We start from the raw sequence: 222456 nt of genomic DNA on the forward strand, positions 1-222456 counted from the left end.
CTGCTGCCATTGATCTAAAAGCGATCAAATGGAAATCTGCACTTATTCATATTGTCATTTTAACAATGAATTCAATGACTGTGTGTTTTGTGAAAGGCGTTACGTGCAGTGTCCAACTCGGAGAGAATTATTAGCCGACTCTCAGTGTGTCCCGATTGATTCTCTCCACTCATCAACCCTCGTTTCCTGACACAGCAGGCAGTTGTTTTCAGAGAAGCAGGTTCTGATAAGAGGTTTGTACACTGCCTGCCTAGTGCCACAGAAAATGACAGAAAAACCAAGTTAGCACATTTACATTTGTGGTGTACGCAGTAAAAATGTAAGTTTAATTTGTGAGCCCTGGCTGAGTACCAGTAGATGTAAGATAGAAAATATGTTTGAAGAACTTGGGTGGCTTGATAACCTTTGTGTGTTGTTCAACAACATTTGTAATATAATTAGTTACTTCTTAATATTGTTCAGAAACTTCAAAGACCCCAGGCATAACTTGAGGGGGGTGAGCGGTTAAAAATTATAATTGTATGAACAGAGATAGAGTTACACCCTGGAAGTGTTCATGAAGATGTGGGCGGCCGGCAGCGTAACCCCGACATAAGGCTGACACGGGGCATGATTTGGCATGGTCAGATCATGCCAGATGGGCTTGACAGCATGAAACTCAAGGCGACAATCAACCTGCCTAGGCCCGTCTCAGCAGCACGGGGAATGCACCAATTTCCTGTCCGTCTACAAGCCGTTCTACACGGAGCCGCAGGTGCAGAGTCTGTTTCATGTCCTTGCTAGTTTGGTGTCTTGGGTCGTCCCCAATGGAGCAGGGGATCAGAAATGAGAGAATGATGATGGTCTTGGCCAAATTCTGCCACTTGGGCACTTGCATGCAAATACACCCTACACGGTGTACACACATTAGGACATCTCTAACTCCATTACCTAATCTTCTTATAAAGCTTCTTCCCGTAAACGCCCAATATGTAATTTCTGCTGCCAGTTATCTCTCAATCAAAATGCATTTCTCTGCAACACGATAAAGTATAAGAGGGTCATGGGAAGTGTTGTCCCCACCACCACCACGACCACTGTAGTCAGTTAGGAATCAGTCAGTGTTGATCTTTTAATCCTTTTCACAAGATGAATTATCTGCTGTGGTTACCTCCTCTGCGACACAAACAGAACACAACACAAACTGGTGATTCAGTCTGATAAAAACACAGAGTGAATTAGCTGGGTGTTAAAAATCAGTGGTTCAGGGAACAGGGGGTATCATGATGGGGCTGGGAACAAACTTTAGCTCAGGTGGTTTCTCTGATCATTTCCGAACAAGGTCTAAGAAGTGAATCAAAAATAATGTGACATCAAACCTGACAAACCCTTGAACTTTACTGCTTCTATCAGACAACTACATCATTAACATATTTCCAAAGGGGATTTGGCATCATTGACAGGCAGCCAAATGAAACAGACTGTTATCTTGTTTAGAGATATGGATTTCTCTGGGTACGAAAACTGCTGTTAACATTTGTGGGAAAGCCAGTACAAGACTCCAAAAAATATGAATATATACCATAAAATATATACAATACTTTAACACTATATTTAATGCAAAAATCTTACATGTTATATCTTTGTAGCATAAAAGCCATAATAGGCAATGGTAAATTAATTCCCTTAAGGGTACTTAATTTTGAGTATACTGTACCTGTGCTTTAGAAACTAAGTAACACTTGAGTTTAAGTTGACTTTATGTACAAAGTTACACTGTTTTCTGTTGTGCAAGTTTGCTTTAATTATAGTTTAGGTATAAGGAAGGCATTTTTTTTTTTTCTAGAGCTTTGGACTTTTCAGTTTAGTCCCAACCAAATTTAGAAGTGGGAAAGGTGCTTTGAAACAATGTCCGGACCAACAGACCAAAATTCATCCAACCAAATTAGATGGTCACTTCAGTTCATTTGCAGTGAGAAAACAGTTTCCTGGATAGCACTGACTTTCCGACCATTTCAGGAAGTTGATACAGTATTAAATAATAGAAGAGCAAAAAGAAGCGAAAGCAGTTCGAACAATGAGAAAGTTCCTTGGCACATTCGAACTAGTGACATACACTCATCTACAAACTAATCAAATAAGTAAAGGTAGATGCAGCCTGTCGTCATAGGTGATGACGACAGGACGTACGTGTCATACAAAAGTCTCAAGTGCCTCAAGTTTATTTAAGAGCATCAACACTTAATGTCTCCCTCCCCTCCTAATCTTTTTTTAATGCTCTTTAATTAATGCCATGACACTGTCCAATCACCAAAATGGGGATGGAGTGAACAACAACATAGGTCTCTAATGTCATCAACTATCAATTAAGAATAGAGCGATAATCAAAATGCCTCTGCTTATAACCCAACTCGTTCATCTTTCTAATAACAAATCCCATGCAGAAAGGCTACGGTTTAGTCTGGTCTCCTGTGTTTTGAATGTGATCACAAACCAAAAAAGGTCACAGGTGAGCTCAGTTCGCCGGGGGCTACGAATAATATTTGTTTTCTGGGCCATGGCTTAATGGCTCCAATGCTGAAGATAACAAGCAAAAGTGAAATTTTCAATCAGCCCTTTATTTGCCTTTAACCTGAAAGCCACCTCACTTCTTCCAAGAAATAAATCCAAAGGGTACTCTCTTTTGTGCCTTGTGTAAATATATTATGGAGCATAAACACATCATTTCAGGTATTGCCTTCATCTGTATTTAGTAAAAACCGAACTGACTTTGTACATGTAAACATACTGATTAAGGCAACATCCTCTCACTAAATTGATGTCTGTCCACACGAGATTGAGATGCAGAATTTAACTGCACAACAGCTGGGGTCAGCAACGCTTATAATTGATTATTGTGTTTTACACTGGTAGCTGAGGCTAATGCCTGTTGTTTCCTTCTGAAACGGGGTCACGTGATAGGATCCTGAGGAGTCAGCGAAGGCTTCATCGTGGCTGAAAACATCCAATCAGCAAAAGGTTGTGAGTGTCTACATGATTGTTTCTGAAACCTTTATTTCTTCCTGTCCAGACTAAATCATTGCCCCAGAGTTTTCAAACTAAAGGGGTGTGCGATGTTTCCATAGTAGAGTTAATGCATTTCAAAAATAAAAGGTAAAAGGTTGGATTTAGCCAAAGTAGTTAAAATAATCGTTCTATGAAACCGATTTTGTCTTTAAATCTTAGTTAAGTTAGTTAGTTAATTCATTTTAAAACATAAACACAAGTTTTTCTTACAAATTTAAATTTAGTTGTTCCTGCAGTTGACGAAACAACGTATTGCTAACTTGAGATTTATTTTGTGATATACATTCACCCCACATTTTAACCATGAATGCTCCAACTCCCTGCTCAGATAAATCCTCACCTCCCTAACAATCACCAGCTCCACTAACCCGCAACGGGTACATCTATGTGTGTGTTTTTTTGTGTGTGTTTGTGTCTGTGTGTGCATATCTTCGGGACAAAGATCCTCATTGTTAGAAGTTTTAACGGGTGACGACAGCACAGCGGACAGTAGCGTGTAAGATCTTTGTATAGCTATCATCCTCCTCCACCTCCTACTCCACTCTCCGTCTAAGCTTTTTTTGCCCACCGTGTGTGTTGAAACACTCACACTCTCCGTTATTGAAGGCTGCGATCTGTTATTAGAATGACCTTCTTCTACAAATGGAGACACACACACACACACACACACACACACACACACACACACACACACACACACACACACACACACACAACAACCCGCACCACGAAAATAAGGCTTTATGCCACGTCAAGGTAACAGCACAATATCACTGTCACTGCCGGCGCTTTCACAAGTTATTTTATCTTCAGATTAAGAGCTTTTATCTAAGGTTTTTACATTACTTAGAGACTTCTTTTTATGGCTGTGACATGAAAGGAAAAAAAACAGCAGTGCCAGAGGGCTTATGTAAACAGTTGTTGTGAAAAAGGGACATTTCCTATGGTGTTAGCTGTAGTAAAATGAGCTAAACATGCGTCAGAAAAGACCCATTAAAACATGGCAAGTATTTTGTTTACTGCAGACTGGCTGCACATGCACTCTTAATACCTGGATGTGCTTTTGGAAGGCTGTCTACCTGATGAGACATCATCACTACCTCTGATGACAAGAAGCGTTACGGAAAAACTCTGATGTGGATGGCTTTAAAATTGAGCGAATGCTAATTTTTAGGACAAAAGCAACACCATAACCAAACAAGCTAAAATACACAAACTACAGTCGGAAGCTTTTAATCAAACGAGGGGTGTTTGCAAGGTCTGACGCAGTGTCAGTTATTTCCACATTAATATTAGATAAGATCTGCCATTATCATTGTGTAACACCATGAGAACACGTGGACCTGGGGGCTCTGTAGGCTTTCCACCTAACTAGCTGCATATTGCTCATTAGCCCTCAACCTGAGAGGTAGCGTCACTTGATCAGGTAGAGAGAAACTTTAGTATCAGGCTTTATCATGCTGTCATAATTTCAATTACAGAGCATGGACTTGAATTTAAGCACACGTTTGGGTAATGACGTTCATGTCTATTACCAGCGGGTGTACCAGTTAGCCCTGTCATTAAGCCAGTGTGCACAATGCCAAAGTCCTGAAACCCTTGAACACAGAGGATGTAATTTATTTTTCAATCCCTCAAAATGTCCACTGTGAGAATGACAAATTTTATATTCAAGTAATTTTTCTCCGTTAAGCTAATTTTGAGCTTAATAAGATGAGTAGGATAACTGGGCTAACATTAAAAAGTAATCGGGAAATTGAATATGAATGATTATGTTTAATTGCCCCCCGAAAGGCCGTATGTACGTGTGATATTGCATTACCATTCCCTTCAGAGTTGGTGAGGCGCTAGCTAGCAAAGCATATAAATGTCTCCTATTTAGAATTAGATAAGGGACAACAGCTATAGACTTCAGTGGTAACCATCTTTGTCATTTTATCAAACTTTGGAGGGAAATGGGGTGCACTACTTTGTTTCGAAAACAGAGAAGTATTTTCAACCTTTTGTGTAAAGATTAATGTGGTCATTAGTCAATATATCTTTGGGAGCTAGCTATTAGTCGTCAATAGAACAGCTTCATAACAAAACCACTTCTCTCTTGGATTCAGTTTTCAGTTGTTATTTTTTATTCTTGAATATTAGCTTGTCTTACTCTTTGCCATTTTCACAGGGCTTCAGTGGGCTAATACTAAACTGTGGCTCCACTGATTGAGATTTAACTCGACCAATGAGATTAGTAAGGCCTCCTGAGCAGCTGCGACTCCAAGATAGCCTAAATTGGACATGGCATGGGATAATTACAGCAGATCCTGTGGATTGGGCTATTTCACCAGCTGAAAGAAAACCATGGGGAATATTGCTCAACGCACATGCACATACCGTTGATATGAGCTGTCCCCTGGGATGCAGTTATTCATGTGTCTTAACGGTGAATTTCTTGAGAAGAGAAAGGGGAATGTGATCAACAAGGGGACATATATGGTGGGAATTTGACGAGTGATCGTGACTAGGCTCGCTGACATGCCTGGGGAACAGGGATTAGGACAATGGGAGAGAGAGATACAATTTCTTTTGTTTTTACTCATTTCGATGTTTTCACAGAATAGAAGTGCTAATTTACATACCACTGTTGCCATGTGAAAACCCATCAATTCTAATTTGCATGCTTTTTTATTCATCACTAATTACATGTCAGGCCTCTCCATGTGCTCGGCATATTTGTCGACCCGCAAGCTGATGAAACCTAGTAGGAATGCTCTTGAAAATTTAGTCGGTCAAATATGGATTTCATGCTGAACAGGAGACACTTTGGAGATATAAGGGTTCCACCGTGCAGGAATGATATTACATCATCAAGCCTAAGGTGGAGATCCTGCACAGCACTGTAAAAAACAAAAGGTAGTTTCCACACAACGATGTGTCTGACAGCAACTGGGAAAAATGGAGAGATGAGAGACTGACATGCAAGTACATTGTGTGTATGTCTACACAAACCAGTATAGACAGGAAATCAGGGATAATAGCATGATGTGATACAATGATGTGAGATGATTTCTATAACTGAAATATGAATCAATACACTTTAAAGCTACATCCCCCCACACCAGTAACACGGCATAACCTAAGGTTCTCAAATTCCGCGTCACACTAAATAATGAATTAATATCACTGAATGAGAGCGCTGAATAGTAAACCCCACCCCCACCCCTCCTCCTTGAATTCACTCTGCTGAAGGAGCCAATCAGGACCTACCATTCTGTCTACCAATGCCATAGGCCCCTCCCCTCCTATCTGTGATTATATAGTCTGACATCGGCATCACAACAGACACACACACACACACACACACACTCTCCGAGCTCCTGCTGCTGCACGCAGCTCGGGGGACCATGCAGCTCTGACAGCATTCACGGACACTGGAAACAGATGGTGAGTGGATACTCTTTTCAGCTAGTCTGTGCAAGAAGGGCATTTCAGTTTGGTCTTCTTCTCTTCATTAATCCTTTAAATTTTTTCTCGTTTTCTTTGGGAATGTTTCAGATTGTGGTCCAGCTCAAATGTTTGCAGCATAGTAGTTTTTTCTTCTACGTCTTGCCCTTTTGTTCCACTCTCTATTCACAGCTCTTCTCTGTCCTTCTCTCCAACTGCAGGCACATGATGGTGAGAGTGCCGAGAGCAACAACAACAGAAGCAGCAGCAGCCACCTTGGCATTGACAACACCAGACAGAGCTGAAGAGGAACCCCCTGTAGCGTCATAAGCGCCAGCAGCAGTCATCAGGGGACAAGCTGGGAGGACCACTGCCGCTAGCCTTTCTTGCATCGTTATCCAAAGACAGCAGCATCTGAACATGGGTTGTTCTTCAGGCCGCCAGACCCAAGCCCCAGTCCTTCACCCGGACCTTGACTGCAGCAACAACAGCGAGTCCAACACCTTACCCCAGGACTCTGAGAACCAGAATCAGGGTTTGAACGGCCTTGGAGAAGGAGGAGACGGGGAAAGGAGCATTGGAAGAGACAAACCCCCAGAGTCTCTCCCCACGCTGGAGCGACTTGCCCAGGCCACCGGCGGGACAGAGAAGTCCTGGTATCGCTGCGTGTTTCCGTTTGGCGTGATATCACTAGTCATTGGCATGGCGGGCACTGGGGTGACGTTCACCTTTAACACGCTGCTCCAGACCAAAGTGGTGTCGGTGGCACTGCTCTGTGCTGGCGTGTTGATGCTGCTTGTGGCTGCAGTTTGCTGGAGGGCTCACAGACTGAGGAAGAAGAAAAAAAAGGAAAGTGGATTCTTCACCGCCGATCACGGCAATTTCTGACGGGGGGTTGGACTGACAACCAGCTCCTCGTTAGACTGAGAAGAGACTTTTCTAATGAGGACAAACTGAATGAGTCGAATGAGGTGTGAGGACATCTATACTTTTTCTCTCTGCACTAGGGTAGAAGGTGAGGGCAGATGAGTTGGATAATATTTGGAATATAATGGTACCAGGGAAACTTTGTGACGGTGAGTCACAATTCTGAAAATGCCACATGAGCGAAGGCATCATCCCCATCCTGAGCAGATACAAATTGTTAACTATGCTTCAGTCTAAAAATACCCCTTTCCTCTTCTATTCATTCCTTTTATATATGTACCTGGGGATCCAGTGGTGCACAGAGCCCTGAGCACATTGTAGATCACTGCTCCGGGGCTGAGCTCTTTGAGGAAGGAGAAATGTTTAAGTGATGGGCATCTCAGGAATAGCTGTTTAACATCTCCTGCGCCTCTGTCAGCAGCTTGACGGTGCGCCTTAAACTTCAAGTCCTGGAAAAGTGTGAGACACAGAGGGTGTTATAATCAGATCTGTCTGCCGGGAACATCTTCCGTAGCTTAGTTTTGAAGTGATCAGAGACCAGTGCAGTTAGTGGGTTGATAGAGATAGTTTCAATAATTGAAAGAGAAGCTCACAACAGCAAGTTTGCAAGTATAGAACCTGGCCTTGCTTGAAGAAGTGAATGAAACACATTTTGCCCTTCCTTACAAAACAACTGTTGAGGTTGCCTTCATGTACATCACTTAGTCACCGACTGCTCCAATGTGGCTGCTCATTAGGATAAATTACCAAGCAGCAGTGAGAGATTGCATCTGAATGAGAAGCAGGGTAATCAGGCAAAATCATGCAAAAAGACTGAGCTTGATCTGAAAGTTTTTCCAGGGTGACGAGTTCTGTACACATGCGCCCTCTTTTTCATATTCCTCTTGTTTCTGTCAACAGTTCAATTTTAGCATTGTCGGGCAAAAAGGTCAACACCTTTCTCTCCTGCCACCAAGCTGTACGGTGGAAAAACACAAATCAAGCTGTGCTGGATCGATAGAAATCACTGCTCTGCAAGGTATTAAGCGTCAGAGGTAATGGGATACATGTTCAGTCCCAGCAATGAGATTGCTTTCCCCTGGCACTCATGGACTTGAGATGACTTGAGCGTAGTATGACAAGAAACTCCCGATACCCACACACACATAATAGTGAACACAGAATAACAAAGCGGTGGAAAAAAGTGTTTAAAGGCCTCAATCTTACCTACTCGATCTCTCTGATCCTTTGCCTCCTGCTGAGGAAAAAGGAAACAACGCTGTTTGAAGTTGAGGTGAAGAGAAAAATCAATTCTCCCCTTCTTTGTACCACCATCATTCTCAAGCTCTGCAAGGAAGAGTTCATACTGTTTGTATATGTGACTGGACGTGAGAAATGAATATCAAAATAACTCTTCTCTGTGGGCGCAGGGGGCTTAACCAGATTTAACCTGCCATTCCTCATACATCAAGGTAGTCCTTCTCCCTCTTATTCGTGGAGCGAAAATGTAGCAACGTCAGCCACATTATCTATAGCGGCGTGTGGTCCTTAGCAACAGGTGATGTGGTTTTGAGGAAGACCCAGCAGCTTCTTGTCAGCTATAGCGATGATCTTGTATTTGACTGAAATCCTGTAACTAAAATGTTTACTGGGCATCACAAGGGGTCATTCTTCACGGGGATTTACTACAGTAATCATGTGGTGCAGCAGCTCCAGAAGTATGATAATGTGCGTGTCTGTGTACCAAAGCTCCACATTTTTTTCATTTTACTCTGGTTTCCTCACATACTCCCTTGTTTATCCAGTTTCCCAGGGTGATTTCACTGTTTGCTCATAAAAGCCGAGCTGATGTGAGGTAATCTCTTTCAGTGTTGATGCATTCATTTGTGTGCATATTTATCCGGAAATACTGAGTATTCTTACAAATGACATATCATAAATACTATAAGTATTGTGTTAAGTACAAGTGTAGCCACATTTCTGAATGTACCTCTAACAGTGTGTCTTACAAACATCCTCGTACAGACTGTAAAGATTATTTGTGTATCTTCTATTTTGAGTAGACAGAGCAGAGTACCGTATCAATTTGAGGCTTTCGCCCTATACTATATATATATATATTTTCTGTTTCAATAGCTCTCTGGTTGTAATCAATGAAAGTGAGTTTTAATTGTAATTTTTTCATTCCAAAATGAGACAAAGTGATCATTTATATTTAAGTGAAGCACATTATATAGGTGATAAGTTTAGCTATTTTTAAACATTTACAAATAGCTAAACAGTTTTGTTTTGTAACATAGACAGGTAAAGTCCAGATTGTATTTTTTTAAACAAGAGAAATATCGATGGTTTTGGAATGAAACTATTCAGTTGCTTAAGTGATTGTTGTCATTGCTTTGAATTTTATAGGCATGGCCCCGGCTTTTCTCTGAGTGCCTTTTACTCGTAACATCTATATTTCTTTGTAAGGTGCATTCCTGTAAACCGTGCAGGCCTACTGGTGCCAGGAATAGAGCAGCCAGAGAGAAGCAGAATTAATTCAGTTTTTTTCTGTGCGAGTGTTTTGGTGTGCATGGAGTTAGTTGAGGTCACACTTTGACACGACTCCTCAAGTAGATACCCAGAAATACCAAATATAATTATCAAGAAGCTATTTTTTTGTCCCTAAATGTGTGCAAGATCATGCTTTTATTTGTTGTTGTTAAACGTAATCTGCTGAAGTGCTGGATTAAATGCAAAAGTTGATTTTAGATACAAGTTGTATGGTTATTATTTCTGTCGCCATTTCGGGTAAATGCTCTTAAAATTACATTTAGTGGCATTATGTAGGTGGTTCAAACAAAGCGTTCGGACAGCATTAGCATTTCACCATTTCCTGGTCACTGACTGTTTTTTTCATTCATTATGTTAAATACTGTGTGGATAATGAGCCGAGGGGAATTTCCTGTGGAGCATCATTAGTATGGATAGATCAGAAATTAAAGAGGCAATATAACATACAGTATATATGCTGTCCTCCCATGATAATTGACCCAATAAGTCGTGGAAAAAAAGCCTATTGCATACACTTGTCACATTTTAATGTTGAAAGATATCTATTGGTTCAAACTTTCCTGCAGATATCCAAATATGGCATGTTTGCTCTCATGCAACCGCTACCCCTAATGGACAAAAACTGATGGAAAAGCTGTTAGTTTTGAAGATAATTGGTCAAAAAAGCCAAAGCGAATTTTGAAATATGGATGTCACAAGGCTTAAAGTTCACACAACACAAAGTTTTTTGGAAATAGTCCTGAGAGACACAAATCTTTTTGCCAAATGTCACTCAGAACCACACATTTTAACGATCACTCTACAGATTAAGTCTTCGGATAAAAAAGGTCATGAAAATGAATCTTCGAAGAAACATGAATGTCTTTACAAACTTTGCCAATCCATCCAGTTAATTTAGAGACATTTTCCTCAATTAGTGAAAACTATAATGGCAGCAAGGCAAGAGGGTCGAATCCTCTCTCGACCAGACAAGTAGATGTGAGTGTACGGATTAAGTGGATGGATGGATGGTTGGATGGATGGACTGTGAAAACCAATCAATTCCTGGTGGCAGTATAATAAAATGTAAGGGGATAACCAAAGTCAAGAGGCTTCATTCTCTGGGGTCCAAGGATTTCTGCACTGAATTACAATGGCAGCCCACAACAGTGGCTGAAATATTTCCATCTAAACCTCAGCGGAGATCGGACTAAATGAGAGAAAAGTGCTAATGCAGCTAGTACTCTAATTTGTGTGGCCAATTATGATAAAAAAGACCCACCAGGGCTGCACTTTAGTACATTCTGAAGTGTAGCCCCAAGGTTGCTAATTAAATCTGGCAACTTCTTGTAAGCTACCACCGAGGTAGTAAAGGTCAACAATTCCCATGGGAAGAATACGTCTGGTTTCTTGAACTCATTGTTGGATTTCTGTCAATAGGTCAATCGATCAATAAATCTAAATGGAAGTCGTGACAAACAAGAGATTAGATTCAACAGATCTGGTTTACAAATGTTCTCCTTTGAAAGCCTACAATGATAAAACATCATGGTAAACCAATTTAGATCGATATTAATTAAAAAGACCATCTGTCAGAAACAACACAGCATTGGTAATGAAGCCCATAATCCGATTTTGTATGTGTAGGAGGCCTCCATTCATTTTCACCAATGCCTTACTGCTCATCTCCATCTTGACATCTTTGTGAACACAGCTGTTATTATGAATATTCAAATAGGCAACCATCCTGAATTCGTCCACGCTTCCTCCTCTTCCTCCTCCGCCTACTCCTCTCATCCACCCATCTACAAGGGACTGTGTCGTTCTCATTCCCTCTCCCTCTCCCCTTGGATGGAGCTAAAAATAACCTTGGCTGATGTCAAAAGCAGAGGAAACAGACAGCGATAGGGGTGGGCTGCTGGTTGAGAAAAGAATGTGTAAGAGTGAAAGTGGGCCCCCCACTATTTTTGCTGGAGTTAATTGCCAGTAGATGGAGACACAATTATCAGTTTGTCTATAGCTGCATCTATATTTCCCAACAACGCCACATCCAAACTGCAGGTTCAAGCCAATTATCCTTTCCAATTAGATGTGTAAAAAAACATTTTTACAATAAACCAGCTTTCTAAAAGGTAAATAGCTTGTTTTTAAATCCTTGGTAAATCTAAAAAAGGCTATCATTAATACTTTCATATTGACAATGGATCAATGGACCTGTTTACTTTTAAAAGGTGTTGCTCCCAGTTTTGAGCCAGCACACAATCTCAGTTCAACCCTTCAGAGCTTTTCAGTATGGGTCGGCTCAATTTTTACAACATCCCAACAAATTTATATTGTTTTGGTTCACTCTCACCGCTCTTCATAACTGTCATTTTCAGCCAAAAAGCTAAAAGCTCTGAAAACTCCTTGAGCATTACTAACCTAATACCTGACAACAAAGTTAGCCAAGATAGCTAATTTAAGAATGGCTTTTGGCGGAGGTATGAGCCAAGTGTTGTTCTAGGTACCTCCGTCAATGAGGTTATATTTTAAATGTGGCTGTCCATATTAAGATTAAGATTAAGATACATTTATTTATCCCACACACATGCACAGACATGCACAGGCACACTCATGCAAGGGGAAATTTAACCTCTGCTTTTAACCTATCTGGTGCCAGACACACAGAGCAGTGGGCAGCCGTGCACTTGGCCCGGGGAGCAGATGTTAGGGGAGTAAGGTGCCTTGCTCAGGGGCACAAGACAGGGTAGGGAGAATCCTCTTGGATTTTTGGACAGATCAATCCAGGTTCGTCTTTTTGTTGTTTCTCCGTGGAGTCGAACCAGAGACGAACCAGAGACCTTTTCTGCCCATAGTCCAAGTTTCTGCCACTAGTGCACCGCCTCTCAAAATGTGCAGGTTTATGCAAAAATAACTGTATGTTTTTTGTTGAAACTTGGTGGAAGGGTTGAGTATGAGCCAAGGAAGCAATCACATTTTTGGAGCATACTTGATTAAGGGGGCTGATCCGTGAATTTTTCCTCTCTTCATTAATCTTGCAAACAGAAATTTTTCAACATTTTTGGGAATTGAGATCTTTATGGAAATTTCTTTGAAGTGAAGTGGCCAACTGCTGTAGTGAGGGTTTGATAATGTGCGCTTCTAGTTTGCACTATCTCTGGTTTCACTCATGATCAGAAATGTAAAAAAAACTGGAAATATCCTTAAATCACAATTATTAATTTTTTACATTTATGTTCAGTAGTGCAGTTGCAGTTTTTTTCTAAGACTGTATAAGTTACCTTTAGTAATTGAGCAACAGCAGGTCAGGCTGTAAGTTCTCTAAAGCTTGACTTAATATCCAGAACCCAAAACTGGAGAACTAGTTGCCCTTGTCGTAAAGGCGCTGTTTTATGATCGAACAACTCACTTACATGAATAATCCCAGTCACTGTTGAGCACTGGCCTCCTGTTTAACCAAATCCCACATTGCGTCAATTTCCACTCTTAAAGCTAGACACATGATAGTAATATTCTTATCTCACTAATCAAACCAATTTCTAAGGATTAAGGGGCAGGTCCAGGAATTCTGTATGACAGATTAAACATTTATGCTATGAGACCAATTCATTATTCAATATTTTTACCACATGAATTAGACAATAATTTGTAGGAATGTACTGCAATTCTTGTTCACTGATGAATCCAGAGCAAGTAGTTTCCCAGCAACTGAAAACAGCCAGTGTGAGGTGTAATGGAAAATTATTACATATCATGACACAACAAGCAATTATCAATTCTGGATGTTTAATTCAAACCGTCTGCGGACGGTTTACAAAGGTCAAGTCACGACAACAGACTTGACCTCAATGGCACAGAGCTCAAACATCACGGTGACAGATATGAGGGCAATGGCGATGAGCTCTCAAAAGTACACTCCATTTATACAATCAGATCCCTCCTCTCCACAGTAAAATACATTTGTCCAATCAGCTTCTCTCCATGTCGTTTACAGGAAGACCAGACATTGGTCTCTGGCGGTCTCTTTGAAGTTTGAACAAGATGCTAAACGCATCTTGTTCCAGACCCTGTGAGTTTCTCAGAGATCTCCTGTCTCTGCAGGTCACACCTATTAGCCTTTGAAGCTCCCTGCTGCAGAAGACTTAATTGGCCCCTGTTGAGAAACCTTTTGTTCACACTAGACTGAGAAGGCCACGTCTATAAGGCCCTTCAAGAGTATTATGCATAGTGTTAACTTGACCTAAACTCTGACTATGAGTCTTAAACACAGAAATACATCTTTCAGTAAACTTCTTTCTATATAAATGTAATCTGTTACATTTGAACATGTCTAAATACAAAATTCCCATCACAATTCCTCCCTTTTTATCAATCTGGGATCAACATCTTTATAACATCTCATCATTTAGATTGGGAATTTTCCAGGATATGTGAATTAAAGAAGTAACACTAGTCTTAGTGCAAAAACAATACAACAGAGTTACACAATTGAAAATGATCAGTTTCTACAAACTTCAATAACATATTTTACAATTATTAAAATGATGTGCATCATATTATCAAAATGTTCACTGTGTTGGTGCCACACTTCGTCCTGATCGTGTGTCGAACACCTCCTTGTTGAAGAACATCTTGTTTCAGAGACATCTTGTATGCTCTGACTTTGATGATCAGAAATTTGATGTTGTTCCTGACAAGCATTCGTGAGCAGGGAAACCATCTCTTTTCCCTTGAATGCTTCTCAGTCGTATAATCATGTGTTGCTGATCTCCTGTTGGTGCGGTTGTGTTCAGCGTGTAGCTCTTCAAATGTGTTGAATCTTCTCGCAACACCTAAAAATGAAGACTGAAGCTCACACACTGGCACAAAGCACTTCCCGTCCTGTAGATCCACCCCTGGCTCTGGAAATCCTCCTGCGTTGGCCCTCATCTCCAGGTTGACCTCTGCGACCTTCCTGTCATCTGTGTTGAGAGGCATTTGGCTTGCACTCGTTCCATCCGCACGTCCTTAAGCACAATCCAGTCTCCTGGTTTCAGGTCACGCAGTCCTCTCTCCATGGATTTAGATAGAATCTCCTCGTCTGCCTGTGGATTTTAAAGAGTACAGGAAACAGTTTAAAACAATATCTACCAGTTTGTTTTTCAATGTGTTTTTCAATGTGTTTGTTATGTTTGTTTTTTACTTCCTTCTCTCTCCACTGTCCCATCCCTGGCGGGATGTGGCATGATGTTGCCTTGTGTTGATACTCATACTCACCAGTATCCATAAAGCTATACTTATGAATATGTTACCCTTGTCAGCGGACATCCTTTTGAAATCTTCCATCATGGAATGAGTTCTCCGAACAGTATCTGTTTCACCGCTGGAGAATCCTGTTTAGATGTTTGGGAAACACTTCTGCTTGCATAGAAATCATGTCATAAAACAAAACAGTATTTATTTATTTCCCTAACCTACTTTATTTAACTTAATCTTTATTAAACCTCTCTATAAATGATTAAACCGTTTGTTTTGAGGTGGATGTCAATCTTGTAGAATCTGGATGTCTCTATTTTATTTGTAACTCAAATTACCTAACTCCGTTAAAAAAGTTTTATTGAATATTATTTAGAGTGTTTCTTGTGTACACCCAATAACCCAATTCATCTATATCCAGCATATGTTACTCCTCTCTCTTGACACACTGACTCCAGTCATGTGTCAATCCAACCTAATGAGAAAACGTACACAGGTTGAACAAAATCATCCATATCCCACATCAAAAGTCCATCGACCACCAAACAAAACACAGTCTATCAAGACTACTTAATTCCTAAACTAATAAACCCAAATCTGCATTCTAAAAAAAATTTAGTTCGATGTAGTCTTGCTAACCGCTCCTGTAACCCACATTAAATGTCAGTGTTAAGAATCATTCAAATGCCTTCCATGTCCTCTACAGACTGCATACTGTTTGCAACCAGTAACACAGTCAAGGCAAGACAATGGTGTGAAGTCAATCTCATGAATTTCTTCTTCAGCCCAAATCACATGCAGAACCCCCATGCAAACAAGCTATCAGTGTAAATCTTGACACTCTCGCCACTAGCATATTTGCATCTCTTTGGTTCATGCATGTAATGATGGGGACGGTTTTCCTTTGTTTCAAACAGAGTCGTAAAACCCCTCTGTCATTCATTATCACACTGTGATGCTGAAAACCTGTCATCAAACACTTCAGTTTCACAATATTCAGCTGTTAACCATTTAAATCTGCTCTACTGATAAAGTTAAGAATTTCCTAGTTAAAAACTTTCTATTTGTAAATAGTAATGTCTATCATCCAAAACAATACTGTATCATAGCTGAACCTCCTAGCTGTTGAAAAGTGAATGTTATTTTCTCCAGCAAATATCATTGTTACAGCATATGACACTAGTAAAGTCTTATTTCAAAGTATCACACATATCACATTATTCTGTTCTCTCAGAAAATCGTTTGCGATTAACTTTAAACCTTCCTTTTAAAATCTTTTAATTTGATTAAATGTATTTTCTTTTCTTATAGCCAATGTATCTATCAAAAACTACTGAGACAACACCGTATTTACTTATTCTAAATGCAACCAAACTTATTTTATCCTTAATTTACTTACTATATAACCTTTTAAACTAAATTTGTCTTACCAAGTGTTTAGATAAATCTAAGTAAATACCATTTGTGCTCTAATTTGATCTCTCCCCTTGCTCTTTGCAAGAGGATGTTAATTTAGAGGTGAGAAATTTGTCTCGGATCATCCATTGATACGCTTGTGTCAGATCCCCCTTTCTCGTTTAAATAAATGCAGATGTTATTCAACTCTGTCTTCCACTACTGCCCTGCTGTTTTAAAATTTAGCATACTATTCTATCTTCCCCCTAAATTTTACCCAGCAGTAAAGTGACAACAGAGATAAATGTTTGTCTTGCATTTAGCCTCTAACCACATTATTAAACCCCAATGATAAAAATGGATCTATCTACAACTTTTGCATATGTTTTTCTATCATTATGAGCTATATAACATTCATTCTAAGAGTAATATCACACTATTCACACATATTTACTGGTGCTTTTAGTTCCTGAACCTAAAAATAGATTTAATTTGTGTGTTTTTAGCAATTAGTTTTATTGATTTCTAATTTAACTATAATAATGTTAACCATATGCTTTATGTGTAACATTAATTCACATGGTGTCTGCAGCTGTGTTCTTACTTATATGAAGTTTTGTTGAACTTCTCTCTCTCCATCATGGTCTGCTCTTGATGGCTGCTCTGTCTCCATGATCTCCCTCTCAGTGGAAATGTATCCAGATCAGAACCTATTTGGAGAGACTGATACCTGGAGATTATTTCGGTTACTTCCTTCTGTATACTGTCTCTTATGTTGACTTCAGTCAACCAACACTCAAATGCTCTCCAGTCTGGCACAAATAGCTCCACATCTCTCCCTCTTGTTGCTTCTTTGCTTCGTTCTTGTTCAATGAGCAATTTGATCTTAAGTTGCTTCAACTGATTTAAAGTTATGTTCCCTGTGTTTGGAAAATCATAGTTTTTTACCCACAAGCCAAACTGTGTAACACTATAATGACCATACTTCAGAACCATATCTTGAACTGTAGGAGAAGAAATCTGTGGTAAATTCATCTCTGTAATGGTTGTTTATCAATTTAAACTCTGATTTATTCAGTAGAATACGAATCTTTTGGGAATTTAAGTTCTACTGATATGGAAAAGACCCTAATGTTTCAGAATTAATTTCTAAAGCCAATTATTTTCCTATTTCTTAAAAAACGTCTATTTTCAAATTCGTTTTAAGATTGATCTGAATCTTTTTCTTTTTCTTTTGATATAAGCCTTTAAAACTTACACATATATCCCAAATATGATTGAAATTATACTCACCTTATTCCAGTGTTGAGAATTCCAAGAAATCCTCTCTCACTCACTCCTCACTTTTTCTTTTTCAGCTGTAATTCTCAGATTAGTCTCATCAAATCATGCATGTTACTTGTATCAAATCATCAACATTTGTGTAACGTTGATAGTAACCTTTCACCTTCAACCAATCTTAAAGAAAACACTTTTTAAAAGACAATGAGAAAAACCCCTTCAGTTATAATATTGCCACTGTAATCACCTCTTGTAATTACTAAGTTTTAATTTTAATTCCTCTAATACAATTCTAAAACTCTGCATGAATCAAATCGCCTTAGAGAAAACTTAATTTCACATTTCTCTTAAACAAGACACATGCAGGTATAAAATGTATGGGAATTTATCAGATTTTCAAACAGATTATTATGCTGAGACGATACAGACCTGGCCTAGGTCTCTCTGTCACAGCTTTTCCTCCATTTCAAAATAATAATACTATTATATATTTATATTCTACTCTTCTGCTTGTTTACAATAACTATGAGCATGCCGCAGCGCCCAATATTAAAGTAATTTAGCATTAAACTCTTTCGCTAAACCCTGTTTAACATTTTGATCTTTTTTTGAAAAGAATCTTAACCTATTAAGCTTATTGTGAATCCTACACCGGTCTCTAAGACCTCCTTAATGCATACGCGTCCGTAACTCACTTCCCTGAATGAGTGAATTTCTTTGGACCTTTTTCCTTAAAAGATCTAAAAACAAGAATTATACTTTACCAGAATGAAACTGCTTGCCTGTCCCAGTCGGTTCTTTAGCCCACCTCAGTGAGCACTCCGGATTCTCAGAACATCAGGCCCACTGAAATAATAAAGGTTTAGTTCCAAACGTACTGCCCCGGCGCAATTACCTACCCTCAGCACCGAGAGCCAGAGTCGCTCACGTGGATGTCACTGCCAACAACAGCCAAATGTAATGGAAAAATTATTACATATCATGACACAACAAGCAATTATCAATTCTGGATGTTTAATTCAAACCGTCTGCGGACGGTTTACAAAGGTCAAGTCACGACAACAGACTTGACCTCAATGGCACAGAGCTCAAACATCACGGTGACAGATATGAGGGCAATGGCGATGAGCTCTCAAAAGTACACTCCATTTATACAATCAGATCCCTCCTCTCCACAGTAAAATACATTTGTCCAATCAGCTTCTCTCCATGTCGTTTACAGGAAGACCAGACATTGGTCTCTGGCGGTCTCTTTGAAGTTTGAACAAGATGCTAAACGCATCTTGTTCCAGACCCTGTGAGTTTCTCAGAGATCTCCTGTCTCTGCAGGTCACACCTATTAGCCTTTGAAGCTCCCTGCTGCAGAAGACTTAATTGGCCCCTGTTGAGAAACCTTTTGTTCACACTAGACTGAGAAGGCCACGTCTATAAGGCCCTTCAAGAGTATTATGCATAGTGTTAACTTGACCTAAACTCTGACTATGAGTCTTAAACACAGAAATACATCTTTCAGTAAACTTCTTTCTATATAAATGTAATCTGTTACATTTGAACATGTCTAAATACAAAATTCCCATCACAGAGGGAAAGCTTATCTGTTTATTTAGTATTGCTGGATAAAATATTTGATCATTTTCACATCATTTCCACGTGCACTGAGCGAACAATTGTGAGGCTTCGATAAATTAATTTCGAATCGCCCATGAACTAAGTGCTTCTTTCCTCTCCTCTTTCCTTGCCCTTTCCCTCTGCCCTGTGTCGTGGACAAATCCTCTCATTAGCGTGTTCTGTTAATGAGCCTGCCACGGGTTCCATCTGCTCAGCTGCGAGTCGTTCGTGATGGCTCCGGTGTCAGAGGTAGCCAAATATCACAGAGTGAAGTTGCCTCACATGTTCTGATCCATCAGCTTGAACTCACATACCCTCTGCCATCTCGCCTTCTGTTCCTTCTCCTGCCTTTGCTCTGAAACAAGAGTCAGTGCTCACCTTTTTGCAGATATATTGCTGTTCTCGTTTCCTGTTCTAAATAGTGAATGAGCAGTCAGAATAAAGTATATATAAAATAAATACTAGTTCAACACACAAAGACGACAAACTTTGCATATGCTCAACTCAACGGTCGAGCTCAGCCCTGGGTGCTTTGGAGCTACAAATGCCTGTTTCCTGTTTCGTGAATTCAGTCTTATGTTCTTTTGTCATGTGTGAAGCAAGTACAAATTAGGGAGGAAATGCAAGCTTGAAGAAACTGCCTTAAATACAGGCCCGTATTCATGCAGACTCCAAAAAGCTTTTACTGAAGAACAAAAGTGCAGCGTTTCTAAGAGTCTCTCCTATGCAAGTGGGAATAAGAGCATTGGAACAGGGACCTGTGTGGTGAATGACGGTTGCTTCAGATTCATACATATTTTAGTGTGAGAAACCATCAAATACTGTCAACAAAGCACTTGAATAATATTCATGCTTTTCATGTAGGCATGGTCTTAGAATAATAATTTATGTTAAATATGCACAATATTGGTAACCAGTCTCCCACTGAACAGATGACCTCAGCTCTCTCCCTCTTAGTAATCAAATGGCATACGGTCTTACTAACTGAAGTGCCACAGTACAAGCTTGAGCAGTGAGATGGTTGTCAAGGTTTTCTCTGTTGCCAGCTCATCAGTTTATTTAAATATTATTGGAGCATTTTCACACCCAAAAGTCCAGACTAAGGTCCGGACTAAAGTTTGTGTCTTTTTTCTGATTCGTTTTTGTTTCACACAGAGACTTTTCTGATAGATGGTCGTGAAATATGATTTTTTTGTTGACTGGCATGCGTCTGATGTTCCACTTTAATATCCTTCAGATATTTCTACCAGATTCCCCAACCTCAAGTGCAGTACTTGACAAGGGTTTCAATGCACCAAATGAACACGCTCATTGTTTGAAATATTTTACTTTATAGTCAGAGGTGATATCTCCTGAGGCAAAGACTACAAGCAAGTCCTGCGAGCTGCATCCATTTTATATTCCTTTATTGTTTAATGCTTTCACAACTTTCTGAAATTGGGCCAAAGGAACCATCCAAAAGGGTTTTCACACTGCAACGAGCTAAACCTTTAAATTAGATTTGGACCAAGGCCACCTCTTTTGGTGTGACAAATTTGCGGTTCCTTGATGAAGAAATTTTAATCTGTTTCACTGTAAAAAAACGCCTATGAAAGGTGAAGGTCACCCTGCTATGCCTATTCCTACTAGCTTGTGCTATAAAAAGCAACAAGAGGAGGAGGATCAACAAGTCAAGAGTGATGAGGAGTGATTCCACTTTAAACTGGTTTCCCATCGAGAAATAATGATGATGGTTAAGCTGTTGTGGCTTGATGATGTCCTGGGGTCTCAAACACAACGTTTAGGAGGCACACATGCAGAGGTGGCTGTGACAGCATGATAAGATTGAGATGTGGATAAACAGGAGCTTTGTGTCAAGACACTGCCTCGAAAACCAGTTCCAGGTTTCTCTCTTCCCTTTCCCGTTTTTCTCTTCTTCTACTCCCCATGTTAAAGCTAGGAAAGTCAAATTACAAACGCTCACCCCTTGAAATCCCTGATCTCTAACATAGACTGTGTATAAAAATGGATGTGGTCTCCAGGTATGAAAAGTGTAAAAGGGAAGAGCCTGACATATGTATTCCCTCGATTGACCACCAGAAGTCAGTTGCTTTAGAAGACTATGACAAAATGGCCATACTTCTCACTTGTATTTTATCGTCCGTAAACATTGTTATAAGGAGTTCTCAATTGCTAGTTTCAAGTCTTCTTCAATACAGCATGATGTTTGTTTCGTAAATTACCATGACACTTTCATGACTGAGTGTGTGTGTCGACAGAAGCTTACCACATATCACTGCAGCTGAAGTTGAAAGGAAATTTGCTCCACATGTCCCCTTTTTAATAGGGCGTTAAAGCAAATGTCAGCTCTCAGATCATCTCGTTCTGTTAGATTTCATCAATCTGTCACACTTGAGCTCGAAGTGTTTCTCTCTGATCAAATGTTGTAAATTACCTCGGTCTGTCCCCTCCCTCGCTTAGCCTGCCCTGTCCTTCTACTTCACTATTACATTCTGCATGATGCTTCTATGATATATTTGATTAAGATTCATTTATTACTATGTTCCTCTGCCTCCCCTTAGGAGCCAGATGTTTTGTGCGTGTTTTATATGATGGCATCCTTTTCAACACCTGAGTGGTGAAATAGATTGAGATTCGCTGGCAAATGGAGTTTGTTTGTTTTTCAGTTGGGTTTCAGATAATAGCTGAGGAGTTAAGCGAGGGGAGCGATGTAGAAGCAGATCACAGCTGTGTTTCTTAGACGAAAACAACAAGAAAGTAATAGAGAAGAAGCTTCCTGCTCCCCACTGACAAAGTCAGTAAGAGACATGTTTGAGTAGGAGGAAGAATAAGGAAGGGTCTCGGCCACGGGTCATCTTTGTTGTGTTTTTAATTAAGGTGCTTACAAAATTTGCAATAAAAGCCACATGTTGAAGCTATTTCATTATAGTTCATGTTTCTATCTGCTTCAGAGGCTGATTTTGTCCAGCAATTCTGTCAACTTTTCAAAAAAAACTCAGATTTTAGGAGTTTTTTTCCAAAAATGTTAGGTTTTAGAGGGCGTTTTTATTCTAAGCCTTGGGTCCCAAAGGGTTAATATGTGATCTCATTAAAGCAAATTACACTTTCTGAAAACTCACACAGAATGCACCTGTTGTTCATTGCAACAATCTCCTCCATAGAGGCCTCCTATCTCTTTCCTATCTCCTCCTAATCTCGTCTGAAGCCTGCAAATGAACTGCCTTGATGATAGTAAATTATAGGGGACCTTGATTGAATTCTGTGGCATGGGTTTGAGGACAAAAGGGAGCATAATTAGCTGAGTGGAAAAGCTGTTTCAAATATGGAAAGCACTAAAAAGTTTAGCAGAAAACAGGGTTAGAGGTCAGATTATTACAATCGTGAGCACAACACAGCTCCCAGGGGAGCACTGACGACAGCTTCAGCGTCACTGAAAACCTGAACACCTCATGTCGTCAAAAACCAATTCAGCCGGTAATCTTTTGCATGCAGCAGCCTGTAATGTCACACCACTGCTGGGAAATTAACTTCTTCTAGATGCAATTCTTTTAATGAGTTCCTCGAAAGAGGAGAAACTTGGCTTTAGGTATCATTTTCCTGTTTGAGATTGCTTTGAAGGCTTTTTAATTATTCCATGGCAACAGAAAACGCTTACTCGTGGCTGACAGGTGTCCATTAAAATCACAGTCAAACAGTAAAGGTACATCTGCTTCACGTTGCACCTGGCAACTGTAACTGATGAAACCAACCTAACCACATGTTGATTACAAGTTACAAATTAAACTCCAAATATGGAGGTTTTGAATTCAGCTTTTACAGCGGTACTGAACGTTTATGGTACAACCCAATGCCAACACTTCAAGGTAACAAAATATCCTTACACTGCTAACTTGTTCCGAGTTCCTTTTTATTCAACTTGAACATGGCAAATGATTACCAGTGGTCCTCCATTAAAAAGTAAGTGTGGACAATTACAAGTTTGGGCATATCTTGCTTCTTTCTGAAGGGACAGAAGTTAATATAATTACTGCAGCAAACGTATAAATGGAATGATAGACTTATCTCTCATTTTGACACTGTGACAATACTTTGATGCCAATCTGATATGTATGATATAGCAATTCAATAGTACAATTCATTGTTGGGCTGGGCAATATCGCCTAAAACAAATGGTTTTAGGCGATATTGCCCAGGCCTGCGTGTGTGTGCCTAAACTCCAGCTTGAGCCGGGCACAGACACACACACACGCTCATCCACTCTGGCTGAAGTGACCGCTGCACACATTCATCATTCGAAAACTGATTATTTGGGTTTAGCCTTCACAAAGAATATGAACAAACTGTCAATCACAGTCTCTGAACACTCTCTGACCAGGAGATTTTTTGGGATGGGTGGGGGAGTGAGCTGTCTGATGTGAGAGGGGCATGAGAAGAGAGAAGCGAAACACAAAGAGAATTTCATGCTGACGGCGTAAGACATTCAAGTGTCGGCGATATAGTCATTTTATACATCGCACGTGAAAGAAGCCGCTAAATATAGAGTATATTCGATATATCGCCCTCTCCTCTGCGATGACATTGCGATTTGTTTGCTGTTTTTAACGTTGGAAAAAGTTGAATTAAAGACTTGTAAAGAGTTCTAAAGGTTTGTCGTCATGTAACACCCATACTACGAATACTCCCATCTGCTGGATCAAAATAGTTATAGATATTTGAATGATATCGATCCATGAAGAAGAAAACTGATATAAGAAAATCACTAGCGAATCAATTTTGTTCTCCAGCCCCAGTAGATGGATAGCAGTAACTGTTGGATTGGGTGACCTTATACTTGTAAAACACTTGTCCTCCTTCACTTAACCACTTGAATTGACTGGTTGGAAACGGACACTGGTACTGGACTCCTAGACAACCTAGTTAACTTAGCTTTAAGGATGGACGATTAAATGTATCGTCATAAGCCTGGAGAGTAAAGGTGAAAAGAAGCTGGTTATTTCAAATACACAATCACCTCAAAATACACCATGACCTCCTTCAATAAACACAAGTGGAAGCTTTTGGAGTGGCCCTCACAGTCGGCTGAGGATAACATTACTGAAAATAAGTAGGTAGATGCTTAACATGCTGTTTGCAAGACAGTTTAAAAATATCTCACAACTTGAAATGATCCGCGAGCAAGAGTGGGTGCGAAGAGTGGGCGAAATCAAGAAAAGGAAGGTTGGCTCCACAAAGTGTTTGCATCTTCTGCCAAGACAGGGTCAGTACTGACGTTATAAGGGTGCCCATACTTTACTACTTTTGCCACAGTTACTATCCACTTTTCTCAATTTTTAAGGGAACGAAATAAAAGAAAATTTACATTTGACAAAAGACTGTTTACTATCGGGGTTGTATTTACTTCTTTAGACTTCATAAAGCCAGAATTTATGTAATATGGCCAGGGGAGCCGAGGTCTTTGCATACAATTGTATTAAATGTTAAATGTTGATCATAGTGACTGGATGCACAATATCCTTGTTAATACACCAATGCTGCATTAAAAGCACAGGCAGATGTGTACAATCTATAGATTGTTGTTAAAGATGGACAACATAATAGATCGCCAAAATTGAAACTGAAGCGGTATAGAACACAGATTTTTCTAAAAGGTGGTTTCTGTCATTTGTACATAGTTCTTATCACAATGATGCTTTTTAAAGTGCTTTTTTTGTAAATTTGGTTTTAATTAGTTATTTGATGTTAGACAAATAGGTTAAAACATCATGATTGACAGCTGAGATAAGTTGGTCAAGTGTGTTCACAGTGGGTCCTCGGTAGCACGGTTCAATTCATGGCACAAGTTGTCACGGTTCCTATCCAGTATATTTTGTATTCCTTTCTGTATAGTGGAAGGAAGTGGAAACGCTATCCGGTACAAACTAACAAATAGATCAGGAGTTTTAATATACACGCAGGCCCACTTTGTACCACCAACATTGTGTTTTTGTCTGTCATCCGTTCAGTTTCTGTGCATAAAGAAAAGTCGAAACATGTCCTGGAAGTGCCAGAGCACTGTCACTTTTCTATTTCTGTCACTGTTATCTTTCTTTTAAACGCAGGCCTATCCCTCCTAATCTTCTTCTGAAGTTTTCACGATAAACCCACGAGCATTTGTTCCCTTCTCCGATGAATCAGCGTTGACTGACAGAGAGAAAATTACATGTGCTATCGGGTTCTTTATCTCCCCGCCTTGTCTCTGTGGGATCCGTTTATATGTGTGTGGGCCTGCGTATGCATTACGTATCGTGGCTAAAGCTAATAATAGGCTGACCATGCATGAGAGAGGGGCTAAGGGTGAGTGACTCACTAATCAATGTCTTCTATGGACACATTACACACACACACCCAACACACCCAGGCACACAGTTCAATTAGAAGGCAGGGGTTCCTTGTCACTACCAACAATTGATGCTATTTCTTCTCTGGCTACTGCACACCAAAGTGGCACAGATGGCCACACAGATGTATAAAAGAACATCATTCAGGGACTGGAAACAATAACATTACACAGTGTAATGCAGTCCTGTGCAACAGCTCGATAAATAATAGGCTAGTAATATTGTTAGGAACAATGCTGTGGTATTTAATGAGATGGTGGTTTGTGCCGTTGCACCGGACTGTACTGTTGTGTGGGGTTTATTTATATTTCATCAATGGCTCTATCGTGCAGAGTAGAACAAAGTGTGAGTGGAGTCAGGTCTTGTCAGTCTCTTGTTCGGTTTGTGTGAAGTGTATAATTTCTATATATGTGCAGCGTGCATATATAATAAATATTTCTGGGATTAACTCCTAATCTTCCCTCCATGTTTATTTGTACAGGGAAGCAAGAGGTTTGAAATGCAGATCAAGGACACTTTCTTTCGGTCGCCACTTTTCCAAAAATCAAGTTCAATCAAATTTGACATGAAAGGCGGTTTGACTGTATTCAGACCCAAACCCCACCCACTCCCACGAATTAATGTATCATTAGTGGCTCAATCAACTAAAAGGTCAATGGGTCAAGCTGATATTACCTCTGCTGGATCACAAGGCAAACTACGGCAGATGGTTTACTGCATACTTTGAATTCAGGGTGTGTTGCTCTGCACGATTACTCTTGCTCTCAAACTTTTTACTACAGTTGCTGCAGCAAATATGATGCAAAGCACATTCACACACCTGTAACAGGGAATGTGAGGTCATGCACAAAATGTGAACACCTGCAAATCAGTGTGTCGATGAGAGTTTCACACCTGGAGAATATTTTCACAGGAATACTTGCTTGTCTTGGATTTTCTTCAAGCGCAAGGACCACAGTGGCCCCCGGCGAAGTGGCACTAGCGGAAATTATGAATTTGCCTTTATACTTAGTCTGAGTCGGGTTAGGGTAATCAGAATACAAAGATGTCATTATAGGGTTAAAATTGTAATATTGCTGTGTATGTAAACATGTTTATTGTTTCGCTGTTCAGCCCACAGCACCATGCCACTCTCCATATACACAATCCAGGTTGTAATTAATACATTTGTGCAGACTCTCTGTTGGAAACACGTAGCTTATACATGATTTACACTTACAGGCTATATCCAATGATCACAACAAAAAATGCAGATTTATTCTATCATTCAAGACAAGGATCCACCAACACAGTTCTATAAGAGATAATACGTCATTTTGTACTACAAGTACAGAGTCATCATGGTTATCAGTATTATTGTGGTATTGTTCAAATGTGCTTAAAACATAAAAAAGTAAGTTTTTTTTCAAACAAAAACATTATATAACTGTATGATATGTGCAACATTAACATTGAAGACGGTAGGCTGTAGCTGGCTAAATAAGTCAATACAGAATATTATGTCTTAAGCCAGTTCAGCCTGAATTATTGTTATTATTAGAAAAGGAGACAAACTGAATCAATGATTTCATGAACTTACATATAAAAAACGGCTCTCTCCAGCCAATTGTCTATTTTTGATACAGTAATCAAGAAATTCTACCAGATATTGATGTGATCTAGCAAGCGGCCAGATTTATTTGTTTTTAAAATATTGTAGATATGTATTGTACATACTGTTTTAAAGCACAGTATTTTCTCTACCATTGTTGACGCATGAGAGTATCAACCAAATAATTTTAAGATTAAAACCACAACTTATCATCTGGAATTTGATCACGGTAAACCAGTAACCGTTTCATCCCTATAATTCATTTTCTCCCATTAATCACACACAAACACAAACACCCACACACACTAATCAAATCATGCTGCTCTGCGTAGGTAGAACTATGACAAATAATAACATGAGTAACCTGTATCATGAAGCCATGCAGAGCAACTGGGGACGTGCACTACAGTCTGTTAGCCTAATCAGAACAGAGAAGAAAACAAGTCACAGCAGGTAACACTGACCACGTGCAGGCATGTGGAGCAGCAATACACAGCAGATATAGCAGAATTACAACAAGCATTTCATCTGTGTACATATATCTACACCATACAATAACCAATCTCTGCAGATATATTCAGATTTTAAGGTTGAAACAAACAGACAGGCAGATTTTATTATGTGATTTTAGATCAAATTTTATGCAATAAACTTTGGGCTGTTTGGTGGATAAAAGGCCGAAACATCCAATGACAGAAAGGTAAACAACTGAGCATATGTCCCTGACATCACCTGGTGGTCCCTGACATCTACTTAGCTAGTTCGGAAAACCACATAAGAAAATTCACCATCATATCTCTTGTTCGAATAAAGAAATATCATCATTAGAACTGAATCAAAATATCAATATAAATTTTGTCTTTAGAACTGAATAAAATCTAAAAATATTATCATCAGAAATTAGATTAAATAAAAATGTAAAGAAATATATCATTGAAACTAAATCGATGTATAAATATTATCATCAGAACTAATGTAAATATACATGTTAACATAAATATCAATTTCTTTTTCTTTTTAAATAAACATAGAGTATAAGTGGATTGTCTTTTCTTTCCTATCTCCTTCATATCTGTCCTTGGGCTCATGAAGTTTTAGTTCGGGGTTGAGTGGAAAGGAGGGATTATGGAGACCCCAATCTGGGCAGTGGAAAATGTTTGTGTCAGGTGTTCACAGAATAATTAGGGAGAATATATTTGTTAATTAGAAAAAAGTAATGATATCAAAAGAGTAAAGTTGTAATTTTATGAGAATAAAGTCATGATACATAAATAAAGTTGTGATTTAATGAGAATAAAGACATGATACTACAAGAGTAAAAAAAAAAATTAATGAGAATTCAGTCATAATACTACAATGCCTCATTAGTGCTGAATGTGTTTCAGCATCTGTTTGCAAAGGTCATCATACAACAAAATGATGATATATCAATAAATCAGCAAATTGTAGTTTTAGAATTGTCACATTTATATATAACACAAATTATACATTTCATCGACACTTGACATGAAAATATTTGGTTGTAGACAGTTTTTCTACTTATTCTGGGCCACAGAGTCTGATTTCCCCTCGATGTTATCATGCAAACATGCATTACAGAAAAAAGTCCAAGGTTTAATCAGTAGATGTTTCTACTGAGTACGATTGCTGAATATTATGATTATACAATTAAAACAACACCACTAACGTTTTTGTTGCTGCTGAAAATAAATGTTTTTCTTTGACAGATGACTTGAAATACTTTTCTTTCAAGGTGTTGTTATGGGTCCAATTATGAAATGCGCATAAAAGCATTTTCTTTTATTTCATGATCAGAAGCTGCAGAGAGTTGTGATGTTATTGCCATTAAAAAAAACTTAGATTTAAAGTAGATTGTTTTATATACATAACAAATGAAAGAAGCACTCATCTCTTAGTCACTATAATGACACTTAATACTGTCTTCACCTTGAACAATCACACAGTCCTTTTCCTGTCAGACATGCCGTAAAACTTCACTTAGAAGCCCAATATAATGCTTCAGTTAGAAGGTTTTCAAGTTTTCCATTCTTTTGGCTTTATCGTAGCGAGAGTGAACAACGGTCAAGGCGCAGACATTCCTTCAAAGAGCGTCGAAATAAAATGTTGAACTTCAACATCTGTATGAGGAGGAAAGGGCTGTAGTAAGAAAGAAGGGTGGGGAAGTCTCAGCTGTCAATCGTGATGTTCAACCCATTTTTATGGCTTCAAATAATCAAATAAAACAAAACTGGAAAAAATAGCCCTTGAACATCAGTATTTTGGTCCATGTCCCATTCACTAACATGGAGGAAGCAGGGTTAATGATCTATACAAAAGCCAGCCACCAGGGGGGGTATCCACACACTTTGGCTTCATCTTTGGGGGGCTGTCATGTCATCCATCTTTATATGCAGTCAATTGGAAGCACACACAGATTTGCATTACTGTACTTTGTTGACTCATTGAAATGTAGATAAAAAAACGCTAATTTTCTCACAATAAGAAATCAAAAAGACAGTTCATGGTTTCTTTGTGTCGTGGCTTCTCCAGCGGCCACTTTGTGTTTTTTACCTGTAATGTAAGCGTCCAGAAAAGTGCAACAAAGTCAAAAAAAAGGTAGAGTCCAATCTAACATCTGTTCAAAAACAACAACTCCATTGCTTCACTTCCACCAAAGCTCAATATCATATTCCTGCAATACTGGAGGAGGAGGTGGTGAAGGTGAGGTTTTAAGAACTAAATCAAAGTGAAAATAAAAATAAATGAATTAAATAAACCGTGCAAAGATGCTTCGATAAATTGGCTTGTGATACTTATTTACTAATATGTCGTTCTTCCAATAAGCTCAGAGTAATCTCAAGGGTGCACCAATTCACCGCAGCATGCCGCTTTAGTAATTAAGGAACTGGCTTATTGTTTGCACTGACCTCGGGCTCTACTTCTGCCTGAAAGCAGTGACACATGGCCATGCTGCTCTGTTGACTTTTCTCCAGAGTAAATATGAAGTAAAGCAGCCAGCTTACCCTGCATTAAACGTCAGAGCTTCCAATGGCGTAATCAATATCAATTTTACTTAATGTAATTTCTTCATTGGCCTTGCTCAACTCAACAAGTATGAAATGGATTAGCTGGAAGCTCTGACAAACACAGAAAGCACTGGCCAATAATAAAACCTTTGTCCTGTGTAGTGCTGCCTGACACTTCCCTAATATTTATTATTGCAAATAATGAGGCTGCTCACATTCAGATAAAAAAAAAACAGTGGAGCTCATTCATGATTAAGTTTAACCAATTTAGAATTTCTGTGGCCTGAAAAGAGTCAGGAGTGTCATCGATCATGATGAGGACAATGATGATGATTATGATCCTCCCTCCACAATCCACCGGCTGAGTCATACAGATATCATTGTAAAAATGTGCCCATAAGCCACTGGGCGCACCCACCAAAGACGCCCCCCCTCCCATCCAAAAGGCTGTGTTCCCAAGAAACGAGTGCAGCCCACGCACACCCACACACGATACCAGCGAGTAAACACAGAATAAAGAGGCAGAATGAAAAAATTGCCAAATAAATACTTAAAGTGAACAGAATAAAGGCAAAAGGAAAGGTGAGAGAATCGAAATAAAATAGATGTATTAAAGTGAGTGAAATAACAAAGAATATAATGTGACTAATAAATAAATAAAATTCAATGACACACAGACTAAAGAGGTAAGTGTTGAGTTTTCTTTCATTGATGAATAGAAATATAACATAAAAGGCATTGTCAATACAAAATCTGAGTTATAAGTTTGAGCTAGTATCAAATATGAGGTCTGTGGACCATCTGTTGCCTTTCTGTTGAAGAGCTGCTCGAAGGGCTGAAGTGATAAGGTTGCCATGGATCCCCCAGAGGTTGATGATAGTACCTGCTTATCCAGACGTCTCTCCTGCACCTCTCCCTTTATATCTTCCTCTGATAGAAAAAAGCCTTTCCTTGCCTGGCTGGCAGGTGCCAATCTGTCTGTTTGTCTTCCTTTCCCCAATTTTACTTTGTCAATGACTCTGGTACACTTCTCTTCCTTTCTTTCTTTTGTGTTCTTCTTCTCACGTTGAGTTCCAGCTTCCCTTCTGGGGTGACAGTTTACCCAGGAGGAGGCCACTGGGGTCAGCGCCTGGTACGCGGCATCTGTGCCGTGTGGCATAGCTCTCGGCACATGGGCAGAGCGTTGTTTTGACAGTGTATTGCTTATTACCTCGGGCTCCACACTGTGCAAATGACTCACCAGATGCAATCATGACTTTGAATGAGTGTGCAACCGTGAAATTATAGAGGAGCCACTCGCCACAGTTCGCAAATGTGTGCGGCAGTTTTGAGTCAAACTGAAAGTAAAATAAACTTTTTTGTTTCACGAAATACAGAGCTCTGACTGAACCCTTAAAAAGACACACATATAGCAAGAATCCTATAACATGGGTTGCCGACTGACTATATATCCCAGGTAAATATCCCAGATATGAACTTCCATCTTGCACATTTGGAGTGTCTATGCAGTAGCATTCGCAGGATCAAGCTGATACAAGCACTCGAGGAATCCCCAGTCAGTCTCAGCTTTTTATCGCATCAAATAACTAATAAAAAACAAAATGTGAGCACTTGGACCTACATCAGTGTGGATTATCGCTAAAATAGAACTACATAAAATGATAGTAACCAGCTTTGAGAAACTATTTTTCGCGCAATTTGACTTTTTCTGTCCAGTTTATTACCTATACTGCAGACAGCCACTAGGAGGCGATCAAGACAATTTGGCTTCCCTTCACCAGTCAGTTGTCCATCTTTAAATACAGTGTATGATTGAACACAACAATGGCTGTGTGGGAGCTGTCAGTGACCCAGCAGGTGTTGAATGAATGAGGTGATATATTGTCGTTAGAGAGGAAGCTAATTTGCCAAAATAAAAAACAATACAAACAGGACAATTTTCCGTCTTTATTAGGAATGTTGTAAAGTGATAGATGTCCAAAATGGCTAACATTTACAAAATGTGGGTGGAAAAAACGCCACACATCAATATTTGTAGACTGTGAATAATCGAGCACAGTTAAAAGCAACTCTTTGTTATAATTTGATCACCGACATATTGCAAACACTCACAGAGAATAACATCTTACATGTTATTTTGAAAAATATGTGCCAAAGGGTTTATAAATACCTTAGAAAAAACGTGGAGTAAAATTATAGTTGAAATTTTCTGAAATTAAAGACGTGAAAAGAAATGAGATTTCAACACTTTCTCATATTGATTATGATGCATCCTGTTCTGTGTTAGCCACGGCTGGCGTGCAAACATCTCCTGCTGAGGACGCCATGCCATTGTTCTCTTTCATTGAATGAAAAGATGAGCAGAAACAAGAAAATGGCCAAAACATAGTTTTATAGCAAAACCATTTTCTCCTAGCCTTTATGTTTTGAGAGGTTGCAGTTAATCACAGTGGATCACTCGCTTTTCTCAAACAGATGCTAACCGCTTTGTTTCACTCAAAGCGGTTAGCATTCACTCAAAGCGGTATTTTTTCATCAGTTTTTATTACGGGTAGTTTAGTTTTTTTGGAACAACTCCCTTCAGTATGTCTAATGATGGCTCATTTGACAAAAAGAGGCAGAAGAGACATCTCATTCCTATGAACATGTCCTACTTTATTACCTTAATTGCATTTTTTTTTGCTGCACCGTAGATCCCTTACACGCTCGAGCTCTTGTGTGGGTGGGTTGGATATGCATTCCTGGGTTGTCTGGGAAAATGTCACTGGGGACAGAAACAGAAATGGAGAATAGGAAGCAGTGCAAAGGTTGACATTGATCTTCCCTTGATGCTGTCACACATTACTAACTCACTCATTTACACCGTCGCATGTGCAAGCGTGGGTGTGATCTTGTGCATTTCTTTGTGCGTCTATGCATAGAAGGATGTGAACGTTTAATCAGATTAGTTGCAGAGAATGTATCCAATTTGGTTTTAGCCGCGTTTTAATCATCTCAAGTGTCTCTCATGAGCGTCTATGTGCTTCATCTTCTGAGGAAATTGGCTTACCCAGATAGCTGGCCGTCTTTTTCACTTTTCAGAGTCTCGGGTGGGAAATGAAAGCCTTATGAGAAAAAAATGTATATGTCTGACTGCAATATTTGAAGGAAATATAGAAGACAAGTCAGTCACCTACATTTATTGATCATTCATGAAAACATCTATGAACTCTAGCCCAGGCATGCACAACCTCCTGGGACTGAATATGGTGATTTGAAGAGATAAATTGCAAGTATTTACAGAATCAACCTGGCTTTTCACCAAAAGACAGAAGCAGTTGCTTATTAACACAACAGAGTTTGTGTAGGCTCCATCTCATGTGACAACATGTGCGGAGGAAGGTGCTGTGTGAGTGGTGTAATGAGAAAAAAAATGTAGCCTTTACTAATCTCCTCCGCCATTCGTTCTTTGTCTGTCCCTGTACCCTTTACTTTTTTTGCACCTACACTGTCTCTGCATCATCTCGTGCAGACCCGTGGTCCTCCAGCACTCCTTATCTTCTTCTGTGGTCCACCCACAGCCACTGAAAGACAGGTGTGATTTAACATCAACAGTCATTACCCCTCTGGTTCTTTTCTGCCTGGCCAGCATATGTGTCAGATGGTGCCTCCATATGCAGAGTGTGAACCACACGCTGATCGTCTTATCTTGGTTTAACAGTGATGAAGGCTCTATGTACAGTACGGTTGAAAATGTAATTGTTAGGATCTTTGGCTGGTTATCCACCGGTGTTTACAGATTCATTTTTTTATTTTATTTAGAATATAGGACAAGATGTTGAATATCCCTTCCACATCATGTTCTATATCCTAAATACAGATTTTCTTTGAAATACTAGAAATCGGTATATAGAATATAGAACAAGATGTTGAAGGGTTACACAGTGAATGCAATGATCACTGAGACATATAAAGTATTTCCATATGGAATTTACTTGGAGGATAGTTTAGGAGCAGTCATTTGTCAACAAGAAAGAACAAAAGTCTCAGCTCCTCGGAATCAAAAGGAGGAAACTCTTTCAAATACTCGTTCCTCACGTCCTTCTTGTGATAATACTCCATTTCGTGTGCATCTGTAAGCCTTCTTGAGATGTACACAAATATAGATTAAATGAATGCAGAGTATGACCAGAATACTCAGTCCGTTTCCATAGTGTTAAGCATACGTTAGCCTTTAGACGCAACTAAAATTACCCCCTTTGGTTACTGCAACGCTGTCTTATTTACATGCCATGTCGTCTTAGTTGGCTTGCTAATTTTAGCGTCTGGTCATCTCAGTTGGAGAATGTAGGCAACTCAAGGTGAGATAGGGGTTCTGGAGAGTAGAGCCCTGGTTAGTCTGACAAGAATAGCCTACTGTGCTTCAAAGGGAGCTTAAAATTGCTTTATATTTATGTTGTAACCAGTTAGCTGTTTGGTAGCAGGACAAACATTAAGATAGCTGTTAGTGATGGAAGCTTGTTTAACCTTATTGGCTTATTTGCTATGTGCTCTAAGTGTTAAGTATGGAAGATGTGTCAGATGTGGAAACTTTGGGCTGACTCAGTTTTGCCACTTGTTACTAGAACTGGGACGAGAAACCAGTAATGAAACAAATCATTTTTGCAGCAAAATTAGTAATTTAATGCACTAATTGTAAGTCGCTTTGGATAAAAGCGTCCACCAAATGACATGTAATGTAATTCAACAATCATTTAATTGAGAATTAATTGCATTTTTTGCTCACCTTGGCTTGTATACCATAATACCAACCCGGCCGACAGTTCCACTTTAAAGACAAATTGGCTGTTAGCCTTCTGTAATCTTCTCCTAACAAGTGGCTTCCAGCTACCTTCTCTGTCTTACATACCTTACTCCTCCCCACCTACTCACTCTGTACTTTGTGTTACATTAAGGAGCTCTCATAAACACTGCGAGGCAGGTTCACTTTTCTAAATGATAAAAAGATGTGTGGGAGGAAACCCATGGGAGGTGGGGAAACACTGCAACCTTCTGCATAGGGCTACATTTAATTTATTGCTGAAACATATCTCTTTTACAGTCATCAGTTGTACTGCACAGCCTAATGGCCCCTTTATATCCACCTCAAGGTATGACATTTAAAGAGACACAATTGACCCTATTATACTTTCCTATTCACTTGTGTACTAGTATATTGTTGACAATATTGTTACATTGCTTTCATGTAAAGTGCCTACAAGTGTCCCACGTATTGTACTTTGTGTCCTATGGTCACAAGGCATGATCCATCTCAATATAAAAAATCTTGAGATTTAACATTATATGTTTTTGAGACCCACCAATTACAAATGATTAGATTTGGTGGAAAGGTCTATGAAGGAAATTAAAATTATAATCTACCCCCATAAATTTAACCATACAGAGGAGCAAGGGTGAGATGAAGAGAATGTTGACAAGAATGTATTGTGTGAAAATCAATATTTAGTATCAGCGGCTGTGTTAGCCTGGAGTGGAAAAAATGGAAAAGCTTGTGGGTCTCAAAGTGTAGCCTGTTCTTCAGGTTTAATTCTGAATGACGCCAAGAAAGCACAATGGAGCTGCAACCAAAAGGTTCCCCCGGTGTTCCAGGTGAGAGAGAGAGAGATAGAGAGATCAAGCGGCCTTATTAATCGCAGCTCCTGTCAGTAAGATGGATGTATATGCAGCCAGGCTCAGCCACTCTTCAGCCTACTTTTCTCTCCATCATCTCCGCCCCTCTATCTGTCTGGGTCTCTCTTCCTCTCTCCCTCTCTTGGTTTTTCACTCTGTCCACCTTCACATCATGTTTGATCTACAAGCAGCAGGACTCCCTTTCACACAACAGTGATCCACCCAGACTTTCACATATGAAGAGACACCATAGACTTTATATATAAATGGACAACTCGTCTCCACCTCCTACCACTATTGCCTGGTCCGTGTCCCATCTACTAACTTTGTGCAGGCATAGGTTCAGATCTATACTGCAGCCAGCCACCAGGGGGTTATCAAAATACTTTGTGTATAATAATGGACGACATGACAGCATGAGGCACAAAAATGAGGCCAGTCTGTGGAAGGCACGCACTGGTTTGCAATACTGTTCTTGTCACGGCCTCTGTTGACTCTATTGTCTCCAATAGCAAAAAGACGGCAGCTCTAAGAGTGATACATTGAAATTTAAATATATTAAATTATAATTAATTAATGCAGATAACCCGACCAATCCAACAAGGCGATAAAAGGTAATGTTCAACCAAACTTCTGTGTATTAATAATAATTCCTTTGTCTCCGCAGCATGGACCTACCAGAGTAACGCTGCTCATTCTTTCTGCTAAACATTTGCTCAATGGATCACAAAATGGATCTGATAAGCCAAAAAGAGTTGAGTTGAGTAATAGTGGTGACCATCTTGGAAAATTGATTAATAGCATTGTGTCAATTCTCACAGTGTTGTTTCATCATATTTACATCCCTCTGAGTGCAAACCTTCATGCTACAGACAGCATCCTTGTTTCCAACTGGTCTCTTCAAAACAAACACTAGGTGACTCTAAGAGTGGGGATCTACAGTGGAAAACAGAGAAAGATGCTGCAGTTGGAGAGGAGTCCTTGCGGGCAGAATCATCCCACTCGCACAGAATTGAAGTGAACAGGAGGTGAACCCACCGCTACATTCAAGTATGTGTGACCGTGCACTAAGATATTATCAACATTCTAATTGGTGGAGCTTTAGAGAGGCAGCAAAAAGTGCTGGAGACGTAGACATCACGTCATCCATCATCATCTATATCAGCAAGTGTGTGGCTGATGTTACCACGATGACCCCCAACCAGAAACCCTGAGTGAACCGGCGTTCAGCTAAGAACTCTTGACTCTTTATTCGGTTGAAAAGACACATCTGCACTCAAGAGCAGCAAGGACACGATCACTCAGGTCCAGTGGTTTAGGACTTAAACGCTCTTGACACTACAAGTTTCATTCATGCAGCATTTCCATATATATTCTTATTCTCTATTAACATCCTATTCTTATCCTGGGCAATTTGGGTTTCACCATCTTTCCCAAGGACACTTCAATACACGGACTGGAGGAGGAGTCGATGAAAATAGGACCCTCTGATTAGTGGATGAGCTGCTCTACCTCCTGAGCCACAGCCACCTGATATGAAATCGAATTAGGTGACAGAGCTGAATGATGTCTGGTAGAGATAAGAAAGGTGTGCAATGCAAGGATGTGTGTCTCATACAAATTAATGTCTGGCATTCAGTCATTTAACAGGGCACCAGTTGCAGCCTAATTTGCAAATGTGGAAGAAGACAAATGGCGCAATCATGTGATCCAGATCAGTCTATAAAACTTATAGTAGTGGTAAAAACAACACTTACAACAGTTTGGTATCAAAACAGTAAACAACATGCACCAAAGGTCACAGACCAAAGTGAAATAAGGTCATTTCCCCAGGAAACATTAATAAAAAATAACGATAAATTACGATCTACATGAGCAATGGAGATATTTTGAATAAAGTCATGATATATCAAGAATAAAGTCGAGAAATTACTGTAAGAAGACACTTGAAATATTGCAAGACTTGAGTATAAGTTTAATGAGAATAAAGGGGCCAAATTTAGGAAATAAGCAGCACAGAGAAACCATGCTCGTTGGAGTTCCACTCCTTCTGAATCCCAAATCTAAACCAATCTCATTGTTCTTTCTCTCACTGTAAACAACGACATACAGAAGACCACTGCCAAATATTTCCTCCTCCATAAAAGAAGCAATTCCCTTCAAGTTTGTATGGTTCTCTATTCAGTTTCTTTTTTCAATTTCAAAGTCCTGATACTTATGATAATGTGAGACTGAAAAAATGAAATATTCAGTTATTTATGAGGCCTATGCTAAAGTATAACTTCTCAAAGCTCTTCACATTCCTCATTTTAACACAGGCGACCGGCTGATCTTCTGCTTTTCACCCTCTATTGTCTTACTATTTTTAATTTATTCCTCTAAAAATTACTTTATTATCATCATATTATGCATTTATAATACAATGTTAAATAAACATTTTAAATCATAATTAATTTCTACTTCAAAGCTGAACGTGTATACTCAGTTTGTTTTTGACAAGAAATAGGCCTGCATACAACTAGCAGCCAATTATGTTTCAGCTTAAATAATTTACACAGATTAAAGGGAGAAAAGTAGTGCAACATACATCAGAGGGTCTCCCTCATATTTTTGTCCTCATCAGGATGACTGACACACACACACACACACACACACACACACACACAGAGCGAGAGGGGGAGATTCACAGTCGTAGTTGATTTTTTTTGTGGGCTGCAGCTTCTCGCTATTATTAACTTCCCCAGTTTTCTTTCTCTGGCAAGAATTTTCTGCGAAATAGATTTCTCTTGGCCAGACAGAGACAAAGCAAATGGGAGCAGGGGAAAATGACACAATATCTGTGTTTTTTTTCTGCATGAGTGACTTGTTTTTCTTATTTCTCTTTCAGGATCTCTTCCGGAACAAACATTGACCTTGTCAGGACCAGTAGACCTCATGGGGACCAAAGCCAGGTGCTAAACAGGCAAAACATCATTTCTGAGGTCCTGGTAAAGGCTGGGGATACGATGTAAATTGTCGTTTGGTTAAGATCAGTCCACAATGAATTAAAGCCATTATAATGATAGCCAACCTGTGTGTGTGTGTGTGTGTGTGTGTGTGTGTGTGTGTGTGTGTGTGTGTGTGTGTGTGTGTGTGTGTGTGTGTGTGTGTGTGTGTGTGTGTGTGTGTGTGTGTGTGTGTGTGTGTGTGTGTGTGTGTGTGTGTGTGTGTGTGTGTGTGTGTGTGTGTGTTACAGAGAGAGGAAGGAGTTCCTGTATTTGGATGCACAGTGATTGATGACTCATACATTGAACCAGCTGATGTTTTTTTCTTTCTCATTAGTGTTTTTTTTCTTTCCACTTTCCAGATGTCATGAATAATTCAGCATAACGTGTGGTGGGTGTGTCTGGTTGAAGGAGAGGGATAAAGGAATAAGAGGGGATGAAGGATATACCTATGTGCATCCCCTCTCTATGTAATGTAGTAGCCACAGGATTGAAGAAAGCTGTTGTGACGCGGTTTGTTTTCCTGGAATACCCTGACTGATTTCACCGCCTCTTTTTGATTGTGTTCATCTGTTCAGCTGAAAAAACACAACAGGCCTGAGAAACAAATATCTGGCAGGTAATGTTTAGTCTCTGCTCAACCTCCAATCAGAGGAATTGAGCGGTTTAGTCCCAGGGAAAGCGTCTTGTCACAGTTCTTTGTTCCTGAAGCCATTTTATCTGCAATATCTGTGCCACTTGCTGTATGAGACATCACAGTGGACGGACATGAGATCGTTCAAAAGTGGGGGATTTAAACACAGTCTTTTGTAGAAGACGATGTAAAAAGCAAGAGAAATGCATTAGATGAAATATTAATGAAATGGAACCTTTGTAGTCAAAGGCTGCCCATCCACCAAGATGTCCTGGTAATGTCGTTTTTGCTGTGGCTCAGATAAAAGCACCCATTATGGTGCTCTGACCGAGAGAGCGTGCTTTTTTCGCAAAGTGCATTTATTTTTTTGATCTGAGCACAGTGCGGAATCTGTAGAGTGACACTTGCTTCATCACAATGGCTCTATTCAGACAGGAGGTTTCAGGGAAACGCAGAATGTACAACACTGCTGTAGAATACAAAATAATATACTGTTTATAATGAGCATTTAATCTGCTGAAAAAAATGTTCATTCAAAAATTAATAAATTACCCACATAGCGTCCTTCAGACCAGTGAATTAGAGCACACACTTACATTTTTCTTACACTTACATAGGCTAACGAATATTATAGCTTCTTTTTAATTCAACGAAGATCCTTTGATTCCCAACAGTTTTGAGTCAATTAAAAAATGATCCGCACACTGTTCAATAAGAGAAACCCCAGGATTAACTGAGAAAGCCGATAACCTCGTTTTCAGGTGAAAAGGACGACAGTGGTTTGGTAAAGCTGGATCCTGAATATATTGAGCTTGCCTCGTAGCCTCAGGTGTAAAATATCGTGGGGATTTAGTGAAACTCCAGGTAATGGATGAGGTTGCTGCACCTTGTTCTTAACGGGCTCAGAGATTTGCTCCGGTGCGTTGCCTTCTTGAACCAGACTGACTGATCGCCAGTTCCTGAGATCATTTTGAAAAGAGAGTGATAAATGCTCTGCTCTGATCAGGACGTCAGAAACACAGGCGACAAATCTGCCGTGAAAAGCTGAAGGGCCAGACATATATAGTGTTTGAATCAGTCTCCCAATAACAGCCTTGTAAACGTTATTGATTTAGTAATAAATCATCGTCTTGTGCTTATACTCATTTCATTTGCAGAAGAAATCCAATCAATTCAACTCATATACCACCGGTGGAAGGGATGAGACTGGAAGCTATAATGAAGCTGCTTTGATTAAAATAGTAAACAGAGAAATCAGAATGACACAAATGTTCTATCTGTAATAGTTCATATATTGCTGGTTCATTTTGTGGCCGGTGGCCTATTTGGTGACGCTCTGTTTCCTGTTTTTGAGAGGTGTTATCTATTTTATAGTTGTCACACGGTTTCTATTTTCACACTTCTAAAATATAAAAACATGTTTTCTTTCCCTTTCTTTTTTTTCTATGGCTAAAGCTTAAAAGGTGCTATGGTCTCTTCAGGACTCTGTGAGCTGTCTCTCTGTACCAATCTCTTATTTTCTTCGGAGAGCGGTTATTTTAGGGAGAGCATTGAAGTTGCGCCGGTATTTCCTTTAATGATAATAATAAGCTTTATGTCTATGGTGCCTTTAAAAACTAGAGTTAGAATAATATATGTACTAAATCCTAGAAGAGCCAGATCAATCTCGGCAATGCAATAAAACCAAACGGATAAAAGAACAAAAATAAAACAATAAAAGAGCAAAACAAAAAACATAAATAAAAACCATACAATTAAGGTTAGTTAAAAGTTAGGGTAAGGGCACAGCCAAGATTTAAAGATGGGAATGTTTAGTGCATATCTGTTATGGGAAGCTTACTCCATTCTCATCGACCCTCGTGAAAAAAACTTAATTTTTCTATCGATATCACCTCCTGAGCCCCACAGCCAGATATTACCCGGATGTGGGCCACTTCAGGCACTTCTGGCCCAGACAAAATTAATGTGAAGCTGAAGAGGACCACTTTTTTAAAATTGTAACCATGGCGCAAATATGCCCAAATATTTCTTGGCAAAAACATGAGGAGCTTGCATCAAGATGTCATCTGGAAGTGAACCTGAGGTGTCCAGTGGGGTACATGGTGAATATAGCCCAAATAGCATAAAAAAAGTCAAGCAACCATTGGCCCCTTTGTTTGGCATGCGGTATTACAATGGTCCAGATCTGGCAAACAGAAACACTTTTTATTTATTTTAAAGTGAGTTTTTTTGTGCAAAAGTGCTAGCGGGCATATGTTTTAAATCCCCTTGCTAGGGGCAAGAGGCAAGACAACGACTCAAAAGATTAAATTTTTCCTTATATATATATATCTGTATGAGTCAATTCACTCTTTCAGGAGACCATCTGTTTCTGCTTTGATTCCTTAAGAGTTCCCTCTTTTGCTGTCCCAATGTAACCTCATAACAATTTGCTATAACTGGTCGATTATTGATGTGGTAATTCAAGCAAATTTTCCACACCTTTCTATAATATAACTGTGTCCCTTTCCATGCAGGAACTGCCTTCTGTTCTCATGCACCCCCCTGTCTCTACTACATGTTTTTTTCATCTATCCAGGCAGCTGTGATTTATCATGTCAGATGTTTTTCTATTTCCATCGTTAAAAAAAGGAAATCAAATTTCTAACTGCATTAACTGTATTGCTAAAGGACGGCGTTGAAGATTAAAGATAGTGAAGGCTTTCCGGTGACTCATACCGGGGAGTCTCTGGGAGATTTTGTTCTCCCTCGACTGTGTCATTCTCTCCATCGCTTCAACATGGAAGCCCAGCAGAGCAGGATAATCTTTCATCCGTAGTGCTCCCTAGTCATTACGCTATCTCCCCCGCTACCAGCCCACCAGCCTCCTCCTCTAACGCTTCCTTGTTCATTCTACCATCTCTTTCCCAAGTCCGGTGGTCTGTCAGCCCAGTATAAACGCGTCCACAGAATGACTCAGCGTGGGTTCCTCCTGCGCGGAGGTCGCCGTTCATGCATGCCAGCGGTGGCGTGGCCAGGTGGCTGGTGTCTGGGCTGGGAGGACGACACAAGGGCAACAGCACGACATGGAAAAAGCAGATGGACTTGTTTTTGCAGCGGTCGGTAAAGGGTAGAGATCAGCGCAACATGGGCTGGGATCGAAAGAGAAAAAATATCTGACAGCTACTCAAAAGTTAACGGAGGAGAAAAACAAGTTTTGAAAAAATATTGCTTTTTTTTACCAGCTCATGCCCCAGTGAGACCATAGTACCATATGTCATTTCTTACCACATTTCCTTCCATATCTAAACTTGTTGACTGGTTCATATGAGCATAAAAGAAGCACATGAAGACAACCCCATGGGTACATGTACGTATCTGTTGACAGATATGTCATCAATACAGTGAATGTGAATGAGTAGATTAATAAGAATAAATGTATGACTACGGTTGAATTGCTCTTTAATGTATTCAAGGCAGTTTTGTCTTGGTCCCAGTCTGTTTGTTTCTAAGAGAGATTGCACAAACACTGCTGGATGGAGTATCATAAATTTTGGTGGATGGATGCAGCACGTGTCAGGAAAGAAAACAAATCAATGACATTTTGGTTAGGATCCAGAACCTGGGGCAGATCCACTACTTGTTTTTTTTTTTTTTTCTCTTTAACCTTGCGAGCACAGTACCACAAAGTAAGGGGACACTCTGGCAAGCAGGTGGTGATCAGAGCCGAGGTTATATCCTGCAGATGAGGAGAGTGGTTGATTGCCAGTGATGAGGCAGTGATGATGAGCTGCGTGGAGCGATTTGGTGGGAGTAGAAGTCCCAGCAGCATTATGCTCATTTTCAGCCCTACATTTATGTTCCCAGAATCCAATAGTAGAGTAGAAATGCAGTAGATTGGTCTTTTAAAAAAGTCCCTATTCACGTTCATCTCAACCAGCCCCTCAGTCGAGCCTCGGACTGAAACAGGTCTCCTTAAAATCCCGGAGTTCTGCCTCATCCTCTTCCTGCTGTGGAGGTTCTAAAAGCAAACTGTAAAACTAACAAGCAGAATAACAAATCACAGGATATGGCAATTATTCAAATCCAATCCACACATGTTCGAGTGGCTGGATTTACACACGTGATCTGGAACATTTGAGAAAAGATCCGGTCAAACATCCACAGCAGGAAAATAATACAGTAGGATGTCTCTGTTTGGTAAATATAATGGCCACGATCTACAAATTGTGTGACATAATGTTGGATTCAGTCTATTACAACCTGTAATTCCGACGGGGGGGGACCAAGGGTTTAGAAAGGGAAGCAGAGGCAGACGAAAACAACAGGTGTTGTCACAAAGCGCAGGGCTGTCATAACAGAGACTTGTTTATGATGGCGATTATAGGAACCAAAGCTTTCTGCTCTGCCACCTTCTCACTGTGGGAAATCGATTTTTTTTTCTCTTTTGTGACAGTTATAAGAAGAAAACAAAACGTGAAAAACCAAAAGGTATTAGTGTGAGCAAATACCTGCTATTGACATAAAAGTCAGTCTGAAGAGGAGGTCAGGGACTGGTAGATTGGTCTGTGAAATTTCAGTCCATGGGTTGGACATGTGCACACGCTTGACCTGGTGGAGGTCACTGTGCACAATCCCAGTAAAACAAATTGCCTGGAACATAAAACCCTCGTAAAAACAGCTTATAATTTCTGCTCGCTGTTCCACTGTGATTCCCCAGTAATTGTGCTTTATGTCCTCTAAAACGACAGAAACCATTTTAGAGGAACATTTATTTGACGTACTTTGACTTTTTAGTTTGGGTCATGTCCCATCCACTAACATGGACACAGGGGGGTGGTCTATGGTCTTGTATCTTGTAAAACACACATAAGTATATATATATCTCATAATTAGAGAAATTGTTGTGCCGTTGCTGTAGACATATGCTTGGATTCCATGTAATGAAGAATTGCGATCATTATGTTGAGCACAAGGTTTGCATTCCACATGTTTGCAGCTTCCTCCACACGGAATTACAACCATTTGTGATCTGAATTTATTAAAAGGTTTAAATGAGGACAAATTTCAACCATCTAAAATATGTGTTATGATATCTAACTTTTGTATGAATAAGACAAAATAAAGGAATCTCTACAGACAAAAACACGATCCAGGCTGCTGTTGCCGCTGCATTTATTATCCATGCTTCAATGCCTTGCTTTTTCCAACTCACTGACAGCCAGACAGGCAGGCAAAATATGAGGGGTTAATGCACCATGCCCCTCCAAAACATACCCAAACACTTCAAAGTGTTGTCAGCGCCCGTATGTACCATTGTTGCCTCAGTGGCTGTTCATAACGTGAAATTATAGTATGTCAACCTGTAGCTGATTAATGAAGATTAAGACGGGCTGAGCAGTGAGCCGCAGCAGCAAGTCAACTAATCACCACTTTCTTGTGCTCAGTGTTTCAACCAAATGTTCAATAAAAAATAATCCATGCCTCTAAGCCTAAATGAGCTGTGATTAACTATAATCTGCACTCTAAGACATTCCATTTCTTATTCTGGACCTGCATGTGTACCTGCATGCAGAAATACAAGATGATGACATTGGACAACACTTATTTTTTTAGGTGAATTCTCCAGTAAAAGGAGAAGATACAGCAAGATTATGTGAAAGATCTGATTTTTCCTTTGCAAAACTGAGACTACCAAGGTACTGAGTTGTCAGTCGTCAGTACCACGGTTAAGAATAAACCAATGAGTCTTTTCGACCAGTTTCCAATGCCTCCGACGCTCGGTGCTGCCGAGGCTCTGTGTGGAATTATAAATGAACTCTGTCCCACTTTATTAGTCATCTTGAATCACTTTCAAATACGTAAATGATGATGGTGAAGATTGGTTGTGTCTTCAACCATAATGGTTTAATTTCCAACAGGATGGCTCCCGATCCTGTCGCCAGAAAGCAGATTAGAAAAACGAGTGAAAATAAATTGACAAATCTAGATTGAGACTTAGTGTTGAAAAATGCTATTACTGTGGACCTGACGTCATTATTTAAAGCTCTGAATCTCAAATCCAGTTGCCCACATTGTCACTGAAGATCTTGGGTTTTCTAAGGACAAACTAAGATCTACGGATATTAATAATTCTACTGTTGAGTCTTTAATTACACAAAGATGTTGAGTAGGAGTCTTTTAATTTCTAGCCAAGAACAACCGTCTCAGTTGTATAGCTGCAGCTTGATAATTAACCTATTGTCAGGTCCATGACATGGTTCAAAAATATGTGTCTGGCATTCCTAGCTTCCTAGATATTCCTAGCTTACTTTAAAAGAAGAATGCAGTTGAATAAATGTCATTTGTGAACCTACTATCACATTTTTAACCCCATATCCCAACATCATGTTCCAAATGCTCCTTCATCTTGTAAACCAGGTTACAACCTAATGGCTAGCTAAACATGTGAAGGCCCCTACATGGATTCAAGTATGTGTTCTCTTGTTTGTGTATAGAAGAGGTGTTAAACCCTTCTGTATTAATAAGGCAGTGAACACTATGGATTCTTACATTTTCTACAAATGTTGCAGCTGCCGCTTGGTGTTTGCATTATCTGTTGTTGACATGTTTGTCTTAAGGATTTAATAGGACTCTGTACCATCAAGTGTATTTAGAAGTACTAAACACATATTTAAACTCCTGTCATCTATCGCAGAGATTTGTTCCACGAAAACACCAACAAAGGCCTTTTCAGCTGCCATCGTTGCTACCCTTGTGTATCATAACATAGTGTTCATGGCACCAGGGTTTATTTTTTGATAAATATTTTAAGCGTTTTGTCTGGGCTGAAAGTTAGCCGGGAAGGAAAGCCAGTAATGGACACTCAAATTAAGTACAACAAAGTAAAGCAGGAACTGATTAGTCTAATATCCAAAACAACTGAATTTTAAATCTAATAACAGGTCCATAACAAAGTCCAAAAAGTCCTTTCAAAGTCAATAAAATAATCCGAACACTGTCTGAAAGCAGTATGAGCTATGTTGGACAATTGCTGTCTGGTAGTTTAGTAAATACTATCCCTTTGTGATTCCCTATCTTAGCCCTTTTGTCTGAACCGCATCACAATATTTATACAGTTTTGGGGTTATATTTGAACCTTTTGCTTAAAATCTCTTGTCTAGGAATGAAAACCTTTGGTCAGGAGTTGTGCCTGAGACAATGAGCTTCACGCCGAAAACATTTCTAAAAGTAATATATCACTTCTCCATCTTCACAACATCAAAACACAGAGAATAGCCCCCCACCAGCAAATCCCGTTCTCTGTCATAGCAGATGTGCCGACTCTCTATTACGTGGTGATGATGACAGATACGGCCAATCTGGATGTAAATCTGCTGTTGGCGTTGCTCGCCAGGTGCTTCATTACGTTCGCAATGATTCTCATTCTCCGCTAAATGAGTTCTGTCTCGGTGCAGGGTGACGTGGGAGGAGATGAGGTGATTTTTCTCCATCATCCTGTTATGATATCCAGAGGAATTTGCACGCGGGAGGGTGGGGGGGTGGGGGTGTTGATGTAAGCTGTAACTTCCCCATCACTTGATGCACGACATCAGTCATGTCCTTCGGGCTTCCGCTGGGTGTCGATCATGTTGAGAGCTCAAGGGCAAATTTTTCCTGTTTGTTTCTTCTTTTTTGTACCATTCTTTTTCCTTCTACATCTTTATATTCTCTTCCTCTATTTATCTGTTTATATCTTGTTCTTAGCAGAGGTCAATAAGAAGACCAGGAACCCAATGCTCTGGTTAAATGAGATTACCTTCTCCCAAAAGTCCCTGAGTGATGCCTGCTGACATTGCCGCTGACAGAAACACAAGATCAGGGCCACGAGGCAGGGGGGTTGTTGATGAAAGCATCGAACACACACACACACACACACACACACACACACACACACACACACACACACACACACACACACACACACACACACACACACACACACACACACACACACACACACACACACACACACACACACACACACACACACACATACACACACACACACACACACACACACACACACATTTGTATTCTTAGTCACAACGTAGAGATCTCATTTGTATTCCTAACAAGAGAGACATTACAACGTCACAATTTGCGACTTAAGAACACAAAACTACACAACTGGATTTGAGGTGAGAACGGGCATCATATTGTTTATTTGTCCTCTATCATTCGAAGATTTTCTAGTTCAGTTGTCCCTGGAAGCAGCTACAGCTCAGAGCCACACTGTGCAGCTGTATATTCATTATAAAACTGAATTCACAGTTAAGTTTACACCATGGCCATGGAAAACACTTGTGTGTTGGGCAGGTGTCTACCTACGTAAATCATAAATCAGGTCAAACATAGAGCATGTTTACAACTGCTCTAAATCAGTGCTCGCTGTGATACAGCCTATTATGTTGCTCTACTAAATTACTCATTGAGCTACTCAAAGGATCAGGGCTTTTTGTTTTCCTTCGTCTGTCCACAGTATGAAGCATTCCATGAGTCATAGAGACAGATTCTGACAGAAGGTTACATTAGATTACAATATGGTAAAAAGCTCATTTATTAAGCTCCGAGGACCGAGCCAACAAATCCCTGATCACATTTTTCATTCGTGACCTCTCTTGAAGATGACACTGACAAGACATGCAAAGAAGTAGTGAAAAATTGTGTAATTCAAGGAGACAGGTGTTAGCAACGTGAGCTCCTTTCAGTCATGCACTGAACACTTGACAATCCAAAACCCGAAGGAGCTGTATGCAAGAAGAAAAATGTCTGGGTGAGAGCCTGAGTACATTCTCTGTAGTTTCTCCCAGAAGAAAGAAAGAAGAAAAATCTTAAAGAAAACAAATATCTCTGGTGGCACACACGTCGTAGACACAGGTAAAGATATTGGGAGACTTCTGATTCCTGCTGAGTTGCATGTGTGGAAGGAAAATTAAGAGAAAAATCCAGACACAATTGTTTGGACATTCACCAGAGTTCATGTCTGAAAATGGCTATTGTTGGATCATGGAAGTATGAAATAGAACTGTATACTGTGTTTAAACATGGCACACCATTCAGCCCTGTTTCATGTATTGATTTGTGAATCGTTACATGCTCCGAAAAGCGTCTGCCCTCCCCTCCAAACATGAAAGAGAAACTGGGGTGACCTTCAATTGTAATACAAACTCAAAGGGTGTTTAGTTTGTCCCAGTCTGGGCTACAGTAAAAAAAAACATGGCGGCCCCCGTAGAGAGGATCCGTATAAAGGGCCCATTCTCGGGTAAAGACGACAAGAATTTGTACAATGTAGATGAAACATACTAGGATTATTTTATATTCAATTCTGCCAATAGATCCCTTTTACCTTAATCTTACACACTGAGCCTTTAAAGTGATTATTTATGGTAAAACTATTTTTTGGTCCTCTATTTAATTTCAACCTCTCCGTTCTGCCTTTCCTTGAATTAATCCAATCCCTTCTCAACATGTACTCATACCTTCCCCTGCACGGCCGAGCCCACACATTCATGCATATAGCACACCATCACATATGACGCACATTCCCTCTTAGACACATTTTGCAACTAGTATATCTAACTATAAAAGGAGACTTCAAACTTGGCGGAAGTGTTTCTAAGCAGCGAAAGGAGGCGCAGTGTAGTTTCTTGGATGAGCTGTTCTCCAGGCTGCTTCAAATGTCACATTTATACATATTACTTGACGTGTGCAGCATCTGCACAATTTACAGTGTGCCCGCGCCAAGGTTTTATTAAAAGGCAGAACTCAACCACTATATCGATGCAGAGGGGGGGTAGTACTATTCCATGACAGGAATCGATGGTCGAAGGGACAGAACTGATGTTTTTTTGACATATAGCAGAAGTAGGACTAAACAGAAAACAGAATCTGCAGACACTATAACGGAGAAAGATAATTGTTGTGTCCTTATAAACAACTCTGATTATTGAGTTGTTATCATACCGTATCATTCTAATTATGTTTTATTTGTTTTGCTTGTATTTTCCTGTAATCCCATATTTACCCTTTCAAATGTCACTCCACAATTTGATACAATAATATATAAAAGTATTGATTAATGCAGCCTCAACACTGATATTTAATTACCCATTTTACCTTTTGACAAACTGTGACGTCTTTTTTTTTATATTTCCTTTCAACGTTCTGACCTGTGCACTGTAAAAAACAGGATAAAACGCATGACATTTACAATCTAGAAGAACTAGGTGCCGGACCCAGGGCAACGTCGAAGCAAAATTTACAACATACATGGAAAATGTAATAAAGATCATCCACCATACATGAGGCAGACAACACTGGTCAAACCGTATGCAGTTTAATAACCTCTGCTCTGTGTTCTCATCCCAGTTTTTTTAATATGATGCGTGTGTCCCCCTATTTCCTCCTTCCCCGGACAAAAAAAGGTCAAAGACTAATAACAGCTCCATTTCTCCATTGCTATCTTCTCATATCAGAGGTACGGGTCGGCCTTTGTTGAAGACAATGCTGGTGACTCTCCGGTGGGTTCCCGGTGATCCGCTGTCTGCTTCACAATAGCATCATCAGCCTGTTTTGTTATGAAGGGACTGCAGCTTTTAGATAGCTTTTGTGATTCAAACTATTCCTGTCCCTGTCTGTGTGTAGAAACGTCCACAAAGAGAGTGTTTGCATTTACGCTTTTTTTAGCCTTCAAAATTATGGTTCAACTCATTTTTAATGTATGACTAACATCTTCTTATGTCTCAATAGAAACTAAATGCAATTGCAATTATTCCTATTATGCTGGAGTGGCCAAGATAAGAAAACAAGCAAATAGAAACCCAAAGAAGTGACGAACCTGGCATGAATTCAATGCTTTGTGAAGTTCCATCACCACGGACAAGTAGCAGACTTTAATGACTGCAGGAGGAGGAGCAGGAGAAAAATAACTCTTTAAACAAGGCAAATCAAGGCAACATATGTATGTCATGGCAAATGAAAGACTCAATGATGAAGCTATTCATTCCTCAGGAGCTTTTCAATGGACTTTGAGGGCAGCAGGTTAAAGAGTACCCCTTCAAGAAAAACATGATTTCAAACCACAATCACTCCAATCTTCTGAGGATTCTCTCAAACAAAGAACATACTCTGCATATTCATAAAGTGTAGCAGTAAAATGTCAAAACAGTAAAGTACAAACATCCACTACCGTTTCTGGCACATTATACTCACACACATTTACAAATTCTGCTCTTTAACAAAACCTTTAAAATGAGAAAGCTTTTGCTAGAGAGCTAGTGGTTTGACCATGGAGTCATTGCAGTCTCCTGCACATAGCCGGTCATAGAATTTAAAGGGCTTCTCACAAAATAGTCATTGCCTTGGATGGTGCTACACTATATGTGTCTGCTTTGCCTTTTTTGTTGCATCATCCCGACTTAAACGTCAAAATTTGAACCTCTAATGTCATCTTGTGCTTTAATGTCCTCGGCACTTTGAATACCGAGCTCTGGTTCAGTTTTCTCATAAGTTTACGGGGAGAAAGGGACATTCAAATGAAAGACTACTGCCATGGATGGTAGCGTAGTTGTATTTGGAGGGGTCAAATCCCAGTAGTCCTTTTAATAACATTTTAGGCTGGTTCTGGGACTAGGTAGAGCTGAGAACTGTGAGTTAATTTCATTAGTTGTTTACCAGGTCTGGATCTCTAAATGTATTTCAAATACTTAATGCTTTCCAGCAGTGGGTTGCAGGTCGCACTAATACGAAATATCAGATTAGCATAATTATCCTCTCAAATAATCAAGCTGGTCTCCAATTGCACTAGGAAGAGTGCATACTAAGGCCCAGCAGTCCCCTTAAATTCAATCAAGCCACACCAAATTACACACACTTGTATATCAGCCCTCTTAATATGCCTGATGTACCCATATCACAGTGTTAAAGAAAGGGTCATTTTTTCATCAATTGCACTTTTGTCCAGATGTGTACATAACATTTAATGGGTTCTTTATTGGCCCATTTCCCAATAATAATCATAATCAAGAAAAAGCGGTTCAGTCATTTTTAATTACTCAAACACGCCAACATAAGTGAAAACATAACCTACCCAGGCTAAGGTTATCAAAAATAGTTCTAACTTAAATTACTCTGATAATTATGTTTATGATGATGATCATGATAGTAGCAAAAATGAACAACACCCTGGACATGAAGTATCAGGCTAGCAGCAAGTGATCCTGTTGTCTGGCACATGAAATAAACTGGAAAGCAGTTCTGAAGCCAGCAAGTAGAGAGGAGAGCTGGTATCAGCAGCAGCCGAGTCGAGCATGTGGGTTTTTATGGGTTTGTAAAATTAAATGTTGTCATCACTGAGCGTACGCAGCTACAGTGAAGCCCGGAGGGGAAAACATGTATCAGTCATGTGCTGCACTGCGATCCTCAGCTTAGCCATTGTACTAAATCCAAAAGATTTGATTAGGTGAAAAAAGCAAAGATGACTGTAAGAAATTCAACTAATAGTCTTTTTAACTATAGCAAATAATTAAATGATGGGAGAGTAGGGCTGCATGATATGAGGAAAACATGTGATATTCGTTAACGTTGTTGAATGTTGCAATAACGATAAGACTTGAGACAGATAAACAAATGCTAAAGTACACAGTGTTTGAGTCTTTCTGCTTTGGGCTCGCATTATTTCCATTCCAACAACAGGGTTTTATTAAAAAAAATTCCAACTGGTGTACGCAGCTCCACAGCCCGAGGGAGAGGCCGCCCAGCCACAGCATCACCAAGTCCGGGGCAGACACCTAGCAAACATGCACAGTTACACTAAGTCCGCTCACAGTGATCATTTGGGGTCTTTTGCTACATGTTTGGAACGTAAAAAAGTCTGCTCCTCTCTGTGTCTCTGTCATTCACGCTCTCCACTGCCAACCAAATCGAGCCAAACCATTTCCACTGAACAATTTTGTCAGGAGGTGGAGGCGGAAGGAAATTCAAGGGAAGCAGCTCGTAATTCTCTTTGCAGGAAAAACCCTGGACAGTCAATGATATATCTTTCATTTATTTTCAAGGGCAGCAGGACTCCATCTGATTGGCCAAATATATTGATATGCAGAGCGTGAATGCATGGGACGTGGAACACCCATAATCAATGTTCAAGCTGTCTTTAGCGAAACGTATATGATGATATCGCAATGATGGTCAATTTTAAATATATTGTGCAGCTTTAATGGAGAGGGCGGCTAAGACCACAGAACATAGACATAGTTTGTTAGTGTGGAAGCCAGTAGGGTGGTGAGTGACCTTAATGAGTCTCTGTGCAGCCCCTGATCGTAGCCCTAAGCTCGGATAAACAATCCCAGAGGTCATTAGCCAGCACCCCAGACAGACTAATGCGTGTTTAACATTTAACTTGTCTGGCTATTCTCTCAGCTATAGATTTGCTGTGTCTCTGCATGTGTAACACTGACTGATTTATAGAGCAGGTGATCTTTTATTCCCCTTTTTAAGACAAATTTAAGCCAAAATATTCAGTTTTACAACGGAGTATTAGGGCCATGTTGAAGAAAAGTAAATTTATTTCGAGAATAAAGTTGTAATTTGATGAGGAAAGAGTGAGAATTTTCATAGTCGTATCAACATGAAGTCTCAATTTATTAAAAGGAAACTCATAGTCCCACAAGAATAAAGTCTTAATTGAGAAAAAGAGAACAAATAACAATGCTAAATGTCTTAATACTATTCTCATAATATTGTGAATTTTTTCATCACATTCTGAGATATCAGATCTCAATCTCTATTTCTTTCTCTTTGAGGGTCTAATACTGCACTGTAATGTTTCCTGTAATAATAACTAATGATACCCACTTGTCTGAGCACACAAATTAGTGTTACTTCTCTGTCATTTGTTTTTAATTTGAACAGCCACCAAAAAGCATAACTCAATAATGCTGAAATGATGCAATATGAAATAGCTCACTGGAAGTTCCCTTTAGAGTGAGATGTACTAAAATAACACTAGTTTCCATAAATAAACAACATTACGCTAACACTCTTATTGGGAGTGGGTAGGAGCAGATGGATTGAAGTGCTGAGGAGCAAAGGGAGCCAAAGTAATGAGATTAAATGTAATTAAGAAAGCAGTGGGAATGTTGGATATATTTTATTATTGTACATTCAGTCGGGTTTGGCATTGAATAAATATGATTGCAGTTTTTCGACAGCCACAGAAGTATAAATCTTGTAACTGTAAAACACTCCTGAGCATTACATAGTGCGGTTTTTACCAAACCCTCAGTACCATGACATGCTTTAGATAGTCTCAACAGTGTCGTACAATATCAGCATTTCATCTCCTACATGCTTCAGCAGTGGTTTTTTTAAAAAGAAAACCTTAAATCCAGCATGTAGATAGAGGTTTACAGGTAAAAACATTATTTGAATCACTTGCAAAAAATAGATTTTTCTTCAATTTGCATTTTCCTATTATCTTAAGATCAACATATGTAAAATATCTGGGATTTTTTAACTCAAGTCACGTGGTCTGCTGGTAGAGGAAACATACAGACGCCCAGACAGAGGGTCAACAGGCAACTTGGAAAGGCTGTGAGCTGAAGGCTGGTCAATTTAAAAGTGTCGCCTTCATCTGGGATTCATCTTGACATTATACAGCTTTATCTTCGAGTGCATTGAGGAGAGCAAGTCAAGAACAGAGACAATGGTGACACCTATTGGACAAGTTTGAGCACTACATTCAAAACGTTGTCAATTAAGTGCAAAAAATAAAATAATGTTACCACGATTAAGGTATTGTCATGCACGCTGTTAATAATGCTACAGAGGTTTTTCTTTTGTTCAGTAAATAAATAAATAAATGTCATCATGACTATAAACATGACAGGTTAGGTAGTCTAACTAATATAGTTAAAATACATATCCAGCAGTTGATACAAGAAGAACAACAAACAAAACATATCACAGGTGTTAGATAACCTGTGAAATCAATATAAAACTTCAAGAGTGTGGAGTTAATATTTCCAGTTTGATGATCAAAAGAGACATGTCAGCAAAAGTGAATATAAATCTGATTACACAACAATTATCGTAATCAACAAAGTGCCAGTCTGTTACAGCATGCTATTTCAACAACTACTCACTCTACTATACAGCCATGTAGATATCTGTGGTATGAATCAGGGTTGTGAGGCATATTATGACTCACAATATCACTCTTCATTGATATTAGAAGTGCAGTATTCAGTGCAGGACTCATTAAGGGCAGGAGAGAATAAATAACGCTTGTTAAACACATAAGTCTGTATCGACTCTGCTACAATGTGAATATCCTTCTTAAAAATATTCTATAAATAAATTGATATATTCTATATACTATCATGCTGATGAAGGAACACAGTAGAATCATGACTTTATCGGATTACACTTGATCTGATCTGTTAATGAATGACTCAAACTCAGTGCAACTTAAGAAAACACAAGAACACAACATGCAGAAATGTGGTGCAAGTAGCACACATGAAATGGGTGTGTTGCCAGGGGACACAACAAAAAGTGGTGAACCCAGCTGGGTCACATTTGCTGTGAAATGTTTGACTTATTTAAGATATTAAAATTAGCCACTCCTAAAAACACACATAAAATAAGCTAAAATTTAAATGTGAAAGTTCTCTGTAGCTGGGCTCATCACTGTTTGTGTAGACTAGAAAACATTCACCTATCGGGGTGTGTGCCAATTGCAGCATTTCTGTGTTTGGTTGTCGATTGGCAGTTTGTTTTGTTGTGTGTTAGCCACATATTTATATATTTGGTTGCGTTGTGTGTAAGCTACATGTTTGTATAGTTGGTTGTGTTGTGTGTAAGCCACGTTTGTATATTTGGTTATGTTGGGGGTTAGTCACATGTTTGGTTTGTTGTGTGTTTGCCACATGTTTGTATATTTGGTTGTGTTGTGTGTAAGCCACATGTTTGTATATTTGGTTGTGTCGTGTGTAAGCCACATGTTTGTATATTTGGTTGTGTTGTTTGTGAGCCACATGTTTGTATATTTGGTTGTGTTGTGTGTAAGCCACATGTTTGTATATTTGGTTGTGTTGTGTGTAAGCCACATGTTTGTATAGTTGGTTGTGTTGTGTGTTAGCCACATGTTTGTATATTTGGTTGTGTTGTGTGTTAGCCACATGTTTGTATATTTGGTTGTGTTGTGTGTTAGCCACATGTTTGTATATTTGGTTGTGTTGTGTGTAAGCCACATGTTCGTATATTTGGTTGTGTTGTGTGTAAGCCACATGTTTGTATAGTTGGTTGTGTTGTGTGTGAGCCACATGTTTGTATATTTGGTTGTGTGTGTATTTGACGCATTTTCTGTATTTTCAATAGTACGCACCTAATGACGCCAAACCTATCAAGTGCATTAAGTGGCTACAACAGGCACTGTCTGATTCATTTCCATTTCTACCGGAACATTCAAATTGATGTCTCCATTCTTATGGGCGGGCTCAGGATCTTGCATGATGTCAGTGAAGGAGCAGGCTGCACCCAGCTTGTAGTGAGTCTCAACGGGCCTCTCCACCTGCCTCTTTGACCTCTCTTTCTTCGACTTCTTCCTTCCCTGAAAATCTGCAGTGATCTCCGCCAACGTCTTGCCTTTCGTCTCCGGTAAGGTGAGCCCCAGAAACACAGCGGACACCACGCACACGACCAGGAAAGGCAGGAAGCAGTAGTTCCCCAGGTATTTGACGATGAAGGGGAACAGCATTCCCACCAAGAACAGACTGATCCACATGAACGAGCCGGCGATCATGTACGCTGCCGGGCGAGCCGCCTGGTCGAAGATCTCAGCTGGCAGGATGCCCGTCACCCCTGCCGGGCCCAGGCCGAAGCTGAGGATGTAAGCAAACACGCACACCATGCTGAGGTAGGACATCCCCACCACTCCTTGGCTCTGGAGGATGAGAGCGATGGTGAAGACTACGGACCAGAAGGACATGAGACAGTACCCTCCAACAAGAAGGTACCTGCGACCCACACGTTCAATCAGAAGGTTACTCAGTATAGAAGCAGATAGCTCAGATGCGCCGGTGCCGATGGTGATATACTGGATCTTCTGCGGAGGGATCCCTGCTGCCAGAAAGATATAGTAAGCATAGAAGTAGATTGAGTCATTTCCACAGAGCATCATGGCACTACTGGCGCCCATGATTGTTCGGAGCTGGGATCGCAGGTCAGGATCCTTGAACAGGGACCAGGGGGATCTGGCAACCGCGGATCCAGATTTCGAAGATGTTGATTGTTGCTGCTGCTGCTCCTGCTCCTCAAGCAGCTCCTCGATCTCCAGGACCGGAGGCTCCCCGCCGCGGAGTTTCCCAAGAGCCTTGAGGCACGCTTCTCGGTCTCCCCGGTCAATCAGTAGGTATCTGGGGCTTTCCGGAAACCAGGGTAGGGTGAGCAGCTGGATCAACCCCGGCAAAGCGTTACTAGCAAGCAAGTAGGGCCAAAGAGGCTGAGAGCCCAGGATCTCAGTGAGTCCCACAACCTGACCCAAGAAAATCCCAAATGCAGTGAAAACAGCGGAGGAAAAGGCCACGGCGCCCCTGAGGTGTTTCGGGGCGCTCTCCCCAAAATACATCGGCTGGATGTTCATGCTCACACCCGAGTTCAACCCCACCAGGAATCGGGCGATGATGATCATCTCGAACGACCTCGCCGCCTTGCACGTCAGCACGAGCACGGTGCCGGCGAACAGGAAGACGTTGTTCAGGAGCAGCGACTTCTTCCTTCCAAAGTGGACGGCCATGGGCCCTGCCAGCAGAGCGCCTACCAGACCCCCCAGGGAGAAGAAGGACACGATCAGAGTCCACACCAGGGTCACCTGAGGGACGTCCAGGCCTTTGCCCCAACGCTCCATGTAGGTCTCATTGATGAAGCTCTGGATGTAGCTGGTGGGAGAGTTGATGATGGAGATGTTGTAGCCGTACTGGAAGGTGCCTCCAATGGCCGCAGAGCACACAGTCAAGGCAAGGATCTTGGTACTTCCTGCAGGTGGGCTGGTTTCCTCTGGCTCAGAGTCACCTGAGGAGTTCATCTTCACGCCGGGCAGCTTTGCCTGAACATAGACCAACCTGATGCCTCGTCTGTCCGGATCCTTCAGCCCCTCGGTCCCTTATAAGGACGGCAGTTAACTTGTGATGGCTACAGGTTAAAATGTAACTACACTGCAGGATAGCACATGTCACTCTCTGACAGCGTTTCCTCTGTGGTTGTGTTAATATGTCATTTCGTTCCTGTTGTCGGTTTGGTTTGAATGAAACAATGCGAGTCCTCGGTGTTTCCCGTCAGGCACATTCACAACACCAATCTCCGCAAGGTCTGGCTCACACAGTGAATCCAAATGAATGAAAAAGGTCTGAGACTAACACTGTAGAGCTGAAGTTTCACTTAACACTCATTATGGAACTTCTAAGCAGAGATATCAGAGATAGATAAATGGGGAAATGAAAAGAAAACACCCTGAAAGACTTTACAGAGGGAATACATATCCCTTTAGTTCATCTGCAGCTGCCCGCCTACGTTGAGACCTTTGATTGGTCTAACGCAAACTGACGCGTTACGTCATCTGTGTGCGACTAACAGTGTCGCAAGCAAGCTGTAAAATGTAAGTGAACGCTGTCATTTATATTGGTATTTATTTCTTGTTCTCGTGTTTGACCGGGAAATAACACAACGGAAAGGTTAAGGTGAAAAAATATAGTTAAACACATAGTTTGGGCTTCAACAACGTAAACCTGACGTCAGACAGAACACAGCCTATCGAAGTTAGCTCGCTGGCTAATGCTAACATGGAGTGTTGTGTTTAGCGGAATACCGTCAAGACGTCTATTGTATATTCCGCTGTGATGCGCAGCTGAAAAGAGCGTGTAGACATTACGTACGTGTAGATCAGCAACTTAATAAAATTATAAACATGTCTAAATAAATTAAGAGTTTATTTTATTTCCGGTGCAACGTTATTTAATCTCATCCTAAATCTAATTCTGAGCTGTTAATTCCTGCTTTGTATGATTCAGATTTATCTCCAAATAAGATTGATTTATCATTTTGTAATTATTTAGAGAAGTCTGTATGTGTGTACAGACCATGTTATTACTGTTGTTTTTATGACATGTTCAGCTCTTAGATTACAGTCTTCTTACTCTTATTCCTTGTAATCACACCCGTGTTGTATGATTAAAAACAAATGGTGTGCAGACATGTCTTTCTAATCAAATTGCAACAATGTGGCGTTGTATTTGTTTCACAGTGTGTATAAAACATGCAGATGTATTTGCATTATTGTCCCTGTAAATGGAAAGTAACTTTTTATGCTTTTACTGTTTGCAAACACCAGCCACTATAGGGCATTGGTGATATGGGCAAAAAATTATAGTAAGATACAACATTTTCAACACTGCTTATTGTCACAATAAACGTCACATTGTTTTCCATTTGAAGTTTGAAACAAAGATTTGGCTCCTGAGTGAAGGTCGTGGTTTTGAACTCAAGACAAATACTTGATTAAAAAAAACTGCGAAATATATTACCAATCCGACGTAGATCAACTATGTGTTGTAGCTCCTCACTGTGCTTAAATAATGTACAAGCAATACACCGATAATTATTTGACTTTTTTACAGTGCTTGTTGAAAATAAGTGTTTAGTGCAAGCAGCTATTTATTGTTTTGTTACCCAGCCGTGCTTGTGATATAACTTCTTGTGTATTCTAAATTCTGAACAGCTCAGTTTCAGCAATGCCTCAAAGCTTGACTCATTTGTTCTCTTCTCCTTCAATAGGGCGCCGTCTCCAACCAAGAGGAAGGAGGATGACAAGATTAAACCGCTCAGTAAGGAGAAGTCAGTATCCACCAAAGAAGGGGCTGACAAAAACCGCAGCCGTGAGAAGAACCGTACACGGCGCAGTGCTTCCAGTGGGAGCAGCAGGTCAGAGGCCCGTTTACAACATAAGTGTTTATATAATTTTCATTCATTTTTCTTTATGTGAGCTGATTTGTTTTTCCTTATTTCCTTCCATCAGCAGCTCAGGTTCCAGCTCCTCCAGTGGCTCCAGCTCCTCGGGCTCGTCCAGCTCCCGCTCCTCATCCTCCTCCTCCTCCTCGCCAAGCCCCAGCCGCCAGCGCCACAACAACAGACGGCGCTCACGCTCTAAGTATGAAATGAGTCATGCCGAAAAATAGTTTGATGATCTCTTAATATTTATTGAATTCCGTCTGAGTCTCGTACTGCTGCACACATAACTGCTTTTGCTGGTAAAAAGCTAAAGTAGATTTACTCAAGTGCTATACTTAAGTCCAGGTTTTACGTACTTGCATTTTAGTTTCCACTCCATGCTACTCTATACTGGACTCTGCTACATTACAGAGGTATAATAAAGCTCAATAAAAAATGAGCTGCCCCTTTTCTAGCTGCAACATTAAACTGTTGCATACAGGATTGCATGAACACATTAATACTTTCAACTTTGATTCTTAGGAACATTTGATAGCAAATATTTTTGTATTTTTGGAATAATTTAAATGATCGCTCGTATTTTATTTGCAAAATATTGTAAAGAATATTGCGTCTCTTGCTCAAGTAAATTGTCTCAGCCCATTTTTGATCTCTGATAAACGAATTGTAAACATCACTGTAGGTCAAAATCTGCTAAAAAGGACGACAGGGACCGACGCCGTAGAAGTCCCACGCCCAAACCCACCAAGGTTTTCCTGGGCCGGCTGACCAGAAACATCATTAAGGTAAATACCATCATAACAAGCTACTGACCCGTGGGACTCTGCTGTGAATTCAGATGCTGCTACTGCTGTTAAGTTACAGTGCTTGACTTAATAGCTTCAGTCTGTGGATCAGAAATTGCTATATTTTTGTGATTGATATAGGAATTTGTGCCTGTGAGGGAAAAAAAGAAACACATGTAAATGTTTGCAACAAAGCACAAATAAATTTCATATCTTATTTATAGGCTATGCTAGAATCAAAGAAAATGTGGAACATATATCGATCAGTTTTCACCGTTGTTAGAAAATTGTTGATGGTGCAGATTTTGAGCACCAAGTCTTGAATAGAACCAAATACATTTTCCTGAAGACAGTGTTTTAATTTGGTATTAAATGTTTCCTCTTTGCAAAGATTCCTGTTACAACATGTTTTTGTATTTGTGTGCATACAGTTTTTAAACCACGCTGTCGGATTCAGAGTCAATGTTCTCTCTTCCCTGGTTTTGAGGGGAAAGCACAGTAAATAAAACACTAAACAAAGAAAGGTGTGACACATCCAGTGCACAACACAATATAACGCATGGTCGAGTTTTAAAAAACCCTTTGCGCTGTAAATTGTTCAGATGCTGCTCTCCTCTAGTAGTGTAGTTTCACCTTCTTTGTTCTTCTCAAAAAGCAGATGTTTGAAGCTGTTCATGTCGAGAAACAGAGATTCCCCTATTTGGACCTAGATTCCTCCACGTAGACTAGATCTACCTTCCTCTGCTTGAATTCACATTACTAGCAGTCGGGGTTGGTGCAGCAGGGCGAGGCAGGAAGCAACATATTAATTCTGCTGCAGATTTCATGTGTTTTTCGCAGCACATCGGCGTCTGCTTTAATCGTTCAATTCTTGTTTGAAGGCAGCTTATATGTAGTTGGTGGGGCAAATGTCCAAATGTCCTAATCTCTGTTGTTGAAGGAACACATCCAGGAGATTTTCTCCACCTATGGAAAGATCAAGATGATCGACATGCCCGTGAACCGCACCCACCCTCACCTGTACAAAGGCTACGCTTACGTGGAGTTTGAGATGCCAGACGATGCGGAGAAGGCCCTGAAACACATGGACGGAGGTGAGAGGAAGCAGCGGCACATGTTGACAAAGTGGAGCTGACACCAGTGTGGCTCTCGTGTAAACTAACGTCTAGAAAACTAAGTCCATGTGATGATTTCCCCGGTATTTTTGATTTCCTCCAGGTCAGATTGACGGTCAGGAGATCACAGTCTCAGCAGTGCTGACTCCCACAGTGCGCATGCCGCCTCGCAGGATGTCCCCCCCCCGCCGGATGCCTCCCCCGCCCCCAATGTGGCGTCGCACCCCCCCTCGGATGAGGCGAAGGTGAGCAGCACGCGACGAGTCCTGCTGCTTGATTCGGGAACCGTTTTTCGTTTTACCACAGCTGAAGCATTTCCAACTCCAAACTAACTTTCTCGCTCTTCTAGGTCTCGGTCTCCACGGCGACGCTCTCCCGTCAGGCGCAGGTCTCGATCCCCCGGCCGCCGCCGTCACCGCTCCCGTTCCAGCTCTAACTCCTCGCGCTAATGATTGGCAAACCCCCGCCTGGATCTGTTCATCTACCGTGTCGTTAAGATCAGTGTGTCCAAGTAAATATGAGAGGCAAAGATTCTTATGGTTAACTGTTATAAACAATGTATGATGAGTGTGGACGTTAAAAATCTATAATATCTCACTTGGTGGATTGTTTCAAACTGTTTTGAAACACTGGAACATGTTCTGTGTTAAAAGACTTCTTTGAGGAGTTCTGAAGCTAAATGCTCTTACATAATCCACGATTGGAGAATATGAAGTACTCGGCAATTTTCAGGAGTTCAAAATGTGATTAAAATGTTTTATTAAATTTACTTATAGATAAACACATACACTAATACCAATATAACATTGGCAATGAATTAATATTGCTGATATCGGTATAGCTCTACTTTGAGGTAGGGTCCTAATGTTTTTCTGAAACAATTGAAATCTTCTTCACGTCCTACTAGCCAGACATAAATTTAGTTTTCTGTATTGGTGGACATTTTCACTCAGGATATTTGGTTTCTAGAACATGCATAAAAAGAGGGACAGGTAACAGATCAGACTAATGATTACACGATACTGTTTTAATGTCAATCGTTCTCGGAAATCCCGCCGACAGCCCCCATTAACCCCTCCACTAGGGGTCACTAAACTGTGATTCCCATACTATTCAATCTGTATTAAACTTCCCGTGACGAAATGAGCAGAAGCTGTGACAGTAAATAATTAAAAAAGACCCTAGACTGACTCATATTTTTCCATGGTTGATACAGTGTCAACACAAAGAGGTTGGACGTTAACAGCCTAAAACTGTGTGACACGGTGAACTCTGGATCCAGGCATCTGTGGTTTTAGTTTTTTGTAGAGAGTTGTGTTTAATCGGTGTTGGAGCTGAAGCAATCGTCGTGACAGTGTGTGTGTGTCTCATTTTGTATTGCCTGTTTAATGTATCGGTTAACTTGACAATAAAAGGTCATGGTTTGAACTTTAACAACTCAAGTAATTTTTTCTGTACATCATCCATTTTAAAAACGCCACGCTATGCTCACACACACACGTTGGTTTTGGGAGTCACTTTGAGTGTCAGTTTGTCTCTGAGACGAACAATGAGTTGTTGATTAATATTGGAAAAGTCAGATCAACAGTTTAGTCCTCAAGATCAGTCACTGTGATGTTTGCAGAGACGCAGCCTCACATTGCACCAAACCACATCAATCTCCAAGCATAGCTTTACACTTTGCTTTTATCCACCAATTCCAGAAATGTGTGTGTTGTGGCTCACACATCTCGAGAACCATTCATCTTATCGGCCTCACACTTGGCATATGTAGTGTTAAGGGCCCAAGCAAGTGCAGTATCGAATTTAGTGCGACTTCAACACAAGGGACTCTCCAGGTCACAGCTTTGTGCAGCAGCGGTTATGCAGCTTTGTGATCCAGTCTTTGGCACAGTTGCCACAGGTCACTTTTACAGTTTCAGGAAGAAAGCTGCAAGCAGCATCATCACAGACCAAAGAAACAGCCCATTCCAGAGAGTGAGGTTTAGAACAGGCACTGCATTAATTCACAAATAATAGGAATGTACAATAATAGGAACATACATTCTTACATTTCGGTCTAAACCTCTGAAATTAAGCTTTTGGCAGAGAGCAAGAGGCATGTGGCACTTTTAATAAAATTCCAACCATTGTGTTGTTGCAGTCTCCTGCTAATCATGGAATTTAAGGGGGTTTTCACAAAGTAGTTGTTTGACCAACATTATCAGCTGTTCTTCGGGGCCTCCTCTTAGCCAGGGGCCCCAGGCATTTGCCTACATTGGCCCCCCTGTTGGTGCATCCCTGGCTAGTCAGTGAAAGTGAGACATATAGCAAGTAATACTGTGTTGAGGCTGTTCAAAGTCAGAGGGTAACTGCAAAAATATATTGATTCATTACAAGAAGGAAATTAACAAACACAGCTGACTTTAGCAAAGAGCTGATGGGCCGGACGATATTAGCAAAAGAAGGAAAAGCCCACAGACCAACCCACAAAGGGTCTTAGGATCTAAGGCTCTTCCTCTAAACTAACATCAGAACTGATCTAAACAGAAATAAAACCAGAAAAACTGGACTACCAGCCCCATCAGGAAAAGAAACAACACAACATGCTGGGCAGGCTGCTGCAGCAACAGAGAGAGACACACTTCCTGCTCCTCCACATCAGCCAAACACAGTTCACCTGAGGAGACGATAAAAAAACAGGACACCATGAGTACAAAGGTAATGTGACAACTCAGCCAGCAGGGGGCAGATGATGTAACGAAGGCACTATCTGAATTCAATACTGCAGCACATTACAGTTGATGGGAGCATTACAAAAAGTATTCCCTCCCGCATTCTTAAAGGACAGTCAGCAAAACTATTCAATCACAACGCAAGCAGTATTACAAGAGTAAAGTTGTAATATGACGACAATAAAGTTTTAATTGTGAATTTATATGTAAGGAGAATAAATGAAAAAATACGTCATTTTTAGGAATAAGAAGTGAAGAGAACCTTGAAGAATCTCCCCGGAGTTTCATTATTCTCGATCTAACATCTTGAGCAAAACTCAATGTGAAAATGTAAAACCCTGCACGGAGATGATAACGATACTTTCTTGAAATATTATAATTATTTTCTCTAAAATAGGCCTAAGAATTTAATTTTTAGTGCTAAGATCAAATCATCTATTTCCTTTGTTTAATACATCTCTTTATATTAACTCTTCCCTTTGTTGGACTCAACTAAAAACTAAAAATCGCTTATATACTGGTTCAGTTTAAGGGTTTTTATTGTGCTTCTAATAAAATAAACCCTCAGACCAATATATATATATATATATATACATATCTATACAGATATGTATATATATATATATGTGTGTTTATACAATCAGGTCCAAAACTCCGAAGTCACTTTCAGATTGTTTGATCATGTTCTCAGATTTGACACGTCCATATAAATTCACTTCCAACCAAACGCCAGATCAATTGTATCGAATGTTTCAGACATCTGCATCACAAGGTTACCACTGCTGGTGAATCAACACACACAGTTCAGTTTAAATACAAAGGATTTATTGACATGTTATAACAACACCTCTATATATTACACATTGTATATTTACACAAGTATTTGATAAAAACTCAAACCAAGGCCATCATATGAACAGCGTCCTCTTGTGGTCATTCTCAGCTTCACACTCACAGCAGTCTTTAATAAGCTCTCGTCTCCGTGTTATCATCTGGTCCCCGACAAACCCTGGACGTGTTCAGGTCAGAGAAACACCGTCGTCCTGAATCCGCAGCTGTGATGTCAGCAGGTCAGGGTTTAGGGTCTTCGTCCGCTGGGCTCGGAGGAGCATCCAGCAGGTCCCTGAATCCCAGTCTCTCCAGAGGCTCCTTGGCCATCAGCTGACTGGAAAACACACAACAAGAAGGAGAAGATTCAGCTCTGACTAAATAAATTACATGTTTCCAAGCATGGTTGCAGTGGTTTTATCTTTACAAAATGTTCTTGGTGACGTGGACCAGCAGCAGCACCACCATCATGTCTCAAAACAGCTTCAGCCACAACATGCAAGGACTGTGTGACAAAGTGTCGGCTGTATTTTCAGGGAGCGTTCTTACTTTTCCATGCGGCACTGCAGGTAGTCTTTGGACTGCAGGCGACACTGGGAGTTGTCGAAGCTGCTGTCTCGCAGACATTTCATAAACTTGTCCTTGAAGTCTTTACACTCTCCTGAAATACAAACAAATAGCCAAAAATCTATGTTAGATCCCTTTTGTCATGTTACTGATATAAATATTAGCTTATGTGTTTGCTACTGCAGGGATGCTTTATTTTGAAGATTCCCTATTACGAAATACTATCATGTGATGTACTGTTGGAATTGTCTCTGGTTGTTTTATCACATTTTGAAAACAAGTTGAAATATTTCTTTCTTTTAAAGCTAATGAAGATAATGTGAATGTGGGACATTTGATCAAGTTAGGACACAGCATGTCCTGCACCTGTCAGATTTAACTCCTGTAACATTAAGGAATTAGAAATCAGTCACAAACTGGACAATGTTACGTATACGTCACATTTTTAGGAGACAGTTGGTAAAAATAACAATATAACAAAAATAAACATTATTTCTATATAGCACCTTTTCAAAACACAGTTTCAAGGTACTTTAAACGTTAGAGATGAATAGTTTTAAGGAAAAAATTAGCAAAAAGATAAAAAAAAGAGTAAACACAAGATAAATATAACTGAATTTGATTAAATTAGTTTGTAGGATCAGAACTAGGAGAAAGCACACCTATCAAATGTGTCTTAAACCTGCCTTTCTTGGCTTTATCCTTCCTGGGTAAACAAAGGTTGAATAAGAAATAAAAATATATTGAGCTGCTCAAGATGTTTTGGTCCATCCAGCACTTTTTGAGAATAGTGATTAGATCAGAATCAGTGGGTTAAAAGAGAAATACAGTTTTTGTGTGTGTGCGTGCGTGCGTGCGTGCGTGTGTGTGTGTGTCTCTCTCTCTACTCACCTAAATGATCCAGGGGGAAGGAGCCTTTATCCGGAGCTCGAGGTTTAAAACCCTTGGAGCTAAAGTTCATCGCAGTGGACATGTTTGTTTACCTGATTCCTGGTCACCGTCTCGGGGAGAACTGAGCCTGCTGTCGCCTGAATGTGACGTAATAGCTCAAGACAGACATTAGTAGTAGAGCGGATCTCATCGATGATTAAAAAAAAAAAAAAAAATGAATACCCTCTGGCTTCCACACTGGAATTTTAATCGGAAACCACATTAAGATCATTATCAGAATCATAATTGAATATTTAGGGCTGTAGCATTGAGAAAATCTTAATGTGGAACAGTGATAAAATAAAAAGCCGGACACCATAATAAATTACAAAGAAATGTTATCATGCAAATGCAACGTCATGATAACTTTCGTCCATCAGCTTCCCAGATCCATGATTATTAATCCATGAATTAATAATTTATCATATTAATTTTATTTTTCACTTCTCAATTTATGTTGCACTTTATGGGGTGCCGTTTGTCAAGCAGCTCACGCTGAAAATAACAGCAATATTTTGTCACATTTAGCTTCAAACCATGTTTAAAAAACTGGTGTGAATTTTTGAGAGTCACTTTTTTTCACATTTACAACAATATTTGTCAACTTGGAGATATTTTAAATATTTAAATCCAAATGTTAAATGTAACACTTAAATGTTAAATGTTAAATCTAAATGCTAAATCTAAATCTAAATCTAAATGTTAAATTTAAATCTAAATGTTAAATATAAATATAAATGTTAAATTTAAATTTAAATATAAATGTTAAATATAAATGTTAAATTTAAATCTAAATGTTAAATCTGAATCTAAATATAAATGTTAAATCTAAATGTTAAATCTAAATATAAATGTTAAATCTAAATTTAAATATAAATGTTTAATCTAAATGTTAAATTTAAATGTAAATGTTAAATTTAAATATAAATGTTAAATCTAAATCTAAATATAAATGTTAAATCTAAATGTTTCGGGTGAAACTAAATATTTAGCTAATATGCTAATTCAAATGCCGGTTACAGGAAGTAGTAACAAAATAAAAGCTCGAGGAAGTCAGAGTGTGTTTATTACGGAGCCCCCCAGGGGACACGGGGGGAAATGAGGACAGCAAAATGACTTTTGCGAGATCCCGAGAAAGTTTAGGACAATGTACATCCGGGTATCTCATAATAATGACATATTAAGTCATTATTATGAGATACGGGTTGTGGGCGGGGCGCCAAAAGCAGTCAAAAGCAGTTCATCAAAGTTTAAAACATGCCACTTCCTGTAGCCAGCAGGTGGCGCTGTAATGATGAGTCAATATTGATATGGACCTGATCAGGGCGGGACTGTGAATGTGTGAATGAGGTTTGAGGCTGAAAGAACAATGCACAGAGGAGTTCTAATAAATCCCTTTTTTTTGGCGAATCATCAAAATGTCACGCCACGGTCACAAGGTGTGATGAAATCATATACACTGAGGTAGTTTGTATCTCCATCTCGTTGAGATGACATTCACAGAATTGAAGTTGATCTAATGAAAGCCCAAGGACAAGTTCATCAGACTTATTTGTTTGTCATGAAAAGACAAATGTCCCTATCGATTTTTGTACATGTCGGCCAATCGTAGGGGGTCCGCAGACACAAATTGAGAACTAAAAAATAAAATATATTATAGTAATACAACTACTCCTGTTATTCAAATGTGAACATGTCATGTTATACTTGTCAGGGACTGGGAGGGTGATTGGTGATGCTGGATCATGAATCGTGGATTGTGATTGTTATGGGTGAATAATAATAATGATAATGATAAGCATAATTTGATTCTAATTAAGATAATAATTACAATTGGGGCGGTTGAGTGGAGTTTGAGTTCTTGACTTGTCACTGACAAGTTGTCAGTGAGTTAAATGCTTTTTGTACCGCTAGATGTCACCCTTTCATATCAGACTGGACGGAGGGGGAGAGACGAGAGACAGACAGGGAGGAGGTGATGGGAACATATAGACTTTATTATTATGCAGGCAGCGAGACTGGGTAATAGAGACATCACACACACACACACACACACACACAGGGAGAGGAGAGAGAGAGAGAGAGAGAGAGAGAGAGAGAGAGAGAGAGAGAGAGAGAGAGAGAGAGAGAGAGAGAGAGAGAGAGAGAGAGAGAGAGAGAGAGAGAGAGAGAGAGAGAGAGAGAGAGAGAGAGAGAGAGAGAGAGAGAGAGAGAGAGAGAGAGAGAGAGAGAGAGAGAGAGAGAGAGAGAGAGAGAGAGAGAGAGAGAGAGACTCATTTCTCCAGTTCTCAGGTTGGAGGCGGCAGGTGGTCGGACCAGTTTGTGTCTCAGTGTGTGTGTGTCTGTGTGTGTGTGTGTGGATGTCCAGCGGATGCTCTTGCGCAGGCTCCTTCCCTGCACCGCGGTGGTGAGGCTGCTCCTCGGGTAGACTCGGGATGGCGCAGGAACCAGAGGGAGACACCCGGCTCCTGCAGGACGTGCTGGACAGACCGGGGAACGGGACGTGCGCCGACTGCGGCAACCCAGGTATTCATCCCGCAGTTCATCCAGTTCATCCAGCTCATCCAGCCCATCCAGTTCCTCCAGTGGCTCTGACATGCACAGAGGTGACGCCCGCCGCTGTGCACAGTGAGGTGGGGAGGTGAGCCGGGAGGGTGTCCGGGGCATGTCGGTCCAGATGTGGGACACATGTGTACCTGAACACAGCTGTTTGTTCTGCCGGTGGAGCGAGGCCCGGCTAGAAGAGACCGGACTCTGGACTGAGCCATAAACACATGAGACACTCCTATATGGATGTCATGGTGTTTGTGTGTGAGGGTGCACAATGACGTGTGCGTGCGTGTGTGTGTGTGTTTGTATGTGTGTGTGTGTGTGTGTGTGTGTGTGTGTGTGTGTGTGTGTGTGTGTGTGTGTTGAAGGGGGGGGGGGTGTAAAGGTTATGAAAGGGATTATACCAATGAATGTCCTCCATAAGATGGAAGTACAAAACTGTGTGTGGTTGTGTGTGTGTGTGTAGCTGTGTGTGTGTGTGTGTGTGTGTGTGTGTGTGTGTGTGTGTGTGTGTGTGTGTGCGTGCGTGCGTGCGTGCGTGCGTGCGTGCGTGTGTGTGTCTGTGTGGTGGTCGTTTGTTATCATGTTCTTCAATGTCAGCAACCACCACACAGTTGCTTAGTCATTATTGGGGTGCTTATTTATTCATTTAGTATTTATTTATCTATCCGTTTGTTTGGTGTACGTGTTTGTTTTCACAGATGTGATATGCATTCGCTCAGCATTGGGCACTTGGGTTATTTCATTCCCCTCAGAGACACTGAAACCATATCTGTCTACATTCCTTTTCTCTCCCCAATTCCTCCTCTTTTTTTTTTTTTTTTTTTTAAATCCCCTCTCTTTCCCTTTTCCCTTCCCTTCCCCTGGCCGAAATGGCAATAAACCAGTTGGTGGCCATCGATGCTCCGGTGTGGGCCGCACGCCCAGTGCTTGGAGGCGAACCCGGACCCAGGACGCCTGTTCCTTGGCCCTGGTTCCTGCTCCACTGAGAACTGGCTGTAGTGAGGCAGCTTTTGGAGCCAGCAGCGCTTTCCACAAAAATTAGATAGCTTTGTCTGAGCCGTGGACGCTCGAAGAGGGATTTCATCACGACAGCAGGGTGTTTTCATGATGAGAAAAAAACTGGGAAGGGCCTCCAGTGTGTGGTGGGTTCTGTATGTGTGTGTGTGTGTGTTGATTGTAGCATTGTAGATTCACATTTTCATGGTGCCTTTTGCTTCTCTGTATCACAAACTTCCATGAAGCAGTTCAGCCTATAGCCAGTCTAAAGCTTTTAGAAATGGATGGAAATGTCTGGTCCATCCCTCTTTTCCAGACTGAAATATCTCAGCAACGATTGGATGGATTGGAATTAAAATAGGTACAAGTTCATGGATGTATCATTTTTTAAATGCCATACCACCCAGCCTTACTGGCAACTATACAACACACACCCATGTAGTTGTTACAGAAGGTGGGACGGATGTTGTGTGTTATACAGCTGTGAAAAGAACATCTGGGAGATTATATGACAGTTCTGACGTTCAGTAGCTGAGCCGTCAGACAAGCAGGTATTTGCACGGTGACTGATTCCGATTACGACTACAGCGAAGAGCCTTTCGTGGAATCCATCAAACTGCTTTCCTCCATATTTGTATTCTTGCTCACTGGGCTAATTTCACCCTAAACCAAACCACCCCTGTCATCCGCTACAATAAACCAGGAATTCCCATGCTCATGAGTCGCATCTCATAATGGTCAAGACATGAATTATTGATGCTGATGTGGTGGCTCGAATCTCCGATGGGGATGGGAACTTATCTCGCCGACTTTTTGGGAAAAACATCGCAGTTTGATTACGGCTCAGAACACCACAAATCATCCAAATGCAGCAAAATGAACGATGATAGTGAGAGACAAGGAGAAGACTGAGTCGACTGATAGATAATGGTGTCCTTTTTTTTAGTGGTTGCATTTTTTGACTTTTCTTTAATAGCATGTGTTAATTGAGTTAGTGTAATACCAAAATACCTGCAAATTATTTCTAATGAAAATATCTCACTGTGTATTAAGGTCTCACTAATGAAAGGTTTGGAGCCACTTTTTCACAAAACAAACGCCAAAATAACGTCAACAGAAGCTAAATCAATCTCAGGGAAACAGTCAGTGCAGCTCATCATTGTTTCATGATTGTATTTATGCTGAAAAAAATCAACATAAACACAAGAATCGTGACAACAGCTGCGTGATCTTCCATACTGACATTTTAAAGTCTTCCTGACTTTGTAGCCTCACAGCTGGTTACTCTGCGGAGTGGATAGCTCATTACACCACTGTTCAGTCTCCTGCTGCTCTCTGTAGTCACCGCTACTGTGTTTTTATACAGCTGAATTCACACAAAAAAAGCTGTTTACAAATAAATATAATTGCCTCATAGGAAAAATATCAACATTTATATATATTTAACCCTCAGTGTTCCTTGTACACGCTAAAACAGCAAGCAAGTGTTTTAAAAGGTAGGTATGCACTCTGCAGAGGAAGACATGTCATGCTTATATTCCGGTTGATAATTTTATAATGTGTTATTACTTGAAATAGTATGTCCTCAAATGGTAAGAGAGAACACATTTCTTTCCTACTGTCCATTGCTGCAGCTACTCTTTTCAGCCTCTGTCTGAAAAACTTGGATTGAGCTCCTGTCTCTTTAAGAACATATTCCAGATAAATTCCACTCTGCTCTGATTGGCCAGCTGGCCCATTGTGTTTTGATTGGTCAACCACTGCCAGCGCGTGTAGGAAATTCCTCCACCCTCACTTTACCTGGCTTTGACAGGGGGCGTCAAAGCCAGGTAAAGCTTTGGAGACTTTTTTACATTAACAAAAAACTAACATGAAATGTCTGACAGCAGTAATGCACATTGTAGAAAACCCTATTACAGGTTTGCTTTTGTTAACAAGATGACATGATCGGGGAAAAAATTAAAACTACTGAACCAACCCTTAGTGGAAGGGTTGGATATGGCCCAAGGAAGAACTAATTAACTTTTAGAGTGGATTGGATCAAAGGGGCAGATTCAGGATTTAAGTCTTTGACATTGCGACAATTTGAAATTACCCGAATATGTTTTCAGCAATTTTGTTAATTTCTCAAGCAATGATGCAGAGATCATACATGCATCACACATAAGGATACTTGCAGACAATCACAACGGCAGGAAAACAGAGAAAGACGGGAAGGAAAAGGCAAATCATTTAAAACACGATATAAACGTATAAAGTCAAAGACTGAAAAGCAAGTCTAAAGACTATTTGCAGAAATGTATCCTGTAATAAGTCAAAAGTTCACTTAAGTCTTTTCTTCAAGTCCTTGGCCCCAGAGCAGAATCTAAACAATTCCAGTTATAAAAGCAGTGGATTGCCGATGACCTCCAGTGTGGCCGCTGCATCACATGAAATCCCCTTATTGACCGTGAATGTGCAGGTAAAGACAGAATATCTCATCAGCAGCACTGACCCGGCTGTCCTCCCTCAACCCTGCTTTATCTTCCCCAGATACAACATCCATTAAGCAGACAGGGAGCCTGCTGGAATTAGTCTTAACACACACAATGTAGCAACACTGCTTCTGCACTTTTTTAATGCTTAGTCATTCCCTCTCTGCCCTTCCTTACCTTTGCTCTTTGTGGGGTTTTTCTTTCTCCCATCACCCCTCTGTACTCAGATGAGGCAGCTGAGAGGCTGAGCTGGGGGCTTATACGGCAGGTAAACACACAAACGAGTAATTCCCTCCAGAGAGAAGCCTCAGCAGTCCTCTGAGCGGCGAGGAAGGTGTTTGTCGGACAGCAGAAAACAGCAGTACCTCTGATGAGATAGGAGGAGAGTCGTGACTCGTGACGATAGTACAGTTGTTTTTTTTACTGTTTCTTTTTTCTAAGTTCAAGATAGCTGTTGAAAATAACCAATATTTCACATTTCACATTGTAACAGCATCTTATTCCCACTGAAACAGTGTCTGCAAGGGTCATGGTGCTATTCATAGATTGTATATAAAGATGGATGATGTGTCTCCAATTCCACCCATGAACCAGAAATGAGGCCAAATGATTCCAGATACGAACGCATGCCATCTTGCACATTTGGACCCAGAGTCTTTGCAGTATCGATCGGGGGGTGGAGCCACGGTTAGTGACGTCCACTGATGGACGAGCGCGACCAATTATGAGTCAGTCGCAGCCGTCCATCAACATGTCTCAGCATCAAATAACTAATTTAAACCAAACGTACTGATGCATACACGATCAGTGTGGTAAGAACATTTGATTTAACATTTTAAACTTTTTAGTTTGGTTCATGTCCCATGTGCTAACATGGAGGAGGTGGGATTTATGATCTCCATTTATAACCTTTGCTGCAGCCAGCCACCGGGTGGCACCCAAGACGTTTTTGCTTCACTTTTGGGGAGCAATCATGTCGTCCATCTTTACAGTCTTTATGCAACCGGCGTGTTCCCATTTCTTAGAGCATTGGGGGAATTCATATATATTTATTGGCCCCCAAAATCCCCAGCGGTTGGCTCTACATTCTACAGCTTTACAAGAAAAGGTTTTTCCTGTTTTAGGCTCTAATAGAATATGAGACGGACGAAGGGTTCTGAACAAATCCCATCTTGACTGATGCAGAAATCATAAATTAAATTCCAGCTGAGGGAGAAGGATGGGGTGTTGGAGGAAGGTTTGTAAACAGTATTGGCACAAAGGTCTTGACGGGATGTTAATCGTCAGCCGGTAGCCAAGCAGCTCACGGACGAGCCAGTGATGATGAAGCATTAGTGATGCAGCTGATTATGTTTGGTTTGCTAATGCAATGCTCCACTCAACCGTACCACAATCTTGCCTGGAAAGAAATTGTAAGTGTGTGTGTCTTTGCAGTTATACATTCAAAGACATATTGTGCGAAGCGTCTGGATGAAAGATAATATCCCAAAACACAATGTTCTGATTTGTAGAAGGGATCACCTGGAAACATCTGTGGGCTATAGAGCTGACTGTTGTCGGAAGATGTCTGAATAAAATACTATTTTGAAAGCATGAACAATATGACAGATACAATCCTCCTACTTTGATTTATGTGGACTATTTGTTCATGATCTGAATTTGGACTATTTGACATCTCGTGGAGATTATACGAAAGCGATTCATATTTGAATGCGATCAATATACTGTGCTGCTAGATTCAGGTGGGTGTTTATGCAAATAAATGCAAATAAAAATGAGTCGCTCGTTCAAAAAATTAAAAGCCACAGGAATTTTTTTTTTATTTCATAAAAATAATATCCTTTCTGAGTTCAAGCTTTTGTTAAATGCAAGTTCAGTCATATCTGCAGGAGGTACTGCTGTACGAGTGAAAGTGTGCTGGTTGCCTGAGGGGTTTATCTGAGACACGAGAGGGTCACGACTTCAGCTCGACCTGCTGTTTAGCCATTAACCTCCACCATGACACAGCCACTGGCAGACTGACGTGTGTTGGTCCAGACACACAAGTGAACTCACGCAGATGCAGAAAAACTGATTTCAAAGTGCTCGTGGGCGTCCGGGCCACAGGCACTTCTTTCTTCAACCTTGAGCGGCTGAATCCACAGCTCTGTGGTCTGTCCACCCCAACAAGCCCTGTAACTTCATTTTTTCCTCAACAATACTTTAGGGATGGGAGCTCTTTAGCAAACAGCATATGTTCTGTGAAAAGAAAAAAAAAAGAAAAAACAGTCACACTACATCAGGAGTTCTCCACCTCCTGTTCGCTACGACTCTGCATCTGTTGTTCACAGGGATCCTGTGGAGAAACATCTGCTATGTACAGTGCATTAAGAAGAGGAAGACCTGTGTGTCAATGTGTGCACGTCTGTGTGTGTATGTGTGTGTGTGTGTGCGTCTGTGTGTGTGTGTGGTTAGTCAGCCACTGTAATCTCCATGAGTGCTGTCTTCGTCTCAGTAAGGCCTGACTCAGACGGCGATGACCTCACCGCTGAATGGCTGCTCGTGCTTTATGGTGACAGCCGTCTGTGCGTTTCCCTCCATCACGTCATCCGTGTGCGTTGCTGTTGGGGGTGAAAATGAGACATAAAAAAAGAAGAGGTCTGATTTATTCGAAACATCAAAATCACCATCTCCAGTGCTTTTCGTGTGATCAAAAATGTCACAGTTAAGTTAAAAGTACAATGCAGTACTTGGCCCGTTCAGGAGGAAAGAAAAATCTGACCATCAAGGTTGGATTTTAAGAATAAAGTCATTAAGTCAATTTTATCAGAATAAAGTTTTAATTTTACAAAAATGCAAAATGTGAAATCATAATATTTGAGCAAAAAAAGTCATGGTTTTGCAGGAGTTAAGTGATAATATTACAAGAGTCAATTTGTAACTGAGAACAAAACAAACATTAGATAATAATTTATTACGAGAATGGAGAAGATTGCTTTTTTTTCAAAGATATAAAGTCGCCCACTACCAAACATTTCCTCCGCAGGAGGCAATTTCCTTCCAGACCTTGCTGTTCTTTCTTCAGAACCGACAGTTCTCAAGATGTTCTTATAATAATGTGGTGCTGATGTGCCAAAAAAAAGTATTTTATTATTTGTGAGACCAATACTAGAGTATAATTTAACAAGATGCTCTACATTCTTCATTTGTATGCAGGCAACAAGCTGATCTTATAATATTCCTTGTGTAAAAGGACACTTGGCCTAAAATATCAACTTTATTCTCATTATACGACTTTTTCCTTGTGAGAGTACAACTTTTTTCTCATAATAAGTATTTGTTTCTTGAAATTTTGACTTCATTCTCGAAGATTTCTGAATTTCTTTCTCTTTTACTTGGTCCTAATGCTTGGTGTATAAATACACAATAAATAACCAACGCACACCCCCCCCTCCCGCTTATCCCTATTCAGGCTCTGTGGCACCTCATGTCTCCAGCCTCAGGAGAACGTAAATGCAACAAAAGTGTGGTTTCCCTTTTCCACCCTTCTCTCTACTGTAGCTCTTATATGACTCCCTTGGGTGTTACACACTCAGTGTATGTGTTTGTGTGTGTGTGTGTGTGTGTGTGTGTGTGTGTGTGTGTGTGTGTGTGTGTGTGTGTGTGTGTGTGTGTGTGTGTGTGTGTGTGTGTGTGTGTGTGTGTGTGTGTGTGTGTGTGTGTGTCTGTGGTGCAGCACGCCGAGGGTCTCCCAGTCTGAGAAATGGCAGCGGCAGAGAGATTATGAGATGGAGGGAGAATGTGGCGGCTTCTGAGTGTTGCCTGATAGAACATGGTTCTCTTAGCGGCTCGTCGCTCTTGTGAATTTATGATGCTCACTCGAGGAGCATTTAAATCCTCAACTGTAAAGCGTGGCACTCGGCGCATGTGACCACATTAAAGGGAGTCTTAATTGAAAATGTCTACAGTGTCGGTCTCCCTTGAATGGCATGGTTCTACAACAAAAGCAAACCTAAGGAGAATTTTGGCAATAGTTCTGATAAGCATTAGCAATTTATTGAGCATCGAGGCTAAGAGTCTACAAGTAGGCAAGCAGCTGTGATGCTGTTAGCAAAATGTAGGGCATTGGGATTGTTTTCGGATAATTTATAGGAGATAATTTACATTATCCAAAATGTATTATTTATTTGAATACATAATGGCTCAATTACTGAAAGCACCACGAGTCTCAACACAGCATTACCAATATTATAAACAAGAAGAAATTTTTTTATATTTATTTACTCCATCAGGTGGTATATGTAAAGTTGATGAATATAATAATTATTTCCTTGGTTAACTGATAATTTTTTTCAGTCTATTCTTCATTAATCATACATTTCCCAGAGGGCAAAGCCCAGTGAAGCCCCCAAAGTTTACCCTTTGAAGTAATTTTCTAATGAAAGCACAGGCAACTATGGATCGATTTATAGTAACTGGAACAACTAAATGTTTCCACAGTTTGTCTTGATGCATGACTGAAGAAAAAAAAAATTATTAAAGAAATTGACAAAATATTTCATCTTAATCAATTATTCAGTTATTTTCATTTTAACCAGGATTAAATGTAATTTTTGCACACAAACTTTAACTCTAACAATGTCGTTATACCAAGCTTCTCTCTCTCTCTCCCTCTCTCTCTCACACACACGCTGCGTCTCTGACTTTGATGACTTCATTTGCATGGGCAGAATCAAAGCCTTGGCGTGAAGCGGTGACTCAGACGTACCTTCGCTGAACACCCGCTGATGCTACCTCTGTGTCACAATGCAGAGAGCCCCCCCTCACCCCCTCACCCCACCCCCACTCTATGCACATACACTCTGACCGCTGATGAGCCTGTTGGTTCTATACAGTTGAACTCAACATGTGTATTTGGTCACGTGATCATATTGGCAATAAGCAGATTGTTGTCTGTAAATCAGGTTATTCCATACACTTGTGTTTGTGTTCATCTGTTGTGTATTTCTGCACCTAGCATTTAAAGGGCATAAAGGGATATGTGTTTGTCCCTGAACTGCAATTGGGTGTGTATACCACAACATTTGTGTGCATTTATGTCTACATACAAATGTAAGTGTCAGCATGTACATTTGGCTCTCTTTTTTCATTTGTGTGTGTGCGTGTATCCATGGGTGTGGGTTTGCCAGGACATTTGTGTGTATTTACATACAAATGTGAGTGTAAGCATTTTGATTTGCCTCTTATGTGTGTATGTGTGTGTGTGTGTGTGTGTGTGTGTGTGTGTGTGTGTGTGTGTGTGTGTGTGTGTGTGTGTGTGTGTGTGTGTGTGTGTGTGAGTGAGTGAGTGTGTGTGGTGTGTGTATGTGTATGTGTATGTGTATGTGTATGTGTGATGATGTTATCACAGTGCATTTAGGAGTTTGCTGATGTAACTAACCTAATAACTATCTCGGCTGACTTCTGATCAGATCTCAGGCAGTCTGTTTCCTGTCAGTAAGATAAAACAGGATTTCCCCAAAACCCTATTTGCTGCCCTGCTCTCCTTTATGAGCAGTGACACACTCGACCAGAGTCCCTTGTAACATTTGCTTCATTCGCTTTGCTCCTATTACCTAACAGAGCCAGCATCAGCACTTTCAGTATTTATAGCCTGAACCTTGAGCTGCTGTTCTCAATGTTGCGGTGCCTTTATGACACGACTCCTCTTTTATCGCTCCTGTGTTTCTTTCTATCACCCCCCTGTGAGTTTTCACCCAATTTAATCCCCCCCCCCAATCTCTCTCTCTGTCCTGCAGAGCCGGACTGGGCGTCGGTGACGTTGGGCGTGTTTGTTTGCCAGGCCTGCTCGCTCCTTCACCGAAGCATCCCCCACATCACCCGGGTGAAGTCTGTCCAGGACACGTGGGAGGCCAGCGAGGTGGAGGTAGGGCAGCACCTCCCAAAAGAATTTCTTCAAATTTGGTACCAATGTTTTCTTGTACTTAAGCTGAGCTGATGTTCAAAGGTCAAATTCAATGTGACCTCACAAAACAGGCTTTTGGTCTTGTGAATGCAGCATCTCACAAACACCTTGAGGAAATTTCTTCAAATTTGGTACAACTTGGAGTCAAAGATGACCTGCTGGTCAAATGTAAAGTTCACAGCTCATGGTCGTCACTTCACTCCTCAATGATTTAAGTCTAATTCACCAAACTCTCCTAACTGCACAAACTTGTTGCCAACTGCATATTTTAACCTGATGAGTCAAACCTCATGAGGTTCCACCATCAGTATATTCAGCAACCTAACAATTCTTCATAAGGCATATACAAATACATGTATAATTTCTATATATGTATCTTAATAATGTTACTATTGGAATCTATGCACACTTATTGTAGTTGTTTATTTTCTTTTTAATTCATTTCAGTAACATAAACTCAAAATACATTCACATGATCGATTAAAATTCTCAAAAGTGTCAAACAAGATTGATACCTTTCTCATATCTGCATGGTATCGTCTATATCGATCCACCCGGGCCGAGAGTTTCTTATATCACAAGAGTCGATTGGTTCTCTACACAAAAGTGATACTATTTATAGGTGTTGCAGGTCCAGACCTCCTTTTGGCTCATCTCTATCAACAGCTTTCTGCGTATGAATGCTGACAAATTAAAAAGTGGATGCATTTCAGTCAATCTGTTCCACTTTCACTCTCCACATGGACTGTTAACCTGCAACGTGATTTTTCAAATTGGAAATGGAAACGTGAAGTTTTCACCAGTAACTACAGAGGCTACAAACTAAATTATAATTGCTGTTTCTATGGTAACTATCCAGTCAGATATCGATATGAAGACATAAATGCTGTGAAGCATGTTGAGGAAATGTAACTTTTTAATAAACCTGAAGCAGCTGCTGCTTGTTTTTCTGCTCTGTACTTGTAAGTGTTTGGGAATCAGCGAACTGTAGGTTACCACAGCAACAGGATCATGGTTTTATCTGACTTAACACCATAAACTATCAATTACCTAACAGATGTTTCGTTTGGCTGTGATACCAGAGCTTAGGATCTGGTGATCTTTACCCGACCCTGACCTCTGACCTCTCTTTGAGAACGAGAGTGTTTCCTCACAGGGATCAATAAAGTATAATTCCATCCGTGAGACTGTTCCTGTGGGTGTAAAAAGAAGCTGAGCTGTTCTGTCCCCTGCAAACAGTCAGAAATATGTCAGCGAGAAATATTGACTTCTGTGCACAATTGCAAAACAGAAATGCATATTTTGTTGTCGCTGAGGTGAAGCTGATTAAAATATTTGGCTCTGCAGGGGAAAGTGTGAAATCGCCTTTGAATATATCATGTCAGCACTAAAATGCCACAAGAGGGACAAAAAAGACTTTTGGGGGAAGTGATGCTGATGTGAGTCATGAGGAAAACCAGGAGGTTGGATTTGCGGGAGGACAATTATTGGGATGTGATGGTGGATTTATCTTAAGAAGAGAGTGGGAAGGTGTATGAAGGAAAAAGCTAAAACAAAACTTCGCATTGTAGAATTTGAAAACATGAGTTGTGACTTGAAGAGGTGAATGAATAAAGGTCATCCAACTCATTAAATTAAGGTTATTTTAAGACTATACTTCCCAGTGATAAAAGCAACAATAGTCATGGGGAATGTTTTGCAGAGTGTTCTGTAAAAACACAAAAGGAAGCCAGAGAATATGATGAGTAGATGAATAGAATTGAGTTGTATCGGGAGACAGTTGATTTTGAGATGCCAGTTTATTGTTGAGACTTTTGGAGCTGTTGAAGTCCCATTCCAATAAAACATCCTCGATCTAATGGGCCACTTTTGTCAAACAGTCACAATAGTATTCACGATACGATTAGCCAAACCCAGCTTATATTCTGCGTATGCCTGTCATGTCTTTAAGACTTTACCACAAATGCCCCACAGGGTCTTCCTTCATGATGACTCAGTAATGACGTCAATGATTTCCTGCACGTATTTCTAATCCCCTCTCATACCGAAAGGCTCTAGTGTTTGATGATTGAGAGTCGTGTCCTTTGAACAATTTTGAGAACATCAGATAAGCATTTCATTTTTAGAGCTTAAGTTAGTGTAGAGGTAGATGATCTTCAACATGAGGTGAAGGAGAACAATGGGATAGAGCAGCTTGGAGAAGTTAAAACTTTACAACATGATTGAAGCTTAAGTAAAGTGAACAAAATATTTCCTAATAATAATATGAGAATATTTAGAGGCAGTCAGGATTTCATAATTTCATTTTCTAACATGTATTGTGGAGATATTTTTGAGTGTGTAAGGTGAAGACTATGAGTTAACAAAATCTGAAAATCTTGGATTTGCTTGTTTGTACAAGTACAATAATCTCAACTTTTGCCAGGAACATGCATACATTTAGAGCCACTCCTTAATGTGTTTAATAATAAAAACTCCAGTGACATACTGTACACATGCATGATGACGCTGGACAAAAGGCCACACTCCAAGCTTCAAAACGGCAGTTTACAAACAAATGCCTGATGTCATGGTGCCACTTTTTAAAAAAAAAAATACCTAAACAGTGGCGGGTTGAATCTGCCAGTACAAAATAATGATCTGGTTCCCGTTGACTCTCTACATGGGAAATACTTCAAGTGTTGGAAACTAGTCTATTTCTTTTTTTCTGTTCCGATTACCAGGTTGTGTTGTCCTTTCTTCTTTTCAGTTAATGGCTGCTATGGGAAACAATGCAGCCAAGGCCAAATATGAGCAGAAGGTTCCTGCTTTCTACTACAGACCAACACACACTGACTGCAAGTGAGTGCTATTTCTTTTGTCACAGTCGAAACGCAAACACTGGTGGTGCAGCCTTGTATGTGCAACCACAGTCCTTAAACGATTTTAATCAGGCAATTCATGTGTGTAGTCTTAAAAGAGAATATCCTTGCAAATGGAATTAGTTTTTACTTGAGGCTATCGGATAACAGTTTTTAAATCAGGCTAAATGAGTCAGCCTGTTTTACTACTAGTGTTTGGAGTACAGAATCTTAAAGAAGATATGGCTCAGATCAATTTAGTTACAAATCTATTATATCACAATATCCTCTTTACAACGTTCCCCTGTTTCCCCATGTTTACTGAATATTTGGTTTCGTAGCTAAACTGTTTTGAACCATCATAGTACAAGACTCAAATGTCACGTTGTGTGTCAATGTATAATATAACCTTCATTAACCAAAATATCAGAGGTGACCTGCGAGCTTGCACATATTTGGAATACTGTTTCCTCTAATAGAAATAACAGAAAGATTGGGAGGGATCCCTGCAGCAAAAAAATTATTTGACCCCAGAGCTTTCACAAGTACTTATCCAGATCCACAAAACAGACTTGGGCCGTTGTTCTTTGGCACAACGGGCTAATACTGGCGCCAGCTCCTAGCTTGATGTATTTATCTCTGGTCTGGAGCTGGTCCAGGACTGGATTCGTCCAAGAATTGGCCCACAAGCAGCACCAATATGGATTTGATAAATATTCAATATTGGTAAGAAATTCCTTTTTAAGAATTCCAAGCTTCTACACATATACATGAATATCAAATGCCCGGTTTTCTTAAGCCACTAATATTCAAAAGTTATGAGTTACTATACATGTGTCCATTTTGGTTGCTACTGCTAACAAGAGAGGCTGCATGGGTGCCTTTTTTTTAGCCATGACATTTTGATATGTATCATGTATGTCATGTGTGCAATGTCTACATCAACATGTATGAAAGGCACGTGTGTAACTGTATGGCTGAAAAAATGGAGTCTCTGCCAATGTACTCACAGCAGCAGTTTTGACATGAAGTAGAAGGCAAACACGGGCGTTAGTTATCCCTTTAATACACTCTACGTAAATGAATTATTACTATCACCCGTGTTTTACCTATTTAATGTCAAAATGGCTGCTACGGAAAAGTCCATTATCTCATCGGTTCAGTGTAAATGTTTTGTTAAAATAACAACAATTAAGTTTCATATAAGTCTTGACTATCTATTGGTTCTTAATGACTTTATTTCTCTGCAGCGCAACAAACTACAAATACGGTTCATGCGTAAGGTAACACAATATTCACACTACCCTGTGGACTTTTTCATGCTTTATCTATTCTCTATCACAGAGCATTCTTTGACATTGTTTCACAAAAGTAAAATACTCTTTTTTGACAAAGTGCTGCAAACAAAACTTAACGCTATTTTTCTGGTAGCTACAAAATGGGCCTTCTTAGTTTCCCTGTGTCGATACCATAATAATTTTGAAAGCCCATCTGCCAACAGATAAAAGAGTAGTCTCTGTCTGTGCCTGCGTGTAAGCCATGGGGTTGTTCTCACACTCCACTCCCCCGAGAACCAGGGAGTTTAGTGTTTAAGGCCCAGTGTCACTTTAAGGTGCCATCCAAACAGATACTGAGAGGAAAACATTTGACACTCTTGATGCAGACAGAACAGCCGATTCATTTTCTAAGAGGTGCCAATAAAAGAGGAGTGTGTGGAGAGAGAGAGAGAGAGAGAGAGAGAGAGAGAGAGAGAGAGAGAGAGAGAGAGAGAGAGAGAGAGAGAGAAAGGACGAAAGCAGAGCGGAGCCTGAAGGGGGGGCTGAAAGGTTGGAAGAGGCAGCGAAGTGGCGATGGTGAGAGAGACTGTTGGCATGGTGATGTGCTGACTGCTGCCATTTGTTTCTCCGCACTCTGAAGAGGACGAGGCTCTAAAATGAGATCGCTTCCTCTGTATGCAGCTTTGGAAACTGCAGGCAAGCGAAGGCGCTGATCACAATTTGACACTGAGGCCTTGTGCTGCAGCGCGATACAAATCTGTGAGTTGTAAAAGGCCTTTTTCTAATATTATGTGTAATTAGGGTGAGGTAACAAACCTAAAACAACATCAGGGACGATGATCTGCTTGCTGGCCTGTTCTTATGTTTTGTCAAGTGCTTTGTCCAACTTACTAAGGAATTGTTTGTGAGTGTGTGCGGATTGGCTCAGTCGGTGGGTGTGTGATTGAAATGAAACCTAACTGTGTGTGTTATCATTTCCTCAGGCTGTTGAGAGAGCAGTGGATCCGTGCCAAGTACGAACGGAATGAGTTTGAGTTCATCGAGAAACAGGAGCCTTATTCTGCAGGTTGGTTCTATTATGCTTGTGAAGCCCCTGGTCAGTTATACTGTTTCCCCAACACTAACCCTTGCACCCTCAAAGCAGATAATGTCCCCAAACTGTGTTGTGATACATCTTACTCCTCTGTGCCACAGAACCACGTTCTCATTTAGAGTCAAAACTGTCAAATTTGACCTCTGTCCTTGTGTCCTTGAGTTGTTCCCACACATTGTCCTAGTGCAACCAACAAATATACTTATCCACATAATCAGAGCGCAAACTCAAAATAGCTGTATCAAATAACACACACATACACACACACACACACACACGCACACACACACAAACACACACACACACACAGTTATCATAATATGCTTGACATCTTTCATCAAGATCAGTTAATTATTAATTTATGGTGGAAATTGGTGAAAATTCTAAATAAATCTCACAACGTTAATGAAAGTTTTAAAAAAAAAACAGATCCATGCTAAATTTTGATGGACTCTGTCATGGTCCCTGTCTGATCCTTCCTCAAAGTTTAGCGGAAAACACAGGCTCCTTGGTGGAGGTAACATTGAGCTCAGTAATTCAGGTCATGCTAAATGATGCTAAAACACAGATGTCTGTTATTCTCTGTGGGTTCGTTTCCACGATAATGTTCAGGATTCAGACGATTCACATGCCTTGTTTTTTTGCTCCTCCTTATTCACTGCTGCAGATTACCTCTGTCTTTTTTGTCCTCTGCTCTCATGTCATTCCATCGTAGTGTGTGTGTGTGTGTGTGTGTGTGTGTGTGTGTGTGTGTGTGTGTGTGTGTGTGCGTGCATGCGTGTGTGTGTGTGTTACTGACATGAAACATTCACCTACAGTGGCATTACCTCATCGATCAATAGCCCTGCTTGTCCCCACCCCTCGCCTCCTTCCCTCACACTCTTCTCCTTCCTCCTATCCCCTTGCACACTCAATCAATGTTAACTGTGGCCACTGTGGAGGCCAGGCTACTGCCAATAGTCAGTCTCAGCCGGCCACACACACACACACACACACACACAAACTGTACCCAGATGCCCTGCACATCACAACGAGTGATGTAGAGAGTATTAATGTACAAACATAAATGACACAATGACTCACATCATTACACTCTGCATGAGTGTGTGTGTGTCCACTGTAACAATAAACTGATGAGGTCACCACAAGCCAATCATCATACTCCATCTTCAGTATCATGTGAAATGTATACTGGAAGATACAGATACACACATTGCTGAACCAAACACACACATGTTTGTACTTCTATCTTATTGAGGACACTCATTGACATCAGTCCCTAGCCCCTTACCCTAACTTTAACCAACCAAACTAAATTCCTGACCCTTACCTAAACCTTATTGTAACTCTAACACTAAAACCAAGTCTTAGCCCTCAAACAGCCCATTGAAAAAGTGAGGACCTGTCCAAACATCCTCACTTTCCAAAGATGTCCTCACTCTGTAGGGTCTATGCTTAAAAATATAGATGTAAAGGAACACACACACACACACAGGCAGTTCTATTTTCTTTCAGTGACAATTACAGTGTCACTGCCTAAATATGTGCAAATGCAAACCTACACACAACCACTTATGCGAAAATGGACGAAAATTATACAAAAGTCATCAATGGATGTTTCGGGTAATTGGGTTCTGCCGCCGGCCTCCACAGGGACATGTTGGTCCAAGGAGCTTTCAAGGTTCTGCTCATCGAGGGGTGAACAACATGACAACAGAACGAGCACTTTGACTGAATTTGAGAAGTGCTTGTACGTGCATGTTTGTATTCTTTCTTCTGTATCGTGCTTGTCAGGGCGATCACATCTGCTTTGAAAATTCTGGTGTTTTCCCCATTGCAGCTTGTGATGTGACACCGGGAATAGCAACAGAGTAACACCATCTTAACTTGGTGTTATTTGATGTCTCACTTTTCACAACATGAACCCTAGTAACAGATATTACACTGTATTAACAGGTTAATTATAGGAATGTACTGTAGGATCTTTGTGGTCAAATGTCAGAGGTCAAAACTTATTTCTTGCCTTGTGAACACAATATCTCAAGAATGCCTCAGGGGAATTACTTCAAATTAAGTACAAATGTTTATTTGGCTGCAAAAATTAACTTATTAGAGTTTGATGGTCAAAGGTCAAGATTGAGGTCAAAAATTAACTTATTAGAGTTTGATGGTCAAAGGTCAAGATTGCTGTGACTTTGCAAAACACGTTTTGCTCAAAAAACACCTTGAGAGAATTTCTTCATATTTGGTTAAAATGTCCACTTGGACTCAAAGATGAACTGATAATATTTTTTATCAATGTGGTTTCCCGAGGTGATTGTTGGACCTTGGTGAAGGTATGTCCCATTCTAGGTTAGTCTGTAATTTGGGTGAACAGACTGTCTAACAACAAATATAAATTATATCCTGTCCAAATCTCCCCTCTGCCTTCTGTTACACTCCTCTACACAAGCATTCAGGCCACATTAGCCCCCTTTTTCCCATATTCCCCATTTCCAGTGCAGTAATTACAGTTTATTCAACAATTAAAGCGCACATTACACAAGACTCAGCATCAAACTAACGGCTTAAATGTAGATGAGTCCCTTCTCTGGGTGGACCACCTGATCGCTGATGTGCATCGAGCCACAGAAATAGGTCTAGATTAGAAAGAATACACTTCACAGCGAGACGGAAATAGAGGAGAAAAAGAGACAGAGGCAGAGGGTTTTACATTGCAGGCTATAAATGGTGCAGCATATCATTAACATGGAAACGGATGTTCTTTGGTACAGAGACAATGAAAATCTCTTTGGATGTGCTGCCTCGTGCCGCACTCCCTGCTCCGCGCCACCCCCTCTCGTCCGTTTGTTTCTTGGATCTTGTGCTGCGTTCCCTCACTCACGCACACTGTCCCCATATTCCTCCCATCACTTCTAAATTAGATCTGAAATGATCTTTAATTTCAGGGTAACAGAGGATGCCTCCTATGTCCTTTATCTCTCGTCTCATTTCGATACCATCTTCTCAACCTCTTCCCCCCCCCCCCCCCCCTTTTTCTCTGCTCAGGGTACCGAGAGGGGTTTCTATGGAAACGAGGAAGAGACAACGGTCAGTTTCTCAGCCGAAAGTTCATCCTGTCAGAGAGGGAGGGAGCGCTGAAGTACTTCAACAAGCAGGATGTGAGAGCAATGACACAGCCGATTTTATGTTTGGTGTTTTTTCTACAGTGTAAGGATTTCACTTTGGCACTTTGGCGATTAACTGTTTTGTCGTTCATGATCCGGCCTCTGTCCAGGCCAGGGATCCCAAGGCGGTGATGAAAATCGAGACGCTCAACGCCACCTTTCAGCCGGCCAAGATTGGCAACCCCTGTGGCCTGCAGATCACCTACCTGAAAGACAACAGCACAAGGAACATCTTTGTCTACCACAGTGACGCTAAGGTACACTGTTATTTATACACACTCACTTACAGTGGCAATATGTACAAGTCTTTGAATACACTAATACATGGCGCTAATACAAGGATAGTAGTATAATATGTATGCTGTCTGCTTTGCTAAACACTCTTAGTCTTAGAAAACCGTCTTTAATAATTCATCTTCTTTTGGCTTTTTCCAAGTAAGAATCACTGGCCTCATTAGCTACAGCGCAGTCCAAAAATATTTCAACAGCAGTGATGTGTCGCCTAAGAACAATCTGATTCTTTCCAACGGATCTTTGGTAAGAAAGTGGGAACTGAGTAGTATGAGCTCCTTGAGCTGCCCTCCAGCCAAATTCTTAGAAGATTTCTGCCCCCTCGTTAGTCTGGCATCACCTTGTGAAATGTTTACAATCAACATAGTTGACATCAGGTTCAATACAGGCTATTCAGTGCTGTTAAACCAAACATGCAAGAATAAATCAGTGGGAGGCTGAAGTTTAATCTTAGTCCTATCGTGTCATTATCTTTATAGTCAGATTGGCCATGAAGACCATGGGAGGAATTCCCCATATATCTGCATGTTTGACTGAGTTGCTGCGCTACGACTTACACCACCGGGTCATTTGTGTACATTAAGTAGCACCAGATAACTAAATCCTTTGCAGGAACCTTCATGAAATATTACAAATCTGTTCCTTTCCGGGGAATTCAAGATTGAGAATGTAAAAAAAAAACTCATTAACCCTCATTCTCTATTCTATCCCTTCTTAATACTCCTCATGTGAACTAGTGTGTGTGTGTGTGTGTGTGTGTGTGTGTGTGTGTGTGTGTGTGTGTGTCCTATGTCTCTCACTGAGGGTTTTATAGAGCTGAGTATACAAATCATTGCCTCACATTACATTTAAATGTCTAGGATTTAGTGTGTGACTAAAATAGAGACAGAAAGAGACAGAGGTGGAGGAAGGGGGTTCATGAGGATGTCGTGGTGGGGTAGGGGGGAGGGGGCATAGTTAATCAAAAAAGATATGAAAGAGAAGACAGATATTAATGTACAGGAGAGTTCGAGGAAGTGCTGCGCCCTCTGCTGGTGAAAGGCTGCGGTAGAAACGAGTTCACCGGGTTCATCCAGTGTCACCGTCACTCCCTTGCTTTCTTTCTCTCTCTGTTATCGACAGGGCTGCAGCATCCACACACACACATCCACACACACACATCCACACACACACATCCACACACACACATCCACACACACACACACACACACACACACACACACGCACACACACACACGCACACACACACACACTCTTTTGAATACACTTGCCTACACTACATAAAAAAGATAGCTGCACTTGAGTCAGAGGAAAGAAAAAAATATGTATATCACAATTATATATTGAATTTCCTTCACTCAGTCTTTATTTTACCCGGGAATGAAACTAATAAACAGCTAAATAACAAAAACAGCTGGAGGTAAAATAAGGTGAGATAAAAAAAACTTGAACTGCCCTAAGGTTAAAAATGAGTTGAGCTTTAGATTGTACTGAATGTTCCATGCTGCAGGTGCATGATGAGAGTCAAATGGATTTACTGTGCTCAGTAAGATCAGTTGGTACCTGCAGTGTAATCCAGTCATTTGAACCCTGATTAAAAAACAGCAGTGATGAAATGTGAGAGACCAGTAAGGGCTTTATTGATACATACAGCCCTTCTTAAAAGTTATCTTTTTAAACTGACTATTCAGTCCGATTGTTTTTCATTTGACCAAACTACATAATGTTTTATTTACTCTTACTGTTTTATTGATCTTTTTGAGACATTATCTTTTTTTGTTATGTTTTTATCTCTGCCTTGTAAGGTGACCTTGAGTGCGGTGAAAGGTGTCTATATATAAAATATATAATTATCATCAATTTTAACATGATTTACCTTGTAACCGGTTCCTGTTTGCTGCCTAAACTCACAGCCCAAAACACATGTGAATGGGGTAGAATGTGATTGTGATATAATGTCATTGTGAATGACGGCAGGACATGTTGCCACTGAGGGTGTTTTATCTATTTATTTTACAGGAGATGGTCGACTGGTTCAATGCCATCAGAGCAGCCAGGTTCCACTACCTGCAGGTGGCTTTTCCTGGAGCAAGCGACGAGGAGGTGAGGTTGAACATATTCGTCATGAACCACACACAGCCGTGGAGCTTTTTGTTGATAGAAATTGTCTGCTGGACAGTCTTTGACAGTCTTTGATTTAGAGTAAAAGAAAACTTTGCGTTCATCCTACCTGGTTTATCTGCAATGAAAGATTTGTTCATCAATGTTTTTCATAAACATGTAATTTTTTAAACATTACATGTGCATTTCAGAGGGATGTTAAGCAATCGACATAATCTTCAGACCGAGGGTCACAACTTTTCAAAACAAAAGCGTTGTAATTCGGCTCGATATATAGCACGGCAGCAACAAAACGAACAATGTGCGAACATTGCATACTTAGACGAATTACTAAAGAGGAAGTGATTCTATGAATGTTGTTGCCATGACGGCGATCATCACCTGCGACACCTTTGAACATCTCTGTGTTCACAAGTTAAGACTGACTGTTAAGCCCCAGCTCCACTGACTGCAGGACATGTTTGACTACTATCAACCTCTAACGTATTGCACCACCAAATCACAACAAATTCGACACGCCACTTCCTCTGGCCATTAACAATACACAACATGACCTGCTCTTGAGTTATGCGTTCCACATACAGACAGACAGCGATCTCTGGAATCAGTAATAGTTTTATGTTCTCATTTCATGTGATTCTCTCTTGTCTTCCAGCTGGTTCCCAAACTGACCAGAAACTTCATGAGGGAAGGCTTTATGGAGAAAACAGGCCCAAAGGTTTGTGCCGTAGTTATTCTCACTGGATCATTTCTGGAGCATGAAATGAGGATTAATTTCACAAATCACGTTACATTGACCCAAATCTGACCAAAGTGTCACACCACTTCCACTAATGAACTGACTCCCTTTGTTTTTCACCACAGCACACGGAGGGCTTCAAGAAGAGGTGGTTCACTATGGACGACAGGAGACTCATGTATTTTAAAGACCCTCTGGTAAGAAGAGACCTCGCTTTTGTCTTTGTGCTGACTCAGCGTTCACAGGTCTCACTTTGCGTTCCCTCCTCTCCCAGGATGCTTATGCCCGTGGCGAGGTGTTCATCGGCAGTAAAGAGAACAGCTACACCGTCATGGCTGGCTTGCCCCCGACCACGCAGGGCTACCACTGGAACCACGGCATCACCATCGTCACGCCAGACAGGAAGTTCCTCTTTGCCTGCGAGACGGAGGCCGAGCAGCGGGATTGGATAGGGGCCTTTCAGAGGGTCATCAATCGACCAATGAGGCCACAGGAATATGCAGGTGCAGAGAAAGGGCAGTGTTTGTTACAAACCAGTAGTAGCAGTAGTTGAAAAGTTTAAGAAAATGTACGTAATTCTATTTTGTTCTTTTTCTGAACTTAAAGCATTGAACAAATAAACGACTAAGGGTTTTTTCCGATCTTTATTCAAGAGCACAGTCTTTCAGTACCAGAGCAGGACTTATTGATTTTACGTTCAGATTTTTTAATTTATAATAAGATTGATTTAAAGTACCACCCGTATGGGACTACTCATCACTACACTTTGGTTGTGGAATTCTGACAGACTTGTTCCAAGAGTAGAGGAGGAAGCAGAGAGTGGGAACAGGAAATCAATAAGTTCGGCTCTAAAACTGAAAAAACCCTCTTTTGAATATGGTAGGGGAAGAAAGAGATTTAAAAAAAACAAATACTCCCTGGATCCTAATTAACTAAATTTGTTGATTCATTTTTTTATTTTGTTGTTGCCGAAATTCAAACAAATGTGTTGCACTTGTGTTGCTCTATTTGCCTGGAGAGAAGGGAGTGGAATGAGCTTCTGGTGGTGAGCAGATGTAATGTGTGAAGATGGTAAAAAATTCTCTCACGCTGTTCAGTTATTCTACACCAGCTCCATGTGGTTTGGAGACTGAGCTGCTCCTCATCATGTGAAGCCTCCGTCTGCCTCTATTCCTCTCATGCTTAATTTTGTTTTTTTAGTATGCTATATGCCTATTTATCCTTATTGCTGCTCACCCTCTATTACTTTCATTACAACATTTGCTCATTTCCTTTCTCTATCTCTGCAGTGGAGGCCCATTTCAAACACAAGCCTTGAAACCTGCGGGGACGCCACAACTCCAAAAAGATCCCCAATCGAGTCTCGGTCAGATCAGAGACGACCCTTGCGTGTGACCACAGACCATGACGGGACAAAGATGGGGTGGGGGACGTGTGGGCATTTTTGTGATGTGAGCCGAGATGAGAAAAGCTGATGAAGAAAAAGAAAATAAGGAGAACACGGCACTCCAGTCTATGTGTAGGAAACTCAAACTTTGAAAAGGGACTCGTGGCCCCTCATGGGGTGAAACGCTGGTGGTCTGAGGCCAAAGCTTCGGTGATGTCATCCCTATCGCGCCTGCTGACCTTGTGCTATTACCATGCCAACCATCCCCCCCATCCTCAGCTGCGTGGGCCATCCAATCCCCTTCAACAACCTCCATCCCCCCTGGATTTCGTCTCGTGAATGGTGCATTCTACCTGTAATCTAATGTAATTATGTAATCTAGAGTCATTCACTGGTTGCTTAACCGAGACAGTGTATTGTTAATTTATTGAATGTACAGTTTTGATGACAGTGGCTTACTGTGCGTGTGGAATCGTGACGTTTTGGTTGAGGACGCTGTGTGGTGGAACCTCTGGCACTGACACCCTGATAAACCTGAATCTACAAAGTGCTGTTAACAACAAATATGCATAAAAAAACACACACAAACTCAGTGATCACCGTTGCTGTTAATGTAGCTGGAGGCGACTCATCTGCTTCCAGACAGGGTTCTTTGAAAACCTCAATCCGACAGCTGTTCTCTTTTTTATTTGTACTGTTGAACATACTGAGTCATCGTAGACCGTGATTGCTGCTTTAAAGGATTGTAATGTGATAGGATTGTAATTTATATAACACGTCTACAACTGTTGTATTTACTTTTTTGCATCTTGTTTTAAAGGACACATTGGTGTGTTGATCCATGGATCAGTGCTGGTTTGGTATGATCAAAAACATCAATACAGATGAGTCTGAAATCAAGTTGCAGGTGTCTGATTTGTGTTCCAACCAATGTGAAAGACAGGAAAAGTTTAATTTAATTAAATGTCTTACTTCCATGATGTGGCCACCATTCCTTTTGACCCTTTTCATGGCAGCCATTTTGACGTGAAATAGTAGATAAACACACGCGTCATTAATCACATTCACAAAGGCTTAGTACCTAAAGTAGCACCTTCATTATGTGTTATTAAATTAATCTTATGACATATGATATTATCTTAACAAATTGTTATGGCTAACTAACAGTTGCCTAAACAGTTGACACCCTAATCGTGAATATTGTGTGTCTTATATTCATTTTTGTTTTGGTTGTGTTTTGGTCTCTGCCAACTCCTGAAGAAAGGTTTTCTTCTATTCACGTACTATTTCTGGTCAAAATGGCTGCTGTGGAAAAGGTATGTTGGCTCATCGGTTAAGAGGCAGGCTGTGGTTATTAAAAGTGTTTAAAAAATTAATTTCAGAACAATGAGTTATAATTGATCATTTCTTGATTCACTATTTAATAGTTCTAAATGACTTCACATCTACTCATCTGCAGCACAAGAAACTCAACATAACATAGACATTATCTCATATGATTGTTATGGCTAAGGTGTTAGCTAATAGTCTATTGACAAGGGGCAAAGTTAACCTTCACTTTGACATATCGGTCACCAGCTGATGGAAACATCAATAAATTTAATTTTCCTTTAGCTCCATTTTGGTCTGTTCTACTTATAAGTACTGGTAAGTACTAATTCAGGTGAAAATGGCTGCTGTGGAAAAGGTCAGTTTGGCTCATTAGTTAAGGGGCAAGGTGTGGTTTTGTACTTCAAACTTTCTCGACTTTATTAACTATTTCTTGGTTCTTAGTGACTTTAATTATCTGTAGTGCAACAAAGTCAACATAGAACCAATATAACATCACCTCGTACAGTTTTTATGGCTGAAGTGTTAGCTTACATTTGCCTAACCAACTCACAAGGGGAAAGTTAGCCGTCACTCAACCTCTAACTGTTAACCCTAAGCCCCTCACCTTTATGTGCAATGAACAATAATTGCTTATATAAAACAAAGTCATAAATGTTAAAGCTTTTTTGCTTACGTCCTATACTGGCAGAGGTAAAAATCTGAATCTGACCATTTTCTCAAGAACGTTTTCTAGGTTGAAGGTGAAGCTTTTATTTGATTTGTAGTAAATCCTCTCAACCACTAGATGGTGACATATAACTAGTGCTGATTCTGCAAAGCCCGTTAAGAGCTTAGACTGAACATAAAAATGTCCTGATGCAGCAGGTTTGGGGGTTTTAGTTTGGGGCTCACATGTGAAGATGAGAACAAACTGTAAAGGGAACATTTTAAATGAAGCAGATATCATCACATAATGTGAGTCCAATCAGTCTAATTGATTCCATTTCCATTCCAGACTCACAATCCAGACAAATGCAAACCTATCAAGAATTAAATCAACAGCCACACAGAGTTTTCACATCACACTTTGTATATATATATATATATCAATTTTACTATGTGTGTATATCTCATATAACTACCATGTTTGATGTGTACTACTATGTACTATGTTGTATATGATGTGCAAAGTGGGCACACATACTACTAATAGATCAAGAATGAGCTTAATCTTATAGAGAGACAGAAAACTTGGAGGAAAACACTAACCTGTTATTTTGAGTTTCTGTTTATTTACAGATTAAACAACCAGGAGATGCGTTACTAGGGAGCCTGAGGCATCAGTGAAGAAAAACTGTATCATGAACAAAAATAACTGCTCTATGCACATGAGCTGAATGTAATGTTTAAGGAGTCTGAAAATGATGATTGTAGTTGCTATGGCCTTTCAGAGTCACCAGATTTAAACCCAAATATGTAATTTTCTTCCCATAAACACAATAAGTGCACTAAACATTTCTGGAGGTGCAGGGTTATGGAGGAAAATCTTTCTTCGACACTTGGACGTGTTGTGCTGTATTTTCTTAAATGACTCTGCATACGATAGGACAGAGGATGCAGTGCTCCAATATTTTCCTGCTGGTAAAGGTCGAAAGCTGCTCATCTGTTCCATATTCCAGAAGGTGGCGCTCATCAGTCACTGTAAGCAGAGACCAAAGACTGTAGTCTCACAGTAGGAGTGGATTGATCGCCTACTGCTGGTGTAAATGTCACCTGATGATCTTGCCACTCACAAACTTCTGGATTTGCTTGCTCTGGCGCTTTATGGAATTATGGGTACATCAATGTTTCTTCTGTCTGGTCGTTGTGTTGTCATTGGCAACCAGGTTGTCATGGTAAACTTGCAGGACAGCGAGCCACTGAGCTGCAGCAGCCAGGGTGAACTCGCACAGGAAGCCTTTAAAAGCGGGTTGGACTGCAGCTCAGCAGCCGTCATGTTTGTCCAAAAGGTAAAATGGTCAGTGAAGCGTAAGCACATGCAGCAAACATTGATTATTGGTGAAACTACTGCTTTACTACAAAGTATTTTCTCATCAACATTGTAATAATAATAATAACCAATTAAATTTTAGCTTTTAATTTTCTAAATTCTAAACATTTGTTTTTATGAGTTTTTAGTGTATGGACTTGTTCTTTCCAACCCATTAGATAGGTTTAAAAGCACATTATTAAAATAGGACATGATCAATAAGTTCAAGTGTGCACAGTGCCTCTGGAAAACCCAGTCCAGCTGCCCTGTCCATCAGGCTCCACAGGCAATAATTCGACCAGAGCCAGGACTGTGAAATTAGCTGACGTCCTCCCAGGAAACCCAGCAGGAGCAGCTGTTGGACTGGAAACAAACTGGAAATAAAGTAGCAGTTAGGGACAGGTCGGCAGTGAGAGCAAGAAGTCCTGCCAGGGGAAAAAAGTACCACAGTGATATCGGATTCTTGCGTCTTCCTGCTGCTGTGACTATGGCCCCAACATTCCGTTATTGGGAACCTGCCCATAGTGTCACCTTAATATGTGAGAATGAGAAATGTCACTATAAAATCACTGGGGTGTAGTTTCCCCAGACTTGTAAATAAATGACTTTTGAAGGCATTTTCCTACAGAGGTAAGAAAGTCCCAAATCACACAACTGCAAGATGATTTACTTCTTAAAGACGTGTGAGCAATTTCAGATTTTTCTTACAAAGTGGTCAAATTCATGAAAGTGTGTCGTTTGTAATGGCACAATCAAAAATAAATATGGCAATTTATGAAGAATTTTTATTTTCCACACTTTTATGAAGGACACAATGTGCTTGAAAAATGTACAAAATATATTCAATGATGCGTGGCTTTGCACAGCCATAGTGCAAACATTCAACATGGATATTGGACGAATGGTTGCCCCCTGTGTGTAAGTAGTGGCCCCCGATTTAGAAATAAACTAGATCTGCCAGTTAACATCCAGAAAGTGATAAAGACTGAAACTGTCCAAAAAATGTTTTTGCCAACGAGCACCTGTAGAGTTTGTGAATAAATATATTATACCTTGAATTGTTTAATATATGCAAAAGCATACTAGCTATTTGTTTGCCTCTGCTTTAAATATTTAAGTTCAGCTAATCTAGCATCTGTCTGCTTATTGTGGCCTTATATTTATCATGCAGGCAATACATTGGTGTTTATCATATCATGTAACTCTCAGTAAGACCTGTTATTTTCACAATCTCAAACTATTGCATCTTCTATCAGGCTGATGGGATACATTTTAGTGACTTTTTCAGTTGGGAATATTTTTCTAAGATGGTGTACATAAAGAAAGACAAGAGACATAATCTGTCCCTGAAGTTGATAGCTTGCTTGGTGATCAAAGAATAAATCCGTAGCGAATATTGTGGAATGCTCACACACACCATATGAAAAGAAAAAACCTTTTAATCAAAATGTAAGTCACCGTCCCTAAATCCCACCAATGTGAAGCTGAAGGTGAGGAAACTGTTTCACTCAGCCAGATTAAGTGTGGAAAAACCTTCCATTAAATCTCTAACACCCTGCGTCTATAATGAGCGACTCACGCATGAAAAACAATTTCATTAGTGTGGAGCTTTAATGGAACATTTCAGTCTGCTGTGATGGTTTTAATGGCATTTCACAGACCGTTTTACTTAGTCAAGAGACATAACAATGAAAAACTGTTGTTATTAATTTTTTCTCAAGAAAATGAACAAATCTAAAAAACATTTAATGAGCCATTCAGCTAACAGATGCAAACCCTCAGAAGGCATTCGGAGCTATCTCTTCAGGAGGTCAAAATGTTCACACTGTGTAGTTTTTGTCTATATGACCCATTTGACTGTATCCTCGTCTTCAAGGCCGAGTAAGTGTCGTGTAGATCGGTGGTTCCCAGCCAGAGGGAGGACTGTGCGGAGATGGCGCCAAGGCCAGGCTGTTGATAAGCGGTGCGGCGTAGGGACTTCTGGAGGAGTGGAAGTAGGGGTACTGATACAGACTGGCAGGGTACCCAGAGAAGGCGCTGTAGAGACTGGAGCTCTGAAGGTCAGTGTAGTCAAACTGGCTGGCCGAAGACGTGGAGGTGGTGGAGGAAGGGCAGGCGCCTGAGCCGAGGCAGGTGTACTCTGGTTGTGGTGGCGGAGGAGTGGAGGAGGAGGAGGAGCTGTTGTAGTGACCTGGGCTCATCTGCTCTTTTTTGATCTGAGGTTTGCGGTTAGTGTCCTCACGGGCCTCATGTCTGATGGAAGAAGATGGTGGTACTCCAGTGGAAATCCCACGAGAATTTTTGGGAGTCCACGTGGTGCTGCTGTGGGAGTGAGAGTGGATGCTGGGTAGGGTGAACGCTCCCGGGGGGTTGTTATGTGCATGGCTGGGATCTGGTGGAGTTAGAACAGCAGAACCGTGGCTGTTAGGAGGCAAGTACTGGTCAAACTCATCGACGTCAAATCCCTCAATGGTGCTGATGACATCAGTGCTGAGCTCGGAGATGTCCACGTTGCTGAAGTCAATGTTCTGACGGCCAGGTGGAGGAGCAGAGCAGCCGCTGCTCTCCACAAGCCGGTGGGCGTCGTGTTTGCTCCCCATGTGAAGGTCGATTTTAGGGGTAGTGGGAGGTGTTGGAGGTCCATGGGACTGACCTGGGAGAAGGGTAAAAGAGATAAATTGCGATACATTTCCCAATGAAACATATAAACATATCCGGATGAGATCAGTCTCTCACCTGTCCTGTCATGATGGTAGTGATGATGTGCGTCCCCTGTCCCCGGTTCTATCTTAACCAAGTCCTGATGCTGATGCTGCTGGACCAGTCCAGCTTTACAGTCCCCTAGACCCGGTTTGGGGCTTTTGCGTCTGCGAGGCTGGTACTTGTAGTCTGGGTAGTCTTTCTTGTGCTGCAGCCTCAGCCTCTCGGCCTCCTTGATAAAAGGACGCTTCTCCGTTTCGGTGAGAAGCCTGAGGAGGAGAGAGGTCAGAAACTTAGTAAGTTAAATTCATTCAAATATACCTGCAAGTAATTTTTGTTACTTCGCTGAATGATATTTTGTTCATAATATCACTGTGAGGATATTGTTTGCCCTGTATTACCTCCACTAAAGAGATTATATTTTCGGCTCTGTTCTTTTGTTTATTGGTTTGTTTTGTTTGTGAAAAATATTACACAAACAGAACTGAACTGATTCCACCAATTTGGTGGAAGGACGTTGTATGAGTCAGGGAAGAACCCATTAAATGCTGGTTTGGATCCAGCTCAGGGGGACATTTTCTTTAAAATTGCGACTGCATTTTAATTATTCATCAATTCAGTTCATCAAACTGATATCTGAGTGTGTGGAATTTGGTGCACCTTGATTACATTTTGGGGAACATTGGGCCTTGATTGATTTACTTTATTATATGCTGTGGTGGAGTGTTCCTAAGGCACCTAAGTATAGCCCACTTAAGATCACAAATAATGACTTAATATCTCAAAAGGACGACTATATCTTAAAATAATGACTTATCCACCTTAAATACTGACTTACTGTCTTAAAATAATGACAATATCTCAAAATAATGACTTATCTCTAAACTAATTAAGGTATCTTTCAAAATTATAACTTGCTATCATAAGTTTGAGCAACTATCTCAATCTCAAAATGTTGATTTTTGACTTAATGACTAATAATTTTGACTTTAACATCTTTATTTTCTGTGACTGGCGGAAATGGGCCTCCATATCTTTAAATATTAGAAACTGACCAATTTTGGAGCCAAAATTTAACAACTTGTTGTATTGTATTGCTCAGGGGAAAAGGTATTTTGCAACAAACATTTTTTACTTTTACCAAAATGTAATAGGTTGCTTTTATTAATATTCTCATTCTGAAGTAAAAGATGCGGAGAAGCTCTAGTTTGGAAACCCAAACTCTGGGCGTCTTGGAACTGATCCCCATGCACCAACTTGAACTCATCCTTGTGCTGAAGTTGAGCCCCTGGTTGAGTTCCAGTCAACTCACCGCCACAGTTTCCCCAGCGTCTTGCTGAGCTCCGCGTTGTGCAGGTGAGGATACTGATCCGCCAGCTTCCTCCGCGCCGCCTGCGCCCAAACCATGAACGCGTTCATGGGTCGTTTAACGTGAGGTTTCCCCTTGAGCCCCCTGTCCCCCTGACTGGGAACCGGCACCAGAGACCAGTCGTAACCCTTCAGCACGTGTGAGACCGCGTCCCGGATGCAGGCGGGGAAGCGCTCGTCCTCCGCGCCGCTGCCGCCGCTCTCCGGCTGGTGCGTAATACCCGCCGAAGCCAGAGACTCCGTGTCCGATCCGTGCGGGGTCGTGGAGCTGTCACTGTCCGCCGGGCTGAAAGGATGCTCCAAAGACTTGTTCTCCTCTGTCATGTTTGCCCGGTAAAAAAAAAGTTATTCTACAAGAATTTGTCAGCTAAGCTCCTGCAGCCTTCTCCGTGCGTAAAGACGCACAGTCGGAACACTGTCTCACCACGAAGTAAAGTCGTATTTTGACTTGTGCTTTCCATTCCTTTGCGCACGACAAGAGCAGAGTTTGACGAACACCTATTTTTCAGTATTTTTGCTCTTTAACACTCTTTGGCACTTGCATCTCTCCACCCCTGCTGTCCTATTGGCTTGTGCAAAGTTTTGACCAGCGGAGTTCCTCCCAGTTTGGCAAGAAGCAGGAGGAGGCAGAGAAATATAAGTAATCATTATTATGTTTATCAAAATAAAGCTATAGGAGTCTGTTTAATAAAGGTTACACCTGTTGACTTGTACAAGTTCAGAGACAGGAAATCATGAACTTTATAGGAAGATTTCCACTGAAAATTAAGGACAAATGTGTTTTCCCCTACACTTAACTGTGACAATACATTTACGAAATAAATACACAAACAAGTATATATATAATAACTACATACTTATACATATAAGTGTTTCTCGTAAGGATAAAATATAACATGCTGCTTACAAATACATAATTAATAAATGTATGCTATTATTATCATCATTATTATAAAAAAGAATAACTACATTTGACTAGAACTATGCGCCAACAAAACATTTACGCATTCATAATTATAAATACAATAACATATAAATACATATACATACAGCTGCTGCTAATACTGATTATTTGTTTAGTTTGTGTAAAAAAATCAATCAATTATAAAAAAAACTATAAAAAACAATATAATGTCTAATATTGTTATTATTCCACTACGACTACTAATGATAATAAAAATAATGATAATGATAATATTGTCAATATAATAGTTACTATTATACAAAAAACAAAACAATATACTTATAATTACCTTCATAATCAACAATATAATAAAAATAATAACAACGATAATAATAATAACTCCATACTATAATTAATAACATTATTACCGGTATAATAATTCACTTCCGCGTCTGTTAGGTCCTGATTTGGTCACATGACCGTGATCTCGGGGAACATGGCGGCGAGCAGTGAGGACAGCGGTGTGAGGAGAAGACGGGTGGACAGCCCGAGACAGAAGGAGACACAAACCGGGGACAGCGGAGGAGAACATGCGGGAGACAAGGACTCGGGCTCGGACAAGGAGCACACAGCGGGGTCGCTACAGACCGGAAGCTACTGGCTCAGCCGCATCGTGCTGCTGCGCTCAGTCGCTTTTATTTACTGTGAGTGAAGAAGAACTTTGCACCGCAGAGACAGAAAAGATGTGGAGGGACTCATGCCGTTATTTAATGTCCTCACCAAAGTTATTGTTATCTCATTAAATGATGGTAAAACAGGCAGTGCACACGCGATTATACAGACACACACAACATATGTTTGCAACAATCATTATGTATGTATTTATTTTGTGTGTGTGGTCCATGGTCAAGTGTAAAGTTGACACCCTGTCACCAAATAACAAAAATACACACACTCCCTTGTTTCTTACGCATGTCAAACTTTTTATTTAATGCTCTTCTTCAGCAGAACTGTTAAAGGTCCAGTGGGTGAAATTTAGGTGAACGGGATCTATTGGCAGAAATCTAATATAAAATAAGCCTATTGATGTTTTCACTAGTGTGTTTTATCTGAAATGTATGAATTATTGTTTTATTTACCCTAGAATGGGCTCTTTATATTTAAATACTTTATATTTACATTAGTGCGAGTCCTCTCTACAGAGGCCGCCATGTTCTTAACAGCAGCCTAGACTGGACAAACTAAACACCTTTTGAGTTTTATGACAACTGCAGGCTGCCACAGTTTTTCTCTGTGAGGTGAGGGGTGTTCAGCTGCAACATGCAACTTCACCACTAAATTTTACACACTGAACCGTTAAGTTCGTTCATACTGGTGCTCCCTTGTGAAACACTAGAAACAATATGTAATTACACCTGTGTTTACCTACCTACATTGGTTTTCATTCTATACAAAACATTTTACGGCCGTTTTCCCTCTTTTTCCGTAGTGGTGGCGTTCAGCGTTGCTTTCAACCAGAACAAGCAGCTGATAGGTGAGCAAGGTCTGATGCCCTGCAAGGACTTCCTCAACAGCGTCAAGCGCTACGTGGGGGGCAAGATAGGCATGGCCGCCCTCGCGTACACGCCGTCCATCCTCTGGTTCTTGGACTGGAGCCACATGGATGCCAACCTGGATGGCATTGCCCTGGTGGGGATGGCTCTGTCGGCGTGTGTGCTGGTGACGGGAATGGCCAACATGGTGATCATGGCGACACTGTGGGTGCTTTACCACTCGCTGGTCAACGTGGGACAGCTGTGGTGAGTCTCGGATGATGGACTCATATACAGCTTGGATCATATGTAAATGATTAACTGTTTTGAATCTTAAATACTTTCCTTAAACTGTTGTTAATCACTACAGTATGAAAGAATGTCAGTGATGTTCTTGTCTGCTCGATGGCCAAAAGGCTTGTTCCAGCTAAGAGCAAGATTGGCTCTCGGTTCATAGAAGTCTGGAGGCATGCACTCTCCTCACTTTGAGTTTGACCTGGAGTCAGAGTCTTCTGCTCATATTTTTACACATTATATCCATAATTGTACAAAAATTTGCTTTAAACGTTGCTTTGACTTTGTCCTTCGTTAAAGGACTGATCCAACAAGTTTTTTCCAAACAATAATCAAATTGGGGGGCGAGGCTGATATGGATATTGGGAAGTTAATAATTTTGAGTGATATATCGACTGGAAAAAACTGGAAACTATTCCTGTTATTAAACCCTTATAGCTAAGACACGTGATTGAGGTTTGATATTTTACAGTTTAACCATAATCTTTATTATTTATAACTATAAATAAAAATAATACAGGCTAGTAAATTTTGAAAAGTTCTGCTTGGGTTGTGGCCCAATGGCCACCTTTCACCACCTTTTGACAATCCATACTCAAAACTGTTAATCAATTACTTTGAAGATAGTAGTAATAATGCTAAAAATTTTAAATCTTCACGTTTTTTTTTTTTTCATCATGATGTTTAAGACTGCTTCTGTCTCTTTCTTTCTAGGTACTCCTTCGGTAAGTGAACTTCATGATCCACACCAAGTGACTCACACAGTTTTCCACCTAAAAAGAGAAGTGGACGTGGTAAGGCCCCTTAAACTAAGGTCTCATTAACACTCTTTTGCTCTTTTGACACGTCTGATACATACGCTTTCAAACTTCCCACTAAAGTTTTTAGATAAGAAACTTTAATGAGGACATTTCTTATACAGTCCTATCATTTAATCCAAGAAGGGTTGGAATCGGCACTCCTGAAGATACTATTGGAAATTGATCCTAAACATTGGCTTTATATAAAGATGAACGACATTACAACTCTCCAAAAGTGAACCCAAACCCTTTTGATCGCTCCCCTGGTGGCTGGTTGCAGTATAGGTAATGAAGCATCTAAAAAAGATCTAAAAATATCCTAATACTTATCAAATAATTATTTCTCAAAGATTGTTTCTGTCCTTTTAGGTACTTGACTCATATGAGATCATATGTAAATGACTAACTGTTTAAATTCTATTTTTCAGTGAAGGTTTCAGAATCAGAATCAGAAAGGATTTATTGCCAAGTAGGAATACACCTACCTGGAATTTTCTTTGGTGAAAAGGTGCATACATTTAACATAAAGCATAAAAACACGATAAGTACTTCCCATAAGAAAGAAATAACTGTATATAAACCAAGTATATATACAAGACATAAAAGTTAAATAAAGAATAAAATGCAAAAAACAGATATATACAAGATATAAAAAGTTAAATAAAGAGTAAAATGCAAAAACAGATATATACAAGATATAAAAAGTTAAATAAAAAGTAAAATGCGAAGCAGGAGAGAAATGGGGATGTGCAATATGCAATATACTGTTATGTTATGTGTGTTAATGTAACATACATAATAAGTGCTCTTATTAATATTTTATCCATCAACATTTGTTGTCTCAATAAGCCCTGTGGAGCATTAGCTGCTAAATAGCAAAATATATTTCTTAGGAGTCGCTGGAGACCAAAATCAGAGCTAAATAGAGTTTGAACTTTATATGCAGATGATCACAACGAAGAAAAGAAAATCACTTATGGTTTTATCCTTCAAGTGCACGCAGTTGTAGAGTCATGGACGCAAATGAACATTTATGCTCATGCTTCTTAATCTAAATCTCACCACCAGCTCTCTTATGATTGTTTGCAGTTGGTTATTAAGTTATAACCCACTGTCACTGACTGAATTAAGGTTCATTGATGTACAGTACATATCCTCCCAACTTGTACCCAGTATACCGTCATGAATATAACAGTCAAGAGGGGGGACAAAGAGAGAAGGAAATAAGAAAGTATAAATACGAGGTTAGGGCTCTGGCCCAGATGAGTGGCGGGGTCAGTGGCAGCTCTCTGACTGGTTGATGAGACTTTGTAGTCAGAGACGCCAGGCCGATGTCTGTGGTCAGGAGCTGTGGCTCGTATTACTCTCTTACAGAAACATTTTTTTTTTTTTGTTATTCTCCCTCTCTACTTTACATTTGGACATATTATCACAATATGGCTGACAGCGCAGCTTCACGTCTGCAGACTAAGCTGCTCCAATCGTTCCCAAGTCTAGACTACAAACCAGAGATGGGGAAGGGGGGGGTGTTTTGGGGGCATTAGTGGCAAATGTTGTTCACTCATATGAACCCCTTAAAAAAAATGTAACTTGCAATATTGCATTTATTAATGTAACTTGAATATTATCAAATTATGTTGGGTTTTGTGTTTAGTCATGCTGCGACATGGTCTCTGTGTCAATCAGTCCACCACGTTGGTCCAGACTAAAACATCTCAACAGATATTGGGACGGATTTCCATGAAATTCAGTTGAGAGGTTCATTTCCCCCTCAGGATGAATTGTATTTATCTTGGTGATCCTCTGAAGTCCTCACAATGCAAATGCTGTATTAAATGTCACTCAGGAGAGCGTGTACCTCCACCAAAGGCCCAGTCCTCTTAAATCCAATCAAGCTGCAGCAAATTCCACACACTCATAGATATCAGTTCCCTGAATATGCCAGATTTTCTTTAAGTTAAGATCTGTGAATTGTTCCCTGGGAATTCAGTGAAAATGTAGAAATAAATCTCACAATGTTAAGGGAAGTAAGGAGAAAAATTCCGTGGTCTGCACCAAAAGTTTATGAGTTCTTCCCTGACCCACATTGCATCCTTCCACTGAGTTTTGTGGTAATCCAGGTCTTTGAGTGCATAACCACTTATGGAAAACAATGTAAATCCACCTTGCCCTCGCTTTCCACATTGGTGAGCCATGTGATATCGTCCTTATAAACACAGATAGTTATGGCGCTGGCTTCTCTAAGCTCTACACACTCACGACACCGACACTGATCTAATTTATTTGTATTGCTGCACACAGAATACAGCGAAACAGTCCAGGCCACTGAACACTTTGTAGCCTGCTGAACCAGGAACAGGGGCAGCTGACCTCCCCTCACCTCCACAGTCCTCTAGTCGCAGTGTTATTTTATCGTCCCACACCTGCTCTGCTCGTGCTTTTGGGACTGTGGAGCAACTATTGTCTCTGCTCTCTCACAACAGCAGGTTTGTTGCTTGAGCGTAGTGTCTGACCATTCAGACCTGGTGCGGAGAGGACCAGGGTCCAAACCTCTTATCTTTGGAGGGTCACAGAGCTGGAACCAATCCCAGCTGACATCAGGCGAGAGACGGGGAACACCCTGGTGAGGTCACCAGTGTGTCACAGGGCCAACATACAGAGACAAACAACCTTTCATACAAACAAAACAATATTTTTACCACAACTCCTCTGGTTACAGTGATCAAGTTGATCCGATGTGATCACTATCAGCGGTTTCAAATGTTTATATATTATTATGATAGCAAACATTCATAGACAACAAATGTACCATGTGGCAAAGTCCCCTGTCCACTATGGGTCTCCCAGCCTCAGCCGGACGACTGCAGCTCACTGGTTTTATAATTTGTTATAATATCAAAACATAGATTACATCACTCAACATAGATCAGCCTGGCACATAACCTCTCTTTCTCTGAAAAAATAGTTTATCACAGAAGCACAATGAATCATGGGATATGTTTAGGTGGGAAGGATCGATCTAGAACCTCCATTGCCTGGGGCTGGAAGGACACATTTGGAGGAGCCTCCACATTGGGACAGTCTAGTCGCGCTGTGATGCAATCATTCTTGAAATGCAACCTCGGAAGGATGCGGCCCCTGAATGTAGACACAGCTACTGCATGACCAAAGAGCAGTGAGTTGATAGAAAGTTGTAGTGAGTCCAGCACCAAACTGTCCATATTCTGCTGATTTGTCCAGGTTGGGAGAGCCAGCTGTTGGAGACCGGCTTTCTGGCCATTTTCTTGTGTCCGGTCTGGACTCTGTCCCAGGTCCCTCGCCGCTGTCCCCCCTCGCTCGTCTGCATCTGGACCTTCAGATGGCTCATTGTCCGCATCATGCTAGGAGCTGTGAGTATAACATTTTCAAAATATATCAAATGTATCCTGCGATTCCAGAGAGGTTACAAATTGGCTTGACATTATTTTGGTCTTGCCAAAAAATGATCTCATCACTCAGGTTTTTGTTTTCCAGCAAGACAGTACATTATGGAACTGAATGCATCATAGCTTCTGAAATAAAGTATCATGAAGTATGTTTCATATTCAATAATCTCTTCTTGCATGATTTTGCAAACAAATCACTTTCTGCTGCATCAAACTTCTTGTTGCGGTTATTGAACTTGTCAAACACTATTAAAGACAAATCAGATGGAATTTGTTAAAACCTCTATCCTGCCAGCAGCACCTTGACTAACACGTTCCCTGTGGAGAAAAACCCTGCTCTGACAGGGAGGAAGCAGATATATTAAATTCTAGCAGAAAGATGTGTTTAATACACACACACACCTACGCAGGAGTGTGAAGAAATGTACCAATTTCTCAACAGTGTTATTCCCCAGGATATTCTCGTGTTTGTCCTCCTGAATTTGGACCATTACTCTTGGAGCTGAGCTTTGCTATAAAACCCTGCCAGTATTTGGAAATCCAACCCAACTATATGGTCGGCTAAACAACATGTCTTGTTGTTTGACAGTTTCCATGGTGAATGTCAGACCACCAACTGGGTTTTATCTGCCAATCACTGCAGCCACCACAAACCCAGTGAGGTTTTTCCTATTAAGACCATGAAGAGAGCTGCAACACAGGGGTGGCACTTCAGCTCCACTTCACTTTCAGCCGTTCACTTCACAACTAAAAAGAACTGACATGGTACAGTGTCTGGAGACTTTGAAATGGAAATGCATCTGCACCCATTCTTACAGAATTATTGAACACAGAATCTCTACTTGCATGGAGTTATGAATATACAAGTGCAGAAGTAAATAAAAGTCATTCGTTTACAAAAGTTGCAAATTTGAGTTGATGTGTTTTGACTTTATATAAAAATACAAAAATACACATCCAGAATCAGTTCCCCTTTACTAACGGCAAAAGGTAATTTCAATGAGCTTTTGCAGGGATGTTCTCATTTGATGATGAGTCTGATTAAATAATTTGTTTGTTTTTTTGATTTTTTAATTGTTAATTATATTATCAAATATATGATTGTATTATACACATTAATGCACAAACCTTCTGTTTGTGTAATAAGAAATTCCTTTCGACATTAAACATTACTAGAAAGACTTTAGTAATTTCTTTACTTGCGCTACAACACTAATCCTTTAACTGATAAACAGAAAATTCATCTGAAATCATTCATTGTTAAAAGTACATTTTCAAGCAAAGAATATCTGATGGTTTCCAGATTCTTTTGGAAATGTTCATGTCTTTGAAAGCAGTTAATAGAATATTTTAATTGTTTGCAGACGCTAAAAGCCTTTGCACTTCAACGGCGCTGGGAATATACGCCACGGAATCGCGAATTTTCATCCGTGTGACTGTTCACGTTAAGCCTAATGTGATCTAGCTAATAATAATATAAGGATAAAACAAAGCGATGCCTGTTCAAAGTAAACATTTTTACTTAACAAAGGAAGAAGAGCGTCTCATTACTTGGTTCAGGCGCTGGAACTACCGCAGCTGCTTCAGGACGTATTTCAGGATGACAGTTCGAAGAACTGCTTCAACAGCTGGCTCCAAGATAAGGTCTCTACAAGCTCAGTCTGTGTTTCTGGCATAACATTCAACATAGGACAAGAGAGCAAATATCCCTTGTACATTTGAAGGTCTTCCACACTAGTTTGATGATAAGTTGCCAACTAACAGCAGATATCAGGAATAACCAGCAGAGTGAGTGACCAATCAGCAGTTATGAACCTTAGCGTTATCGGTTCTTTCAATCATTCAATCACAAGACACCCTCTGTTAAGACGGACCCACCACAGGCTGATGGAACCTGGGTGTGGGTCCTTAATATCCGGCTGCCCAGTTGGGATCTCTTCTCCTGATCCAGAGCCATTGGCTGCAGAGTTGTTCGTTTTATGGTCTGGCGCAGGGCTTGTCCATGGATTCCCAGAACTTTCAACACCTTGATGTTGCAATAGACACCCACTATCCACTAGCATATTACTGTTAGTGGATGGTGATATTGTGTCATTACATAATGTGTGTTGTCCTGTCCAACTGTGTTCAAACTATTTCAACAAGTTACAAACAGACCTGGCTAATATAAGTATAAATACCTCAGTGCAGTGGGTTTAGCTGATTCCATTTTGGTGATAATCCAGGCCGAAGATTTTCACAATGAGATTTACATTTTTTGGTCATTTATAACAATGCAGCATTCAGACGCTGGCAAGAATGTCAGACATTTAGAACTTTAAAGTTAAAGATCCAAATAACATTCACATGCTATTCTGTCAGGAAATCACTTCCAGATGCAGAACAATAAACAAAAGGAAACTGTCATTGAGGCTTTGACTTGGTTCATTGAAGAACTGATACATTCCCCTCGGATTTGGGCTCTTTTGTCAAATGTATAATTTGAAGGTGCTTTGAACAGAGATTACATGAGATTATGATGGCGGAGCTCTCGTGGTTTGAAAGGGCGGAGTTTGAGCAGAGAAAAGACCCCCCCCTGCTGACTGTGTAGCATCTTCGCAGTGTTAAGCAAAGTAACACCCCCCTGGCACGGTCCCTCATGTGTTTCAGTTGCCCTGGTCACAGCCTATCTGTCTGACTGCCTGCGGCTCACCATGACTCTGTGGCTTTGACTGTGAACACAACACAGCTTGGTCACTTCCAAGTCTCTTCAGTCAGTCAGTAAATGAGGTGATGAGGGGAAGCTGGGAGCTGCAGAGTCCAGCCATCGTGTTTCTTGACTGTTTGTTCCAAGTTATCACCCTGGTTACTGTCTACATAGTTTAACCCATGATTTAAAGATGGCATCTGTTGTTATGAAGCATTAGTAAGGGAAAGTTATCCACATGCATTGATATTGAAAGCTTACATTAATACTCCATATGGGCTGGTATGATTTGATAATGACAGCTTAGAGATTAAATATGAAAGATTTGTTTCACGATTATATAATATATATATACAATTATCTAATTTATCAGTATTATTGAGGCAATATGCTGAATATGTTCAAAAAGTACTGATATAAACTAAAGTAATGTAACCAAGTTTTATATTTAAATAATATTTATTATCAGTAAAAATAGTAATAGAGCCCCATTGTATGAAATGGGCAGCATTTAGGATGAAGAAGGAAGGCTTTAGCTTCCTAAAGAAACTGTTTGCTTTACAATCAAAACTTCTGGTCATGAAAGTTTAAACAAAACCATAAATAGGTCAATGTTCATAACAAAACACCTATTATGAACAAAGTATTGTGCAGACGGCCCATCATATTATAATTTGTGCTGCCACAGTTTCATAATTATCCAGATGTGTTTTGTACTTCTCAAAACAACAGGGATCTCTAACTTGGTGTGCACAGGGCTAAGTGCTGTGCTACATGCTGCACACTTGCTCACAAGCTACCATGTGCTGGCCCCTTAATCCATAATGTTATTGCCGTCCATGCAGGCAGTCAGACCTCATAGTTTCAGTTGCAGATTTGACATGCAATGAAGTATTCCTCCTCATGTGAGAACTTGTCTTTCCCTATTAATGCTGTCTACCTGTCACTCAAAATCTCTTGCATGAGAGTCACCTTGGTACAAAAGCAACTATTTGATAACAAATCTGATGTCAGGTAAAACAACACAAAAAGGTGGAGGCCAGAAGTTTGGCAACTTGTTACATTAAGTGCAGTAGCAGCTCTCCCACTGTTACAGTATCAACCATATTACCATGGTAATGAAAGTTTGAAACGGTACAACTAATTATTCGGTATACTGTGAAATCAGTAACTGTATCATCCCTATAGCAGGTATTGACGTTACATTTCCTGTTTATGCTTCACTAGCTGTTGTAATAGTCGAGTGTAAATCTCCGTACTTTAGTGGCCTTTTAACGACAGAACATCTGCTAACACAGATAAAGCACCATCTGATAAGTGAAGTTATGGGCTCAGTAAAACAAACCTCCATCTCTCACACACGCACGGCCCAGCAGGTTGTCCAACATATAGTCTCAAAAATAAATCAAATGTCATATGACCATCTGTTGTTCTAATCAGGAGTGTTGACATATGGATATCTGCTAGATAACACACTAATTACTGGTTCCATTAGCTGCTCAGAGGCCTTTTTAATTTGTGCTGCAGCAGCTTGTTTGCAGCAGCAGCAGCTGACTGAGGGTAATCAGACGATAAACTACATCTAATTTGATTTTGATGCTCCAAAAACATTAATTAAATACTGAAAGACAGAAGACATAAGAAGGCTGAACTTTTTCATGCTGATATTCTCTCTTTACATTGTAATGGTGTTACTGAAGATCCACTTCGATAACAGCTCTGAAAGGGTTAATAGTCTGGTCTCGCTGTTTGAACACTTTGTTAGAGTGATACATTTTCAGAGTATTTGTTCACGTGTCCATGTCACTGTCTGTAAAATTGCTAGATATAGAATTTTGCAACATTCTTCTTGATTTCTCAGAGTATCTGCTTTTAAGTGTGACATCGCAGATGGAGTTAAAGGTTTAAAACTTTACAAGTTCACATTAAAAGCTATTATTTAAAGCTGTTTGTAAAATTATATTAATTGGTTTTAAATTGATGACGTCAGCAGTCGGCCACTTTTGTACCAACATTTTGATGACTCTGAGATGTGGTTCCAACTTGAGCTGGCGTTTCCTAGAATTTTACCAGTCGGGAACAAATTTATTCCAATAATGAACCACATGAACGCAAACACTTTTAAAATGTCTTATGTCACAAATGATGTGCGGTAAATTGGGTGCCTTATTGGAAAATTAGATTTTGTTTTCATCTGCGTGTTCGGAGAAGGACACCGAACCATCCATTTACTCATGATGAAAAGTTAACTTCTTAAAGGTTTAAACCGAAGAAATGCTTATTTTTGTTAGAGACTTATGTTGGGGGGGAAAATCCATTACCTTTTTCGTTTAATTATTGAATGCAAAACCACTTATACTGGTGCTGATGCTACCATGGTTCCTGTTTTTTTTAAATGTGAAGACCTATTTTCATTGTTGGGATCCAGGGTAAACCTTTTGCTGGCCAATCCCTCACATTTTAAATGATGGAGTGTACCTCACGTCGAATGCATTTTTCATCAACGTTTCAGTGTATCTGAATTTGTGTGTGGAGACTTGTGGTCTCTGCCTCACTTGTTTATATAGAACTTTTTAAAAACCTTTTGGTGATGGAATCAACGGTTTTCCTGTATATTTCATTTAAATGAGTAGAAACCTGTCCACAAATTACAACTTACTTTTATTACATACATGTTTTTTAAGTTTTTAGAGGATTATATTTGTGTAGAAACTAAATCTGTAGAAACTGTCAGTTTAGTCTTGGTGGTTTTCCTCGAGGAAGCCTGTTGAATCATTTCCCCGGGGCTCTTGACACTCTGCTGACTGCTCTGAATATCAGGTTGAATTTAATGACATTTCAGGATCTCATGATTGAGTTGGATTATCAGCAACATCTTCTGACGCAGCAGCTGCAGCCGAGCTCATAATCGGCATGAAATGTCCTGGTTCCTCTAAATCTGGTTTGAAGGGGTTAGTGGTTAATTTATTCCACATTCCATGGCGACCACATGACGGGCTGAAGTGTCTGTATTGACAGTCTCGTGGCCTGGATGTGTTGGGTGAAAAACAGGCACAGGGCTGAGGATATGTTTCTCTGTAATCTGCTGGTTTTTCATTTTCTGTTTTATTAAAGGAATATACACACAGACATATTGAGACATATTTTAGTTTAATTTACTTTATCCTTTTGTGCAATGACCTTCAATAACCTGCTCATACACTGAAATATGAAAAAAAGCAGAATAAATACCATGTCTTGCGGTCAGTATCAACAACCTTCTGCCCACAGAAACTGCTCCATCTAAGATTTTTTTCTATTTTTTTATTGACTCGTCTTATTTTTAGAGTGGTAGCTCCCGTCCAGTGAGGTGCAGCTTTGTATAGTTGGATTTATAAGCGCTAATTTCCAGAGCCACACATCTGTGAGCTGTTACTGAGAGCGCCGAAGGTCGAGGAAAGCTAATGATGTGTTCAGACAGCACAGCAAATTAGATTTGTTCTTTCAGATTCGATCCTGAAGTGTGACTCTCCACTTTGTAATGTGCTGCGTAACATGCTAATCGCAGCACAGCTGGGACTCAGTGCCGTCTTACAGAGCTGCAAGCACGGCTGGAGGCTCTCAAGGGGCCATTGTACTACACACACACACACATCAATTATATTTGGTTTTAATTTTTTCTTTCTATGAATGAGGGGGGGGGGGGGGAGCATCGGCATATTAAAATATCTGTTTGAATAAGCATTCAGTCAGGGACCTTCACATAGGCATGAACAGGTTCTGAATCCAGGCAACAACACACAAGGCCAACAACTCTTTCTCCTGAATGCAGGACGTCTGTGTCAATCAGCTTGGCATGTGTGACGACATTTAGGTGGTCAAAGGACAAGGTCACCGTGTCCTCACAAGGCACATTTTTTGCCTTGTGAACACAATATATCTACAGTGCCTCAAGAGAATCCTCACACATTTGGCACAAACATGAACTTGGACTCAGTGATCAACTGATTTGATTTTGGTGGTCAAAGGTCACAGGGCAACGTGGAGGTTGCCTCACAAAACATGTCTTTGGCCTCTTGAATGTGATATCTACAGAAATGGGATTTCCTTCAAGTTTTGATCAGTTGTCACTTGGACTTGAATATCAACTGATTACAGTCACCATGACCTTTACCTGTCTCCTGAAAGAAAACAAATATGCAGATAGAAACTGCACTGGTTGGCAGATGCAAATAGCCACAGTGGTGTTTTTCTAGTTATTTATTTATTTTGTTTTCTTGCTTAGATTCCCTGTTGTAAAACAAATTCTCTGTGTCTTCTGTCTTTTCCAGGGTCTCATTAAAATCAGAGGGGACCAATGCTGGAGAGACCTCACCTGCATGGACTACCACTACGAGGTGTGTGTATGTGTATGTTTGTGTGTGTTACGTAAGTGTATTTTAAGTACGTGTGTGTCTGTGTCATTCTTCCTGGGAAAAACCTTATGGTGTACACAAATGTCCAGTTTGGACATTTCCAGATGCAACAGCAGTGAAGGAGGAGTCTGGCAATCATGAGCAGTCAGAAAGAAAACAAGAGAAACTCAGATTGTGCTCAACATAATAACCCAAAGCTGTTTGCTGAACTCTGGGAAGTGCAGCACATCAATAAACCCTGAGAACCAAACATTTCACCAAAACTATCAAATTGCAAGTTCAGATGACACTTGTTACAGTGTGCTATTATTGTAAATCATTCTTGCGGCCGATTCTCTAAAAGTCTTGTTTTTTGAGTTTCCCAAAGGTCGACTCTCCTTGTCATTCTGATCGTCTTAGCACTGATCCAGATGTACAAAACATTACTCTGTCTGCTGACTGATGACAAGACGGCTAAAACCAAACCGTGGCAGCACATTACAGTAACCGCTGTCGAGGGTTTCAGCAGATCGTCAGCCTCGTACACGGAGCACGAGGTTCTGCAAATCCAGTTTGTTTGTTTTTCCCCTGTTGGACGCTGGACTGCTCTGACCTGCACTGCTCTGTGTGAGGAGGCTGCAGAGGCCCGCCTTCTCTAATTAACATAGAAAGGAATCCACTGGCTCCTATGGCCTGGCGACTGTGGCTCAGGTGGTAGAGCATAGATACACTGAAGGTGCATTTGAATGGTTAAGCTTTTGAATGGCCAACAAGAGTAGAAATGCCCTATATAGATGAAGACCAATTTCCATGAATGGAGCTGAAAGAGCCATTAAAATACAATATAGACACTGACACTGTCAAAGATGAAATGGGAAGGCCTTACATGAGGAAATACTCTGGCTGCTGTGGGGCTGGATAGCGAGTTCAGTGTAAGAAGATAATGTGTGTGACATATGGAAGTCAATTAGGAATAATATACCTCAAATATGAATTGGAGCTATAAGGTTTCCTTCCTTTGTACTCAGTCTGGGAAAGAACTTTCAACATGGGCAACAGTTCAACATGTAGAGAGCGGCTGATGAGTGTTAAGAGCCTGAAAATAGATTATATTAACCTTTTAATAAGATGACTGTTTTCACAATAAAAGGCATCATCGTATAGATCAATACATGCAAGCTTATTGCTAATGTTAGCAATCTATTTTTGTTTGACATTACAGTGTATGTTCAAGATTCTTCATTATACAACTACTGGTTGTCAGTCCGTCCCATTCCTGTGAACACAATATCTCAGGAACAAGTTTGTTCAAATTTGGTAGAAACAGTCAGTTGGTCCCACGGATGAACTCGGTGGTCAAAGGTCAAGATCACTGTGACCTTACAAAACGTGTTTGTACTTGTGAACATCTCAGTAACATATTGAGATTTTCTTCAGATTGATGTCGAGGGTCAAAGGTCAAAGTTGCCTCTCAAAATATGTTTTACGCCTCTTGAACATGATAATTCAGGTGTCAAAGGTCACAGTGTGCTTCTGAGCCTGGAAATTAACATATGTAGAAGGAAACCTCAATAGTTGGCAGGGCAGTAATTGTAGTTCCTCATTTTTTGGGTTAAAAAAGCCCCATAACCAATATCCAACATTTCTTAATATGGTGCAGTCAAAGGCGTCTTTACCCCCTGACTCATTGATCAGCCACCAGCAGTGCAAAGATAAGACCTTGTAAACTTATGAGTGATCTAACCAATCAGAGGGGGTTAAAGTCAGGTGGTAGCTCCTGGGTATCACTGGACTGCAGGTACACTTCAGCCCATCGGCTTCAAGCCAGTATTAGGATCTGGAAAATGTCTCTTTGGCAGTCTTATTTCTCTCCACCTCCACGAGCCTCACAGAGCAGGGAGAGGGAGGGCTTTGCTGTTAATTCTCATGCTAGCACTAGCTTGGTCTCTAGAATTGGCATATTCACGATTTTAAGCTTTGATTTAAACCCTGGAATGGGAGAAATACATGGTGACCACTCTTCTGTGCTCTTAAAAATGTCATTAAAACGAGTGTAGTAGAACATGTACGTCACCAAACAAATCAAACTTAATGGTCCATTTTCTATGTGACCTGCTCCAATCTCAACTGTCAACGGCCATACTGGCAATGGACACACACACAAACACACACACACACGCAGAAAGCCACTGGCGCCAGGTGAGACCTTATTAACCCCCCTCCGACACACTGCTCCCTTTCAGCCCTGAGAGAAACTGCAGGTCTCCTGACTCTCAGGGGGCTGCGTAGGTGCGTTTCGGCCGTTGCCGTTTTGTTTGCTTTGGTTTGTTTGTTGTTACGCAGCTAATTTGCAGGCCAGGTGGGGTTGTTTGGTTGTCTGAGGTTGCAGGCTCCTTGCCCTTGGATTTCCAGAGGTGTTTTGGTTCGCTATAGGTTAAATAACAACTCCCTCGCTTTTTTCTCTTCCATTCCGTGAACAATGAGAGTATAGACTAGCGTGCTAACAATCTTTTCCGTTTTTCTGTTAAACCCACCTATTTCTGTGCTGTATTTATTTTTCACCACCTCAGCTGACACTGTTGTTCAGCCATTACACGTCAGCATGCGACCACCTAACACACACACACACTCTTAATCATACGTACACAAACACTGCACAGCTCTGTATGGACCTCTGAGTGTTTTTTGTGTGTAGGTGGGGTTTCCTTTATTTAAATAAAGTTCCATCTTTATTTAGAACATGTGGCATCAGAAAATTGCTCCCCAACCTGGGCTGAGACAAGGAATAAGTGCCAAAGTAAAGCAGAGGAAATGTTTGGTGGGAAATACAGAAACAAATCAGACACTAGTCTTAAAACACATTTCAGAATGTCTGTCTGTGGAACACATATCACGCAGACCCTTACTTATCTGCTTTGTGCCTGACAGGTTTTCATAACCGTAGGAAATGCAGCGTCAAATTTCCTGCGATTTGGACAAGAAACTCTGTACACAACGTCCAGCACACAAACAATAAAAAAAAAAAAGCGACACCATATTGTAGAACTATTTGAGTAGAACTCACTTATAACAAGAAATTATTCTGAAGAAGCTCAAGAGCATCAACAAAGGCCAAGTGAGCAGCCATCTCGAAACAGGCAGGTGGAGAACAGGCACTGCAAACTTTTGATTATGTGGACAAACCCTCTCCTGACAAATATCATGTAACATAATACTGACTTCAATGAATCCGCTTCCCTTGTTCTCCTCCTCCATTCCATTTCTTTCCAGACCCAGCCGGTTCCCAACCCCATGTCCTACTACCTGCACCGCTCCCCCTGGTGGTTCCATCGCTTCGAGACGCTGTCCAACCACTTCGTCGAGCTCGTTGTGCCTCTCTTCATCTTCCTGGGCAGGCGGATGTGCATGGTCAACGGAGCGATCCAGATCCTTTTCCAGGTGATGCAGTTCACCAACAAGGTTTAAGATTCAAAATGTGAAGCCAAAGGGTCGTGATCGCCACCTGGTGGCTGGCTGCAGTATAGGTCATTAAACCCACCTCCTGCATATCAGTAAATGGGACATTTTAGGTAGTTCTTGTCACACTGATGTTTGTTTAAGTGCTTGTTATTCCGGTAAATTTGGTTTTAATTGGTTATATGAAGCTATGCTATTTGTATCAACGAAGTTGTTATTGTAGGACGGCTTCATAGCTTAGCTTCCTTGTATTTAGTTAAGTGCATAGACCTACATTCATTCAAGGAAATCCAGTGATTATATTACAAACCTCACGTAGCAGCTCTGCAGCAGACACACTCCTTGTGTGAACAGACGTGCGTGAGATACCACCGGGGGGCGATCAAGATTATTTGGCTTCACTTTTATGGACCTGTCATGGTGTCCATCTTTATAAACAGGCTAGGCTCAATACTTTCATGTCCTCTGCATACTTTGTCCTACCAAAGTGGAGCACCTCTTCTGATGTAAACTTATAACTTATAATGATAACATTTTGAAGTATTATGTAGGCACTTCTCTCTACATACTATGCTAGCTTTATGTCTTTTCTCTCGGCTTTATCTTCTGTACTGTAGGCGGTTCTGATCCTGAGCGGGAACCTTAGTTTCCTAAACTGGCTCACCATTGTTCCCAGTCTGGCCTGTTTCGACGACGCATCCCTTGGCTTCATGTTTCGCTCCGGAGGCGGAGCCAGAGAGGCGGTGCTGGCGATACAGAATGACGATGCAGCTGGACGCACCCACAAACCCACCAAAGGTATTTCTTGCTGGTATCACTAATGGTTTAAGAAGAGGATCTGGTCATGTTGGAGAGGGAATTATGGGAAGAAAAGGGATTAACACTTCGACAGCTGAGTAGCTGGGAAAAGTATGACATATAGTTTACTGGAATTAAATGTGATGTCGCTCACATTTTTACAGCACACACTGTTCAAAATGTCGTAAAAGAGTGAGAGTGGCCTCTCAGTAATTGGTCTCGTTGGACCCATTAGTGACTAATTTATTGGAGGATGCTGAATAAAAAATAGGTTTGTACCTTTTTAGTGTGAGCAAGTTTTAATCACTTGAACAGACCGAGAAAGGCCGCTTCAGTGTAATAGGTTTGAGGTGGATTATGTTGATGTCTTTACCATGCACGGGATAATCAGGGCAGTCACAGGTAGGAAGGAACTGATGGAGACTCAGCCAACGTTCGTCAATACCCAGCGCCCTATGATCTAACTGGCCAAAGCTTTTCCACAAGTGTTATAGTGGTCACTCACACAGGGCTCTATTTTAACGATGTAAGAGCAACGGTCTAAAGCGCATATCATGCCCAAATCTACTTTTGCGGGTTAAACAGTGGAGAGAAAAGGTCCCGGAGGCGGATGCACGGTTCAAAAGGGTTGTGATTCGTCTGGAAGTGAATCATTCAGGTGTTTTGGCTGCAGCGTGAAGGAGAACAATCGTACCCGTCCCCTATTCCCTTTAAAAGCAAGCTGCACACCTTGATGGATTGCTGTTACAATGTCAGAATTGTCTGGTAGTAAAGAAAGGAGACTTCTCAGCAGTGGAAAACAATCTGCTCATTCCTGTGAAAGTTCACAAGCAGGGGCGGATCTAGGAGGAGGGGGGGGCCAGAGGGTGACAAAGAGGTTTATTTTTTATGTGGTTTTACCTTATTTTACTGTTTGTTGTTATTGTTGTCATCTTCTTTGCTGTTTGTTTGATCTATTTACATATCTCCCCTATTTTAGCGGAATCCCTCAATCCCTCAACTTTTTATTTGATTTACAAATAAATTGACATGATTTAAGCTGTAATTGCAGTTTTCTTTTGGGTCTCTAAGATCACAACAGAATTTCACAAGTAAACAACATTGTAACAGCTCATTAATGCTGAAAGGGAAAAATGATGACAAGTTTGGCTCAGAGCGTTGTGTAAGATATGAAGCTGATCTGTGAAACACAAACAAACCCATAATCAGTTTCCCTCTGGTCTGAATATTAAGTCTTGATGTAGTCTGATGTAGCATATTTTCTTGGCTGTATTTCATGTTTTATTCTTTGTCTCCTCTGTGTTTGTTTGTTTGTGTGTGTGTGTGTTAGGTATGAGGATACGCCGGGTGGTGAACATTTGTTTGGGCATTCTGATTGGCTGCTTGAGCGTCCCAGTGGTGACGAACCTGTTGAGCTCCAGGCAGGTGATGAACACCTCCTTTGACCCGCTGCGCATCGTCAACACCTACGGGGCCTTTGGCAGGTAAGGTTAGGGGTTGCTTGGGTCAGAGGTCACAGGGTGGGACGTGGCTATAAAACGCTTGAAAAAAAACAGAAATTAAACCTAAAATTGATACTGATTTTGAAAGACAATTTGAAAAAACAAGTGCTCCGTGTCTCACTTTAACACAGTGACAGCCTATTTGTACTATAGGGCTATTTTTGTGGTGTTAGTAGTACAAGCTGTGGATGTCACACCATCTACTGTTTATTTCTGCTGCACGTCTACTCTCTTCCTGCCTGGCCACTCTGATTTTTCTCTTCTCTTATAAATGTCCTGAGTTCTACATGTGTAGAAATCAACCCTGACCCCTCGTCTTGCAGCTTTAATTACTATTTAATCCTGTTTTGTTTGCCCCCCCCCCCCCAGCATCACCAAGGAGCGTACCGAAGTGATTTTCCAGGGCACTCTGAGTCCAGATCCCAAGGACCCAGAGGCAGTATGGGAGGAGTACCAGTTCCTGTGTAAACCGGGGGATGTTTACCAGAGACCGTGCCTCATATCACCGTACCATTACCGACTGGACTGGCTCATGTGGTTTGCTGCCTTCCAGGTTTGCACACCTTGATTTTTTATGTTTTTTTAACAACAAATCTGCTTTGTGTAGACACCAGGGGGCAGTAATTCCTTGTGCTTACTCCAACGTCTTCTCAGTATGAGACACTGGTTATAATGTGAGCCCTCATCTGTTCATCAGCTATATCCCTCTTTCTTTCTCTCTGTGCAGACGTACGAGCAGAGTGAGTGGGTGATCCACATCGCCGGACGTCTGCTCTCCAACGACCGCACCGTCCTCTCCCTGCTCGACCAAAACCCCTTCCATGGCAGAGACCCCCCCAGGTAACTCAGTTCAGAGCTCTGCATCTTTCCACTGTGCAATCTTTATTATTGATTCAGATTCAGGTTTATCTGTCACTTCCATCACTGCAAAATGCCGTTCTCTACAGATCAGGGTGGATATGAGATTAACAGGAAGTCAGTGGACGTTTAAAGACCTTGTGCAATTAATGCATTCTCTATCATCCTTTGGTGTTGGTGGAAGGAATGAGGGGAATATGAGATAAACACTGTTTTTGAATGACTTCTAAGTTTGATCTACAGTTCAGTATTACTCTTGTATTTCCTGGACCTGATCCTGACCTGTCAGTTTCACATTTGTCACAAGAGATCGTACCCACTCACTTAAGTTACATAGAGCAAGAACAGAAGGTCAGGGTGAGGATCGGTTATTGAAGAGGAAACATTATCCCTATTCCTGTTTCATACTCTGCCCTCTGCTGGTTGAGATGCCACATAAACTTTTAACTCATGGTGTTCAGTTTGGGGGCTTGTCAAGGATATTTGCCTTCCCCCTAGCCGTTTTCAGACGTGACCACTGGAGGATGTCCAGGAAGTTGGTTCTGGACTTTGTCCAGAGTTTGGCTTTCACAAATGAACAACGCAGCAGGAGATTCTACACTCAGACGTGTTCACAACATAGAAATCTTCAAGGTGAGGGGCGATAAAGCAGGCAGAGGCAGGAAGGAACGTGTTAATTCTCCTGCGGTTATCGGGTGTTTTTGTTTACACACATCAACAATTACGTCTGCTCTTATCACCACAAACTGTTGAAGCGTGTACGTCTTCTACATGCGTTCTCTACGTTTTTCTCATTTTTGCGCCTGAGGAGTGTTGGATCTCCTGCTGTGTTCTTACATCGACTCCAGACATTCTGCAGACTTTATACTCGGGGGCGTGGGTGTGAGAAAGTCTGCAGAAAGTCCTGAGACTCTCACTCAGACATATGCGTTCACACATACCGCCCGAAGAGGTAAAGGAGCTGGAGAGAGGCAGCAACAGTCTAAATTTAATACTAAAGAGAAATCAACAACAAACTTTTACAGAAATTAGCAAAAGGCTGATGGGCCGGCCACAATGACCAAAAGAAGGAGAAGCCCACAGACCCACCCACAAAGATTCGTAGGATCTGGGGACCTTCCTCTAACCTAAACCGACATCAGAACTGAACCTGACAGAAAGAAAGCCACGAAAACTCGACTACCGGACCCATCAGAGAAAAAAGATAACAAAATAATAAACACAACATGCTGGGCAGGCCGGTGCTGCTGCAACAGACAGACACACTTCCTGCTTTTCCTCTTTATAGTTTCCTCTTAATCAGCCAAACACAGTTCACCTTAGGAGACGAGAGAAAAACAGGACCCCATGAGTACAAAGGTAATGTGGCATCTCAACCAGCAGGGGGCAGAGAATGCAAAGGTACCATCAAAGTCATTTTGAAGCTGAAGACTTGTAGAGTTTTGCTTTATGTCTCCTCGGACCTCACTCTCCTGTGTCCTCATCCCTCTCAGGTGGGTGCGAGGGGAACACTTCAGGTATAAGTTTAGCCGGCCGGGCAGTGCCAGCGCAGCCGAGGGGAAGTGGTGGCTGAGGAAACGCATCGGAGCTTACTTCCCTCCACTGGACCTGGAGGGACTCAGGGGCTACTTCCAGTCCAGGAACTGGCCCCACCCACACATACCATCAAAGAAGACGTAAAGACTCCACCTCAGATAATCGGCACATAAAAGGAAACGGAGGACGACACACGCTGATGTGTGGCTGAGGTCAGTTGCAGGACAACGCTGCTGGAGTCGAAAACTGTTACAAGGAGAGAATCAAAGGACTCGTCAGGTTTTTCAGTTTTGTCATGGAGACTTGCTTAATAAAACAATTTCTCAAATCAAGCATTCTGACATTTATTCCCAAATAATGTGATGAGTTTTGTAATTACACCGCGTTCCACATTATTATGCAAATTACACTTTTCTCAGATTTTCCTAAATAGTAATGCACAGCCAGTCAGTATAATTTTCAAGTCATCAACTGTTAAGAGTATAATTCAAATTTTATTGAACAAACCTCCAAATGATAACAGTATTTTTTAAAAAAATAAAAAACTCAAAATGCAGTGTTCCAAATTATTATGCAGAGTTTCTGAGTTTCAGAGTTTCAAGCTATTTTATAGGTTGTAAATAACTAAAAATTGTCATTTGTTGAATTTGCAGCATTAAGGTCATATTTACTGAAATCAAAAAAAGTTTTAATCAAAAACATCTTAACAGGTCAAGTTACATGTTAACATAGGACCCCTTCTTTGATATCACCTTCACAATTCTTGCATCAATTGAACTTCTGAGTTTTTTGATAGTTTCTGATTTAATGTTTTTGCAGGATGCCATTATAGCCTCCCAGAGCACCTGCTTGGATGGGAACTGCCTTCCACCCACATAGATATTTTGCTTGACGATGCTCCAAAGGTTCTCAATAGGGTTAAGGTCAGGGGAAGATGGGGGCCACACCATGAGTTTCTCTCCTTTTATGCCCATAGCAGCCAATGCCCCAGAGGTATTCTTTGCAGCATGAGATGGTGCATTGTCATGCATGAATACGATTTTGCTTCGGAAGGCACGGTTCTTCTTTTTGTACCACGGAAGAAAGTGGTCAGTCAGAAACTCTACGTACTTTGCCGAGTTCATTTTCACACCATCAGGGACCCTGAAGGGGCCGACCAGCTCTCTCCCCATGATTCCGGCCCAAAACATGACTCCGCCACCTCCTTGTTGACGTCTCAGCCTTGTTGGGACATGGTGGCCATTCACCAACCATCCTCTACTCCATCCATCAGGACCATCAAGGGTTGCACGGCACTCATCCGTAAACAGCACAGTTTGGAAGTTAGTCTTCATGTAGTCCTGAGCCCACTGCAACCTTTTTTGCTTGTGAGCTTGGTTTAGGGGTGGCCGGATAACAGGTTTACGGACACTTGCAAACCTCTTGAGCATCCTACATCTTGAAGTTAGCGGGACTCCAGAGGCACTAGCGGCTTCAAACACCTGTTTGCTGCTATTCAATGGCATTTTAGTGGCTGCTCTCTTAACCCTACGCATTTGTTTGGCAGAAATCTTCCTGATTTTGCCTTTGTCTGAACGAACCCGCTTGTCCTGTGAATCAGTGACAAATTTCTTCACCGTCCGATGATTACGAGCAATTCTTCTGGAAATATCCAATGTTGTGATACCTTGACCAAGGTATTGCACTATTTGCTGCTTCTCAGCAGCAGAGAGATCCTTTTTCTTCCCCATTTTGCCTGAAACATGTAGCTTGCTTAATAATGTGGAACATCCTTCTTAAGTAGTTTTCCTTTGATTGGGCTCACCTGGCAAACTAATTATCACAGGTGTCTGAGATTGATTTCAATCATCCAAATAGCCCTGAGACACAATACCATCCATGAGTTTAATTCAAAAACTAAAAAATGAATGTTTATGACCCTTAAATCCGATTTGCATAATAATGTGGAACGCGGTGTAAAATGTTTGGGCTAATATCTGGTTGGCATAACTTCAGGTTAAGAACAGGCTCAGCGAAACTGGGATTTGATTTCCAGTCGTAAAATTATAATAATAAAGGTACCTTTATTTATATAGCACCTTTCAATACAACCATTAAAAAGTGTACTCCCAGTATTAAACAACAACCCTCAAAATAGTTTTGCAAATCGTTCTTATAAAAACCTACATCATATTGGTTTTGTTTTACAGTTTCACCCCAACAGTGAGCCTTTTAATCCCTCTTTTGGCTTTCCTAAAATAAACACCTCACAGGTCACATTAATTCTCTTGTATTTAACAGAGTAAGAATTGAAAATAAAATTTGCAGTTATTCTCCAAATAAAAAGAGCACATATCCAAAATGTTACTACAGGAGCAGATCTGCAGGTTTGGGGTTGTCTAAGGAACTGTCATCACCATACTGATACTGGCTTGTGTTCTTTGGCTTCTGCAGAAGTTGTGATAACATAGAGATGCCACTAGATGGATCTGTTCCTCAATCTAATCGCTGCCATCTGGACTTCTACCTACTTTTTTCTTTACTCTCCCAAAGTCCTTCCTCTAGTGAACCCTGTTTTCTGACTGACTGACAGACTGATATCCCTTGGGTCTATTCAGCCAATAACATCATTCATTTTATACTGTATCATTCATTTCTGTAATAGTGACTTCAATGTTTTATATTCCTCAATCGTGGTGCTGCTAAATTAAAAATGTGTGAATCCTTTTTTGCTGCATAATTAATCAAAATCTTCTCTGACTTCTGTGTGTCTTTCAATTTGATTGACTGAGCCTTATCCATGCGTTTGCATACATCTGAAGACATTTGTCTTGTCAATGAGCTGCCTGAGATGCTCACTCATTCCGTATGAGCAGCGCGTCTAAACCATAAATGATTCCTGTTGGTTCCCTGTTCTGTGAATGGCTCTGGTGCCACATATCATGGTCTGCAAAGAGAGTGAGAGACATTTATGAAGCCGTTTGTGTGAGATTGTGATGAATTGAAGATCCATGAGCTCCAGATCCACAATGAACCATCTGGCTGTGCTACTAAAAAAGAACACAAGAGTGATTTGTTTCTGTTTGTGTATCACAGTGGGTGTGTATTTGTTAAGACACACTGTAGTTAACGTGCTTGCTTCTTAGATAAATACTGTCTCCCTGTAGTTAAAGATTCTCTGTTATCATCGGTCTCTTCCCAATGCAGTTTCTGATGCTTGGACTTTGATTATCTGTTGATGCCGAGAACCGATCCAAAATTATTGATAAAAAAAAAAAAAAGACTACTTATATAATGTACTTTAAAAGCTGCATGACCTGGCTAAGGGTTAAACCTTTAAAAAATCAAATACATCCAGAGAGAGCCACAAGACACACAAGATTGGTTTCTTAGGTTTGTGACATCACAAATCCTGGCTGCTCGAATCCATTTTCCACATGCAGGCCAGTATTACAGGTCAAAGTTCACCAAAGTTGAGCTCCACAGGAAGCCATACTAAGGATTTGCTTCACCACACCACCACCAATGTTGTATTCACCCCCTTGCTCACACAAATTAGGCATTGCAACATTTGGGAATGTGTGACTGTGGTATTAAGGTGGGAATACTCAGCCATGGCGTTGACTTCATGGATCTTAATGAAAAATTCCGGCATATTGACTGGGGACTCTATGAGTGTGTGCAATGAGGTGCAGCTTGATTGAATTTGAGGGAACTGTTGGGCCTTGGTGGATGTATGTGCTCTACCGAATGCCATTATATTTTACTATCCATTCCTTTACCATAAATCAAATATGCTGCGGCGCAAAGCCTGCAGAGCAGACGCTTTCCTAATATTTATGATGTGGACTGTAGGTAGAAGATAATGCGCTTGTCCCATCGCTGTGTCTGTAGATGTATAGGAACTCTGTTATTACAGTGCTGATGGATGGTGTCTGGGCTCCTACGGTTTTTCGCAGTTCATTGGTTTCGACAATGCACTACTTGCACAGCATGGCTGTTTTTAATAGTCTCACCACCGAATGCATCTGCATCCTGTTTGCTGTGTTCACCGCTTTTGGACAGACGGATAAATCTCCAAGCAGAGTCGCTTCTCACAGCCGTGTTATGCGTCTTTAATTGTGAACGTGCCGATTACGCGACAGGTCTATTTTGCGCTGCGATTGTGTAACAAGATAGCAGAGACATGTGTCTGTCTCGTCTCTGCAGCTCCAGTTTGGCTCCTCACATCCTACCAGTCTGTGATATAATATTAAAGTGGGGGCGGCGGTGATGTTCAAAGACTTGTGACCAAAAGGATGTGGGTTGTTGGTACAATTCCCTGCTGAGAAAGTCTGGACATAAAAAAGTAAGTGAATCACGTCAGAGAGGCATGGATGGAAATATGACTTTTAAGTAGAGCTGTCGAGCAGCTCCTTGCTGTACTGGGCACTGGTCAGGTTTAAAAATCTCTATTTAAAGGACGTTTATAGACTCAAATAGACAGAAAAGCCTTGTGTGGGACATATGTGTACGTCACAGCAAGTGAGTAAGCAGTGCAGAGTACAGATCATCCTTTCTTTATTTACGTCAAATAATTTAGAATCTGTATCATCACAGTGGGGGAAGTGAAATAACATTTACCTCCGTCATGTGTTCACCCGTAACTGTTTGTTGGTTGGTTAGTTTATTTCTCAGCAGGACATAATTAACCCTATTTTTATTCCTTCTTTTCAATGAGGCAGGGTTCATGATCAATGGCTACATCCATCACTGTGGGCTACCTGTAGAGAACTTTACCATGACCTCTTTTTGTTACTCGAATTACTTGAAAATCAACCTGAAATGTTTGAAACTCCGGCGTTTATATGAACTTGAACCTCGGACAAAACTATGATGCTCAACCTCCTTCAACATAAAGGAAGTCACACTATGAGGTACACATAGTGAGCTGTGAGTTATTGCCAAAGCTTTGTTTGAACAGATAATGTTATAATAGGTTTTTACCGTTATGGCAGAGAGCATGCCTGTTATTCTGCACAGCTTCTTACCAACTGTGACATCAATTTCAATCAAATACACACTGTAGGTGATCAATGTAGGGGGCTGAAATACAACTTTAAAATAAATCCCAGGACAATAAAGATTATTCCCACGATCTTGTGGTTTTCGTCAATTATTTAAGTTTGATTTCCTGACTTGAAAAGTACTTTTTAAATTCCGAGGTTTTCCAGGATGCGATGGAACCCTGATGGAGCCTGTTGGGCCTTGGTGGAGGTAGAGTTTGTGCACTGTTACATTGTTGTTCAAATGATGATTTAAGTATTATATAAAAAGTTAAACACATTTTTTGAGTTCTTGTTGCTGCCATGACAATTCACCTTTTCCCCTCTTTGCTTCCATCCTGGTTTCAAAACTTGCTGCCCTCTCATTCACCTCAACTCTCTCCGAACCCTCTTCTCAAAAATTCCTGGAACAATTCCTTTAGCACAAATGTTTCCCTTAGCCAGCGAGAATGTTTTTGCTTTGGAGCTGCTCTGAATAAAAGAAAAAAGCATTATGTAAACCATGCACCTCGTGTCATGCTGTAGTCCCACATTTTACAGCCTGTCTGCTGCAACTCTGTCCCACACCAGAAGGAGGTGAGTGATAATACTGTGGAATCTGACTGGCTTAGTGAAGCCAGCCTTGAATGCGAAAGTGTCTGTGGAGAAAATGTGAAGCTTCCTGTCACAGGCGGTCACACACTGAATATGTGCCATAACCAAAGCTGTACTTTTAAAATAAAAAACACACTCTAAATAGAATTTACGTCGTATTTCTTGTACAGCTCTAAATTGGGCCCCTGTCTTTCGGGGTGATTATTAATAAAAACAGGTTTGGAAATGACAGCTGGTATGGACCATAGACTGTATTTAAAGATCGTGACGCATCTTCACTTCCTCCCACGATCCAAAAATGAAGCCAAAAGATCCTGGATACCAACATCTCCATGTTGCACAATTGGATCCAGATTCCTCACAGTCGCGATATAGAGGTGACACTATTCACATCCTCATGTAACAGAGTTTGTATATCGTGTATGATTTCAATTGCCTCGTGTCTTATGATCAGATCTCACCTTCCCACAGTGTATGTAAATAAACACGTACATCGTTTCTGTTTGCAAAGGTGCAATGCATGGTGGGAAGCAGCAAGGAGAAGAAGACGAAGAAAAGGCAGAGCACAATGATTCTGTTGTTGCCTCTTGTTTCAGTTTAAAGAACTCCTCCACCCCCGGCATCCAATACAAGTGAAGTAACTGGGGACTGATTGAAAAAAACATTAGGAAAAAAAACAGAAAATGCCTCCATACTGCTCCTGTGGTGTCATCCACAATATCCATAAAAGCGATGCTTCAGCACATTCCGCGTGTACCCTTGGGCGCGAGCTTATATCCCAGTTCGAACGTGAACTTGGCTCCGCGGGAGGATATCAGACGACATTTAGGCTCAAAACATGGTGTCAATGACGCGGTTTTGAGTCGAATTTGAATGTTGAATGACAGTGGAATTTGGCTGCAACGCTGTTTAACTCCAAAAGTGTTTTCTGGACAAAAACACTTCACCCACCCCTCCATCTGCATAGTGGGAAGTAGTGAATTTTCGTTTTTCAGTGAACAATCCCTTTAAAAGGTCACCAGAAAACAATTTAAATATGTTTTATTCAGATTATTTTATCTGGTTGATATCGGAATATTGGTCTCCATGTAAACGTTTAGCCACTGACTCAATGTGGAAGTGTCATGTTATTTGTGCTTTAGGGTGGAGTTTCTCTCTGGACGCACCATGGCTCTGTGCGCTCCCATCATCACAACAGCAGGGAGGGAGGAGAGAAGCTGTTTGCACAGTGAACCAGACCCTCACATCCATCCAGCTGCTGCACCGGGACCACAGCTGGCTCAGCCCAACAGCCTCCTCCTCACTGGGTCCGCGACCGATCTGCGCTTTACGCACAGTCATGCTTTTTACGCACAGGTGAACTTCTATTCGCCTCCAATCGCAACAGGGAAAAGTAACAACAGCCTGAGCAGATCGCCCGTCTCTTCCACACTATCTCCTCCTCGCTTTTTCTCTCCTCTCCCCGGGGCTTGAACAGGTCATCGGGGCCATGTCCAGGAAGAAGGGGGTAAAAGGCAAAGGGGGCGCCAAGAGCCCCAAGGCGTCGCCGAGCAGCAGCGGCGGGAGGACGGGGAAAGGTCTGGCCGCCGCCGCCGCTCCGTCCTCCGGACTGGTTTACCCCAGCAGACCGTCCATCAGCAACAGCGGAGAGTTTTACGACATCGCCTTCAAGGTGAGATTCTGGAAACAGGTTTTTCAACATGTCCACAGGTGCGATCCCTGCTGCTGCGAGGTCCAGAACATTTAGATCCAAAGAAAGAATTTTAGAAAAAGACTTAAGCCAGTATAGCGTTGTTGACCAGTATGTTTACAAAGTTAAAGAGCATATGGCCATGTTTACAGGTAATTGTATGGAAGTCCATTCCTGCCAAGAAGAGAAAGATACTAGTGTACTTTCTATCTGACACTTTATAATATAAATAAGATAAATTCAGTAAATAAAGTATTGCATACAAGTTTAAAACTTGACTTATATATATTTTATAAGATTGCTACCATGAATATTGGAAGTCAGTCAGAGTTGGGGGATGCTGAGATCAAGTCTATAACCGTTGACAAGCAGAGGCAGGATGTAAGGTTTTCATTCTGCTGCGGAGATCAGGTGTTTTTGTTGACAGCACATAGACCCCAGCGTTGGCTCTCATCACTAAAAGCTCTCAATCCCTTTTTTTGTGTCTCGTAAGTGTCCCCACTTTTTCATGCAGAGATTTATTTAGTTTTTGTATTTTTTGCGTCTGTCTCGATGGAAACATCATCAACACAACCACCCGCACACGGTGAAATGGGGGGGCTGGCCGGAGAAAGTCCGGAATGTCTGGTGGATCTCTGGAGTTTATTGCATGTCTGAAAGCAGCTTGAGGGGATAGTTCACCCAGAAATGTAAATTCACTCATCTTCTCACCACTATGCCGATGGAGGAGTGGGTGAAGTGATTGATTACACTAAACACTTCTGGAGTCTCAGGGGTAAAAATTGTAGCACTCAAATCCAATAGATTTGAAGTAATGTCACTGTGATCCACACAAGAACGCAGCTTTAGGCTTTTTTTCTGATGTATTTCTACGTTTGAAGAATTATCCACCATTTGATTCAATTATATTGGATTTGGCAGCAACACTGTTTACCCCTAAAACTCCAAAAGTCATCGTTTACTCAAACACTTGATCCACCCCTCCATCGGCAAAGTGGTGAGTAGATAATGAGTCAATTTAAATTTTGGGGTGAACTATCCCTTTAAAGCTTGCTTGTAGCCTATATGACAAACTGCATGTCTCTTTTGGAGTATCATTATACCATAGTGTTTCAGACAGAGTTCGATCATGTTAAGTATTAAACTAGATTAATGTCTTTGAGATTTGGATTGTTTTGTTTGAATACATCACATAATGAAAAAAACCCTGATAGATTTATCATAAGTTGAAGCCCCATTGGCTTTCCAGCATAATATATGACAGAGATAATACAATATGACACATGACAATAATGCGTTATGAATCGGAGATGATGAACACAAATGATGATCTACATTGAGCATATGCAAATTTCCATCATGTGGCTGGCAGCATGTAATAATTCTGCCCCCCCGACGGTGTCAGGGATTAAAGGTCGCTGTCACCACAATGGATTTCCCACAATTGCAATTCAGAGAGGCAATTTATGAGATCAGTGTAGATTCAAATGAGATCTTAAGTTCACAGACTGACTTAATCTTTGCAGGTAATTTATCTCTGTTGTGATTCGTTGCTCATATTGCCTCAGGTCAAGTTATGCCCTTATTGAGTCAGTAGGTGGCAGGAAAACGTGCAGTTTGGGCAAAAAACGACTTTTTCCAGGATATTAACAATAAATAATTTCTAAAACTTAGTTAAACATAGAGAGCAACATGGTAGAAATCAAAGGTTGGATGATGAGCTGTTCAACAGGGCTGTTTATATACTGGATCTTTCCCAAGCCTTATTCAGAGAGCCAGTCGGCCATTGGCAGATAGATCTGTACTTGTTGTCTCTCAGTGAATTCAATAATTCATTAGTTCGGATAAAGTGTTTCAGCTCAAAGGATACAAAGTGTCATCTGATCAACTTGTGGTTTGCATCTAAATCACATTCGGTTCTATTCATTGTGAAGAAGATGGACTCGGCTCATTTCTTCCAGCGGCCCACTCTGGCGGGTACTTCTACTAAGTTATGTTTGTGCAGATTGTCTTTTCACACAAGCCAACACTTGAGTGCAGAACTGGGCATAAGTAATAGTAAGTGAACTTGTAAAAGAGAGATAAATAATGCAGTGCTGGACAGTGTGTGTGTGTACTGCACATAGAGCTAGACCGTGCAGGAGAACGTGCTCGGGGGGGCAGCGGGAGTAACACATCTCGACGGGTAAACAGAATTCAACACCGGGCCTGGGCTCGCTGGCCGCGCACGACCAAATAAGTGAATGTGCCTTAACTTATGCAGTGTAGTCTTGACACCCCCCCCCTTCATTTCTGATTTTATTATTCCGCTTTATTCCCTGCAGCACTGCCAAAAATCACTGCCCAACTCTGCCTTTGTTTAATGCGCTCAGATGTAACAGATCAGTGTCTCAAATATCCCACTCATCTCAGCAACACAGTGACCTTTCATATTAGCATGCATTGCTGCCAGAATCTTTAAATATCAAATTAGAGGAGCATTAGTGCATACAGTGCTTGGGTTAGTAGTCGGGCACACAAACATTATCAAATGATACAAAACTGAACTGAGTGAATTTGAGTTTTTTTGTCTGATGAGAAAGAAAGAGAAAGGAACAAGCTCTTGGTTCATAGAAATATGAATGATATTAATAATTGAATCCATTTCTCCTGTATATGGGCAACTGAGAAGTGTGTGTATGTGTGTACAAGATTTCAGCTGAGGTCTTTCTTCCTCCACCTGTGTCTCAGGTGATGTTGGTGGGAGATTCAGGTGTGGGGAAGACCTGTCTGCTGGTTCGCTTCAAAGATGGAGCCTTTCTAGCCGGGAGCTTCATCTCTACTGTGGGCATCGACTTCAGGGTAAGTGTCTTATTTTGCCCCATTGCAAAATAGTTTCAGCAGATCAGCTCCATATGGTATGTGGCCCCAAATTTGTTTTCAGCTATTTGGGCCATATTCACCATTTACCACGTTGGCCACTTTAGGTTCACATCAAGATTACACCTTGCAGAGAGCAGCGCAGGTTTGCTCAAAAAGCACCAAATCTTCTTAGGGATAGTTGGGCCACATTTGCTATTTTACATCAATTTCATTCAGGCCACAGGAAGGCCAGAATTGTTGCATTATTAATCCAAATACTGTCTGGTTTCTCATACCTGTGAAAGTTACCTGCATACTTAACACAACTGTTTTCAGAGGCTGAGTAATACTTCCTCTGACCTGTATGTGTGAAACCACTTAAAGTTAGTGGAAAATGGACCACGAGGGACACCAGAAATTCATTGAAGCACACTTCAGGATTTCAGTCTTTGATTAAAAAGAGAATTGTTTCCCTAAAAGAGTTTTGTGCTGCAACAACAAAGCTTTAATGGTCAATGTTCTGGTCCTGTTGTTTCCTTTCTATAGGAGGATGTAACTTGAAATGTGTTTACACTCTTTTAGTCCCTATGGGACACAACACATTTAAACTTAATTAAGCTAAATTAAAAAAGTTAATTTAGAGTGAGGTTATTTATTGATGGGTTAATCCTAATTTATACTGCTAATGGCAAACCCATTGTGCCCTCGGGTGAGAAACTGCAAACAAGGGGTTGGAGTGCCAGTAAAGAACAGCCACACTTTATGTGTGCCGGCCGCAGACCAGAAGCAGTGACCTGTTTCAGTCTTTTACCATCTTGCCGCTCCCCCAAGCAAGTTCCCTAGAACTGCAGAATCTGACACAGCTCTTTGGCAAGAACCTTCCCCAAGGAGGTGTTCTCAGGCTCGATGCTGTCATCCAGAGAAACTTACAGAGCTCGTGTAACAGTCCAAAGAGGAGTGCTGAGCTGAAACACACATTGTGGATGCAGCATGAGGTCCTAGGATGTGTTAATTGATGCTCCTGGCTCCAAACATAATTGTGTGTTTTGCAATTAGGTGACTGTTATCTATTCCTCTCCTGGATTGACATTTTCTTAAACAACATGTCAGTCTGCAGACGGAGCAAAAGGACAATCACTAAACAAGGAAACAGCTTTTTGAACAATTGCTGCTTTCCTGGAGCAAAACCCCTGAAGAAATAGGACAGTGGTGGGGAATACAGCGTCACACAGCACTACGTTGTTTTTGGGATGAAAGCATTATTTTTACATCCGAACCAGAGGTAAAAATAGATGATCGTCTTATGTTAATATTCATGAAAGAAAGCCCTTGCAGCTGGAAAAAACAAACAAAAAGAAACCAGAACAGAGAACGTTCACATCCAAAAACCTCAACAGCCCCGGGATCTGAAATCGTCGCTGTTTAATTGACATACGAGCAACTGGAATCTCTGTGTCTCTTCATTTAATCCACTGAATGTGACAGATGCTTTGCCTCCAGCATGAACTTCCCTGGTTCTGGAGGGTGACAGAGTGAGCGGATAATTAACAATGATTTGTTGGTTATTTCAGAGTGTCACCCAAAAAAACATAGAATAGAAGCGAGAGTTTGCTTAAATGTCCTCACTCTCGTTGTCTCAGTGTGTTTGTAACATAGTTTTACTTTGTGTTTTCTGGAGCAATAAAGACAGAAAAAAATACGCCATTAAATAAGTCTGCTTTGACACCATACTTAAAAGTTAGGAGCTGTATGCACATATACAAATGATCCATGTCTGTGTGTTAAAACACTTCAATTATACCTTGTTTTACAATAATAATAATCGTAATTTAAGCAAATTCTATTACACAATTGATTTAATTAGAGCTAGTCCGTCACTCTCTTCTCTGAACATGTTAAGTCCACCAGAGCTAATTGCTTTTTTTGTATTCATTTGTTGCTTTTGGTTTTCAAAGTTATGAATGGGAAGTTCAGTTTGCTCTGTCATGTTGCTAAGTTACTTGGTTGGCGGATTTTTCTTCACGGTTTTTCTAACTGTTAAGCCCTGCAAGAAGCTAAATCATATCATCAGTGAAGCAAAAACAAGCTTGTTATCTGTTCACACATTGGCCAATTTACCCAGCCGTTCGGCTCTGTGGGAAATAATAACATATTTGTGTTGGTTTGATGTTTGTCGTATTGTGAATATGGGGCAACACACAAAGTTGTGCTCCTCCCTTACTGTGTCGGCTCTTTCAAAAACTCGGCAGCACTGAGAACATACTGGGGTGGGAATTTTTTGAATAAAGTAAAATTGCTCTTTGGTTAAAAGTTGAACACAATTTACAGCCCAGTCAGGATTGTGCAATAATGTGACCACCGACATGAAAGACAAGGAGGAATAGAAGTATGCGTCCCCTGAGACAAAATCTGCGCATCCTAATTTCTTCCCTGACGTTTTCATCTATTTATATTTCTTTTTGGCTGATTGAAATAATTTGAGTCAGAAATCAAACTTCAAACACTTCCCTCGTCTGTTCTCCTTTCTGTCTTTTCCTGGGAGAAATGGTAAAGATGTGCTGGTGAGATGTTTATGTTTCTATGTTGGAGGACAAGCAGGGTGTGTCTGAGCCTCTTCCCGCTTCTTTGCTTGATGAGTGTGTATGTGTGTGTGTGTTATCACTCACATCCATTGTTTGGCTTCTTTCTCCCTTCACCAACCATTCACTCAGCTTGAAGTGATGCAGCAGTGCATCTGACCGGTTAATCATTGATCTTCTGCACCCCATGGACTGACGTAGATCGTTTTCTGTCTGTGTGTGTGTGTGTGTGTGTATGTCTGGTAGGAGCAGCAGCAGCCTGCCAGAGCATGACAGGAGGACAATGTTGACCACACTCATGCCCTTTAGAGCTTTGTCATGTGACATGGTTTGTTATTGTGGACATACGACGACCAGCAACTGGCTCAGGGAGGAAAAAGTTTGTCTGGCCACATTTAGCGAAAATCTTCACTGAGAATCTTTTGGAAAGTTGAACTATAACAAAAGTTTTTTGTATATATATATATATATATATATATATTTTTTTTGTAGATAAAATTGCTCAGAAGGCACTTTTTTTTTTTTAACCCCACATTAAAACAAGTTAAAGATGTCGTTAAAGGTGCAATATGTTTATTAGAACATTAGCACACAAACCGACTTTGCTACACGTTGTTGTGCTGTTCAATTCTGGATTTTAAAATTCTGGGACGTGCTATTATTCAAGCAATCTTGTTTGCAGCCAATAGCTTTTTCTAGAACTAACAACCAAAGGCCTCCTGTGTGCACTAGTATGTGCATGCCTGTTCATGCGAAATGCACTTTCAGGTGTGTTATTGGACATGGATTAAAAGCGTCAAAGGACACATCAAAGGTACGCACATTTTTTACACAGACTGGCAATATGGCAGCTTCATATCCTGGATATTTTGGCTTAATTTCTAGATGTTTGGAGGAAGTGGAGATGCATCTATGTCTGTCTTCCTTCTCCCAATTATGTACTTTCAGAAATGATTTTCCGAATAGTCAGAGCAGGTTTAATTCCAAGTATTCTTTCTTTGCCTCAGAGAGTTTGTGGTGGTGGTAGATGCTGGATGGAGTGAATGGACATGAGAGAAATCAATTCCAATATCTTTGTCCTCAGTAAAAAAAATTACATAAATAAAAGAGAAAATCAACATGTGGCAGTTAATGGTAATATTTTGGCGAGCCGCCACAAATTGTTAAATGTATGGCAAACATTTTCTGTTCACTAAAGATGAAGAGGAAACTAAATCCTGCTTAAACTGCAAACAAGAGAAGAATCATCTTGTGCTCTCCATTTTACTTTGTGAGCCATGTTTCAATTTAGAGAGAAATCCAAATCGACCTTGGCATACACCTGAAAAACCTGAAGGAAATAGTGAAAAGATAAAAGTGAAATCTCTCTTAACATGTTGAAACTCCTCTGTGAAGATGGAGAGGAAATTATGTTTTTGTCAGGCTGCTCTGAGAGTAGTCAGAAAATACTTTTCTAAAAGTTTCCCACTTAAATATTTATTTTTTACCTTTGTCAAGGAGGATATGTTTTCACCCCTGACCATTCATCGTTCTGTTAATAGGATTTTTATGAAATGTTCTGGAGTGGTGTTACATGATGCCGCTCCACACACAAGACTAACCGCCATTCTAGTTCAAAATCTCAAGGTACTGACAATGCAGTGATTTATTTAAAAGGTGCACGACGCGGAGGGGAGTTCATTAGTTCATCAAGAGATTGAGGAGGTTTTAGAGTTCACTTTACCTCTTGTTTCTTATTCTTCCTGGATTAGCCTGGCTGCTGGCCCCTCAGCTTATTGGAATTCAAGTCTCGAACATTGAGTGTGAGTGTCAAGCGTGTGATTCACACTCCTTTTATAAGAGTGGGAAGAAACTGTGTTCATGGGAATTGTGTTAATTTTAGAGTTGGCCGTACTATCGGTGTGAGATGGAATCTACTACTCACGTCCACTGTCCCAGTTATTAAATCACTTCCTTTCATTTTTACAAATTCGATCTCTATCCATGTAAATCCTTGCTCGGTTCTGTACCTGTACTTGCATGAATTTTAGGACAGGCACATGCATTAAGCCCTATCTATCACGCTGTGTGACAATCCTGATGGACGGACTGGAATCAGTCAGCCGAAGACTGATGATGATTGCGGTCCCTCAGTGGCTCTTCAGGCTCCCAGACGCCGTCCATCGATCCTGGGTCGCCTTTTTTCCCCCCTTTGCTGTGAATCTTAATGAGGCTGCAGCTATCTTCAGCCTGCAGGCAAATCAGAAAGAAAAAAAATCTCTAAAAAAACACCATCTCATCTTTATGCTTGAGTGTCTGCTTTGAAATATTAGCACTGGACACCAGACACTCTGGACAGAAATTGGTTGTCATAGTAACGGTGTACAGGTACACCAGAGACGATCCACGATATGAAAAAAGGGTTAAAGGTGCATGCACAGCGGCAGAAACTGATTCCCACACGTTCACTCACCTCATCAATGCATTGTTTTGCTTTAGTTTGTCTAGAATTAATCATTCATATCTGTAGGGCTTCGCTTTACATCCGTATTTCTCTATGTGCAAATATACAGCTGCCTTTTTACCTGAGGTGTCCATCTTCTTCTCGCATCAACCTTGACATAATGTCTTTGTCAGTTTACGTAACACAGTAGAGTCACACAGCAGTTCTGTCAGACGGCTGTGGGGGAGTAACTCCACCTGAACATTATTTAAAGGGTACGTACGATTTTAAATATCAACTAGAATGGCACCCAGTAGACCGCCTTATAAAACCCATTTAAATTGACCAGATTCCGATTTTTAATCAGAACTGCATTAGGGATGACACAGTGTGGAAATTTTCCCACTGAGTTTCTTGACTGAACCGGTGGTACCAATTACATCTGACATTTAACGGAAAAAAGAGTGTCATGACAATCTGTAGGCAAAAAAGCTCTTTGGTGGAAATAATGAGTTATAGACGTAAAAAAAAAGTTGGAGAATTGTTAAGCGTTGATAAAAGTCTGTGCTGTCTTCTTTTATTTTTTACAATCATCAGTTTTCTTCTGGTGAACGTTGCTCTTTTGCACAAGTGATAAAGAACTCAAACTATAATAAAGGTGAAGATAAGATAAGACAAGGTTTATCGATCCAACGCTCTGTAAAATGACTTGTTACAGTCGCAGATACACAGGATGTGAACAGGATATGCGCATTAGAATAAGGAGATAAACTCATATATGCATTTATAGACTGTTTTAAGTTTATAGGCAGGTATGGTATACAATATTAATACTTAATTATATGCATTATGTACGTATAAATGGGTGTAATTAAACAATGAACTTATGAACAATTTAACCACCATCAAAAATGTCAAAAACACATTACAGAATTGAAGGTCTGCTCTTCTAATGCAGCATGAGCTGGATATGAGCCACACGCAGACGCGCGTCAATGTTCATGAATAAGCAATATGATGAAGCACACTCGTGCTAATAAGCTGCCACAGGATCAAAACAACATTAGGAACAGTGGAAAGTCAAAGCTGCATTTTCTGCTCTGTTATATAACCCATCATTTCCTCTCCTCTTCCTTTCATTCCTAATCCTCTCTGCTGTTGGTTTTCATTTGAATTAATTTTGCTCCTCTGGTAAATTATAGCCATTATATAACTTGACCCCACAGTAAAGGGGGGGGGGGGGGGCGCTGGAACCCAGGGACCTGGAGACAGATCTGTGTTAGTCAAAGGTTTGCAGGTCTGCTCAGTTTTTACTTTTCTCCCCGTTTTGCGTCACGTGACTCCTCGAGAGCTCGCCGGGCTCCCGGGAGACTGTTGTTATGGACCAGTAACCATGGCAACGAAGTGGAAAATGCTTCCGCTCGCTCGGTGGCTTTCAGGTGCTCTCGAGCCTCCGGATTGACCGAGGTCATCGACTGGAGGAGGCGAGGGTTTTTATTTGTTGTTGTTGCTGCAGCCACACATCGAACCAGGACCGAAATCTGCATGTGAGGACACGTTTTACAGATGGGTCTGAGGACTGTATTCATTCTGGGATGGCATTCAAAAAAAAATCCTTTGCTTCACACTCTCCCAGCTCAGTGCGCTCCGATTTGGAAGCATTCCAGTTCAATCACAGCGGCTCCACTGGAGCAAGATGCTTTTTACATTTTGACACAAGATTTCACATGGAGGACTTATTTATGTCCACGGGAAGCGAAATATCACACATAAAATGATCCAACCTGAGTTTTGGCTCGATTGTAGTTTTCTTTAGGGACACATTTTAGAGTTGTTGCTTGAAGGATAAAATGTAATACTTAAGTCTTTCGTTCCTTTTGTTATTTTAAGTCTGGAGGCTCTCACTGGGATTGTTTGAGCAACACTCACAGGACCTAGTTTCTGTTGGTTGCCTCATTTCTCTGTAAATAAAGGACTTTAATTTCAACTACCAGCTACTACCCTTTTCCCCAGTCTCCTTTAAAAGGTAAGTAAATGTATTTTAACAACTTAGGGAGGAGTTAGAGTTTCATCCCGTTTCTTCTCCATAGATATAAAACAAATGCACGTGTGACAGCTGTCCCACTCAATGACACATTCACCGTGTCAGCCGGAGCGTTCGGCAGCATGGCGCCTTCACTTTCCCCTCTGCCAATCAAGGGGTTCCAAACCGGCGATTGAAGATCCTGTACGTACGCATTCACCCGCCCCCTCTGTGAGTTTATATTTATACTGGCTCCGTACCATCTTTGATCAAGTTGTTCAAACGTGTTTTCATAAATAAATCAAACGTCTGCTGCTTAACCCTCAGGTTATCATCGTCCCTGGTGAAGATGAGATTTATAATTAGAAGTTTTATAGTACAGATAGTGTCATAGGATAAATCAAAGGGATTGCTTTTTAATTTGAAAACAGCAGCGTCAGTGCGCGGCATTATCTGGCAACGCAGCTCGGAAATGACAGATGATATTACTGAGGGAGGAATATGGTGTGTGTGTGTGTGTGTGTGTGTGTGTGTGTGTGTGTGTGTATTGTTGCAAGATAAATGGACAGAATCATGTTAACAAACTCCTTTCATTTCCAACAGACAAAATTGGCCTCAGTCCGTCACAGTTATGAGAAATAACAAACACAGAGTTATTCACCTCTTTTCTCGCTCCATCTCGCTTGAGCTCAAAGAATTTGTCGCTTTGTCTCACCAGTGCACAGCTTCGCACGACATTCCTTTCATTCAGTTTTTAGCAAATTATAATGGCTTCAAACCAGAATACGTTTTTTGTTTTTGTTTGAGCGGTTACATAACATCAGCCTTTTAGGTGCAGCAATATTTTTTAATCGTCATATTTTAATCACTTCCTTTCATCCAAACAAAGAAATCCCTAATGTCTGTCCAAACAGGAGTTCAATTATCGTGTAAATGGGATTGAAGGCAATTTCACACATTCTCTATAAGTTGATGGGTTTTCATGGAGCATCACAGAGACATTAGATGTTTTAATCTGTTATTATGATTATTATAACACACACAGCTTTAACGTAAGCGCTCAGGTTCAACAGACAGAACCACTTTATAAGCTCTTTAAAAACGCTTTTTTAATGGGCTTCTGTTATGCACTCTTAAACTAAAATGTACCATTATAACAGCCATTAGCCAATCAGGGTCCCTCATACTTCTTAACAGTGTGTTCATAATGGTACAGTAAGTAATGCTAATGGTTTTTTCAAGGTAATAACAAACCTATATTAAGACCTAAGACGGCTGAATACAAACAGCCTCTAAACTGAAGCATTGTTTGAAAACTAACACACGTAAAACCTGAGGGTTTTCTGAAGAGCCAAAAGAGTTGCCAACATTTGCATATACTTTCATTTCTCTGCCTCTAAAGCAGATGGAGTCTTTGGTAAAATACAGTTGATAGCTCAAACATTTAGTTTTTATTGTAAATCATTGCCTTTAACTTAGTGAACATTTATTTAAAAGAACAAAGCTGGAAAACTGGCCCAGATCCTCTTGCTTCTTCCTCCTCCTCGTTAAAAACGTCTCCTACTGTCTGAGCCTCATTTAATAATAACTTTTACAACAGAACATAACTCTCTCAAAATGCTTTGTAATTATTTTTCAAACATGTAAAAAGAAATGTATTTAAAAATGACAGTTAAAAATGTAACTGCATTTCTTTCTTCTTTTTACATTTGGTTATGCTGAATTTGTGAAACTTGGCAGGCTCCAACCATTCGAACCAATCCACTCAGCCTCTTTGTCTCACTGAGTAGAATGAGCTCTGGACTCACACCTCATACACATAGAAGTCCCAGCTGAGGGATTGACCCTCTGTATTTTAGCGTTTGGTGTTTAGCCAGGCCCAGCATGTGCATGTGTTGGTCCTGGCTAAACACCTGCAACGTGGCAGGTGCATTGGATTTGGGACTCTAGACGTGTTCCCTGTTTGTCTGAGTTGGCTCTTAAGTTGTTACCGTCTGACACAGTTCACTTTAAATTGATCAAATGGCTGACTCTGTCAACTAACCAAGGTTGGCGGTTCGATCCCCGGCTCCTCCAGTCTGCATGCCGAAGTTTCCTTAGGCTCCTGATCTGTGTTCTGTCAGAGCGTGAATGGTGTGTGACAGAAAAAGCGCAGTGTGAATGAATGTGACTTGAAATGTAAAGAGCTTTGAGTGGTTGATGAGAAAAGTGCAGTGTGAATACACTTTCATTTAACTACATTATGTGACTTTATTTTGACGCTTAATTGATTTTGATTGAAAAGTTAAATACTCAAGTCAAAAAAACTTCTGAGAAAACTTACTGATTTTTAGCTATTCAGTATCTGCTCTACTATTTGATTCAAGCACCCTTCTGAAGGGAGTCTAATGAATAGACTAGTCTGAAAAGTGGGTACTTTCATTACACACCTAAAATTGGTCGAGGGTTCTTGTGAAAAAGGCAAATCAAGATGATATAGCCAGTGCTGCATTTACTTCAGATCAGCATTTTGCAGCTCTTGTTAGGTTCCGAAGACCCCTTAAGCGTTTGTATTCATTTTGCCTACGTATGTATCCGTAGCTGATAGAAAGTTCCAACTGACCTTAAAGAAGACATCCTGACTTCATCACAGTCCACAAACAATTGCAAGAGCCTGTCATTTGTTTAGCTGTTTGCTTGACGGTCTAATGGAGCAAAACACCTTCAGGGAGCCTTCAGTGCCTTTATCTCATTGCAAATTCAGAGGATCAACTAGACGCTTCTCTAGAAACTGCATTTCTATCCAGCCACACTAAGTGTCTACACTATTTTAGAACACACCGTTATCGTAAGCGATCCGCACAACACAGTCATGCATATTCATAAACTGGCTCAGGCAGATGTTTCAGACTTTAAAAGACATTCTGAACCATCAATCAACAAACCTGCTTTGAATTTTCCTTCTGCATTTCTGACCTGTAACATGCTCAGAGGAATCACTGATTGATTAAGTCCGACAAATCAAATTTTTTATACATATTGGAATTAGGGTTCCTGCCAATAGACACTAAATAAAACCAGCATGTATTAAAAAAAACTTAAATACGGAGTCAGAAGAAGTGAGCATTTGTGTTGTCCTACTCCTTCCCCTTTGCATGTCATAGATCAACCCCTTCTCACATAAATCGTTATCTCAGTGGAAGGGTAAGGTGGTACCTCTGTGATCAATTAATGTTCCTATGAGGCGTCTGCTGTGGAAAAATTGCAGCTCTTCTCTCTGCCTCTGCCTGTCCAAACCATATGTATAATTTTTAATTCCATAATAATGATATTTACAAATAATGGCTGTGTACAACCCTCTGCTGAAGGCTGTAGCAGGGTTGTATTTTGTAGAGCGTATACCCTCACACACAAACACACGTATACACACTTCAATGTGGAACTCTTGTGCCATTCGAGTAATTTAAATATTGTTTTAGACAACAATTGTTTTAAATTTATTCCAACTTACATAAGTGAAAATATAGTCTCAGGTTTTTCTGTGTTTTTGTCTTTTAGGTATTATGAAACTACATGTTAAACTTTCAGCATGATTATACATCATTGACTGTCTAGGTAGCATAGACTGTATATACAAATGTATGGAGACTCCAGGTCCAGGAGTGAAGCCAATGCGGAAGCAACTGAAACCTGTATTCTGTCAAATGACCAGCAGAGGACGACTCCACTTGTTACAAAAAACAATTGCCAAGTTTCATTAGTTCATAAAGACAGCATGATGTTCATTTAGTAAATGATGGTCCCATTTAAAATAAAATAGGGACATGGATACAGTGTGATTGACAGCTACCACTGTCCAATGGGTGCAGGTCACATGTGTAGGTGGGTGTGCACTGTCCTCGAGATCTCAGTCTTATGGTAGTGAACATGAATTGAGTCCATGTGTTACGATTTACTTCCGTAATGTAACATGGCAGAGACAATGCATCACAGGATAGTGCATCTTGTCAAGCAGCTAATGAAGACATTTGGAAGTTGTTCATTTAAAATGCAAGGAAATGGTCATTTGTAATAGTTGATTTGTTGATGACAATCGATAATTTGTCGCAGGCTCATTACTTTTATGTTCGTAAAGAGATATGTCAGTATCAAATGATGTAAACATCACTGCCCACATACTTCAATGCATTATTTTCCCCTGTGACAAAGTGAGTGTAGTATCTTACCAACTTGCAAAGTCTCTACTCAAAGAGTCCCACCATTGTTGAAATTTGTTGTACATGTCCTATCATTGATTCACTTCCCCTTTTCGCTACACTGCCATCCCACGATTTCCGATGGTGATTCACCATTTTGTCCATATCAATCAATCAATCAATCATCAATCAAATTTTATTTGTATAGCCCTTATTCATAAATCACAATTTGTCTCATAGGGCTTTAACAAGTTGTATCATCCTCTGCCCTTAACCACCAACAAGACTAAAGAAAAACCACACTATAAACCCTTTTAAAAGAACTTAAAAACCTCAGTGAGAGCCACATGTGAGAGATCCCTCTGCCAGGACGGACAGAAGTGCAATAGATGCCACGTCTAATGGAGCCCATCAGAAAGATAAGGGTATTTGCATCATTGATTGGAAAGGCTGCAAATACGTACAGGCTTTTAGAAGACGTGCATAAATACAGCGCAATGAAGGCAGACCACAGACAGGAAGCTCTATCGAGCATAAATTAGCTTTTAAACACGTTTTATGGTGGAAACAAAGCTGTCAATAAAAATGTTTTATTTCAATCGTTTTCACCAAGTGTTTTTATGCCGCTTGTTATGATCGGCTGCTTGTGCTCATATCCATGAGTCTGTTCACCTTTTATAAAGTAGAAAATAAATATCTACCAAACACCAGGTGCAGTTTTTCTGTGTGTGTTTTCATAACAGAGTAAACAGCATGTTTTAATCAGTGTTGTTTTCTCATTCTGTTGAGAACAACTTTCTGTGTATGGTTTTATTCCACTTTCAGGGGTTTTGATTGGATCTTAGGCTGCTGCCCACCAAGTTGATGAATTTATTTGTACCTCAAAGACCTCCACGTCAAGATATGATGTCCTTTGAGACTGCTATCCTAAAATAAATGGATCAGGTAGCAGCCTCTCACAGACAGTTTGAAGAGAAGTTTGCATTTATTACAGAGGAGAACACCAAGGCGGGAGGATGACAAGATAATTAAATATTTCAACGTTATTGCCTCTTCCTCTCTCCTATAATAACACATTATACAGACTGCAATACTGGGTCTGGTGTTCTGCAATATCATCCTCTTTCCGTGTTATGATTGAACCAGACTACCACAGCATTAACTATGATTTTGACGGTGAGAAAAAGTGAGCTTAGATTATTTTTTATCTGCTGGTAACATGGCCCTTGTCAACAGTGATTTACAAACCTCCCGCAGCAAAAGTGATTTTTCAATACAGAAAATAAATAAATGAGGGCGTTTAATTTGAATAATGACGACTGGAGCTGAACGCTTTGACAAGCCCATCAGCACAGTGCTGGAAATAGTTTGCTTTGTTTTGTAGCTATTTCAAGGCCAACACACAACCCTCATAGTGCTCTTCAAAATTACTGTTTCGGTGCTCTACGCCTGTAGCAATACTGTGAATTAAATACAATAAACTGTCTCTTTTTAGGTCATGACGCCGGTGTTAGTTTTATTTCAGAACAATCAACAGTATTAACTGTTGTAAGAATTTACTGCAATACTGGAGAAACTGTCTTGAATACTGAAAGAGAATTGGGCAGATTATGGGTCAGGAAGTTGAGTGGGGTCATCCACTAATCAGAGGGTCCCCCATTCAGCGTACGTGTCCTTGGTCAAGATATTGAACCCTTAATAGCCCCTGGTTGCTGATTGATGTATGACAGACAAGTGCTGAACATACAAGCTGTGTATAAATGTGTGGGTGAATTACAAAGCTGTATTGTAAAACACTTTGAGTGGTCATCAAGATAAGAAAAGTGCTGTATTAAACAGTTAAACCACAACAAGAACTTTTCTTAACCAACGTGTCACCATTGAAAAAGGCCAGCATGATTTGAATTTAGTTTCACTTCATTTTCTTATAATGTGACACCTCTATTGTTAAGGTTTGGTTTAGACACACAACAACTATGAATATTTATTGCAGTTCCTGCAATGAATTAAAACGTGGTTGCTTTTCTTGGTGACTGTCTTGTCTGACAGTAACACACGGTTCATTGAACTGTATTTAATGAGTGGCACATTGCCATATTGTGATCGTCAATAAAGGAATACTGTCACAAGAAGAAAACACCTTATCTCAGATTTGTTGTGAATTAATGTCTCACAAAAATCTTTCAGTCACCGGCTGGTTGTCTTTATACCATCTAACAAACGTTTAATGAAACTGTTATTACACCCAAACTGTGAGGTCATTCATGATAAGTGACAAAGGACAAAAGAGACACTTGTTTCAGCGAATGAAAGAGGTCCTCAGGATGTTCCTTGATGAACACCTCCATAAAAACCCTGAAGGGAAGAGAAACATTTAAGTGCTGTTCAAAACAGGGTCATTTCCGATTGTGCATCTTTGGAAATGAATAATGCTGCTCTGAATTCTGTCTTTGTCAACTGTGTAATCCTCCTTTATCTCAGTAAACCACTACCTGCCCTTGAGAGAGCAGGATGAGCAGCAGAGCAGGAGGGTGTTGGGGGGTTAAGTGTCTGACTCACACACTGAAACACAAACAACCACAGAGACAAATTCCATATACGCACACAAGTACACAAAGAAGCACAAAAAAAGCATGACTGTACGCACAAACAAAGATTTTCTGATGCCCATGACTCTGTTTTCCATCTTCTGTCCTTTCATATCTCCCCCCTATGCGCACACGTCTTTCTTTCCCTCCCTCTCACTCTCCCTTGTTCCATCTGCCGAAAGTGCAATAATAAATGTCAGCGTCGCTCTCTAATCACAATAATCTAAGAAACGGCAGTTACAAAGAAAATAAAGGCGGAAAGGATGAATTATAAGGCAACAACAACAGTTTTGGTTATCAGGTGCAAACATGTTCCCTTTTACATAGAAAAGCCCAGGACGACTGTATCTATAAAACAGCAACCGTAAGCAATTTCCCTCATCTTCATCAAAACACAGATACACAACGACTTTTCATCAAGTGTCCAGCCCAGACTCTCAGCTTAACAATATTTAATCCTCTGGAAAATGCTGCAGTATCACACATTGCTCCTAGACTACTTAAACTAGAAGATGTTGGTAACTGTTTCCTTTTTAAAAACACAGAGAGATAACACTTGGGTTCAAGCAGAAGTTTTAAAGCCCAGTATGACTTGTTGGGAGAAAGCGACATGCCCTAATAGGATTTCCAGCTTATTGTTTGGGTAATGCTATCTTGTCTGGGCAAGGATTGAATGGTTTATCCGGGCTTTACACGCTGCACCCTAAAATCAAGGCAGTCTGCAAAGTCTATTCTAATACCCTAACACAGGCTCTACAAGCTCTTTAATCCTTGATAATTCTTTGGATTCAGCACACTTCTGAACAACAGGTTCATTCAATTATGTTTGTCCAAGTTCACTGAATATTTAAAGCTGCTCTAATCAATATTTTCTATGCCTCTGCTCATGTTTTTCGGGTTGTCCGTCCCATTCACGTGAACACGATATCTTAAGAATGCCTTGAGGCACTTTTTAAAATTTGGCACAAACATTCACTTGGACTCAAGCTTGAACTGATAAGAAGTTGGTAGCCAAAGGTCAAGGTCAAAGTGGCCTGACAAAGTATGTCATGTTTTTCTTGAAAGTGATATCTTAAGATCAGCTTGAGGAAATGTCTAAAAATATGGTACAAGCAATCATTCGGACTCAAAGATGAATTGATTACAATCTGGTGGCCTGGAGGGCAAAGGTCAACGTCAGAGTGATCTTATTTTCCTGTGAATCTGATATTTTAGCACTACGAGTAGGGAATTTCATTACATCTGGCACAATTCACTTGGAATTGTGGATGAACCGATTACTGATCACTGATTAACTGATAACTGACCAGATTTTGGTCGTCAAAAGGTCATGGTGTCCTAAAAAAATAGTTTTTTGGCCCTTTGAAGTATTTTGATTTCACAGTGACTTTATATGAATCTGGAAAAAAATATGTAGAGCTATGTAGATGGAAACTGCCCTTGGTAATTCTTGTTATTCTGAAAATGAAAAATAATCACCAATACAGCTTTATTGTTTTGGCTTATTCTCTCTACTCTTAAAGTCACAGCAGCTATTTTATATATTTATTTATTGGCAAACTTCAAATGATTCGTATCACTAACCTCTGTACAACCAAAGCTAAAACGTTTTCGTGAGTTAATAAGCCTTAAAAACGACAATGAAATTGTGTTGTAAAATAAATAGAAAATGTGTTATTCAATCTAATTTTGCTAATGACAAAATAACGTCCTTTGCCGGGTTGGTAATATGAAGAAGAGTGTAATGACATGGATGATGATAATATTGTGTGATTAAGTATCCGTGATCATGAAAAACAAAACATCCCCCAGTGATTACATGCTCAATACCAACAGCATGTATTATGAGGACTGCTGCAAACGAGAAGAAAAGAAGCCAAAGAAAGAATCTTTCTCTCCATAAAAAAGGCAGTGGAGGACCATTAAACTCAACAGCACCTCATTAAAATTAGCAGGGAGGGAATATAATGATATAAATCTCGATTCAGATTCCTTAACCAAGAATGGTATCTCCAGGGAACCTCTGAAAAGAGTACAGGTTCAAGGAGTGTTGGAGCCTTCTCCTGAGATGGAAAGAGAAGACAAGTGGAACAGACACGTTTTAAAGTGGCCAAGTCAAACTCTCTGTGGCTGGCTGCCCACATATTTAAATCTTTACTAAAAGTTGTGACAGGCCAAAGAAAGGAAGAGAAAGAGAGAGACCTCTCATGGGTCCCTGGCTATACAAACCAGCGAGATGGGGAATAGTCAGTGTGAGGAGCAGTAAGACATTGATACTAATATGGGAAGAGAAGGATGACAAAAATGGAAATGGAAGGGGAAAAAAGGAGCACACGGTTAAATATTTTAAGACTTGATCGACAGAGCGAGCTGCGCAGAAATCACAAAGGTCAAGCCAGAGCAGAACATGAGGGAACCAGACAGAGAGGAGGGTGAGAAAGGGAGGAAGGAAGATGAAGTTTTGAAAGGGAAGCTGGGCATGGGGTGCTTTTATAATAAGATGAGTTAAAAAAAAAAATAGAGGGGAAAGAGAAAGGGTTGTAGAGTGTGACAAATCCAGGATTAGTTTATCTTATTGCCAAATACAGGGTGTGAGCCATGTCTGTGCCAAACCACTGAGGATGAAATGATGAGAGAAGAGGAGAGGAAATGTCTTTCAAGCCAACAGATTCAGCAAGACTGGCTGCGATGACACAAGACTAAGTAAACCCACCTGGGATAAGTGTGTCAAAATTGGTTTTCAGCCTTTAGTCACTTCTCACATATGCGTTTAACCAAACCACAAACCTCATGCAGAAATCCTCAGCTTTCATTTTGATTTATTCTCTGAGCTGAAAACCTCCACATTTTTTTTCTTTCAAAACACTTCCGTCTCCTCAGTGGATTTAACCTTGGAGCAGGAGGACAAGTCTCCAGAGAGATCAACTGCTCTGTTACAGTTCATTCAAATGGCAGACACGTTTTTTCCCCAAGGTGACTGAAGTACATGTAAGTGCATTCAAACTTAATAAGAACAAGAGTCTCGAATCGGAAGGTGGACATTGATGCCTCAAGCTAGAAGCTAACCTCAGAATGGCCACAGGCTTTTAATGTTGTTGTCAATGTGCTGGTTATGGCAGGTATAATGTTCAAACATTTAAAGATAGACGATGTGTCATCACTGTCTCTCACTATGCAGATATGAAGTCAAAATATATATTTTTTAAACTTAGTCAGTGATGGAGCAGCGATAGTGAGGTCGTGTGGATATACACGCTTTAGTTGGTCTCAGCAAACTTACTGGATTTATCTGATGTTAACTCTGACTTTAGTTAGAGTCATGTCCCGTCCAGTAATATGGAGGAGGAACAGTTAATGACCTGTAGTGCAGCCAGCCACCAGGGGGCAACTGAGACACGTTGGCTTCACTTTCCACAACGGGACTCTTCGTCCACTTTTATATACAGCCACTGGAAACCAGCCTGGACCAGTTTATGTTGTAGATACTTCAGCTGCTGGAGGAACTACAGGAAAAGACTTGGAATCACTAATTTCTGCAGGATTCATCATCTGGGAACCATGAATACCTGCATCATATCAAGAGACCCAATATTTGTCACGTTCCACATTAAAAGTCATGAGGATTGAGATTTTGGGCCATAAGGGTCTGTCAAAAGTTTCATGTTGATCCCTCCAACACCTGATATTAAGGTCTGGACAAAATGACCAGCCAATTAACATTTCTCATCAAACAATATCCTCTCTTGCTTGGCTAAAATCATTTCTCATGGACACAAGTGAGTGATTATCTCTTTAACCACATCTTAATGCGAAAGAAAGATTCAATCTCAAAAAAGAGAGTCGAATGGAAAATAATTCCGTTAACAACAGGGGACCTCTTGGATGTGCAATTCCAACCCGTCAAGGCAAAACATCACAAGTTAATTCCTGCCAGTATTTTTTTTAAGTTAATGATTAACCAGGAAACAAATTGACGTCTTATATTAAATGCCTCCAACACATTTCACATGGTGCCTTTATCTTTTATTTTATCTGAATCATGGTGCTGTGTTGGCTTCTTATCCAGAGCAAATTCAAGTCCCTTTCCTCCAGACTGCTGAGCTAACACGGCAGGGTGCTCCTTCTGTTTGAGGAGCTCACATAAGACGCGTGTGTGTGTGTATATATACACAAGGTGAGAAAGTATTGCCAGATATATTTAAGAGCAACAGGAAGGTTTGTGGGATTTTGAGGACTATAGAGTATGATCACTTATAAGAGCAAAAGAACACATCTTATATTTCTACAGATTAAATATTGGATTAATTGTTTTTTTCTCCCACTAAACATTTTAGAAATGAGGCCATTTACACAGCACATGTGTGTTACTGATAACATGAATGATTGCTGTATTACATTCAAATAACCTAGTACGCCATTAGAGATGAAACGATAAAAATGGTTAGACACATGCAAAGTTGACCCCAACTGTTTGAGTGAGAATAAAATATCAATCAAACCCCCACGTTAAAGAGTGAAACGGTTCAACCAACCATCAGGACTTTCCCCCACAGTCCATTCTGCACCCTCACCACAAGGTTAATGAGCTAACACTGCATTTTTTATTTTAGGTCTCTATAGGGCTTGAGGGAAAATTTCCGTCTGCTTGGAACTGATAGATTAGAAAAGATACAGCTACGATAACTTTGCGAGGCAGCTGGATTTACAGTGAGTGAGAATCTACCTTGCAAGGCTCCACGTGATGCACTTTTGGCCAAAGTGGTTCTGACCAATCAGCGTCCTGCTGTGGGCGTCAAGGACAGTTTGTACTCTCCTGTCTTACATCTGCATGATAGACCGAAGGTGATTGGATGACACAGTATTACTTTGGATACGCATGCCCTTTTCCAAACCTTTTTCTCCAAAGCTTTCCCAGATGGTTACAACACATGGCTTGTAAACAGCCATCTGCCACCTCAGGTTACAGTAACATTATATTTTTATGAGCACTGAAGCGACAAGGAATCCATTAATAGAACAGAACTCTCTTTTATGGTAGACATTACCGTCCTCACAGTGTGAGAGACCAGGTATTCATTGATATTGTGTCTCTCTTGTTTCCGTGCAGTCTATGTTTTCCACCCAGGCTTCTTGAGCAAGTTGGAGTGCGTTCAAATAGTCAAGTAAGCTCTTATCTAATGTCATTATAGGTATATGGAATATGATTTAAAAGTGGAAAATCTGCCTTGGTAGAACTATGGGCTCCATTGAAGTTACAGATATTTTTTTTACACCAGATTAGCTTCTTGTGCCTTTCTCAGTCTCTAGCGTTCATCCATCTCACCAACATGTGAGCAAACAAATCAATACAGCTGTCTAGGCTGTGAAAAGCTTATTTTGTTTCAACAGTTGTGACCATCAGAGCTAAAAGGTTTAATCGATTAATCAGCAAGTTAGTCTGCAGAAAATTTACTTTGTTAATCGTCTAAAAATTACCTCTTTGGATCCAGCTTCTCAAATTTGAAGATACAGGTGGTTTTGTTTGGCATGACAGTAATATATAGAATATCTTTAGGTTTTGGACATTTGACGATTTTCTATGAGCACTTTCAGAAAAATTATCTGCAGGTAAATTGTTAATAAAAATGTAATAGTTACAGTTCTTATTAATTTCACATTCTGCTTCAGTTTACGAAACATGATGCAGCTGTTGACAGATCTCTTAGAAAGTGCGGGGTTTTAATGACATTGGAGTCTTTTACATAATGTCTCCATCCTCCATCTCACTTTGTTTTCGTCTTTCTTTGTCAGCGTAATTGAGGACATGGTTGTCTGATTGAATTCATTTTTCCAAAATTGTTAATGGGCAAACCCATTCAATAGTTCTCTGTCTGCTTCTTTGTCTGCAGTGTGAGCAGCCATGTCTTGATTGGTCAATTCATCTGTACTGAAAACAACTTTCTTAAACAAAAATCTTAAAAAAAGAAATGACCTGACTGCTCCCCAAACCTAAAGCCACAACACCTAGATTGCCCCCTGGTGGCTGGCTGCAGCATAGGTCATAAACACTGCTTTTTCCATGTTCTCAAATACTGTTTCTGTCATTTTAGCTAGTTCTTCTCGGGATTGGTCGAGCACCTGCATTGGCTGGACCTTGCTACCATTTCTTAATCCTCCAACTGCTACTACACAGACTCTGGCTCAGAATGTGCACTATTGCGTTAGAATATATATATATATATATATATATATATATATATATATATTCTAAGTCAGGTCAGACTGGCAGGTTGATTGACAGTTAGCTTAGAGCTGTCTAAAGATTATGGACACTGTTGAATATTAATGGTGGTTTGTCAACAGCTCAACACTGTCTGCAGGTATTTGTGTATTTATTATTTGCTTGTGTGCGCGTTTGTATCATCTTAATGGGATTTAATAACTGTCAAGTATTTTGGTGTTGTAATAATGAATATGTCCAACTGTTGTTTTTAATTTGTTTTTTAGTCGTCCTCTATAACTGTCATTTGCATGTACAATTAATAATTGTTTATGTGTGTGTGTTTGTGTGCATACTTCTCGGGCAACTACAGTGAATCTTAAAAGTTGTCTGTCTGCCAAAGCCCATTTCGAAATCTTCCACTTTACCACTGCCATTCTTATCAGCTAGTAGACACACACATCCATGACTCTTTGGTTTCAGCTTTTAACACTGAATTCCTATTTAGCTTGCTTCATTAATTTTTAGGGAAGGAGATAAGCAAAAAATAAACACTAAATGTAAAGTGGCTCTAGAATGTCTCATCATGTCTCAGAAATTGTATGTTTGGTTTGGACAAATGCCAGATTTTGATAGTCAGTCCACTGTCAATCAAATCTGCTCAATCCCCACCACGCAGTAATAGGACACATTTCTTTTTACTTCTTAGTGGATAATCAGTTGGATGGGGTTGAAGGTGTCTATATGCTGGGTCACAATCCTTCTCATGAAACACATTTGTTTTCTGTCTGACTGCAGGACTCTTATGTAGATGTTCTTCCAAAAAACGACCCTCAGAGACTGTGGTCCTCTCATGTAACAGATGTCCGTTTGCTTTATAAAACTGAGATCACAGAGACGATCCCGTGAACTCAGACACGCTAGACTCTTATGTCATCTAATTCTCAACTAATCCAACTCCTTGTTGCACTTCGTTAGACTTCCCACTTCTCTGGTCTCTCTCTGGTCCATCACTTTGGTTATTGAGCCGCTCTGACGGACCTCATCTGATCGAAACAAGAGAGTTAGGGAAGGGGAGAGTGAGACGCACTGAGAAAGAGAGTGAGGAAGAGAATAGGTCAGAGGGGACAATGAGAGAAATGGAGAGGGGAGAAGAGGATGGGAGATGAGATGCAATCAGAGTCTCAGGTTATTGAAAAATCATTAGCAGGGCGGCCATGCAGATTATTGTTTATGTGTAAAAAACGGACTGTGTGTGTTTGTCGGTCGAACTTTCAGTTTGAGCTTTACATCTTCAGCGTTTGGGCGACTCTATGCCTCTGCACCAGAGGCCTAATGTTCTGGGGCTGTGCGTCCTTCCGTCCCGCACTCGTGAACATGATATCTCTCGTTCGCCTTGAGGGAATATCTTCGGATTTGACTCAAAATGTTCACAACTGGTTAGATTCTGGTGGTCAAATGTCAAGGTCTCCATGACCATCGTTATCATTTTATGGGATGACATTCAGGCGCAGGCATTAACTGATTGCAGAAGGCTGCAGTGCTCTGTGGACAGCAGATACAAAGAGATTTTTCATTTGTCCACTGGCCCAACACATGAAATGTGCCACTAGGATTTGTGTCAGTTAGTAACACAACCTGCCTGAGTATGAAAGCAACCAAAGCCTGTTTCAAAGCACAGTTTGCAGTCGACGCAGCGACCTCAACAGTTACACCACATTTGAAACACTGTTGCATCTTAGGGGTCGTACGAAACCACATTAGGAAAGAAGGGATTTTTTTGTTCATTCTTTGATTTCTCCATGGAAACTGCTTCACATATTTCCATCTGCTCACCTCTGATAGATTTCACATCAACGCCAAAACACTCTGCAGGATGTCGTGGACTCACAGTTATGTAAACACCCGGCCTACACACAGTGCTGTGAACATCTCCGCTCTAGTGTAAAGTGAAACATTAGTAACACCCCATGTCACTGTAACACTCTGGCTCCAATCCCTGTCAGCGCTGCCTTTACCAGACATGAAAAAAGTCGTTCAGCTGTGGTTGTTGCATTAACGGATCACATCAACTGAATTTTACAACAAACCTTCGGTGACTTGTATGAGTTGAAAGCCTGGAAACATCTGCTCTGGTGGAGCTAAAGCTGAGTAGCAATGGTTTGGATGGCTGCACCCCTGAAAGTCTCATCTAATGTGTAATTACATTCAAGTTTAATGTCCAAATAACAACATAATGCTTTTTGCTTGTTTATGTCTGAGTTTGTCTTAATTTATTAAAAACGAATATAGTCTGAGTTAGATCCCTTAATTTCCTGAGTGAAGAGTTAGGACAGGTGATCCAATGTTTTTTTAATAGCAGGTGCCGAATAAACTTTTAGGTACATTACCTCCACCTTCTGAACTGGAGTGTGGAAAACTTGCATAGTTGAGGTTGACTGACGTTTTGTGGTCTGTCAATCATTGATATTTCAGATTGGAGTTCAGGGAGGCTCCGACTCAATTTGTAGAATTACGATTATTTTGTAAACCCCTCACTCTTCAGAATTATTTGGGCAGATAATTGGCTTCGCCTCGCCTCCAGTCGGGAACATGCACCCCCACGATTGTTGAAGGGGTATATCCTCTAGTGTGCAGCAGCCCTAAGTAAAACAAATAATTGTTTTAAGACGTTACTGATTCTGCAAGTCTCAGAAGCTCAGGCAGTGAGTTCTGTAGTGAAAATAGGAATATTGGAGAGCCAAATAGAAGTATCTCAAATAGAAGCCCCATTTGAAAGGTAAATTAACTATAACTCAATATCAACAATATCCCCCATGCAATATGGATGAAATGCATTAAGAATGAGGCAAATGCATTGTGAATGGACCAATTGCAAAAGCTGTCCAAACTGCCAGCACCAAAGCAGCGATCGGTACATAAAAACAACTTCTGGTGCAGATGATGAGGCGTTAAGAAGATTGGCCAAATAAATTAGGAGGATGCGATTAGCTCACATCCACTCACTCACACACAAACCATATGCTGAGCCAATTGTGAAACTGGTTTCCTGCAGGGTTTCTCCAGCCTGTGATTAAAGTCTCAGTTTTATAGCGTTATCAACATCAACCTGGCCAGTAATACAGAGTAATATTCGACATGCTTGTATCAGTGCTCACTCCTCCATATTGAACAGCTTTCTTCCATTATTGGGCAGGTGGGTAGATTCCAGTTATTTTGCTGCACCTGCTACAGTTTCTGCTTTCTCAATACAAACATGCCATAATAATGGTGGCAGATTTACAGGGGTTATATAATTATTATGCTTAGCTATGGATGAGGGGTTCGGCCAATGCTTTAATTTCAGATTTCCTCTCCCAGTTCAAAAGTGCCGTTGAATCTGCTTGTTCAGTCAGAGAGATCCCCCAAGGTCTTCATTTAGTGCCCCAGAGAGACCTCAAACACAACACTGAATACCAAATTCCATGGTCTCATCAAAGAAGGAACATTGGTGTGTGTGTGATCCTTTTGGACATTTTCATGCAGAACCACTACCGCAACGTCCCCCAGGGGGCAAATGTAAAAGGAGCCCATGGGGTCATCATCACAGAGACACAGACACAGCAGTAGCATCCCAGCAAGCATGTGGTGGACAGAGATGTGTGTTGGATTTCAAATGTAGAGACTTTTAAAATGCATTGAAAAATAACTTTTCAACTTTCACCAGTTGGAAAACTGGCCTCCCTGACACATATTTGCCTATAACCCCGCGGAACACGTTGCATTGCCATGCAGATATCCCCGCCGGGTGCTGACCAAGGCGGTGTACTCATCAATCTTGTTTGCCAGTGTAATTACATCCCCTGTAATGATAGATGGCAGAGTAAGATCTACTCCCTGTGTAGTGGACTAGTTTAAAATCAGGTGGGGGCTGCAGCCACTGGTGACCATCAACTTGAAAAATAGGCCTTAATTCAATATATTTCCTTGTGCATAGATATCATTGTGTGTGTGTGTGTGTGTGTGTGTGTGTGTGTGTGTGTGTGTGTGTGTGTGAGCTGCACTATGCAAAATTGGAAGTCATGTTCGTAAATGATGCAACTCTCTGAAACAAAGGAATTCATCATAACAACAGGTGTGTGTGTTTGTGTGTGTGTTGGTACATTGCTGTAGAACCATAGATAGTACAGGGTGCTGACATCACAGAGATTAAATAGAGGCTCATGGCAGAGGACAAGCACTTATTACACCAACTGTGGTCACAAAAAGCCAATGGTACAACATCACACACGCGCACAAACACACAAACACACACACACATACCATTTACTTTCCAAATTCTCTGTCCTTCGAGAAAGGTGGCGTGCACTCAATCAGTGGCTGAATTCAGCATCATGCTGCCGTTTTTGTTTAAATTGCTGATTTAACTCACTTGTGTGAAGTGTCAGTTTTTTGAGTTTTCTCCTCTGTTCCTGTTCCCTTTGCTTTCCATATCTGCAGATTTCCAATTATATTTACAATTTGTTTTCCTTTCCTTGTGTCTTTCAGAATAAAGTCATGAGCATTGATGCTGTGAAGGTCAAACTGCAGGTAAGAATAAATATACCTCTATGAATGTGTGTTTTTCTAAATATATAATTCCCCAACGACTGTTTCCCAGCTTTATTTCTTACTGTGGGAGTTTGAAGAAACTCAATGAAGACTTGATGAGGCCCTGTTTAATTTCTATCAGTCAATTAGCCTGACTGAAGACACTGGAGTGAATAACTGACTTCCCATCAGTTTATCCAGCCTGGAAGTTAATCTACAGGAGACACAAGACAGGCGGAGATGCTGATGAATCATGTCTGTGAAAAAAACAGCATTAAATATTGTCTGATGAGTTTTTTACCTCAATTACTCATCGCTCACTCTCTCCTTCCCTCCTTCAATTTCCTGATGGATCTCTGTTCATCCATAAGTCTTATCAGTGAAATGTGATATTTCAGGTGACATCTTGGGTTCAACTTTTATGAAACTTGCAGGATATTAGATAGTTAAACATAGTTTTACACGATATTAATTTTTTTATGTAGCATAGAATTGTTGGGATATGACAGTATAATATGTGATAGTATTATCTCATAGTTTCCGCACCGGGCCGTATTATGTTTCTGGGTTGTCCATCCGTCCCTCCGTTTAATTATTGAATTATTGAGTGAACAAAATATCTAAAAAATTAAGCTGACCTTAAAAAGAACTGATTTGATTTTGGTGGTCAAACATTAAACTGTCAATGCCACTGTGACCTTACAAAAGATATTTTGGTCTAAAGTAAATTTCTTTTAATTTGGTACAAAGGGTCCAGGTGGACTTGAAGATGAACTGATTAGATTGTGGTGGTCCAATGGAAAAGGTCAAGGTCATGGTAACCTCATGTTCTTGTGAGTGAAATATATCAGCAAAAAGATACAGACCTGATCAGACTTTGGAGGTAAAGGGTCAAGGTCATGTGACTTAACAAAACTATATTGTTGCCTTGTGAACATTGCATCGTAAGAACCCCTCGAGGGAATCCTTTCAAATTTGGCACAAATGTTCACTGAGACTCACGGATTAACTGAACGTCTTTGGGGTGGGCAACAGTTCAAGTCACAGTGGTCTCACAAAACATGTTTTTGGCTTCTTGACCATGATATCTAAATTTTCCTTTACTGAAATTCCTGAAAAATGTTGACCTGGATCTATACCTGGTAAAGACTGTTCGGGCTTTTTGTTTTCACATGACACGCACGCAGTTCACAGTGACAACATCAGCTGTATTTTCGAAATCAGATTTGAGATCAGCAGCTTTTCCATTTCTAGACATTGATTGGCTGATTTTATCAGCAGCAACCAGGAAGCTAGCGAATGAGGCAAGTCGGATTAGAGGTTCAGTGTGTGGGATGGATTTTTTATATGATATAGATATTTATATAAAGGGCTCATTCTAAGGTATTAAAACACAGAAATTCAAGATCTAGTTGATTATACACTAATGAGAACATGATTATATATCATTTCTGCTGTAGATTAATTCTACACACTGGACCTTTAAAACATATCTCTGATTTTTTAATGTTTTCGACCATAGACTAAACAAAGATCGACAACATGACTACTCCTCAAAAGTGAGGATTGCCACCTGGTGGCTGGCTTTAGTTTAGATAATAAATCCCTTGCCTTCATGTTAGTGAATGGGATGTGGACCAAACATAAATGTAAAATGTCGGATAGAAATGTCTCAAAAATGGTTTCTGTAATTTGAGGAAGTTGTTATTACACTGATGTTTGTTCAAGTTTAATTTGTTTCAGTTTTAATTAGTTATTTGCTGATATAAAAACGGGTAAATGTCCTTGCAATAACTCATTATCCTCACCCGTTAATGATCCATGTAAAATAAATGTTAAGCTTTATTATTCTTTTACGGCAATGGAAATCTAGTTAGTAGTAGCATATTAAACTTCTAATGAAGTCAATGATATGCTCACTTTGGCCTTGGAGTTAACACTTGGTTGCTCCTGATGGTAGCTTGGTAGACATGCCAATGATTGCACATCACTTTCGAGCCAGTGTTAAGTCCGTCCAGTTTTTTTTGTTGATTTTTTTTGTTTTAAAAGGATAAATGAAGTCACTACTGTTTACAGATGCTCAACATTGTGGTCATTGTTGGGGTGGATAATGATGAAGATGTCTTCCTCCTTGCTCTTCCTTTGTAGATATGGGACACCGCCGGTCAGGAGCGTTTCCGGAGTGTCACACATGCCTACTACCGCGACGCTCACGGTAGGAATCTTCACTGTTTGTTAATGTGAGTGACTGTTGGACTGTGACTGATGTTCTCCCCTCGACTTTTTCATTTGCCGCCTGTTGCAGAATAATTGTTCTCATTCATGCGTCTTGTCTTTGTTTTCTTGAAATGGACGAATGACGGTGTTTCTCATTCATTCTCCTGTCCCCTGGATAGAAAAACAAATTGCGGGTTGATTTTCAAAGACCGATATGTGTTTCTGATGTGTGTACGTGCGCATTTGTGTGTGTGCATGCATTTTTGACTTTGCCAAAGGCTCTGTGATGTGCAGGTTGCCTTTGGTGGGAGACTAACCACTGGGTGGAAAAATGAGCCTGCCTCTCACACAGTGGGAGATTGGACAGGTATTGCGCTGTGCTATGTGTGTGTGTGTCTTCATGTGTGTAACAACCCCACTGAGTACAAATAGCAGTGTCCCTTAGGACAACCTGAATGAGCAGGTGTTGGGGAACACACACAGGTATTATCGTGACCACAAGTTTGTTCTGCAGCAAACAAAATAATATCGTAGTGGGTGGTTGAGTTGAATTCTTATATCTTTTCAATGTATATGTATGAGTGTGTGACTGCTGCCATGTTGTGGGACATGTGGAGACCTATTTTAATGGTTGTAGGTATGTAGGAAATAGCATTTTTGTTGTTGCTATCTCTGTATTTTCCTGAATCACTAAATCTGAGTGTGTGTGTGTGTGTGTAAGGTTGGCCAGCTGCCCGGCGGTATTCTGCTCTGTCAGTGCAACAGTTAACCCTCGCTGATCTTTAACAAGGCGTCCAGGGAGCCTCAAAGCTGCTCCTCTCACTTGTTCGTCTGCTACTGACTCTTAAATAAAGCTCATCCAGCCCGACAGGCGTGACCAGGGGAGAGGGTGAAGCCCGGACGCAGCTGTCATGAAAGCTGTCGATTCCCGTGAACTAGTGGACAGTTTTTCATGACTCATGCTTTGAAATGTAAACATCGGACGGTTTGAGGGCTGAGCCTTGTTACTGAGCAGTGCAAGGTAGGAGTGAGCTCGTCCGGTCTAAAAAAAAGACTTGACAATTACAGTACCTCCACTTTGGATCCGGCACATCCATTTTAGAAATACAGCATTTCAAGAAGAAAGAAATTCAAAAGGAAAGGGCGCTTGAATAACTGTCAGCCAACGCAGAGTACAGGCAGATGACGTCTCTGAGTCATACTCCACTTCTTCTGCTGTGACGTCAGTGCACTTCACAAATTCAAATGAGTGGGAGTCTTTGAAGGTCTCTCTAGACCATAGCACATATATAAAGATGAACAACAAAGATACATTTACATGTGCCGTTTAACATGTGGTCAATGTCTTATCGACTAACATGGAGGAGTGACCTATACTGCAGCCGGCCACTAGGTGGCTATCACATCCCTTTGGCTTCACTTTTATGGAACAGTCATGTCTAATTTTATATACAGTCTAATAAACAGGCTGCTCATAAGCTGAGCAGTGCTCTGATTTAAGTGCTAATTAACACAAGCATATGCTGAGAGTGAAAAACTAATAAGTTGATATTTGGCAAGTATAGTAGTAGGACACAAATATGTTGAACTATGATGGTGAAAACATGATTAAGGTAGTTGCTCATAAACCAAAGTACTGGACAAATTAAATTTTTAGCGTGGTGATGGTGCTATAGATGAATTATTAAACACATGAGTTAATTACAATTCATCACGATGGAAAAATTGATATTTTTAATACATTTTATGGCACTAGTTTTTAAGAAAGGGGGACGTTTAGAAAAAATCTCTTGAGTATTAATTTTTCTGTGAAGAAGGACCACCCTTTACTACACTTTGCTGCAATCCGCCCGGTAGCTGTTTAAATGATTCAGACAGACTGACATTACCATCCCTAGAACCACCTTCATTGACAGAGCGGTGCAAGCGTGAAATGAGGAGAGAGAGCAAAGGGAAGACGAGCAGCGAGGGGTCGCGTTGGAACTGAACCTGCGTTTGCTGCCGGAGGGCTCAAGCCTCTTTAGTCGGGGCGTCGGTGCAACCAAGTCACAGAGTTGAGCATTTCTCAAAGTGCTCCCTGGACAACTATTGATGTTTTATTCATCGCAGGCCTGGATTTCAACCTTTATTAAGCCAATAATGAGAGAGTCCAAGAAGATCCAGACACCGAGTTGATGGTTGCAGTGAGCTCAGTGCAATCTGCCAGCCCCATCTGGTGTAAGACGGCACCGCAAAAGTCCAGCTGGGTCCGGGAACCAGCTGCAGACTGTTTTTTCTCCATCTCTCCATCCCAGATGAGCTGACAGTTTGTCATTTCCACAGCATGTAGCGAACCCACGGGGTGTTAATAGAGAGACAAGCAGGTTCGGAGGGGGAGACGAGTACCCAGAGGGGGGTAGACAGGAGAGGGAGGGATAGTTGAAAACTGAAACTGAGTGATAGAAATCTGATGCAAGGGGGAGAAGGTTCTGAGCAAAAAGAGAAACTAATTAATCAAATCAAAAAAGGAAAAAGGAGAGGTCCAGAGGAGCAGAGGAGTCAGACCGGTTCAAACAAACAACTAACCTTCATCGCCCTCTGGGTCGGCTGAGGCCGGAAACCACTCTGGAGACAAAACTAATTTGGAGAGTACAGGGTGACTTTAAGGTTAGAGTGGACTCATGGTAGAACTTTCAATAGAACCTAGCCTTGTAATGAAGAGGCACAGGAAAGCAAGAAGAAGGTTTTCTGAAGTGCTCAGTTAACAGAGGCCAGTGAGAGGTTTCACTGATCTTTTGTAACGAATAACCTGCAGGCACTTAATGTAGAAGTTAAATTACAGAATCAGCAGCATCACTACTGTTAATCGCGTTTATTGCTTTTCAACATGCAGCAAGTGCCAGATATACTCCTGAAATTATCCTGCATGTGAGAACTCAAATGTTCAAGCCAGTTGCTGTGGACATTCTACAGCTTGTCCTGACAGCTCCCCCAAGGAAAAACTCGGAATAATGTCTGCATGAGCCCCTGTCAGAATAAAGCAGGAGATTATCCAGAGGATTGACAGCAAGCAAAAACAAAAAGAAGAATTGAAGAATTCTCCAAAAATTTCTTGAAATATGTTTCCCATGATTATTCGACTACTCCCAAATGCTCGTAAATTAATCTTAATTCGAAAATCTCCCTCTGCATGTTTCATATGTGAAATGCAACCTCTGCAAAAAGTCAGGTCCGCATTTTCTGGAGTTTTTCCTGAGATTACGTCCGTAACAAGCTTTTCTAGCATGTCACATTAGCAAATGATAGACATTGAAGCTCTGAATGCAAGTTCTTATACCTCTTACCTTATCGCACAGAAAAATAAGCCAACATCATATATAAAAAGAAACTGAATGATAGAGGTAATACACTTCTTGCAAAAATGGCTGCATTGTGGATGACGGCTCCGTATATGTGTGAAGGAGTTGTTAGGGCTGTGCTGTCCAGAACGAGGTGCTTCACGGGCTTCATTTCCATATAATGACCATCATTCTCTTTCTTATCCATGGGTAGAGCGGGGGGGTGAAGTCGAGTGCCAAACCAACGTTCCCACACAGCCTTCCATAAGTGATGGCTGCTCACCAAGCAGCCGATTTCTGCTTTTCCCAGTGAGCATATTGTTGTTATTGCAATGCCTCGATGAATTGGTCTATTTCAGAGGTTTTCAAACCATGAGGCACACATCCCCAGTATTTTAAAAAAACATAACCGCAGCAGGGGCTGTGACATGCAGCTCATGGTGGAATTTAAAGTACTTAAAAGCAATAACTAGGTAATGTTTGAAAGAAGAAGTAACATCTTCTTACAAATACGAAACAAGAAGGCTGCTCTGAGAGCAAATGTGCTTTAACATCATGTGAAAGCAGTGATTTCCATGAATTGTGTGCGGCAGCACTATCCACAGTTTAATAATCTAACACTCTTTTTACACTTCGAGGGAACAGGATTTCAGGGGATTTTGCTCCAGTGCTGCATTCTATGGCTTTGTGCAGCCTTATTTGTCACTTGCTTACAGGCACTATTGTCCATAGGGCTTCATAGTTTCAGCTGCAGTAGTGTGAGCACCTGCACTCTGTTGTGTCTTTGTGCATTCTGATACCGCCATTGATTAAATTAATTTGATGGAAAGTGCTGTAGAGAAGGTGCAACAAAATCCCTGGATCTGCCCATTTTTTTCTGATTTGCACCACTGTCATGCATGAAAATTGACAACATGACAGCTCCCCCGAAATAAGCCAAAGTGTCTGGATAGCCACCATGTGGCTGGTTGCTGTAATATTGTAAATGGATGGGACACGGACCCAACTAAAAAGTCAAAGTACAAATGAAATACATTTTAGGTAGTTCTTATCACACTTATATATATATTCAAGTGCTACTCTTTCCAGTAAATTAGCTTTCAATTAGTTATTTTAATGATTTGAAAATGTAGTGAAATGTCATGATTGAGACTGACTTGTCATTGGCCGAGCGTGTTGATTGACACGACCTCTCTACCTGCTAGACTCTGGCTCCACATTGCAAGATGGCGGTGTTTACATCAACGACATTTTAGGTTCATTTCTGGATTGGATTCCGAAAACATGGTGCTGACTCTGGTGTTTTCACATCTAATGGTCAGTACTCTCCCAAATCCTGCTGCAACGCCTCTTTAACTTTCCGTCCAGGCTGAGGACAGAGGTAGAGACAAATGAGAACTGTAGGACGGACAGAAGTGAAATCAATTTCTTATCAACTCAGTGTCATTGCCTCATTATTTCTTTGCTCTGCCTCATTCCATACCGCCTGCTTCATCTTTTATTCCCTCTGCTCCAACTCTTTGAGTTACTGGTTTCTTCACTAATGAGAGAGTGTGGGCCCCAATCAGCGGCAACCTGTGTGGGGGCGACACAAATTCAGACGAAGACGGGAGGATGGACTGCAGGAGGGGAACAGCGATCGAGAGTTGAGCGGAGAAAGTACGAGAGGAAAATTAAAAATCAATGGAAAAAGAGGAGTGAGAGGGCATGGAGGGAGGTGGAGGAAGAAGAGGGAAACAGCAGTGGGAAACAAACAGCAAGGATATTGCTCCATTAAAGGGAAAAGCCATGAGCTGTGCAATCCATCATCAAGCTTTCTCTTTGACACACAGGCAGACACACACACACAAACACATACCCACACACACACCCACACAGTTTCTTGCATTTTCAGACAGATGTGCAAGGTCACATTCTAAGACCTATTTGAGGCTTTATTCTTGGGGATGTGTGTGAGGTGGGTTTAGAGGAGGAAGCTCATAAGGATGTGGGTGTGTCTGTGTTTGTGTGTGTCTGCCTGCTTATTCTGAACTCATTCTATAAACTATAATACCTTTGCTCATTTAATCGTCCTCGAGCTCTCTTATTCCACACACTTCACATGTTCATTCCTGTTAAACATTTCTTTGAAAGGCCGTGTTCAAATAAGTTAATAGTTTTAGCCGTCAGCACGGCAGGGGAATTTAGAAATCGCACGTCACGGTGTTGGGTCCCCCCCCATCTGAAATAGATGCCGTGGAGAGAGGGATGTTAGACAGAAGAGGAAGTAGAAATGACAACTGCTGCTGGAGCTGTCTGAGGACTAATGAAGGCGATGGAAGGAGCGGGCGCTGGGAGCTATTACGCAGGCCTCCCATTCGTTTGAAACTGTAACATCGGTGCTGAGGCAACAACTTTCCAGATGGGATGAAGCACACACAGACAGACATTACTTTTATTTGCAGGTGTCCTCAACGTGCAGTAATCGTCAGCGTGCTTTTAATTTTCGAGGCAGTAATGGGCCAGAGAAGGACCCGTTGGCACTGAGTTGCTGCAATTTGCAGACTTGATGGTGTGACGCCCCGGCTCTGTGGTTAATATGTGTGCATGTCTCCTGTTTTCTCCCTTCAACATGTAGGAGGAGCTGGAGATTGCAGGCTGTGGTTAATGAGGGGCGGGGCTCCAGGTGATGGCCACCAGGTGATGGCCATCACTATATAAACGGTGTCCCGGAACCTCAGGGCCCTCTCTTTCCCTGCTCTGGCCTGATGCCGGAAGGCTGCCTGCACCATGTCTCGATACTGTCGTTTGTAGCTATCAGTGTTTCCCCTACCATTCTATTAGGGGGGCGCTGCGCCCCCCCAACGGGACCTCCCACCCCCCCTGGAAGGGCAAGTTAATTATTTATTTTATTTTTAATTTTTTAATATAGCGCCAGATCTCTACATCATTTTAAGGTTACATTTCCTATAAGACAGGTCTTTAGCTTGCATTTCTGTCTCAACATAGTCGCGCGGTTAGATTTCTCCTCAGCTTTCTATCGCGCACGGCGGAGTTCCATCCAGATGCGCACACACAGACACGAACGCACACACAGGTGAGCTACCTCCCACCAGCGGACAGAGAGCATCCATCTGAAAACATGTCGCATCAACCACCTGAGAAGCAGTTCAAAATATCCGCGCTCCCAGGTGGAGATGGTAACACCCGCTCTCCTGCGAGTAGCAGCTGGAGGAGCTCTCCTGCTCCGGGTCCGAGTTCAGAGAAGAGCCCACCTGTTGCACGCTCTGCCCCGGACAAGAATCTGCTCAGTCACCACCGGATGACAGGTTCTGACCCAGCTTGGCTGTCAGAGGGGAAATCTCCCCCTGGTTGTACCAGACTGATCTTGGTAAATATTACACCGGACGCAATTCTCCAGCGCGCAGGCGCCTGGCTGTTAACACGGGACGCGCATTTCTCAGCGCCGGTCAGCCCGCGATTCTGCTTTCTCCGCTTGTTGTATTTAACCGTGAACGCACCTCGCCTCGCAACTTCAGCCTGAACCATTATTAATCCCGCTGCGTCACTTCCTTCTATCACTGTTTAACCGGCAAATCTGACGTGAAAATATTTTTATTACAGACGGAAGTTTCAAAACGGTAACTTAACACAAACGAGGGTTATGACGAGGTGCTCTATTCTAACTAGTCCTGTTTGATTGCTGTGGTAACAGTGATTTCAGGTGGTAGAGAAGTCATTATTATATATACATTTACAAATATATGGGAAGATTGCTAGTAGGATCTCGACTTTTGTCTTCTTTCACTTTATGCGCATGCTCCATAACGTCTTAACAGTGATTTCAACCACTCCGCTCCAGCGTTTCCGTGTTTTCGTGACAGGGCTTCGTGTAGACGCGATAAACATAAGTACCGGATCCAAAAAAATTTCCGGATTCCGGCAATCCAGGTTACTAATGGAAGTCAGTGAATACATACATTACATACATACATGTATACATGCATGCATGCATAAATAGATAGATAAATAGATAAATTACAGTTCATAGAGAATGAATAGGTGATTATTTCAGTTTTCTTTTTGGTTTTAGGAATGTTCTGTTGAATACGTAGACAGCATAAACAGGCAGTTGTGAGAGGAAACCAGACCCAGCCATTTATAGAGTCTCCCTGCCAGTCCTACAGAAGGGACAAACTGGACAAACACATGATGTCTGAGCATCACAGAATAGCCCGTCAGCGCCGGTCAGAAATCCAATGTAAAATGTAAAGTTCAAAATCATTAAAAGAAACACATTAACGTCATGATTCCTTTAAGTTTTTGTGTCCCTATCTCGCCGCCAGTCGCCCCCCCCCCAGCGATGCTCTGCCGCCACCGTCGCCCCCCCCCCAAAGCTGTAAACCTAGGGGAAACACTGTCTATTTTGTTAATAAACTTGAGTTACTGTTAAAACGTTACCCGACGGTGTCTGTCTTCCCTATGTCATGGCTACTGTGAGCTAGGTAGTCATGACATATGGGGGCTCAACCGATTTTTGGATCTGGAAATTGTCTGCTTTGTGCAGTGTTAAAATTGTCTGCTGTATGCAGTGTGAAGGCCCATGTTAGCTGTGATAGCGACGAGCGGTGAATAAAATCTAGACTATCCTACGTTCTGTGGTGACGTGAGGTTTGTAGGTCTAGTGGTAACTGGCAAGGGTTTTGTGAATGACGTTGTAGTAGTAGGCGTGGCCTGCTGTTTCCTCGCATGGTTGTGTGGGGATACCTGCACTGTCTAAGTGGTAACGTTGACATGTTAATGGAGTTGTATATTTAGATCTCGACGCAATATCCACTCGGTTTTGTTGTGTGGTGTTGTGGGTTTTTCGTAGTGGGGCAGCTAGTTACATGAGCAAGAGCTCTCCCCATTTAGAGCGCCTCCGCGCTGGGTTTTAGGTTCCAGTGACTGAGTCTGGACCGGTGGGCACCGCCGCTGAGTAAGGCTGCATCGACTTTGGTCGGGATGGCTGGCATCTGACGGTATTGGTGAGTGTTCATTTCTTTTGTTCACTGATCCCCGGTTCTTGGGCTCCGTCAGAAGCTAGGTCTGTTAAGATCGTGGTGATCTACGACTGTTTACTTTGTGCCTCCTGCATGTGTTTTGTTATTCCATGTCGCCCTCTGCTGCTTCCCGCTCTTTGTCCCCCTCACCTGTTCCCTATCATCACCCTGAGTGTTTGCCTCATTTGTTCACCTGTGTCTTGCCTTTGTTCCTCCTCTATAAGCCCAGTCTTTCTGTTGTCCCCTGTCGGATTGTATCGTTTTTGCCTGTGAGAAGCCATGCCAGGATTCTGAGTTTGAGGTCTGTTTATCTGGTATGTTATTTGGATTTCTGATTTTTGAACCTCTTTGTTTTTTCCCTTTTTGGAATTCTGTTTTGCCAACTATTGAATTGGATTTTCTGTTTTTTTGCTCTTGTCATTTTTGCCTTTTTGGATCCTATTTTTTTGCTATTTTTGAAATAAATAAGTATTTTTTGCATCTTGGTCTGCGATTGGGTCCTTATACTGAGAAAGCCTAACAAGGTCAGTTTAGGGGGAAATTCGGCAATTCCAATCAGCCATCAGGCTTATCAAATATGGTTAAGTTTCTCCCGAAGTTCAACGAACGGGACCCGGATGTTTTCTTTTCCTTATTTGAAAGTGTTGCTAGTGATCTTCAGTGGACTAGTGAGGACAAGGTTTTGTTGCTACAGACTGCTTTGCATGGGCATGCCCAAGAAGCTTTTGTCGCTCTGTCTGCTGTGGAGCGTAAAGATTACAAAACTGTAAAAGATGCCGTGTTGAAGGCATATCAGCTAGTACCAGAGGCTTACCGACAACGTTTTCGGAATCATAAAAAGGCTAATAAACAAACTTATGCTGAGGTGGGCAGGGACCTGTCCAATTTGTTTCATCGGTGGCTTGCAGCTGAGGATGTTGAGGATTTTGATTCATTGTGCAATTAAATGATTGTGGAGCAGTTCAAGAATATCTTGCATGGAAAGGTGGCTATTTATATAAGTGAACATAAGGTAAAAACGGTCTCTGAGGCTAGTTCCCTCGCTGATGGATATTTCTTAACACACAAGAATAATTTCCGTGAATTTTCACCGCGCAAAGATTATTATCAGCGGGAGCAGCGCTCTGATCTTGATAATACTGTCCCACGGTTTAATGCTGGTCCTACTGTGAGATATAACACTGCGGCGGTAGGTAAAGGGAATGATGGCAAGCTTGACAATTTGTGTCAAATGCCATAAGCCAGGTCACTGGAGACGCCAATGTCCTGAGTGGAACCGCAATAGGCCTAGAGAAGGCATGGTCAGCACCAAAGACGCAGGGTGCGTGTCTGCTGTTCGTTTTGAATGTGCGAGGAACGCACAAAACGTAGATGTATCAATGCCTTTCCTTCCAAGTGTTCTATTTCAGGGGAAAACGAAAATTTGAATGTTGTGCCTACCACTATTCCTGACGCTGATTACACTCCGTTTGTTAGTGATGGCTATGTGTCCTTGGTTGGTGACTCTCGTAGAGTGCCAGTAAGGATATTGCGCGACACTGGCGCCTCTGAGAGTTTTATTCGTAAGTCTGTTCTCCCTTTTTCCTCAACATCAGACACTGATAGTGTGGTCATGATTCGAGGAATTGGGTTACATTTGTTTCCCGTACCGCTGCATAGGATTGAACTGAATTCTGGCATTGTAAACAGCGAAGTGATTATTGCTGTTCATCCATCGCTGCCTGTGGATGGCATTTATCTGATTATGGGCAATAATCTGGCACATGATTATGTTTTTCCCTGTCAGTCTCAGCCACCACCTGTGGTCAGGCGTGTTACTGTCACCTGAGTCTGACAAATGTTTTGAGGATTTTCCAGAGGTGTTCACTCTGTTCACACCAGATGTTTCGGGGACGTTTGTCATGCCCTCCTCCTCACCTGCCTACTAGGCTCTCTCTTTCTCCCTCTCTCTCTCTGTTGGTTCGTAGGTGGCGTGGCTGATTAGACCAGCAGCTGGATTATAGCCCCGACTCCAGCTCCAGAGTTCTGCCTGCCTGCCTGCCTGCCTGCCTGCTTAAGTTATTGGACTTTTCCAATAAACCTCAGTGACTTTACTCCTGTCTCAGCCTCTGCCTCTGTGTCCAATACCTGGCCCTAAACAACGTTGTCTAAATTATTCATTTCATGATAATCAGAGTGTAGATCATGGTTATTTTGTCCAAAATGGTTTACTGCTTCGCAGGTGGTTGCCTCACGCAGGTGCTGATGTGGCAGGTGCTGCAGGTGGTAATGCCCGCCGTGTATCGTGAGCTAGTGTTGAAAGCTGCTCATGGCGAAACATCTTGTCATTTTGGTATAAGGAAGACTTATAACCATGTGTTGCAGCATTTTTACTGGCCTCGCATTAAACGTGATGTTGCGGGATTTGTAAAATCATGTCACGTTTGCCAGGTTGCTGGGAAGCCCAATGAGACCATAAAACCTGCGCCACTGAAGCCTATCCACTCGGTTGGTATTCCTTTTGAGTACTTAATTGTTGACTGTGTTGGACCCCTGCCAAAGTCAAAGTCTGGTATGGAGTATATAGTCACGGTGATGTGTCAGGCTACTCGATATCCTGCAGCATATGCCGTGAGGTCGATTAGCACTAAAGCTGTAGTGAAATCGTTGTCTCACTTTATTTCTATATTTGGCATTCCGAAAGTTATTCAAAGCGACCGTGGTTCAAACTTCACATCTAAGAACTTTGCTGAGGCATTGAAACAGCTAAGCATTAGGCATAATCTCAGCAGCGCATATCATGCGCAAAGCCAGGGGGCGCTGGAGCGTTTTCATGCCACCTTGAAATCCTTTTTGCGTGCTTATTGTATAGAGCTGAAGCAGGAATGGGAAGAGGGCATACCATGGCTCCTGCTGGCGGCACGTGCTGTCGTGCAGGAGAGTACAGGGTATAGCCCTAATGACCTTGTCTTTGGCCACAAGGTGCGTACTCCTGTCTGTTTTAGGCAGTGAGTTGAACCGTACAGAGCCACCAGAGAACTTGGCCGAGTATGTTCAGGGTTTTCGTCGCAAGCTGTCCCTGGCATGGAAAATGGCGAGTGAAAATCTGAGTAATGCTCAAAAGAAAATGAAGAATCTGTATGACCGTAAGGCAGTGGTGAGGGCTTTTAGCCCAGGTGATCAAGTTCTTGCATTGCTGCCTGTAGCGGGTTCATCGTTCAAGGCCAAGTACTTGGGGCCGTATACTGTCATCCGCCAGGTCTCAGAAGTTAATTATGTTGTCAACTCCTGAAAGAAGACGCAAAACACAGCTTTGTCATATCAACCTGCTCAAGCCTTATTTCCCTTCATCTTCACAGATGCAGGGGAAGGACGCAAGGCTGAAACCAGTAGGGCTTTCTGTGGGGTCAGACCCACCCGACATCACTCAGGTGACAGCTGAGGATGGCGTGTGTGGGCCTGATGATGCAGTGTTGCAGGCTCGGCTGGGTAATAGCAAAATGCTGGCTAATTTGGATAGTCTTCTTAGTCTTAGTCTTCTTCATGAGGGAAAAAGGTTCTCTGTTTGACAAATGGTGCCACGCCTGCAAAGTTGTAACCTTTGAGGGCCTGCGTGAGCTCTTGCTATTGGAAGACTTTCAAAAAAGTCGGCTTCCCGATAAGATTGTGATGTATCTAAATTATGCAAAAAGAAGTACAATACCTTCTTGATCACGGTTTTGCGGTCCCAAGCAGTAGCTCTTGGAGTTCCCCTTCGATACTTGTCCCAAAGTCCGACCAAACCCTGCGTTTCTGTAATGATTACCGTAAGGTTCACGCCATTACCAAGCCAGACTCCTTCCCGTTGCCGCTCATGGATGACCTCATTGATCGCGTAGGATCTGCCAAGTATGTGACAAAGTTAGACCTCCTGAAAGGGTACTGGCAGGTCCCTCTAACTCACCGTGCGTCCGAGATCAGCGCCTTTGTCACACCTGATCATTTCTTACAGTACACCGTTATGCCGTTCGGGCTGAGGAATGCACCTGCCACCTTCCAGCGGCTGATGAATACTGTCCTGTGTGGAATAGGTGACTGTGAAGTCTATTTAGATGACATTGTGGCATACTCATCTACTTGGACCAAACATGTAATAACCCTCCGTACGATTTTCGACCGTTTGTGTGCCGCTTCCCTTACCCTTAACCTAGCGAAATGTGAGTTTGGAAAGGCCGTCGTTACATATCTGGGCAAACAGGTGGGGCAAGGTCAGGTTTGCCCAGTGAGAGTAAAAGTGCAAGCGATCATTGATTTTCCCGTGCCCCAAATGCCGCCTGATTGCTGCTCCAGGATTGGCCAGAGTGAAGAGAGGAGCCTACGTGAAGCCCAGACGGACTGCAGTCTCCCTCTCTCCACCGATTCTCCCACATCCAACTAGGACCAGTGTCTGTCTTAAGTGTGGTTTTGTTGCATCTGTATGTAAGTAGAAAAGTGTGGGTGGTAGCCCTGTAGGAGGGAGAAGCCTTTTTCTTTTACCCTTGTTTTCTCCTGTGTTTCTTGGTTTAGGAGTTAGGTAAGCTTTTGTTAACCTTTTTGGTTTGTAGCAGGAAGTTAGGGAGATAGATTGTTTTGTATGTTGTGTTGGTTATCTCTCCCTCTGACGTGAAAATAAAAAGCTACCACTAAACGAAAATACCTGGTGACACTGGCCTGCTTGGGAGTGGGAAGAATGGGGAGAGCACCACGTTATGTCTCTGATTTCCCCTAGACCAGGGGCGTAACAGTCATTTGAAGAGTGAGCATCGGGAGCAACTAAAAAGTTTAATTTGAGTTTTCATCCTTATTTTCGGTTTCCCGGAACCTCAGAGCCCTCCCTTTCCCTGCTCTGGCCTGACGCCGGAAGGCTGCCTGCACCATGTCTCGATACTGTCGTTTGTATCTATTTTGTTAATAAACTTGAGTTATTGTTAAAACGTTACCCGACGGTGTCTGTCTTCCCTATGTCATGGCTACTGTGAGCTAGGTAGTCGTGACAATGGAGATGTCCTGGCACTGCTCAGTGTGCATGTAAATCAGCTCAGTCAGTAAAAGGCACTTCAGAAGCCACGTGTCTAAACTAGATTCCAGTCATACCTCCGAAAAACTGCATTCATACCTAATGGAAGAAGATAGGTAGCTTTTAGATGCTTTACTTCATTAGAAATGGAAGCATATAAGCTTAAATGTGACTGTCATGGCTGTAGCTTCATATACAGAGGTGAAAAGTAACAAAGTATTTTTACTTTATTACTATACTTAAGTAGGTTTTTCAGGTATCTATAATTACACTACCTACATTTTAACAAAAACATCTTTACTGTCTATTCTTTACATTTGAAAACAGACTCATAATGCATTTGAGGGGAATTATCAGGTATTTTCTTGTTTAGCATTTTGCTAAGAATCCAGATAAAACAGACGAGAGGGAGAGGAGGTGCCATGAATATGTTGGTGACAAGTAGTAACAACATGGAGGAAAGGGAGGAGTCGGCAGCATTTTTCATATTGTTGTTGGTCGATGTGTTGCTAATTTTTATATTCTGTACTACTGGGTGACAAGACATAGCATTTGTTAATCATCTAATGTAATAAATATATATATCAAATAAATATAGAGTGAAATGTTGCGGTAGAAGTATAAGACCCCATTTAAAATGGTAATGACCATATTGCAAAGAGCATTTAACTTGCCAAATCTTGAATTTGTTCTTTCTTTCACATTTCTTCCTGCAGTGTTTCTCGAATGCATATGTAGGAACCACAACCTTCTTAGCAACCAGGAGCATAATAGTGACCGCCCAGTGAACCATTTAAAACGGTCCAACTGTTGTGCTCCATATCACATCCTTATATTTTACATATATATATTTGTGAAAATACCATAAAACCTTTAAAAAGATGCTTTATATAGGCCTAATTTATATGTAGCAAGTACAACTGCTATGACTCATATGCAACCACATTAATGCAGTGGGCTGCAGTCAAGTACTCGTAAACAATAGGATTTTTTTAATCATTCTTGTCAAAATTCTTCATGTTAGGCATTTATATGCAAATGTGGATGTGCAATGCATGTTTGTCACTTATTTTGAAGTGGAGGAAAGCAGCCAAGGTCAGTCAGTGTTCACTGACGCAAAAGATTATCATCCGAGAGGTGATGGATGACTGTGCTCTTTATGGATCACTTGGCTCCATCAAACTCCATCTCTTCCTGCAGGAACTTCAGGATAGTGAAGAGTGGTTTTGTTTTACGAAGTCAAATCAGGTAAAAGGTCATGTGGTTTGGAATACTGGCACGCTGGCTGTCAGCACATTGGTCATGAGTGGAGGTGGAAGTAAGTGTTTTATTGTAATTCTGAAAATAAAGTTTCAACCAAACAGATTGAACAGAGATTGTATATTAAAAAGCTATTTCATTTATATGAGCATTACTAAGACTAATTACACATGCCTTTTCTGATCTGTGCTGAGATGATGTTTGACATATCGCCTTTTAGTCTGTATGGCCATATTTGTAAACCTTTGCTTATGTCAGCTAAGGTCAGCTGAACTATGAGATCTGACTGTCTGTGTGGAGGGTAAAAACGTTATGGACCAAATCCTGAGCAACCGGTACCTCCCAGTACAGTGACAGCGCGAGCGAGCATTCGCTAAATAGTGCTGCAAACACCAATTTATAAATCTCTTATATTTTTATTCAAGATTAAGCTGCAGATTACAATATGTGCCACAGTCTAGATAGTTAATGGAAAACGCTCGATGACATCCAGCTGTTACAAAGCAACATCATTTTTTATTTGGAGTTGTGCCTCTCTGGCCACCAGTCGAGTGAAAATCCAATATTCACTCTTACTCAAGTTCCAGTTTTGGTCTCCACCGCTTGTATCTCTGGGAACAAGCTGTCTGCTGTAGCTGAAAGTCATGCTGTTTGAACAGTGAGAGGGAACCAGTGAGCAAAGCAGTGGAGCAGCACATGGTTTTATGAGCCAAAGTTAGATGAGATTTAGAAGCAAACAATCTCGGAAAACATCGTCTATTGTTTGACGATGAATTTGCCTTCGGGAGCAATTGGCAATATTTTGGGACTTCTGGTGTAGAGAGTGGATATTCAGGAAAAGTCTTAATCTTCCGTTTACTGTTTACTAGTAACAGTCCAAATAGTTTATTTTATTACACGAGTCAAAGGTCTCTCCACACAAAAACCACCACAGCCTGTTTACCTGTAGGTAATCAAAGCCTGCTCAAACACAATTGGTCCAACCAGGAACAGAAGGCCCCAAAGCCTCACCTACAGATTCTACATATTCAAGTATCTGAACAATGAAACACGTCTGTCTTAATGTTTCCTGGTTGTGGTCGAGCTAACTTTGAATCAGCAGACAGTGTAGTTGGCTTGTAGAAATAAGTATATTTAAGTAATTATAATCATTATCTTTAATGTTTTCTACCCAGCGTGATGCTTGATTACCTTTTTGAACTTGTCAGGTCCGGCAGCCAAAAAAGCAACAGGAAAGCCTCTCTCCTGTAAACATACCTGCCGTCATCCTCTGTTTCCCTGGAGGTTATAGATGCGTCAGCATACGTCTGTATTTTAGTCATCTTGTCTCGTCTACTCCTCCTTGCCTGTTTGAAGCTCTTCTCCTTTTTTCCCCTCACTATTTACACACTTCCTGTGTCCTGGCCTCCTTCATCTTTCAACATCGTTATTTCTGTCTAATGCCGACTAGTTTGCATCCCCGATGCATATGACGAAAAAGCCCCACTGCTGTGAGAAAGTTCTCTGCCTTTGTTTGTCGTGCGGTCAAGAGAAGATATAATTGGATTAAGGACGGTGTTTTCTGAGTGTGACAGAGACAGACCACAGTAATTACAAGTCAGTAAACACCCTTTATGGACTTGTCCGGCTGCAGTAAACGAATGCAGGACCTAATCTTAGGTAGATTGGTGAAAATGCTGCCGTGGCTGAGGGGTGGAATAGTGTAGGAATGAGGATGGGGTGAGATGTAAGTGAATGAGGAGATGGCTGGAGGGACCAGATGCGTTAGTTGGAGGAGGCGGAGAGCTGCTCCGGAGCTAATTAGCTTCGGCTAATTCTCTAAAGTGAAGGTTGATCCAGCTGAGAAAATGAGCTGCGAGTGCCCTCACAGGTGTAATGTCTTTTTCTGTCTGAGAAGAGCTTTATTATGCAACCCCTTCGGTTCATGCTGCTATATACCTGAGGTGATGTTCTCATGTATGGCAGAGCCGTAATTAGTATTCACATGTGTGGTTATGTTGTCAGGTGCAACGCTAACGCTGTGCTGAACAGCTCAGCACTTTGCTCAAGTACTGGCGCAAAATTTGTATGCATTTCTCCTGTGTAAGATCCAAAAGCTCCTGCTGAACTTCCAAACTATAAATATTTAATGACTATCTGCAAAGTTTATCGAAATGAGAATATAACTGCCCTACTAATCATCTTTTTGTTTTGGTTTTTAAACTATATTTTGCAAAAACTGAATGATGCTTGGTGCTGCTAAGTTCTGAAAATAATAAGTGGATTGTTTACACTTACATGTCTGCACAAATCTCTAAAATATTTTACTTATATCCTTGTGTGGGTGTCCATCTACAGTGATTTTACAACAATTTTCCCTCCATTTTAAACATTCACTTGAGTTGTCTTTTTGTGAAGCCACTCAAGTTTTTTATTTTTATTTTTATTTCTTCATTGTTGGTGATTCAGGGGGTTCGTATTAGGAGCTGGATCTCCGCAGGTCTCATCCTCTCCAAAGCAAATAGACCCCAGAACACACAAACACAAATCTGTTTTGCATAAAATAAAATTTCCCATCTCATGTAGGAATTGATTTAGTAGGTCGCTGGCTGCACTGGCGAGACTGCTGCAGCAACTTTGTGATACCAACACATTATGATATATAAATGATGTAAAATACAGTTTGTTAATTTGTTTCTTCAATGAGTCTGTCAAATTTAAATGTGAGTCTTTTCTTCTCTCTCTCTCTCTCTCTCTCCGCAGCTCTTCTCCTTCTGTATGATGTCACTAACAAAGCATCCTTCGACAACATCCGGGTAAGAGCAATCGTCTGAAACGGTTCAAGGAACAGGGTCTCAGGTGAAAACGGTGATGAGTTCCCTCAGTGTGGCTGCACCAGTGAGGAGCTCAGTTATCAGGGAGTTGCTTGTCAGTTGAGGTGGTTCAGACATCTGATAAAAGAGGTCTCCTGGGCATCTCTCCCTTTTCTGATGTAGGAGACCCTGACTCAAAAACACTGGAGGGGTTATATTTCACCTTGCTTGGACATGTCTCTAGACACAAGGAGGAGGTGGAAGGAACATAAGTGAAATGACCCAGAAGTATTTCAGCAAATTGGACTATTAGAACACACTAAGAGACGTTATATAGAGAGAAGGCTGCAGGAACAACTGAACACAGGCGAAACACATGAGGAAGAGGTGCAGACGATCACAAGGGATGGAGGAGAAGAAACTGACAATAAGAGGCAGGAGGACCAGGAAGTAATGAGATAAGAAGATAGCAAAGGACAACACGAGGGGTCAGAAGAAATTAACTGAGGCAGAGACGCACAAGGAAGGGTAACAAATAATTAAAGACTATATCCAATTCAGAATAAAAGTCCAAAGGAAATCTAAGAGTCTTTGAAAACGTCCAAATGATTCATCAGGAGAAATATATTTGAGTCTTGTGCATTAATTCATTCACCAATTTCGTTGGGCTGTGTAGGTGTTATAGTTAGACATAAGACTATTAATATTAAACAATATCTTCGTCACCTTGAGGGCAGCACCCTTGAAAATGGAGAGAGAAGTAGCTATTAGACTGATTCAGCTATCAATTTGGACCTCATTAATAAATTAAATTAATAACTTGAACCAAAGCAAACGCACATTCAAGGTTGAAGGACTTTGAGTTCTGCTAAGATGAAGTTGCAGTATTCACACATGTGCAACATTGAATTAACAATTTCTGTAACTATATTCAGGTCTGAATGCTTGTGTATGTGTGTGTGTGTGTGTGTGTTTGTGTGTGTGTGTGTGTGGATCAAAATGACGGTAAATGGTCCCTGGGGTTAAAGGTCAGAGACGAACAAACAAGATGGTGGTTAACAAAGTAAATAATATTCAATGCAAGTGCAATAACATCATACAGCATTTTTGCATTAGATAAAGGGGTTTAAGGATTGTGTTCATGTGTATGTCACTGCTGTGTGGTGGTGTGTAGGCTACAGCATAATCTGGAGATTTTGCATGAGTGATTATGTTTATGTTAACTAATGGACCAATCTTTGTAAGGTAAAATCCTTCATAGCCAAGCTTCCATGTAAACAAAGCAGAAATAGGATGTGGGTTTTAAAAGTAAGCGTGGTGCTTTATGGAAAGCTCCTTGTCTCCTGACAGTGCACGGCTCCAAAAGTTCTTAAAGTGAGGTGCAAAAGGTGCACACGCTCGCAGCGGGGATGGAATAATGAACATTAGATAATGACGGCGAATGAGGACGGGCACCGTGGCGGCAAATGAAAGGAGATAATGGAACTGAAAAACATCGGGGGCGCCTAATAGAGCTCACTTTCTCCCCAAAATGGAGCCGTTGCTTTGTAGTCGCGGCCCGTCTCTCCTCTGAACTCACCTCCAGCTGAGATTTTCCAGCCGTTGCCCGCCACCCCCCTCGCCATGCCAAACTGCTTTAATTAGAACAGATGGGGGGGGGGGGGGGGGGGGGGGGGGGGATAAGAGCAGAATATGTATCATGAAAGTGTGTCGTGCACATTAGGGGGACGAAGGCTCCTCGGCCATCTGGCAGGCCGGATGCATTTACATCTGGAGCCTGTGGGTGTGTGTAGTTGTAATATGTATGCATGGGAACAGTATGCTTGTGTGATGTGTATGCATGACGTGAATGTCTATGTGCACTCATGCAGGTCAGTTTGCGTGTGTGTGTGTACAAATGGCTTCACTAGCTGAGGATAGAGTCGCTGTGCAGAAAAAGACGCTTGACACAGACACATGGTTGAAGAGAAGGAAAAGTAATTTCTCCCTTTTACTCCTCATGCCTTTTCAGTACATCTTTCTTCCCGCACCCTGTTATGTGAAGGGTTGCAGATTAATAGTTGGAACTTTAGCCTATGAATGCGTACGAGTGGCATACGCAGCTCTGACCACATCCATGCACATTCAAGGCCACTGCTGCACACACTGCTGTTTCCCTATAGGGCCTATAGTGGGAATCCATTAGGAGCAGAGCCTCAGGGTGAAGGCTGCAGAGCATCTGGATGATAAAGAGATGGAGAGTCCAGAGCTTTCCATCCCTCACCCTCTCTCATTCTTGACGCCCATGTTTTTTCTTTCTTTCATTCCTTTTGTCAGTCTCCATATTCTTCAGCACTGGATAAAGAAAAATCGAGTAAACATTTCTAACCAGCAGGTGTTGTTGTCAAACCAGCATGCATCACCTTCAGTAAGCGCTGCACCGAGCAACATGAAGTCCAACACACCTAGTGTTTTGTGATGTTTTTGTTGTGCTCGTAATGATGTGACCTTTGGTGACTGGCTCCATGTGTGTTGAAACAAGCTCTCGATGAGTGACCTGTGAGAGGAGCCCAAGGGGGAAGGAAATAGGGAAGGAAGAAAGGAAAGCAGAGAAGCCCCATCAATAACAACACTAAACAAATACGCTATCCTCTGGATTTTTAACACAGACATTTTATGCAATGATTTTCTATGCTGAGCAGGATTGTTAGATTACCGAAGGACATTACATTTATTGACATCGGCATGAATGCAGAATTTGTGGAAATCTGTGATTCTTTAAATGAGCCACACGCTGCCACTGTCCTTCATGTTGTGAACAGGAGACAATGGGTGAGGTTGGAGCAGCTGGATGACGAGAACAGTTGCATTCTGTTTGATTTGTACCTTTGTTAAGAGAGAAAAGAATCAACCTTCATGACGCTGAGTGCAGCCGACAGTGCTGTCTTTGATACACAAAGGTTTGAATGGGACAAGGTCTTTTCATGTGTTTTGATGTTGTACTGTCAAGAAGAACAAATATTGTATCTATAGCGCATCACACATAAGACGCACAAAGGTATGAAAGCAGTGATACACTAGGGAACATCATACAAATATTTTTACATACACACATCTCAAATCTACGTCATCACTGTTGTGATGCTGGTGAAAAATCCAAAAGCCTTTCATCATGATACCGTCTGTCATTTTATCTTATTTACTTGTTCCCTAATTGGTCAGGAAGATGGCAATGATGGGATTGTACTTTTACCCGTTGTCAAGCCGACCTGTCGGTTTATTTTTACCATTATTATAATGGACGAGTGTGACAAGCTGCTTTTTGGCTCCTACCATTAGTTTCCTATTCATAACTTTTTGGGGAATTTCAAACGTTACAATCATAACAAATTACACAAATTAGGAGACAGACAGTTGCCGGAGGCGATATTTGTTCACGTTCTCCGTCCGTCCAATTGATATGAATGCTGAAAGAGAATTGCTTCAAATTTGGTACAAACATTCCCTTTAAATCAAGGATGAACTGATTTGATTTTGGTGGTCAAAGGTTAAAGGTCAAGGTTCTGGTGGACTCACAAAACATGTTTTTGGCCTCTTTAAGACTGACTTCAGGGAGTTTCTCGTCCTAATTTAACAAATTAAATGCACATTTCTGAAAAGAATATGCTCTTTAAGACGATATCAAAATGGTCTGTTTGTCAAATGACATGTAGACATTTAAAAATCTGAAAATTAAGGTGACATATGGAAACAAGTTTGTGGAAACGTCAAATAGAATATCTGAAAACAATATAAACACATCTGAAAGGGTTTTTTTCATAATTTGAATTGACAATATCATTTTAAAGACATGTCTGAAATGTCTCTGGATAGTTATATTGTGAATTTAAGTCGTTTATGTATTTGTTTAGATTACCATTACCCACTAAATTGCGACAGTGGCTACTCTTCCTGGGGCCTGACATGTCTGTCATTCACATTAGTGAAAACTAAAGTGCGACTTGTCAGCCTGGTGTTTATTGATATATATGTACGTAGTTTTTCTCTTGGAAATAATAGCAATTCTGGCCTGAGCCTCACTTACTTGCTGACTAAACCTCTTTTAAACTGGGTTTACCTGTCTCCTGATGAGAAATTGGCAAAAGAAGCGTGAGGGAGAACACAGCAGCTTTCTCCACCTCTGTTAAAATGTTGTCAGATTTAATGCATATACTTGCAAACCATCCTCACACTTTACTGTATATGCCACTATACATTATGTATAGTGTGTATTATATCTGTACAGGAGAACAGTATCTGTAAAATTCCACAGATTCTTCTTTCTTTGCAGTACCAAGGTCAGGTTATAGATAAAGGGACAACCAACAGTACATTTTGTCCATGCTTAGGGACTTTCATATCTAACTCAGATGCGCCAGACAGAGAGGCAGCCAACTTCCACCCTCACCAACTCTTTATATTTATTTAGGCTTAACTGTCCAAAAGTATGCGAACATCTACATGTAACAGAGTGACAGCAATTCTAGCCATGTGACACAAAAAAAGTTGAAGTGGTCAAAGCATTTCTAACATTACTTCTTGAAACTGTGTCCTGAACTAAGTTGCACATTCATACTCCGACAGTTGCGTGTGCAGTAAACGTTTGCACATTCACTGCACGGTAGCCTGCATGTGTGTGTACACTGCACATTGCTGCATGCATGTAAATATACGTGTGATTTTTCAGGAGTCTTTGAACAACTGGATTAGTTCCAACCTCATATCAGCGCTTCACAGCTGCTCCTGTTCACCGTTTGCTAAAGACACTGCTCGGATGCTGATTTCCAATTACTCACATACTACACACCCACACACTCTCACTATTGATCAGCATGCATGGACAAATAGGCAGTGAAAAAAATCATGCAATGATTAAATGCCTGAAAGGCTTCTCGCAGCAGATAGTCTTTGTTATTTAAAAGATTCCCACAAGAGCTAAACAAAAATCCATGCGCAGTACACCCAGTGTCAGCCGGCACACGGCCAGCAACATGTTCACGCAATTACAGTCATTTTTATTCTTTTGTTGTATTTACCACATGTTGTTCTGCTGTTGGAGTAAAGGGGCTGAATGACTTTACTGTGTAAAATCAGCAGCCAACAAAATTAAACGTTTTACTGTCAATGCTGCTATTACCCAACATCTGCTGCTACTTTACTCAAGCTGTGGATCAACATCACTTTTCATGAAATATTTTGCACCGCTCAATCTATTATTGCACCAACCTGGTTTGCACCACACCATCCTACCCTGTTCCTCTTGACTGTGTACTCTGTTGTACACCTAATGTCACTCAAGTACTTAAATATGGTGTGTACTTAATAGTTGTGCAACATATGTTTTAAGTGCTTAAAGCTCCACTTATGTCTAAACAGAGAATTAGAGTGAAACAGCATTTCAGTCCAGTCTATGGACTGTACATACTGCAGAACTTACAATAAAGTTGAATTTGGCAACAGTTAACAATTTACACAGGATTTATATTTTTTTCTTCGACTAGCATTGTGTTATTAGACGATTGTATGACACAAAACTCTGTCCTCATGAGCAGGAAGAGAAACAAGTGTTTGGATGAAGATAAGAAGAAGCTGTGGTTTTTGGGCCTTTAATGTTTCACCATAATGGCCTGAAAGAGACTGATACACTCACACGTGCAGTAATCTTTGTTAGGACATTGCATTGACTTCCGCTCTAAATGGACGACTAGTCACTGCTACTAACCTTAACCTGGACCAATTCTGCCGGCTGCTCCACTGGTTGGTTCCTTTCCGGCCAAACATATCCCATGATTCATTGTGCTTCAGTAACAAATTGTTTTTCAAAGAGGTAATGGCAGAAAGAAGCAAGGCGAAGACGTGAGGCGAATACATTTAATTAAAGCCGAATTTTGTCAATATTTTGAATCAACCCAACAACATTTTTGTCCGTAGCTTTGTTGCTAGGCGACGTGGTAACGGCTGGACAAGCTGGTGACACTGGAGGTAAACCAGGAGTCTCATTTCGGTTTGGTTGACATGGTTTAAGCTGCCGTTGGAGGGCGCAGCCAACGTCAGCTACATAGACCGGGACATCCACAGGATGCAGGCGCTGAATTAAAAACACAATAATCAGTGTGCTGCATTTCCTTCTCTCCTCGTTCTGGGAGATAAAAATAACTCTTCTTCTCTGCTTTTCATCTTCATCTTTTTGTTCCTCTTCAAAGGTGAAGTGGATCCGTCCATCTAATTTAGTCTCGTGAGACTTTTTTTACTCCAAGTTTCAGTCAGTCACTGAGTGAGAACCTACACCAGAGTGTCGCTCACTCCGAGCGTGATTGGGACATTTCAAACCCTGGAGTGTTTGTTCATTCAGCATGAGCCGACATTGGACCTCTGTCATTTGAACTCAGCTGTCACAAAAGGGGTTTAAAAATGACATTAGGTAATATTGCTCAGTTTTACAATATACATTTATTGACAAACACTGTATACTGGCATCAGACATTGTTATCCCTCAACAGGTCACGTGACAACACATTGTAGTGAACAAGAGATATATATTTTATATTTTAGTTTATTTTCAACCATCTTCCTTTGTTGTCATCTTCATAAGTTCTGTGCTTGTTGTTGGCAGTGTTTAGCCAGGATATCGTTTTGAAACAATTAGAAACAGTCTGCTCACCACATCATCACATGTGTTTTGTTCATACATGTTTCTGTTCATAAATGACCATTTTGATTTCATTCACAACAATTTAATCTTATTTCAGAATTATCATATTCTTATCATTCTTAACAGAAAACCAGACACAGACATCGTCTTGTCTGTGCAAACCTGTTTGTATGTGATGCATGAGTGTGTATGTGTACAACACTTATTTTCAATAAAATTGTAATAATCTTTATCCAGCAAATTAAGCTAAATACTTTTTTGTGGTTCAATAAAATAATTAAATAAGTGAACCATAATGGGAATGTGCAGCAGCTTCAGATTTGCAAGCACATGGTGTGATACAGAGGTGTGTGCGTGTGTTTTTGTGTCTGTGTGAGAGAGGTATCTGCCAGTGTGTGTGTGTGTGTGTGTGTGTGTGTGTGTGTGAAATAGAGGTATCTGCGTGTGTGTGTGTGTGGGTGTCATTTGATGATGTACACACACACCAGCCTGCAGTGATGCTTCCAGCTTCCCGGGCTGCAGATCTCCCTCGGCTCTGCTGGACGCCCAGCTCGTCTCAGAGGACCAGAGCCAGATTCACAGTAACTCCATCCAAACTTCTTTCTTCTTCCTTTTACCTCCCACTCCCATCATTTTACCTGAAGCCATTTTACACAATATATTCTGCTGAAATATTGCAAACTATTTCACTGTATCACTTTTGGGTTATTACACAGTAGATAGCATGTATGTTCTTAATAGAGGAAGGATTTTATCAAAATGATGGATGTAGGTGACACTGTGCATGTAGCACATTTTGTAATGAGCTCTTTATTTTCCATAAATATCCAATGAGGCTGGAATTAACTTGTGCAGTGCCCATTCTAAACCCGCCTGTTGGGAATGGGCTGGGCGCTCTGTCTGTGTTAAAGCTCATCACGTTTTATTGTTTGTGTGTCAGACATTGTGTACAGTCGATTGTGCAGAGAGTCAAATTCTAAAAACTTTGAATTCTTAAAAGCGTTTATTATTATCCAGGTTAATTTTACTTCCGTCATGTACACATGTAACCAATCTGAATGCTTGCACCTCACCTGGGCAATCTGGAGATTTGTGTTGTTGTGAATGCGTCTGAGCAGAGAATCTGCTGCTCCGTTGTTTGTGCGAAAAGCAAACTCCAGAGAAAGTCCAGACCCCATTCTACAGACATCCTCTTGAGTTCATGTCTGAAAACGGCTTGCTATGTGAATGACAGGAAGAACTAAGTCATAATTGCTTGAGAGAGATGAGTCAGCAGATATTTACATCAGAGAAAAAAAACACAATACTGTACTAAACACTTTTGAAATGTCTTTTTGGAACACACATGCACACATCTCAGCACTTTGATTTAAAAAAACAAGACCTCAGATTAGGCCATGGTTTCCCATCCTCACAAATGTACATGCAGCATCTGTGAATTATTTTACAACAGCTTGATAATGAACGGTGTTGGAGGTTTGGGGATGAAGGCTGGAGGTTCAGATTTCTCTGCCAGGGAAGCGTGGAGAGGAACTGGTGTCCAGATGCAGTCCTGCTGGAACAAAGTAAATGCTGTTACTATTGACTGACGGAGAGAAGGAGCTTCACAGAGAGAGTCAATCAGAAGCTGATCAGGGATCTGCAATTAAACCCTCTGCAAACTTTAAAGACTACGTTGTATACATTAGAGATAGATTTTATACAGTTTATGAATACAGATCCTAAATTAATTAGTATTTCAATTATTTATCAGCCCTATAGTGGATTTTGTCCCAACTTGTCAGTAGATTGTTAACTATTATATCCACCATATACTGATATTAGTTAATGGATTCAAAACATTAAATTAAAATTATTTTTCGAGTTTGTGTCAAAACAAAACAATTGGGTTTGCACAAAAAAAATCACCCATAGGTCCAGTCTGAATGTCCGCCCTTTATACCAGATTCCGTCAGCCATGTTTGTGTTTTGATTCAGAGCATAGACTGAAGATGGACAACAATCTTAGCTTTTACTCATAAAATCTCCCATTTTATAACATGATATAACTAATAAAACCCAAACTTAATCAAATTTGGTACATGTCCCATCAACTAACGTGGAGGAGGCAGAATTTATTTATTCTGCAGCCAGCCATGACGTGGCAATCGAGATGCTTTGTTCATAAAGATGGGCGACATTACCACTAGAGGGCAGAACCTTTATACCGAAATCTCCACACTGTTTACGCCCCTGTGGATATCACACATTTTCCATCTTTATATAAGTTAACGACTGTATTGCATTGGGATTTTGAAAGAGGAATACTCTTGGAAGCTGTTAAGAGCACTCACCAGATTTTGTAGTCTGATGTGCTTGTTTATATTCAGGCTTCACTCTTCTGTAAATGTCTTCTGTAGTTTTGGTGGAAACAGGTGCACAGCGATGCGCCGAATGAGCAATCCGCCGCGCCATTTGTCTGGCTGTGAAGGTTTTTTCTGGAACAGCTGGTGGTATTTTCCGCTGAGGGGTCACCGGCGACTCCACCTCACTGAAGACGTCGTCGGACTCGTCTGAATGGGCGACCCGACGTAGACGCACGCTACAGAGTACCTCAAGTGTCACCAGGGGCTGAGGGCTCGCCGGAGATCTGAGGAAGGCTGAGGAGTCCGAGTGGCGCCGACGTGATGGTTTGGCTCCGAGAGGGGGTTTAATTTTCGGGGAGCGGACTTGATTTAGGGAGTTATCTGGTGTAGAGTTTGGGACAGGCCTGGACTTGCAGTCTGGGAGGACGACAGGGAGGGGGATCTGCAGAGACAGCCTGTTGGCACGAGCCTGGGTGGTGGTGAGGCTCGACTTGGGACGCAACCTCCAGCCTAGAGGGTCATTGCCGGTGATGGCGGAGGTCTGTATGGGAGGAGGAGAGGAGCAGGAGGAGGTGGTGGATGAGGAGGAGGAAGATGATGTTGAGCTCAAGATTCTGGTGTGGGGGCAGGAGTAGCGCCTGGTTAAGTTATCAGAGGCTGCAGGAGGTTTGGAAAGAGACGTTCTTCGCTGAGGAGGCTGTGGTTCCTTCTTGTTCTTCCTCACAGTAATAACATGTGGGCTCCCACACTTACTGAGGTCAGCTGACCACCGCCTCTGATGAGAAGTGGGCGTGGCCCTGGAGGTGGAGTCTGAGGGCATAGGGAGCTCTCTGGCCTCCTGGCTGTGCGTTATGACTCGTCCTAGCCTTTGTTTGCCCATGCCGTCTCCATGGCTCACACTTTTACCACTAGACTCTTTTTTATTCATCTGGCAACACTTATCACAGGCTATGCTCACAGTGCCATCAGAGGCAATGGAGCCTTTATTCATCTTGTATGTAGGTAGTTGGTAGTACTTGTCAGGTTTGGTGATTGTAAAATTATAAAATAAAGACCTGTGAAGAGAAACAAGTAGAGAGTGAGCAGGTATATATCGATATATATGCAGCACTGTAGACAAGACCATTAATTTTTCTAGTTCCATGGGGCCCAGAAAGGAAAAAGTCTCCATGTGCCCTGTAGACCTCATTCAGAAAAGGCTCCCCCTGCATTGTGACTCAGCTGTAGGCTCCAAATGAAGTCACTAACGCAAGATGTCACAACCTATATTCTGGGTATTGTGTCCTCATTTGTTGTTGTGGGAGGAAGATGCTTTGTCCATCATTTAATACACACTATATAAAAAGACTCAATACATGCCTGCCGACCCCCTCCCAACCAGGGCGGGTTCTGTTGGACATCTCGTCCTAAAAATGTTTTTTTCTCTCCACCTCTGCAAAGTGTTGTCATCGTGCAAACAGCTGAGAAGGACCTGTTTAACATTAGGTTAACCGTTAATGGTTAGATTAACAATTTGGGATCATGTTTTGTTAAGGCTGTCCAAAATGATTAGAAGTCAATGTTAAGTCTTGATAGGGATCGCTGCAAAAAAACCCTGTGTGTGTGTGTTAATTTATAAAAGAGGAACAAGAAACGCCCATCTCGATTTCTCAAGTTCAGTTTCACTTCTGCAACCAGTGGCTTTTCACAGCAAAACCACATGTTACACAAGTTTTGCCAGTTAATATTTTAATATTAAGGGTAATTTTGACACAAACACCTGATATATAGATACATGAATGCTTAACTACCCAAAGGCAGTCTTTTCCCATTGTATATTTGTCTTATTATTATATTTTATTATATTATCTATTCTGTTTATATTTTCATACTTGTGCTTATATTGCAGGTTTACTTTGGCTGTTAGTTTTGCTAACATTAGCTTCCATTAGCTAATATAATAATGCACATATTAGCATATGAAGTAAGGTTGTCACAGTTACACCTCTGTGTTTAGGAAATTAAGTATAGGGGGAATATTTTTCCCCCTCAAAAATAAAGTCAAAGTTAAATAGTTGTTTTGGATAAACAATATTGTGCATTGTAATTAAATTAGCCTATTTAACGCTTATAAAAAGGTTTCACAGTATAAAGTGTTTTACTTAACTTGGAAATCTGAAACAATTTAATCCCAGTATTTGAAAATCATCATAATATAATATGATATTATTGTATAATAATAGCATATGCCTTCGTGGCCAAGATGTAAAGAGTTCAAAAGTAATGTACCTGTGGTGCTGTGTTGATCTCAGTTCTTTTCCAGTCTGGAGTAATTTCTTACCCTCTCTCTTTGTTAACATCTGTTCTAACCCCACCCAGCTGCCCACCAATGTGACCACGACTTCCTCAAATTAACGCCCAGTCATTTTACAACACGGTTTAGGGTGTTGTGGCAATTTCCACAATAATCCCACTACCAACGAGGAAACGAGACTCAAAACTCTCTTACAGTATTGTCACACTTTAATGCCTAGAGCATGGTGCACACCACAGGGTTTAGTTGTAGTAATGCACCCAGATAGAAGACATTTCAGTTCTTTATACACTGGCTAACCACTCCCATGCTGGAGGGGGTGTGTTAAACAGGAAAGGTTGAGATTGTTTGATCACATGGATACAACAATCTAGCAGGCCAATATGCATTCAGTAGTAAAGGGCTGTGTCTAGAGAAAATCAGGTTACAGTGGCTATGGTAATCAGGCCAATAAACATTCAGTTTCTGCAGGAAAGGCAGGATCAAAGATACATTGTCTAGAGGAAATTATGGTTACAGTGGCTATGGTAATCAAGTCAATACACATTCAAGAGTAAAGGATGCAGCATGATAAAGGTTACATCGTCATTCAATCATGATCAAACAGACGGGAAATACATGCCATTACAAGGGTTATTGAGTTTGTTCATGTTAGTCACATTTCTCAAACAGACCATGACACAACTATTCTTTTTATGTAATAATCCACAACTTTTTCAGTACAAATACATGTTCTTCAAATTTGTGTGAACTGATGAGCAGTCATGATTTATTAAAGGGTCAGTTGACTTCAATCCTAAAAATCTCCAGTGAAAACCGTGCACATGTGGTAAAATAGACATATTTCTTAATTTTTTTTACACACATTTGCCATTTTCAGACAGGGCCTAAGGAGGTTATCCACAAAACTGCATCCAGACTTTCACCGGAGGTTGCCTTTCACACATGAGATTGTCATCAACAAAGACATTTGCTCTTGTCACCAAAAGCTCTCTGGACATTTGTCTGTTTCTATGTTTATGGTTCCTCTTGTTAGAAACCTCATCCCGACACAGCCCGGCTTGCGATGAATCTAGAATGTACGGAGGAGCAGGAGATCTTCCAAACATGTTATGGACTTTATTCTGCGCACGCTGGCCAGAGAAAGTCTGCAGGACTTTACGCTCAATTTGTATGAAAAATACCCCAAAGGATACCTGTAAGAGGACTTAGTGGAGCTGTGCATGGCTCCCTGGGTGTCTGCCCCGAACTTGGTGGCGCTGTGGCCTTCTCCATCAGATTGTGGAGCTGTCCTTGGTCCGTGCGTTCAAAGCCAGGTGGAATTATTTTTAATAAAGCCATGTTTTTAGAATGGAAATTATCCTTTTCATTGTTATTTCAGTTTCTGAATGGACCACTCACTGTATGGGATCTATTTTAGCAGGGAAAGTAGAAAGACTTTAACACCGTATACCCAGGCTTTTAATTATGTATCACATTTAAGTCAGAGTAAGTTAAGACTTAGGGTGAATTAAATAAGGTGAATATGGTTCCATGCTACTTTACCAGACAGGTTGAGCCTCTAATTTCAGGTCTGCTGTAGTGTAAAATGTTCTAAAACCAAATGCTAATATAATGTGGACATTTAGATAAACACAAAAATCATGCCTGCTGCGTGATATTTTTATGACGTCATTATATAGCCTCTCAGCAACCCAAATTCTGACTGACTCCCAGCATCCCTGTTTCTGACAGAATAGTGTGTTAGTGGTTTGCTTATCTATTTTGAGGAGATACTGAGTTTGGGAAGCTGCAGCAATATGAAAATAAGTCTGAGACATGTGGGTGACAAACAATGTCTATAATTGGAAAGATTAACTTTTTCTTTGCAATTTTGTCACATTTTGGAAGTTGCCATCTTCGCTGAGAGCAGGATATACTGCTGAATCACCCTCGTCTGATCCTGCAGTAGCCTCTGTGTAGAGCGGCAAAGTGTCGACCTGAAAGCTGAGCCGAAGCTGTAAATCCAACAGCATGTCAAAAGCTATCACATGTCGACCCAACATGTACACGTGTCCCCCCCCTCCCAGGCTCGGAAAACATGTTTGAACTCTAATGCTCGGCGTTGACAGCAAGGCCTTTGAAGTTTGATCAGCACCGAAGGCGCGTTCCTTCTTTCACTTTCTCCTAATCCACCCACAAACCGCAGAGATCTTTCAAGGCCTGTGTGAGTAATTGGCAGGTTCGCATGTCGTCGAGAGTCGGGGCTGCTAGGTGTGGAGCTCGGTACATTAATCTCTGTGTAATGAAATGATGTAAACCCCCAGAGGGCTGGTGCGGAAAACTGTAAACCCGACGGGGGGGGGGGGGGGTATTAGCTCTCATCTGTGATTTTTGTCTTATGATGCAGATAGAAGGGTGTTGCAGGAGGAAATGTGCATGTGTGTGTATAGACTGTCCCGTTTGTACTGTTGCAAGAAAATTAAGCTAAAGTATTTCGCCAACTCTCGACCAATCACAAGTCACTCTGTGCTGTCAGTCATGATGTTTTACCCCTTTTTTTTTATAGAATCAAATAAATAAAAATCACATTTTTCCAAACCCTAATTTTCACCTATGGTTACTTGGGTTCATGTCCCATCTGCTAACCTGTACTGCAGCCAGCCACCAGGGGGAAATCATGATTTGGCTTCACGTCATCCCTTTGTCACAGTCTATGGTCAGATTAACATGTGCTTCATATACAGAAAGGGACGGTGCCTTCTGAAATCGTTCAGGAGCTTTTACTTCGTTCTAAAGAGGAACATTCTCACTACCTCCTCCACTGTTGCCGTATTTGTTGTGGTCAGAAGCCCTCAACACTGCGCTGCCCTCTAGTGGATGCACTTTACCATGTCGACGTAAATTAATCATCGAGGTACAGTACTGAACCACTGTACAGTACAGTGGTTCAGTTTGTTCCATTTAAAAACTTCAGTAACAGTTACTTGACTTGTTTTCTACAATGTTTGAAAACTCGTGTTTCGAAGTTGCAGGGGATGGAAGGATGAAGTCCAATAGTGCGAAGAAAAATATTCAGAATTCAGGTGAGAATAGAAAGCGCAGGAGGACGATCTCATCAGGTTTTTTTTCTTTCTTTGAAAGATGACTGATTGTTCTCTGAATAGTTGAGCACTGAAAAGCTCACTGGAGATGTTCTGTAAAGCTCCGAGGAAAAGGGAGAGATTTGAAGGCTGATCCCCTTAGGTTTTCCCATGGTGCACTGCAGTTCTCTTGCCAGTTTCTCAAAGAAAATCACTGTCAGAATTTAGATCCGTCCTTCGTAAACCTCCACAATGGCAACAGCTGTGGTCGTGCTTAATGGGACGCCTCAGGAACACCTTGAGGGAATGTCTTTGAATTCGCACCCAAAGTTGAAGTTATTATGCTGGAAAAAGGTCAAGTTCACACAGATTTAGCTTCAACCATAACTGCAGAATTAGTTGATTAGTTGTGACAAATTACAAGGCATCTGTATAATTGGATAAAATGAAGTAATGACATTAAAAAGGTCAACTTTACTGCGACATTATAATGTTCTACAAACTTTGAGCTATTTTTAACTTGACTGATGGGGGCAGGCTCACAACTGAGGCGGGGAAACAAAGGGTTAATTCAGGACTTATTAAGCAGAACAATGTAAATAGTTGAGTTGTCTATTAATAGAAAGGGTGGTACTGCCTTTCAGTGTTGCTGTTGATGATAACAAATGGTATTAGCACGATACCAGTTGGAACGCACACTGGAAATGGGGCTCACATGAAGAGACACAATAAAGCGTCAGAAAACACGTCATATCCAACTCTTGCACCATTATTGTATTTAGTTTGGTTTATGATGAACGTATCTAAAAGTGAAATACATTTGTAGAAATATCAACATCATAAGTAGTAGAAAATGTATGGATAATTGGGATTGATGGACGTTTTTTCATTAAGTGGAAACGTGATGATTGATAATTATGTACAATAACAGATCAGGATATCAAATTACATTACTGGAGGTTAAAGGATTGCATATGCCTTGAATTTAATTAAAACATAATGTGTCCTTCGAAGCTTTCTTGGCATAACAAGGTCAACACTGCATCATATATGTATGTATATACACACACACACACACACACTTGTTTTGTTGACATTTTGGTGAAGGACATCGCTCCTTTCACCTTTGCTCTGATGAAACCTCCATTCCCCTGTTACTGTGAACAATAGAATCTTCTGTTCTCCTTGAACCGCTCTTAACCCTGACTTGCTGTTGCATAAGCTCTCCCATGTCAATACTCCATCTTCTTCCCATTTACATATATGCCTCATACCATCTACCTGTCCTTCAAGATATCCTGTGAACGGAACGTTAAGCCGGCTGGAAAGTTAATACAAATCCCACCGTCCTCTGTGGCTCATTAATTAGTATCATTACCATCCCAAAATTCATTTTAGTGCCAAAATATTGCAACTTCTCAAGGTGTCTGAGGGCAAGACTGGATTTAGATTTAATCACACAGACGTACTGTTAAGTATCTGCTCAGCAAATGTTAAGGGGGCGGTAATTACCATAACTGAAATTATTTCCATAATTACAAACATGAAAGTAGGGCAGCTGCCTGGATATAATGTAAATTATTGTAGCCTTCATTCAAAATCCTACTTAACCATAACACACAGTCCTCATCACAAGACACAAGCACACTGCTCAGCTACATGGACAAACAGGGTTTGGAGCTGAATAAATTAAAAACACCACCCCGATAAAGCACCTTTGTCATATAAAAGATTATTATTAGCCAATGGCCTGTGGACTCCCGCTGGTTGGTCAAGGTATTGCAAGGGATCTGTGAAATACTTGTTCCATCTTGCATTCTATTAAATCCACCATAGTAAGGTCAGTCTTACAATAGAATTGAGTCTAACATTCACTTCTCACCAAAAATGTACTCATTTATTCCTTTGATCTCCGATGTGTTGCAAAACTCGCCCACCTCCAGGTTGTTGTTTTATTTGGCTGGAGTTTGTACGTGTACAAACTTTTGATGGATCTCAGCCGCACTGGAAGTTAGCTTTAAAGCTAATCAGCTAACAGGCTATTTCATTAAATAATGTTGTTTGATGTTGTTGTAACTGTCGAATTTATTATATAAACTTGTTTGGGCAGTTTAACACATTTTGATGCTGGAAAAATGAAATTGAAGTTATATAAACGATGGAGAGTTCATTAGAACATTCATATATATACACACATCAATAGATATTAATAATAATGATATTGATTGACATAATCAATGTGTTATAACCACCAATCTTAAGCAGCAGAGATCCATTTTACCGGTTCAATGTGCAAACATTATTTCTCTCCATTATTCCTGCTCATTTGACAGCCTCTAAATAGAGCTTGCTTCCCTGTTCTATTCCTTTCCATGATGACACCAACACATGAGGGAAACACTGTTGTTGCATATCTGTACTGACAGCATGGCCTTCCCCATGGCTGCTGTGGTGTCTCAGTCCACTGCTACTCCGTGCATTGAACCTATAGGGAGAATTGCAGACATGAAACAAAACTGTGGAAATGAGGCGTTGGTCTCCCAATCCAAGCTGCTGTTATCTGAACTTTAAATTGCTGTCGGTCTACCACAAAGATCAGTCAGGCGTTCATTCATTAATGTTAGGTATTTCTTATAATACTGTTTGTTTAAATGTTTTTCAGTGAATGTTTTCATGAATTATTTGACAGGTTGGCTTTATTTCTGGATAGAGGGAAGACGCGTAATGTCACATCAGTTTTTTCCGTATAAACACAGCCCATCCAGGTACCTTTACCTTTAACCATTGCACCAGGGGAATCAGATGAATTATTATTCTAATTTAATAGTGTGTTTGCTAATATTAAATGATTTGTTCCGTAGACACACAGTAAAGACAGGCCTGCCCGATAATAAGCCAGTCTGCAACCGTTCCGCTCTCTTCTGACATCACTGACCACTGGATAGATTTATTTTTATGTGTACCACACATATGCTATAGTGAACTCACAATGAGATCTATATCTGAAGGGAGTGTGTGTGTGTGTCTGTGTTGGATCCTCCATAAACCCTAAGTGCTTTTTAACCAAGACAGGTAACAGAGAGCCTCGAGAGCACTGGCCTGTAATTGGATGAAGATGGAAGAGTAGAGAAGCAGGAGGATTAAAGAGGGTGAAGATCTGGTGCAGGAGTGCAGGGCAAGATGAACTGCAGCCAATCAGCAATAAATTAATCCTTTGTCTTTCTTCCTCGCTCCCTCTGTGTGGATTCATCCATCTCCTCTGTTGCCTCGCTTTATCCGCAATCTAACCTCCCTCCATCATGCCCATCTCTGCTGTTCTCTCCTTATCCCTCTTCTCCATCCCCCCCTTGGATCCCTCTCTGTGTCCAGGCGTGGTTGACAGAGATCCATGAGTACGCTCAGCAGGACGTGGTCCTCATGCTGCTGGGCAACAAGGTGAGACTTTGCAGCTCCGGGAGAAGGAATGGACAGATGGACTCAGAGGGAGGGATCAGGGAGGGAGGGATTCTGGGAAATCTGGTTGTAAGGACAGATGGACTATATAGTTGGAACTCATCATTTGAATGGTTGAAGAAGCATGTCGGTAGAGAATGAACACAGAGCTCTACAGCTCTGAACTGAAGTATCAAAGTTTAGGTCAAAACTTTATTTATTGTATCAGTGTTTTTTTTTTTTGCTTCCCTCTTACCGCTATCCTCCTATATAAGGTCTATATAATGCTTTAATTTGTTTTCCTTTTTAAATTGAGTTAAATGTCTGTTTTAACAGACATCGAAATCAATATTTTAGAGGCTTATCAAATCCACTACTTCCACCACACCACTAAAATCGTTGATACTTCCAGTTTGCTTCATCTATGTCCCATTTTGTGTATCAGAAAGGCCACACAGAAAACACACTGAGCGTTTTGATGAAATCATATATACACACACACACATTTATTTATGGATATAAGATGTAAGGCAGACAGAAGCCACAGCTGGTAGAACAAGTTGAAAACAAATATTATTCTCCTCTGAAGACCAAAACAGAGCTAAAAGAGAATACATTTTGCCCTTCCACTCATTAAGTAGCCGAAACGTGGCTCCAAATGAATGCTCATGTCTCACCCCTTCTAAGCTTGTATATTAGAGGGAGCAGCTTTAGTAGATTAAAGCAGATATTGTATTTCTAGCTTTATATATAGCTCCTCTCCCTCAAAGTGGACAAAGGAAGTGGTTATTGAAGCTTTAGTGTTTTTATTTTTATGACAAGGCATCTTGGAAAATATCTAATCTGTGAAATAAAATGTTCAAATCCGGGAAGATTTGATAGGGATGTACACGGATGCATCAAACATGGATGACTGAATCCTTCGAATTCCCTTTGTAGCATCGTCCATCTCCCCAGACTCTGTGTGACAGGACTTGTGTGTCTATTGTGTGTCCATAGGCTGACTCCACACACGACAGGGCGGTGAAGCGGGAGGAGGGAGAGAAACTGGCAAAGGTGAGCTTCACGAAACACGAATAAAAAGAAGCTGTTATGAATCTGCCCACGCGGCCACGTGCACCTGAAACTCCCCGCCGTCAGGCAGCTGTTTCTTGATGAGTGTCTGTAATTATGTATTCATGAACACATAATGTTGTTATTGTTCGGAATAAATGATTTGCGGTTGGGCGGGGGGGTAACCTAATTTTCCAGGTTGTTTTGCTCCGATAAGCATGTGAGAGTGTGAATTCAATTATTCTACTTTCATTAGTTACATACTGTGCTCGCTTGGTATTGATCAGCAGAGTCCTCCCACCTCCTCAGGTACTTAAAACCACAGATCCAAACCAAAACTTCAAATCCTGATCCCCAACTTAACCTTATGTTTGTATCTGCGTCACTATTCATCACCCACAGGGAACGACACAATAGAGCAAATTCCATACAATAAAAGATCTTTCTCTCTTTCATGCAGGAGTTTGGAGTGCCCTATATGGAGACGAGCGCCAGATCTGGACTGAATGTGGAGCTGGCCTTCACTGCTGTGGCCAAGTGAGTCACACACACACACACAACAGCCCAGTGTAAAGAGCAAAGGTCCCTGTGCCCTCAGATTGAAAGGAACCTTTACTTTGAACGAGCCAAACGCAGAGGTTGAGTAGTTTTTGTGTGCTGTGCCGTTTCAGTGATAAGAACTAGGACATCTTTTATATAGACTATCCTTCAAGTACCAGAGAAAAACACCATGTTCCAAGTAATATTGGCAGATGCCTGTGAATGCCGGTAATGTGTTGCAGTGATGCTAAGCTTAGATGCAAACTTGTTATTACACTTAGCAGTTCTAACCAAACAGAGAAACTGGTTTATAAGGCACGTTGTTACTGACATGTGCTCAATTCACAAACAGTGGGCATGCATGAACAGTGAGTTTTTGAAAATATAACAGCCACAACAAGGAAACCTAACTTTGTGTCTGCCACCTCAGACACATAAAATAAAAGATGTGATGGTAAATTAAACAGTGAGAGTATGGAGTCCCAGATACTTCCCCCTCTGACCAAAAAATAACAAATCTAATGAAGAAAACAGGTCTATAGACCCCAAACCCAAAAGTTAAAACAATATAAACTGTGCCACGGTGACAAAGCTGTGTTCCACCTTTAAAATCACCCTCCACATAATCACTCATAATGTGCCCCTGATATAGAGAGGAGGAAAAAACAAAAGGGGCACACGTAGCAGAGGGCCTTTGGAATCTCTGTTTCAGTGACTTTATTGCAATTCGGGTGTGGACGAGAGGAAGCAAATGCAGAGGAAGTATTTTTTTTCACTGATTAGTTTCAGTATTTAAACTTGTGCTGATGTATGATATGTCAAAACGTCTTTTGAGGAGTACGGTGCATCACTAATTAGATCAGGAACACTTGGGGCCTCATTTCTAAAAACGGTGAACATACAGGTGCATCTCAATAAATTAGAATATCATGGAAAAGTTCATTTATTTCGATAATTAAATTCAGAAAGTGAAACTCATATATTATATAGATTGATTACATACAGAGTGAAATATTTCATGTGTTTATTTTAGAGCTGTCAAACGATTAAAATATTTAATCGCGATTAATCGCATTTTGTCATAGTTAACTCGCGATTAATCGCAAATTTGTATCTATTCTGAATGTTCCTTCATTTATTATTTTTCCATAATTTTACTTTCGTTTTAATGCTCTTATCAACATGGAAAAGTAGATTGGCTTGCTTTATGCAAATGTTTTATATTATTGAAAAACAACATTGCCAAACAGGGCGGTACAAAATAAAATTATAAAGTGCACATTTCAGGTAAACAAGGACTCAGCCTATAGTGCAGTTAAACCATGGCTTAATATTTTCTTTTTTTCAAGTTTGCTGTGGACATAGCAGTCAGTCCTCTTATTTCAGAAACAATGAACCATAACAGTTAGGTTACCAATAAAAGGTAAGCCTACTACTTCTTTGCTTTCAGCTAGCTACTCAAACAGACAAGCAACAAAATAACAAACAAACAAAATACACAGGCAGGTGTCGGCATAATTTGAAATAAATGAAACACAGAACTTTGTAGGGCTATTTGAGTCCTCCCCTTATTTGTGGAAAATGTGTGAAATAAGAAGTACCCTATTTTTAAATAAATAAAAACATATAGCTGCAGCCTAATAGTGTAACGGACTGGGTTTATGTTTATGTTTGGTTTTGACGTATGCTCAGTAAAACACTGTTGAAGGAGCGCTCTGATGTCTGACGGTCACTGAAGGGGTCTGGGTGGGACATGTGACTGTTTGGACCAATAGGATGGGGGGGTCGGGGATCAATGAGGAAGTGAAGTGTTGATGTCTGCGAGTGACGGAGAAACAGCGAGAGGTGCATATGTTCGTGTAGAGGAAAATACCAGTTACTAAACCACGAAGAAGTTCCGTGTCCTGTGGGACGCTACAATAGCTTTAAAATATATATTTTAGGTGGCGAAATATTAAAACAAAAAGCGAGAGCAGGTCAGACTGGAGGCGAACACAGATACTGAAGCTGCAGCTGCAGCTCTGCTTTAACTCGAGTTAAAAAAATTGACGGCGTTAAAATGGGTTTGCGTTAACGCCGTTAATAACGCGTTAAACTGACAGCCCTAGTTTATTTCTTTTAATTTTGATGATTATGGCTTACAGCTAATGAAAACCCCAAATTCTCTATCTCAGAAAATTAGAATATTACAAAAGACCAATAAAAAACAAGATTTTTAATACCGAAATGTCAGCCTACTGAAAAGTATGTTCATATATATGCACTCAGTACTTGGTCGGGGCTCCTTTTGCATGAATTACTGCATCAATGCGGCGTGGCATGGAGGCGATCATCCTGTGACACTGCTGAGGTGTTATGAAAGCCCAGGTTACTTTGATAGCAGCCTTCAGCTCGTCTGCATTGTCAGGTCTGGTGTCTCTCATATTCCTCTTGACAATACCCCATAGATTCTCTATGGGGTTCAGGTCAGGCGAGTTTGCTGGCCAATAAAGCACAGTGATACCATGGTCATTAAACCAGGTATTGGTACTTTTGGCAGTTTGGCCAGGTGCCAGGTCTTGCTGGAAAGTGAAATCAGCATCTCCATAAACCTTGTCAGCGGAAGGAAGCATGAAGTGCTCTAAAATGTCCTGGTAGACGGCTGCGTTGACTTTGGACTTGATAAAACACAGTGGACCAAAACCAGCAGATGACATGGCTCCCCAAATCATCACCGACTGTGGAAACTTCACACTGGACTTCAAGCAACTTGGATTCTGGGCCTCTCCACTCCTCCTCCAGACTCTGGGACCCTGATTTCCAAATGAAATGGACTTTCATCTGAAAAGAGGACTTTGGAACACTGAGCAACAGTCCAGTCCTTTTTCTCCTTAGCCCAGGTAACACGCTTCTGACATTGTCTCTGGTTCAGGAGTGACTTGTAGCCCATGTCCTGGATACGTCTGTGCGTGGTGGCCCTTGATGCACTGACTCCAGCCTCAGTCCACTCCTTGTGAATCTCCCCCAAATTCTTGAATGGCCATTGCTTCACCATCCTCTCAAGGCTGCGGTTATCCCTGTTGCTTGTGCACCTTATTCTACCACACTTTTTCCATCCACTCAACTTTCTATGAATATGCTTGGATACAGCACTCTGTGAACAGCCAGCGTCTTTAGCAATGACCTTTTGTGGCTTACCCTCCTTGTGGAGGGTGTGAATGACTATCTTCTGGACAACTGTCAAGTCAGCAGTCTTCCCCATGATTGTGTAGCCTACCGAACCAGCCTTAGAGACCATTTAAAGGCTCAGGAAACCTTTGCAGGTGTTTTGAGTTAATAAGCTGATGAGAGTGGGACATCGTGAGTCTACAATATTGAACTTTTTCACAATATTCTAATTTTCTGAGATACTGAATTTGGGGTTTTCATTAGCTGTAAGCCATAATCATCAACATTAAAAGAAATAAACCCTTGAAATATTTAAATCTGTGTGTAATGAATCTATATATTATGAGTTTCACTTTCTGAATTTAATTATCTAAATAAACAAACTTTTCCATGATATTCTAATTTATTGAGATGCACCTTATAGTGAATGCCCACACATTTTTCAGATATGTTCATTATAAAAGCGTGCATAAGCCCACGTGAGAGGAATGTTCCCTTAACAAATCAAAATCCACCTGGAGACTTGCATATGTGGATTCTTCCCCATTCACGCCCACATTTAACTGTAAATGGTTAAAAGAAGTTAGTCAGTCATCATTCGCATTCATCACGCACAAGTATTTGTTTACAGCAATCAGACTAATGACTTCACACCTTAACAAATTGATCACAACAATTAGTGGTGTCATAACCTCCGCCTCTCTTTTTTTTTTAAACCTACTAAAGAGGCGTTACATTTTAAATACTACTCTGTTTCAGTGAACAAGGACTGTTATAAACTAATTTATGAGCAGAAGGAAAAACATTCAGCGCTAATGTCTTAAAAACAAAGTATCAGTGTGGTAATATGAGAGCAGGAAGATATAATATATCATTTTTGAGATGATGTCGAGGCATTTGTTCCCTGCAGCCATGGTATGATAGAAAATGTCAAAGTCCAACATCCAGGTAACAGAAACACAAACTACAAAACTCCAGGAATCTTATTTGTCTCAATAATAATCCTAATAACGGATATTAAAAGTGAGTACCATCTTACTCAAACATGTAGTGTTGGACAGTTTGTGTGGGAGCTGCATCACATTTGTATCCTTGTTGCGTTAACAGGCTTGTTGGGTGTTGCCAAGAAAAGCATTCAGTCGAGCACAGAACAACATGCCGATACAAAATGTAACGACTTTGGGAAAAACAAGTCACTTTTTACAATATTTCAGAGTAAGAACAAACAAAACATTCCAAGACAACCAAAAAAAACACATTAGCAAAATTTGCATAGGCAAAAGCAAGAGAAAAAGTAGAAGCCTTCACAATAAATCAAGTATCTATGGGTTTTTAAAGCTGCCTTGAATCAGTTCCCTTGCCAGTAGTGGAGTTTGCCTGTCTGTTTTTTGTTCCCCAGTGAGTGACAAGATGTTAGAAACAATAAATACAAAACAACGTTCATGTCTACTCAAGCGCCAACTCCTGAACATTCAATGTACTGGAAAAGGTTAAAGCGTTAGCATCTAGACAAAATAAAGAAGTGGCAATGAACCCGTTCAGCCGTGTCATGTTTCCATCACTGCCGACCGGATCCGATTAAAAACCTGTGTCTGCCGAGTATCCATTCCCATTGCAGATAAAAGACAGACAAAAGACAGATGTTAGTGGGGTTCTAACCAGTGGAAAAGGTGCTTTATACTGCAGCCAGCCAACAGCGGGCGATCAAGACGGCTTGGCTTCACATTTGTGCTGCTATTGTGTCATCCATCTTCATACAAGGCCTACGGTTCATATTCTTTATGGCAGCATGTCTTGTCAGATGGCAAACATTTGATCTGTGGCAGTTCAGTGGAAGATGGCGCTCTTCTTCCTCCACGACAATCTGTGACTCGCCTCAACGTGCCGCCAACTCGCCAGTGACTTGGCTGAGAGACCTGGGCCATTGACAGCAGGAGGAGATGAGGGGAGGAATCAATATAAAAAATGATTTGGTCACATTTCTAAATGTAAAAGAAAAGGGCCTCTGCTAATAATCCCACATACAGTAAAGTAATTAGGTTTTACAATTGGAAAGGTGTTAAAAGCTGTGTTGATTTCATTCTAAATTGTTTTGTAAGTTGCCAAAGCTCTTTGTCAGCAGTGCTAACCTTAAATTATCACCTGTTTGTGTCTCAGAGAACTGAAGCACAGGACCATGAAGGAGCCTGACCAGCCAAAGTTTCAGCTTCAGGAGTACGTCGACAAGGAAATGAGGACGGTTGGCTGCTGCCGCTCGTAGACCACATGCCATCTGTGTGTGTGTGTGTGTGTGTGTGTGTGTGTGTGTGTATGAGGGGGGGGGGACGTGTGTGTTCTGTTAAGAGTATGTAATGAATCTAAGTTTGTGTGTCTGGGAATAATCATGGATTCTCAGTGTTTGTAATACTTACTTTTGTGGTGATACTGCCAATACGCTCCCTCTCCCCACCCACCTTTCCTCTGCAACTGTGAATGTAATATAAATTCCTATCTACATGCATGTTTATACACACGCGCAACCTTGTACTTCTATCTTAGTAAGGACACTTATTATTGTAATGCAGTCCCTAATCCTAACATCCCCTTGTGCCCTTTCCCCTCATTTGCCCAATCAAAACACTACATTCTTATCTCAACCTAACCGTAACCACTTGGACCCAATGCGTACTCCTAATAACCTTGGTGGGAAACAAATACAATACTTGTCAATCAATAAGGACACAGGATGCCGCACCTCCTTAAGCCCTATGAGAAATTGTGAATTTGTGAATATGGGCTATACAAAGAAAAAAAATCATTGAACCTCAAGGTCAGAAGTTTAGATCCCTCATTTGGACTAACTACTGAAATATCTCCCTGAGGTCATAATGCCTTCCCCAACTGTCCTAAACCTAACCACTGGTTCAAGAAGCCGTCTGGAAACTGGGGGGGTCTAGGCTCTAAAAAGCCTCCACAAAGATATCAGTACAAGTATGCAGACACACACACCTGTTAAATCCATACTGTGCCATTTTCAATAAGCGTGACAATGTACATATTTCAAATGTAATTTTACTTTTGTGTGCCGACATGTTTGTAGTTTGTAAACGCCCGTCTTGTTGAAACTCAAGTATATGGACACAGACATGTTAAATATTGAATCAATCTTAATGTAATAGAAATAGATCGGATGAACATGTTTTTACGGATACAGTTCTGCTCCTGATGTTAAACAGTCAAATGGCACTGTGTGCTGTTTTTGTACGGGATGAAATATAATAACCGTTTTTAATGCTATATCCTAGTGATCAACTGTCTGTAGAATTTCCTTTAAGCTCTTTGACATTTGTCCAGTTTGAGTTTAAAGCTTTGATGTGTTCCATTTAATATGAATACATCTCTCTCTGTAATTATTAGACCATGTTCATTCAGTTAATGCATGTAGGTGTTCACTGACCACTACTGTACTTTGCATTTTACTTTTTGGGGAGAAATCTGCTGTGTTGCATTATGGGAAATAAGGGGAAGATAGTGCTGCTCACTTTAACTCGAAGTATTTTTCTGGATCTTTCGTTATCAGTTATTTAATGTGTCAAATCCACAATGTCGATGAAAGGTGGCGAAAAGCCTCAAAGAAAGACCTTGCATTTATTTTGTGTAAATATTGGTGTTGTTGATAAATTGTACATTACTCTCCACTTTGTGTTTATATCACAGTGAAGTCTAAACCACACTGTATCGTGTAAAAAGAGTATTTAGGAATTTGTTCGACTTCGGTTTGGTTGAACTGTTTCCTCTCCCTAAGAGCCGGCCGATTGGGCCAAAAATGATAAAGATAAAGATTTTGATATCAGTTGATTTCAATAAATATCACATTTGTTTTAGTTTAAAGATTTTTGCTCCAGAGTTAAGATTAGAGTTTTAAAATCTTCTTCATAAGCAGAATACCATGTTCTCACAATGAATAAGCTATATATTTAACCTGTTATTTTGGTATTGATGAAAATTAAATTAAGTTTTTTTTTCTTATCTATAATCACCCAGCTGTAGTTCCTGTCATGCCATAGACATGTCACCATTATAACTGTTCTGATGTAATGTGCTATGGCTTCAATCCCCAAGAGGAAAAAGGAGTGAGCTGAAAGATGTTGCTGTTGTTTGTTGTTTTCAGGGACGAAGAAAGACGGAGGATCCTCGAGAAGAGGTCGCTTTGATTAAAAACAGATTTTATTTATTTTTGTCAGATGTTTTATCGTAGCTGGTTCTGCCGATGTTAAAACGAATACACATTTTATTTGAAAATCCTGTAAATAATTTAATTCAAACTAAATGAGATGTCAATTTATTGTTAACTTGTAATCTGTATCTTAACTGAAATGATTTGTATTGTATCAATCTCAAGTTCTCATTAAAGAATCAACAATGGAGTCTTTGAATGAACGGTCATGAAGCTTGGATGTAGATGTGTAGCACCATCGAGTGGCAGTCATTTGTCATTACATTATGAAGAATCACCAAAGTGACTTGATTACTGGTGATCGTGTATGAAAACATTTTCTTTTTACAAAGATTTTGCTGAAGAAATTTACATTAGTCCTTATAGGCGCATCAAATTAGCAATATGCAGTGCAATAAATATAAATCTAGCCATCTTCATTTTACATCAGAAGACTGTTTTGGTGTATTTACTTTGATAATTAACAATCAATTTGATATTCAATCAAGTTACTGCCCACATCATAGTCCTGAACCTGTCAAAATTAAAGTTACTAATGATCTGTACAGCTGTGCGCAATAAAATGTATATATAGAGGTCACGCCAAGCTGAATTCACCTTTAATTTTCTCAGAAACTCTCGTAAAATCTTCTGAAACTTGTCATATTGACAGTTAGGGTAACAATGATGTGAAATATTTGTGACACCGATCAGAGTCACAGATAAAGGAGGGTGCAAATAAAAATGGGCACAAGACAAATTCTTAGGATGATCAAAACACAACAACACAAAACCAACAACACAAACTCAGAGAGCCAAATGAAGATGTTTATCCTCTGACAGCAAACAAAAACCTGCACAAGGAAACCAAACGTCCTTATAAACCCTCCCAGTCTCAGCCCATTGCCACCAACTGAGGGAGATCCCAGGTGCATCCCATTGCTCCAGATGAGCTGGGGAACCTGTGACCTGGATTCCATATGATCTCTATGGCCAAGCCCAACTTTGCCTTCTCAGAAAATCTACTGCAAAAACATCTGAAACTTGACATACTGACAGAGGGGGTTACCATGAGCATCAGTGAGGTGAAATATCTGTGTCACCTCTAAAGGATTTTTCCTAAAATAATATTTAATAGGGGCAAGTGGCGTCGCGTCACAAGGTGAATCTGCAAACTATCTATCCCCCATTCCAAATAAACATTTTATTACATAGGACCAATCTACTTAAATGGAAAGATAAAATTATAAAACTATGTCTGGTTATCATTAACACACCTACTACAGCAAAATCAGTGACTCCCACAGATAAAGAAACGTAGATGGATGCAGACAGTCTGAGGTACTGTGAGCTCATCGCTCCTTCATGTCAGGTTGGTTATGTTCGGCTCTAGTAGCTGACAAAGGTTTATCATTCACTCCAAAGAGGATCTATACCTACGCCTAAGACCCTCATCAAAGTATGGAAATCGATTTCCTCAGTCTCTAAAAACCATTGTCCTCCTCAGAAACCCTCTTAACAATCCACGCACCAAGCTCCACAAGATCCTTTTATTGCATTTTATTTCATTATTTTTCTCCACAGGATCTTCTAAGAAGGGCGATGTCATGTTTCAAAGAAATGTATTGGTTAGTGGTCGGAGCTTTAGGAGTGATCGATATCTCCAAATCAACCTGCTCTAGGGCAAGTTAGCCATTCAGCATAAGTTACCTTGCTGATTTACCCAGATGCAAAGTGAATGAGCTTTATTGGACCGGAAATCCTGGACTTAACCTGAAGTTAGCCTGATAACCACCAATCCTGCTTCGTAGTACAGGCCAGCCAAACCATCATAAAGACAAAGTTCAAAACAACTGTAAGATCAGCGGGAGATTGGTGAGCGATACAACAGCAACACAGATGATCCTCTGGACACCAATGAATAGTGTGTGCCAGCAGAGAGATTCAGAATCTAAAATCACCATTGTAGAAAAACAAACACACAATCTTGTCCTTAGATCTTAACAAGGACACTAATTGGCATAATACATTCCCTAGCTATTGAGACAAACGTTCACAATTAAATGTCTAATCTTATACCTAAAAGCAAGTCTAACCCTGCACTGAAAAGAATCACAATATTTCATAATGAAAGCAACCAAATAAGTCCTTGTATTTTGTTTGTAGAGTTATGTTTTGTGAATTAGTTTTTAAAAAAAGGTACCAAACATTAAAGCACCATTAAAAAAACTGTTCCAGAGATTCACACTTTGCATCATAGTGTATGGAAGCCTTAGTTAGAACATCGTTAATCTTATTATTTATTTTTAAAATAGCTGTATTGGGTCTGCGCAATGATTTGTCACCTTTGGCTTAAAAATTTTGAAAAAATAATAAATATCTCAACAGCCCCAGGAATATGATGTGCTTTTATTTTCTAAATTGACATTATGAAGAAATGTTACAAGTTAGCATGAGTTCAATCACAAAGACTTTCTCCATGTCCCAATCATTTAAGACACATTGTACCCTGAAGTAATTGTTCAGTCTCAACCATTCAAGTTCTATTCCATTATTATTATTGCCATTATTATTATTATTATTATTATTATTATTATTATTATTATTATTATTATTATTATTATTATTATTATTATTATTATTATTTTCCTTGCTAAAATCTTTATGAAATTTGAAGTCTCAAGGAGGGAGAGAGAAATGGGAGAGATACGACTCATGACCAGGCCAGATTAACCTTGAAGAATGATGGCTAACAGTGCGGGGGTGAAGAACTATGCGCAGGGACATCTGAACCCGCGCGCCTCTTTTTTAAATAAGAAATTACTGAGCTCTGCTTTGATGGCTCAGCCAGTATTTGATGCCATGACATTCTGGAACAGGTTGGAACAGAAAATGGCAGGGAATGGAAGAATCCGTGGGAGGAAGAGATGAGACAATTTGACCAGCAAAGGGAACAGGTGAGCAACAGAGAGCAAGAGCATCATGACCCACTGTAGGAAGGGAAGGCACAAAGCAACATTTTTACTTTCAATGCTGAAATAAAAAGATTGTTGACGGGAAAGCCAGTCTTTCTCTTGTTTGCACCTTCCCAGCACCAGCCTGTCTCCAAGCCCCCATATCATCTCTGCTAATAATTAGGAGGTGAGGACTTTGTGTGTGGGTGGATGAGTCAAACACATGGGGGTGCTGTTTGTTTCCTGTGTGAAACCAGTAGTCAGTGTTGCTTCCTGTATCCATGACTGTTCCCTTACTGTATGTCTAATTTGTAACCATGGCAATGGTTACAATACCCACTCTGACCCAAATCCAGATCTTTTACCGGGCCTAACCAAGTCGTTTTTCTACCCAATTTCTTACCAAAATAAAAAAAATTATATAATTCATAGATCCCACTCAGGAAATGTGGAAGGCTATGTAGAAATACATTTTGCCATTTCAAAGCCATGAGGGAACATTTTTTACGTGATAAACCTTTTAAATACCCAACTTTAAGGAACAAAGAAGAGTTTTAGGGGATGTAAAGCTACTGGAGTGGGACAGTTGAAGCCTCCAGTCTCAGTTTACCGTGGAGTTGGAGACAAGCTTTCAACAATAAAAGCATTGGCTGATTCATAGATAGATTCATATTTTTCAACAAAGACTTAATTTTAAGAATTTTCAGCAAAATATTGTATTTGGACTTTTACCTCAAAACACATTTGAATTGGTATAAGAGTGTTTTGTAAATATACCTGTGTCCTTTGTAATAGTTGGTGGTGCATGTCATTAAGAAGATATTTGCAATGAAACATTTACTTCTCAATACGGAGAATAGGTACATGATGAAATCTGCTTCATGAACATCAGGATAGTGTTATTTAGAAATGTCAGCTTCTTTTCTTTGAGGCTGCTTCGAGACCCCTTAAGAAACTTGCACCTCCCAACTATAAATAAAAAAATCCTTACCCCGCTTTTCTTAACTGTTTACACAGTAAGTTTAATAACTGTGAGTTTCCTCAGGCTTTTGGGCCCTTCTGGTGCTGAGCATGATGATGACAATGGAAATTGACTGAATCCAAATTGTTTTACTGTCCAATTTCGTTTGTTGTTGTCCTCTCTCTCTTTTTGTGCGTGGGTTTGTGTGTGTGTGTGTGTGTGTGTTTGTGAGTGTGTTATTGTGTCCTTCGTTGTGTGTGGAAAATGTGTTCCCATTCATACGTGATAAACGCTGTCTTTCAGACAGCCTGTGACTCAGGCTAACAGTGTGTCTACTATCCTTAAAACACCCCAGTCTGGTACACAATGATAATGACCCAAAATATGTTTTTCTGTTCTCTCTCCTTCACTATATATATTGGCACATATTAGGAGATACTAGGCAGATAGTTGTCTGCTAATGTGACTCATTCATTTGGTAAAATTACTTACATTAAATATAATTTAAAGCTCCTATAGCTGCGGATAAAATTTGACCTTACTTAAACTCACCACGTTCCATGCAACTGTGAATCATTGATCATCCCCTTTCACCGGTCTAACTTGTTTTAAAGCGCTCAAGATTTAACCCAGCAAAATATTATGGATCAAATACTTTGCTATAGTATGTTGTCAAATATTTGTATAATAATTTATGTTTAGAGTCATGATAAAGATGCCAGCACTTAAGTCCTTTTAACAAAATAACATTAATTTGTTAAATGATCAATTTCCATAAAAACGTTTCCCACAGTGCATACAAGTTTTGCAGTAGTTTTTACCTGTAATTCTTACTTATCATGATTACCTCAACAGTGAGCCTTTTGCAATCAAGCTGGTGCAACCTGTAATGTCTCATATGCTCAACAGGGGCCACTATTGTATCACAGCGTGGTAAAGTAGTCACAGTCGGTCCACCTCGCTCACTCAGGCCATTTCTTACACTGAAGAATATCTGTGTGAGAAACAATGAGCCAAAGACTTCACAACAATAACTATTGGAATATTTAACCACGTGCAACAGTGTCTCTTCAAGACGATAAAGGATTCAAAACAATGAAATGCCTCAAACAGAGATACTGTCAGGTTTTCTATTTCCTTTAAATCTATCAGTGCTATTATTAAGGCCTTGTCACTGTAAAACATTTCTGCAAAACAGTGTGTGCCTTTACCTCCTCTGCTTTTCAATGTGTTGCCAGGGTTTCTTGTTGTTAAAGGCACAAGGTTCTTAGTCTTAAACATGAAACAGGCTGAAAAGATGTCACATATAATTATCATAGATCTGGCAAAACTGCTAGGAGATGACGTAAATACCCAACACATACTTTAGCTGGCCGGCAATACGTTGAAAGGCAGCATTAGGAACATAAAAGAAAAAAGTCATGAGTAAATAACCACAGATTTCTCACATATCATTAATGTTGCAAAGTGCACTGGTCAACGTTTTTTTCCTGATACATTTCCTCCTTGTGGAAACAATTTGCTCCACAGATTTTATTTCCATCCACAGGAGCAGGGTACACAGATCGGGTCAAGCAGTGGCCATGCCGCATGAATGTGCGTAAATGTGTTCAATGGTGTGAATAAGTAAATAGTACACGGTCATCCTTGTACCACTTGCTAGCAGAGGCCCTCATATGACTGAGCGAGGGCCATCTGTTGCACCGGTTGCTCTCTGTGTCATTAGCCCTACCTGAGGGCACCATAACCCCAGTGGCTCTTCTGTAGTGGCCAATGTGTGTGTGTATGTGTGTGTGTGTGTGTGTGTGTATGTGTGTACATTTGCTTAACCCATTGTGGGTTGCCAAGCAGTCCACTCTACTTGGCTAAAATGATCAGGAACCCCAAACAGAGGCATGTGATCTGTGTGTGTGTATGTGTGTAGAAAGGACTTGTTGGGAAAGCATCATTCTGAATCCTCAGGTATTTCCACCTACTTTGTACAGTTAAATGATCCTGTATCATAGTTGGCGCACTAGTGTGGAGCTGTAACATTAGCACCTCCAGATATTCAGCCCTGGGTTATTTTTAAAGGGAGGCAGAGATTGGTACTGAGTGACGAGGACCTGAGTTCTTTTTGTTGTCGTCTGGGGTTTAAGGCTCTTTCACTCTGTCTTCTTTTGAGTCATTAGACCTTGTTGTGACAACACTCTGTGAACTTAGCAGCATAATTACTATCTTACAGGTCTAACGATAATAAAAAGGCATTGCATACATTGACAATTGACAAAGCATGAAACTGGATTTAAATACAGTGGATTGGCTTTACCAAAGTTTGACTGGATTGGAGTAAACCGGAGCGGCATTTCAGGAATAATTTTTCATCCTGTGTTATGACATGGTCCCCAACATTTCATGTAATTTTTACCGTTGGTGATGCAGAAAATGTTTCTGCAGTTCTTGTAAATGAAGCCTAATGACTTCATTGAAACAGATTGATTATCAATACTGGAAATAAACACTTCCTTAAATGGTTAATGGTGTTTGACTGGGCAGACGTTAATGTGGATGAGTTAGTTGTCATCTGTACATGTGGATAGATTGACATTAGGTTCCGTATTTGTGTTTGCGCGCATGCATGTGCGCGAGCCCAGGTTTCTGTTATGGTGACCGCCGGCCAGCCAGCTATGTAATCCCATTAAGATAAGCTTTCTCTCCGATCGGCTGAAGAACGTCAACAAACCATGGGCATAATCTCCAGCTGTGACACACACACACACACACACACACACACACACACACACACACACACACACACACACACACACACACACACACACACACACACACACACACACACACACACACACACACACACACATTCTGATCACCTTGTTTACTCACTCTGTGGAGCAGTAAAGACTAGCCACGTGCATCTACTGTTTGTATGTTTTCATCCATGATTCCACCCTTTCCTACATTTAACTGATAAGATAAGACCACAAACGAAGTGGAGGAAGGTAATATGGCACAATAAATACTCACAGTGAAATGATATGGACAAGGTACTTAACTAGGCCTTCTAATTATCTTGAAGAATTATTCATTAGGGGTCTATGTACAGTAGCCTACAGGTGTGGTTAAATTCAGAATTTTGAAACGGGAAAAGATCTCCCTTTGACAGGGCGGTATTCACTGCTTGTAGTTGAAGCAGATGTGATTTGTTTTGGTGACTGATTCGATTAAATCAAGAGGCAAATACGGCAGGGGCGCCTGCCAGCTCACCTCGTAACGCAGGTGCATATGTGGGTCTGCCATGGGCCTTTTTAATGTCTTTTATCCATTAACTGTTATGTCAATAAAGGCAAATTGCCTTTCCCCCCACCCCACCCAGAAAACCTTTGCTTTCAGTAGTTTCTTTTTCTGACTATAGGACTATGGCCACGCACATTCAGATGTATTGGCTACTGTTAATACCGATTGATATGCGTGATAGTTCCCTCCAGAGCTTTGTGTTCCTATAGGACATAACAGGAAATATCCTGGATTCAACTGCTACCATCTTAGTCTGAACAGTAGCATTCGGGTAATGGAGCTGTGGTTGTGAGGTCCCACCAGTCAGTCTCAGCTGTCAACCATGACGTGTCAACCATCACCCACGTTTTATAGCATCAGACAACAAATTAGAATTTATTAAAGGACACCTAACCAGAAAAATGAACACTTGAACATATAGTGTGATGATAAGTAAAATTACAGAAACCTTTGAGAAAACCTCATTTTAAACCTACTTTGACTTTTTGCCATCCACTAACATTAGATTAGATTAGATTAGATTCAACTTTATTGTCATTGCACAGTACAGGTACATATACAACGAAATGCAGTTTAGCGTCTAACCAGAAGTGCAAAAAAGGCCCTTCGCAGACATCTCTTCCTCTGGACAGCTTCGATGGTGGGGAGTGTGGAACCGGTGATGCGTTGAGCAGTTTTCACCACCCTCTGCAGTGATTTCTGGTCCGCAACAGAGCAGCTGCCATACCACACCGAGATGCAGTTGGTGAGGATGCTCTCGATGGTGCAGCGGTAGAAATTCACCAGAATCTGAGGAGACAGCTGTGCCTTCCTCAGTCTCCTCAGGAAGAAGAGACGCTGGTGTGATTTCTTTACCAGGGTTGAGGTGTTGAGGGACCAAGAGAGATCATCAGAGATGTGGACACCCAGGAACTTGAAGTTGGTGACACGCTCAACCTCCGTCCCGTTGATATGGATGGGGGGGGGTGTGTGCCACCTATCTTCCTGAAGTCCACAATGAGCTCTTTGGTCTTCTTTGTGGAGGAGGATTTGTGACCTATACTGCAGACACCCATCTTTACAGCCTTCGGAATGGACATTACCATTCAGCCATTTTTTTTTTACCTAATTTGAGGACTGTGGGGTTGAACAGGTTGCTGTTTAGCTGCCAGAGAGAGAGAGGGAGATGATTAGTTGATTAGCTCTGTTAATTGGTCAATCTCTCTCTTAAATGGTGCTGCGTGCTGCTCCTGATGAGAACGGCGGTGTGCAGACCATGAAGAGATGACCAAACTGGTCCTGCACTTATCATATTGTGTAACGATTCTTGGACTGACATTATTCGCTTGAGGTGTCAGACATGAAGCACACATCCTAAAGAACAATATCTTTGAGCACAAACTCACGGTGGCAGTGTGAGGTAGTGCTGTTTAAAATCGGTTGAAGGAGTAACACAATACAGATAATATGGATGGGAATGTGTAAAATAATAAATAAAATGCAATGATGGTATGATCTGTAAAACAGTTTAGTTAAAGACACTTGTGAATAAAAGTTTTGAGTCTGGATTTAAAGGTTGAAGTTGATGGGACAAAGACCATCAGGAAGCTGGTTCCAGGTCTGTGCTGCAAACTTTAAAATCTTGTGGCTTACTGGGAGCCAGTGTAGAGATATCAGAGCAGGGTGTGATATGGGCAGTCTTTTTTAGATTTGCGTCAAAGTCCGGTGCAGAGGTGCATTTTACTGGAAATCAGAAACAAACAACTTTTCCAAGTCTGGGTACAGGAAGAACAGCCAAGCTACTAAACAATCAAATTACTTTGCTACATTAGCTTTCTTTGGTGGTTTTACACCAGTCACCTCCATGACAGGAGCCAGGAGAACAATTTAGTCTGAGGCCTTGTGGGATGTAGCTGTAATCCCATTCCATTTGAATGAATAAAAAGTAGCTTATGTTCAGACAGCCAGTGCTTGGGCCAATTTTATTTTGTTATTGACTGTATCCAAATGTTTGCCTTTGCTCCAAATCCCTGCTGCTTTGAAATTAGGATATCATGCTTTAGAGGAAACATTTTGTTTTGATTGTGCTCCTCTGGGCCCTCACTTATTCCAGAGGGGAGAGTGTGTTCTTCCTATGATTTCAAGGAAAGTATTTTTAGCCTTTTGTTGGATAAAAACTGTTCCCACTATGGACTGCATGTGAGGATTGATTTGGACCCTTGATGACAATGGAGTCACGATGCATCTTTGTCCGTGGCTGATCAGGAAGCTGGTGGAGGACAGATTCCCGAAGGCGATTCTACTGGAGTAAAAATGACTCAGAGACGATAACCCTGAATATTCCCTGAAATTTCAGTTACTGTTAGTTTCCTCAGTGCTAAAGGAATAAATTATGTGGTGAGCAGGAGGACCCAAATGCAGCAGCTTGGTTTGTGAAAGACAGTTTATTCAGAAGAAAGTAAATTAAAAAGACTAAAACTTTAGGAAATACAAGTATCAACTGATGTGGAACAAGACAAACTGACAAAGAGAAGGGGAAACACAAACTATATACACAAGGAAGGCAGGGATTATTGAACACAGGTGATAAACCTGAGGAAAAAGGACAAAGGCAGGAAATAAAGCTGGAGACACACACATAAATACATTAAACAAAATAAACAGTAAATGGAGAACTCTGAGCTGCACACACACACTATAACAATAACAATCCAAACGAAAACAAACAAGGCAGTGTCCATGATCAAAAATGTCCACACAACCAAAATATCCCCAAAAGCCTTAACAGACTTCAGGTCTCAGAATCATGACGGTTAGTATGCTGGTGTTAAATAAAAAATGTGTTATATTGCTTGTGAACACACATATCTCCAGTTTAACTTCTTTTTATCTGAGTTCCGATCAAAACATGTTTAAGAGATAAATAGATGAGAGATTAATAGAAGAAAGTGAGCTCTGGCAGTATTCACGGCTTTTAACCATGTTACCAGTGAAAATGTTACAGATATAGAAAGTTGACAACACCACCACAAACATTGTGAGCATGTTAGTATTTAGCACCACCAGTATTTAGCACCATTAACACCACCATATATCTGCTCATGCTAACTTAATCTTACTTATGCCAACGATTTTGAATACTTGTAATAGACTTCAAGATTTATTGTAACATCTTTATCGGCCCCTGGTGGCTGGCTGCAATACAAGTCATAAAACCCTGCCTCCTCCATGTTAGCGAACAGAAGATATGCCAGTTTTTTATTCTTCACATTTCATTTCTCAAACCGAGATGGCAGCACCTGTATCTGCAATATATTGTCTTTGTCAATGCAATTACAGCAGGAGGTGGAAATGTGTTGTTTGTCTTCTTTGATGAGAACAAAACACACCCGATAACATTGCTTGAAAATAATTTACTTTCAGAGCGTTCCCGTGAACATAACAGTAGAGGCCTCACGACTCAGCAGCTAAAGTAATATCTGAAGAATCCAGTATTGAGCCTTGCGGTCATGTACAGGCAAGTCAGTCGTATTCATCACTCACAACGCTGCTAAATTTGGATTTCGATTAAGACACATGCCTTGGGACTATGTTAGAATATGAGTCACTCACTGGAATAAGTTGCAGTTTGCCGACATGCATCAGTCTGGGTTCCATGGCTGTCCCCTGGGGCTTACTTTACTACGCTAATTAACTCTGGATGAATTCCCAAAAGAGGCCTGCAGGATGTTGTCCCACATCAATACAAACAGTAATACAAACAGCACAAGTTCTGAAGTATTGAAAGTTATTTATTTGTGTACGTTTTTGCCAGTTCTGTTTCCTGACCAAAACAACCAAGTTACCAGGAATGTTAAGAAGTTCTCAAGAATTTGTCTTCGAGCCAAGGAATCATCCATCCATTCATCTTTGACACCACTTTTTGCCGGGGGAGCTGGAGCCAGTCCCAGCGAATTGAGGTACAGACAGTGTTTAGTTTTGTTTATTTCGCACAACAGTTGCTGCAAACACAGTATGTATAAAACAATCTAAACAAGCTCATTTCTATTGCAAATCAAATGTTTGAAGAGCAGAGCATTTCTAATTCTTGCTTTGTACATGGACAATGACACAGAGAAATCCAATAAATGTACGTTTTCATTCCACAAGCAGGACGGTGGACAGCAGAGAACAGCAGAGCAGAGGAGATGACATTTTTTTTATACAATTTTTACTCTGTAATATCGGTATTTGCTTTGGCCCAAAAGTTTTAGCTCTGGTTTTAATTTAGTAGAGTTCACTGTTTCATTGGTTTAAAGCACGATAAAACCCTTTGAACTGTCAAATACTGGGAATCTGTCAAGAATCCATTTTAGTCACCCATTCTCTCCTGGGAAAATGTGTCTACGTACAATGAACTACTGTATCTGTATGTACGGTATGAGAGGGAAGCATTGGTGCAGAACTTGAGAACGGACGGCATGTCAGAGGCGGAGGAGTCAGACGCTATATTCCCCCCCGAGGGGTACAGATCTGAATTTGTGGAGCTCAAACCACCTGCGGTGAGATGAGGTCTGGTTTGTGTATTGAATCACCTCAGACATACAGCGCGGCCCCAGACACCTGGTGCTGATGCAGAGCTGCCTTTCTTCCTTAAAAACTTCTGCATGAATTCAGCCACGGGAGTAAATATAGACAGTTGTCATAGCAACACCAACACAGGTGGCTGGCAATGTCCATGCCTGTCAGTCTGGCAATCAGATGAGTGGAGATGGTGATTGTAGAGGCCAACATTGTGTATGTGTGTGTGTCTGTGTGTGTGTCCCTCTATGTCTATGTACCTTCTCTCGTCTCTCTATCTTCTTTTTCTTAACCTTCATACTCTCTCTCTTATCTTTTCTCTGTTGCTCCTCTTCCTGCTATTTCATGTCTTGCAGGAACCTAATGGCTGTGCAAGATGTTTTTCCCTGGAATATCCATGAATTAATCCCTGAGGAAACAGTGAAAATGTCAAAAAAAATGCGCTATTTCCTACTGTTACCCCCTAGAGATAACCCCCCCCTGAACCGGATCTGCACCAAATCCAAGAAATACCACATTAACAAGAGTTTTAGCATAATACTGCTGTCCAACCAACCAACTGACCGACAGAGGGGAAAACATAATCAACATAATCTCCTATAAGGTGTTTAAATTCAGGTCAGAAAGACTGTAAGGCTGTTTCTTGACACAGGTGCGTCAGTAGGCATGTGCTGTTTTGCCTTGTTGGTGATCATGCTAAAATCCAGATGATGCTTTTGTGCTATTCTTATGTGCCAATGAGAGCCAAGCGTCCTGCGAACAATAATTTGCGACCAGTATTGCCAATGGACCATGTCCTTGCTCTGGTAGAGAACAACAGCAGAAGGTTTTGGAGACAATAAAATAGACGAGGTGTGCAATAATTGCATCTGTGTGGTGTGTCATTGCCACTGCACAGTGACATATAAGCATGTCAAAAGAAACTCGAGGATCAGTAGAACTTCACAAGAAAATTGCTTCGGTCTCACGCTGTGGCAAAGCAAATTCTGAGATTCAATTTGATGAAACTTGAAGTCACAGTCTCAACCAAAAGCAACAACGTGTGTGTGGCTGGAGGGAACCTTTATATTAGCAATATCGAACCAGCCGGTAGTTTAAGATGTTGCTCATAAAAATTATAAACTGCCCCACAATAGAGAGGCAGTCAGAAAAAAGCTTGTCCAACAGCTTATTATTTTTTGTGTAAACACTGCATATATTTACTGATGTCTTTTCATTACTCCACCTAATCTGCAAATAAGAGAAATACTCTATATCATTCACTCATGGCCACATGTAGTCTCACATCCGTCCAGCACAAAAATATATCTCGAGAAAGTAAAAGTTGCCCTTTTGATCATAGCTCGGTTATGAGATCTTGCTACTTCATGGAGTTACTGCCTCTTTCCATTACCCGTCTCTATCTCTGCCACAGTTTGTGGTTCAGTAATTTTAAAACAACACAAAGTAAAGTTATTAACCTACCACACTTTTGATCCTGCCTGTGTAATGTGAGACAAAGGGTCAGGGATATCTTTATTTACATCTAAACCTAAGTCCTGGGCCAACTGTCAGACATTTCTACATGTATGTCCCTGCCACTGAAAGAAATATCTGTTCTATTTTACTCCAGCCTGGTCCTGTTGAAAGCATAGAACACATTTCAAAATCAACCATCAGTACATCCAGTTTTTATGTACGACATTGAACTTGGCATATCTTTTTGTAAAAAATATTTTCAAATACTTAACACACAGAATTAATTCTGTGGATTGAGTGACACAGAGTTTAGTCTACCAGTTTGCATGGCCACATTTCATGACTTCTTTGCCAGCACAAATGACAAGGTTAGTGCTTACGCATAACAAAAACATGCAACGCCTGATTTTGAAGTCATTTTTTAAATAAGATGAGGGCAAATTAGAAAACGTTGGGGAAACGAGAGGAAAAGGGGAAAACAAGTTACTTCCATCAGCTCTAGCTTGAATGGAAAGCAAGAATAAAAAGTGGCGAATGGCTGTGAAAACACAGAAAACACTCTTTTGTGGCAGGGTTGAGATTCTCTAAGATTTTTTTCCTATTTCTATTTAATTTCAGTCAGATTTGCACAAACTCAAGAATGATGAAAACGCAAGGATTGATCCAACCAACCGGACTGGGTACTCCTTGAAAACACGGCTACACCCCCTTAAACTCCCCTCACAATTACAGACAATGTTTAGGGGTGAGTTTAAAAGTGTCGAGTATCCATTATGCATTTGTGAGTTTGTCTCTGGCAAAATGCCACCTAGAAATACAACTAAGGGGACAACCAAATACTCATATGTCCCTCAGGACAATTTAAGTGGGTAATACTAAAATAGAAGAATGACATTTTGCATGAAGTTGTACAGAGCAGAATCACACAAACACATAATTTATACGTCACTGTGCTTCCCAGTAACTTGAGTCACAGAGGGATTACCCTGTGGGAACACAGTAAACCTGTTAACCTAGAGGACAACACAGTAGTGGTTCATGTATTCATATCGCGGCTGAATATGAAGCACATGTTTGTCGTAGTAGTTTCCAGCGGTTAGCCATTGCATCATGGCATGTCTCATTTAGAGAGATCAGTCGGTACAGAACACTCGAACAAGCAACAAATCCATTCTCTCCATCCGTTCCTGCCGGTCTGCATCTGTCACACTTTTGAATATGCTCTCTGTTCCCGACGGGAGAGCCTGCGAGGCACGTCTGGGCAAAACTGAACCTTTTTAGACCTCAGTGACGTATAGTATACATTCTATTGTAATTATTCTTATTGTAATATTAAAAATTAACATGTTTTTCGTTTTGTATTCATGTCATTCATAGACTGTGTAGAGATTGACAAGAAAGAAGAAAATAGAGGCCTCTCAACTACAACCAGATAGTGTTTTAAGGCATTTTTACGAAGGCCTTTAAAAGAGCAGATTTTCCGAAACTCAAGTGTTGTTCACGAGCCACAACTGTTTCAATAAGCATAGTGAACTTATAGTTCTCAATGTAATAATCAGGTCTAAATACAACCACAAATATAATCATAAAAACAACATTATTATAAATATAATAATCCGACCTATATACATATATATTCATCTCTCTCCCTCTTTCTCTTCTCTCCCCAGTTTTTCTTCACTGACCATTTTTTCTATGCTAGCCCTCAACAGTTGAGGCAGATGGCCGCCCAATTTGAATCTGGTGAGTGTTTTTTCTCTCAACAAGTTCTAAGGCCTATACCTACTGTGAGAGAAGTTTTGACCGTCATCATACAGTAAATCTGTTCACCATGAAGAGAGTACAGCTCGACTCATTCCACAGATTCTCCCTTCTCTCCAAGAAGTACCCAAGGTCAGGTTATAGATAAAGGGCCATCTAGCAGTACATTGTAATACACTCATGGACTTTCATATCTAATTCAGATGCCAGACATAGAGAAACCAACTCCAATTCTTTTGCGTATGACATCAGTGGCTAGACGTTAAGTTCAAGTATGCATGCTTCAGTGGATGTGCCGTTGGGATGGGTCACGCAAGGTGAGGGACATATATGGGGATGCTCCGTGAGACATCTTCAGACTTGGGGGTTGACGATTGCTCATGTTACTCTGTTAACATTGCTTTTGTTTCATCCCGGGTCTTTGATGCACATCAAGCCTGCAATAAACCCTTCTGTGTAAGACTGCCGAGTTCTCCTTTCACCAGCTTCCAGACAACTTCCGTCGCACCTGCTATGTAAAGTGCCTCGAGATAATATAAGCATAAAATTGAATATATAAATATCAGCATCAGAACTAAATGTGAATATCATCATCAGATCGCAAAAGAAGCCCTTAATGTGTTTAGCATTGTACAGACATTTAAATAGCTGTGATTTAATGTCAAGTAGACATCATTTTACATTTCAGAGAGTTTGAAGAATCTTTATTTAGATTAGATTACACTGAATATATATCAGATGAGACACAAACTATCACTGGATGTAGCACTGAATTATTTCTGTATGAGCTGGACCTGCCTGAAGCAGCCTCTGACCAAACAACATGACTTATTACCCAAAACCAGGCATCACCTGTCCCCCAGTAGAGCCATTGCTATGGCCACTGTCTCTACGGCAACAGGTGTATGGTGTATACTGTATATATCACTTTTATTACAACCTCATTAAAGATGAAGACTTAACATGAGCTACTTACAATTCACGCGTAGACTGAATCTGTGCATCTGTACTGATCTCTTTCTCAGGTCACCTCACTCTTTCCATTGCTCACTCGTAGCTTGAGGAAGCATGTGAGAAATGATGGGCGTGCGTGCACACACACACACACGCAGGTACTTGAACCCTGTGCTTCTCTTTTCCATTCCACGCACTATAGTTTCCGATACCACGGCTCAGTCAGTCCAGATCGACGCTCTGTCTCCGAGCATGAACATGTGTTAATAGAAACACAAGCAGGTACCACTTATGAGCTGCAGCCTTACACCCGCGCGTGTTAGCCTGTGTGTGTTTGTGTGTGTGTTTGTGCACTTCTCTTTGTCTCTGTTGGTGAGATATGTCCATGTCCAACAAACGTGTTGTTCCTTGGTCCGCACGACCTTCGTATAACAAAGGATCTCCATCTAGATGAGAACAAAAAAATATAAAAAACGTAAAACACTCTGCAGACATGGAGGTGGCTCAGAAGCACCTCTATGTCTCAGGCTGTGTGTGGGAGACCCCGGTGCCATCGTCAATGGCCACAGTGGCAGCCAATGTGGGGCCCGACGCAGCCAGAGTGTGGACCTGCAGGCGGAGATGGCACTGATACGAGTGGCGGAGGAGGACATGGCCATGTGCCTGGAAGACGCAGCGGAAGCGGACAACGCTGGAGAAGCGTTTGCTGGGTAGGTGAGTGAGTAGGTGGCGATAAAGTCTACATCATCAACGCTTAATGTCAGAATGAAGACTTCAAACCTAGCTCCCACAGTCTCACTGCTGCGCAGTGATTTCACGTGCAGGCAGAAATTCACAGGCAATATCCTGTAGTCGCATTTCAGTCACCCACACACACACAGATTCATGCATATCCACACACACACACAGTCACAGCTATACACAAAAAGCACTCACACAGTTACCGAGTTAATTCTTCTGCCCTGATTAATACAGTTAATGAAGGCAACCATCCAAGTGGAGAGCACTGTATGGGAGCTGTAATTAAACTCCTGCAGTGATGAGATATGGAAAATGAAAAGGTGCTTATAATTATTTCGAAAATACTCAAGACTTTGACCTGGACTTCTGGTTATATGCTGCAGAGGAGTAGGCCGATCATATAATCACATGCTTTTTGGCTGTGAATTGAGTCATTTCTTGTTTTAGCTTTTATGTCTTTGGAACTTATAGTCCATTTTATTTATTTACCTAATAATACTTTGGATAGGTTTAATTTGCTGTTCTATCAAAATTGAAAGTCTCGTGGTTCTACAAAGCACTGAAATGATGGTATTTTGAGGATGCCAACGTTTCACAGCTGTCAAGATTCCGAGAGAACAGAAACAATCCTTTTCAAGGCACAAGTCTCTAATTTTGAAATATGAGATAGATAGGACTTTTGTTGAGGTCGACCGTCACGTTCATCCTCACATGCGTGATTGGCTGAAAAGACGTCACAGGAGAGGGGATGCGTAAAAACAGACGTAGGGGTCCATAATCATCACAACATGATGCAAATATGATAATTGTACATAACTGAGTTGGAGACACACCTTTGCAACAATGCGACCCCTCAAAAATGGTTTGAGGCATACTGGAAAGGACACCAAACAAAGATATTTTGTATAACTATAAGAATAAGAACAAATTTAATAAATCAAAATGCAAATTTTGTTGTCACAATATGGAGGTAGGGGAACCAAATTTAGGAGCCAGGTTCAGGTGAAAATAACAAAAATGTCCTTTCAAATTTCCAAACTCATCATTTAGGGAGACTGAACACAAACTGAATCCAAACCCAAGAAAAATGTCCATAATCAAAAAGTGTCCAACAAAAATCCAGAAACTCTTCAGTCGAATGGAGCTAAGAGTCATGACATATGTAACACTACACTGCTGCAGCTGTTACAGATGTAGCAGTATCTACATCATGGTATGATTGTAACAATGCCAATTACACATGTATAATACATGACTGTAACAATAATACACATTGTCACAGTCATGATATTGCAGTACAGTGGCAGGGGCATTAACCAGTTCATTAATATCCTCCATTAAGACACACAGCATGCCTGTCTACAAACCAATCAATGTCAGGTATAGGCAGGTTTTTGACTTTGTTTTCTGACCCTACTTTTCTGCAAGAGCCTTTGTTTTAATTAAAATACCTTTTTATTTTGTTACCTGAACGAGTCTCCTGTATTTGGGTCCACGACCTTCACACCTTAGTGTGACACTTTGTGCTTCAGACATTGTCATGAAATCATGATGGATGAGCTTTCATGTCAGGTGATGTGAAGGCATGTCTCGCCTCTTGCCTTCGAATTTCGTTTCCTTCTGTATTTTTCTCTGAGACAAATTACTGTTTCGTTCTTCCAGTCAGACTAGATGAGCCTGTGGGTGCTGAGCAAGAGCTTCACTTAAGACACTTATTGATCAATCTGGACCAATAGAAGACACTGAGAAGTGAGATGAGGTGACTGTTGCAGACTTTAGTTTGATCCTGGGAAGTGGGATTCCCAGGAATCCACTTTGAGATGTACTTCCCATTTCTGAGATTTATATATTATAAAATGGGACTCAATTGTAATCTTCTAAGCATTCAAAACTAAATAGGTGGATACGTAGAAACTATATAAGTCCCTTACATTCTCTGAGAGGTTTGCCAGAGATTGGAGACACCCAATTATTGCTGTACAAGACTACAACAACAGTCAGGGATGGCATTCCTTTTTCCTATAGGCTAGTTTTCCTATATTTCCTATAAGACGTTTCAAGTTTCCTTCATGTACAAGAGCGGGCTGCTAGCCGCAATGCAGACTGGTAAAATGGATCACTGGCGTCTTATCTGTGGCTTGGTGCCTTTAACAGTTTATGGTTGGTGCTGTATCCGAGTTCCTGTCAGATATGAGATGTGAAGCGTTCAGCCAACTACAACCCGATGCCTGCCGACGGCTTTGCACTGGAAATGCACCTTACCCAAATCGTCAACTTTTGCTAAATACCAGTAGAGATGTATTACAGATTTACATTCACCTGTATGGCATTTCTCTGCACCACAAATGAACGATGTATATAATCTTTATATTCCTCCTTGCAACTATATATCAAAGTAACGTGTGGAACCGAGAACAGATCAGTGTGTGACTGTCATTTAACCAGCTAGAACATTTTTCGATGGGATGCCTGTGAGCAGTTCCTCTTATGTTAACCCAGAAATCACCATAATGCATGCATTGGCTTATTATATACAGTATATGCGAAATATAGAAACAAATTTCATGATTTAATGAGATGGAATACAGCTGTGTTGGGTATTATACGATGGAAAACACTGTGGCTCAGCTCCATATGTGGCTCCTGATTACTTTTTTAGTAGCAGAGTGGCAGCTCCATATGGCTCCTTTGTCCTGTAGAAATGTGGTCCGTGATTACAGGGTTGTCAGCCATTCCTCTGCCACACACGCACACACACGCGCACACACACACACACACACACACCCTCACTAAACCACAGCTGACATAGATAAGTACCAAAAAATGTATGCTATTAGCAGTCCTATGTTTAATTTCACATGAGGGGTGTTTTATTTTAAACAGTTTGCTTAACGTTGTTGCATAATCGCGGCAAAGTGAATAAAGTGTCTGCATGAGGGTTTTGTGTCTCGACACAGACACATCAATCTGCACCGATTGAACCTTGATATGGGAAAACTGAAGTACACTCAATTACATGGAATACTAGTGTGTGTGTGTGTTTCTGTGCGTCCGTGCGTGTGTGTGTGCGTGTGTGTGTGTGTGTGTGAGAGTCAAAGAGTGGGCGGGTGACTGAGTGCATAAGAGAGAAAGTGAAAAATAAGAGCAGGTAAGTGAATGAATGAGTGAGCGAGTAAATGTTAAAGTCAGAGGGAGTGAGAAAAAAAGTCAGAGAGGAAACGATTAGTGAGTAAGCAAGCAAGTAAAGCCAGAAAGACTAAAGGAGTGAGTGAAATAAAAACTCAATAAACAAACAAAACTTTACGGACGGGAAATACATACAGTACTTTTCTGTGTATTGTTGTGTGTCACCTATAGAGGGAGAGAGAGAGAGAGCGAGAGGAAGTTAGGTAAAAACATGTTTGTGCTGCTCTGAGCTCGATGTGACTCATTCGTTCTTAGACTGGCAGCCCAAATTAAAAGGCCCTTTTTCGAGCAGCCTCCGTCACTGCGACAGAGGCCTTTTGCTTGACAGACTCATAAAATTACTATGATCGAATTAGAAAAACAGTGTTAATCTGCTATCCTGGGTCGGCTCAAGAGAGTCTCCCACGAGGAGGTGACGCACGTTTCTTGGTGACAGCCC

At 40.8% G+C, this 222456-nt stretch overlaps 9 protein-coding genes across 11 annotated transcripts; 5 read left to right on the plus strand and 4 right to left on the minus strand.

The window, feature by feature from the left end:
* The first annotated feature begins 6894 nt into the window (after nt 1–6894).
* On the plus strand, nt 6895–7362 carry LOC133027438 (transmembrane protein 100). Its single transcript, XM_061094448.1, has one exon. The coding sequence runs from the start codon at nt 6895–6897 to the stop codon at nt 7360–7362; it is 468 nt and encodes a 155-aa protein (XP_060950431.1).
* Nucleotides 7363–55230: 47868 nt separating this feature from the next.
* On the minus strand, nt 55231–57795 carry LOC133028078 (solute carrier family 2, facilitated glucose transporter member 11-like). Its single transcript, XM_061095274.1, has one exon. It carries the CDS (start codon nt 57793–57795, stop codon nt 56125–56127), a length of 1671 nt encoding a protein of 556 aa, XP_060951257.1. The 3' UTR covers nt 55231–56124.
* A 530-nt stretch (nt 57796–58325) lies between these two features.
* On the plus strand, nt 58326–63042 carry LOC133027656 (RNA-binding protein with serine-rich domain 1-like). 2 transcript variants are annotated; one of them, XM_061094727.1, is made up of 7 exons: nt 58326–58365; nt 59541–59687; nt 59782–59913; nt 60397–60499; nt 61440–61593; nt 61718–61859; nt 61964–63042. In XM_061094727.1, coding segments are annotated over exons 1-7 (780 nt in total). In that variant the 5' UTR covers nt 58326–58363; the 3' UTR covers nt 62064–63042. The 2 variants fall into 2 exon arrangements, with proteins under 2 accessions (XP_060950710.1, XP_060950711.1); XM_061094728.1 differs by having other exon boundaries at nt 59785–59913.
* A 2094-nt stretch (nt 63043–65136) lies between these two features.
* LOC133027975 (cytochrome c oxidase assembly protein COX19) lies at nt 65137–66741 on the minus strand. The gene is made up of 3 exons (XM_061095159.1): nt 66615–66741; nt 65706–65817; nt 65137–65493 (listed from the first exon to the last, which is right to left on the minus strand). The coding sequence occupies exons 1-3, from the start codon at nt 66694–66696 to the stop codon at nt 65400–65402; spliced, it is 288 nt and encodes a 95-aa protein (XP_060951142.1). The 5' UTR covers nt 66697–66741; the 3' UTR covers nt 65137–65399.
* Nucleotides 66742–69088: 2347 nt separating this feature from the next.
* Nucleotides 69089–91466, plus strand: LOC133027839 (arf-GAP with dual PH domain-containing protein 1). The gene is made up of 11 exons (XM_061094982.1): nt 69089–69179; nt 78454–78581; nt 81370–81461; nt 83721–83803; nt 86879–86991; nt 87108–87254; nt 89308–89391; nt 90065–90127; nt 90274–90345; nt 90423–90651; nt 91438–91466. The coding sequence occupies exons 1-11, from the start codon at nt 69089–69091 to the stop codon at nt 91464–91466; spliced, it is 1131 nt and encodes a 376-aa protein (XP_060950965.1).
* A 4176-nt stretch (nt 91467–95642) lies between these two features.
* LOC133027943 (transcription factor Sox-8-like) lies at nt 95643–99468 on the minus strand. The gene is made up of 3 exons (XM_061095121.1): nt 98888–99468; nt 97612–97844; nt 95643–97528 (listed from the first exon to the last, which is right to left on the minus strand). The coding sequence occupies exons 1-3, from the start codon at nt 99265–99267 to the stop codon at nt 96747–96749; spliced, it is 1395 nt and encodes a 464-aa protein (XP_060951104.1). The 5' UTR covers nt 99268–99468; the 3' UTR covers nt 95643–96746.
* Nucleotides 99469–100322: 854 nt separating this feature from the next.
* lmf1 (lipase maturation factor 1) lies at nt 100323–121439 on the plus strand. Its single transcript, XM_061094450.1, has 11 exons — nt 100323–100551; nt 101337–101646; nt 102388–102398; nt 105714–105862; nt 112895–112960; nt 116228–116395; nt 117031–117211; nt 118542–118695; nt 119083–119266; nt 119441–119553; nt 121065–121439. Exons 1-11 carry the CDS (start codon nt 100323–100325, stop codon nt 121249–121251), a joined length of 1752 nt encoding a protein of 583 aa, XP_060950433.1. The 3' UTR covers nt 121252–121439.
* Nucleotides 121440–127892: 6453 nt separating this feature from the next.
* LOC133027440 (ras-related protein Rab-26) lies at nt 127893–200234 on the plus strand. The gene is given in 10 exon segments (XM_061094451.1): nt 127893–128185; nt 128187–128397; nt 131146–131256; nt 155770–155811; nt 157960–158026; nt 175383–175435; nt 193172–193237; nt 194234–194290; nt 194748–194824; nt 200132–200234. Coding segments are annotated over 10 exon segments (1080 nt in total).
* Nucleotides 183115–185360, minus strand: LOC133027954 (uncharacterized). 2 transcript variants are annotated; one of them, XM_061095136.1, is made up of 2 exons: nt 184436–185360; nt 183115–183654 (listed from the first exon to the last, which is right to left on the minus strand). In XM_061095136.1, exons 1-2 carry the CDS (start codon nt 185325–185327, stop codon nt 183602–183604), a joined length of 945 nt encoding a protein of 314 aa, XP_060951119.1. In that variant the 5' UTR covers nt 185328–185360; the 3' UTR covers nt 183115–183601. The 2 variants fall into 2 exon arrangements, with proteins under 2 accessions (XP_060951119.1, XP_060951118.1); XM_061095135.1 differs by having other exon boundaries at nt 183115–183657.
* Nucleotides 200235–222456: the final 22222 nt, after the last annotated feature.

This window comes from Limanda limanda, chromosome 21 (genome assembly GCF_963576545.1).
Source record: "Limanda limanda chromosome 21, fLimLim1.1, whole genome shotgun sequence".
NCBI classification, from domain to species: domain Eukaryota; kingdom Metazoa; phylum Chordata; class Actinopteri; order Pleuronectiformes; family Pleuronectidae; genus Limanda; species Limanda limanda.

Excerpts from the sequence above, each read along its gene's own strand:
- LOC133027975 (XM_061095159.1), bottom strand. The coding sequence starts at position 66,696 with ATGTCCACTGCGATGAACTTTAGCTCCAAGGGTTTTAAACCTCGAGCT. Across the intron at positions 65,818-66,614 it reads CTTCCCCCTGGATCATTTAG|GAGAGTGTAAAGACTTCAAG; the intron begins GTGAGTAGAGAG and ends TTTGTATTTCAG. Across the intron at positions 65,494-65,705 it reads CTGCAGTGCCGCATGGAAAA|TCAGCTGATGGCCAAGGAGC; the intron begins GTAAGAACGCTC and ends TGTGTTTTCCAG.
- LOC133027943 (XM_061095121.1), bottom strand. The coding sequence starts at position 99,267 with ATGACAGAGGAGAACAAGTCTTTGGAGCATCCTTTCAGCCCGGCGGAC. Across the intron at positions 97,845-98,887 it reads ACGCTGGGGAAACTGTGGCG|GCTTCTCACCGAAACGGAGA; the intron begins GTGAGTTGACTG and ends TCTCCTCCTCAG. Across the intron at positions 97,529-97,611 it reads CTACCATCATGACAGGACAG|GTCAGTCCCATGGACCTCCA; the intron begins GTGAGAGACTGA and ends CCCTTCTCCCAG.
- LOC133028078 (XM_061095274.1), bottom strand. The coding sequence starts at position 57,795 with ATGAACTCCTCAGGTGACTCTGAGCCAGAGGAAACCAGCCCACCTGCA.
- LOC133027438 (XM_061094448.1), top strand. The coding sequence starts at position 6,895 with ATGGGTTGTTCTTCAGGCCGCCAGACCCAAGCCCCAGTCCTTCACCCG.
- LOC133027656 (XM_061094727.1), top strand. Across the intron at positions 60,500-61,439 it reads TGACCAGAAACATCATTAAG|GAACACATCCAGGAGATTTT; the intron begins GTAAATACCATC and ends CTGTTGTTGAAG. Across the intron at positions 61,860-61,963 it reads CCCCCTCGGATGAGGCGAAG|GTCTCGGTCTCCACGGCGAC; the intron begins GTGAGCAGCACG and ends TCGCTCTTCTAG.
- lmf1 (XM_061094450.1), top strand. The coding sequence starts at position 100,323 with ATGACCGTGATCTCGGGGAACATGGCGGCGAGCAGTGAGGACAGCGGT. Across the intron at positions 116,396-117,030 it reads CGATCCAGATCCTTTTCCAG|GCGGTTCTGATCCTGAGCGG; the intron begins GTGATGCAGTTC and ends TCTGTACTGTAG. Across the intron at positions 119,267-119,440 it reads TGTGGTTTGCTGCCTTCCAG|ACGTACGAGCAGAGTGAGTG; the intron begins GTTTGCACACCT and ends CTCTCTGTGCAG.
- LOC133027954 (XM_061095135.1), bottom strand. The coding sequence starts at position 185,327 with ATGGGCAAACAAAGGCTAGGACGAGTCATAACGCACAGCCAGGAGGCC. Across the intron at positions 183,658-184,435 it reads ACATCAGACTACAAAATCTG|CAGGACTGCATCTGGACACC; the intron begins GTGAGTGCTCTT and ends ACTTTGTTCCAG.
- LOC133027839 (XM_061094982.1), top strand. The coding sequence starts at position 69,089 with ATGGCGCAGGAACCAGAGGGAGACACCCGGCTCCTGCAGGACGTGCTG. Across the intron at positions 89,392-90,064 it reads CTGGAGCAAGCGACGAGGAG|CTGGTTCCCAAACTGACCAG; the intron begins GTGAGGTTGAAC and ends CTTGTCTTCCAG. Across the intron at positions 90,652-91,437 it reads GAGGCCACAGGAATATGCAG|TGGAGGCCCATTTCAAACAC; the intron begins GTGCAGAGAAAG and ends CTATCTCTGCAG.